The sequence below is a fragment of the Triturus cristatus genome, chromosome 8 (genome assembly GCF_964204655.1).
Source record: "Triturus cristatus chromosome 8, aTriCri1.1, whole genome shotgun sequence".
Lineage (NCBI taxonomy): Eukaryota > Metazoa > Chordata > Amphibia > Caudata > Salamandridae > Triturus > Triturus cristatus.
Window position 1 is genome coordinate 1,664,782,140 of NC_140591.1, and position 262,596 is coordinate 1,665,044,735.

General features: G+C 45.4%; 1 protein-coding gene across 1 annotated transcript; it reads right to left on the reverse strand.

Annotated features, from left to right (window-relative positions):
* Positions 1 to 338: 338 nt before the first annotated feature.
* On the reverse strand, positions 339 to 233,198 carry LOC146808521 (extracellular calcium-sensing receptor-like). The gene is made up of 5 exons (XM_085623974.1): positions 232,941 to 233,198; positions 168,084 to 168,926; positions 89,088 to 89,315; positions 54,503 to 54,626; positions 339 to 1,261 (listed from the first exon to the last, which is right to left on the reverse strand). The coding sequence occupies exons 1-5, from the start codon at positions 233,196 to 233,198 to the stop codon at positions 339 to 341; spliced, it is 2,376 nt and encodes a 791-aa protein (XP_085480100.1).
* Between the last annotated feature and the right edge of the window lie 29,398 nt (positions 233,199 to 262,596).

A 262,596-nucleotide genomic window follows, 5' to 3' on the forward strand; every position in this document is an offset into this window, starting at 1 on the left:
TATCATAGCATATTTTATCAACTGGGAAGTGACTAAATCCTTTTTGAATTACCTCAAAATTCTAATATGTTTGAAACACAACTGTTGCCCAAATTTCACTAGGAATTTTGTGTTAATATTTGAGTTAGAGCCATATTAAAACATTTGCCCTGATCAAATTCATGGCAACTGATTTATATTAAGTTTTATTATCACTCATTATTGTGGAGGTTTAACAAACAGTTATGATTTTATTTAAGGTTAGAAGGATCAAGTTACAGTGCTTTTATACAATGAATCAACAAGCCCATGGCAACCATATTGTCCAACGTGTCAAAGTTCTGATGTCTAAAGTGTCATCATTCTCCTTTATTATGGCCAAGTTTACCTTTTCCAACTAAGTGCTGCCTTGTGTTCCTGTCTGGCCTCAACAGAATGATATAACACTTAGGAAAGAATATACACCCCAGCAGTCCAGCACCAGAGCACAGGATGGCAAACACCTCCACGGCCACCATGTACTTCCCCCGTGTGCTTACGTACGCCGGGATGAAGGAGATCCACACACTGACAAACACCAGCATACTGAAGGTGATCAGCTTGGCCTCGTTGAAGCTTCCAGGCAGGTTTCTTGAGAGAAAGGCCACTATAAAGCTGACTGTGGCCAGGAGGCCCATGTATCCCAGCATGCAGTAGAAGAAGACGGTGTCTCCTTCATTGCATTCAAATACTATTTTCCTGAAATCAGACTTCATGTTGAGTTCTGGAAATGGAGGAGACTGAGTCAACCAAATGCAGCAAATGCAAACTTGGACCAGAGAGCAGAGGATGACGGTACAGCAGGGAGTTGTTGACCCAATCCATTTCCTTGCTGAGCTGTTGGGATTGGTCGCTTTGAAGGCTATGACCACAATGACAGTTTTAGCCAAAATAGACGACACACTGACAGTGAATATGATACCAAAGACCATCTGCCGCAGCATGCATGTGAGCTTCCTGGGATGGCCGATGAAGATGAAGGCGCAGAGGAAGCAGCACATGAGTGCGATGAGGAGCAGGTAACTGAGTCCACGGTTGTTTGCTTTGACAATAGGAGTGTCTCTGTACTTGATAAATACACAAAGGATAGAAGCAGTGAGGAAGGACAGCAAACCAGCTGTGATGGCCAGGGTTAGACCAAGTACCTCTTCATATGACAGGAACTCAATCACTTTTTGTATACATTTGTCATTTCTCTCATTGGACCATTCTTCATCAGGACACTTTTTGCATCGGGCAGTATCTTAAAAAAAGAAGTGAATTCATAATATTCCCTTTCTAAGGCCACCATACAATGTAAAAGTAAATACGATATACAGGAGGACCATACTATAGTTCACAATTATTATAATTATTAACATTTTGTATTCTTTATTTACAATACGTTCACAGTGATCTGCAACAGGCAAGTGGGTGGTGCAAATCCATTGCTATGTGTGAAGTAAGGGTTCACCTATGGCATGGGTGGAAGGATCTGATAGTAAACGTACTAAAAAGAACTGTTTTCGCCACAGGTATTACACTTTGGTTTCTAATCTTCTCCAAGCGGATACGAAATTGAGTTAATTTCCAGAATTTTGGGACAATTACCTTTCTTGTAGAAACTAATAGCTAACAAACTCTTGGATGTTTTTCCATAAACACCAGCTTTCCTTCAGAGTGGCTTTCTTCCGGGTAAAGCAATGCATTTCCTGTACATAAAGTAGATAAACGTCTATCGCTGTTAAAATGCATGTTACAATATATTTTGAGTAGCAGTCACATAGTCCCTTGACCCCTAAAGCCATCGTTTGTAGCTGTGAATGAGCTTGTTAACAGTTCCCTTGTTATGGCGCATTGCATGAAATACCTATGAACAGCTATTCCAGAGCACAAAAACATCTAACGTACAATGATGATCTTCAAAGCACAATCACCAACATCAATGTACTACCACCGACATTAATGCACCACCACTGACATCAATGTATCACCACTGACATCATTGCTTCACCACCAACGCACCTCCACCAACATCAATGTACTACTATAGACATCAATTTACCACCACTGACATCAATGCTTCACCTCCAACATGAATGTTCCTCCACCAACATCAATGTACTACTACTGACATCAATGCACCACCATCAACATCAATGCACCACCACCGACATCAATGTACCACCAACAATATCAATGCACCGCCATTGACATCAATGCACCACCATCGACATCAATGCACCACCATCAACATCAATGCACCACCACTGACATCAATGTACCACCACCGACATCAATGCACCACCATCAACATCAATGCACCACCACTGACATCAATGTACCACCACTGACATCAATGCACCACCACCATCAATGCACCACCATCGACATCAATGCACCACCAACGATATAGATGTACCACTACTGACATCAATGCACCACCACCAACATCAATGTGCCACCATCAATATCAATGCACCACCACTGACATCAATGTACCACCACTGACATCAATGCACCACCACCGACATCAATGTACCACCATCGACATCAATGCACCACCATCGGCATCACTGTACCACCACCAACATATTCATCAGTATTCACTCTTGGATTTGTGCAGTCATCAAGATCTGGCAAAGTGATTTTCTTTGCTGCAGCTCCCCTCACCTTGTCCGTTTCTGCGTCTGTGAGCAGCTCTACAATCCCAAGATCATGGAACAGCAAGTCTTGGGTGGCAACCTCTTATTTCTAAAAAGTGTATTTATACAGCAGATGTGAGTTCTTAGTTTGTGTTGTGATGTTGAAATCATCAATCCTGTTGTTAGCAGATCACTGTTGTTACGTACACATCACTCAATGAATGCTAAGGCTGCTAGCAGGAACATTACAACTATTTAAATTTTGAAGGATCTTTAACATCCTTTAGCCATGTGTATGGCCAGAAGTCGATAGTTTGGTCTGTTCTTTTCCCGATGTCATTTATTCTGACATGCCTGGTAGGTTACCTGCACAAGAGACTTGCTCCATTAGTCCCTTAGGGGAACTTCTAGATGTCTTGTAAGTTATTTGCTCACACGTAGAGTATTCAATTCTAAAACAGAGAGAGTTCTCTCAAAGTAGGTCCCTTCCCTCCTTATATCTAGGCCGCAGCATGACCCCAACTTTCATAAATGGAAGCCAATGAATAATCCTGGTGATTTCATCAACATGGGGCTAAAGCTGTATGAGGTTACACTGCCTGACAGCTCGCAAATTCATACATGATTAAAAAATATTCACAGCTTCTCATAGTCATAGTGTGAAGCTGGTGATTATTTTTTATATTTAAAAAAACTGAAAGAAAGATGCCCTTTTCTGCAGTTAGAACACTCATGCTGCTCCTCAGATTGTATCCCAAGGCAGAACTTCCAGGAACAAGTACGGATATGACACAGTGGAACATTGTACATTGTGGTCCAGATTTATTAAGATTTTGTATCGCCCTTGCACCGCACAAGGCAATGCAAAACCTAGGATCGGGATTTACCATGCCACACAGATACATCCTGCGTTTTCCTGAGTGACTTGGTAAATTTGCTGTTATGCCAGGCAGAACAGGCCGCTTTACAATGCAGCAGGAAGGTATTACATAGGTGGAGCATGTGTATTCCCACACATTCATCCATGTATTCTGACACTTTCCCAAATTGACCAAAAATGGAAGACCTCAGAATGTGTCAGAATTGAAAGCCTTCCTGACAGAGGTGCAATGAGGAGTAATATCTTTATTTATCATTGTTGTTTCCTCTTTGTAAGTGCGCTGCATTCTACAGCATGGTTAAAAAAATAAAAATGCCTCTAAGGATTGTTTTCATGCTAGTACGTTTCCCCGTAGTCGGGTATATAAGGCAGGAGAATATGAAACTTGAAGAAATCAACCAGGAAATCTATGGGTACCGGGACTACCTGATTAATAAAAAGATCATGAAACTTAACAAGCATTTGCAATGCAATAGGTCTCGCATTTGCGAGAGTTTAAGCTATTAGCATTTTAAATGGCAATGCCTTTTATTTATGTTTTAAAAATCAACACATAAATAAAAGGAATTGTCATTTATAATGCCAATAGCTCTAACTCTTGTAAATGCGAGACCTATTGCATTGCAAATGCTTGTTTATTACACTTACAGTGAATTACGCTACTCCAAATTACAGAATGTATGCCTATTTCCCGGCCAAAACTTAGTTCAGGCCATCATTTACTGTGTATCTCTATCAGGTTGGACACTTAAGCTGTGTATATACATATGAATTTCAATTCATTTAACAGCTATGCTGAATAAAATTATAATTCAGGCCAATCTATGACGGAATTTCTAGGCAACCCTTACTTGAAAACAGCGAGTTCACTGGTTGGATTTGTCTATATTCTATTATTCGTCTTTGAATTCGAACAAGAAGTAAAATTGTTTCTACCCGGTTTCGAACTGGGGACCTTTCGCGTGTAAGGCAAACAGGATAACCACTACACCAGTGAAACTCACATAGTAATAACTGTTTAGCCAACTCGTTATTGTCAGTCGCACACCAGTTGTACATGCATTGTAATTTGTTTCAATGTTTCACCCTGGTCTTTGAAGATTCAGTGTATTACAGAACGTTTTTGGAATTGTTTATATTACATTTGTTAAACACAGAAACTTTGGGTGAATTTTTTAAATAAGGTTTATGACCTTTTATTCAGTCAGTCTGGTTTAAAGAACATGATAGCCCTAAAGTTGTAGCAGTTAAATGTGTCTCCGGGATCAGAGAGTGGCTGACACACTCACCCCACACATGATTTGTGAGCCGTCCCCTCTGAGTCCAGCAGCTGCTGCAGCTGCTGAGTGCATACAAGCTTTGAGTCGAACCAAGACCTGCTTGACTCAATCAATATTTAAATGATGAACATGGAAGTGCATAAATTAACAGACAGCTGCACGAGCGTCTGGGGATTCCTGATCCAGACATTAAGGGGCCGATTCCGATCCGTCAAAAATTTCCCCCGTACGAATCGTATCCGTTTTTTTTACCGTACGAATCGTACGAGTCCCGTACAAACTGGCGAGTACGATTCGTATGTGAAAAAATCCATACGAATCGCATTGGGAAAATTCCCCCACACGTCCTCGGGTCAGAAATAGTGTCCGACACGTCCCCGGACAGTTTTACCTACGAATCGGGAAACTGAAGTCCGAGCGCGCAAGTACGATCCGTCCCGTCCGTCCGAATGCACAACCGTATGTAAAAAATAACGTACGGTGCGAACTCCCATAGCAACTATGGAGACGTCCAGATATGTGCCCGCATACGTGCCGAACACCCCCCCAGCACACACCCCCACGTACGTGCCGTACCCCAGCACCCCCCCATGTCGGCGCCGTACCCCCACCCCACCCCGTAGGTACGGAGCGTACCCCCACCCCCCCCAGGTACGGAGCGTACCCCCACCCCGTAGGTACGGTGCGTACCCCCACCCCGTAGGTACGGAGCGTACCCCCCCTATGTACGGTGCGGACCCACAGCGCGTACGTGGGTGGTGGTACGCTCCGTACCTATGGGGGTGGGGTTCGCTCCGTACCTACGGGGTGGGGTGGGGGTACGCTCCGTACCTACGGGGTGGGGTGGGGGTATGCACCGTCCATAGGGGGGCTGGGGGTACGGTGCGTACATGGGGGGGCGGGTGTACGGCACATACATACGGGGGCTGGGGGTACTGCGCGTACATACGGGGGCTTGGGGTATGTGCTGGGGGACGGTGCTTACATACGGGGGCTGGGGGTACGCACCGTCCATATGGAGGTGGGGGTACGCACCGTCCATACGGGGGAGGGGGCACACACCGTACCCCCAGCACCCCGTACGTACGCGCCGTACCCCCAGCCCCACCCCATGTACGCATCGTACCCTGGGTTCACATATGTACGGCATGTACACCCAGGCCCCCACACCCTGCCCATGCCTGTACGCACCCTACCCGAGGCCCCTACACCAGCACCCTCACCCAGCCGTGCGCATGTATGAGTCGTACCAAGCCATAGCAAATGTGAGCACTGTACAACAACATGGCCGATGTACGCACCGCACAGACGCGAAAAACACACGTACTGAACCAGGACACTGCAAAACACCACAAGGAGAGTCAATTTGAATCGCACAACACCACAAAACACGTCCAACAAGCCCAAAGACACCCAATACACTGACCTGCACCAGCCAAACAGGTAAACAGAGGCCCAAAACACAACCACCCCTTATAACACACCCAACCAAAGTTCAAACACAGCCACACCCACAAATGGACCAATAAAAAGGGCCCACACACACAAACCATGAGCCTTTGCAACAGACCCACTGCTGCCAGACCCCACAGACAACCCACAGCACCAGACTTGAACCTTTACTACACCTTACACTTGCACACCTTCACACAACCACCTTCACAAACACCCCCTCATCACATTCACACACCCACCTTCACAAACACACGCACACCCACAACCATCCACACCCACACCCCACACCATGCCCACAGACAGGAATCCAAAGTTCACAACAGCGGAGCTGGAGATCCTTGTCAACAAAATCATCAGAGTCGAGCCACAGCTCTTTGGAACATTGGTCAGACAGACCAGCGTATCAGAAAAATCAGCCATGTGGCAGAGGATCATCGAGAGGGTGAATGCTGTTGCACCCATCCGAAGGACCAGGCATAAATGCCAAGCCAGGTGGTACGATCTGCGGAGGACGGTCCGCCGCAAAATGACCGACGAACACAACCAGGCCAACATCACTGGAGGTGGGCCGGCCCGCGGACCGGTACACTACCATCCCTGGGAGGAGAAGGTGATGCGCACCCTGCCGCCGGTGGGAGTACACGGACTAGAAGAACTCGCCGAGCCTGGTGAGTACACAAACAAATCACCCCACATGGGGGGAACCGCATCCACAACCCAACTCCCGATAATGCACGCAACTACCCCAAAGCCATCACCGGACGCAACCACATTCCAACAACACGCACATGCCACTATCGGCTCCATGCCCCATGCACCAAGCAAGGCCATGCCAAGTCACAGGCCACACAAAACACCAACACAAGACAGGATGTCCGTTATGCCGGGAGGGGGGCCTCCAAAATCACATTGTGCAAATCAGAAGCAGACACCAATGCCCTCAGCCCATATGGCCTAGGGCAGAGCTATACAAACAGTGTGTCCCGACACTGTACTGTGTCGCCTGCAAATGGCGGCTGCGTCGCAGGATGACATGTGTATGAAGGCCCAATTTGCACATAACAGCAGCTAATGAAGAGGCAACACTGTGAAAGAGTGTCAGCACACACCGCCGCTGCAGCGCAGACTCAGAGACTGTTAGAAAGGGTAGACGGACCGGGAGGGTCGGCCGGGGTCAGGAGGAGAGGTCTCCGGGGAGAGCCGTCTCCAGCGATCGTACAGACAAGTAACTTCCCCCCCCCACAGACAGATACCACACACGGATAAGGTTCAGTGTTCTTTATAAGCACTTCTTAAGGTACGGTTGAACGGTACAAGGAGGTCTGGACTCAGGGGTCCCCTCGATTCAAGTCTCTCAAAGCAGGGTAAGGGGTAGCGGGACAGTCTGTTTACCAGTCAGGTAGTTCGGATGAGATGATGACTAGCTCACAATCCTCGAGCTTGGTGGTTTAGTTGGTACGGGCCGCGGCAGCGCCAGCAGGTCCCGGTCGAGATGGTCGGTACACGGTCCGCGGCAGCGCCAGCAGGTCCCGGAAAGATGGTCGATGTACGGTCCGCGGCAGCGCCAGCAGGTCCCGGTGAGGATGGTCGTTACAACGGGCCGCGGCAGCGCCAGCAGGTCCCGACGAGGATGGATGTTGCAGAAGGCCGCGGCAGCGCCAGCAGGCAGGACGATGGTTCACAAGAGCGGGCTACGGCAGCGCCAGTAGTCCGTCAAGGCTGAGTTCTCTCGGTGTCTCTCGACTCCAGGATACAACTGCCTTCCTGCTCCGGAGTTGCCCCAGTTATAGGGCAGGCGCCCTTTGATGTCCGGACCCTCGCACTTGGAGGTCGGAGGGCCCGGGATGAAGGTGTCCAGACACCCAGCAGGGGGTGGAGCCAGCGCCTGGGGGAGCTGGAGGCGATCGGCACCTGGCGGGGGAAGAGCTCTTGACACTTCGTTCTCCCATTGACCTGCCAAGTGGTCCGCTCAGCTCCTGGGTGGATGGTGGTGCCGGGATGTCGGGGCCGGCCAGGCCCGGGGTTAGGGTCGGGGCGAGGCCATGCGGCGTCGTGGTGCAGGCCCCAAGATGGCGGCTTGAACCGGCCGGGGGAGCCGGTGGGGCTGGGCCCCGTGATGAGTAGAGGTCCGAGGGCAGAAGATCCGTCGGGAGACGGGGTACAGGTGCTTTTCGTGGGTTATGCCTGGTGGGCCGGAGCTCGGGCCCTGTCGTGCGGGGAGGGAGCAAGCCCTTCGTGTGGCCTGTCCAACATGCGTCCCCCCCAGCTGAAGGCGGGGAGAGTCACCCATCTCCTTGGGGACTCTCTTCGTCGAGGCGGAAAAAGCGGGACAGGCCATCCGCGTTGGCGTGGTCTTGGCCTGGTCGGTGCTCCACGGTGAAGTCCATTCCCTGCAGGGAAATGGACCAGCGCAAGAGTTTTGGGTTCTCCCCCCGCATCTGCATCAACCACTGCAGGGGTCGATGGTCAGTTTGTACCCGGAGGTGGGTACCGAAGAGATAGGGCCGGAGCTTTTTGAGGGCCCACACCACTGCGAAGGCCTCCCTCTCGATGGTGCTCCAGCGCTGTTCTCGGGCCAGGAGACGTTGACTGATGAAGGCCACCGGCTGGTCATGACCTTCGGGGTTTAACTGAGAAAGGACGGCTCCGATGCCGTGGTCGGAGGCGTCGGTCTGTACCACGAATTCCCGACTGTAATCGGGGGCCTGGAGCACAGGGGCGGTGCACAGGGCGGCCTTCAGCTTCTCGAAGGCCGCTTGACAATCGGGGGTCCAGTTAATCCGCTTCGGTTGGTTCTTGGACGTGAGACCCGTGAGGGGCCCCACGATGCTGCCGTAGTCCTTCACGAACCGCCGGTAGTAGCCGGTGAGCCCCAAGAAGGCTCGGACCTCGGTCTGGGTGACGGGGGGCTGCCAGGACTGGATGGCAGCAATCTTAAGTTGTAGCGGGGCCATCAGCCCGCTTCCCACTTGGTGCCCAAGGTAGGTCACAGACCCTTGGCCAATTTGGCACTTGCCGGCCTTAATTGTGAGGCCGGCCCGCTGGAGGGCCTGTAGGACCTCTTGGAGGTGACGGAGGTGGTCGGGCCAGTGGCGGCTGTATACAGCGATATCGTCCAGGTAGGCAGCGCTGAACTCTTCGAGCCCCGCCAAGACCTGGTTCACGAGGCGTTGAAACGTGGCGGGGGCATTCTTCATGCCGAAGGGCATGACCTTGAATTGGTAGTGGCCATCAGGGGTAGAGAAGGCTGACCGTTCCTGAGCCCTGGGTGTGAGGCCGATCTGCCAGTAGCCCGCTGTTAGGTCGAAGATACTAAGGTAGCGGGCGGCCCCCAGCCGGTCGATCAGCTCGTCTGCTCGGGGGATCGGATGAGCGTCGGTCCGGGTGACAGCGTTCAAGCCCCGGTAGTCGACGCAGAATCTCAGTTCAGGTGCGGTGCCGGGGGCAGCGGCTTTGGGAACCAATACAACCGGACTGGCCCAGGGACTGTCCGAGGGCTCGATGACCCCGATTGTGAGCATCTTGGCCACTTCCTCCTGTATGCAGGCCCGTACCCGATCTGGTACGCGGTAGGCCCGGTGTCGGACAGGGGGACTGTCCCCGGTGTCCACGTCGTGCAAACACCAAGGGGTGACCCCGGGGGTGAGGGAGAACAGGGTAGCGAACTGCAGCAGGAGGTTCCGGCAGCCCTGGCGTTGCTCCGAAGTGAGGGCGTCAGAGAGCCGGACCCCGTCCACGGAGCCGTCATTCTCCTGAGTCTTCAGAAGATCCGGGAGGGGTTCGGAGTCTTCCTCTGCCCCACTGTCCGTAGCCATCAGGAGGCTGAGTTCTGAGCGCACAAAGTGTGGTTTGAGTCGGTTGGTGTGGAGGACCCGAAGGGGGTTCCGGGAGGTCCCCAGGTCGATGAGGTAAGTGACAGGGCTTTTGCGCTCGACCACTTTGAAGGGCCCCATCCACTTATCTTGCAAGGCACATGGTTCGGTGGGGGACATCACCCATACTTGTTGTCCAGGCTCGAACTCAACGGAGGAGGCATTGTGATCATACCACCTCTTCATGTCCTCCTGGCTGGCCTCGAGGTTCGCCTTGGCCATCTCTCTGAAGCGCCGGGTCTGATTGCGTAGGGCCAGGATGTATTTGAAGACGTCTGGAGGGGTCTTTAGGAGGGCCATCTCCCAACCTTCTTTTACTAGGCTGAGGGGCCCTCGCACAGGGTGCCCGTACAGGAGTTCGAAAGGGCTAAAACCGAGGGACTTCTGAGGAACTTCTCGGTAGGCGAAGAGGAGGCACGGGAGTAGTACATCCCACTGGCGACGGAGGGGCTCTTCCAATCCCCCAATCATCCCCTTGAGAGTGCGGTTAAAACGCTCCACTAGTCCGTTCCCTTGGGGGTGATAGGGGGTCGTGAATCTGTAGGTGACCCCGCATTGTTGCCAGAGGGACTTCATGTATTTGGATATAAAGTTCGTGCCTCGGTCGCTGACGACTTCTCGGGGGAAGCCTACCCGGGAGAAGATCCCCATTAGGGCCCGGCCAACCACCGGAGCTGTCACGGTCCGTAGGGGCACCGCCTCGGGGTAGCGGGTGGCATGGTCCACCAGTACTAAGATGAACCTGTGTCCTTGTGCCGTGCGGGGGTCCAGAGGCCCCACAATGTCTATCCCCACCCTCTCGAACGGGGTGGTGACCACAGGGAAGGGTTGCAGAGGGGCTTTCAGCTTCCGACCACTCTTCCCGCTGGCTTGGCATGTGGGGCAAGATCGGCAGTGGTTCAGGACGTCGTTCCTCATTTTCGGCCAGAAAAAGTGGGTCACTAGGCGGCTGTACGTTTTGTCCTGGCCCAGGTGTCCAGCCAGGGGGACATCGTGGGCCAGGTTGAGCAGAAAGTCCCTGAAGCGGAGAGGTACCACCAGTACTCGACCGGCCCCCAGCTCGGCGATTCTTTGCTCGCTGTATAGCAGGTCGTTATCCCAGTAGACCCAGTGAGTTCCGGTGGAGTCCCCTGCGTTCTGGGCGCTGGCTTGTTGGCGGAGTCCCTCGAGGGAGGGACAGGTCTTTTGTTCCTGGCGGAACTGTTCTTGGGTGGGCCCCCCTTCTTGACGCCACTGAGCCAGGTCAGGAAGGTCCTGGGGTTGCGCGTCCCCTTCGGTCGTCGGGTCTGGGAGGCTGGCCTCGTCGTTGTCTTCTACTGGGGCGACCGGGGGCGGAGGTGCTGGCCATTCCGGTTCTTCTGATCGGGGGACGGCACGGGCGGCCATGGACCGGGTGGTTATGCAGGCCCAGTCCGGGAGGCCCAGCATCCCCAGGTGCTCTCTTCTCACAACGGTGGCCCACGGGGAACTCTCAAGGTCATTCCCCAGGAGGCAGTCCACGGGGGCATCGTCCCGGACCGTCACCTTCAACAGGCCGGAGACCCCTCCCCATTCGAATGGGACGCAGGCCATTTGACACATACTCTCAGAGTTGTCTGCCGAGCGGACGGGGCAGAGAATGTTCGGCAGGATCTGCTCGGGCTTCACCAGGTGACAGCGGACGGCCGTCACACTGGCGCCTGTGTCACGCAAGGCCTCGGCTCGCTGTCCATTAATGGTCACCCACTGACCGTATTTCCTGGTGTTAGCGGGTAGGGGAGCCCGCGGGACCATGTCTCTTCCCCCTAAGCACGCCAGGACCATGGCGGCCGGTTCCCACTCTTGCTGGGCCGGCTCATACTCTTCTGGTTCCTCCGATAATCGCTCTTCCCCCAGGGCGGCGGCAGCTACCTGGCGGGGCTTGGGTGTTTGGTTCTGCGGGCAGCTCGGGTCATTGGCGTAGTGGCCGACTCGCTGGCATCGGTGGCACGTGACGTTGGCTCGGAACCCAGGACGCCACGGGGGGTTGCCCCGGCCGGCCGGAGGCGGGGTGCTGGCCACGGGTGTCGCTGACAAGGCGTCTCTCCCTCGCCCCTGGCCCCCTCCTCCTCCCCGAGGACGGTGCTGGCCTTGGTTGCTTCTGTTCTGTTCGTGTGGCCCCCTCCGGCCCACTCGGGTGCTTTCCCATCGGTCAGCTTCGGCGGCGAGCTGCCGGGGGTCAGTCAGCTTACTGTCGAGGAGGTGCTGCCTGAGCTCGACGAAACAGTTGTTCGACAGGTGCTCCCATACCATAAGGTTAAAGAGTTGTTCGTAGGTGGTGACATGGCTCCCCTTGATCCAACCCTCGAAGGCACGGCTGAAATAGTTCACGTATTCTACCCAAGTTGTACCTGGGATCCGGGTGCAATCTCTGAACCTCTGGCGGTACATCTCGGGTGTGAGGCCGTAGCGGGTGAGGAGGGCAGCCTTCATGTGGTCGTAGGACGACATTTGGTGATCTGGGAGCTGCAGTAGGGCATCGCGACCCTCGTTGATAAACCTCCCCCAAAGTCCGGCTCCCCAATCACTCCGGTCGATCCGGTGGGAGGTCATGGCGATCTCGTAGGCTTTAAACCACTGTTGTATGTCGTCTTCTCGGACATACTCGCGGACAACATCCTTGGGGATGTGGACTTTTTTCTCGATTGGCCCCGGGGTGTGTGGTCGCTCAGGCACCCCCAGCTCTTTATTCTGTTTCCGAAGTTCTATTTCCGCTAGTTGGCGCTCGTGCTCGAGCGTTATTTTTTTCTCCTCCAGCTCTCTCTGTCTCTGCTTCTCTTCTCGTTCTTCTCGGAGCCGCATATGCTCGAGGTTGAGTTTCTGTTCAGCTAACTTGAGTTCCCCATCCATCTTGAGTCGTGCCATTTCCAACTCGTGCAATCTGGTTCTTTCTCTTTCTCGGATCTCCTCCTGCGAGAGGCCCGTTCCCCGCTCCTCGGGAGCCGTGGCGTTCCCCTCTGGTGTGATGCTGCTTTGGTCGGAGGGTCCGGCGACCCCAGTTTCTGTCCACGACTCTAGGGCGTGCTTTAGATCATCCTTGGTACTCAGGCCGCTGGTAGCAATGCCAAGTTCTATGCAGAATTGTCTCAGTTCGCGGTGGTTGTATTCTTCTAACTTATCCATTTGGAATTTCTCGGTGGAGCTGCTATCTTTGGCTGACATCGTGTTTTTGTCGTGGGGTGAGCTACTCTCTGTACGATTACGCGTTGATTCGGATCGCGCCGCTGGCCACCAATGTTAGAAAGGGTAGACGGACCGGGAGGGTCGGCCGGGGTCAGGAGGAGAGGTCTCCGGGGAGAGCCGTCTCCAGCGATCGTACAGACAAGTAACTTCCCCCCCCCCCACAGACAGATACCACACACGGATAAGGTTCAGTGTTCTTTATAAGCACTTCTTAAGGTACGGTTGAACGGTACAAGGAGGTCTGGACTCAGGGGTCCCCTCGATTCAAGTCTCTCAAAGCAGGGTAAGGGGTAGCGGGACAGTCTGTTTACCAGTCAGGTAGTTCGGATGAGATGATGACTAGCTCACAATCCTCGAGCTTGGTGGTTTAGTTGGTACGGGCCGCGGCAGCGCCAGCAGGTCCCGGTCGAGATGGTCGGTACACGGTCCGCGGCAGCGCCAGCAGGTCCCGGAAAGATGGTCGATGTACGGTCCGCGGCAGCGCCAGCAGGTCCCGGTGAGGATGGTCGTTACAACGGGCCGCGGCAGCGCCAGCAGGTCCCGACGAGGATGGATGTTGCAGAAGGCCGCGGCAGCGCCAGCAGGCAGGACGATGGTTCACAAGAGCGGGCTACGGCAGCGCCAGTAGTCCGTCAAGGCTGAGTTCTCTCGGTGTCTCTCGACTCCAGGATACAACTGCCTTCCTGCTCCGGAGTTGCCCCAGTTATAGGGCAGGCGCCCTTTGATGTCCGGACCCTCGCACTTGGAGGTCGGAGGGCCCGGGATGAAGGTGTCCAGACACCCAGCAGGGGGTGGAGCCAGCGCCTGGGGGAGCTGGAGGCGATCGGCACCTGGCGGGGGAAGAGCTCTTGACACTTCGTTCTCCCATTGACCTGCCAAGTGGTCCGCTCACCTCCTGGGTGGATGGTGGTGCCGGGATGTCGGGGCCGGCCAGGCCCGGGGTTAGGGTCGGGGCGAGGCCACGCGGCGTCGTGGTGCAGGCCCCAAGATGGCGGCTTGAACCGGCCGGGGGAGCCGGTGGGGCTGGGCCCCGTGATGAGTAGAGGTCCGAGGGCAGAAGATCCGTCGGGAGACGGGGTACAGGTGCTTTTCGTGGGTTATGCCTGGTGGGCCGGAGCTCGGGCCCTGTCGTGCGGGGAGGGAGCAAGCCCTTCGTGTGGCCTGTCCAACAGAGACACTCTGCCCAATGGGGTCCGGGAGATTCTATACAAAGCCACATGAACAAGCCAATGGCCTTTGAAAGACCTGCAAAGTGTGTGTGCCCAGGAAGCTGGGCTGAGGTGACAGAGGGTGACAGACAGACAGAGGGAGAGGGAGAGGGAGGGAGACAGAGGGCGACAGAGGGAGACAGAGAGCGACAGAGGGCGACAGAGGGCGACAGAGGGCGACAGACAGAGGGAGGGAGAGGGAGAGAGAGGGTGGGCAACAGAGGGCGACAGAGGGAGACAGACAGAGGGAGGGAGAGGGAGAGAGAGGGAGGGAGACAGAGGGCGACAGAGTGCGACAGAGGGTGACAGACAGACGGAGGGAGAGGGAGAGAGAGGGAGGGAGACAGAGGGCGACAGAGGGTGACAGACAGAGGGAGGGAGGGAGAGGGAGAGAGAGGGAGGGAGACAGAGGGCGACAGAGGGCGACAGAGGGTGACAGACAGACGGAGGGAGAGGGAGAGAGAGGGAGTGAGACAGAGGGCGAGAGAGGGCGACAGAGGGTGACAGACAGACGGAGGGAGAGGGAGAGAGAGGGAGGGAGACAGAGGGCGACAGAGGGTGACAGACAGACGGAGGGAGAGGGAGAGAGAGGGAGGGAGACAGAGGGCGACAGAGGGCGACAGAGGGCGACAGAGGGAGACAGACAGATGGAGGGAGAGGAAGAGAGAGGGAGGGAGACAGAGGGCGACAGAGGGCGACAGAGGGTGACAGACAGACGGAGGGAGAGGGAGAGAGAGGGAGGGTGACAGAGGGTGACAGAGGGTGACAGAGGGAGACAGACAGAGGGAGAGAGAGGGAGAGAGAGGGAGGGTGACAGAGGGCGACAGAGGGAGACAGACAGAGGGAGGGAGAGGGAGGGAGAGGGAGAGAGAGGGAGGGAGACAGAGGGCGACAGAGGGCGACAGAGGGTGACAGACAGATGGAGGGAGAGGGAGAGAGAGGGAAGGCGACAGAGGGTGACAGAGGGAGACAGACAGAGGGAGGGAGAGGGAGAGAGAGGGAGGGAGACAGAGGGCGACAGAGGGTGACAGACAGACGGAGGGAGAGGGAGAGAGAGGGAGGGAGACAGAGGGCGACAGAGGGCGACAGAGGGTGACAGACAGACGGAGGGAGAGGGAGAGAGAGGGAGGGAGAGAGAGAGACAGAGGGAGACAAAATCACCCTTGAGTGGTGTGGGCATGTCCGCTCATCAGAAGGTGGACTGTGTGCATGTTGACAAGATCTGGCAGTGCGTGAAACACCCCTCATTTGTTTGGAAAGCACTGGCCCATGTGTCAAACTGTGCACGAGTCGATCCTCGCTGCAGGCACAAACCTAACCTCACACCCAGTATACCCACTCACTGTGTTTGTTAGAACCCAGTCACAAATGCATAAGTTTCCTACCTGCATTCTCCAATAGACATGACAAAGCAACATTTGGCCGTGTACAGTGCAACACGTAAGTCGGTTCTGCAGCGCTCGCTACGCACGGTTGCTACACTGCTCACTGCGTTCAAAACTGATGCAACAACAAAGAGTGTGTCACACAGGAAAAGTGTTGACAGCCGTGGCCATGGCACATACCCATGCACCATGCACAATGAACAGGGACTTGCCAAGTACAGACAAGGTAGATGACACTTGGCCCTGCTGTAGACAGCACAAGGCAAACCTGTGACCACTGTACACTCAAACACCAACTCCACATGCCACCTACCTACCACAGGAACTCACATTCACTGTCATGCCAGCAGGCACCATGAGGGGATAGACACATCACCTGGTAGACCCAATGACAAATCACACCACACCCAACAGCATGCCCGGTCACACCCCCCCCCTTACACAAGCACACACCCCCGGGGCAGCCAACGCAAATTGGCACTCCCACAATGGATATGTGACACAACAAGACCAATCCATAGCCAAATAAGCATCCCAACACTCATTAGACAGGCCAAATAACCAGGAGTACATATCAATCTGACCCCCGCAACAAACCCATCCACAAGTGCACTGTGAGAGGAATGCTAGACATATCCAACTACCCAGAGCAACTGTGCCAACTTGAATATGTATGACACCATTAACATTGTCTCTCTCTCACACACAGGGCAATGTCGTCGATCTCCCCCCAACACTGGGGGGGAAGACACACAGGACCAGGCTCGGCGTGGCGATGATCCCACCGGCAGCGACGACTCTCACCACACCGTGGATGACCCCAACCAACCTGGCCCCTCTGGTGCCCAAGCACCTGCAGCACCTGCGTCAGGTACAACTGTGCCAACCACCACCCCCATTCCTGCCACATCCCAGGATACACACAGGAGCCCTGCTCGCACACAATGCAGCCAGTCTGACCAGGAGGGACGAGGGACCCCGGGCACCCAGGAGGAGGCAGGCGACCCCGCAAATGCCATCCCTCAGGGGTCCCGGAGAACCGACGTGCCCACAAGGGCAGGCCAGGCTCAAGTGGGCAGGGGTGGTGGGAGTGGAGGACGGCGGAGGCGCGAGCCTGACCAGGCAGCTGAGGAACTGGTTATGTCACACGTCCGCAACATCCTGGACACATACCGTTGTGACACCAGAGGCATCGACCAGGTCGTGGCAAGACTCTCCGAGATGCAGGGGACCCTCGATGAGGTTAAGAACCTGCAGGTCGAGCATCATGCCAGTCATCAACAACACCAAGGACGGATGGAGGCAAGACTGGCTGAGCTCCTGGCGGTGCACAGGGACGTGAGCCAATCACTCCGTCAGATCGCCCAAAGCCTGGCAAACCCTCCCTGTGCCACCAGGCGTAGACCAGCACCAGACACAGGGAGGGAGGAGGAGGAGGATTCATCTGACGGAGCGTCCCCAGCTTCGTCAAGGCCTGCATCTGAGGGTCCCCGGAGGAAGTTGGGTCGTCCACGCAAAAGACCGTGAGAGTCAGCAGACCATCACCATCTCCCAGGTCACCTGGCCTGGCACCTGGTCCCCTGGCGCAACAGCAGCACCTCATCCAATGACATTCTCTGCCACATGGACTTGCTGGTCACTGTCTGACCAATGTTGACAAAGACTGTGGCATGGACTCTGATGACTTCCAATGGCAAGGATACCATCTCCCCCTGTGAACTTTGGATTCTAGACACCCGGTACAGCACCTAATTGCATCCCCCCAAACACGTACCCCACCACCAATAAAAATATTAGAAATCACAAGATGAAGCCGTCATTTAGCATTATTCCATTACATGTGTGTGTTGGCAAGTCAAACCATGCCTGAGTTTTGAAGTAACTCCAACCATGCATACCCTGGGGTCTGAGTCTGGCACAGGACACACATGGGTCACAATGTATCATCCAATACAGACATGGAGCACCATACTCACCCGTGATGGTCCCAACCAGCTGAGGGGGTGCCTGCACAACTGTGCGGACAGACCTATTTCGAAGAGCAACAGTCATGCACAGAGGTCAGGGATCATGTGGAGTGTCCTGGGGTGGGAGTCCCAGGTATGTGTAGCCAGGTGGGAGAACTGACACGCTGAGACATGATACCTGTGCCATGTGTCCCACAACGACACCATACTACATGCAGAGGCCTGGAGTACCACTCACATGGCCATGTTGGGGTACAGAGCCGGTGGGGAGTAGGAGGGATATGACCTGGTTGGTGTGACAGGGCCTGGAAGGCATGCCAGCGCTGTGTAGGCAGTTGGAGTTGCACACTCATTATGCAAAGGTGTTGTGTGGGCGATGAGTGCATGCCTGAGTGCATGCAACAGATGTATTGGATGGACATTGCTTGGTGGGTGGCCTCAACATCATGGCGTAGCGTGATATGGCACATGCAAGGACATGAGGCACGTGCAATGTGCACGTAGCATGTGCAGACGGTCCAGCCTTTGCCACCGCAACTGTGTCACACACAAGCAGATTACACCAAAATGAATGGGTGGAGGGAGGAAGGGGGGTGTGTCTTAGAGGCGTGTGTGTGAGGGCAAATCTAGAAACTCTGTGTGCCCTTGCTGCAGGGCCTGCAGCAGCAGGCGCCATGTCCTGGAAACCATGCCACAAGTTGCACACTAGCACAAGCATGTCAGAAAGGACTACTGCAAAAGGTGTATGAGAAGGGAGGAGTGTCTGGTTCAACATGGCACACACACAGACAATGGATGCACATGCAGCAAAGTGGCCGTTGTGGGGACTGAGATGGCAAAATACCTACACAGCCATGTACATCGTGCACAATACATATCATAATCCCTGACAAACAGCTTGCATCTTGCTACTCTACACATAGACTCATATGCACAATCTGTGACAACTATGCCAGACATGCCGCATGCACAATGGCAAGAGACCTGCATTGACAGAGATGAGGCACCTTGGAGGCTGAGGGACACCTTTATTAGTCATGTTTGCCGGAAGGCAAGTGCATCTATATTAACAGATGCACAGGTCATGTGGATGAACATGTGGAACCTACACTGGCACCCCCCTTTGCACCACAGATGCAGGAAACCCATAGAACTGGCACACAAGTGACAGGTTTGAGGCAAACACCCCGTGCTGCTCACGGAGAGGCTGCAATTCACCATTGAACCACTAATGGGGATGTCCCACAGAATGCCAACCCGGTGCATCCCGTATGTGTCCGAGGGCAGTGTTACACACATTGATGCCTTCATCACAATCCACAATCACATTACAGATGACTGTCACCAAGTGTGACTATCAATTCAGGTGAATTCAGCTCCATGTCATGTGACCCATGGTGATTCTACATGTATGCTAAGTAGCCAAACATGAACAGGAGCAGTGCACACACATTCCAAAAACATAGCACACCCAAAAAGCTGTGGTGCATCCCTTACCCTAAGGTGATTTTTCGACATGTCTGTGCATGTTACGCTGAATCAGCACACGTTGCTGTATTCATGAGGAATAGCAGGAGCACAACAATGCCACCAGCAGACAGCATGCGCAAATACCTGGGGATGAGAGACACACAAGAAGTGAGCCAAAAGAAGCACATCCGCATGCATGGGCATGTACTCGACATGTATAAGGTTGTCAACAAGCTAGGTGAAAATAGTGTCTCAGGTAAGACATACTGTTATTACACCATCACTTGAGTGACACATCCAAACACACCTCTGACTCACTTGCCAGACATGCAGATGGACCCACACATTGCAACACATGCCACACAAGGCTTAATGCGTGCACACTCAGACACTGCAACTCACCATTAAGCAAAGAAGTTGAGTATGAGCCGACTCCGGATGTCCTCCTCCTCCTCAACATCACTTGCCTCGTCACCAAGCCCCTCGTCCTCCACGGGTGGATGTTCCTGCTCATCCGAATCCAGGATGAGTGGCACAGCTTTCTTCACTGCCATGTTGTGCAGCATGCAGCACACGAGGAAGATTTTGCAGACCTTCACCGGTGCATATGGGAGTGCGCCGTCGGTCTTGTTGAGGCACCGGAATCGGCTCTTCAGGAGGCCAAAGGTCCTCTCTATCACTCGCCTGGTCTGCCCATGGGTGTTGTTGTACCGGTGATCGGCAGCCGTTCTGGGGTTGCGGAGAGGTGTGAACAGCCATGGCATGTTGGGATAGCCGGAGTCCCCTACATGGAAACATCATGGACAGAAGTGGGTCAGGAGAAGCAGTAAGACAGAAAGATGACGCTAAATACAGGAGTAACAGAGTATACCCACCAACAAGACATGCTCGTTCGTTGCGCAGCTGCAGCATCATTTCAGGCACCCTGCTACGCCTCATGATGTTGTCATCGTGTGCTGATCCTGGAAAACGAGCACAGACATGGGAAATCACCATGTTAGCAAGACACACCACAAGGGCATTAATGGAGTGGTAATGTTTCCTGTTCCTATAGGCTACCTCCTGTGCCTGTGGCGGTACCAAAGCCACATGTGTCTCATCAATAGACCCAATGACATGGGGCATCCCTCCCCGGGCATAGAACTCACCCGTGACACCTGTCAACTGCTCAGGAATTGGGAAATGTATAAACTCATCCAGGTGAACCAACATGGCCTCTAAAAAATCATGCAGGACACGGCTGAACATGGTCTGGGACATGCCACCAACATGAGCAATGGTATGTTGGAACGTACCCGTGGCAAAGAAATGTAGGGCTGCAATCACCTTCATCTTGGGTATCACTGCAGTAGGATACCTGTGTAGCGGTTGGAGGTGTGGTGCCAGCCTTGCTGTCAAGTTCAGAATCAACTGTTGGGTGAAGCGGTAGCGGCGTATACAGTCACGTTCCCTCAGGGCAGCCAAGTCTGGGATTGGTCGGGGGAGAGGCGGAGCCCTGCAGTAATTTGGAAGGGACAACGAAGAGTGAGTACAGTACAACAACACTGTCAATGTACTGAGCACATGTTGAACAGCCAATACACATATGCTACATGCAGAGTCAGGTCTGTGCAATATAGCCTGGACACGTATGCCAGGCAGGTGACACTCCTACCAAGAGCCATCTACAAACGTGGATTCACAAGCTCAACATGACATGGCATGAGACTAGCTGTGGGCCAGTGTAAGTGAACAGGCAGACGCATTACAGGAGTGACAGACATCCACATGTGTGCAGGAGAAGGACGTTTATCATACAGACAGGTTGCGGAACACTAGAGGCACAGGTCACATGTCCCTGAAAAAAGGACAGACCACACACCTTGCCATGAAGGGGTACATGTCAAAACTGATCACACATACATTGATACTACGCAGATATGTCCATGTCTCGCAAGTCCATGTTCGATGCATACATACACACGTTACGTCTGATTCCACATGTGTCCTGGTGTGCATAATAGTGTGCCATGCCCATCCACACACATGCACATGTTGGATGCAGCAACTGCAGATGCATTTGACGGAACAGCAACAGCAAGCTTATGGGAACACATGACACACACATGACATACTCACATCGTGCAAAGCCGGTAGTCACATGTCAGGTGTCATTATCCATGTACCTGGCATCAGGGGACAGTTGCGGGTGTTGGCGACTGTGCCATGCCAGTGACGCAGTGCTCAACAAGTCTGTACTACATGCACACATGTCAAAGGTGTGAAGGGGATGTGTGGCACATAGTGCAGCTTGACACATGACATGTGTACACAGCTCATCACACATCTACTGGGTTCAAACATGAGGAGATTTGTGCCACATCACAGCCTGACACACCTAGGCCCGAGACATGTAGGACTGCACTGAAAATGACTTGATGTCCAGCCTCGGCCAAGTATGACAGCTCAATTCCTTTCTGTGTGCCGCCTGTCACCAGTGTAAGGTGTGAAACGCACCGTACACACGCTCTGAGGGCATGTGTAGGGTCCGTACCACTATGGTAGTGTCGCCGTAGGCGTACGCCATGGTGATACGGTCTGTACACACGTGTGTAGGGTCCGTACCACTATGGTTGTGTCGCCGTAGGCGTACGCCATGGTGATACGGTCCGTACACGCGTGTGTAGGGTCCGTACCACTATGGTAGTGCAGCCGTATGCGTATGCCATAGGGATACGGTCCGTACACGTGTGTGTAGGGTCCGTACCACTATGGTAGTGTCGCCGTAGGCGTACGCCATAGGGATACGGTCCATACACGCGTGTGTAGGGTCCGTACCACTATGGTTGTGTCGCCGTAGGCGTACGCCATGGTGATACGGTCCGTACACGCGTGTGTAGGGTCCGTACTACTATGGTTGTGTCGCCGTAGGCGTACGCCATGGTGATACGGTCCGTACACGCGTGTGTAGGGTCCGTACCACTATGGTAGTGTCGCCGTAGGCGTACGCCATGGTGATACGGTCCGTACATGCATGTGTAGGGTCCGTACCACTATGGTTGTGTCGCCGTAGGCGTACGCCATGGTGATACGGTCGTACACGCGTGTGTAGGGTCCGTACCACTATGGTTGTGTCGCCGTAGGCGTACGCCATGGTGATACGGTCTGTACACGTGTGTGTAGGGTCCGTACCACTATGGTTGTGACGCCGTACGCGTATGCCATGGTGATACGGACCCTACACACGCGTGTACGGACCGTATCACCATGGCGTACGCCTACGGCGACACAACCATAGTGGTACGGACCCTACACACGCGTGTACGGACCGTATCACTGGAGTAGGGGCGTGGAACGCTCCGTACCTGTGTGTGTATAGTGAAATTACATAGGGGACACATGAGGGACAATTATAAGGGCCTAAATGCATGCTGGTTGTCATGGAGACCCAGTTTCAAGTTCAAATTTTTTCATCAGGTGGCCAGCAGAAGTCGGTTGGAGACAATATACAAAGTTGCAAAGTGGTTGTTGACTTGACATCATGCTCATTTTTTATAACATGCAAAAGCACCCACTGGGGTAGGTTTAAAGGGATTGGAGGAAACGTAGGATGCAAATGAGATTGACCAATCACTCTGTACTCCTGTAAATGAAACAGGCCAGCAAGGCAAATATAAGGCAGCCAGGCCCCATGAGAGAGCACTTGCCTGCACAACCATTCATTCCACACCACTGCTGCTGCTCGTGATTCCTCTGGCACCATGTCCAGGTCTGTGGAGAGGGCCCAGCCATTCACCCAGGAGGAGAACCAGGCCCTGCTGGACGTGATCCTCCCACAGTACCCTTGCCTGTATGGGAGACCAGGGGAGCAGGTGAGTGCAGACTCCATTAGCTCAGACTGTGCCCCTGTTTTGTGACTGTCACTTCTGGCATTGTGTCCAGGTGTGACAGACATGCAATGTTCTTCAGAGTGGGTCCCAGGGGGGGAATGCCTCATGTCTCCCATGCAGAGCATGCTGTAGTGCATGTCTGCACTCCTCACTTGCATGGTGCTTACTGTGACAATCACTGCATGGTGCATGCCACATTCGGCCTGGCTAATCCTCTTGGGAATGTTGTTTCTACAGTCCTGATGTGATTCTGTGGTCCCCCCAGTGTGACAGGTGACTGTGCCCACAGATGTGTGTGAGTTGAGTGTACCTGTGGTGAGAGTGTCCAAATGATGTGTTTGTCCCCTGGACATTGGTGTGCGTGTAAGTCCCCTGTCATGTGGGTGAGTGTCTATGTGGAGTGTTGCACCCCAGATGCATGAGGGATGTATATACCCTACCCATCTGATGTGAGCAGGGAGCAGTGCTGTGTGTCTGACGTGCTGAGCCTGCCCCACACCTGTGACACCCCCCGGTCTAGTGCCACATGTGCAGAGTGATGTTTGTACCCGCAGTTGCCAATGGCAGGTGATTGTCCTGTGCCTGTGTGTGTCTGTGTACCCTGCTGAGGTTGCACCAGTGGCCTGGGGCATGTGACTGCTTTGAGGTGCTGTACATAATCCTGGTGTAGCTTGTGATGCACAGTGTGAGCCGGGACCAGTGATTGTGTTGCACCCCTCATTCCACCTGTGTACTTTCAATGCCACGTCGTGCCTTTGGCCTTCCCCAGAGGATAATGTCCCTATGATGAAGGTGCAACGATTTTGCTGCATACTATGCCCTGTTCAAACCAGCCAAATTGTTCAAATGTGTGTCTCTGTGACATGTAGCAGGTGTATTGATGTTGTCTCACTTTGTCATCCTCACAGGTAGGCGTCCATGCCAAGGGGGAGATCTGGAGGGAAGCCGTCAGTGCCGTGAGGTCGGTGGAGGGTCGGAGGCGGCGCCTGCCCCAGGTGAGGAAACGCTGGCAGGATATCCGGTGCTGGACCAGGAGGATCGCCCGGGTCCTGCTGGGGGACTCACCTGAGAGCCACAAGAACCGTGGGCGCCGGCGCCTGACCCACCAGATGAAGCGTGTGCTGGCGGTGGTCTTCCCTGACTTGGATAGGCGCCTAGCGGAGAGGCAGCAGCAGGAAGGGGGTAGGTACATGTGTGTTTGTTGTGTGTCACCAGCTTTTGGAAGTGCGCAGTTGCATGGATACACTGCCAGGGTTCCTATGTGCAGTACATATCCTGTTCCCCAAAGTAAACCGGTGCTGTTCTTCCTCCCTTCCCCTCCTTGACACGTGTTCCCTGGTCTGTGTGTAGTCACTCTTGCACAAGGTCATCTAGGCTGCCAGTTAATCCAAGTGCCCAATGCTTGCAGCATCATGTGTGGGGGTGGTGTGTAACATGTGTTGGGACCTTGCCTGTGCCCTGGCCAGTTCAGTCAATGTGGGGTCCATGTTAGTTGGCACTGATGCTGAGTCCCGACATAGGAGTGTGTCTGAAAAGTGTACTGTTAGAAAAGGTAGACGGACCGGGAGGGTCGGCCGGGGTCAGGAGGAGAGGTCTCCGGGGAGAGCCGTCTCCAGTGATCGTACAGACAAGTAACTTCCCCCCCACAGACAGATATCACACACGGATAAGGTTCAGTGTTCTTTATAAGCACTTATTTAAGGTACGGTTGAATGGTACAAGGAGGTCTGGACTCAGGGGTCCCCTCGATTATAGTCTCGCAAGGTAGGGAAGGGGGTAGCGGGACAGTCTATTTACCAATCAGGTAGTTCGGATGAGATGATGATGAGCTCACAATCCTCGAGCTTGGTGGTACGGGCCGCGGCAGCGCCAGCAGGTCCCGGTGTGGATGGTCGATACAACGGGCCGCGGCAGCGCCAGCAGGTCCCCGGAGGATATGCGGTCCGCGGCAGCGCCAGCAGGTCCCGGTGAGGATGGTCGTTACAACGGGCCGCGGCAGCGCCAGCAGGTCCCAGGAAGATGACTGTTGCAGAAGGCCGCGGCAGCGCCAGCAGGTCCCGGTGAGGATGGTCGTTACAACGGGCCGCGGCAGCGCCAGCAGGTCCCAGGAAGATGAAGGTTGCAGAAGGCCGCGGCAGCGCCAGCAGGCAGGACGATGGTTCACAAGAGCGGGCTATGGCAGCGCCAGTAGACCGTCACGGATGAGTTCACTCGGTGTCTCTCGACTCCAGGATACAACTGCCTTCCTGCTCCGGAGCTGCCTCAGTTATAGGGCTGGTGCCCTTTGATGTCCGGGCCCTCGCACTTGGAGGTCGGAGGGTCCGGGATGAAGGTGTCCAGACACCCAGCAGGGGGTGGAGCCAGTGCCTGGGGGAGCTGGGGGCGATCGGCACCTGGCGGGGGAGAGCCCTTGACACTTCGTTCTCCCATTGACCTGCCAAGTGGTCCGCTCACCTCCTGGGTGGATGGTGGTGCCGGGATGTCGGGGCCGGCCAGGCCCGGGGTTAGGGTCGAGGGGAGGCCAGGCGGCCGCGTGGTGCAGGGCCCAAGATGGCGGCTTGACCCGGCCGGGGAAGCCGGTGGGGCTGGACCCCGTGATGAGTAAGGGTCCGAGGGCAAAGGGTCCGTCGGGAGACGGAGTACAGGTGCTTGTCGCGGGGTTATGCCAGGTGGGCCGGAGTCCGGGCCCTGTCGAGCGGGGAGGGAGCAAGCCGTCTGTGAGGCCTGTCCAACATGCGTCCCCCCCAGCTGAAGGCGGGGAGAGTCACCCATCTCCTTGGGGACTCTCTTCGTCGAGGCGGAAAAAGCGGGACAGGCCATCCGCGTTGGCGTGGTCTTGGCCTGGTCGGTGCTCCACGGTGAAGTCCATTCCCTGCAGGGAAATGGACCAGCGCAAGAGTTTTGGGTTCTCCCCCCGCATCTGCATCAGCCATTGCAGGGGTCGATGGTCGGTTTGTACCCGGAAGTGGGTACCGAAGAGATAGGGTCGGAGCTTTTTGAGGGCCCACACTACTGCAAATGCCTCCCTCTCGATGGTGCTCCAACGCTGTTCTCGGGCCAGGAGACGTCGACTGATGAAGGCCACCGGCTGGTCATGACCTTCGGGGTTCAACTGAGAGAGGACGGCTCCGATGCCGTGGGCGGAGGCGTCGGTCTGCACCACAAATTCCCGACTGTAATCGGGGGCCTGGAGCACCGGGGCGGTGCACAGGGCGGCCTTCAGCTCCTCGAAGGCCGCTTGACAATCAGGAGTCCAGTTGACCCGCTTCGGTTGATTCTTGGATGTGAGACCCGTGAGGGGCCCCACGATGCTGCCGTAGTCCTTCACGAACCGCCGGTAGTAGCCGGTGAGCCCCAAGAAGGCTCGGACCTCGGTCTGGGTGACGGGGGCTGCCAGGACTGGATGGCAGCAATCTTAAGTTGTAGTGGGGCCACCAGCCCGCTCCCCACTTGGTGCCCAAGGTAGGTCACAGACCCTTGGCCAATCTGGCACTTGCCGGCCTTAATGGTGAGGCCGGCCCGCTGGAGGGCTTGTAGGACCTCTTGGAGGTGACGGAGGTGGTCGGACCAGTGTCGGCTGTATACAGCGATATCGTCCAGGTAGGCAGCGCTGAATTCTTCAAGCCCCGCCAAGACCTGGTTCACAAGGCGTTGGAACGTGGCGGGGGCATTCTTCATGCCAAAGGGCATGACCTTAAATTGATAGTGGCCATCGGGGGTAGAGAAGGCTGACCGTTCCTGAGCCCTGGGTGTGAGGCCGATCTGCCAGTAGCCCGCCGTTAGGTCGAAGATACTAAGGTAGCGGGCGGCCCCCAGCCGGTCGATCAGCTCGTCTGCCCGGGGGATGGGATGAGCGTCGGTCCGGGTGACAGCGTTCAAGCCCCGGTAGTCGACGCAGAATCTCAGTTCAGGTGCGGTGCCGGGGGCAGCGGCTTTGGGAACCAATACAACCGGACTGGCCCAGGGACTGTCCGAGGGCTCGATGACCCCGATCGTGAGCATCTTGGCCACTTCCTCCTGTATGCAGGCCCGTACCCGATCTGGTACGCGGTAGGCCCGGTGCCGGACAGGGGGACTGTCCCCGGTGTCTACGTCGTGCAAACACCAGGGGGTGACCCCGGGGGTGAGGGAGAACAGGGCAGCGAACTGCAGCAGGAGGTCCCGGCAGTCCTGGTGTTGCTCCGAAGTGAGGGCGTCAGAGAGCCGGACCCCGTCCACGGAGCCGTCCTTCTCCTGAGTCTTCAGGAGATCCGGGAGGGGCTCGGAGTCTTCTTCTGTGCCACTGTCTGTAGCCATCAAGAGGCTCAGTTCGGAGCGCACAAAGTGTGGTTTGAGCCGGTTGGTGTGGAGGACCCGAAGGGGGTTCCGGGAGGACCCCATGTCGATGAGGTAAGTGACGGGGCTTTTGCGCTCGACCACTTTGAAGGGCCCCGTCCACTTATCTTGCAGGGCACATGGTTCGGTGGGGGACATCACCCATACTTGCTGCCCAGGCTCGAATTCAACGGAGGAGGCATTGTGATCATACCACCTCTTCATGTCCTCCTGGCTGGCCTCGAGGTTCGCCTTGGCCATCTCCCTGAAGCGCCGGGTCTGGTTTCGTAAGGCCAGGATGTATTTGAAGACGTCTGGAGGGGTCGTTAGGGGGGCCATCTCCCAACCTTCCTTGACTAGGCTGAGGGGCCCTCGCACAGGGTGCCCGTATAGGAGTTCGAAGGGGCTAAAACCGAGGGACTTCTGGGGAACTTCCCGGTAGGCGAAGAGGAGGCACGGGAGCAGTACATCCCACTGGCGACGGAGAGGCTCTTCCAATCCCCCAATCATCCCTTTGAGAGTGCGGTTAAAACGCTCCACTAGTCCGTTCCCTTGGGGGTGATAGGGGGTCGTGAATCTGTAGGTGACCCCGCATTGTTGCCAGAGGGACTTCATGTATTTGGATATGAAATTCGTACCCCGGTCGCTGACGACTTCTCGGGGGAAGCCTACCCGGGAGAAGATCCCCATCAGAGCCCGGCCAACCACCGGAGCGGTCACTGTCCGTAGGGGCACCGCCTCGGGGTAGCGGGTGGCATGGTCCACTAGTACCAAGATGAACCTGTGTCCTTGTGCTGTGCGGGGGTCCAGAGGTCCCACAATGTCTATCCCCACCCTCTCGAACGGGGTGGTGACCACCGGGAAGGGTTGTAGAGGGGCCTTCAGCTTCCGGCCACTCTTCCCGCTGGCTTGGCATGTGGGGCAAGATCGGCAGTGGTTCAGGACGTCATTCCTCATTTTCGGCCAAAAAAAGTGGGTCACCAGGCGACTGTACGTTTTGTCCTGGCCCAGGTGTCCAGCCAGGGGGACATCGTGGGCCAGGTTGAGCAGAAAGTCTCGGAAGCGGAGCGGTACCACCAGAACTCGACCGGCCCCCAGCTCGGCGATTCTTTGCTCGCTGTAGAGCAGGTCGTTATCCCAGTAGACCCAGTGGGTTCCGGTGGTGTCCCCGGCGTTTTGGGTGCTGGCTTGTTGGCGGAGTCCCTCGAGGGAGGGACAGGTCTTTTGTTCCTGGCGGAACTGTTCTTGGGTGGGCCCCCCTTCTTGCCGCCACTGAGCCAGATCCGGAAGGTCCTGGTGTGGCGCGTCTTCTTCGGTAGTCGGGTCCGGTAGGTCGGACTCGCCGTTGTCCTCTACAGGGGCAACCGGGGGCGGAGGTGCTGGCCATTCGGTTTCTTCTGATCGGGGGGCGGCACGGGCGGCCATGGATCGGGTGGTTATGCAGGCCCAGTCCGGGAGGCCCAGCATCCCCAAGTGCTCTCTTCTCTCGACGGTGGCCCACGGGGAACTCTCGAGGTCATTCCCCAGGAGGCAGTCCACGGGGGCATCGTCCCGGACCGTCACCTTCAGTAGGCCGGAGACCCCTCCCCATTCAAACGGGACGCAGGCCATCTTACACATGCTCTCAGAGTTGTCTGCCGAGCGGACGGGGCAGAGAATGTTCGGTAGGATCTGCTCGGGCTTCACCAGGTGACAGCGGACGGCCGTCACGCTGGCGCCGGTGTCACGCAAGGCCTCGGCTCTCTGTCCATTAATGGTCACCCACTGACCGTATTTTCTGGTGTTGGCGGGTAGGGGGGCCCGCGGAACCATGTCTCTTCCCCCTAAGCATGCCAGGACCATGGCGGCCGGTTCCCACCCTTGCTGGGCCGGCTCATACTCTTCGGGTCCCTCCGATGATTGCTCTTCCCCTAGGGCAGCGGCAGCTACCTGGCGGGGCTTGGGTGTTTGGTTTAGCGGGCAGTTCGGATCATTGGCGTAGTGGCCTAGTCGCTGGCACCGGTGGCACGTGACGTTGGCTCGGTACCCAGGCCGCAACGGGGGGTTGCCCCGGCCGGCCGGAGCCGGGGTGCTGGCCACGGGTGTTGCGGGCAAGGCGTCTCTCCCTCGCCCCTGGCCCCCTCCTCCTCCCCGAGGACGGTGCTGGCCTTGGTTGTTTCTGTTCTGTTCGTGTGGCCCCCTCCGGCCCACTCGGGTGCTTTCCCATCGGTCAGCTTCGGCGGCGAGCTGCCGGGGGTCAGTCAGCTTACTGTCGAGTAGGTGCTGCCTGAGCTCGACGAAACAGTTGTTTGACAGGTGCTCCCATACCATAAGGTTGAAGAGTTGTTCGTAGGTGGTGACCTGACTTCCCTTGATCCAACCCTCGAAGGCCCGGCTGAAATAGTTCACGTACTCTACCCAAGTTGTACCTGGGATCCGGGTGCAATCTCTGAACCTCTGGCGGTACATCTCGGGCGTGAGGCCGTAGCGGGTGAGGAGGGCAGCCTTCATGTGGTCGTAGGACGACATTTGGTGATCGGGGAGCTGCAGCAGGGCATCGCGACCCTCGTTGATAAATCTCCCCCAAAGTCCGGCTCCCCAATCACTCCGGTCGATTCGGTGGGAGGTCATTGCGATCTCATAGGCTTTAGACCACTGTTGTATGTCGTCTTCTCGGACATACTCGCGGACCACATCCTTGGGGATGTGAACTTTTTTCTCAATTGGCCCCGGGGTGTGTGGTCGCTCAGGCACCCCCAGTTCCTTATTCTGTTTGCGCAGTTCTATTTCCGCCAGTCGGCGCTCGTGCTCGAGCGTTATTTTTTTCTCTTCCAGCTCTCTCTGTCTCTGCTTTTCCTCTCGTTCCTCTCGAAGCCGCATATGCTCGAGGTTGAGTTTCTGTTCAGCTAACTTGAGTTCCCCATCCATCTTGAGTCGTGCCATCTCTAATTCGTGTAATCTGACTCTGTCTCTTTCTCGTATCTCCTCCTGCGAGGGGCCCGTTCCCCGCTCCTCGGGAGCCGTGGCGTTCCCCTCTGGTGTGATGCTGTTTTGGTCGGAGGGTCCTGCGACCCCAGTTTCTGTCCATGACTCAAGAGCGCGCTTTAGATCATCCTTGGTACTCAGGCCGGTGGTAGCAATGCCAAGTTCTATGCAAAATTGTCTCAGTTCGCGGTGGTTGTATTCTTCTAATTTCTCCATTTGGAACTTCTCGGTGGAGCTGCTATCTTTGATCGACATCGTGCTTTGTCGTGGGGTGAGCTACTCTCTGTACGATTACGCGTTGATTCGGATCGCGCCGCTGGCCACCAATGTTAGAAAAGGTAGACGGACCGGGAGGGTCGGCCGGGGTCAGGAGGAGAGGTCTCCGGGGAGAGCCGTCTCCAATGATCGTACAGACAAGTAACTTCCCCCCCACAGACAGATATCACACACGGATAAGGTTCAGTGTTCTTTATAAGCACTTATTTAAGGTACGGTTGAATGGTACAAGGAGGTCTGGACTCAGGGGTCCCCTCGATTATAGTCTCGCAAGGTAGGGAAGGGGGTAGCGGGACAGTCTATTTACCAATCAGGTAGTTCGGATGAGATGATGATGAGCTCACAATCCTCGAGCTTGGTGGTACGGGCCGCGGCAGCGCCAGCAGGTCCCGGTGTGGATGGTCGATACAACGGGCCGCGGCAGCGCCAGCAGGTCCCCGGAGGATATGCGGTCCGCGGCAGCGCCAGCAGGTCCCGGTGAGGATGGTCGTTACAACGGGCCGCGGCAGCGCCAGCAGGTCCCAGGAAGATGACTGTTGCAGAAGGCCGCGGCAGCGCCAGCAGGTCCCGGTGAGGATGGTCGTTACAACGGGCCGCGGCAGCGCCAGCAGGTCCCAGGAAGATGAAGGTTGCAGAAGGCCGCGGCAGCGCCAGCAGGCAGGACGATGGTTCACAAGAGCGGGCTATGGCAGCGCCAGTAGACCGTCACGGATGAGTTCACTCGGTGTCTCTCGACTCCAGGATACAACTGCCTTCCTGCTCCGGAGCTGCCTCAGTTATAGGGCTGGTGCCCTTTGATGTCCGGGCCCTCGCACTTGGAGGTCGGAGGGTCCGGGATGAAGGTGTCCAGACACCCAGCAGGGGGTGGAGCCAGTGCCTGGGGGAGCTGGGGGCGATCGGCACCTGGCGGGGAAGAGCCCTTGACACTTCGTTCTCCCATTGACCTGCCAAGTGGTCCGCTCACCTCCTGGGTGGATGGTGGTGCCGGGATGTCGGGGCCGGCCAGGCCCGGGGTTAGGGTCGAGGGGAGGCCAGGCGGCCGCGTGGTGCAGGGCCCAAGATGGCGGCTTGACCCGGCCGGGGAAGCCGGTGGGGCTGGTCCCCGTGATGAGTAAGGGTCCGAGGGCAAAGGGTCCGTCGGGAGACGGAGTACAGGTGCTTGTCGCGGGGTTATGCCAGGTGGGCCGGAGTCCGGGCCCTGTCGAGCGGGGAGGGAGCAAGCCGTCTGTGAGGCCTGTCCAACATGTACTGCCTTACAGCATGCATGACCAATGTTGTTGCCTCAGACATAATGTGCATGAGTGGGAGATATGCATAGTGCAGGGACGTTTGCTTCTGTTGCAGTCATATCCATCCCGGACCATGGAGGAGTGTGGCCACTACAGTCCCCTGGGGCACCCTTTCCTAGGTATCATGTGTGTCATCCAACAATGTGGACATTCACTGTGTCTTCAGCATAGGTTGTGCTCTGTGGCATTGTACCCTGGCCTAATGTGTATATACATAAAGTGTGCGACATGTGTCCACTGTACAGGGTGACCCAAATTTGGCTTGTGCATACTCACAGTGGCCGGTGCCAGTGTGTTTTGGTACAACTATCTGATGATGGTTGTTTGTCAATTTTATGTGTGGACAGGCGCACGAGGGTTAGTTTGTGTACATTCAGGATTTATTGAAGGGCATTTTAGTAATCCCTGAGTAAGAGGTGAAAGTACTTCCCCTGTGTCACTCACATTGTCTCAGGTAGGGGGGGTTTGTGCGGGAAAGGCCTACAAGTCCAAACCGTATGTGCCCTTGCCAGGTCTGGCCTGTGTGTGATGATTGTCTGAACATACACTCAACATGCAGTGACCCAGTCATGTTGGGCAGTGTTAAATGTATTTGCTAAGCAGCATGTGCCAAAAGTTACAAGATATGGTTCCTGCTCATCCCTTTTTTGGCTACGGTGTGTGGTCCAGATGCTGTACTCGACTGTCCCCAGAGACTAGCTCCTCAGTCTAATTTGATATCAAGTTCTTTGCTGTTGTGTCATGCTCTCCATTGTTTCTCAGTGGCATGGTGGGTCAACCAACTGTGTGGTGCAGGGCCTACATATGTGCATAGTATTGGAGATGTTACTCATGTTGCTTTTCATGCTATGCACTGTGACCTATGTAGTTTTGAATCATGTGTCATATGTATACAGGTGTCTGATTATTTCCTGTCTCTTCACCTTGCCCACAGCATCGTCGGGGGAAACCGAGGGAGACACTGGCACAGAAATTGAGGAGGGATCCAGCAGCGGTGCCACCAGTGCTGGCGTGTCTGGCTCAGCGAGTGGCACGGAGACGGAGGGGAGTGCAGCGGAGGACCTGTCCAGTCCCACCACCGACTATGACGCTGACGGGTCCGAGGCTGAGCTCCCTGAGAGGGCAGACGCTGCTCCCAGAGCTGAGAGCAGCACTACATCTGTCGCCGCCCCCTCAATTCACATCACCCGCCTCCCACCTGCTCGGGTCTCTTCCCACCGTGCTAGGCGCCAACAGGTCTCCTTCGTGCCAGGCACCGCACCCCCTGCCCCTGTCTCCCCTGCTGCCGCCAATGCCGAGTCTGTGGACATTCTGCGGCAGTTGCAGGTTGGTCAGGCATCGATGCTTACTGTCCTCCATGGCCACACCACACTGCTAACACAGATGCAGTCGTACATGGAGGCCATGTCAGCAGCGATGTCTGATCAACGGATGTTGCTGAAGTCCATAGACTCCTCACTGACTGCAGCAGTGGATTTCCAGCAGCGCTCCGTCCCCCCCCTACCCCTGCACCATCCACACTTCCTACTCCCATGCCTGTCCAACGCACACCCAGACGTCCCCATGCACGCACCCTACCAGACACAGGCAGCACACCACCAGGGAAGGCAAAGCGCACTCCTCCAGTCATGCACACACAGGGGGAAGTAGGCACACCCACTGGGTCTGGGGGCAAACGGCAGGCACGCAGCCAGAGTGGGAGTCCACATTCCTCAAGACCAACTTCCTCCAAAACCACTTCCCTTAGCTCTCCTGGCCAACTGTCACCGAATGAGTCCTTGGTGCCCAGTGTGTCCCTCAGCCCCAGTGGGGCACCACCCCGCAAGCGGTGGAGGCAGTGCCCGGCCACAAGGGTAGAGTCCCCCCCCTGTCCACACCCTCCCCCGGGAGCGCTGCAACCCATCCCTCCGCCCCCCCCGCCCCCTCCTTGGGGCCTGTGGTTCATTCGGGTGCAAGGGAGATGCTGGGCGACCTGGCAGTAGTGTGTAGCGCCGTGCTGGAATCCACCTTTGGCGCTGCCCCACCCCCTGTGGTGGAGTCGTCCGTCCCTGCACCCACAACACCTACCCTTGCCCCTCCTGTCCCTGCGGTGCCTGGTCCTTCCCCCCCACATGATGCCCCCCCTTCTGTGGATGAAATGGACATGTGAACTGTGCAGGCAAGCTAGGGGACACACGTCCCGATGTGTACCCCCCCAGGACTTTGCTGATGGCCTGGCCCATGGGCCTTCTAAATAGTGGACATTTAAAACAATTTATTTTGAATGCTGAATAAAGCATTTTGTTTTTCTTTTGCACACTAATGCTTTCCTGGACTTGCTGTTGGTGGTGCTGCTCCATGATTTGGGGTGGTGATAATGTGTTAGGTGTCTGGGAAATGTTGTAGTGTGCTGCTCATGGGGTGGACCCTGGTATCTGTGTGCCATCACAAGGGCTCTGCAAATAATCTTTGGTCATGTGTGCTCTTACTGTATGGTGATATTGTCCCAAGGTGTGTTTCTTCCTCTGTGGACCCTGACATCTTCCCTGCAGGCTGTTTCCCAATTGTTGTGCTGAGCTGTGTCTACATATCCTGGGTGTGTGACGGATCCCTTCAACTTTGGCCATGCCTGCTCAGCAATGTCTCCACCTGCATCATTTGTGGCATCCTTGGTGGTCACTGTACTAGTGTATGGAGTATATTGACATGACTTCATGTGGAGATGTTCCCTTTTACGCCCTATGCATGTGTGTACTCCCAGCCTCGCACATATGTGTTGCGTCTTCTGCAGGGTCTTTGGTCACCTGACTGACAATTGTGGGCATTGTATCTGTGGGTACTCCCCCCTTTCCTTCCATGGGAGGCACCAACTTGTTGGCTGCCCCAGCACCTGTACATTCCTATCAGTGCTGGAATGTGCGTGACAGTGTGTGTTCCCTTTGGGTCTCTTAGTTTAGTAGGGTGGCACATGAGTATACAGTCTTGTTGCATGCTCTCATTGTGTGTATTGTGCTGCAGCACCAGGGGTGGGTATGCATGTGTCATATGTCTGGGCACTGCTGGGAGTGATAGGCACCCACCCCTCCTATGTCTGGGCACTGCTGGGGGGACTCTGCACCCACCCCTCATGTGTCTGGGCCCTGCTGGGAGTGATAGGCACCTACCCCTCCTATGTCTGGGCACTGCTGGGGGGACTCTGCACCCACCCCTCATGTGTCTGGGCACTGCTGGGAGTGATAGGCACCCACCCCTCCTATGTCTGGGCACTGCTGGGAGGACTCTGCACCCACCCCTCCTATGTCTGGGAACTGCTGGGGGGACTCTGCACCCACCCCTCATGTGTCTGGGCACTGCTGGCAGTGATAGGCACCCACCCCTCCTATGTCTGGGCACTGCTGGGAGGACTCTGCACCCACCCCTCCTATGTCTGGGAACTGCTGGGGGGACTCTGCACCCACCCCACATGTGTCTGGGCACTGCTGGGAGTGATAGGCACCCACCCCTCCTATGTCTGGGCACTGCTGGGAGTGATAGGCACCCACCCCTCATATGTCTGGGCACTGCTGGGGGACTCTGCACCCACCCCTCCTATGTCTGGGCACTGCTGGGAGGACTCTGCACCCACCACTCATGTGTCTGGGCACTGCTGGGAGTGATAGGCACCAACCCCTCATATGTCTGGGCACTGCTGGGGGGACTCTGCACCCACCCCTCCTATGTCTGGGCACTGCTGGGAGGACTCTGCACCCACCCCTCCTATGTCTTGGCACTGCTGGGGGGACTCTGCACCCACCCCTCCTATGTCTGGGCACTGCTGGGGGGACTCTGCACCCACCCCTCCTATCTCTGGGCACTGCTTGGAGTGATAGGCACCCACCCCTCCTATGTCTGGGCACTGCTGGGAGGACTCTGCACCCACCCCTCCTATGTCTGGGCACTGCTAGGAGTGATAGGCACCCACCCCTCCTATGTCTGGGCACTGCTGGGAATGATTTGCACCCACCCCTCCTATGTCTGGGTACTGCTGGGAGCTCTCTGCACCCACCCCTCCAATGTCTGGGCACAGCTGGGAGTGATAGGCACCCACCCCTCCTATGTCTGGGCACTGCTGGGAGTGATAGGCACCCACCCCTCCTATGTCTGAGCACTGCTGGGAGGACACTGCACCCACCCCTCATGTGTCTGGGAACTGCTGGGGGGACTCTGCACCCACCCCTCATGTGTCTGGGCACTGCTGGGAGTGATAGGCACCCACCCCTCCTATGTCTGGGAACTGCTGGGGGGACTCTGCACCCACCCCTCATGTGTCTGGGCACTGCAGGGAGTGATAGGCACCCACCCCTCCTATGTCTGGGCACTGCTGGGAGTGATTGGCACCCACCCCTCATATGTCTGGGCACTGCTGGGGGGACTCTGCACCCACCCCTCCTATGTCTGAGCACTGCTGGGAGGACTCTGCACCCACCCCTCATGTGTCTGGGCACTGCTGGGTGTGATAGGCACCCACCCCTCATATGTCTGGGCACTGCTGGGGGGACTCTGCACCCACCCCTCCTATGTCTGGGCACTGCTGGGAGGACTCTGCACCCACCCCTCCTATGTCTGGGCACTGCTGGGGGGACTCTGCACCCATCCCTCCTATCTCTGGGCACTGCTGGGAGTGATAGGCACCCACCCCTCCTATGTCTGGGCACTGCTGGGAGGACTCTGCACCCACCCCTCCTATGTCTGGGCACTGCTGGGAGTGATAGGCACCCACCCCTCCTATGTCTGGGCACTGCTGGGAGTGATAGGCACCCACCCCTCCTATGTCTGGGTACTGCTGGGAGGACTCTGCACCCACCCCTCCTATGTCTGGGCACTGCTGGGAGTGATAGGCACCCACCCCTCCTATGTCTGGGCACTGCTGGGAGGACTCTGCACCCACCCCTCATGTTATGTTATGTTATGTTATGTTATGTTATGTTATGTTATTTATATTTTTATAGCGCACAGCTGCCCCAGCAAAGGGGCGTCCTGGCGCTATGACAGACACTACAACATAACACACAATAAAAGAAAAATAAATTAAACAGACACGGGAAACAGGAAAGTTTTGATCGCCTGCCTGAAGGCGAGTAGGTCTTCAAGAGCTCGGATGTGTACCGGGAGCGAGTTCCATAAACCTGCCGCGAGCACCCTAAAGGAGCGGCCACCCATTCTGCTCAATTTAAAGCGTGGACAGACAGCCAGGTGAAGCCCCTCCGATCTCAAGGATCTCAAAGGAGTATAGGGCGTGAGTAGGTTGGCAAGTGCCGGCGGCGAAGAAGATTTCAAAATTTTAAAGGTCAGGCACAGCGCTTTGAACTGGATTCGCTGTCTGACCGGGAGCCAATGTAAGGCTGTGATGGTACCAGACACTGAGCAATGTCTAGGGAGGCCCACAATGGCCCGTGCCGCGGCATTTTGTACCATTTGGAGCCTAGAGGCCTCTGCTTGATTCACCCCTAACAGCAGTGAACTGCCGTAGTCCAGCCGAGATAGTATAGAGGCCTGGACCACAAGCTGTCTGGTAGGGGGATCAAAATACTTTAAAACTGGCCTTATTCCCCGCAGAATGCCATAGCACGTAGCAGCCACCTTCTTAGTGTGGTCCCTGAAGGTGAGCGCAGAGTCCAACCAGATGCCTAAATTTCTCACTCCAGAAGCTGGAATGGGAGTGACACCCAACTCTGATGGCCACCACTGGTTACCCCATAGCTCAGCGTGCTTCCCTAGTACCAACACCTCTGTTTTGGTGGCATTTAACTGAAGGCAGTTGGTGCGAAGCCAGCTTGCTACTGCCATCAGACCCGCTCGGAATCTGGGGGCCTCCACCTCAGGGTCTCCACTGAGTGTCACCGCTAGCTGTGTGTCGTCCGCATATGAGGCCATCGTAAGACCCCACTGTTTGACGACACCAGCCAACGGTTTCACATAGAGGTTGAACATTGTAGGGCTCAACGAGGATCCCTGTGGTACCCCCAGCTCCAGGGGATAAGTGGCGGATTGGCCAGGTGGTATAGCCACTTTAAAGGATCGATCCGATAAAAAAGACCGAAACCACTGGAGGGCGAGATCAGTCACTCCCGCCTCCTGTAAGCGTTGGATCAGTATATGGTGGGACACAGTATCGAAGGCAGTGCTTAGATCTAATAGTAAAAGCGCTGCAGTACGGCCTGAGTCCAGTACCTGGCGAAGATGTTCCGTGATGTAGAGTAATGCCGTCTCGGTACTGTGTCCCGACCGGAAGCCGTTCTGACTGGGATCCAATATCTGGTTGCGAGCCAGATGCTCAGACAGAACAGAGTTAACGTGGGCTTCTGTTACTTTGGCAATCCAAGGCAACAGGGATATGGGTCGATAATTTTCTGGCAACCGGGGGTCAGAGTTGGCTTTTTTTAGTATAGGAGTGACCACTGCCTGTTTCCATGCCGTGGGTACCGTTCCATTGGACAATGACATATTGATAAGATTCAATAAGGGGTCACGGCACAGTGGGGAAAGTGTGTTGATAAAGGCTGGCTTTAACGGGTCCGAGGGAGAACCTGACTTGACCCTGAGGCTAAGCCTGTCAAAGGTCTCAATAGTCAGTTCAGGTAGCATAGCAAGGGTCTCATATCCCATCGTATCGGGGACAGTAACCTCTCGGTTCTGGTGGAGTGTGTCAAAACCTTGGTAGATTTTTTCCACTTTCTCCACAAAAAAGGAGGCCAGCTTATCACAGTGGGAATCTGTGCAAATCACCTCTGAGGTGGATCTGTTTTTCATAAGATCCTTCAGTACCTTGAAGATCAGTTTTGATGGGTTAGGGCTGGTAGCAAATTCTTGAGCGTAAAATGCGGCTCGTGTTCTGCAAATAGCTCTATGGTAGAACTTCAGCTCAGTAAAGTACCGAGTTTTCAGAGCAGGGTCATAGGATCTTCTCCATTCCCTCTCTGTTTTTCGGCAAGCTTTTTTCAGTTCTGCGAGTGACTCATTATACCAAGGACTAGGTGTTTTTGTCCGGCCTTTCGACCACCGTAGAGGTATAAGAGAGTCCAAGGCTTCGGTGATCCAAGCGCAGAACTGTTGGTAACCTTGTTCCACATTAATAAAAGTGCTCAGAGGTTTCTGTTCCAGTATGCTATAAAACTCTTCAAGCCTAAGCTTGTGCCAAAGCCTTTTTAGAATAGGTCTGTCCACAGCTATAAAAGGCTTATCGTGGACCGGACAAAAGGCTTCTACCAGCAGATGATCAGTCCACCCCATCAGCCTCGGATCTGACAACCTCACCCCATCACGTGTGGAAAAAAAGGGGTCCAAAATATGGCCCTCTGAGTGGGTTGGAAGGGTGACGAGCTGAGTGAGTTGAAGAGCTTCAAGGTTCGCCAGCAGAGTGCTCACAGTAGTGGATGACCTATTATCAAAATGGATGTTAAGGTCCCCCACGATGTTGAAATTGGCACAACCAAGTGCTATAGGACTGACCATATCGGCCAGTGCGGACCTGAAGACAGAATCATTGCCGGGAGGACGGTAAATGAGCATACCACTGAAAGTGAATTGATGGGAAAAAGCGACTTTGAAAATAGCACTTTCACATGCAGGTAGTCCCGACGGTTTCCATTCAGCTGGAAAACAGGATTTGACTGCCATAGCAATACCACCTCCTCTTGTGGTCCTATTGGTAGTGAAGACGGTATAGTTCTGAGGGAATGCAAGATTCAATATGGCAGAATCCGAATCCAGAAGCCAGGTTTCTGTCATTAGAAAGACATCGGGGTCCTCTTTCTCAAGCAAGTCATAAATGGACAGGTGATGTTTTACCAGCGATCTAATGTTTAGACACCAAATACGAAGATCTCGAGATGCAACACACGTTCGCGTGACAGGAATAGCATCTTCCAAGGAACGGATTTTAGTAGGGCTCTTAAGTGACCAGCCTTTGCAGGCACAGCTGTAAGGGCCAACTAAAGGGTCCACAGGCTTACAGACACATCCTCTGGACCTTTGCCCTATGTACAGCAGCTCGGACCGTGTGTAAGACAACATACCTGCCAGAAGCGGCGAGGCAACACCGCGACGAGAACCAGAGCCTGCCCCGCCTCGCGCTGCCTCGACGCGGACGAGCGCAGACGGGCAGGACTCTGGCACGACTCCGGCTAAGCGACGGCGTCCTCACCTGCGCGTCCCGCTGCGCGGGAGAGGGGAGCTTTAAGTAGGCTCACCAATCCTAGCGCGAGCGCGAGGACGCTCCAAGATGGCGCCCGAAGCTACATTTACATCCCTACCCAAAATGGCGCCCACAGTGAACCACCCCCGAGATCCAGGCCCGCCAAAACGGCAGTGAGGGAGCCAATTATATGCGGAATGAGGAAGGGGGCAAGACCCTGCTAAAAACAGGGGAGAAGTGCAGCAAAGTAAAATAAAACAAAATCACAAAATCAGGAGTTTTAAAAAGCGAAGCGCCAGCAGCAGCGCCAGCAACAGCAAGTGCGCAATAGAATAAGCGTCTGTCAAGGCCGCCTCGAAACTGAGTCCGCCTTAAGTAGGCTCACCAATCCTAGCGCGAGCGCGAGGACGCTCCAAGATGGCGCCCGAAGCTACATTTACATCCCTACCCAAAATGGCGCCCACAGTGAACCACCCCCGAGATCCAGGCCCGCCAAAACGGCAGTGAGGGAGCCAATTATATGCGGAATGAGGAAGGGGGCAAGACCCTGCTAAAAACAGGGGAGAAGTGCAGCAAAGTAAAATAAAACAAAATCACAAAATCAGGAGTTTTAAAAAGCGAAGCGCCAGCAGCAGCGCCAGCAACAGCAAGTGCGCAATAGAATAAGCGTCTGTCAAGGCCGCCTCGAAACTGAGTCCGCCTTAAGTAGGCTCACCAATCCTAGCGCGAGCGCGAGGACGCTCCAAGATGGCGCCCGAAGCTACATTTACATCCCTACCCAAAATGGCGCCCACAGTGAACCACCCCCGAGATCCAGGCCCGCCAAAACGGCAGTGAGGGAGCCAATTATATGCGGAATGAGGAAGGGGGCAAGACCCTGCTAAAAACAGGGGAGAAGTGCAGCAAAGTAAAATAAAACAAAATCACAAAATCAGGAGTTTTAAAAAGCGAAGCGCCAGCAGCAGCGCCAGCAACAGCAAGTGCGCAATAGAATAAGCGTCTGTCAAGCTGTCACAATGGCGGTATGGCCCGTACCCACGTCCCAAAGTCATGGGTACGGGCCGTACCACCATTGTTGGGGTGCCGTAGGGGTACGCACCGTACCCATGCCTTTAGGATGTGGGTATGGGTCATACCACGCCCACCCCTACGTCACCCCAAGAATGGCGGTACGGCCCGTACCCATGCCTTTAGGACGTGGGTACGGGTCGTACCACGCCCACCCCTACGTCACCCCAAGAATGGCGGTACGGCCCGTACCCATGACTTTGGGACGTGGGTACGGGCCATACCGCCATTGTTGGGGTGACGTAGGGGTGGGCGTGGTCAGACCCTTACCCACGCTCTTAAGGCGTGGGTACGGTGCGTACCACAATTGTTGTGTTGCCGGTTCGCGTCCACGTTGACTTCCGTTGTGGCGGATGCAGGCCTTGGTGGAGACGCCCCCACCCCCGAAGTGACCAGGCCCTGGGGGTCAGGTATGTACAGGGCATGTTTGATTTTGCACTTGGGTGGGGGTTATGTTTCCTGCCCCTGCCCCCTCCTTTGACCCTGGGTGTTGTTCTGACCTTCTGTGGCGTCTGCGTCGGTTCCTGTACACCAGGTGGACTGCAAAGAGGGCCGGGATAACACGTAGGTTGGGGTCCATGGCTGTCCGTCGCGTACAGGTGCTCCTTGTGCGCATCGTCCTGATTTCCCGGCAGTTTTTGGCTCCCGTAAAATATTGTCCGTGCGGAGTGACGTCGGTACGAATCGTACTTGCTGGTTCGTGAAACGCTGCCTGACTCCGTCCGGACGTCACGTCCACGGTGTCACGGATCAGAATTGTGGGTATTTTTTGTTCGGTCGGTGTTTTTTACGATTCGTACACAAATGGTGTTTGCGTATGAATCGTACTTGCATGTTTGTAAGGTATTTCTACCGGGTACGAGTCGGACGGAGAAAACGCTCCGTCCGACGGTTCGTACCCGGTTCGTACCCGGTTTATCCAGGATCGGAATCGGCCCCTAAATGTGTTACCAGCCACATCTGGAGTTTCAACTGCAGCCTTACAAACAGGGCTGGACTGGGAACGGCAAGGCAGCCCTGGCAATTACGGCGGACTGGGGAGTCGGTAGCTTGTGGGAAAAACTGCTCCGGCACTTTTGATACCGGGGCCGATATTGCAGATAAAACCAGCTCCCGGTAACATCAAGCTGTTACCCTACTCAGCGATACTTACTGTACAGAGTGCGGGGGGTCACAGGAGTCCCAGGGAGGATGAAGAGCCGCTGCTGCATGGAGAGGGGGGGTGCGGGGTGAAAGTACCGCAGCTGCTGCACGCAAGCCAGGATTTAAAGGAGCAGGCAGTTTAAAAAATGCGCGAACTGTGCGTTTGTGATGTATATGTAACTAATTATATTCAACGGCGGACGCCTACGAAAACAAATATAATTAAATGAACATAAAAATACAACAGAGTGAGTATAAAATTGCATCATGACGAGTGCAGTGCTGATTATGTATAATTAACAGCGTGGTGCTTGTGATGGGCTCCATGCTAATTATGTATGCAAGTGAGCATGCTGCGCTGCAAAAACCCTAAAAAAAAGTTCCCCTCACACACAATTAAAACAAGAAATAGGATGAAAACTGTACTTAGGCGGTGCTGCTTCCAGAAAAAACAGAAGTGACTCATTGCATCCACTGCCAACCATAAGCCTGCTAAGAACAGCAATGCCACAGTTGGCACAATGGCAAGCGACAGGAGAAATTACCCAGGAGTTTCAACCCTGATACAGATTACTTGAAGTGTCGGAGAGACAGCGCATGCGCGCTGCCTAGGCGAGACATAAAAAGGACATTAATAAATTCAGCTATGAGTTAGCTTACCCCTATCTCAATAACGATTACTACCAGGAGAGAAAAGCTCAGACCTGGGAAAGACAACCTAGAAACAAATCCCCACACTTTAGAGGCAGAAAAAACATGCAACATTCTCTGGCTCCTCTAGGTACAGAAGTGAAGAAGAAGGCCGTCTTGTGGGACATAACTCAAAAAGTGAATATAGGACTTGTTTAAAGCAGAGACAAAAGAGGGGCAAGAGAAACAACCTGAACAGAAGGAGTGGCCAGTTTATGAGGAACCAACCTCCTCAAGAGTACATAAGAACAGGGAGCCAGAAATACTGGAGACAGACAAAGCCCCCATCATTAATTTATCCAGTAGAATATTCCAGAAAACAGAGAGGGAAGTTTTGAAAAAATAATTCAGTTTTGTACCCACCACAGGCATAAACAGGTTTGAGATTGAAAGGGATCTCAAAGGCTTCTTTAGAAAGATTTGTCAGAATTCTTTTTTGCCGCAATGAGAGGCAATACACCAATTACTTGGGCCTTAGACCTGAATCTACTTTTACTCCAACAGTAGCACTGGTAGGCAAGACTATAGACACCTTTGAAAGAGTGACTGGAATGATTATACGAAAAATCACAGATGAGCCTTGGCACCAGGCTAACAATCTAGCAAAGTCTCACAGGAAGCAGTTGACTAGTTGAGGTAGGATCTTAGTATTACTTATAAACCTATAGAAAAGAGGGGAGGGGCAGTAGTTTTTGATACGATAGACTATGAAGCAAGGGCAGTTGGATTATTATCCATTAGCGAGTACTCTCAGAGTGCCCCTAATAATTGACGAGCTAGACTCAAGAGAAAGGTCTGCAATCTACTTGAGGAGGCCAGACATGAAGACTGGATCTATGAGAAAGAATATAAATTCCTTAGAAATAATGATCCTATCATTCCGGCATTCTATGGATTGCCACAATCCATAAGAGTATACAAAATCCACCCTTGAGACCCACAGTCTCTTGTTTAGTCTCGTTGCTTGAACCCCTTAGTAAATATGCAGATTGCTACTTGAAACCCCTCGTCAGTAAGCAGACATTCTACATAAAAGACTCAGTACACATGATCTCAATATTAGAAGGAGTTCAATTTAACAGCAATAGAGAATTCTTAGTTACCCTTGATACCGAGGCGTAACATACCAATATACCCCAAGATAGTTCAATGGAGGTAATTCGAAAAATCTTGGAAAATTCAGACATGAGGGGGGTGAATGTGAAGCGTCTATCTATGATTCCTAAAAACAATATCTTCAAGGGCACCAGCTGAGGAGCCACCTGTGCACCAAGATTAACCTGCTTCTATGTAGACGACTTTGACAATAAACACGTTTATAAGGAACCGGCACTCTTTTATAAAAACATTAGATGTTGCCATTATTTTATCGATGATATTTTCTTCATTTGGGAAGGCTCAAAACAAGACCTGGATGAATTTTTAATTTTGTTAATTTCTGGGGATGCAAAACTGAAATTCACAGCACATGTGAGTAATCAAAAAATGGACTTCCTTGACATTGCGATTAAAGAAATGTCAGGACATCTAGAAGTGGAGCTTTTTACAAACGCCACTGATAAAAATACATTGCTCCACTACTGGAGTTTTCATCCAAAGGCCCAAATGGACAGTATCCCATTTGGACAGTTTTTGCAACTCAGGAGAAAGTGTTCACCAATAGATGATTTCTACAAACATGCATAACATCTTAAAAAGAAATGTAAGGAAAGAGGTTATCCCCCAAAAATATTCAACCACTCCTTCAAAAGGGCTTGTTTTTACAATAGGCACAATATGTTCAACAAACTTAAGAGGTATGAAAATAGGAACAGAATTGTTTTTGTGAGTCAGTTGTCTGGGATAACCCCCTATTTGCCTTTCGGTGGAACCAAAATTAAAAACATTCCATAATGCTAACCTATAGAGAAGAAAATACCCTGCACATAGGTGACTCTAAATATTGAGAAAGACACAGGAAACTAGAGTATCTACAACAAATCAATTCTTACTAAAAGGATTGAATGCTAGGGACTAACTCCCTTAACAATTATTGCAGCAGTAATGTTGTACATCTTTTGATTTGACTATGTAGTTTAGGCCATGTGGCGGAGACGAGCAGAGAACTGAGATTGAGGGTGTGTGGACATAGGTCTGCCATCAGGAGGAGAAAAAGTAATTCTCCACTAGTAGATCAATTTATAAAGAAGGGTCACAATAACAATGATTTTCGGTGGTCTATCTTAGAAAAAACCATTGGCAAAAAAAGAGGTGGCAGCACCGAAGAGAGAATGAAATTAGGGGAAAAATTGGGGAGAGGATGTTGTCTAACAGCTACAGCAGTTGACCTCGAAGCTGGGGAACTGGGTTTGAGTCTCGGCAGGCACACTCAACATCTTGTGATTCTGGGAAAATCATGTATTCTCCCTGTGCCTAAAAAAAATGAATGTGTCCATCTGTAACACAACAGGTGCTCATGTAAAGCACTCTGATACCTTCAGGTCGAGCTCGCGCTATATGAAACTCCCAAATATAAAAAAAAAAAAATGGTTTATGTCAAAGCTTAATATAGTTAGGCGAGGATTAAATCAGATGAAGAATTGGGAACGTTTACCGCATAAATGTCGGAAACCGGCTGTGGAGGAGGATTTTAATTCCACATAGCCTGTGGGTCAATTGGTTGACCAGTTCATCACCATTGTACCACTTTAAAATTGTCTAGGGCAACTGCTCCCAGATATAGACAGGAGTGAGTGGGTTAGGTTACTGCATTCAGAAGGAAATGGGAAAAGTTAGACAAACTTAATTAAAAAGTAAATAGAAAAAAAGATCTGGCAAGGCAAAAAATTCTCACTAGAACCTATGAAATATTGCTAAACGAATAAATATAAATCATGCATGATATAATCAAGGGCAATTTAGATATATTTAAAGTTTTAATCTATTTTTTTAATGAGCTCGCTCCATGAATATGATGCCTTCACTTATGAAATTATATATTTCTTAACTGACGGAAATTGATTAATAATATATCAAGTTCGATTTTGAAATCGCCTAAGGGAGCGAATGAAACCATACATTGACGTTTAACTATACAAATTATGCAGTAACATCAAGGCAGAGTCCAATATGGCATTTGTTTTATCTAAACAAACGACATGTGGGTGTAGAGCATGACACATGGGACATCTCCTACATGACGTGCACTCACCAATCAGCGGGTATTTACAAAACCCGGTGGAACGAGGGACTGTTTGCCTCTGTAGAACATATACCGGCTCCGTTGGAGCATCAAGCATGAAAGGTATCAGATTATCGGGCAATGGTTATATGCTCAGCCATGCCAAATACCTCGCATCAGGGGTTAAACTAACACCAATTAAATCATTTTCCTCCATTCCAGCTCTTTGCGAAATTGTCATACAAAGTAAAGGGCTAATTTCCAACTCCAGCAGAATATTCAAGCTACTTAGAGTCCAAACACTGTTGCAGGCCCTTCATGGGTTAAATCTATCATGAGCTGACTCTGCTAGCACTTAGCTGCAGGTTGTGAGTTGAAAAGAGCCAATTACTATGGTTATCAATCAATCAATCACTTCTAAAGCGCTGCTTCTTACCTGAGAGGGTATCAAGGTGCTGAGGTCTCAGTAAAAAAGCCACGTTTTGAGACCCTTCCTGAAGTGGGTCAGCGAGGGTGAAGTGCGGAGTTGGAGAGGAAGGGCATTCCAGGTCTTGGCGGTGAGGTGGGAGAAGAAGTGTCCTCCTGTCCGGCAGTGTCAGATGTGTGATATATGTGTAAGGGTTAGATGAGCGGATCAGAGGTTCCTATGTGGTTGGTGGATGTTTAGGCAGTGGTTCATGTCGGCAGGTCCTTAATCATGGAGGGCTTTGTAGGCATGATTCAGGTGCTAGAATTGACATCTTTTCTGGATGGGGAGCCAGTGGAGGTTCTTCAGGTGCTGGAGTGATGTGGGTCCTCTGTGGCAGGTGGAGGAGGAGTCTGGCTGCTGAGTTCTGGTGATCTGGAGTCTCCTCATGATTTCAGTGCTGGTGCCTGCATTGAGTGCATTGCAGTAGTCCAGTCTGCTGGTGATGAGTGCCTGCGTCATGGTTTTCCTTGTGTTGATGGGGAGCCACTTGAGGACTTTGCCGAGCATGCGGAGAGTGTGGAAGCAGGCTAAGGAGACATAGTTGATCTGGCATGTCAAGGAAAGTTTGCTGTCTAAGATGATGCCGAGGTTGAGTACATGGTCTTTCGGAGTGGGTGGGGGGTCCACCAGGAGTGGTTGGGGGGTGGGTCCACCAGGAGTCATTCCAGAGGGAGTTGTGACCGGCGAAGATCTGTACTTCAGTTTTGTCCGTTTTGAGCTTCAGGCAGTTGTTCTTCATCCAAGCTGAGACATCCTTCATACAGTTGACAGGAGACTATGTTGATGTTGTGGGCTGTGAGAATGTCCGCGAGTGGTGTCGTGCAGATGTTGAAAAGGGTTGGACTGAGGGAAGAGCTTTGAGGGATGCCACAGATGGTGTGCTTGGGTTCACAGGTGAAAAGAGGGAGACATATTTTCTTGGTGCACCACATAAGAAAACAAGCCTCCATTTGAGCACGTAGCCGAGTGATGAGTGAGTACAGGGAGACGGTGTCGAAGGCTGCAGAACGGTCTGTCGAGTAGGGTGGGGATATCATATTTTGTGGTGATTAGTGCTGCCTCAGTACTATGGTTGCCTCTGATTCCTCATCGAGAAGGGTCCACCAGGTTGTCTCTCGCCAGGTGGCCAGTGAGTTGGAGGTTGGTGGCCTTCTCCAGGACTTTGGCAGGAAACGGGAGCAGAGAGATTGGACAGTAATTCTGGAGTTCGCTGGGGTCTGCCAATGATTTCTTGAGGAGGGGTCAGGCTGGTGCATGTTTACATGTATCAGGAAAGGTGGATGAGGTGATGGAGGTGTTGAGGATGGTGGTGAGCTGGTAGCTGATCTCGTCTCTTCCAAGGTTGAAAAGTCAGTGGGGGCAGGGGTTGGTGGGAGTTCCAGAGTGGATGGAGTTCATTAGCGTATTTGTGTTCTGTGTGCTGAGCTGTTCCCATGAGGAGAGTGGGTGGTCGGTGTCGGTGGCCGATGGCATGCTAAGGAGGTCATGGGTTGGGGATTGAAGTGTCTTATATGGTTGCTATCTTGTTGTGAAAGTGGGCTGTGAGGGCACCTCAGAGTTCCTGTGAGGATTGGGTCAAGTTTTTGGTGGCAGACAGAGATGTGAACTCTTTGACGATGGCAAAGTTTTCCTTGACTTGGTTGGCACTGGTTTCAATCAGGCGTGTAAAGACATCCTTTTTCGTGGCTCTGAGATGGTGGTAATAGTTGTTGAGGGCTGATTTGTAGATGGATCGGTCTGTGTTGTTTCTGCTGGTTTGCCACTTTCTTTACAGTTGATTACATCTGTGTTTAGTTGAGCTAAGTTCTAGGGTGTACCAGCTGACTCATTAGTATGATCTGTGGATTCTGGCAGGTTTGATGGGTGTGACTCGGTTGGAGGAACTGTTTATCCAGGCGTTGAAGTTCTCTACTGCCTTGTTCAGGTCTGTGGTGATGCTGGGTTGGGTGATGTTGAGGGCATTGGTCCAGCTGCAGAAGGGTGAGGTCTGAGGGTTGGGGGTTGTGCGGGGAGGTCTGGTGATGGTGAAATGCACAATGAAGTGGTCCGACCAGGTGAGTTCAGTGGTGTGGCTGTATCTGATTCTGGTACTGGCTGTGAAGATGGGGTCTAGCATGTGTCCTGCTCTGTGTGTGGGGTCTGTGGCCAGGTTCTTGAGGCTGGTGTTGTCCAATCGATTGAGGAAGTCTGATGAGTTGGTGTCTGTGGGTTCATCCAGGTGGAAGTTGTGATCTCCCAGTAAGATTTATTGCTCTGATTCGATGGCAAGTGGGGTGTGCATAGGGCCAGGGTTCCTGGCACTGGTTATGTACCAGGGACGGGGGTTGGCAAGTGGAGCAAAGAGCCAGGGCAGCTTTCAAAAGTGAAAGAAAGAGGAAAGAGGAGGAGGAGGGACTGGGCAGCGATGTCCTGCGTGGGAAAATAAGTTTGAGTGTATGTATTCTGTCCACTGCAAATGTGAGACATTATGTCAATCAGGTCCCCTCATGATCAGCAATGCCTGTGCCACTGCAAGCCTTGGACGCAACTTACCCAGCAGTCAGCAGGTGGTAAGCAGGTGTTAAGCAGAAGTGTAGATAGAGAGTAGAACTCGGGGTGCAGGGTATGGAAACTTAGAATCTTGGCAATTTCTTAACATTGTTGCGCTCCTGCAAAGTCAAACTTTGTTCAGCTTACTTGAAGGGTTTACAATAACGTTCAGCGTTTATATTAATGTGTCCTTAGAATACTTTCCCGAAGGGACAAGTGTAAACATTACCATGTGCACCACAATTTTGTAAACACTCCTGAGGCACAGCCGGGAGCAGATTCTAGATCGTGTTTGTAGCACTGTGTTTTAAAAACTGTAAATTTGGAAACTCTTTTAACTTTGCACTTACCCTTTCTCCACACGATTGCTGTGTGTAGACACCCCGCTTTTCCAGCAAAACGAGCACTGGAAAAGCTGAAACCGGCGCCCTCTCTCTAATTGCCATTTCCCACGCCCTGACTTGGCCACGCCCACTACGAGGCCACGCCCCATCCCCTTTTTACCTTCATAATCATGTGCATATACCGGAAGCGCTGCGGACGAGCGCAGCGGGCGCGACGATGGCGCGCCGAAGGCGCGCTTAAGGCAAGCTCGTCTGCGCTCGTCCGCGATCAGGACGCGACCGGGGCCGGTAGCTATCTCCGACCCCCTAGCCATGTGATCACTACCTATTCTCGAAAGGAGCTGCTGTCTCTGAAACCCCCTCAGTGCCTTATCTGCCTTTTCCCTTCCTCTGACGTTCAAGGCATTGCTCACGCTTGCTCTGTCTGCAATTTCTCTCTTCCCTCTCCTGGCTACACTATCAGAACGACTCACGTCCTGATTTCCCCTCCTTCACGCGGTCTACCATCCCCCTCGACCCTCCGAGCTGCTCTGATCAACTGCAGATCCCTGAGTAAACACGCCATTGACATCTGGCAGTCCCTTCGGGACAACGACTGGGATCTGCTTTTTTTGACCGAAACATGGCTAAATGACACCACGAATCCCGCCATTACCCTCGCTCTTCCGGAGGGCTATAACATCATCTGTGCAAACAGACCCAACGGTAAATCCGGGGGTGGTGTTGCATTAATTCATAAATCCAAATGGGCGGTCTCCCTTCCCCCATTTGACCAAATTGACAGCATTGAAGGTCTCCCCTTCAACGTCCAAATCTCCCCATCCTCTTCTTGTTCTGGAATTCTTATCTACCGCCCCCCGCATTCCAATGTCTCTCACTTACTGGCACTGGCGGACTATCTTACTCAGCTTAGCACACGATACGCCAATTTCACCGCTCTAGGAGACTTTAATCTCCACGTCGATAATGATTCCTGCCCCCACAGCAGTAATTTCATTTCGACGCTAGCCGCTTGTAAGCTTGTCCAAACAGTTACTCTACCTACCCATAAAGCCGGTCATACTTTGGATCTGATCTGTTCCAATCTACCATCTATCCGAGTCACATCTCCCATCCCGGTTATATGGTCGGATCACTTCCTCATCCCTTTCGAGATTGACATCACCCGCCACGCTAGACCTGCCATCACCCCTAAATCATCAGGTAGAAACTGGAGTTGCATCACTCCTGAATCACTCCTGGGACACCTCAAAAACTTTCCTCCTTGTCTGTCGTCCGATCCGGACATATTGATCGATATCTGGACTCATGGATTACTCAGGCCTTGGATGCCTTAGCTCCCAGCAAACCCATAAAAACCTTCAGGGCGACACCCTCCGCACCATGGTACTCTGATGAGCTGCGGCAGAAAAAGGCCTCTTGTAAATCCCTCGAACGCCTTTGGAGACTCAACTTCTCCCTTGACAGCAAAATCACCTACAAATCAGCCCTTAAAGAATATCGGAGAATGATTGAAAGACACAAACGTGATTTTCTGGCATCCCGAATCCAACTTGCCAGTAATGGCCCTAGGGAAATTTTCAACATAGTGAGATCCTTCACAAACCCCATTGCGCTGACTCGTACTCAGCCTGCCTCCCAGTCGCTTTGCGACAAACTCTCTAAATTCTTTGAGGATAAGATTGAGGACATCTACTCCTCTTTCCCCCTCCCCAAAACCGCAGGGCAAAAAAAGAAACTTTCTACCCCCTCGCCCCAGCTACCTACCCTATTCGAATTTGACACCATATCAGAAGTAGACTCTCTGGCCGAACTAACCAAATGCAAATCAGGCTCACCCAAAGACCCCTGGCCGGCCAAGCTCTATAAAAAACATGCACCCCTTCTCAACCCCTACCTCAATCTCATCTGGAATGATTCATTCAGAACGGGCTGTTTCCCTGCCAAATGGAAACATGCCTCCTTAGTTCCCATCCTAAAGAAACCTAACCTAGATCCAGACAATCCCAGTAACTACAGGCCTATTTCTCTTCTGCCTGCCCCAGCCAAGATATTGGAAAGACTGGCACATTCCCAGCTGTCGAAATACATTGAAACCCATGGTCTTCTCCACGACTCCCAGCACGGCTTTAGGTCGGGCCACAGCACCGAGTCGGCCCTTATTGAAATGGCCGACTCGGTGAGGTGGACGCTTGACCAAGGATCGAGGGCGGTGTTGGTGCTGCTGGATTTATCGGCAGCATTTGACACCGTCTCTCACAAAATCCTGCTGGGAAGACTGGAGGACCTTGGGCTGGGTGGAGCTGTCCTGAAATGGTTTTCATCCTACCTTTCGGACCGCACACAGCAGGTTTTCACACACCCTTTTTCTTCTCTGGCCAGACCACTCAAATGGGGAGTCCCACAAGGCTCTTCCCTGAGCCCGCTCCTTTTTAACGTGTATTTCACCCCTCTGGCCAAGTTGATTGCACAGACGGGGATCAAATCTACCTCCTACGCTGATGACATCCAGCTTCTTTTCACTTTCGATTCTCACTCTGCCTCTGCTTTTGATCCTTTGAAATCCTGTCTCAGGGACATCTCGAGCTGGATGGATACCAATTCCCTCCGGCTCAACGCCGGTAAAACAGAGATCCTTTTTTTCAACACATCATCCCCCTTGGATTCCAGTTTATGGTGGCCAGAAGACTTAAGCTTAGCTCCCATCCCTAAAGACTCGGTGAGAAATCTCGGAGTCCGCTGGGACACTCAACTTAGCTTCAAAAATCAGGTGCAAACAGTAGCAACCTCCTGTTTCGCCAAGATTAGAATCATAAAACGCCTCATCAATTATCTGCCGGCAGACTGCCGTAAGACTGTGATCCAGGCCCTGATCATATCCCATCTTGATTATGCTAATGCTCTCTACCTTGGTATCACAGCGGGCCTCTGCCACAAGCTCCAGACGGTCCAAAACGCCGCCGCACGGCTGGTTGAGAGAATCCCGGCCAGACACCATATTACTCCTCATCTCCGTAAGTTACATTGGCTGCCCATAGCAAAAAGATGTGTATTCAAGGCCATGACTCTGGCCTTTCGAGCTTCAAAAGGCAAGGGATCGGCACACCTCAAAAACATTCTTCGACCTTATGCCAACTCCAGGACTCTACGGTCCAATACCCTCCATTTCCTGGAAACCCCCCGATGTAAACGATCTCGGGCCGGTGGCAAAACCTTTGAGGTCTGTACCTCTCAGTGCTGGAACAAACTTCCATTAGCCTTACGCACCTGTCAGACTGAATTAGTTTTCCGTAAATCCCTGAAAACACATCTGTTCTCCTCATAAATTTGGATATCTGCCCCTACGACCTCCCTTTGTTTCTCATTGTTTCAGCGCCGGGACGCCCCGTTGGGGCCGCTGTGCGCTTTATAAATTTCCCAAATAAATAAATAAATAAATTTTGTGTTTTTTCCCCTTGTCCAGCCCTTTATTGATTGCCTTACTTTCTACCTCCAACAGTGCCCCTCATATCTCCATAGACCCTCTCTCACAAATATTTATTTTGTTTTATAGCACCTCTCATACTAGTTTGGGGTGTTAGTGTACTTTACATCACACACACATACAGAAACAATGAATCATAGTGTGTAAATCAGTGTATAGAAAATGTTACATAAGATACGTCATTCATAACAGCAGGCATTTTTTGAGAGTACTTGTTCTGGATAAGCACCAATTCAGGATTCAATATGTAAAACTGTGGTTAAGTTTGGCTTTCCTAATAAGAATGTATTTTTACCCAAACAAACCCTTTTTAGGAACATCAGGATAATGAAAGACTGGGAAAAAAATCATAACTTTCTAACCTGTACCATGCAATTTGCATACAGCTCTTTGATGTCGTTCATAGCTCACTGTGCTATATTGCGATTGTAACTTATGAACTGTGAGGATCTCCATGATAAAAGCAGTATTTCACTGAACTAGCCAAACAAAATGCAGTTCTGTGATCTGCACGGGACACGTTCTTTGCAGCAGGCACATTAAACCTCAGCGCTACTTCAGTTGAGTCAAAACTGCGCACTAGAGATATCTCCAATCTCCCTTCAGCAGGAAGATTACAAATTAAAGGTATCTTGGCACATTTATTGTTGCCGGAAAACTGCTGGACACACAAGGAACTCTGCAGCAAGTGCATTTAAACCCATAACAAATTTCAAAACACAGTGCCCCAGCCCTCCTCCCCTGGGCCCAGTTAACAGTGTGGTGGGCTGGCACCTGTCACATTGACCTCGGAGTGAATTATGCTGGCCTGATGGCTATATTACTGGGGGGGGGGGGGGCGATATTGCAGCACTGCTGCAAACCAGACCCCAGTGCAAAACAGGCCCCCACCTTACCAGCCTTGCAGGGAAAATCCTGATGCCCACTATGGCCAGTCCAGCCTTGCCTGTGTCTCTGATGCAAAAACGTACAGCAACAATGTAAAGCTTCTTGGAGCTCTGATCCACGGCCCCTGCAGGCAGTTTTCTACTTGGGACATCCTCATACTGAGAGACAGTTCCACAGCTGCCAGAATCAATTTTCAATTTTCAGGTTTTCTGAGCAGTACTAGACAAACAAGTTCCACAAATCCAGCAATAAGAGGAGAATTACAGAGTAGAGGCTGCCACTCTATATGTAGTGAGAGTCAGAGAAAATATAATAGATAATTGTGTAACAGGGATCAATATTGCCATTGAAGGGTCCTGGTGACATCATAAACCAAGAGGCTGCATATATACTTGGAATGCAAGAATATGAGCCCTGGAAGAGTCCGCATTCCACTGCAGAAAGGCACATTGTTTCTTATGTGGAGGTAAATGTTGAGAGGAAAACATGAAAAGCAAACTTACCATTGCCATTACTGATCTCTCCTTGAGAGCAGGGGACACAGTCAAAGCAGCACGTGGGCTCCCCCTCTCTGGCAGCCCTTCGGTACCCAGGGGGACAGGGGTCACTGCAGACAGACAGAGGAACCTGCAGGTGGACAATAGGAAAAAATATAAACAGCAAGGGAGAAACAGAAAGAAGAGACAAGAGCATGATTCAAAGAGAGACAGAGGGACAGTGGCAGTGAGAGAGACAGGGAGATAGAGAGAGGAGTAGAGGTAAAGTTAGTAAATGTATGTGTGTGTGCGTGTGTTTGTGATTGAGAGAGAAAAAGAGAAGAAGTGAAAGATGACAGGGAAAAAGAGTAAGAGAATGCGAAAGGGAGCAAAGAAAGGATGGTAGAGGTGAAAGAAGAAAGAGAAAGAAAGCAAGAGTGGGAGCATAGATGGTCTAAGAAAGGGTTCAAATGCGAGATAGATTGAGAGAGAGAGGAAGAAGAGAGTTGTGTGAGAATTCTAGGAGAGTGAAAGAAGGGAAAGAAGAACAGCCAGTGAGTGTGTGGTCAGACAATACATGTACAGACACACTAAAAGAGGATGGAATCCAAGAAATATAGCAAATAAAGCAAAATGAAGGAGACATATCTGAAATCACCACAGGTAAATAAATAAATTCATGATTTGTAAAGCATGGCTAATCACCCCTAAGGGACTCAAGGGGCTGAATTGTAGGCACAGGGAGATTAAGGGATCTGCCCCAATCACAGGATATTGATGCCGAGACTCAAACCTGGTTCCCACCGGCCCCAAAGTCGGCAGCTTGGGTCCCTACCCCAGATCCCCCCACTGATGACGCCTCTAAGGGGCTTGCTTTGGACTTCTACTTCTGCTAAGATGTTGGCAATACTCTGTGCTCGATTAAAGTTTTAAAAAATAATTGCTGATTTCAAATACATTAACTGTTTGTCTGGTTGTGATTTTCATGTCCACAAAATCCAAATCGGGAAAAAGACTGTCAGTATTTTCCCGGAGTATGACAAGAATAGTGCATTAATCCTTCAGCTTCATGAAATAAGTCCATGTAATAACCATTCACTGATATAGAATATGTTAGCATTAGAAGCAAGCACCGCATAATGTGAAGCACCCCCGATCCAAATTAGCTTAATCTGAAACATTGAGAAGAGTGGAATTTGATCATGTAGTCTATAATATATCTAAAGAACATAATTACTAATATTAGCTTGATAACATTTCCAAGAAATTCTATGGCGATAGTGGTGACAGGATTTATTTAGGGATTGGGGAGTGGGAAGGAACGCCTCATGCTGGTGGTCCTAATGCCCCACCAAACCGGCAGTTCCTCTTCTCTATTTAGAGCCTGGGAAATAACTACCGCGGGAAGATGCTCTTCTGGCTCCATGCACGGTAACACATGACCCAGAGGTTCATCCTCTACAGAACTGCGGGGTTACAGTGATGAACATCTGTTAGACCTGTTATCCTTAGAGTGGTCATCCCCCAAACTCTGGACCTACTTACCTCCTATTCATGCTGTATCCTTTTGTTGGACTTGGGACTACTAACCAGTGCTAAAGTGCATGTACATCTCCCCTATGCATGGTGACATTAGTGTATACACAACTGGCATATTTAGTTTACTTGTAAAGTGGCATACAAAAAATACCTAGGGCGTGTTATCTAAATGCTACTAGTGGGCTTGCAGCACTGGTTGTGCCACCCACACATGTAGACTATCAAACCTGTCTCAGGCCTGCCATTGCAGTGTGCAGTTTACTGCAACTTTGACTTGTCATTTAAAACAACTTGCCAAGCCTTAAACTCCCTTTTTCTTACACATAAGTACAGTATGAGGAAGCTCCGAGGTAGCCCTAAGGGTAGCGTGCTGTGTACGTAAAAGGTAGGACATGTACTCTTACGTTTTTCATGTCCTGGCAGTGACAAACATCCAAATTCATTTTTCACTACTGTGAGGCCTGCTCCTCTTATATGTTAACATTGGAAATTCCTTAAACACTTATCCCTGATTAGAAAGGAATAGATCCATCATATTTCATTTCTTTGGAATGGTAGTGGTAAATCCTCTTTAGTGGTAACATTACTATTTTAGAAATGCCACTTTTAGAAAGCAAGCATTTCTCTCCTCTTAACTTAACTCTGTGTGCCTGCAGCCTGTCTGCAATACACATCTGGATGGATGAAAGCTACACTTTGTGCATTCCCTCTAAATAGCCACTAACACAGGAAACGTAAATGTGTTTGAGAACTCATTTGCATCCATCTGCATTCTGATGGCTCTTCCTGGGCAAGAAGAGAAGGAGGGGCTGACATCCACATCTAAATAGATAGTGTCCTGTCCACACACAAAGGGCTGATTTACCCACCACCGGTAGACTGGAGCCAGGGCTGGGATGAAAGGAGGACCTGTGTACTTCAAGGGCCTGCTTTGAAGTCACCCCCACCTAAAAGACACATTTGGGTATAAGTACTGGGCCTCTGACCCTACCAAGACAGTACACTTCTGGACCTGTGAAGACCTCTGCTAAGAAGAATGGCTGCTGTGCGGCTACTGAAGGACTGCCACTCTGTTGGACTGCTGATCTGGAAGAACAACTTTTCTACTCTGACGAGCTGCCTGTTGCCTGCCACTTTCTTCCTTCTGCCCTGCTCAGTAAAAGGACTGGTTTCAGCTCACTGGAACTCAGAGTGACTCCAAGTGCTTGCTGGCTTGCCCCTTATTCTGAAGTCTCAGGGACATCAAAGTTGCCCTAAAACTCTGCAACAGCACCTGGACTCTGCAATCTATGAGTTGTGCCCTTCCAAGTGCTGCCAATCCAGTTCTGGGCCATTGAAAGGTAGCTTTTGCAGTGATGACTTTGAGCTGATTGGAACCAAAGCATTGCCTTCAACGCAGAGGCAGGGCTTATTTACAAGCCCATTGTGCCAACAGTGCGTCACTTTTTTAGACACACTGGCGGCGCAGTGTGTCTGCTCATATTTACAAGGCCACATAAAGTAACCCTGTGTGGCTTTTCATGGCCTTGTAAATATGGCCACCTTCCATGCATTTCTCTGGGTGAAAGGGGCATTCCATGAGTGCTGCTGTGGGTGTTCCCATGCAATATCCATGGAACATGATGCATTCCCAGATTTACAGGCATTCTGCAGCACACATAGAAGTAGGAAAACACCTCTGGTGAGTGTTTCTGTGCAGGAAAGTGTCCCTTTTTGCACAAAAACAATCACCCCTACAAAGCAGACACCCTTGCATCATGGTGGAAGGGCACCTGTTTTGGTGCACGGCAGACCATTGTGTGCCAGCACAGTGGAAAAGGACGGAAATGGGACATATCTTGTGGAATTGTTCTTTTGACACACGGCAGAGCAGCAGGAAGGCTTGCTGCACTGCTGTGCATCAAAATATGATAAAAAAAATGGGGGAATCATTCTTTCTTGAACTTGCTGGCTTACCTGCTGAAGGGTTCGTCTCCTGCCTGGGCTGCCGTACTCCCGCTGACGTCCCTGGCTTTGCTGCATCGCGTGTTTCCCCGGCCGCCGCTGTACCTCCTCGCGGCTGTGAGCAGGGGACTACACCACCCAGAATCCCCAGCGCACCATCGCGTCATCCTTGCGCCCGGAGGCGCACAAAAGGACGCGGCTCCCTCTGTGGAGCGGGGAATCATTCTTTCTTGAACTTGCTGGCTTACCTGCTGAAGGGTTCGTCTCCTGCCTGGGCTGCCGTACTCCCGCTGACATCCCTGGCTTTGCTGCATCGCGTGTTTCCCCGGTCGCCGCTGTACCTCCTCGCGGCTCTGAGCAGGGGACTACACCACCCAGAATCCCCAGCGCACCATCGCGTCATCCTTGCGCCCGGAGGCGCACAAAAGGACGCAGCTCCCTCTGTGGAGCGGGGAATCATTCTTTCTTGAACTTGCTGGCTTACTTGCTGAAGGGTTCGTCTCCTGCCTGGGCTGCCGTTCTCCCGCTGACGTCCCTGGCTTTGCTGCATCGCGTGTTTCCCCGGCCGCCGCTGTACCTCCTCGCGGCTGTGAGCAGGGGACTACACCACCCAGAATCCCCAGCGCACCATCGCATCATCCTTGCGCCCGGAGGCGCACAAAAGGACGCGTCTCTCTCCGCGTAGCGGAACGCGCGCGGGACGCGCCGGGCTAAGCCCGGGCAAAGGGCGGGCCGTCCGTGGCCGTCAGAGGCCGAAGGAGGCTGGGCTGGGCCATACCCTGTTCAGTGCATGATCACGGCCAGTGGACTGGTGAGTAGGCTACGAATCACGCAGATTTGTTAAGTTAACAGACTCATTGACGCCTAACATGCCAAAATGGAGATCTGGAGACAAGGTAGTGGGCACCCTGGACGCATTTTTGGTTCGTGCCGAATCACTGCTGGTGCACGAAATTGAGGCCACCGAGAGAAGACTATCGCTGGACCCTAGGTTGCTAGGGGGGGGGGCTTCTTTTGATACCCCCCTTTATGTCCCTAGCCCGCCAAGTAGATCAACCGAACCCCCTGAACAGCCCCAGACTCCCGATGTAAGTTCTGCCCTTAACTCACCTGTCCCACTCTCCACCACCACTACCCAGAGCAACCAGAGCAGTCCTGCTAGGGTTAAGACAAGGGGGACAAAAGCAGTGGGGAAAGCCGCCAAGGATCAATATAAAAAAGCTAAGAAGGGCTGTAATACTCCTAAAATTACAAGATCCAAAGCTAAAGCCACTGTCACCACCGTTACCAAGGTTTTGCCCAACACCCTTGTCCATGGCGACTTAAATATTCCATCGCATGGAGTGCTAGCTAGCGAACCCCTAGTGGCAAATTGTCCATTGACCAAAAGGGATCTTATCACTATACTAGAGGAAAATCTAGTTACCATTCTGGAGCCACTGTACAAACGTTTGGACATGGTAGTCCAAAGGCTAGATAAGATAGAGGAGGCTTGCGTCTGTGCAGCTGCAGTGGCCACGTCTAAGTCTACTATTCAGGCAGCTGCTGGGGCGCCCTCTTCCTTGGTATTGGTCGATGATATCTGTGACAATCGGACCAGGGCTACTTCCGGTCAAAATAGAGTGGGGGATGTGGGGGGACATGAAGGGGTAGTAAGGGCGAACGCACCACCAGCCATATCTAGTATAGTAGTACCATCGAACCACGAAATTCTGACCCATATGAAGTCTCGAGGGCAGGTTACCAACCATAAGGTAGGTGACCAACCTAAGTGCCCCTTTCTTCACCTGCCCCCACAAGCAACCCCCTACACAATTATCTTGGCAAATGTGCCCCCACTATTACAAGACACACTAGAGCACTGGTCGTCCCTTAAAAACAAAGCCCTGCACTATCTGAACAAAATGACCAGTATTGGTAATAGGCTATATAGGGACTTTAAAATGGTTAGACGGATTGATTGGGTAGGTCACTCCGAAAAAACCATTGCTGGGGATTGTGTGGTTTTAAGCTTTGGGTCACCCGAACTGGTTCGTCACATTCTTGATTTCGCTGGCCATGCCCCTAATGATTGGTCATCAATTTGTATCTTACCACTAGGGTACTTCTACAAACAGGCTTCAGTAAGACAACAAAGGGGCGATCGAATCTATAGGGGGGCCGCTCCAGGTCCCGAGCAATGTTTTGAATCCATCAATCGTTTTGAGGCATTGTCTTCCCTTGAAGATATTGATTGACAGAGAACGGGTGGCTCAGGAGATCATGTGGAAGGTGGTAACAGTATCATTGTAGAGTCTGGAATAAGTAAACAACCTTTATGTTCAGAGCCTGACGGCCAATCTAGGGCAATTCTCCTAATGCAAGCAAGCCCAGTTAGACATCCTGTCGAGCATTCAAACGCTGTTGGAAATCCGATCATTATAGTCCCAAGGGTATCCATGGCTATTGCCTCCTGGAATATAGCTGGTCTGGAAACCAAGGTTGGCATAGCTGATTGGGTATCCTTAGTTAATGAAGTGGACATATGGGCTTTTCAAGAAACATGGGCTGTGGAGAATATATTCAATGTTGGATATCTGAACTTCTCAAAACCTGCGATAAGGGGGCACAGGGGTAGACCGGTTGGGGGCTTGACGTTCTGGGTCAGGCAAACCAAAGGGGTCTCCATTGAAGTAATTCCTATTGACAATCTGGATATTTTGGCAATTAAAGTCAAATTCCAGAATGGTCCAATTCTAACTCTAGTTAATGTATATGCTAGGGGACAAGCGGGTGGTAAGAGTTCCCAGGCCATTACAGCATTAGAATCCCTGTTGGCGGAAGGTTCTATTAAAAACAATTTGATTATTCTGGGGGATTTCAATACAAGTTTTGAACCCCTGGATGGTAATGATGGTAGGCTGAGTGAGGAGGAGGACGCCCTCTGGGGCGTGCCCCAGTTAAAACTACAACCCATAAAAAAATGGACAAAGGTTGCGCTACAGGTTAAAGGTATGTGTCTAGAACGGGGACTCAGGGCAGTGAATGGCAGGACGAAATCTGATGCCCAAGGAGCTCCGACCTTTAACAATGGTCGAACCAAGAGCAGAATTGACCACATCTTAGTTAATTTGGAAATTTGGCATATTGTGACCGATATGGTCGTACAAACTCGGCCTGAAAGTGATCATAACCCTTTGATCCTGACCATGGATATTCAGGGTTATGACCATCCGACTAGAGAGATCATAACAAAATGTGGTGTCCCATTAATGATAGGCAGTGATTTCAGGCGGGTAAAATGGGATAAGGTGGTATTGGATGAGTCCAAGGTGTTAGGAATTAGGGCCCTGATAACTAGCGCGCTGGGAGAAATAAATAACTGTAGTTCACAAGAGACCCTTAACGATAAACTGCCACTGATTCACTTGGACCTTATGATTAGGCTAAAGACCTATTTTATTTATTCAAAGCCCATGGGGAGTAACAGGAAACACGAGCCCATTTCCTGGTACAATGACCGCTGTAGGTCCACCCACAAAGCCCTTTTGTCTGCAATTAAATCCAGGTCCTATGCATCGATCAAACAGGCACGGATGCAGTACAAATCCACTCTAAAACAGGCTAAAAAAGAGTGGGATGAGGGGCGTTGGAAGGACCTGCTGGAAGCCTGCAAAGGCAGGAATATGTCCCACTTTTGGGACTTAATTAGGCGGGGGGACGGACATAGGCCCCTAGTCCCAAACAATAACGTGGAACCAGACTGCTGGGTTGCTCACTTTGAGGCACAATATCAGCAGGGCCCAGTACGGACTCTCGGTCCTGTTGCCCCACATATAAGCATAAAGGTCCCTTTAAGATTCAGTACCAAGGAGATCGAGGTGGTACTGAAAAACATACCGAGTGGCAAAGCTCCCGGTCCCGACTGCATTCCAGCAGATCTGTTTAGACAGGATAACGATCTTTGGGTCCCTTATATTACTAACTTAATGAATTCATTGGCAGGGGGGACGCCTTTCCCCGACTCCTGGTCCGGCGCTGAAATAATTCCAGTTTTCAAAAAAGGAGATCGCGCTGCACCAGGCAACTATAGGCCAATTAGCCTTATCGACGCACTGCAAAAAATCATCGCACGTGTCATCCTTGGTAGAATCCATAGTTGGATGGATGACAATAAGATTCTATCAATTCTCCAAGTTGGGTTCCGGGCACACATGGGGACATTGGACCAGGTTTTTAAATTTGTTTTAATTTACTGGAAGGAGGTCCTGTTGGGCAAGGGGCTCATTTTTGCAGCTTTTGTGGACCTAAAATCCGCTTTTGATCTTGTCCCCAGATCAAAATTATGGGAAGTTTTATTAAGGTTAGGGATGCCCAAGGAACTAGTTGATTTTGTGGTTAAGCTCCACAGTTCTAACTATGCCCAGGTCCGGTGGGGGAAACCAGGTGAAGTTACTAAAAGATTTAAGGTTGAGAAAGGAGTCCGCCAGGGGTGTGTCCTGGCCCCTACACTGTTTTCGTTGTTCATTAATGGGGTAGTACAATACTTTGAGGACCACCCCACTGATGCACCAAAGTTGGTTGGACAAAGGGTACCTCTACTCATGTTCGCTGATGATACCTTGATATTATCTAAAACCCGCCAGGGTCTCCAACGGGCTTTATCTCGTTTTGAGGCCTTTTGCAGCGAACATGAGTTAGAGATTAATGTAGACAAAACAAAATTTATGGTCCTCCATGGGGCAGGTGATGTATCGGCAAAAGTTTCTATGGGGGGGAAGCCATTAGAGCAGGCCAAGGTTTTTACCTATTTAGGCATCACCATTGGCGAAAAAATGAGTTGGTCCCCACAGATGAAGCTTTTGGCCTTGAAACACTCACAGTTGGTGGGAGCCCTATTAAGAGAACATAGGTTATCCCTTAGCAAACCACTGGCCCCAATAATTAAGCTGTACTCAATGAAAATAGTTCCTGTCGTCCTTTATGGTGCAGAAATCTGGGGCAATTGCAATTTGTCCGACCTAATATTGGCCCAAAACAAATTTTTAAGATCAATAGTTGGTCTTCCACAATCGACTCCACGAATTCCCCTACTGTTTGACCTTGGTTGTAATCCCATAGAGGATGTTGTTAAGCTAAAAATGCTGTATTTTTGGAGAAGGCTGTGGTCTACCCAGGAATTAGTCCACTTTTCCAAGGCTCTTCTTGAAGTAAGGGGGCTGGATTATCACAACAAGATCTCATGGCTAAAAACCATTAAAAGCCTCCTTATCAACATGGGTATGAGGGATCGCTGGTTCTCTCCGGAATCTACTGTTATCCCAACAAAAACAGCTCTAAGAGTAGCATTCTGGAGCTTGGTTAAATCTAGAAGGTCCACTACATTGGCAGACTCCCCATTGACTAGAGCCTTTTTGGACTTTAAAGATGAACCTTCTCTTGAAATTTACTGGGATCTGATTACCAAACCTAGAGATCGTAGGCTGTTTCACCAGTTCAGGGTGGAAACGCTCCCTTTAAGGGATTTTACCAGCAAATGGAAAACAGGATTGGGAGATAGGTGTCCGTTCTGCCCTGATCACATAGAGAATATAAGCCACCTCCTCTATGTTTGCCCAGCTTATCAACTACCCAGGAGCACTTGGCTTAAACCATTGTGCAGATCACTATGCACATCCTCCGCCCTGATTGCTAAAAGGCTACTAAAAATTGGTGATAAAGATCTAATCATCGTTGGGGTAGCCAAATTCCTTAGTTGGTCTTGGGCTATCAGGGAAAGGAGTGGAGGACCGTAGTTCATTGTAGCTCCCTACCATTTTTACTTATAGCTGATTTTATGACTATTTTATTTTTTTAATGAATTGTTGTCTATTATGTTGCAAATATCATCATGCTTTACTAATTCATGATTGTTGTATTTTAAATTGTATTTGTATAGTATGTCTTTTAAGATGAATAATCATAAATAAAGACTTTCTGAATGAATGAATGATAAAAAAAATTCTAAAAGCAACCTACCCTACTGAGGATGAGACTACTGCCACTAATTTTCCCTGCCTATGGTAGGAAAATGTTAAATGGGCTTCACACATAGGAAAACAGCTTTTGTGCATGAGCAGTTTACTTTTTGTTAAGTAAAGAAACTACTCCTTCAGAAATGTGTTTTCTCTGAACATCAAAGTTTGGCAAGAGGATGCTTTAGACATGATGCAAAAAAACTTTACTGCTGTGGAAAGATATGCTATGGCAGTAGCTCCCTTAACAGCAGAAGGATCCCCACCAGGAAGGAGGGGATCTCTAAGTACTGTGAATGGTCCTCCTCTTGAGTAGAGGCACTTACGACTGCCACCATTCCATTGGGTCGTTGTAAACGCCTAAAGCATCAAAGGTATTGCCGTAAAGAGATTTGTACTTTAACCTCAAATGTTTATGTAGTATGTGGAGCCATCTGTAAGACAAGTCTATGGGCCTTATTATGACTTTAGAAGTGTAGTAGTGGGCCGCCCTGCCAACACCCCGCTGACACACCACCAAAGCTATATTGAGACCGCCCGCCGAAATACAAGTGGAATCCAGGTTGTGCGGTCCTGCGGTGGCTGGCCAGCAGTAGTGCAGTGTCAAAGGCTCATGCGTGAGCCTTAGCAAGGCACTGCAAATGGAACGCCATTGCACGTTTCTGCAGGGCATAGACTGTCAAGTCCATGTCCTGCAGGAACTGGGGGTGCATGCATACAGGTGCACACCTGTATGCATCCCCTGGCACAGAGGCACCAGGTGGCCCAGTAGGACCCCCTTTGTTTCCTTACCACCACACCTTTCATGGCTGCCTCCCTGCCCTGAAAACCGTGGCAGTGAGGAAACTCCTAATGTGCATGGCGGTGCCACAGCAGCACAGGCAGCATATTAGAAGCCTCAGACTGCTACAAGACTGCCAGGGATGGCAGAATCCTGGAAGCAGCAGCGGTCCCATGGTGGTCCAATCACCCTACTTGCAATAGTTACATGTAAATGTAATTTTGCGGTCCATCAGACTGCTAAACCCGTAATAATGCCCTAAGTTATAAACCAACTGGATCCAATGGTATGAGATAAACAGCCAAAGGGTCCTGAAGTGGGTCAGTTTGGAGCTGTGCTCCTCTGCTGCCTGAAAGGGTGTGGAAGTTCCAATCTCTCATTGAGCGTGCTGAAAAAATCTATTATATACTGTAAAAGCCATGTGTTTCCTGATAAATACACTTTGAGATCATTATGTAAGAGGAGAGAAATAATTGACCAATTTCTTTGCACACTCTTGTTAAAGCCAAAAGATACCATGATTCCTCCTTAGCACCATCTATTCAAGTGAATATGGATATATGATCTACAAGCATGCTAGCAAAACATATGTTAAATATTATGCACATTGTTGAAATATATAAATATGTTATTGCAAAAGAATAATCTATCTGGCCTAGCAAACCAGCAAATGCAAGACATGGGGGACCCTAAAACACTTATCAGGCAACATCTATGACAGAGCAATGTGGTAATTTGAAATGAATGTTACTGTCTGTGTGGATAAGGAAGAGTGGACAGTCTGGATAGAACGAGTGTCGTGAAACTCTCTCAGAGGTAGGCATGTTTTACAAATTCTGAAATATGGAATGATATAACTGTGTGTGTTTTACGGGGGGACACATGCTACTGTGTGGATGGAATGAACAAGAGGAAGAGAATGTCTTAAAAAAAATTTCATGTAAAAGACAGAAAATGATGATGGCAATGATTTATAAACTGGATAATTTGCAACTGTTTGAATAATGCAGAGAATAATTGACAGCTGCACTGGAGTTGGAGATTTGAGGAACTGCTTGTTTTGAAGTTCTCTGAGTATCTTAATTTGAGCCGGTGGTTTCAGGTGCTCAGGAACGGTACTTAAATATCTACACTGGCACTAATGAAAGACTGCCACATGGTGCCGTTGTTTGTATAATTTAGAGATAAGCACATTAACATTTGTTTATTAATTCAACATACATTAAAAATGACAAATTCCTGCCATCCAAGCCATTCTTATAGCTTTAGGGGCCTTGAGTAGTCTTAACTGTCACACTTGTAGGAGTGTGATGGTTAGTAGCTGAGTTGGGACTGTAATTGGCAGCGCTTGTAGGTGCAATGGGTGGTGCAAGCTGCAGTGGCCTCCTGACATAGGCCCTGCTACTTATTCACAAATGAAGCACTGCTTCATGGGATACATATTAGCATGCAACTATTATATCTTAATAAAAGCCACAGGAAGACACATCAAGAAAGCAATTTGGTACACTCCTGCACTCCAAGAATCCAAACGCTCCTGTCGGCAACTCAAAAAGACAAGGAGTAACAACAAAACCCCAGAAACGCGTGCCGCCTACAAAGTAGCTACCCCCGCACATCACCATGTCATCAAACCCACAAGGAAAAAATCCATCCATGGTAGAATCCTCGCCAATGCTCACAACACCAAAGAACTCTTCTCCATAAGCAAGGAATTCACCAAACCCTGCAGTGAAACAACAGATGTCCCACCCTCCCAAGACCTCTGCAACAGACTTAGCACCTTCTTCCACCTTAAAATCAAGATGATCTACCACACCTTTAAAAACCGTGACCTCCAAATGGATCATGCTCCCCCTCCAAGCGAAGTTGTATGACGAACCCTGCTCAAGTGGACCCCGCTCACAGATCATGACAAGCATCCACTCCCGGGCATCCTCAGACCCCTGCCCACCTCACATCTTCCACAGAGCAGCCTCCGCCATCGCAGCTGAACTAAGGTGGATAATGAACCGCTCCCTCGAGAGCGCCACCTTCCCCGACGACTGGAAACAGGCCATGGCCAACCCCCTCCTGAAGAAACCCTCTGCCAACCCGATGGACCTCAAAATCTTAAGGCCGTCTCCCTGCTTCCATTCACAGCCAAAGTCAAGACAAGTCAAAAATATTTTATTCGGCTAACAAAAGCCATAAAAGCACATCGTTCAAACATTAAAAAACTTTGAAAGGAAAATCAATTCGTTAAAAAAAGAGGGTAGTATACATATCCGTTAGAAGGGTCCCCATCAATTACATATTACACACACAGTAAATAATCACCTAAGACCAATTGAAAAACACATTGTAAAATATCATCCAGATATCAATACATTTAAGAGCTTCAACAAGTAAAATGCCATAGCAATAGGTACTTGACAAATGTGCCCATGATTAAGTAAAACGAGTGCTAAAAAGAGTATTTAATATTACGACGAGTTTAAGAAATGTTGTTTTGCAGCTGCTGCAAGGGCATCTTCTTCCTGGATCTCATTGCCCCCAGCAGAAAGCTTGGAACCCCAAAGCACACCACAAGGGAGGGTAGCATTTGTAAAAATAACAGAGCAGGCCTTACTTGGACACAGCTGTAAGGTGCCTGGCCGTGTGAACCCCTGTGGAAAGGCTAAACACCAGGACACCTGGTTCAGCCAGAATATAGTTATAACAAAACATTGTTGTATGTTTGTAACTAGTGACAGATAGGGCTGTAACTGTGGGGTAGAGATAAGGGTGACATACCTTCTCACCATGGGCTTGACTTGTTCAAGACCGTCCCTAGTCACCTGCTGTCTGCCCAATAACTTTTTTCAAGTATCCTTGACAGCTGCAGGTCCTAAAGATCTTGGCTTACTATACATGTCCGGACAACCAAGCAGCGTCAAGTGCTCCCTGATGTATTTATGCCACGGAATTTGGAAGGCCCCGTCAAGGGCAACACAATCCATGATGACCATCTGATTCAGGGTGGGAGCGATACTTGACCAAATCCTCATCCGACACATCAGTGGTGCAACGGCAATATGGTCCGCGATGTACCCCAAGCCAAGTTCCTCATGTAAAATAAAGGCAGGGGTACTGGAGGGAAGAGACAGGATGCCCCGCATGAAATCGTTCTCAACCCCGTGGATATCCCTCACATCCGTGTAGCCCCATACATTACACCCATATGTTGCCATGGGGATACATTTCCCTTTATAGACCTTAAGTATGGCAGGTATTGGTTTCAACCCCAATCTTTTAGCAAAATCCCATAGAGCCCGACTGCTCTGGCCAAAGTATTCTTTTTTAGTGGCCTTTATGCAACTCAGGAATCAATATCATCAAATAACACCCCCAAATATAGAAAAGTGGACACTTTTGACAATTCGACCCCCCTGCAGAAAAACTTTGTCTTAGCGGCCTTCTTGCTGCCCATTGTCATTGTGTGTGACTTGGTAAAATTGGTCTCTAAATCTAGTGACTCAATAAAATAAATAAAAGCATTTAAAAGATTCCGAAGGCCTATGGCGGTCCTAGTGATCAACACAGCATCATCTGCATATAGTAATGCTGGGACCAATTTTGGCACGGTGTCGTACTTTAGAATTTGGGACCGCGTAGGAGGCGGGGCCCTACCCCTGTCTATCCCGGTATTAGCGAACCGCGAATGGTTAATGCGGTATGTACAAGTGCTTTGTGTAACGTTTTAGCTATGAATGCACTGTGTATACGCTATTATACATCACTACGTGGGTTCCATTTTAGAGCGGTGGCCATCTTTTGGTTGCCCTCACATAGGCTACATAGCATGAAGCAAATACGGGCCTTTTAGAGCACATGTGCCTTCCTTTGACTTTTCTGTGACCTGGGCAGCTTGGCTCCGCTGCCCCAGGTCAGTCCGGTCTCACGAGTTCCCCGTCCTCTGGCCACCTGTGATTAGCATCAGGGCTTGACACACCATAAAGCCTTTTCATCCTACACAAGCCTTCGCACCTGACTGTTCCTGCTTTATGGCTTGTTTTCCAAACAGGAGATGCTCATGTTTATTGGGGCCTATCGATATCTGATGTGGGATCTGAGCCTTGCTGGGTAAATAATTGTGGGCTGGTTTGACTGGAATGTGGGATGGTCATCATGACTCTGCCTTTTCTTTTGAAATGTATACATCCAAATGACCATGCCATAAAACTAGGAATGTATGCCTGAAGCAGGATATTTTGTATTTAAGGAGAAGCCCGTTTCTGTGATTTTTAGCAGTCTCCTGAGAACATACACGCTGTTGTACTTCTAGGATACCTGTAATTGGTCTGCAGCCAATAAACTGATCTTTGACTTCACCCAGAAGACTCTGTGTTTCTGTAGGTCTGAAACAGGAAGAACCCGAAGTCATAGGGTGTGTGCCCCTGCACCGCTGGGCTTAAAATTCCAAGTACTTCAACGGCTCTTGGGATGTCTTGAGTACTGCTTATGAGATGATCTCCTAGTTTATTTATATCGAGTGTAAACAGTATAGGTGCCATAATGCATCTTGTTGTACCCCTCACCTCACCTCCAAGGAAACCGTTAAGCTACCGTCATCGTTAAATCTTACTGCTGCCATTGTGTTGTGGTGGGCATAGTGTAAAAAAGATACCAGACTTGGTTCCATGCCCACTTCACCCAGGATATGCCACAATTTAGATCAATTTACTGGATCAAAGGTTGACGTTAGGTCCATGAATCCCATGTGCAGTGTGCCCCTCTTTGCTATGGTATACTTCCCAATCACCAGGCTCAAATGCATGCATTGATCCAGTGTGCCTCTCCCTTGCCTGAACCCATACTGCAGGTCGCTAATGACTTTAAAATTTTCTAGCAGTGATGATAGCCGCTTCAGGATTACCTTTCCCATGATTTTGGCAGCGGAGTCCAAAAGTGAGATAGGTCTATAACAGGGCACCCTTTTTGGAAATAGGAATAATAATGGCCTTTGCCCATGATGGGGGAAAGCCACAGGTACTAGCAGCAAAAACAACAGAGCCAGTATTACAGCCCATACTAAAGGGTCTGCCTTGTACAGGTCAGCTGAAACCCCATCCGGGCCTGGGGCCTTTCCCCCCACTGTGGCAAGAATGACTGCGTTACCAATACTCTCTACCTTGCAAAAGGCAGATGAGTATAAAAAGTCAAGTGTGAGGGGAATGTGATCACTGAAAGTGCTCCGAGAAACACTCAGACTACCGACCGCAGGAGCTAAGGATGCAGAGATCATTATAAAGTCAATGATACTGAGGCATCCCCTTCCGGTAAAGGTGGGGATGGGAGTATTCACCCCCATTTGCTCTAGGCAACACAGATTATTTGCAGCAAGAAACCCCTCTAAAAGTGAATCTGTGACAGCCAACGTCATCAAAAAGGCCGAATTACCAAATTCCATCGATGATAACAACATCCTGGACATCTCCCAATCCATATTCTGCAGCAACCACAGCACCAAGACTGCCCTACTTGCCGCCACCGACGACATCCCCCCCCTCAAAGACCGGGGTGAAATGGCATCCCTCATCCTCCTAAACCTCTTGACTGCTTTTGACATCTTCTCACACTGCACCCTAGCCACAAGACTCCACAATGCCGGCATCCGCGACAAGGCCCTCAACTGGATATGCTCAGTCCTTTCCCGCAGAACCCAGCGAGACAGCCTCCCGCCCTACCTCTCCGAACCAACAGAGACCAACTGTGAAGTGCCCTAGGACTCCTCCCTAAGCCCTATCTTTGTTAACATCTACAAGGCCCCCCTTGCAATCATTGTCAGGAACCACGGACTCAACATCGCCACATACCCCGATGAAGCAAACCTTATCCTCTCCCTCAGTAATGAACCCAACATCACCAAACACAACTTCCAAGAAGGGATGAAAGCTGTCACCACCTGGATGAATAACAGCAGCCTGAAACTGAACTCAGAGAAAACAGAAGTCCTCATCCTGGGCTCCACCCCCTCTGCATGGGTTGACTCCTGGTGACCAGCCGCCCTAGGAAATCCCCCCACCCCGACAGACCACGTGCAAAACCTAGCCATCATAGTGGACTCATTGCTCAATGTGAGCCGCCTGATCAATGCCGGATACTCGACCTGCTACAACACCATCCACATGCATCGAAGGGCGTTCAGATGGATCCCATCTGAATCCAGAAAAACCGTCACGCACACCTTCATCGGTAGCAAACTAGTCTACGGCAATGCGCTCTACACCGGTATCAACAAGAAACTCCTTTGCAAACTCCAGACAGTACAGAACGCTGCAGCCAGATTGATACTTAACATCCCCCATCGCAGCCACATTACCCAACACCTCAGTGACCTCCACTGGCTCCCACTCGAAAGAAGGATTATCTTCAAGCTCGTCACCCACGCACACAAGGCCCTGCACAGCACCGGACCAATATACCTGAACACCCACCACTCCTTTCATGCACCTAAAAGACACCTCTGATCAGCCAACCTCTCTCTCGCCACCGTCCCACCGATCTACAGGACCAGCATGGGAGGAACGTCCTTCTCCTACCTCGCAGCCAAGGCCTGGAACGACCTCCCCCTCCACCTCCGGCAAGCCCCCACACTATCCCAGTTCAGGGAGGACCTCAGACCTGGCTCTTCGGATGACCCAGCACTCAAAGGAGAAGCCCCCACACTATCCCAGTTCAGGAAGGACCTCAGACCTGGCTCTTCGGATGACCCAGCACTCAAAGGAGAAGCCCCCACACAATCCCAGTTCAGGGAGGCCCTCAGACCTGGCTCTTCAGATGACCCAGCACTCAAAGGAGAAGCCCCCACACTATCCCAGTTCAGGAAGGACCTCAGACCTGGCTCTTCGGATGACCCAGCACTCAAAGGAGAAGCCCCCACACAATCCCAGTTCAGGGAGGCCCTCAGACATGGCTCTTCGGATGACCCAGCACTCAAAGGAGAAGCCCCCACACTATCCCAGTTCAGGAAAGCCCTCAGACCTGGCTCTTCGGATGACCCAGCACTCAAAGGAGAAGCCCCCACACTATCCCAGTTCAGGAAGGCCCTCAAGACCTGGCTCTTCGGATGACCCAGCACTCAAAGGAGAAGCCCCCACACTATCCCAGTTCAGGGAGGCCCTCAAGACCTGGCTCTTCGGATGACCCAGCACTCAAAGGAGAAGCCCCCACACTATCCCAGTTCAGGAAGGACCCCTCCACCTCCGGCAAGCCCCCACACTATCCCAGTTCAGGAAGGACCCCTCTACCTCCGGCAAGCCCCCAGACTATCCCAGTTCAGGAAGGACCTCAGACCTGGCTCTTCGGATGACCCCAGCACTCAAAGGAGAAGCCCCCAGCGCCTTGAGACCCTCACGGGTGAGAAGTTGTGCTTAACCAACCCTTATTGAACTAAAATATATTTTAGACCTATTGGTTCCCAGTCCTCAGGCATTTACTGAAATTAAGAAATTATGATAAACGCTGAAAATGTAAAAACAAAACGTCATCTACTCATGGTCATGTCCAATTGAAGCGGAGCTGTGGTGCAAAATATTACTAACAATGCAGGTGATGGCTAGTCATTAATCGATCGGGAATGTACTAGCGATAATATTCAAGTGTATTTTTGATACAGAAAATATATTTAGGGATATGTGAAGTTTAAATATAGAAGACCCTGTCAAGAGGGAAAAGTTAGCATTAGGACATAGGAAACTATGGGTCAAAGTTATAAATCTCAGCAGAAAGACACGTTCTTGTCATATGAAACTAGCTGAATACTTCACTGCACAATACTTGTTATAAAACATTTAGTACTTTTTAATAAGATTATACAATGAAAATAGAAACTTCACTTAATTTGTTATTATACTTGTTTCAGTCTGTGCTGCCTTTCCATGACTTTAATTCATGCCTGATTGAGAGTAAGGCTGTAAATATACATTCTTTAATATTCTGGCAGAGTGACACCCTTCCTTTTGCTCCTAGCACAGTCTGCTGGGGCACCCTCTCTCTAAGCCCAGGGGACTGTGGGAGATGGAGTCACAACGGATTTTGGGGTGCGTGAAGCAGTACTCCAGTAGCTCTCTTTTAATTGCCCCCAAAATATTTCAGATAGGAATGAAAAGGGAGTGTTCAGGGAATTGGATGCTGGTGAATGATTCACCAAGGCATGTGAAACAGTGCTCCTGTAATACTGTGCTCATAAATGCCTGTGTGATTTAGCTGCACTGTATTTAATCCCACAGTACCTCTGCATTTTACATGGCTATTGATGGGCAGGTGTGGCCAGGAGCTGATCAATTTCAGGGTGTGAAGAGTACAGAACTCTTCAGACAAATTAACATGAGTTGTACAAATAAATCTGCAATCGATGTGTGAGCATCCAGGCAATGACCTGCAGACAAAGGCACCAAACGACCAATCAAAGATGTACATTGATCTGCCTCAAGGTCAACAACAATGCCATTGATTGCCTCTGATCTCTCTCACTGATCCAACAACGAGAGAGTCAGGGCTGCCATGTTACACCCATACCCCGGCTGGATACACATTAAAAATCACCAGTTTCCCCTTCCCTTTAGAATGTCCCATGACAGGGGAGACATTCTGCTCTCAAATGTCTATGCAGAGACGTACATTTTGCTTCAAACTTCACATATCAGTTTATGAAGCCACAAACTGCTTGCCAATATTAATAGTATATATTGTTCATGTGTGCAGCGGTTGTTTGACAACTAAAAGTCTCTTACAGCTGCTAGTGACCTGACTGACTAGGTTGGTGTGCTCGCCTGTCTAATATTCCATGACTTACCAGGAGGGTCCCTTCCAGCGAACTGAACAAGCAAATGTGAGGTTGGGTCATTTTTCCGAACAGTATTCACACTCTAACACAATAACCTTAACAATTCGACCCTCACTGCACTCCATGAACATATGTGACAACCGTGGGGTACCAGGGTGTTAGTCCGGGAAACATCCTTTACCACGCATGCATTACTCAGCATTTTTTACACCGCAAAAACTTTTACAACGCAGGGTTTTACACCGCAAAATGTTACAACGCATTTCCCAAAGTATCGCCCCCCGGAGTTAGAATAGTATTTGCATTGGAATGGGGAATGCGTTGTAACAGATTGCGTTGTAAAGCCCTGCGGTGTAAAAGGTTAAGCGGTGTAAAAATGTGGGGTAATGGCATGCGGAGTAAAAGCATGCGGAGTAAAGTGTCCAATTCCCCAGTGCACATCTACCTGCTGATGGGTCCCCGCCCCACAAGTCAAATACACTAATCCAATGAGGCGCCAAGCCCCTTCATCCGTGATGCTTCCGCGTCACTCTTTGTCTTTCACTCTTATTATCTCATCGGCCTGTCTATCACGCTTCAGTCGCCATTCCCTGCCCCAGTGTCTACGAGTCTCTGCCCCATCAGAGGACTGGGAGAAGCAAGACTCAAGCCAGCTCTGGGAATTCTGAGCTTAACCTTCCATGCGCCTGCTATGGTTAACTACAGACATGGGTTTCTATTCCATCAAAGCCAGGGGACCAGCTCAGATTATCTTCAAACATCTACTCAATCAATAGATCAATTAATCAATCAGGGTTTTGTAAAGTGCACTACTCACCCGTGAGGGCCTCAAGGCGCTGGGGGGGGGGGGGGGGCATCAACAACTAGAACAAGTCAAACACTGCACGCGGCAAAGCAGCGCAAACAATGAGGACAAAGAGTAACCAGCACTAGGGAGGATGCTGCTGAGAAACCTTACACTCAGATCAATAAATCCAGCTCATGCCTGTGTGAGCTTCACCTGAGAGGTCAATGAAGATAACTCCTCATAGTCACACAGGAGACCTCCAAGGCCCCACAGACCCACAGACCACCCTTTGGAAGAAACTAACAAAGTGAAATGAGAATTCTCCACAATCTCTGCGCTGGCATCCAAGATTCGCGCGGCCTCAGTATCTCTGCAGAGCCATCACTGTTTTTTATTTCTCTCATACATATTATGAGAGATATCTGTTAGAAAATAATCTTGATTGTCCCTAGCTCAGTGTACAACTGCAGCCTTCTGTGTGCCCTATGGGTTTACTGCTAGCCAGCTTGTGGCTTGCGTCATGTTTCAAGTGTTATTCAATATTTAAATTCCTTTTAATGTCATTCAGGTAGGCAGTAGAGCAATAGCACGTACCTCAGCCCACACGTCACTACATGATAGCCAGAGCAAAAGCTCACTTACTCCGACTTCCTTCTCCTTGTGTTTGCGTCGCCGCAGCCCTTCATCTCTGGGCACCTACACTTCACTAGGAGACTGTGGTAGACCTTCTCCCAATGCGAGGGGAGGAGTCCCGACACTTCCACCCACACAACAGACCAGGTAAGAAGGTGTGACACCCGGCTGGAGATACTCTAAAAATCCAACATCTTAGATGTGGTGTTTGAGTTTCAGTTTTGATGCTTCGCAAATTTCAATAAAAGTTCGTCAAAAAGGATTTTAACTCCGGACTTAGCTGTTTCAGTAAGTGTCTGGTGAATATAAATGAATCGGGTTTCCTTGGCTATCATTTTCTTAAAATAAGTGTGTGAAATGTCCTTAAATTGCTCCAATTACATTTGGATTTCCTTTTCACACTGATTTATTTTTTCTGAATTCTGAAACTGAGGCAGAGATACTTTAGTGGATTTAACTTGTTAGTGCAGCGGTCTGTGACTGTGAAAATGATGCCTTAGTTCTAGGTTAATTCCCATCAATGCTGTTTAGATTAGGAATTTAATATTCATAATGTTATATTAAATATTTACAAATAAGTGATGGATGGAATGCTTGAATTAATCTCAGCCACATTCCAGTCCATCATTTTGTTGACGTGCCATCGCAGTTTGGACCGAGGTAAGTCAATCACGGTGGCCCTGCTCCAATAGGTCTCTCAGTATAGCAGAGCCACCCTTCCAAGCCAAGAGGACAAGATACGTAAACGAAGGAACAAACAGGTCCCCTTCCATGCCATGCTTGAAACCCATGCAACCTCTGGGGATCAACCAGCAGGCCAATAGGACAGTTGCATGTGAGAAGATTCGTTGATTTATTAAGTAATGCATGCGCTGCTCCTTAAACGCCGTTTGCTGCTCCGAGGACAGCAGGTAGCATTTAAAATGAAAAAGGAAGCACTGAAGTGTGTAATTCCAAGAGGCAGACACTGAAAGGAGGGACAGGTGGTTCTGGAGCAGCCTGCAGTGAATAGAGCATCTGTGGCTTGCTGCCCCCCCCCCCCCACCACCACACCTACCTTCACAAGCACAGTGAATACTGTGGTCATCAGAGTGAAGAGAAGCAGAACCTTCTGAGAAATCTTCCTGACCAAAGCTTTTGTCCACACCAGGAGACCAAGAGCGAGACACATATTAGACATATTAGAGGCAGCAGCTTCTAGCCCAGCTTTGCTACTGATAATATTGGCAAACGTGCGCAGGCAGGCTGAATATTGTGTTTGACTCTTTTTAAAAGACATGTTGAACGCAGCGCCCTACATTCAGAGACAATGGGAATATGGAAGGAGAACCCGAGAGCGAAGAGGTCCTAATCTCTAAGGGGATCATCTAGAGCCATTTAGGAGAAGTAAAAGTAAGTTTATTCAGTGAGGAAGATGGCCGAGGTGGCTCTCTGGACAGTTCTCCTATCATTGCTCTTGGTGTGGGGCTGGAACAGTGCAGGCCATTTGAATATAGAACTGCATTGATGTTGGATAGAGTGGGCAAACATTGATTCATAGAATTAAAAATAAGTTCAACGTATGTGCCAGGTACACAATGGTAGAGGAGAGGGCTTTGTCAGCGGCAGACCTCTGAGCATATGAAGACAGATCTGAGTTCATACATGGGAACATTGGAAAACTCCAACATTGAGTTGTGAGTCAAGAGGTTTATGTTGGGATATTCGGTGACAGGAATCTGAGGCTGAATGTTTTGAGTGCAGGAAGTAAGGGACCAGGAGATGTTTGAGTGAATCGTGCTGGAGCTGGTGAGAGGTGCGTCACACAAATTGTGGCAGAACGCGCCACCTTCCTGCAAGGATTCAGGGGTAATGATATTACCTGGACCTGATTCAGGAGACTCATCTGGGGAGATCCAAAACAGATTTTGAAAAGATGGAAAGTATGGGGAATTTGGAAAAGAAAATGCAGTTGGAAAGATGATGCAGGAAGGAGTGGATTGGAATGTGGAATAACTATTGGAATCAATGACACCCGCAGGAGAGAGTGGTTGGAGTGATGAAGTCATTACAAATATGATGGAGACTTTGAAAATGAGGTGAGAGATTACATTCTACAATGTACAAACTGAGCACTTGTCTGAGAACATGATGTGAAACACAGGGGAGAGTTAGAGGAAGGAAGGATAGTACAAGTGAGTTTCATGTCAGGGAGGAAAGCAAAGAGAAGACAGATCAGGGTTGATCACAACAAGAAATTAAAAGAATAATGCACAGCCAGCACAAACAGTGGGAGCGCGTCATTTAAAATATCTCACTCACAGTGTTAATATGTCACCCCTCTTTGGAATGAAATACGGCAGCGAACATATCTGCTGTGTTCAGATGTGTGAGGTAGAGTTAGTGAGTTGAAATAGAGAAAGTAAAGGGCATGAGTGTAGTGAAGCCTTATGGAAGATGGAGGTGCTTCCAGCAGGTGCTGGAGAGAGGTGTGTTACATGAGTGATTGGGGTATTTCAAAAACAGAAGCACAAGGGATTATGATTTCCCCAAAGAGGTGAGCAAGGCACTGTGGGCAGCAGGGTCCAAGGCCAGGAGAAACACTAGAAAAAGTACATCTGTCTCATTGAAAGATTGGTTTGCTTCATTGTCTGCAGCTCATTATGTCATCAACTAGGGCAGGGCAGAGGGTTTGAAACTCATCAACCTGTCTCCCAGAGCCCATACAGTGACTGGCACCTACACCTTTCTGTGTCCACGCCTAGCTTCCCTGTAACCAAAGGCTGAGTATACCTGCCACGCCTTGAAATGAGGACACCCTTCGATATGTGTTGATGCTCTGGATTTGCTCTATTGACCTGGCTCTGATCTCAATGATAAGGAGACATCTAATATGTGCATGGGCGTGAGATGGCGACAAACTGAACTGGGATGATACGCGCTCAATAAGGGGTTGCTTTATTGGTCCACATTCTATAGATTTCCCTCGTGCCAATTAATTTGTGAACTGAAATTGTACCACACGGAATCAATATTGAAAGAAACTGGCTGGGCAAAGGAAATTCTTAGGTGTGAACCAGCCTACTCTTCGATTTATAACCCATGGTCCATAAATTATTCATACATTTGTGAGGTGGATCTATATTGTCCATTATTGACTGATTAATAGCACGTTTTTAGGTCGAGCATTCGAGACCTCTTGTATACTTTAGTATACTTCTTTAGTGGCTTATAGATATCCCCTGCTTTTCATTTGTTTGCTTCGGTGTCCTTTAAAAATCCTTGCTTGCCAGTGGTCAGTCCTGCCTCTATGTCCCTCCTTTTTGGCTTAGGGAGCAGGAGCTGAGTACTGTATCATTACGCTTTGTGTGATTACCTGGTGTTTTGTGGGACTATTTTCTTGTTTGCTGACTGTTGGGGTTACTGTTGGCAGCCCACTTCACTTAATCTACCAGTGCGGTCTACAGAATGAGGAATGAGGCATCTGGATCACTGCCCCAGGCTTCCCCATAAACAGGCTTGTCAAGATTACAATCTCCTCACATTTGCCTGAGGGTGCCTGGCGTGTGCTATCAACCCAGTCTTGTTCCAGGCAAGGCTCTTTATTTACTTTCCACATGCTTCCCTGTTTCCCTGTAACCTCACCATGCAGCAGGAGAGGGTGGAGGGAGAACGGGTGTGCTGCGAGAGACAGAGAGCTTAACATTGTGCCTGCTTTAACACTTTCTGGTTTGTGGGCAGGAGCATCCGGACAGAGTTGTGCAGTTTTTGGAAATTACCTTGTGTATTTGTGATCCCAAATTGAATTTGGGAACTGCCACCCGTAGCTGCTTGTTTGTAAGTTGACATTAATACAATTCACTATGCAATGAAAAGTTCCAGAAAGAAAACACACTAAATAATGGTGCCATCTGAAGAACATATTTCAGTTTCGTAGCAGCACGCAGTCCGTTAGTTTGCGGCTTCTTTTGGGATTTGGTTCATTTGTAGATACAGCTGGCGCCTACTCTTGCCACTACAGAGCGGCACGGCTACCGAGTGTCTGTGTGCCCCTTGGGCCCAGCTTCACATCTAGGGACTGTACATACATTAATGCAATACCAGCCAAGGGGCAGTCAGTGTGAGCCAGTTGGGGGAGGTGTGCTCTCTCCTGGCACCTCCCGTATCCCTGAACGAGAGAAAATCGGAAGCCAGTGGCACAAAGAGAAGCAAAAAAACATCTCACGGAATTTCGAGAGCAGGTCTACAGAGCTCTGCCGCAGCATTGATGGAGCAAGGTTTCAAAATAGAAGAGACTTGCTCAGACGCCATGCTCTCAAATAACGTGTAACACTATCATCAACCTGTTTTGTGAATAATAATATTACATTAAACACGACATATAGTATCCAGGGGAAGCTTTTCTTTGTGTATTACTAACAATTATCCCGAGTGTCTTAATATGGCCGCCAAAAAACGCGGGAACCTCATTGCGCATGCGTCTACTGCATCTACGTAGTATGACGTATTCTGACGCTTGGTGGGAAAACGTCGCAGCTGCGCAATAGCTTTTAAAATGGCCGCTTGAAACTCACACATTAACGCACATGCTACTGCTAAATTAAACCTCGTAAGTTCTACTAAACACTAATGCAAAAGATTAATATAAGTAAATGGGGATAGAGTAGAGAGAAGTGGTATACAGTGAAATCATTTGTTCGTGTTCTAACATATCTGTTTCTGATTTTATTATAAGTTCTTAAATTGGACCTCGGAGGGTGACTGAAATCCTAATCCCATCTGACCAGTGCGCACGCGCATAAAGACTGGCCGGAAACCCACAAACGAACTTGAAACCCAAGACCACCTCAAGCTGAAGTCAGCTGGGAAACTGAACTTCTGGACCTAAAGCTTGAAACAAAATAATTGTTGCAAAATTCTTATTGAGCATGATGTGAAATGAGGGTGGGAATAAAGCTATGGAAAAGTAAATTAAGGGGCGGAAACATAGAAGAATAGTCTACAGTAAAATTATTACTTTTAATATGGTGTGATGAACTCACCTCTCGCCCTGACCAATTAGAATAAGGGAAAACACAAACTTGGATATATTGGGGGTGGTACATGAATAAAGAATGATACAAAAAAGGTAAGTTAGTTAGATAGTTTTTAAGACTTGTCAGATTCATCATTCCGACTCGTCACCGACCCAACGCGTATGCTGCTACAGACTCTGTCCGAGACGCTGACTCAGACCCTGCTGCTGCCAGAAACTCTGCTTGAGAAATTGAGATACTGATCGCTAATCTAATCATCTAGAAGGGGATTTCGGAAGAGGGACACCCGAGGAGGGTAGTATCAGAGACGGGTGCGACGCTGGCGTTACACTTAGAAGAGGTCACCTTCGCAGATCCGAATCTGTCCAAATCATCTGTCTGCATCCTGTCCTGGCAGATTCTATCTGGCTTATCTTCAAAGAGTTGCGTTCATCTATCACCTTAGGTAAATATAAATCTGAGAAGACTGTCATTGTACCTGCTCTCTCTCTTTTTTTCCTTTTTCAGGTACCGTCTTCATTGATCATTATTTCGACTATGTTTTGTTTGACTTCATTTTTCCTCTTGAAATAATGTGTTTGAGCTGTGATTGCTTTTGACTCACAAAACTATTCATTTAGATAAAGGTTTTCCAAACTTTCTGAGGTTGTGGTTATTTCAAGTATAAGATAAATGTCATTTTCTACCTTAAACTATCTCAGAAACCTGATTCATCAAGAAAGAAATCATTAAGGAGATAAAATTGGTAAGACTTGGTAAAGGTGAAATTAAATTGCAGGTAAAAATTCAATATTGATATCAGCGGGGTTTACTAGCTCATTTGTGTGCATGGTTTGGGCCCAGGTGAGTATTTAGGTATGTGTGTGTTTAACCCGAGCTGGTGACTCGCACTTTATCACCATTTGTGCATTTCTGTTTATTATGATGTCTCAGTGTACATTGAGGCTGTCGTCAATGAGCATGCTACTTAAACACGTTTAAATCAGTGATTCGGAGTAAAAGCTATATTGATAATTGTTTCTTTTTACCGTCCCATTCCTTGTCGTTGTTCTGCACCTTCTGCCCAGTGAGTGGCTTGTTTTGCCTGTGCCGTGTCTTCTGCTGCCCAATGAATGCAATTAATCCTTTTCAGTCTGTGAGGATGACTTCCTCCCAATTACAGAGCAGCACGGGCCCTTGTTCCCATGTGGTGGGGAGGGATGGGCCATTTGTTTCACCCTGTTTATAGCCAGTGGGTATCTTATTCTCTCCCTTACTGCCCAACCTTTAACTAGGCAGCTGGGGGCATTTCCTATTCAGAAATAGTGTTAATTGAATGGTTTCTGTAACTCGGCCTCCTTTGGGGCTGCCAGCAGCACATCTCACCACAAAGGAGGAAGACATTTATTTACAGAAGAACCAAATATTTCCAAGGGGGTTTTCAAGTATGTTTGTGCTTACATATCAAAGGCAGTTCCACAGAAGCCAGGCTGTTGTGCTTAAGCTTTACCTTTGTTTCAGCAGCACAACTGATATGGCAGATAAAGGGCCCACACACTGTAGACTCAGTATGTTGCATTTAAATGCAGATTTATTCTGAGATCATTGCTTCCATTTTATGTAGTATTTTTTTGGTTCAAAATAACCTCCCCTATCGTGGATTGCGTGTGCTGCTGTACAAATAGAATCATTATGTGCTACAGGATTTTGCCAGTCACAATAAATGGTTGCTTTATCGTAAAACTGTCTTCCAGTGGGACATTTTAATATTCAACTAGTTTTTTGGTTTTTTTCACCACCCTCCCTATTTCTTCTCTTTAAGTCTCAGCAGGACATGCTGTGAACACTCAGAATTTAGGTGGTCAGAGACTGTCAGTTGTGAGTGTGATCTGTCAATTCATTGGAGCAAGTACTTCAATTCTGCTGGTGGTTGCTGGTGCCAGTACATCATTTGTTCTGGTGGTTGCCGGTGCCAGTACATAATTTGTTCTGGTGTTTGCCGGTGCCAGTACATCATTTGTTCTGGTCGTTGCCGGTACCAGTACTGCATTTGTGCTGGTGGTTGCCATTACCAGTACTGCATTTGTGCTGGTGGTTGCCAGTGCCATTACTTAATTTCTGCTGGTGGTTGCCAGTGGGCATCAACACCCCTTACTTTGGTGGACCAGAGCTCTTTTCACTTCTTACCACACTGTTGCCCCTGCACAGACCCTAGCCAAAGGGCCTTGAGTTCCTTTGCATCCAAACTCAAACATTTCCGATCAGCTCAGCTGGACTCATACTGTACACCGCTAGCTTTGCACTTCAAAAAAAGTGTGGTCTTGCCTACTTTGTTGTGCTGTCAGCAAATGACCACGGCCTGCCCGCAGTCAGGCTACCTGCCTCAGTCTACAGCCTGAATGTGAGTCCAGATCCAAGCTCCCATGACCTTCTAGCAGGTGATCTTCTGGGCAACGAAGCCCCACACCTGCAACCAGACAAACTCACCAGTAGCGATTAAGCAATGTTGTGACATTGACCAAAGTACCTATTTTTAAAAAAAATAAAATAAGCACTGACTAGAGCATCTAGCCATCTACCTGCACTCACTCTACCATCTATTCATCCATGCATCAATTTTCCATATGCACATCTATCCATCCATATAACGGTTTCCATCATCCTGGGCCTTCGTCTGGTCATGCATGCATCCATTCATCCTTCTAGACAGACTCTGCCATTCAGTCATCTGCCCACCCATGTACACATGCACACAAACACCTCTCATTTATTCACATGCAATTTTCATCCTTCGTTCTATCTATCTACCCAGCCACTTATCCATCCATCCATCTGTCCATCATGAAGAGCATCCACTCCACTTTCCTGGGCACTGTTCCAACGCAGCACCAGTACAGCATCACCTCAGCACCACCTGAGCACCACCAAAACATTACTCACCATCATCTCAGCATCACCTCTGTATCACTCAGCACCACCTGAGGACCACCAAAGCATCACTCACCATCATCTCAGGATCATCTCAGCATCACCTCAGTATTACTCAGCACCATCTGAGTGACACCTCTGAACAAACACACCACCACCTCAGCACTACCTACATATCACTCTGCACCAGTGCAGCACCACCTCAGCACCAGCACATCAGTGCAGCACCACCTCAGAATCAGCACAGCACCACCTCAGCACCACCACAGCACCACCTCCGTATCAGCACAGCACCATCTCAGCATACGCACATCACCACCTCCGCATGAGTGCACCAACACCACCATTGCAGCACCAACTGAGCATCAGCCCAGCACCACCTGAGCACCAGTGCAGCACCACCTCTTCAGCACAGCACCACTTCTGCAACAGTGCACCCCCTCCACCACAGCCCCACCTCAACCCCACCTGTGCTCCAGCACAACCCAACCTCAGCAGCAATTCAACAGTGACACAGAACCACTTAAGCATCAGCACAGCACCACCTCAGCACAGCACCAACTCAGAATCACACAGCACCACCTCAGCACAGCACCAACTCAGCATCACTCAGCATCACCTGAGCACCAGTGCAGCATCACCACCTCAGTATCACTCAGCACCACCTGAGTACCACCACAGCATCAGCACAGCGCCATCTCAGCATCAGCATCAACACAGCACCACCTCCTCATAAGTGCACCACCACTAGTGCAGCACCATCACAGCACCAGTGCAGCACCAGCACAGCAACACCTCAGCACCAGTGCAGTGCCACCTCAACATCAGCACAGCACCATGTAAGCATCAGCACAACACCACCTCTGCATCAGTGCACCACCCCAGCACAGCCGCACCTCAGCAGCAATATAGCACCAATGCAGCACCACATACGCATCTGCGAAGCACCACCTAAGCATCAGCGCTGCATCACCTCAGCACAGTACCAGCTCAGCATCACTCAGCACCATTTGAGCGCAAACTCAGCACCGCCTGAGCATCATTGCAGTACTACCACCTCAGCATGAGACAACACCACAGCATCACTCACTACCACCCAAGTATCATTCAGCATCACCTGAGCATCACCTCTGCAGCAGCACACCACCACCTTAAAATCCCTCAGCACCACTTGAATATCATACAGCATCACCTGAGCATCACTTCCGCACCAGCACACCACCACCTTAATATCCCTCAGCACCACTTGAGTATCATACAGCATCACCTGAGACTCACCTCCACACCAGTACATCACCACCTCAGCTGTACTCAGCACCACCTGAGTATCATACAGCATCACCTGAGCATCAAGTCTGCACCAGCACCCCACCACCTCAGCACCTCTTCAGTCTTCCCTCGGAATCTGGCATCTGTTGATTCTCCCCCAGTGTGCATCCACTGCTCGTGTTGTAATTCAGGCACTATTTCTCAACCTCCACCCTCCCATTGTTTATGCCCTTAGAACATGCAGGACGTAATTGCCAGCATTGCAAGGACAAAAAAACGAGAAGACATTTTTTATGTTCATTCTTTTTTTAATAGGGCCGTTCAGTTGTACATATCGGGCCCGATTCACAGAACAAACTTAAGACTAAATCCTAAACTTAGTACCATTCTGGTATTCACAGAATGCACCTAGTACTTCTGGTATTCACAGAATGAACTTACTACTTTTGCTATTCACAGAATGAACTTAGTACTTTTGCAATTCACAGAATGGATTTACGACTACTAAACTTACGTCCGCACTCGGGCCGGAAATTCCGGCCCGGAGGCGGAGCTTCCGACCCGGAGGCGGGGCTTCCGGGCCCGAGGCGGAGCTTCTGGGCCGGAGGCGGAGCTTCCGGCCCGGAGGTGGGGATTCCGGCCAATTTAGCTATGGCCGAAATCTCCACCTCCGGGCCGGAAGCTCCACCTCCGGGCCGGAAGCTCCGCCTCCGGGCCGGGAGCTCCGCCTCCGGGCCGGAATTTCCAGCCCGAGTGCGGACGTAAGTTTAGTAGTCGTAAATCCATTCTGTGAATAGCAAAAGTACTAAGTTCATTCTGTGAATAGCAAAAGTAGTAAGTTCATTCTGTGAATACCAGAAGTACTAGGTGCATTCTGTGAATACCAGAATGGTAGTAAGTTTAGGATTTAGTCTTAAGTTTGTTCTGTGAATCGGGCCCAATGTCTTCCTGGTTATATATACGATAACAAAAATGCTTATAACTCTTTTTTATTATAACTTTTCAACATTCTACACAGCAGCGACACTGCTCCACAACATAGATTAAAGACATTGGCAAAGCCAATAGCTCTGGCTTAACACTTATAACGTCCCAAATGTGAGACCTATTGGCTGTGCCAATGCTTGTTCTTATTTCCATTGACAAGTTTAGATATGTTACTTTTGTACCTTCTTTTGTTCAGGACATTGAAGATGCTTTAAATAAGGTGAATGTTTTCCCCATGGAGAGCAGGCTATGAAATTATAGTTCATAAGATTTAGGACGCACTTTATGGTACAAAACAGCCATTCTAAAGCCTTTCGGTTGACCAGGTGAGCCCACCTGGGCAGCCACACTGCCATGCGTGGAAGTCTACCACCGCGACTCTACATAAAAGGCCTCCAGCACCTCCACCCCAAGGAGGTCTCCTGGCATTAACAGGTACACGATGCTCAATGGTACCCACATCGAAGGCTGCGGCAAATAGGTGCTTCTCCCTGGGACTCCGAAGCTAGGCCTTGTAAAGATCTAAGGCTCGGTAAGATTCTGTGAATGTACCAAGCGTAAGAGACCCACCGTGCTCAGGGAAATGCCCACTTAAAAAAGAAAGTCTCTTTTAATTTCTCAAAAAATGTCAAACTGTCGAAATATGTGCAAGGCGGAAAGCCAGAGTAGACCAGACCAGACCATACTCAAGATATGAAACGCATAGAAGTTGGCCTATGGGAGAAACCCAGAGATTAGGAGATGCAACTACAGTAAGGTATCCCAGCTCCAAGACCTTGTAGCCCTATACCGATTCTTAATGTTAGGGGAATTTTGACCAGGGGTTCTTGCTCTGGCCCAATCAGCATCTAAACACCTTTGGGTCTCATGTTTTCAGCACCGTCTGTTGCCAGGCTTCCCCAGCTTTGGGCCAAGGGACTCACTGGCCACAGACCTTGCACAAGAGAGGCTGTGACCAGAGGCCTCTGACCTCCTGGCCCAGGTAGCTCTGGAAAAGAGGGTGGAGAGCAGTAAGTCTACACTCTAGAGAGCGCTTTCCCTGGAGCCTGCGAAGATCACCGCTCGCAGGAATGGCAGCCAGTATGGAATGAGTAGCCCATCACTAGGTGTCCCAAATTGCCCAAGTGCATCTCTGCAAAAGAGATAAAACACCTTTATTGTAGATGAATTCAGCAGAGAAAAATACAGAGAAAAGGTATTTTGGAATCAGTCAACCTGTGTCCTTGGTCATATGCACCATGTCTCACTTTTGAAAGGAAGCCTCACTCATTTTCAATGGAGCTGCAAGAATTGGAACCTCTAGAACGAGACACTTGCTTAGGGAGATAAGAACACTGTGACAGTAAGACGCAGACCCTGAGATAGAGACATAAACACTGTGACTGGGAAAGAGTCACGTATACACAGATAAGAAGACACAGTGGGGCACTGAGACACTTACCTGGACGGCAGAATGGGAGGGAGAACTTGTATAGTATGAGATCCCAACACAAACATTATCACAGGGAGACACAGCCCCAGGAAATACAAACAGAAAGACAAAGGCCGTACTTCTGACTTTGTCAGAATCCAGGTGCTTTTAACCACCTCAGATGAATGATGATACATTGGGGCAGGTTATTTATTGGGCGCAAGACATAGCACCTTTTACAAGTTCCTGGGGGATAACATGGATTTGGGTGTTTCTCCACTAAAATCCACACTATATGGTAACTACCATACAATTTTACTCTTTTAAGTTCAGGCAAGTTTGACTTGCTAAATGTTAATAGAGTGAGATATTTAACACACCTGGTAATTACTGGATGCAGTAAATACCCCAATCTCGTATGTTCGACCCGTGAGCACACATCAGTTTATTTAGGGGTCAGAAAACACTAACCCAGTTGTAATCAGGCCAAAAGACTATTCATGTGAGAGGTACACTCAGACACAGGAATGTGGAAATGAACAAAAGCACAGGGAGACTTAAAAACACAATCAATCAATCAGGATTTATAAAGCACAGCAACACTCCCAAGAGGCTCTCAAGGTGCTAGAGTTGCTAGCTGCTTCACGGAGAAAGCAGTGAAAATGAGGCAGAAGCAGGAGGAAGCACTCAGAAGAACGAGGGGGGAGGAGAAAGCAGTAAAAGAAAAGGCAAAAGCTGGAGAAAGCACTCAGAAAAAAGGGGGAAGGAAGAAGAAAGCAGTAAAAAATTTAGCAAAAGCAGGAGAAAACACTCAGAAAAACAAGGGCAAAGGAAGGAGAAAGCTGTAAAAAAACACTCCCAAAGCAAGAGAAGGCACTTAGAAAACCAGGGAGGAAGCACAGCGGTGCAGCCACACAGGAGAGTTGGGCCTGGGACTTTCTCAATGGGGTCACACGGCAGCCTCGATTAAGTTCGTCCTGAGGGGAGGGAGGGACGCTGGGAGGTGGTAGGCAGGTGGGAAAATGGGTGGGAGCAGAAAATGAGCAAAAAAACAAAGAGAAGCTGGGAAAAACATGGGAAAAACAGGAGAAAGCACCCAGGAAAATGGGGGAGAAGAAGGACAAAGCAGGAAAAATGAGGCAAAAGCCTGAGAAAGCACTCGGAAAAACAGGCAAATGAGGAAAAAACAAGGAGAAGCAGTGAAAAACAAGGGAAAAGCGAGAAAAAGCACTCAGGAAAACGGGGAGGAAGGGGAGCGGTGCAGGGGAGCTGGACCTGGGATAGATAGGCAGGAAAAGACGCTGGGACAAGAAACACGGACAACAACCAATAATACACAAACTGGCGGTGAGGGTGGCAAACAAAGATTTGCACAGGTGTCTGTTCTGGGATACTTATTCTCAAAGTTCTGATCACGCTGTACTTTTATGTGGTACCACCGCCACTGGGCCGCCAACAATAACTACAATCTATACAAAAGGAGCTTGTGATTCATCCAAATAATGACAGCGTTGCAAGCAGTGTGCTCATATATCGTCCATTCTCAGTTTATCCAATCAAGAAATTCCCTAGGGAGTCTTATTTAATTGGAAAGCCAATTTGAAATGTATTATTCAATCCAATTTTTAAACACAAAGGTACATTATCCAATTTATCCAGCCAACGCATTTCATCCTATGCGGACATCATCAGGGCTTCTAATATCATGATAATCATATGTCTTTAAATTTCATGTCGTGCGCCCATCCTTCTTCTGGTATCAATCTTTGTTTATTGCAAACGTCTTCTAATATCATGATAATCATATGTCTTTAAATTTCATGTCGTGCGCCCATCCTTCTTCTAGTGTCAATCTTTGTTTATTGCAAATGTCAATTAGGTCCCATGCTTCCTACTAGCGTGTCTCCAACACTGTCCTTCTTACGTACACCGTCCATGAAGTCAATTGACGTTTACAACAAACAAAGATGTATATTTTATAGCTGCTTTTGCAGCATGGGGTTAGGATATTGAATAAGTGAGGAAGCGATCATTGGATTGGGTGATTTGATATTATCCTTAACTTTTAACTTAGCGCGGGCAGTGGCCAGTGGCTGGTGCTTTGTGGTTTTTGGCTCTAAAACTTGAAACAAACTTAAATAATCCATATCTCTGGTTCCCGGGTTTATGGCCTCATTTTGTTCATTAAAATATTCTCTATTTTTATGAATTGGAGAGAGAATTTTATTGGTTGTATATTTGACATTTAAACTGTTTTGGTACTTTTAAATGTATAACACAATTTCTTAAGTTCAGCCTGTGTGCTGTGTGCCTTAGCAACCTTATGTTTGATTTACTGAAACCTTCACTGGACCTATCAAAAATAGTGCCAATATTACCTGTGGTGGACTACCATCCACCTCAACTATTAATCCACTTTCCAACATACATTTATTGATTAAGGATCAAATATCACATCCAATAAGACTTCCACTGCTCTGGTTTAAGATATTGATGGCATCACATATTGATGTTCCACTTTTGTACTTTACTCTCACCTTTGACGATCCATCATTCCAGCGGATGGTGTCCATGCTGACATGGACATTGTTGCCTTCTGATGCTTTGGGGTCCAGCTTACCCACCTTAATGAGCTGGAATTCATCATCTGGGGATATCTGAACATTTAGAATTAGATAGGTAGCAGGAGCATCTCCGTTGGCATCAAAGAACAATTTCTCCCCACTAGCTGTTTCAAAAGGTTGATTTTTCATATAGTGAAGAATCTGTAGAAGTTAAAATAATTCCATCTGCATCATTACACATGCACACCCAGAATATCATATTTCCATATCCACAAATATTATCTTAACTTTTATCTCATGATCAATGAACAGATAGAACACACTAGATAAATATATATATATATATATATATTACCTACTGGCGATCGCCAGTAGGTAGTTATAGTTAGGACCTATTTTCCATAGGAAATTCGCAACATTCTATTCCCAATAACTTTGGCGCCAGTTGACGAATCTTCGCAAAATTTTAAAAACTCGTGGGGCGTTCCGGTCCGCTCTTATCTTGAAAGCTTTGGGGTGATTCGTCAAGCGGGGACCGAGAAAAAAGGGGGTCCCAAAACGTGTTTTCCCAATGCAATTTCCCATAGGAAACTTTAGACACGGCTACAGCCCGAACTGCTGAACAGAATTACACCAAATTTGGCAAAAAGGTAGCACTTGGTTCAGAAAGATCCCTTATTGTTAAATTGTGTAAATCCGTTCAGTAGTTGCTGAGAAAATCAAAATTAAAAACGTTTCGATATCTATGGCCGCGGAGGATCCGTGCACCCTTCCGATCACGAGCTGAATGCTAATTGGCTGTCAACACTCCAAACCAGGAAGTGTTGGCAGCCATCTTGTGCCTCGGTAGAACCGAGGCACAAGAAATCAGTGAAACAAACGCGAAAAAAGAGAAAATCATAAAAATCCGAGGAGGAGCCGCGGATCCGTCCGGAAAAAAAAAATGAAGCCCGGGCTCCGTTACTATTTAGCCCCCAGGTGGGCCAAGTCCCGCGGGCAATATTTTTATTGTGATGGGCCCCCCAGCCCCGGGGACCGCCACCCCCCCGGGGCTTTAAAGAAATATGTGCAGGGGGGGCTCACAGCCCCCTCAGCCCCGGGGACCGCCACCCCCTTGGCTTCTAAAACACATGGATGGGGAGCTCAAAGGCCCCCCCTAGCCCCAGGGACCAACACCCCCTGGCTTTAAGAAAATATTTGCGGGGCGGCTTATGGCCCCCCCGCAGCCCCAGGGACCGCCACCTCCCGGGGCTTGTGTTTTGTTAAAAAAAAAAAAATAATAACCTGTGTGGGGGGCTCGAGCCCCCCACATACCCCGGGGACCGCCACCTCCCCGGGGCTCTAAATATTAAAATTGGGGGGTCGGTTACGGACCCCACCAGCCCCCAGGGGACCACCACCTCCCCGGGGTTTGGTAAAGTTGGGAGGGGGGCTGCGTTGCCCCCTTCCCAGAGCCCTGTCATGGCCCTGGGGACCACCACCCCAGGGCCGGCTCCTGCAGTCTCCTGGGGTGCCCATCCCTGGGACACTGCAGTTTGCTATGGCAGGGCGGGAGCCTCGCGGCTCCCGCCCTGCTATAGAAAACTCTTCTATGGTATTTGGAAGAGAGAGCAGGAAAACTGCTCTCTCTTCCAGATGCCAAAGCAAATAGCTTTTCCACACGGGGAGCTGCATCTTAGCAGCGGGAGGCGGGGAGCCGGCGGGACTATGGGGGGGTCCCCAATCCCCAACAGAGAGGGCCAGCCCCAGGGATGTAGTCCCAGGGGCTATTAGTGGCCCAGGAGGAGGGCCATGCGGCCCCCCTCCCCAATTATAAATTATTGTACAGAAAAGGCCATCCCCTGGGAATGGGGTCCCTGGGTCCAAAAACGGCCTGAGGAGGGGGACCACGCAGCCACCCTCCAATAATTTATTAAAAATTTAAAAAATGGCCATGCCCCGGGGGATGTGGTCCGCGGGGCCAATTCTGGCCGTGGGAGGGGAGCCACGTGGCCCCCTTCCAAATTAGAATACAAATAAAAATAGGGGTCAGGCCCTGGGGGATGGGGTCCCCAGGGCCAAAAAATTAGGAAAAGAAGAGGGGCCACACAGCCCCCCTTCTTAAAAAAAAAGGAAAAAAAGACCGGCATCATGCCGGAGGCCCCGCCCCCTCCCTGCAGCACTCTGCAAACGCGCCCCCTGGCACGTTTGGAGATGGGGAACTAATTCCCCTTGAATACTGGGGTGCCTGAGGGCCAACTTGCCCAACAGGAACCTCCAGTTGCGCCAGGGAGTTGCATGCAGAGAGGTGTTCTGAGGCCACATCCCTTTTTACACCTCTCTGCAACGCAGCTCTGTGGCGCTTAATACAGGTACCTGGTGGGCTAGTTGCACCCCAGGGACCCTCAGAATTCAAGGGGAGTTAATCCCCCAACTTAAAACGCACCACGGGGCGTGTTTGCAGAGTTGTGAAGGGAGGGGGTGGGGCTTGAGGTGACATGTGTGCAAACATGCCCTGTGGCATGTTTTAAGTTGGGGAATTAATTTCTCTTCAATCCTGAGGGTCCCTGGGGGCCAACTAGTCCACCAGGTACCTCCAGTAAGCGCCACGGAGCTGCGTTGCAGAGTGTTGTAAAAAGGGGCATGGTCTCTGAACACCTCTTTGCCCTGTGGAGTGTTTTAAGTTGGGGAAATAATTCGCCTTCAATCCTGATGGCCCCTAGGGGCCAACTAGCCCGCCAGGTGCTTCCAGTAAGCACCACTGTGCTGCTTTGCAGAGAGGTGGTCCAGGCCGTGCCACTTTTTACACCTCTCTGCAACGGTGCTTACTGAAGGTACCTAGTGGGCTAGTTTGACCCTAGGGACTCTCAGGATTCAAGGGGACTTAATCTTCCAACTTAAAATGGCCACAGGGTGTCTTTACACAGTGGGGAAGGGAGGGGACGGTGCCTGAGGTGACGTGTGCAAACACGCCCTGTGGCGCATTTTAAGTTGGGGAAATAATTCCCCTTCAATCCTGAGGGCCCCTGGGGGCCAAGTAGCCCACCAGGTGCTTCCAGTAAGCGCCACTGCACTGCGTTGCAGAGAGGTGGTCCAGGCCGTGCCACTTTCTACACCTCTCTGCAACGGTGCTTACTGGAGGTACCTAGTGGGCTAGTTTGACCCTAGGGACTCTCAGGATTCAAGGGGACTTAATCTCACAACTTAAAACGGCCACAGGGCGTGTTTACACAGTGGGGAAGGGAGGGGACGGGGCCTGAGGTGACGTGTGCAAACACACCCTGTGGCGCATTTTAAGTTGGGGAAATAATTCCCCTTCAATCCTGAGGGCCCCTGGGGGCCAACTAGCCCACCAGGTGCTTCCAGTACGCGCCATTGCGCTGCGTTGCAGAGAGGTGGTCCAGGCCGTGCCCATTTTTATACCTCTTTGCAACGGCGCTTACTGGAGATACCTTGTGGGCTAGTTTGACCCTAGAGACTCTCAGGATTCAAGGGGACTTTATCCCCCAAATTAAAACGGCCACAGGGCCTGTTTACACACATGTCACCTCAGGCACCCTCCACCCTTCACCAATGTGCAAACATGCCCTGTGGTGCGTTCTGAGAGGTAGTTTTAATCCCCCTGTCCTATTATGTACTAGGGTCTTACAGAGGAGGCCATGGTAATCACAGGGGTACCACAACGCATAGTGTTCCCGAGTGTATGTAGGTGTTTTCACTGTATTCTAAGTGTCTTTTAACATAGCACTGGCTCTAGGACTGGTTAGTCAGACTCAGTTACCACCAGTACCCGTCTGAAAAAGTTAAGGGTACAGGATGATTTTGCAACAAGGCTTCTTTCTGCTCCTCTGTTTGTTCTTTCTGCACGTGTTCCTTCTTTCTGCACTTTTCTTCATCTTTGAGGACTTCTGTTGCTTCTTTCTGCATTTCTTTTTTTTCTTTCGGTGCGTTTTTCTTCTTTCTTCACATGTCCTATCTCTGTAGGCATAGTTAGAAACTAGCATTTAAAAACCTTAGAACTTCAATTACAAAACCATAGGTTTCAGTCACGTTAAAGTTAGAAATGAGCATATAAAAAAACCTTTGTAATTCACCGAAAAACCATAGGTTTCAGGCACGTTATAGTTTGAAATTAGCATTTAAAAAACCTTTGAAATTCACTGAAAAAACCATAGGTTTCAGGCAAGTTAGAGTTAGGAATTAGCATTTAAAAAACCTTAGAAATTCACTGAAAAAACCCTAGGTTTCAGGGGCGTTATAGTGAGCTGGACATTTCACTCGTACAAAACCCTAGAAATTCCCCCGTTATAGTTAGTTCAGCTAACTATAACTCACGCGCCCGCAATGCACTGCTGATGACGTCACATATTACATCATTCATGACATAGTCAGTGACATCACTCATGACATCACTGATGACATCTCAAATGACATCACTGAGGACATCACTGATGACATCATCCTCCTCTCACCCTAATATAACATTTGATACACACATTCAAAAATAGAAACTAACATTTTAAAAACAATGGACATACCAATACCATTTACAACAACATATTCAGTAATTCCAAGATCTACATACACTTATTCACCAAAAGTCCTATATAGTCATTCATACATGTACTCACTCATTATATATATTCATACACCTATACATCCTGTTATACACTGCCACTCATCCATAGAGTTACTCACACACATAGTCACTCATGCTAGCAAAGAATCAAACATCCATTTACTTGCATATACAGTTATACACACAGCAGCACACTTATTTCTACAGAAACTTACACATAATTACTATTTTAAACAATCACTTATAGAAACACATACTTATTCGTACAGGAAGTCTTCCAATCTCTCACTCTCACATATACTCACTTATATAAAGCAATACTCACATATACTAGTTTAAAATATATGTAGTTACTTATAAAGACACTATTGAGACAGTCATTCACTCACTAACACACCCATACACACACTCATCCACCGATACAGTCCTGCACACATACTGTCTTCAACACATACAAACAGTGACTCACTCATCCATGCATCTATGCACTAAGTAATACCCCCCACTGAACCATACAGACACTCAGACACTCATACTGATACTCGAAAAACCAAGTAATAACCCATATAGACACTCATGTAGCTACTCACCAACCCATGCAGTCACTTATACACAAAGTGAGAGACTGATACAGATATTTACATATTTAGACATTACTCACTAACCCATGTATTCACTAAGATACACTTAATCAGTCCGTTATACAATCAATTTTACAAAAAAAAAATTCATCCATTTCGACACTTATATACCCGTTTATTCTTCCATCGACCTTGAGATAAACATACATAAAACATATTTAATTTTCAGAAAAAACACATATTCACTGGATGATGTCATCAGTGATGTCCTTTGAGATGTCATCAGTGATGTCATGAGTGATGTCACTGACCACGTCATGAGTGATGTAATATGAGTTATAGTTACATGAACTAACTATAAAGGGGGAATTTCTAGGGTTTTGTACGAGTGAAATGTCCAGCTAACTATAACGCCCCTGAAACCTATGGTTTTTTCATTGAATTTCTAAGGTTTTTTAAATGCTAGTTCCTAACCATAACGTGCCTGAAACCTATGTTTTTTCCAGTGAATATATATATGTATATATATATATATATACATATATATATTCACTGAAAAAACCATAGGTTTCACAAACGTTATAGTTAGGAATTAGCATTTAAAAAACCTTGCAAATTCACTGAAAAAAACATAGGTTTCACACATGTTATAGTTAGCTGGACATATCTCTCGTAAAAAACCATTGAAATTTCCCCGTTATAGTTAGTTCAGCTAACTATAACTCACGCGCCCGCAATCCACTGCTGATGACGTCACATATTACATCACTCATGACATGGTCAGTGACATCACGCATGACATCACTGATGACATCTCAAATGACATCACTGATGACGTCATCTATGTGATAAATTACCGCATCTTCTTACACCCTAATATAACCTTTGATACACCGACTCAAAATTTCAGAGTTCCATTATCAAAACCATTCCATTCTCCACTTATTAACTCTTAGGTCTACATACACCTCCACTCATTCACCTGTACAGTCACTCATACTTACAGTCACTCTTTAGAATTTGCTGCATTCTTAAATGCACAAAGGCAAGCATTAAGTTTGATACCATGCTTACCTCATCAATAATGAGAACTTGCATCTTCTTCAACACTCTTGACACTTCGAAGCATGCTTCTCCTGTTAGTTTATGATATTCTATTTTGTTCTCATGCTCCACTGGTAACATTAGCAAGCGATGTAAGGTAACTCCTTTTATGTTATACGCTGCTAACCCAGTTGGAGCAGTAACAACACAAGACAAAGTTGAATCTGTTTTTTGCTGTAGGTAGCTTCTGATGACTTTAATTAAGAAACTTTTTCCAGTTCCAGCTTGTCCACTCACATACATCCTGATTGGTTCAAATGATGTGCATGAGCACTCTTTATTTTCATGTAGTAATCCATGATCAATTTTTTTTCTGACTTCTTCATAAATTTGGTGTTGTTCTTCATTCAGTTGTTGTTCCAAATTTGGTAAGTCTATTAAATCTTCCTGAGCTTAATTCATAGCCGTTTCCGCTTCAGTCATGGCTATTGCAGCTTCATTTTCCACGATTGGTTGTCCTAGGGGATCTTGACTGAACGTTCCAGAACTTTGGCTGTCTTGAGAACTGTCTCTAGCTACTTCAGCTGCAATTGTAGCTTCCTGTTCAATTTCTTCATTTAACATTTGTACATAATTTGTGAAAGTACTGCATTCAATAATATCTTTACATGCATTAAAGGAATTTTCATAGCTTTGAAATTCTCCAAGTAGTTCGTCCTCTGAACGCCATGGTTTAAACAGCTGTAAAAGTGCCAAGTAGTAAAATTCCTTTTTGTCACTAGTGTCGCAACTCAGCTTCCTGTGATTAATCAAACTTCCTTTTGTTTGCTTCACCAAACATCCTTCCTCACCAATGACTTTATATTTTCCATTGTTGATGTGTTCTGTGGCTTTCCGTGAAAAAATGTAATTCTGCAGCACTTCATAGAGACACATGTTCTCAAGATGACGACTTATTTTTGGGTAGTACGTGTCCAACATGTTTGATTTCAAAATATCTGTACTTTCCGGGTCGTTCTCTGCCAAATATTCAATTTCTCCAACAGATTTCAGTACCCGATTTCGCATTGCTGCAAGGCCTAAACTTACCCAAATTATTCTTCTTGATTTCGAATACAGACTTGCAGATGATAACCTATCTGAGCATTCGTAGGATCCAATTTCTCGATGCGATAACATCTTTAAACTGAAACTGTATAGCTTCTTACTGACAGTATTCTCGTGAGAAATCTCTTCCCACATTTCCTTCAATTCCGTTTTCTCAGATTTAGTGATGTACGATGTGACATACCGAGCAACAGCAATAGAATTGTCAGCCACATACTGAATATCCATGTTAGCATTCCACATGGATAAAATGACTGGGTTGCAGTCATTTATATATTTTGACTCTTCTTTTCTTCTTAGGTTGTACGTATTTTTGGGAGATTTCCTTGTAATAGTATGTCGCACAGCTGACATAAAACTGTTTACTCTTCCTTTTGAAAGAACAGGTCTGGGAAATCCAAATCGACATTTTGTGTAGAATTTATCTTTGCTCTTGTACTTTCGCCGACAGTACTTTCCACACCGATGAGTTTGGAAACGTAAAACTTGCTCTTTTAACTTTTTCTCTTCTGTGCTTTTAGGTATAGCACATGTTGCATATTCTTCAATGAAAGATAAAACTGCCTCATCAGAATCTGTTCCAAATTTTGGGGCATCCTTGATCCACAACAGCATATGAATATGAGAAGCACCTCTTGCTTGGTACTCTTTTCTCCAAAAGAAATCCACAACTTCTCCAAGAGGTGTTTTTTTTTATTGCAGATGAAGGACATCATAGCCTCAAATCTATGATTGAAATATCTGCAAACATTAACCGGATCCAAAGAGCACAATTCTCCCGCTGTCTTGTATTGGATGTTTTCAATATTTGAATTTGCCTCTCGCAGAAAATCCAGTAAATCATCCCAATCGTACTCAGCACAGCTTAGGGTAAGGAACCATGTAGGAGTTCCTAAATTCCGTAACATACATTTCAATTCTCCATGGCGTCGGTACCAATATTCATTTGTCCCACGCTGACAAGCCATCAGATTGATCAATTGTGATTCCAAATGATCATCTCACTGCTGCACTTTGTTCATAAAATCCTTAGCAGACACATTATGTAGATGTACTCAACTTTTTAAAATGTGATTTACTGCATAAGATAGTGCAGACAAGTCACTTTCAAATAACAGATGGAACAAATAAGGAATACTTTGACGAAATCTTGGATCTTCTGCATATAATCTTGTAGTCCGATACTCAGAAGCAGGAATCTGTACTGGGCGTTCATCGAATCGTCCACCTTCTCCTGTAGGAAACAGCTGGGGAAAACAACGAGCTTCCAAGCTCTCCTCCCATACACTCACGGGAGTTCCTTTGGCTTTTTTCATCTGAAACAGATCAATAGTGTTTGCTATAACTTCTTTTGAATGAAGAGGATGTATGCTGAAATGTTCATAAATTTCTTTTTCTTTTGACTTGTCCACTTTTTCAATTTGCCCAGTTGGTGTTTTTGTGCTCCTAGTAAATCTTCTTCATCTTCATCTATATAAATTGATTCATACCATTTATTATTCCTTTTCCAATATAAATTTGCTCTTTGTACTTTCCGTACATCTACCAGCTCCTGCCAAATTTTCTTATTCTTTGTAGGTACACCATTAACCAGAATAACTAATGGTTCAGTTTCCAAAGTATCTGCATCAATAGTTTCCATATTTTTTTCAAATCCAATGGCAAATACACAACTCTTCCTTCTAAACCTCTCTATAAATCTGAAGGAGGTAATTTACCGGTTTTGGGCTCCATACGTACTATAGTCTGGAATGGATGAACACGTTGAATGAGTATAGACTCATACGTATTTAAATCAGAAAGTTCAGCAGAAATATCAACCAATTCTATATTATTATGTACAGCTCTAGCTGGCATTTTATTTTCTTCTAACTTGTTATAACAGTATTTACAAATACGCTGATCTTCACTCAAATCAAAACAATTTTCAAGAAATATATATTTTGCAAAATCCTTCCACTTATAATTATCTTCTTCTTCACTTTTTTTATAGAGATCAACATTCCTTGTTTGAATTTTATAATGGCTTCTCCGGCAACAAATACAAGTAATATTTGGTCTTTCATTAGAGATGATAGCAAATTTTGTCATTTGATCTTCAAATTTCTTACTTATGGAGGGTTCTACATTCTCTTCCACAATTTCCTCAATAACTGTGTCATTACCTGCACTTTCTTGTTCCGGACCAAAGTAACTAAACTGAATTTCATCAGTAACCTTCTCTACATCTGATACAGATCCACGGAACAGAGCCCTATTCAACTCATTTAATTTTAGTGCTGGACTTTTAGCAGAATACAATCTTCTCACAAATTTTCTTATTTCAGTATGATGTACTGCCAGCATCCTAAAATGGTGAAAAACACTTTGACAAACTTTCCTAGATAGACAAGCCAGAGAGTGTCCTTGCAAACCAGTATTCTCTCTCACTCTGCATGGATCTAGTCTTTGAAGCACCTTAATCTTCTGTTGAACACTTTTTTTACTATATTCTCTTAGAAACTCACGTAATTTATCAATAGATTCCTGTCGCACAGTACAAGTACTACTACAATTCCAAGTATACACTGGGGCTTTAGGACGTCTCCCCATAACCTCAGCCGCCATCACTTCTTCCTCATTTCTTGGAACCATTTTCTCATTTTCCATTACACAACCATTTTTCACTTCATAAGCACGACCTCTGGTGTCAACTGCATGCAGCAAACTATTACTTTGAAGATAACTCTCTTCATTAAAAAATGGTTCAGAACTTGAACTATGCATCCATTCTCCTAAAAACACTTTGCAAAAGTTATTTCTTTTCACTACTCTTTTCGTTTTGCTTTGTGACTTCATTACATTGACCATTTTATCTAATGTACGCATCCTGTTCAAAATTAAAATAAATAGTTTTCTTTTTAATTCTAAAGCCTTAGCTACAATGGCTTCAATGTCTTTTTTTCTCTTATAACATTTCGCTTTTTTCTTATATTTTTTCACATCCTTTAGCAAATTGGACATCACTCTTCTCTGAAACATTTTTCTACGGATCTCTTTAAATGCTGTTTTTCTTTTCAAATCTATCTTTATTGCTTCTGATTGTACATTAGCATTTAGTAATTTCTCACTTTTGTCCTGTTGTTTTCTACTTGAAACACTACTTCCAATGGGAACATTTTTTAAATTTTTCCTTTTTTTGAAGATATTTTTAAAGAAATCCTTTGTCTGCTTACCAGAAGACTTTTTCTTTTTTCCAACATGAGCATCTTCAACTAATTTGGGTCCTCCAGTTGTCTTCAAATATACATGTTTTTTCTGTTCTTTTCTCTTTCTTGATTTTATAGGCATCTTAAATTTGCTTCACTGCTCTGCAGCAATACCTGAAAGAAACTAAAAAAAAATACCTTTATGTAATTTAAATATATTACTATATTTTTTATGAGCTTTTCAAATCTTATAATACTATCTACCCCTTTCCTATGAGTGAAAAACACAATAAAGCCAACACAAATTAAATCTCTAAGAACAATTCCTGTGTGCACACAGACTCTTGGTGTGATTCTAGGCAGAAAACGAAATTTGATTTGCAATTCAAAAGCACACTTACTACTGTTTTTTTGCAAGTGATAATTACTGTAACAGTCTGATAAATTTTCCTTATAGTTTTCAGAAGCAGAAAAAAGAACATGTCCTAACAGCTACTTGAGACTATGACCAGGTGTAACCTGGGTAAGTGACTACACTCCAGCAAAGGAAATGAACCTTGGTGATGTTGAATGTATTAGCGTCACTCACTCCAAACTGAAACACCACACAGTGCTGGTTAGTAAGCATAACTGTGCAGGAGAAGCTGCTGGCTATGTGCTAAGAGTGTACTTCTGGAGACTGTTTATTGTGAGGTGCAAGAGACATCTGCATTGACGCTTGCACAACTGCCTGATCACTAGATAGATATATGTAAGAGTACATGTGTGATAAGGGTTAATTTGAGTTTTGAACATGTGGGAACTACATGACCCATTGCACGAGTGGAAGGAAAATCTACCATGTTGATTTTAAATGTGTTACCATTGCCCTCTCATTTGTAACATATTAATTTGGGCTCAATGCTATCCTCCAAAGTTCATAAAAACAAACATCCCCTTTCCCACAAATGCAATTCTAAAAGAACCAGAGTGACACGAATTAAATCTCTGACAACAATTCCTGTGTGCACACAGACTCATGGTGTGATTCTAGGCAGAAAACGAAATTTGATTGGCGAATAGAAAGCACACTTACTACTGTGGTAGTGCAAGTGATAATTACTCTAACAGTCTGACACATTTTCATTATAGTTTACAGAAACAGAAAAGAGCACATGTCCAAACAGCTTTTTGAGACCATGAACATGTGTAACCTGGGTGACTGACTACACTCTAGCAAAGGTAATGAGCCTTGGTGATGTTGAATGTATTAGCGTTACTCACTCCTATCTGAAACAACACACAGTGCTGATTAGTAAGCATGACTGTGCAGGAGAAGCTGCTGGCTGTGTGCTAAGAGTGTACTTCTGGAGACTGTTTATTTGTCAGGTGCAAGAGACATCTGCATTCATGCTTGCACAACTGCCTGATCACTGCATAGATGTATGTAAGAGTACATGTGTGGTAAGGGTTATTTGGAGTTTTGAACATGTAGGAACTACCTCACCCATTGCAGGAGTGGAAGGAAAATCTACCATGTTGATTTCAAATATGTTAGCATTGACCTCTCATTTGTGAGATATTGATTTGGGCTGAACGCCAACCAACACAGTTTATGAAAACAAGCTTCCCCTTTCCTACGAATGCAATTCTAAAAGAACCAGAGTAACACAAATTAAATCTCTTACAACAATTCCTGTGTGCACACAGACTCATGGTGTGATTCTAGGCAGAAAACGAAATTTGATTGGCAATTTGAAAGCACACTTACTACTGTGGTAGAGCAAGTGATAATTACTCTAAGAGTTTGACACATTTTCATTATAGTTTACAGAAACAGAAAAGAGCACATGTCCAAACAGCTTTTTGAGACCATGAACATGTGTAACCTGGGTGACTGACTACACTCCAGCAAAGGTAATGAGCCTTGGTGATGTTGAATGTATTAGCGTTACTCACTCCTATCTGAAACACCACACAGTGCTGATTAGTAAGCATGACTGTGCAGGAGAAGCTGCTGGCTGTGTGCTAAGAGTGTACTTCTGGAGACTGTTTATTTGTCAGGTGCAAGAGACATCTGCATTCACGCTTGCACAACTGCCTGATCACTGCATAGATGTATGTAAGAGTACATGTGTGGTAAGGGTTAATTGGAGTTTTGAACATGTAGGAACTACCTCACCCATTGCAGGAGTGGAAGGAAAATCTACCATGTTGATTTCAAATATATTAGCATTGGCCTCTCATTTGTGAGATATTGATTTGGGCTGAACGCCAACCAACACAGTTTATGAAAACAAGATTCCCCTTTTCTACGAATGCAATTCTAAAAGAACCAGATTAACACGAAATACATCTCTGACAATTCCTGTGTGCACACAGACTCATGGTGTGATTCTAGGCAGAAAACGAAATTTGATTGCCAATTTGAAAGCACACTTACTACTGTTTTTTTTGCAAGTGATAAGTACTCTAACAGTCTGACACATTTTCATTTCAGTTTTCAGAAACAGAAAAGAGCACATGTCCAAACAGCTTTTTGAGACCATGAACATGTGTAACCTGGGTGACTGACTACACTCCAGCAACGGAAATCAGCCTTAGTGATGTTAAATGTATTAGCAGAGTCTGCTTCTGCAGACTGTGTATTTTCAGTTACAAGAGACATATGCATGGATGCATCCATAACAGCATACACATTGTAGTAATGTATGTAAAAGTACATGTGTGGCAAGGGTTAATTGGAGTTTTGTATATGTAGGACCAAGCTCACCCATTGCATGATTAGAAGCAAAATCTACTATATCAATTTCAAATGTGTTAGCATTTGCCTCCCATTTGTGTGATACTGATTTATGCTGAATGGAAACCATCAGAGTTCCAAAAAAAAAGCTGACCCTTTCCTACAAATGCCATTCTTACAGAACCAGACCAACACAAATAAAATCTCTGACAACAATTAAAACATCCCCTTTCCTACCAATGCAATTCTATAAGAACCAGAGTAACACAAAATAAATCCCTGACAACAATTCCTGTGTGCACACAGACTCATGGTGTGATTCTAGGCAGAAAACGAAATTTGATTGCCAATTTGAAAGCACACTTACTACTGTTTTTTTGCAAGTGATAAGTACTCTAACAGTCTGACACATTTTCATTACAGTTTTCAGAAACAGAAAAGAGCACATGTCCAAACAGCTTTTTGAGACCATGAACATGTGTAACCTGGGTGACTGACTACACTCCAACAAAGGAAATCAGCCTTAGTGATGTTGAATGTATTAGTGTTACTCACTGCTACCTGAAACACCACTCAGTTGTGAATACTAAGCATGATTCTACAGAATAAACAGCTGGGTGTGTGCTAAGAGTCTGCTTCTGCAGACTGTGTATTTTCAGTTACAAGAGACATATGCATGGATGCATCCTTAACAGCATAAACATTGTAGTAATGTATGTAAAAGTACATGTGTGGCAAGGGTTAATTGGCCATTTGTATATGTAGGACCAAGCTCACCCATTGCATGATTAGAAGCAAAATCTACTATATCAATTTCAATTGTGTTAGCATTTGCCTCCCATTTGTGTGATACTGATTTATGCTGAATGGAAACCATGACAGTTCCCAAAAAAAAGTTGACCCTTTCCTACAAATGCCATTCTTACAGAACCAGACCAACACAAATAAAATCTCTGACAACAATTAAAACATCCCCTTTCCTACCAATGGAATTCTATAAGAACCAGAGTAACACAAAATAAATCTCTGACAACAATTCCTGTGTGCACACAGACTCATGGTGTGATTCTAGGCAGAAAACGAAATTTGATTACCAATTTGAAAGCACACTTACTACTGTTTTTTTGCAAGTGATAAGTACTCAACAGTCTGACACATTTTCATTACAGTTTTCAGAAACAGAAAAGAGCACATGTCCAAACAGCTTTTTGAGACCATGAACATGTGTAACCTGGGTGACTGACTACACTCCAGCAAAGGAAATGAGCCTTGGTGATGTTGAATGTATTAGCGTTATTCACTGCTACCTGAAACACCACTCAGTTGTGAATACTAAGCATGATTCTACAGGATAAACAGCTGAGTGTGTGCTAAGAGTCTGCTTCTGCAGACTATGTATTTTCAGTTACAAGAGACATATGCATGGATGCATCCATAACAGCATAAACATTGTAGTAATTTATGTAAAAGTACATGTGTGGCAAGGGTTAATTGGAGTTTTGTATATGTAGGACCAAGCTCACCTATTGCATGATTAGAAGCAAAATCTACTATATCAATTTCAAATTTGTTAGCATTTGCCTCCCATTTGTGTGATACTGATTTATGCTGAATGGAAGCCATCACAGTTCCAAAAAAAAAGCTGACCCTTTCCTACAAATGCCATTCTTACAGAACCAGACCAACACAAATAAAATCTCTGACAACAATTAAAACATCCCCTTTCCTACCAATGCAATTCTAAAAGAACCACAGTAACACAAAATAAATCTCTGACAACAATTCCTGTGTGCACACAGACTCATGGTGTGATTCTAGGCAGAAAACGAAATTTGATTGCCAATTTGAAAGCACACTTACTACTGTTTTTTTTGCAAGTGATAAGTACTCTAACAGTCTGACACATTTTCATTTCAGTTTTCAGAAACAGAAAAGAGCACATGTCCAAACAGCTTTTTGAGACCATGAACATGTGTAACCTGGGTGACTGACTACACTCCAGCAAAGGAAATCAGCCTTAGTGATGTTAAATGTATTAGCAGAGTCTGCTTCTGCAGACTGTGTATTTTCAGTTACAAGAGACATATGCATGGATGCATCCATAACAGCATACACATTGTAGTAATGTATGTAAAAGTACATGTGTGGCAAGGGTTAATTGGAGTTTTGTATATGTAGGACCAAGCTCACCCATTGCATGATTAGAAGCAAAATCTACTATATCAATTTCAAATGTGTTAGCATTTGCCTCCCATTTGTGTGATACTGATTTATGCTGAATGGAAACCATCAGAGTTCCAAAAAAAAAGCTGACCCTTTCCTACAAATGCCATTCTTACAGAACCAGACCAACACAAATAAAATCTCTGACAACAATTAAAACATCCCCTTTCCTACCAATGCAATTCTATAAGAACCAGAGTAACACAAAATACATCCCTGACAACAATTCCTGTGTGCACACAGACTCATGGTGTGATTCTAGGCAGAAAACGAAATTTGATTGCCAATTTGAAAGCACACTTACTACTGTTTTTTTGCAAGTGATAAGTACTCTAACAGTCTGACACATTTTCATTACAGTTTTCAGAAACAGAAAAGAGCACATGTCCAAACAGCTTTTTGAGACCATGAACATGTGTAACCTGGGTGACTGACTACACTCCAACAAAGGAAATCAGCCTTAGTGATGTTGAATGTATTAGTGTTACTCACTGCTACCTGAAACACCACTCAGTTGTGAATACTAAGCATGATTCTACAGAATAAACAGCTGGGTGTGTGCTAAGAGTCTGCTTCTGCAAACTGTGTATTTTCAGTTACAAGAGACATATGCATGGATGCATCCTTAACAGCATAAACATTGTAGTAATGTATGTAAAAGTACATGTGTGGCAAGGGTTAATTGGCCATTTGTATATGTAGGACCAAGCTCACCCATTGCATGATTAGAAGCAAAATCTACTATATCAATTTCAAATGTGTTAGCATTTGCCTCCCATTTGTGTGATACTGATTTATGCTGAATGGAAACCATCACAGTTCCCAAAAAAAAGTTGACCCTTTCCTACAAATGCCATTCTTACAGAACCAGACCAACACAAATAAAATCTCTGACAACAATTAAAACATCCCCTTTCCTACCAATGGAATTCTATAAGAACCAGAGTAACACAAAATAAATCTCTGACAACAATTCCTGTGTGCACACAGACTCATGGTGTGATTCTAGGCAGAAAACGAAATTTGATTACCAATTTGAAAGCACACTTACTACTGTTTTTTTGCAAGTGATAAGTACTCTAACAGTCTGACACATTTTCATTACAGTTTTCAGAAGCAGAAAAGAGCACATGTCCAAACAGCTTTTTGAGACCATGAACATGTGTAACCTGGGTGACTGACTACACTCCAGCAAAGGAAATGAGCCTTGGTGATGTTGAATGTATTAGCGTTACTCACTGCTACCTGAAACACCACTCAGTTGTGAATACTAAGCATGATTCTACAGGATAAACAGCTGAGTGTGTGCTAAGAGTCTGCTTCTGCAGACTATGTATTTTCAGTTACAAGAGACATATGCATGGATGCATCCATAACAGCATAAACATTGTAGTAATTTATGTAAAAGTACATGTGTGGCAAGGGTTAATTGGAGTTTTGTATATGTAGGACCAAGCTCACCTATTGCATGATTAGAAGCAAAATCTACTATATCAATTTCAAATTTGTTAGCATTTGCCTCCCATTTGTGTGATACTGATTTATGCTGAATGGAAGCCATCACAGTTCCAAAAAAAAAGCTGACCCTTTCCTACAAATGCCATTCTTACAGAACCAGACCAACACAAATAAAATCTCTGACAACAATTAAAACATCCCCTTTCCTACCAATGCAATTCTAAAAGAACCACAGTAACACGAAATAAATCTCTGACAACAATTCCTGTGTGCACACAGACTCATGGTGTGATTCTAGGCAGAAAACGAAATTTGATTGCCAATTTGAAAGCACACTTACTACTGTTTTTTTGCAAGTGATAAGTACTCTAACAGTCTGACACATTTTCATTACAGTTTTCAGAAACAGAAAAGAGCACATGTCCAAACAGCTTTTTGAGACCATGAACATGTTTAACCTGGGTGACTGACTACACTCCAACAAAGGAAATCAGCCTTAGTGATGTTGAATGTATTAGCGTTACTCACTGCTACCTGAAACACCACTCAGTTGTGAATACTAAGCATTATTCTACAGAATAAACAGCTGGGTGTGTGGTAAGAGTCTGCTTCTGCAGACTGTGTATTTTCAGTTACAAGAGACATATGTATGGATGCATCCATAACAGCATAAACATTGTAGTAATGTATGTAAAAGTACATGTGTGGCAAGGGTTAATTGGACTTTTGTATATGTAGGACCAAGCTCACCCATTGCATGATTAGAAGCAAAATCTACTATATCAATTTCAAATGTGTTAGCATTTGCCTCCCATTTGTGTGATACTGATTTATGCTGAATGGAAACCATCACAGTTCCAAAAAAAAAGTTGACCCTTTCCTACAAATGCCATTCTTACAGAACCAGACCAACACAAATAAAATCTCTGACAACAATTAAAACATCCCCTTTCCTACCAATGCAATTCTATAAGAACCAGAGTAACACAAAATAAATCTCTTACAACAATTCCTGTGTGCACACAAACTCATGGTGTGATTCTAGGCAGAAAACGAAATTTGATTGCCAATTTGAAAGCACACTTACTACTGTTTTTTTGCAAGTGATAAGTACTCTAACAGTCTGACACATTTTCATCACAGTTTTCCCAAACAGAAAAGAGCACATGTCCAAACAGCTTTTTGAGACCATGAACATGTGTAACCTGGGTGACTGACTACACTCCAGCAGAGGAAATGAGCCTTGGTGATGTTGAATATATTAGCGTTACTCACTGCTACCTGAAACACCACTCAGTTGTGAATACTAAGCATGATTCTACAGGATAAACAGCTGGGTGTGTGCTAAGAGTCTGCTTCTGCAGACTATGTATTTTCAGTTACAAGAGACATATGCATGGATGCATCCATAACAGCATAAACATTGTAGTAATGTATGTAAAAGTACATGTGTGGCAAGGGTTAATTGGACTTTTGTATATGTAGGACCAAGCTCACCCATTGCATGATTGGAAGCAAAATCTACTATATCAATTTCAAATGTGTTAGCATTTGCCTCCCGTTTGTGTGATACTGATTTATGCTGAATGGAAACCACCATCACAGTTCCAAAAAAAAAGCTGACCCTTTCCTACAAATGCCATTCTTACAGAACCAGACCAACACAAATAAAATCTCTGACAACAATTAAAACATCCCCTTTCCTACCAATGCAATTCTAAAAGAACCAGAGTAACACGAAATAAATCTCTGACAACAATTCCTGTGTGCACGCAGACTCATGGTGTGATTCTAGGCAGAAAACGAAATTTGATTGCCAATTTGAAAGCACACTTATTACTGTTTTTTTGCAAGTGATAAGTACTCTAACAGTCTCACACATTTTCATTACAGTTTTCAGAAACAGAAAAGAGCACATGTCCAAACAGCTTTTTGAGACCATGAACATGTGTAACCTGGGTGACTGACTACACTCCAGCAAAGGAAATGAGCCTTGGTGATGTTGAATGTATTAGCGTTACTCACTGCTACCTGTAACACCACTCAGTTGTGAATACTAAGCATGATTCTACAGGATAAACAGCTGGGTGTGTGCTAAGAGTCTGCTTCTGCAGACTATGTATTTTCAGTTACAAGAGACATATGCATGGATGCATCCATAACAGCATAAACATTGTAGTAATGTATGTAAAAGTACATGTGTGGCAAGGGTTAATTGGACTTTTGTATATGTAGGACCAAGCTCACCCATTGCATGATTGGAAGCAAAATCTACTATATCAATTTCAAATGTGTTAGCATTTGCCTCCCGTTTGTGTGATACTGATTTATGCTGAATGGAAACCACCATCACAGTTCCAAAAAAAAAGCTGACCCTTTCCTACAAATGCCATTCTTACAGAACCAGACCAACACAAATAAAATCTCTGACAACAATTAAAACATCCCCTTTCCTACCAATGCAATTCTAAAAGAACCAGAGTAACACGAAATAAATCTCTGACAACAATTCCTGTGTGCACGCAGACTCATGGTGTGATTCTAGGCAGAAAACGAAATTTGATTGCCAATTTGAAAGCACACTTATTACTGTTTTTTTGCAAGTGATAAGTACTCTAACAGTCTCACACATTTTCATTACAGTTTTCAGAAACAGAAAAGAGCACATGTCCAAACAGCTTTTTGAGACCATGAACATGTGTAACCTGGGTGACTGACTACACTCCAGCAAAGGAAATGAGCCTTGGTGATGTTGAATGTATTAGCGTTACTCACTGCTACCTGTAACACCACTCAGTTGTGAATACTAAGCATGATTCTACAGGATAAACAGCTGGGTGTGTGCTAAGAGTCTGCTTCTGCAGACTATGTATTTTCAGTTACAAGAGACATATGCATGGATGCATCCATAACAGCATAAACATTGTAGTAATGTATGTAAAAGTACATGTGCGGCAAGGGTTAATTGGATTTTGTATATGTAGGACCAAGCTCACCCATTGCTTGATTAGAAACAAACTCTACTATATCAATTTCAAATGTGTTAGCATTTGCCTCCCTTTTGTGTGATACTGATTTATGCTGAATGGAAACCATCACAGTTCCCAAAAAAAAGCTGACCCTTTCCTACAAATGCCATTCTTACAGAACCAGACCAACACAAATAAAATCTCTGACAACAATTCCTTTGTGCACACAGACTCATGGTTTGATTCAAGGCACAAAACAGTATTCCTCAGTGATACCAGTACACCTTAACTTATGGTGAAGACATACTCCATAATATTGTACAAGTTCAAGACAGTTAAATATCTCCCAAAACACAAAATGTAAAACACAACTTTAAAAGAAGAATCACAATTCTATTATTTATATGAAAATTCACCACATACATCCCCTCTCAAACTCATAACTCACATTTAAAATTAGTTAGTTGAGAAAGAAATGTGGCACTCAAACAGAAGATTATCAGAGTCAGAATCTCAGAGCTGTACACCTCTCTCCTCTCACCAGAACCAGTAAATGGCAATGTTTCCTCTCTTTTTTCACACATATACATGTTAACTTCAAATCACAGTGCTTCCCACATTTTTTCAAATGAAATCACACATTTCTATTGGTTGCAAATTTCAACCCTTTTCCAAATGATCCCTTCCCCCAACATGACTTCTACCTGCTAGCATAGCAACAGGTCATGGAACACTGGTGTGAGCAGAGAGGTCAGAAGTTCAGCACACAATGTTTCTAATCCAAAGATCAAGAGTGCTTGACCTGTCAAACCTAACAGCAAATCCAAGTTAATCTTCTGTTGGATCACAATTTTCTGAACCAATACAAAACATGCTTCTAAAAATGTAAACATACAGCCTAGTTTTAACTGTAAAATGGTTTGAATCAGCCAATGAGTTCTTTTTATGAAAAAAAGTATGTATGCCTCCATTTTACAACTGTCTTTCATTTCATATTGCCATTCTACTGAAAGACACCTCCTGAGTGCATCCAGATCTCCTTGGAAAATGTTCACAGTGTGGATTGTAGGTCACAGCTATGTCTTCTGGAGTGAAAAGTATGCAGAAAAAAGAGGTATGGTGAGAGACCTTGCTTTGCCAAATGTAGACATTAAATGGATTGGTCAGAGAGGGTTAAAGTGGCACCAATTAATGCCTTTGGTGAAATCCTTTCTACATCTCCAACAGCCTAACCTTATTATTGTGCACTGTGGTGGAAATGACCTAGGCACTTTAACTGGGGTAGGTCTGGAAATGCTTGTTAAGGACACCTTTGTGCAATTGATGTTGCTTTTTCCACAAACTGCCTTTGTATATTCTAATATATGCCAAAGGCAAAAGTGGAACTGGTCCAACCAATTTTGTCCACAGATTGACAAAGCAAGAAAGCACGTCAACAAATCTGTTTCTGCTTTCCTCAGAGTCTATGGTATGGGTTCTATATACCACAACAACTTGCGTTACAACATGCAAGGCATTTATAGAGGAGACGGTATACATTTCACAGATGAAGGCAACAGAGTCTTCCTCTTGAACTTTAGACTCTGCATCGGTACTTACTTGTAGGTACCACAAAAAAACCACTTCATAAACACAACGGCTCTTTTTAGAGCCCCGTAATATCTAAACACTTAAATGTGATATTTAATTCTATTTTTTTAGTTATTTTTTTCTGCCGTGGGTGTACGGTAAGCTTACCGTACGCGCACCCCGCGATTTAAAAAAAAAAAAAATTTAAATGTATTTTTCACACTTTTGGGTCCTTCTTGGACCCCCTGACAAATGCTAGGGGGTATGCAACTCTCTTCGTTGCCCCCTTTTCACGTTCTCCACCTTTGTTTATCAGTGTGAGACACACAAAATGGCGGCCGACACTTCCTGATTTCGACCGATTCGAATGTTTACAGTCATGTAACCACCAATCAGAATTAAGCTCGCTCACGGCCGTGCGCGTACGGTATGTTTTACCGTACGCGCACGGAGCACGCCTATAGATATATATATGCATTTAACTGTAATTTGCTCAGGAACTACTGAACAGATTAACTCCAGACCTGCAAAAGGCACATCCCTGACCTGAGGACTACTTCTCTGCCAAATATCAAAAAATTCGGTTCAGCCGTTCGGGCTGTAGCTTGGACTAAAGGTCCTATGGAAAAATGCATGGGGAAAACGCGTTTAGGGACCCCCCTTTTTCTCAGCCCCCGCTTGACGAATCCCCCCGAGACTTTCAGGGTAGGAGCGGAGCGGAGCGGAGCGGAGCGGAGCGGAGCGTCCCACCTATTTTGAAAATTTTGCGAGGATTCGTCAATCGGCGCCAAAGTTATTCCAAATAGAATGTTGCGGATTTCCTATGGAAACACGGTCCTAACTATAACTATCTACTGGCGACCGCCAGTAGATAATATATATATATATATATATAGATAGATAGATAGATAGATAGATAGATAGATAGATAGATAGATAGATAGATAGATAGATAGATAGATAGATAGATAGATAGATAGATCGATCGATAGATAGATCGATCGATAGATAGATAGATAGATAGATAGATAGATAGATAGATAGATAGATAGATAGATAGATAGATAGATAGATAGATAGATAGATAGATAGATAGATAGATAGATAGATAGATAGATAGATAGATAGATAGATAGATAGACACATTAGCAGCTATATGTACACTGACAGACTGACCAATAGGCAGCCCTGCCAAGGAGTAATTACCTGGGCATCATTATAAAGGGTGATTTTGACTAAGAGCATCATGCCTGGAGGACTGTAGTAGGGTGTTTAGCCAGTTCCCATGCATCCCATTGTTTCATATGGCACTCATTGTGACGTTAGGCCTGATAGATTTTCTTTGGGACTGCTAACCTGTCGCAACTGGTCTGACAGATTTAAAGATTCCTTTTATGGGAGTTTTCTCTAATGATAATCCAATCAATTAGTCAGGTGCACTTTTGATAATAACATAATGCCTGCTGGGCCATACTGCCATGGAGGTCCATGCCTGCCATACCATGAATTTTTGTTTTATTTTTTTTAGAAATAAATTAGGTGGAATCTCTCTTTCTAAAAGAGAGAAATGTTCCTGATCCACAGGGAGTTTTCTAATAGGCCTTATAAGTATAGCACACTCAGATAAAAACAGCATTGCCCTTATACGTTACCGCAAAAAGTGCACATTCGATTCCAGGGTTCTTGTTGAATTGCAGGCTGGGTGCTTCTTGCTAAATTACATTTCTGACACATAGGGATTGACACCTTGCTCAATATCTTTCTTCTGTAATTGCACCTAAATGTCTATTACTAGCAAGCTTACACCTATTTCTGTACTTCTTAATGCGTATTGAGACACACATTTACACCAGTCTATATAGCTGAATAACTAGCTGCAGCCAGATTTGGGGGTTGATTCTGTAAATCCACAGTTGCACCTTGTTACCTCTGGCTTGAAGGATCGCTGTTGCGGACCTTAGTGATCAACAGAAAAAGAGATTTCATAAGTACTCCTGAAAGTGGGGGGCTACGGCTGCTCCCTCATGTTGCTTCCCTTGAATACAACATTTGATTGGGTAGACGTGTGCTTCCGCTGAACAAGAATGCTTGCATTGCACTTTTCAACTTGTGGAAAATCTTATGCCCATTAGAGGCAGAGACCGAATTTGTTATGGTGACAAGATATTGATCAAAGCTATGGGCCGGATCAGTTTAATGAGCAAAGTTATCACAAAGGCAGTAGATCTGACATATTTATTGTGTAAAGCATTTGTTGAATCCAAAAGGCATTTAGGAGTGGGCTGTTATCACACTGTGTTGCAGCCTGGAAAGAGGTATTTTGTTAAAATAAAATCTCACATATTATCTTATGAGACAAGGATTTTGATTTAGGTTACCCCTTTGGACAAACCCTAGAAGTGGAAAATTTGCACTGAGAGAATCCTTGTTAGGCCCTCTTCCAAGTCTATTAGCAAACTAATAACAAAAACTGACTTGAGTAAGTGACTTACAAAGTCTACATTATAGTTGGTTACAGGAGGAGATTGAAAATAAACATTCACTTGTACCTATCAAAGCAATGAAGCAAATGTATGTTGTGACTAAACTCCCTACCCAGACTGCATTATAATGGCATTGTGGCAAATTCACTCAACAAGACAGCCTTCATGATATTAAACAGAAAGAAAGTCAAAAGGTGCATATCCATGTATTCTTCTAATTTTTTATGATGATAGAAAGACCCTTTGGTGTATGTTCCTTTAATATAGATTTATAAAAAAGACATAACACAAAAGAAAAATTGTTTATTACCTAAAGCAATCTATTTATGTAACTAGCTTACTGGGGTGAAAAACGGATGTAGAAATCTATTTGAAATGTTCAAGAAGTAATGCTCTGATGTAGCTAAACATGGGGACGTTTCACTTACAGGGTCATTTTGTCCCTGCTGACGGACCCACAGCCCGATACGGTGTGAAACCCCGGCTTCAGCCATCTGAGCAGATCGAGCGATCCTTGACTGCCCTATGGGGATCTCTCTGCTGTCAAGGGAGGCCCTGTGGTATCTGGCTTACTGCTTGCCATGCAAGTAACTGGGTTCTGGAATGTTGGGGGGAGTTGAAACAGGGAATTACAGCCAGGAGATGTTGAGGAGTTGAATGTACATGCTGTGTTTTTTCTTAAACTAGTCCAGTGTACGTTCTTACAATTTGGCAAAGATGGAGCAGGGTTTTTGCGAAATAAAACCTGCTCAAATTGAACCTTCAGTAACATTTATTACCAGTTTGCGGTCAAAACTAATGCAGAAAAGAACCTAACACGAGGAAAAATTATACTGAGCGAGCACGTACTAAAAGCACGGAAGTAGACCGCAAATACTTCTTGATAAATAAAAATAAAAGACTAATGATGCTTTTGTGCACTTTATTAACGTTTGCTAGGGGAATAAAATTAACTCGGGTTCCACATTGAAAAATGCAACACTGGGAGGGTGCGTAATGGAAAGCATTATAAGTGATGAATAACGCCTGTGATTGTTTTTCGTAGAAGCATGGTTTCCTTTCTGCAGGGAACCTTTGGGGTTAATGAAATGAAAAATATAATTCAGAAAATAATATTTAACGAAAAAGGGGGAAAGTTGAAGACGAGTGTCCTTCATGGGTCCTGTGAGCCTGCCAAGAGTCAGCTGGAAGAAACTGTTTCTTCATCGAGTAAAAGAACATTTCCTCTGAATGCGGCATGAATGGACAAATGAGACACAGCATGTGCTACATGACCGGGAATGAAGAAAATTAATACTATAATAGTAGCTTTAAATTTGTATTTCTTGGGATGAAGTAGATAAATTGAATAAATAAACAATAAGACATTGAGTGAGATGGACATGACGAGTGTGATGTGACAGTACAACCCCTTCCTTAACCAATCATATGTAGAGAAATCTTCTGTTCTGACACGCATGTGGGTTGGACATCTGGGTTTTATGGTATAATTGAGGTGCCTGGTGGGAGGGGTTGGGTTAGATGGTGGCTTGCTTTCCTACCTGCGCGAGGAGAGGCCTTGTTTGCTGTCTCCCTTTCTTGGGCTGGCTGTTCCTGTCTGCTGTTTCCTGACTTAGTCTTTGCCTCTTTAACTCTTTCTGAGGGACCTTACTGCCCTCACAGCCAGGGAGTAGTTTTCCTATTTCAACTGGGTTAGTATAGACAGAAAACTGAATTTGCATAATCATTTGAAAATGTATTTGTCTTTGAACCTTTTGTCTCTTCGCCTTTCCACTCCTTTATACACCGTCTGATGAGATGTTTTTCTTATCATTATTTCTTTGATATTGTTATTCTGTGATGATCTATGATTTGTACTGTATGTTGAGTATTGATGAACGTTTATTTCACATTATTTAGATAAACATTATAAATATGCAAATGAGTCTGCCTTTATGAGGGGTGTTTTACTAGTTTACGAGTATTTTAGAATCAAGTATTAGTTGGCCAAACCCTGTCAACTAGATAAAGATCGCATCGCCATATTAGAAATTAAGATACAAATTGGATTTTGGTAAGTTTGGTATTCGTTTAGTAATTCACTAACCTAGCGTGAAGGGACTTGTTGGGTAATGAAATTGGGCCTGGTCTGTGGATAATTATTAGTCCCAGATTGCTAGATCAGCAACAAAGGTGATTGCTTCCACCTCTATCAGCTGGCTGGAACCGGTGAGACTCAAGTGAAGGACTGCAGGATCTCCGTTCCACTAAGAGGTTGATGCAGTGAGGGTGAGAACAAGCAGTGCAGGCAGCATAGATTGGGTGTGATGAATGGAGACAATTCCGCCTGGCAGCACTGACTGGGTGTGAAGGGAGTTTTTTCCTATGTTGGAGTGTTTTGGAGGTGTGAACTACAAGGTGTGGAGTTGGATCAGTACAAGCTGTGTGTGCGAGTCCCATGGAGAAGGGGAATGTGCAGGGATACCTGTGAACTGTGATGCACTACGACACCCTCTGACATTTTAATTTGGGAAGGAAATCACTTTAACAATATTACATCTCAGCCATTTTGAATTGGCTGTGATGCCTCAATTTAGAATGCGTAAGCAGTACTGTGTGTCTACAGTGAAGTGCACATCTTATTAGACACGTGGTGCTTGCTGCTATTATTATTATTTGTTATACATACCGAAATAAGCAAGAGTTGATCATTCTTGTGCCTTGATCTCTACAGTCTACGGTGATGTGTACACCTTAAACATGCCGAGGTTAGTATTGTTACGCATTTAGTAAGCGCACCTATTGAGCAAGGCTGAAGGCCATTTTAAGATTTTGAATACTAATAAAGAAAAAAATTGGACTCATTTGGAAGTCTGGGACTTTTTCTCTTGTACACCTTACTTTTTTGCAAAAAAACTATTGAGCAAGTGCTGGGCACTTTTGCCCTCATGGTGTCGTAATTTCTGTGTGTCGGCAGTGATGCGCACTACAGATTGGATGTGATTGACGTTATTCTTATTCTTTGTGTCCACAGGAATGAGTACACCTGATTAAGCATGCCTTGAGTTTTTCTTACTTTCTGGTGCTGTGGTGTCCCAAGTTAGTGTGCAAAGAGTAGACTCTAATTTGACTTCCTGAATTTTACTCACTCAAAATCGTTCTTTCTGTGGGTGTCAGTGAATTACACATTTCTTTTATGTGTGCCCAAATGTTTTCTCCTGCTACTCTACTACTTTGTCTTCCTTCTCTTGGTGAACCGGAAATGAAGGAGTATATACATTTCAGCTTTAGAAGAGGAAGGGTTTGACGACTTTTCACCAACAAGGAAAAAGAAAATTATACTGCACAGTTTAGGTCCCAAGGGTTTATAGATGTATGAGCAAATAGAAAAGAAACCAGGATCAAAGGAAGATGTTGATGTGTTTCAACATGCCTTGGAAGATTTAAATTGTTATTACCAATCAGTTGTTTGTGCTGCTATTGACAGATGCAATCTGTTCCTAAAGAAAGAGGGCAATTTGGAAACAGTGGAGGATTATGAGTCTGTCCTTATGAAGTTTTCTGTTTTTTGTAACTGTGGGTCCTTACAGGAATAACTTATCCAGGATCAGATTATTATGCACACAAATATCTCTAGCATACAAAAAAAGTTATGAGTGTGTGGTGATGCATCATTGAAGGAAATAATTGTGATTGTCAAAAAACCTGAAATGTCTAGAAGGTGTGCTCAAACTTCTATAAAAGTTCTGAGTCTGCTGTACTGGTTTCTGTATGCAAAGTTGCTGGGTCCTCTTCCAAAAAGAAAGGAGAATAGGAGCTGGAAGCAACTTGGGAAAGATTAGAGAGTTAAGGCTTAGAGTAACGAAGTGACAATTCAGGTTTGGACAAGCAGCCAAGCTGATTTAGATTCTAATTTAGATGTGGAAACAAGGGTCATTTAGCTAGAGAAAAATATCCGGTGAGTAAGTCAAAATGTTCTTATTGTGGAATTTTAGGTAATTTTGTAAGGGTGTGCAGGAAAAAGAGTTGGAATGTGAAAGGAAAATGTGTAATGGATGGTTCAGATGTTGGACAAGTGGATGAAGAAGAACCAACAAGCACTGAAAGTATTTTAAGCATTGATGGTCCCAAACTCTCAATGTTGACACATGGTTAAGAATTTATCCGACTTGTATGATGTACATCAGGGGAGTGGACATAAATATTGTGGCCGACTTAGGCTCACTGTACACCAATGTGTAAAGCTCAGTGTGGGAGGACAAATTTGTAAGAGCCTTGTCGGGATAAGTTAGATCCCACTGCCATTCACCTTGTTACTTTCACATGTGGACAAATTGTGATGGTAAGGTTTAGGACTCTTACTTTTGAATTTAAGGGTTGGAAGACAGAAGGAAAATTGTATGTGGTGGCAAAACGTCCTGCTGTTTTGGGCTGGATTGATCAAGAAGCTTTGAGAATCAAACTTAATCCCAGTAGTAAAGATCATGTTTTGTTACTGTAGCTCCCAGTGGGGCAGATAGAAGAGAAATTACTTAAATTCCCAAAGTGTTTTTCAGAAACTGTGAGGAAATTGTGTGGATTTTTCACACAGAATTGTGTTGACGGAAGATGCATAATGAGTGTGTCATAAAGTAAGAAGCATACCTTTATTCATGAGGGAGGATGTGGCAAAGGAGCTAGAAAGATTAGAAAAAGAAGGCATTATTTTGGCTGTTAAGTGAGCAGAATGGTTGGCACCCGTGGTCGTTGCTGAGAAGTCTAATGACAAGATAAAATTGTGAATTGATCTTAAAGACAAACAAAAATATAACTGTTAGAAAGAAAGAAGTTAGAAAGAATTATGATAATCCATGTCGGAGAGATGGGTGGAAACAGAAGCAAGGAGTCTGTACAGGGAGAATATTTAAGATTTTATTGTAGTAGTGGTTTAGACTAGGTGGCACCAACAGATAGTCACAGGTTCTTGCCAGAACTGTTGTAGCTGGTTTCTGTTTCCTTCGGATCGTAGGAGAATTTTAGAGAAGTTTCTTCACTTCTTCTTTAGTACTATGGTCCTCTGGAGTTGGAGTTCTGGTGGAAGCCCCAAGGGTTGCCTCACCAACAGGGGAAGAGAAGGAGAACAAAAGGGAGCGGTAAACATATACTCTCAGCCTAACACCACTACTTTCACCAAACCACCTTGAAGGATTGTTAAATGGATCGTGAAGGGAGGAGTAAAATCGGCTACCCATTATGGTTTACGCAGATGACGGCGTCCTACTGGCCAGAACTCCAGTGGCCTTACAGCTCTTGATAGAGACATACTCTACCTATATTGGAGAGCTAGGCCTACATGTCAATAAAACAAAATCCTATGTGATGGCCATGGGCAGGGACAAGAAGAAGAAACTAATGAGTTTCCATATTAAAGGCAGAAGACTGGATAGAGTGGACAACTTTATGAACCTGGGAATTTTCTATGACGAAAGACTAAAATGGTCCACTATGGTGAGGCATAGGGTGCTCTTGATGACCAGAAGTATAGCTGGTATCTGGAAGTTTGCAGCAAAAAAGGGAGAAAAAAAACAGCAAAGGAAATGCTAGAAATGTATCACGCACAAACGAGATCCATTGCGTCATACGGTGCAGCCGATTGGGGAACAGCAAATATTGACTCTCTTCAAGCAATAGAAGATACATTTTTGACGAGACTATTAGCCATCCCAACCTCCTGCCCAATCAGTTAAACCCATAAGGATTTAGCTTTTCCGTTCATATCTGACACCCTGAAAATTGCCCCGTTTCTAGCATGGCTCTCAATCTGGAAAAGGTAATCGGTCTCCCTGAACCACTTAGTACTAAAGGATATCCTACCCTTGGATCGTACTTCTTTGAATAGCTGGCTAGTTTATGTGATACAGTCCCTCAGAGAAGTAGACCGGGAGTTCCTGTTTAATTCACCGCCTGAGTGTATATCCTTTTCTAAACCGCCTGAGTGTATATCCTTTTCTAAATCGCGTCTAAAAGAACTTTTTGATGCTAAATGCAACTTAGACAGGTGGCAAAAAAATAAAAATAAAATCACAGTAACCCCATATCTAGCATCACCAACTGTGAGCACTGCTCATTTATCCTACATTTCATTTGTCCTGAACATCAGACACCAATTCGTACTTACCAGATTTAGATTGAGTTATATACCACTAATGGCTGCTTATCCGGCACAAGTATACTAGGCAAACCAGCTATCTCTGTGCCCCTGTGATGGCCTCTCCCACCAATCTATCTCCCACCTTTTATTTTTTTGCTCATTTAATAAGGTAGAGAGGAACAAACTCATCATTCCACTGCTTAAAAAACGTATCCGCATGCATAAACAATCCCTCGAAACCTTTCGATCATTGGAAACCCCGTACATATGTTTTATGCTTGCAAATTTTTTACTTGCTGTCCTTAAAATTAGAAAGATGCATTTTAATCCACATGGGGCACATTTTTGAATTTGTACAATTACCTATTAGTGGGTGCAATCTGTGTTCATTCAAATGGTTTTATTGATTTCCTAAACCTATTTTTACAGCTGTTCTATGAACTTGACATTGTCTTTTTTAATAGTTGCTACAGCTGAATTGCTTTTTTACCGGATTTATATTACATTTTTTACAATTCTGTGTACTTTATATGCATTTATCTAAATGCGAAATAAAGATGAATGTTGATGATGACAATGCCAACACAACCGTGATATCTAAATATGCTTGGCACACTGCCACTACCCTGATGGTGCCAAAGTAAGGTTATCCAACAGAGGAGTCTGCCACGTCAGCACCGGTGAGCTGCGTACGCAACGGGGAACACTCTGTAGACACAGACAGAGATTTAGCCGCCTCAAACCTAAAGAAGGTGGTGGGATTCTGTCAGCTTTACAGTGTACTTGGAAACTACGCCACAGAGAGACAACGGTAGTCCCGCCAATATCTAAATCAAGCCCCTAATCTAAAGTCTTGTGTTCTACATAGATCGCCAGGCGTGACGCAGTAAAAATTGATCTTGGATGTTCATCACTGTGAGGACAGGTTACCATTACATTTCTACATGCCCTGCTTTGATAAATCATACACCCTGCCTTTTGGACCACAAGACCTACACAGGGGTGATTTAATAATATTTGAAGGGGAGATTTCGAACTGTCAAATGGGTGTATTTTGACAGGTTGACGTGTAGTGTTTAAACTGCCACAGTCAGGCTACAATGGTAGACCCAAACCCATGTTTTACACTATCACTGTAGTGGACGGCACAATAGGTGCTGCACCCACTAATGACATTCAATTTACAGGCTCTGGATTCATTTTGTACCACATACTAGAGACTTATAGGTAAGTTAAATATACCAATTAGGAACATTCTAATTCAACCATGTTTAAAGGAGTCACACAGACACTTTACCACTGGTTAGCAGGGTTAAAGTGCCCAAAGTTTTAAAGCCAGCAAAAATATAGAGTCCAGCCAGAGGCAAGGTTAGAAACATGACCAATGAGGTCGGTAGGAGGCAGATTCTAGAATTCAGTGATTTGTTAAGAGCAATTCATGTTTGGGTTAATGGTAACATCCAAACATTTTGTGTATTGCACTAGTGATGGTGAGAAGACACTAGAGGAGAGGATCTTGAGCAATTTCTTTTACTGGAGCGTAAAAATGCATTCAGCCTTAATTAGGTTCAGTTTATATGAAATACATTCATTTGTTTAAAAGGTTCTCTAAGTTGTTTGAGGTTGACATGATGGAGGAAGTGCAGAATTTGTGGTATAGCCGAGAATTATCAGCATAATGGTGTATGGACAGTCTTCTTCTCTGGGCTTGACCATCAAGATTAGAGGTTGCATAAAGGTGTGAAAAGACTATGGAGCCTTGTGACTCTCAACTGTTCAAGGGGATTGAGTAGGATTTCAAGGAGTCCCATTACCCAAATAGTGAGAAATGGCTATAATGACTTTGCCACCTCTTACCTGTTCTTGATCATAGATGCTCAGTAGGGGAGTGAATGCAGGCACAGGAGTGTGCATGCAGTTTGTAGTGTTTGCACAAACCAGATACCAAGACCATGAACTTGAACTTGAAGAAGAGAAGCAATAGCAGTATATAGAGGAAAGTGCACTCTTCCAGAGATAGTGCTACACAAATTGATCTTGATTTATACTGAAAGTCAACAAAAGAGTGAGGTGGTTAACCAAGTATATGGAAATGGAAAGTGTCAATGCAGCCACTGAAACAGACTTGCATGAGACTTCATCGAGGCTGATGTTTCCACCAAAATGAATGTGAAGGTGGAAGGTTGTTATAGTCAATTGTTCTATATGCTGATGTAGCCTTAAATATAGGAAGTGTCTGCGTTACAATGCTGTTTATTAACTTTCCAATTTTTGATATTCAAATTCTTGTACGTGAATGCTTTACATTATTTTAATATACAGACACACCCAGGTGCATTCTTCATTAGTTGTTCAAGCTCTTGTAGCTGCTCCAAAATGCAATTGCTAGGAATGGACCAGTGCACGGGGAGTATCTGCCTTAGCTGTAAATTCTCTATAGGTTTGGAAAGCTTTTGAGCTAAAACAATGTTGAAAAAGACAAGGCTGTCACATGTTCATAAACCTTAAGCTCCAGATCCTTTCAGTCCTACCTGCCAGAGTTGTTTAAAGGCACGGGCAAAGTGTGGCCCTAGCCCAGGGCCCAAGCCTTTCCGGGGGGCCCTGATAGAACCAGCTCTGTTCTCCAGAGAGTGTTGCCCTGAGGACCTTCAATAATTCTTCAATTCCATTAAATGTTTTTAATACTGTTTTCCATTTATTTATTTTCAATATTGGTGATGTGTGGGGGCTGCTACAGACATTTTGCAGAGAAATGTTGTGCTAATGCCTCATACAACATCAGTAGAAAGTTTTTTTTTAGAGTAACACTTGACCTCAATTAGGAGAACTGGGAGGTGTCACCGTGATTATTTGCAGTAATATTAGTGAACTGCTGCTGTTTCACAATACTTAAAGCACACTTCACTGTCCCTGAATAGATGTAAACACATTTAGAATTTGAACAATTGTGTCTGTGCACTGTGAGTGACCCGGTCAAAGAGGGCATGAAAGAGCTGGGACTGGATCATACATTCAAAGCTTTTCCAAACAGAGGCCCCCAAAATATATTTGGTCCATGGCCCCCAAAATCCTTAAGATGTCCCTGCTCCCTGCTGTGCCGCTGTTCTTTATACATTCCATGATTAAAGCCACTCAAAGTGGGACCCTGGTCGTTTACCAATAATCCCATTTATTACTGCGTGCTCCTCTCACCTCGAAAGTGCCAGATTGTTTTAAGGTTTGGTTCCAATGAATTCGGGTCAAAGTTCAGAGGCTTAGGTCTCTTCTCTTAAACTAATAAGATGATGGACAATAGTTCATGTTCCTAATGCAAACCTTTATCCCGGGAAAATCTCTAAGAAAACTCCATAAGGATCTGGTTCCAGTTCCCTTCAGTGTTAAGCTCCGGTCCATAACATTCCACTGACTGACCAATCAGCACGCAGCTTTTATGCAGTCCCGCCTCAACAGCCCAGGATTCCATTCTCTTCTATGAGTTTTATATAGCGCCTAGCTACCCGAAGGCCTCCCACAGCTGAAGCAATGACTGGCGCCTGCCGCGTCTGAATGAGTCTGGAAAGTGCCTGTGAGTGTCAGACGCAACATTCAGTCCCTTTCCAAACAGGTACACCCACAACATGCAAGTCAATGACGTAAAACTGAGCTTTAAGAGTCAGGATGCACAGATCAGCTGTAGTCCAATTCCACTCCTCCACAGCAACTCGATATCACAGATTACCAAAGGGTGTGCATTCTAGGTGCTACATGAATTAGGCAGCGTTTACATATGAGGTCCGTATTGCCACATGATGTCCAACCACTCTTGTCCAGTAATGGAGGGCCTCTCGCCACTCAGTCTGACAATGAAGGAACTCACTGTACACTTGACTGCCTTGTGCCCACTGAGGTGTGTCTGGGAACAGCATCAAGCCGGAAATGCTTTAGTGCCAGGCTGTCTCATTTCCTGGAGTGGACAGGGGATTCCTGTCTGGCTTCCTTTCATTGCTTTGCATTCTGGTACTTGTAGTTTAAGCGACAACTGTGGGGTGTGAGAAGAGCCTGCAGGTGCCATTGCACCAAGCCCGTCACCACGCCCTGGAAATAGAGCACCATCTGACACAACAAAGACACGTGTCGAGTTTATTAAAGTCAAAAGAATCCGAGAATACAAACTATACGAAACAAAACAATCATTATACGAAAATGCTGTGTAGGAAAATATAGAGACAAAACTATTGGACAATAATTTCCTTGACCTGTTAAAATTGCGAACCGTGAAATTAATGAAAATAATTTATAAAATACATTTAAATCGAGAATTATATCAACCTATTACTAGAAGCACACATCTCAGTTATTTTAATGCAATCAATACTACCTTTGAATAACCCTGGGCGTAGTTCGCGAAGTAGCGCTACGCGTAGCTACGCAAAGTGCACTTCGCGAGCTACGCGTAGCACTACGCAAACTGCGTAGTACCCTGTTCGCCCTGTGCAAGATGCCGTTTTCAATGATTGCACAGTGCGTACAAGCATCCAGCACTGTGCAATCATTGAAAACGACATCTTGCACAGTGCGAGCTGTAGTTTTCTGCCGCTCGAGTAGATTTTTACTCGAGCGGCAGCTTTCTCAACGCGGACTGGTAGTTTCTCATCGCGAGCGGTCGCGAGCATATGCGACTGCTCCAGCGTGGACTTTCCTATCCTCCCTTCGTCACAGACCAGATATCATACTAACACTTTCACTCAATACATTCATTAGTGGGGCCCATAACACCAACACACACACACACTCATTTGGTCTGCTCTTACTGGAGAGATAGATGTTCCAAACGCTGGCGTGAAAAGAATATCTTATAATCTAAAGAAATTCTATTTACATAAACAAACACTAAGGTGCCGATTACGATCCTGGAAAAACCGGGTACGAACCGTCGGTCGGAGCGTTTTCTCCGTCCGACTCGTACCCAGTTGTAAAACTTTACAACCATGGAAGTACGATTCGCACGGAAACACCATTTCCGTACGAATCGTAAAAAACAGCGTCCGACGAAAATATACATACGAATGTGATCCGGGAATGCCCCGACGTCACGTCGGGACGCTGTCAGGCAGCGTTTCACGACCCAGGAAGTACGATTCGAACCGACAGCAGTCAGGACGGCAATATTTTTACGGCACCCAAAAAGTGCCGGAAAAGCGAAGTACGCCGCAAAATGACCAGAATAGGGGACCCGGTACACGCTGTACCCCCCCCAGCCCCCGTGAATACGCGCCGTACCCCCCCCAGCCCCCGTGAGTACACGCCGAACCCCCATGTATGTACACCCCTGTACGTGTCGAACCCCCGTGTATGTACACCCCTGTACGTGTCGAACCCCCGTGTATGTACACCCCTGTACGTGTCGAACGGTACATACACGGGTGGGGGTACGACTCGAACGTACAGGGGTGTACATACACGGGGGTTCGACACGTACAGGGGTGTACATACACGGGGGGTTCGACACGTACAGGGGTGTACATACACGGGGGTTCGACACGTACAGGGGTGTACATACACGGGGGTTCGACACATACAGGGGTGTACATACACGGGGGTTCGACACGTACAGGGGTGTACATACACGGGGGTTCGACACGTACAGGGGTGTACATACACGGGGTTCGACACGTACAGGGGTGTACATACATGGGGGTTCGGCGCGTACTCACGGGGGCTGGGGGGTACGGCGTGTACTCACGGGGGCTGGGGGGGTATGGCGCGTACTCACGGGGGGTTGGGGGGGGTACGGCGCATATGTGGGCACATGTCTTCATGGTTGCAATGGGAGTTCGGTGCGGACGGTGTTTTTTCCATACGGTTGTGACATCGGACGCACGGGATGGATCGTACTTGCACGGTCGGGGGAGGTGTCGGACACATTTTCCGACCCGAGGACGTGTGGGGAATTATTCCCAATGCGACTCGTATGGAGTTTTTCCCATGCGAATCGTACTTGGCAGTTTGTACGGCACTTGTACGATTCGTACGGTAAAAAGACCGGATACGAGTCGTACGGGGAATTTTTTTACAGGATCGTAATCGGCACCTAAATATCCTTAATCCAGCTCATCTTGATCCTGAATCTCAAGATATTCCTTTCACTTAGTCGATGGATCAATTTAGTTGAATTTGGAAAAGTGATTCTAATCCTTTCATTTTTATTCAGATGATAATAAATAACCCAACACATTTGCTTGTTAATCAATAATATTTTTATCTAATTAATGCAAAATTTTAGTAAGCATTTTAATCAATCCACAGAACATCATAGTTACCTAATCTGGCTATTATTCAACCTCTTAAGTCAATCAATTTGTCATGCAGCACGCTACAGTCCCAAAGATTGGTCTGGACCATAAACGTGTCCGCATTGATCAATGCCCATCAGTCTAAGAGTCCTCAGTTCATCAGGAAAATGGGCAGCAATTTAGTCTGTCAAAGATTCAGTGTCACCGTCCTCTCTGTCAGCATAACGTCAGGAAAAAGGAAAAAGGGTTTTCTAACTCACTAGTCTACCTTCTTTTATAATGAAATTAATGACAAAATGTAGCAAAAATTAGTTTTGGGAACTTCTGATTGGATGGTTAAGATCGTCCGTTTCGGTTTCCCAAAGTCTATGATGTCACACTGTCAGACATGATCCATCCAGTTTATGAAAATTGACCATTGTTAAAGCTCTTGGCAGTAGTCCAGTCACGACCTTGTTCTGGTACAGGCTGTGTGGGTCATCTTGAGGCCACTTGTTCAGGAGCCTGGAGCATGCGCACTCAGTCGGAAACCTCGTCGAATGGAAGCTGTTTCGCCGCGTCCATGAGTCGGCCATTTTATCATAGGCCAAATTGGTCAACTTAAGCAAAACAAACACAAAAAGTAATTAAAACATGGAAATAACGAATAAAATGTTTAACCCTCACTCATTCCCTTATGTGTGTGTCATTATTTAGCATATTGGCGACATTTAAAGCGTTTATATTCACCCAATGATGTCATCTGGTTCAACTTACAATTACATCACAAAAGCAACGTACACCATGTAATATTCTATTTTTCTAATGTTAGCATGCATACGTTTATTAGTTTACAGATTATTTTAGCCATGCAAATGCAAATCCCACGTGTAATTCATACATTAGTAGGGTTGATTAGATAGCAAACAAACACATTAATACTTTTTATAATTAATAGATTATTCTAATTAGTATGAACATGCAGAATGGGGGGGAATACAATATTTTGTTTTACCCGCTCCATCAATCACCCCTTTGGTGATTTTATCACCACACCATTAAGATTTTGTATCCCCTTTTTCAAGGAGTAAAAGCGAATTCTCGCTTTTATTGTTACATCTCAGTCTCCCCAATTTCTTCAATTTTTACTGTCTTATACATATTTTCTTTTATCTCCTCCAATTCTATTTCTTCAAATTCCCTCTCTGTCTCCTTAAATTTTCTCTTTTTAACTTTTTCTGAACTTTCTTCCTTTTATAACAAAGACATCCTAATCTTAATATTAATACTAAGAAAATCACACATGTTAATGGAAATAACATTTTACCTAAATTTACTAAGAAGTGTTTAATAGAAGATATTTTCTTAACAATCTTTTCCCAAACACCTTCAACCTCCAGTGGTGTAATTTCGTCATGCAAATCAGTTATATTTTTAATATACATTTTCAAATCTTTACTTTTTCTGGTATGTAAGTACAACAATGTTGGACTTTCAACATTCCACAAACTCCATCCTCTTTTGCCAATAAAATGTCAAGGGCAAGTCGATTTTGCATTACCATGGCACGCATTGCAACCATTTCAGTATTTATCAATAAAAATCCTCCAGCGGTGCTTGTTGACAAGCGATCCACTACTGTTGACAGTTTTCTAATTTTATTTGCATTCAGAGATATTCCCACTGCTGGTATCAATGCTCCAAAGATATCACCTACAATTTCTGACCAAGATTCTCTCTTTCTACGTGCTAAATAACTACCTAAAGTATGTACACCATCTTCTCCTCTTTCCATGTGAAAGATCTTTGGGAAAACCAGGCCTACATAACATGTGCCATACCAATGGTCTGGCAAACAATGATACGCCCTGTTCCCACAGATAAAATATAATCCTGGAAAAACTGGATCATTTCCTCCTTTAAATCCCCATCCACCCATGATTCGGTATGTATCATGGCACTCACTGTTACCAACAAAGTAATTGTCATATGCAGTCTTATTCCTCCTATTACACAAATTTCCTTTCTGAGGCCAATCTAAAGCCATAGTTGGACTAGCTACTCCCTTCAAGTGTTTTTCCATATCTACATCTCAAACTGTCTTTTCTACCTTCCCTTCAGAGACCTTCCTTTTCATTTTCAGTCTTCTTTCTTCAACCATATCTAAAAAAGTCCTTTCTTCTTTCGTCAGACTGCAAGTTAAATTATTTCTATATATACATTCTAATGTTAATTCTTTAGTTTCTAAGAAAAATTCACCTAATACCTTTGCAGGTTTTACCCTATTTAGTTTGTTAATTGACGGTACTCGTGAAATATGTTATCCACATCTGAAAAATAATATTCTAAATTCCCTGTTCGATAAAATCAACTAGCTATTACACTACATGTTATTCCATAAGTTACAGGAAGGTGGTGATAAGTCACTCCCTCAGAAACAGATGCAGGTAACTGCATACAAACGTAGCAGTCCCTCACGTCCATTGTCTTTACATATTCATACAGTGATTTCGAAAATGCATTGTTAGAGAAATCAGTTATTGACCTGTCTTTATGCATATACATTTTATCTATTTTAGTGTGATCTATCTTTTGAATCTGCTCTATATTAGTCTTGTTTTCACTATGTTCTCCTATTGTATCAAAGCTAACCTTAAATGTAATCATCAATGCTAATATACTCCATAGAAGCATTAGTAATCCTGTACAACAGCAACACATTTTACACCATCGTTTCAAAAATGTACATCTACTTTTTCTACCATCTGTGTCAGCCATTTTCGTGAAATGAACAGTGACTTGACTTAGCCTCTTCTACTTCACAACTAGTTTATCTAACCCAAGGCTCTAAGCACCTACTTGGTTCAACCAGTTTTTATCTTTTTCCTTATTTATTGTCTTTCCATTAGCAGCATTCTTGTCTTATTCAGTTTGGCATCTCATCATTCTTCACCTTTCCTTCTTTGTCTAAATATAGGATTTCCTGAACATCGTCTCTTCTCCGATATCGGATAAAATAACTCTCAGGATTTTCCATTCTTCGTCTTCCTCAACCACTTCTGGTATAGTCACCTCTGGATTTTCTTGGCTATCTGCCTCTTCTTTAATTTCAGGCAGGGCTACATATGTCCATTCTGGCGACTTATACTTCTGGTTAGGCTTCCTCGTTCTTTTGCTTTCCTCAATTACAACTGTTTCTTCGTCTTTTGATTTTTCTTGACTCGTTATTTCATTCACCTGTTCAGCTCTTGGTGATTTTACTTTTGTCAGTCGGTATCTCAACTTCTTTATCTTATTCAGCCAAACGTAATCTTTTGCTGATCTTTTCAGTTTATTTCCATTATCATTCCTTTCAGTCTTCCAAGCTCTCTTTCTTAAGACTCTACCTTCTGGTATTTCGTCTTTACTTTCTTCCGACTATTTCAACTTGCTTTTTCCTTCCAACCTCTATTCTTTCTTTTGCTTCTTTCCTTTTCCCTACTTCTGTCCCTCCTCGAGTTTCTTCCGCACAATCTTCCTGCTGGCTACTTGTCCATTCCTCTAACTGGATGTTGGAATTCCCTACACCTCCTCGGGGGTCTTCCGCAAGAATCTTTCCCTCTCTCTCTGTATCTAGTACCTGTCCATCTAATTTTGTTACTTCAGGTGGGATTTCTCTCAATTTTTCATCTGGAATTTCTCTATCAACAGTTTCTTTAATTGTCTTTTCGCTGTCTTTTTCTTTTCTCAAATGTAAAGTTGCGTGTTCAGTCTCTGAATCTGAGCTAGTATCAGAAATTTGCAATCTTCTTTTCAAGGAAACACTTCTCGGGACAACTGTTTGATCTATCTACAATTCCCCCCTATCAGGGTTTTCTTTTGCTCTTGTCTCTTCCTCGTCTGATTCAGTACTTGATTCTTTCTCATCAAAATATAACTTTTCTGTGCTATCCACTGGATTTGGGATTCTCAATGTGTGACTTGCATGAATCCAGTTCTTTATTCCAGCACACTTTACATCTGTTGTTGTAGTCAAAATCACTTGTGGTTTTCCCCACCTTGGAACCAAACAGTTTCTACTTCTGTGTACTTTGATTCTTACCCAGTCCCCTGGCCTCAGGTCATTAGCTTGCTTCTTTTCAAGGGTGGTGGCATCCGCTCCAACCTGATGAAACACAGAATGAACTGCGTCAGCCAGGCTTTTACAGTAATCCAACACCATGTCATCAGTTATAGGCAAAAGCTTGTTGACTGGTATGAACACATGGCGCATTGCCCTTCCCATGATTATTTCCTGGGGGCTCAGCCCTGTGGTTCTGTCTGGAATTGATCTAATTGTCATGAGTACTAGAGGCAAGACATCAGGCCATTTCATATCCGTGGCTAAACACATTTTCCCCATCCTGTTTTTGATAGTACCATTCATTTGTTCCACCACACCAGAAGCTTCTGGGCGATAGGCACAATGTAGTTTTTGCTGTACACTTAATGCATCACAAATCAGTTTTATGATCTCATTCTGGAAATGTCATCCTAGATCTGATTTAATTGTTACTGGGAACCCGAATCTGGGAATAAATTCCCTCAAAAGCAATTTTGCCACTGTGATTCCATCATTTCTTCTCGTTGGGTAAGCTTCTACCCATCTCGAAAACAAACAGACCATAACTAGAACATACCTCAACCTGTTACAAGGAGGTATTTCAATTAAGTCTACTTGCATTCTGGTAAAAGGTCCTCCTTCTCGACCTATTGTTCCTAGACTCACCACTGTCTTTCTTCCTGGGTTATATTGCTGACATATGAGACATCTCTGACATAGACTTTCTGCTACAAGTCTAAATTTTGCATTGTACCAGGTCTGTTTAAACGACCTTATCATGCCATCTCTCCCTATGTGTCCCTGTCCATGATACATCCGTGCCATGGCAGACATCATGCTATCAGGCATTACTGGTCTTCCATCCCGATAGACCCATACATGATCCTTCTCTCTTGGTGCACATCCTACTTTTACCCACTGCTTCTTTTCCTCATCTCCTGCTTCCTCCTGTAATTGTCTCACTTCCTCCCAGGTACCCACAATGTTAGTAAACAGTAAGGAGCAAGAAGTCACTTCTTTTTCCTTTCCCCTATTGATGGAATTCTGATTTTGTGCACAGTATTGAGCCATATCGTTGGCGTATTTATTGCCCACAGCGATGTAATCGCCAGACTGATTATGTGCAGCACACTTCACAACAACCAATTGCTTAGGCAGCTGTATCGCCTCGAGCAATTTTCCAACCACTTCAACATTCTTAATGGGCATTCCAATTGATGTCAGAAATCCTCTCTGTAGCCATATTTGGCCAAAGTCGTGCACAACACCAAAACCATACTGGCTCTCAGTGATCACAGTCACTCTCACACCTTTCCCAATCTAACATGCTCTAGTCAAAGCAACAAGTTCATCTACTTGGGCTGATTTCACTCCTTTCAGATAGGATGCTTCTATTACTGCTGCAACCATGCATACTGCATATGCTGCACTCAACATTCCATCATCTGTTCTCAAGCAAGAACCATCTACAAACATTACAAAATCACTTTCTGACAATGGTACATCTTTTATATCTGGACGTTGCTTGGTACATAAATCTAGTACATCCAGACAATCATGATCTGCTTCATCTCTGACTTCCACTTTCTCAGCATCAGGCAATAATGTTGAAGGATTCACATTCAAACACCTCTCAAGGCTCACATTCGTTGCACCTAATATGACTTTCTCATATTTAGTCAGCCGACTATGTGTCATGTATGGAGTGCGACTCCGTGTTAAAAGTATTGCCACATCATGAGGTACAAACACTTTCACAGGATACCCCATCACGATCCCTTCACTTTGTTCCAGGCTTCGACAGGTAGCAGCTACTGCTTTCAAGCACCCAGGTAAAGCTACAGCTACTGGGTCTAGCATTGATGAAAAGTATGCAATTGGCCTTCTTAGTTTCCAATGTTTCTGAATTAATGCAGAAAGTGCACATCCATTCCTCTCACTGCAATACAACTCAAACTCCTTTTCATAGTCCGGCATTCCCAATGCTGGCGCTTCACACAGACTATCTCTCAATTGTTTAAAAGCTGCCAATTCTTCTTTGCTCAAATCAATGGGATCTCTCACATCACTTTTTGTCAAGCGTACCAATTGCTTTGCAATTAGGGAAAAATTACTTATCCATTGACAACAATATCCAACCATTCCAAGAAACATCCTTAACTCTCTTTGTGCCATAGGGGCTCTCATTCCTTTTATGATCCTGATTCTGTCTATTGGTATTTTCCTCAGACCCTTTTCGAGATTATGGCCTAAGTAATGTACTTCTTTCTTACAAAATTGCAATTTTGATGGTGACACCTTAAGTCCTTCATCAGCCAGATGATTCAACAATGTTATAGTGTCCGTTACACAGGCCTACCAATGCAATTCTAAAAGAACCAGAGTAACACGAAATAAATCTCTGACAACAATTCCTGTGTGCACGCAGACTCATGGTGTGATTCTAGGCAGAAAACGAAATTTGATTGCCAATTTGAAAGCATACTTATTACTGTTTTTTTGCAAGTGATAAGTACTCTAACAGTCTCACACATTTTCATTACAGTTTTCAGAAACAGAAAAGAGCACATGTCCAAACAGCGTTTTGAGACCATGAACATGTGTAACCTGGGTGACTGACTACACTCCAGCAAAGGAAATGAGCCTTGGTGATGTTGAATGTATTAGCGTTACTCACTGCTACCTGTAACACCACTCAGTTGTGAATACTAAGCATGATTCTACAGGATAAACAGCTGGGTGTGTGCTAAGAGTCTGCTTCTGCAGACTATGTATTTTCAGTTACAAGAGACATATGCATGGATGCATCCATAACAGCATAAACATTGTAGTAATGTATGTAAAAGTACATGTGCGGCAAGCTCACCCATTGCTTGATTAGAAACAAACTCTACTATATCAATTTCAAATGTGTTAGCATTTGCCTCCCTTTTGTGTGATACTGATTTATGCTGAATGGAAACCATCACAGTTCCCAAAAAAAAGCTGACCCTTTCCTACAAATGCCATTCTTACAGAACCAGACCAACACAAATAAAATCTCTGACAACAATTCCTTTGTGCACACAGACTCATGGTTTGATTCAAGGCACAAAACAGTATTCCTCAGTGATACCAGTACACCTTAACTTATGGTGAAGACATACTCCATAATATTGTACAAGTTCAAGACAGTTAAATATCTCCCAAAACACAAAATGTAAAACACAACTTTAAAAGAAGAATCACAATTCTATTATTTATATGAAAATTCACCACATACATCCCCTCTCAAACTCATAACTCACATTTAAAATTAGTTAGTTGAGAAAGAAATGTGGCACTCAAACAGAAGATTATCAGAGTCAGAATCTCAGAGCTGTACACCTCTCTCCTCTCACCAGAACCAGTAAATGGCAATGTTTCCTCTCTTTTTTCACACATATACATGTTAACTTCAAATCACAGTGCTTCCCACATTTTTTCAAATGAAATCACACATTTCTATTGGTTGCAAATTTCAACCCTTTTCCAAATGATCCCTTCCCCCAACATGACTTCTACCTGCTAGCATAGCAACAGGTCATGGAACACTGGTGTGAGCAGAGAGGTCAGAAGTTCAGCACACAATGTTTCTAATCCAAAGATCAAGAGTGCTTGACCTGTCAAACCTAACAGCAAATCCAAGTTAATCTTCTGTTGGATCACAATTTTCTGAACCAATACAAAACATGCTTCTAAAAATGTAAACATACAGCCTAGTTTTAACTGTAAAATGGTTTGAATCAGCCAATGAGTTCTTTTTATGAAAAAAAGTATGTATGCCTCCATTTTACAACTGTCTTTCATTTCATATTGCCATTCTACTGAAAGACACCTCCTGAGTGCATCCAGATCTCCTTGGAAAATGTTCACAGTGTGGATTGTAGGTCACAGCTATGTCTTCTGGAGTGAAAAGTATGCAGAAAAAAGAGGTATGGTGAGAGACCTTGCTTTGCCAAATGTAGACATTAAATGGATTGGTCAGAGAGGGTTAAAGTGGCACCAATTAATGCCTTTGGTGAAATCCTTTCTACATCTCCAACAGCCTAACCTTATTATTGTGCACTGTGGTGGAAATGACCTAGGCACTTTAACTGGGGTAGGTCTGGAAATGCTTGTTAAGGACACCTTTGTGCAATTGATGTTGCTTTTTCCACAAACTGCCTTTGTATATTCTAATATATGCCAAAGGCAAAAGTGGAACTGGTCCAACCAATTTTGTCCACAGATTGACAAAGCAAGAAAGCACGTCAACAAATCTGTTTCTGCTTTCCTCAGAGTCTATGGTATGGGTTCTATATACCACAACAACTTGCGTTACAACATGCAAGGCATTTATAGAGGAGACGGTGTACATTTCACAGATGAAGGCAACAGAGTCTTCCTCTTGAACTTTAGACTCTGCATCGGTACTTACTTGTAGGTACCACAAAAAAACCACTTCATAAACACAACGGCTCTTTTTAGAGCCCCGTAATATCTAAACACTTAAATGTGATATTTAATTCTATTTTTTTAGTTATTTTTTTCTGCCGTGGGTGTACGGTAAGCTTACCGTACGCGCACCCCGCGATTTAAAAAAAAAAAAAATTTAAATGTATTTTTCACACTTTTGGGTCCTTCTTGGACCCCCTGACAAATGCTAGGGGGTATGCAACTCTCTTCGTTGCCCCCTTTTCACGTTCTCCACCTTTGTTTATCAGTGTGAGACACACAAAATGGCGGCCGACACTTCCTGATTTCGACCGATTCGAATGTTTACAGTCATGTAACCACCAATCAGAATTAAGCTCGCTCACGGCCGTGCGCGTACGGTATGTTTTACCGTACGCGCACGGAGCACGCCTATAGATATATATATGCATTTAACTGTAATTTGCTCAGGAACTACTGAACAGATTAACTCCAGACCTGCAAAAGGCACATCCCTGACCTGAGGACTACTTCTCTGCCAAATATCAAAAAATTCGGTTCAGCCGTTCGGGCTGTAGCTTGGACTAAAGGTCCTATGGAAAAATGCATGGGGAAAACGCGTTTAGGGACCCCCCTTTTTCTCAGCCCCCGCTTGACGAATCCCCCCGAGACTTTCAGGGTAGGAGCGGAGCGGAGCGGAGCGTCCCACCTATTTTGAAAATTTTGCGAGGATTCGTCAATCGGCGCCAAAGTTATTCCAAATAGAATGTTGCGGATTTCCTATGGAAACACGGTCCTAACTATAACTATCTACTGGCGACCGCCAGTAGATAATATATATATATATATAGATAGATAGATAGATAGATAGATAGATAGATAGATAGATAGATAGATAGATAGATAGATAGATAGATAGATAGATAGATAGATAGATAGATAGATAGATAGATAGATAGATAGATAGATAGACACATTAGCAGCTATATGTACACTGACAGACTGACCAATAGGCAGCCCTGCCAAGGAGTAATTACCTGGGCATCATTATAAAGGGTGATTTTGACTAAGAGCATCATGCCTGGAGGACTGTAGTAGGGTGTTTAGCCAGTTCCCATGCATCCCATTGTTTCATATGGCACTCATTGTGACGTTAGGCCTGATAGATTTTCTTTGGGACTGCTAACCTGTCGCAACTGGTCTGACAGATTTAAAGATTCCTTTTATGGGAGTTTTCTCTAATGATAATCCAATCAATTAGTCAGGTGCACTTTTGATAATAACATAATGCCTGCTGGGCCATACTGCCATGGAGGTCCATGCCTGCCATACCATGAATTTTTGTTTTATTTTTTTTAGAAATAAATTAGGTGGAATCTCTCTTTCTAAAAGAGAGAAATGTTCCTGATCCACAGGGAGTTTTCTAATAGGCCTTATAAGTATAGCACACTCAGATAAAAACAGCATTGCCCTTATACGTTACCGCAAAAAGTGCACATTCGATTCCAGGGTTCTTGTTGAATTGCAGGCTGGGTGCTTCTTGCTAAATTACATTTCTGACACATAGGGATTGACACCTTGCTCAATATCTTTCTTCTGTAATTGCACCTAAATGTCTATTACTAGCAAGCTTACACCTATTTCTGTACTTCTTAATGCGTATTGAGACACACATTTACACCAGTCTATATAGCTGAATAACTAGCTGCAGCCAGATTTGGGGGTTGATTCTGTAAATCCACAGTTGCACCTTGTTACCTCTGGCTTGAAGGATCGCTGTTGCGGACCTTAGTGATCAACAGAAAAAGAGATTTCATAAGTACTCCTGAAAGTGGGGGGCTACGGCTGCTCCCTCATGTTGCTTCCCTTGAATACAACATTTGATTGGGTAGACGTGTGCTTCCGCTGAACAAGAATGCTTGCATTGCACTTTTCAACTTGTGGAAAATCTTATGCCCATTAGAGGCAGAGACCGAATTTGTTATGGTGACAAGATATTGATCAAAGCTATGGGCCGGATCAGTTTAATGAGCAAAGTTATCACAAAGGCAGTAGATCTGACATATTTATTGTGTAAAGCATTTGTTGAATCCAAAAGGCATTTAGGAGTGGGCTGTTATCACACTGTGTTGCAGCCTGGAAAGAGGTATTTTGTTAAAATAAAATCTCACATATTATCTTATGAGACAAGGATTTTGATTTAGGTTACCCCTTTGGACAAACCCTAGAAGTGGAAAATTTGCACTGAGAGAATCCTTGTTAGGCCCTCTTCCAAGTCTATTAGCAAACTAATAACAAAAACTGACTTGAGTAAGTGACTTACAAAGTCTACATTATAGTTGGTTACAGGAGGAGATTGAAAATAAACATTCACTTGTACCTATCAAAGCAATGAAGCAAATGTATGTTGTGACTAAACTCCCTACCCAGACTGCATTATAATGGCATTGTGGCAAATTCACTCAACAAGACAGCCTTCATGATATTAAACAGAAAGAAAGTCAAAAGGTGCATATCCATGTATTCTTCTAATTTTTTATGATGATAGAAAGACCCTTTGGTGTATGTTCCTTTAATATAGATTTATAAAAAAGACATAACACAAAAGAAAAATTGTTTATTACCTAAAGCAATCTATTTATGTAACTAGCTTACTGGGGTGAAAAACGGATGTAGAAATCTATTTGAAACGTTCAAGAGGTAATGCTCTGATGTAGCTAAACATGGGGACGTTTCACTTACAGGGTCATTTTGTCCCTGCTGACGGACCCACAGCCCGATACGGTGTGAAACCCCGGCTTCAGCCATCTGAGCAGATCGAGCGATCCTTGACTGCCCTATGGGGATCTCTCTGCTGTCAAGGGAGGCCCTGTGGTATCTGGGTTACTGGGTGCCATGCAAGTAACTGGGTTCTGGAATGTTGGGGGGAGTTGAAACAGGGAATTACAGCCAGGAGATGTTGAGGAGTTGAATGTACATGCTGTGTTTTTTCTTAAACTAGTCCAGTGTACGTTCTTACAATTTGGCAAAGATGGAGCAGGGTTTTTGCGAAATAAAACCTGCTCAAATTGAACCTTCAGTAACATTTATTACCAGTTTGCGGTCAAAACTAATGCAGAAAAGAACCTAACACGAGGAAAAATTATACTGAGCGAGCACGTACTAAAAGCACGGAAGTAGACCGCAAATACTTCTTGATAAATAAAAATAAAAGACTAATGATGCTTTTGTGCACTTTATTAACGTTTGCTAGGGGAATAAAATTAACTCGGGTTCCACATTGAAAAATGCAACACTGGGAGGGTGCGTAATGGAAAGCATTATAAGTGATGAATAACGCCTGTGATTGTTTTTCGTAGAAGCATGGTTTCCTTTCTGCAGGGAACCTTTGGGGTTAATGAAATGAAAAATATAATTCAGAAAATAATATTTAACGAAAAAGGGGGAAAGTTGAAGACGAGTGTCCTTCATGGGTCCTGTGAGCCTGCCAAGAGTCAGCTGGAAGAAACTGTTTCTTCATCGAGTAAAAGAACATTTCCTCTGAATGCGGCATGAATGGACAAATGAGACACAGCATGTGCTACATGACCGGGAATGAAGAAAATTAATACTATAATAGTAGCTTTAAATTTGTATTTCTTGGGATGAAGTAGATAAATTGAATAAATAAACAATAAGACATTGAGTGAGATGGACATGACGAGTGTGATGTGACAGTACAACCCCTTCCTTAACCAATCATATGTAGAGAAATCTTCTGTTCTGACACGCATGTGGGTTGGACATCTGGGTTTTATGGTATAATTGAGGTGCCTGGTGGGAGGGGTTGGGTTAGATGGTGGCTTGCTTTCCTACCTGCGCGAGGAGAGGCCTTGTTTGCTGTCTCCCTTTCTTGGGCTGGCTGTTCCTGTCTGCTGTTTCCTGACTTAGTCTTTGCCTCTTTAACTCTTTCTGAGGGACCTTACTGCCCTCACAGCCAGGGAGTAGTTTTCCTATTTCAACTGGGTTAGTATAGACAGAAAACTGAATTTGCATAATCATTTGAAAATGTATTTGTCTTTGAACCTTTTGTCTCTTCGCCTTTCCACTCCTTTATACACCGTCTGATGAGATGTTTTTCTTATCATTATTTCTTTGATATTGTTATTCTGTGATGATCTATGATTTGTACTGTATGTTGAGTATTGATGAACGTTTATTTCACATTATTTAGATAAACATTATAAATATGCAAATGAGTCTGCCTTTATGAGGGGTGTTTTACTAGTTTACGAGTATTTTAGAATCAAGTATTAGTTGGCCAAACCCTGTCAACTAGATAAAGATCGCATCGCCATATTAGAAATTAAGATACAAATTGGATTTTGGTAAGTTTGGTATTCGTTTAGTAATTCACTAACCTAGCGTGAAGGGACTTGTTGGGTAATGAAATTGGGCCTGGTCTGTGGATAATTATTAGTCCCAGATTGCTAGATCAGCAACAAAGGTGATTGCTTCCACCTCTATCAGCTGGCTGGAACCGGTGAGACTCAAGTGAAGGACTGCAGGATCTCCGTTCCACTAAGAGGTTGATGCAGTGAGGGTGAGAACAAGCAGTGCAGGCAGTATAGATTGGGTGTGATGAATGGAGACAATTCCGCCTGGCAGCACTGACTGGGTGTGAAGGGAGTTTTTTCCTATGTTGGAGTGTTTTGGAGGTGTGAACTACAAGGTGTGGAGTTGGATCAGTACAAGCTGTGTGTGCGAGTCCCATGGAGAAGGGGAATGTGCAGGGATACCTGTGAACTGTGATGCACTACGACACCCTCTGACATTTTAATTTGGGAAGGAAATCACTTTAACAATATTACATCTCAGCCATTTTGAATTGGCTGTGATGCCTCAATTTAGAATGCGTAAGCAGTACTGTGTGTCTACAGTGAAGTGCACATCTTATTAGACACGTGGTGCTTGCTGCTATTATTATTATTTGTTATACATACCGAAATAAGCAAGAGTTGATCATTCTTGTGCCTTGATCTCTACAGTCTACGGTGATGTGTACACCTTAAACATGCCGAGGTTAGTATTGTTACGCATTTAGTAAGCGCACCTATTGAGCAAGGCTGAAGGCCATTTTAAGATTTTGAATACTAATAAAGAAAAAAATTGGACTCATTTGGAAGTCTGGGACTTTTTCTCTTGTACACCTTACTTTTTTGCAAAAAAACTATTGAGCAAGTGCTGGGCACTTTTGCCCTCATGGTGTCGTAATTTCTGTGTGTCGGCAGTGATGCGCACTACAGATTGGATGTGATTGACGTTATTCTTATTCTTTGTGTCCACAGGAATGAGTACACCTGATTAAGCATGCCTTGAGTTTTTCTTACTTTCTGGTGCTGTGGTGTCCCAAGTTAGTGTGCAAAGAGTAGACTCTAATTTGACTTCCTGAATTTTACTCACTCAAAATCGTTCTTTCTGTGGGTGTCAGTGAATTACACATTTCTTTTATGTGTGCCTAAATGTTTTCTCCTGCTACTCTACTACTTTGTCTTCCTTCTCTTGGTGAACCGGAAATGAAGGAGTATATACATTTCAGCTTTAGAAGAGGAAGGGTTTGACGACTTTTCACCAACAAGGAAAAAGAAAATTATACTGCACAGTTTAGGTCCCAAGGGTTTATAGATGTATGAGCAAATAGAAAAGAAACCAGGATCAAAGGAAGATGTTGATGTGTTTCAACATGCCTTGGAAGATTTAAATTGTTATTACCAATCAGTTGTTTGTGCTGCTATTGACAGATGCAATCTGTTCCTAAAGAAAGAGGGCAATTTGGAAACAGTGGAGGATTATGAGTCTGTCCTTATGAAGTTTTCTGTTTTTTGTAACTGTGGGTCCTTACAGGAATAACTTATCCAGGATCAGATTATTATGCACACAAATATCTCTAGCATACAAAAAAAGTTATGAGTGTGTGGTGATGCATCATTGAAGGAAATAATTGTGATTGTCAAAAAACCTGAAATGTCTAGAAGGTGTGCTCAAACTTCTATAAAAGTTCTGAGTCTGCTGTACTGGTTTCTGTATGCAAAGTTGCTGGGTCCTCTTCCAAAAAGAAAGGAGAATAGGAGCTGGAAGCAACTTGGGAAAGATTAGAGAGTTAAGGCTTAGAGTAACGAAGTGACAATTCAGGTTTGGACAAGCAGCCAAGCTGATTTAGATTCTAATTTAGATGTGGAAACAAGGGTCATTTAGCTAGAGAAAAATATCCGGTGAGTAAGTCAAAATGTTCTTATTGTGGAATTTTAGGTAATTTTGTAAGGGTGTGCAGGAAAAAGAGTTGGAATGTGAAAGGAAAATGTGTAATGGATGGTTCAGATGTTGGACAAGTGGATGAAGAAGAACCAACAAGCACTGAAAGTATTTTAAGCATTGATGGTCCCAAACTCTCAATGTTGACACATGGTTAAGAATTTATCCGACTTGTATGATGTACATCAGGGGAGTGGACATAAATATTGTGGCCGACTCAGGCTCACTGTACACCAATGTGTAAAGCTCAGTGTGGGAGGACAAATTTGTAAGAGCCTTGTCGGGATAAGTTAGATCCCACTGCCATTCACCTTGTTACTTTCACATGTGGACAAATTGTGATGGTAAGGTTTAGGACTCTTACTTTTGAATTTAAGGGTTGGAAGACAGAAGGAAAATTGTATGTGGTGGCAAAACGTCCTGCTGTTTTGGGCTGGATTGATCAAGAAGCTTTGAGAATCAAACTTAATCCCAGTAGTAAAGATCATGTTTTGTTACTGTAGCTCCCAGTGGGGCAGATAGAAGAGAAATTACTTAAATTCCCAAAGTGTTTTTCAGAAACTGTGAGGAAATTGTGTGGATTTTTCACACAGAATTGTGTTGACGGAAGATGCATAATGAGTGTGTCATAAAGTAAGAAGCATACCTTTATGCATGAGGGAGGATGTGGCAAAGGAGCTAGAAAGATTAGAAAAAGAAGGCATTATTTTGGCTGTTAAGTGAGCAGAATGGTTGGCACCCGTGGTCGTTGCTGAGAAGTCTAATGACAAGATAAAATTGTGAATTGATCTTAAAGACAAACAAAAATATAACTGTTAGAAAGAAAGAAGTTAGAAAGAATTATGATAATCCATGTCGGAGAGATGGGTGGAAACAGAAGCAAGGAGTCTGTACAGGGAGAATATTTAAGATTTTATTGTAGTAGTGGTTTAGACTAGGTGGCACCAACAGATAGTCACAGGTTCTTGCCAGAACTGTTGTAGCTGGTTTCTGTTTCCTTCGGATCGTAGGAGAATTTTAGAGAAGTTTCTTCACTTCTTCTTTAGTACTATGGTCCTCTGGAGTTGGAGTTCTGGTGGAAGCCCCAAGGGTTGCCTCACCAACAGGGGAAGAGAAGGAGAACAAAAGGGAGCGGTAAACATATACTCTCAGCCTAACACCACTACTTTCACCAAACCACCTTGAAGGATTGTTAAATGGATCGTGAAGGGAGGAGTAAAATCGGCTACCCATTATGGTTTACGCAGATGACGGCGTCCTACTGGCCAGAACTCCAGTGGCCTTACAGCTCTTGATAGAGACATACTCTACCTATATTGGAGAGCTAGGCCTACATGTCAATAAAACAAAATCCTATGTGATGGCCATGGGCAGGGACAAGAAGAAGAAACTAATGAGTTTCCATATTAAAGGCAGAAGACTGGATAGAGTGGACAACTTTATGAACCTGGGAATTTTCTATGACGAAAGACTAAAATGGTCCACTATGGTGAGGCATAGGGTGCTCTTGATGACCAGAAGTATAGCTGGTATCTGGAAGTTTGCAGCAAAAAAGGGAGAAAAAAAACAGCAAAGGAAATGCTAGAAATGTATCACGCACAAACGAGATCCATTGCGTCATACGGTGCAGCCGATTGGGGAACAGCAAATATTGACTCTCTTCAAGCAATAGAAGATACATTTTTGAAGAGACTATTAGCCATCCCAACCTCGTGCCCAATCAGTTAAACCCATAAGGATTTAGCTTTTCCGTTCATATCTGACACCCTGAAAATTGCCCCGTTTCTAGCATGGCTCTCAATCTGGAAAAGGTAATCGGTCTCCCTGAACCACTTAGTACTAAAGGATATCCTACCCTTGGATCGTACTTCTTTGAATAGCTGGCTAGTTTATGTGATACAGTCCCTCAGAGAAGTAGACCTGGAGTTCCTGTTTAATTCACCGCCTGAGTGTATATCCTTTTCTAAACCGCCTGAGTGTATATCCTTTTCTAAATCGCGTCTAAAAGAACTTTTTGATGCTAAATGCAACTTAGACAGGTGGCAAAAAAATAAAAATAAAATCACAGTAACCCCATATCTAGCATCACCAACTGTGAGCACTGCTCATTTATCCTACATTTCATTTGTCCTGAACATCAGACACCAATTCGTACTTACCAGATTTAGATTGAGTTATATACCACTAATGGCTGCTTATCCGGCACAAGTATACTAGGCAAACCAGCTATCTCTGTGCCCCTGTGATGGCCTCTCCCACCAATCTATCTCCCACCTTTTATTTTTTTGCTCATTTAATAAGGTAGAGAGGAACAAACTCATCATTCCACTGCTTAAAAAACGTATCCGCATGCATAAACAATCCCTCGAAACCTTTCGATCATTGGAAACCCCGTACATATGTTTTATGCTTGCAAATTTTTTACTTGCTGTCCTTAAAATTAGAAAGATGCATTTTAATCCACATGGGGCACATTTTTGAATTTGTACAATTACCTATTAGTGGGTGCAATCTGTGTTCATTCAAATGGTTTTATTGATTTCCTAAACCTATTTTTACAGCTGTTCTATGAACTTGACATTGTCTTTTTTAATAGTTGCTACAGCTGAATTGCTTTTTTACCGGATTTATATTACATTTTTTACAATTCTGTGTACTTTATATGCATTTATCTAAATGCGAAATAAAGATGAATGTTGATGATGACAATGCCAACACAACCGTGATATCTAAATATGCTTGGCACACTGCCACTACCCTGATGGTGCCAAAGTAAGGTTATCCAACAGAGGAGTCTGCCACGTCAGCACCGGTGAGCTGCGTACGCAACGGGGAACACTCTGTAGACACAGACAGAGATTTAGCCGCCTCAAACCTAAAGAAGGTGGTGGGATTCTGTCAGCTTTACAGTGTACTTGGAAACTACGCCACAGAAAGACAACGGTAGTCCCGCCAATATCTAAATCAAGCCCTTAATCTAAAGTCTTGTGTTCTACATAGATCGCCAGGCGTGACGCAGTAAAAATTGATCTTGGATGTTCATCACTGTGAGGACAGGTTACCATTACATTTCTACATGCCCTGCTTTGATAAATCATACACCCTGCCTTTTGGACCACAAGACCTACACAGGGGTGATTTAATAATATTTGAAGGGGAGATTTCGAACTGTCAAATGGGTGTATTTTGACAGGTTGACGTGTAGTGTTTAAACTGCCACAGTCAGGCTACAATGGTAGACCCAAACCCATGTTTTACACTATCACTGTAGTGGACGGCACAATAGGTGCTGCACCCACTAATGACATTCAATTTACAGGCTCTGGATTCATTTTGTACCACATACTAGAGACTTATAGGTAAGTTAAATATACCAATTAGGAACATTCTAATTCAACCATGTTTAAAGGAGTCACACAGACACTTTACCACTGGTTAGCAGGGTTAAAGTGCCCAAAGTTTTAAAGCCAGCAAAAATATAGAGTCCAGCCAGAGGCAAGGTTAGAAACATGACCAATGAGGTCGGTAGGAGGCAGATTCTAGAATTCAGTGATTTGTTAAGAGCAATTCATGTTTGGGTTAATGGTAACATCCAAACATTTTGTGTATTGCACTAGTGATGGTGAGAAGACACTAGAGGAGAGGATCTTGAGCAATTTCTTTTACTGGAGCGTAAAAATGCATTCAGCCTTAATTAGGTTCAGTTTATATGAAATACATTCATTTGTTTAAAAGGTTCTCTAAGTTGTTTGAGGTTGACATGATGGAGGAAGTGCAGAATTTGTGGTATAGCCGAGAATTATCAGCATAATGGTGTATGGACAGTCTTCTTCTCTGGGCTTGACCATCAAGATTAGAGGTTGCATAAAGGTGTGAAAAGACTATGGAGCCTTGTGACTCTCAACTGTTCAAGGGGATTGAGTAGGATTTCAAGGAGTCCCATTACCCAAATAGTGAGAAATGGCTATAATGACTTTGCCACCTCTTACCTGTTCTTGATCATAGATGCTCAGTAGGGGAGTGAATGCAGGCACAGGAGTGTGCATGCAGTTTGTAGTGTTTGCACAAACCAGATACCAAGACCATGAACTTGAACTTGAAGAAGAGAAGCAATAGCAGTATATAGAGGAAAGTGCACTCTTCCAGAGATAGTGCTACACAAATTGATCTTGATTTATACTGAAAGTCAACAAAAGAGTGAGGTGGTTAACCAAGTATATGGAAATGGAAAGTGTCAATGCAGCCACTGAAACAGACTTGCATGAGACTTCATCGAGGCTGATGTTTCCACCAAAATGAATGTGAAGGTGGAAGGTTGTTATAGTCAATTGTTCTATATGCTGATGTAGCCTTAAATATAGGAAGTGTCTGCGTTACAATGCTGTTTATTAACTTTCCAATTTTTGATATTCAAATTCTTGTACGTGAATGCTTTACATTATTTTAATATACAGACACACCCAGGTGCATTCTTCATTAGTTGTTCAAGCTCTTGTAGCTGCTCCAAAATGCAATTGCTAGGAATGGACCAGTGCACGGGGAGTATCTGCCTTAGCTGTAAATTCTCTATAGGTTTGGAAAGCTTTTGAGCTAAAACAATGTTGAAAAAGACAAGGCTGTCACATGTTCATAAACCTTAAGCTCCAGATCCTTTCAGTCCTACCTGCCAGAGTTGTTTAAAGGCACGGGCAAAGTGTGGCCCTAGCCCAGGGCCCAAGCCTTTCCGGGGGGCCCTGATAGAACCAGCTCTGTTCTCCAGAGAGTGTTGCCCTGAGGACCTTCAATAATTCTTCAATTCCATTAAATGTTTTTAATACTGTTTTCCATTTATTTATTTTCAATATTGGTGATGTGTGGGGGCTGCTACAGACATTTTGCAGAGAAATGTTGTGCTAATGCCTCATACAACATCAGTAGAAAGTTTTTTTTTAGAGTAACACTTGACCTCAATTAGGAGAACTGGGAGGTGTCACCGTGATTATTTGCAGTAATATTAGTGAACTGCTGCTGTTTCACAATACTTAAAGCACACTTCACTGTCCCTGAATAGATGTAAACACATTTAGAATTTGAACAATTGTGTCTGTGCACTGTGAGTGACCCGGTCAAAGAGGGCATGAAAGAGCTGGGACTGGATCATACATTCAAAGCTTTTCCAAACAGAGGCCCCCAAAATATATTTGGTCCATGGCCCCCAAAATCCTTAAGATGTCCCTGCTCCCTGCTGTGCCGCTGTTCTTTATACATTCCATGATTAAAGCCACTCAAAGTGGGACCCTGGTCGTTTACCAATAATCCCATTTATTACTGCGTGCTCCTCTCACCTCGAAAGTGCCAGATTGTTTTAAGGTTTGGTTCCAATGAATTCGGGTCAAAGTTCAGAGGCTTAGGTCTCTTCTCTTAAACTAATAAGATGATGGACAATAGTTCATGTTCCTAATGCAAACCTTTATCCCGGGAAAATCTCTAAGAAAACTCCATAAGGATCTGGTTCCAGTTCCCTTCAGTGTTAAGCTCCGGTCCATAACATTCCACTGACTGACCAATCAGCACGCAGCTTTTATGCAGTCCCGCCTCAACAGCCCAGGATTCCATTCTCTTCTATGAGTTTTATATAGCACCTAGCTACCCGAAGGCCTCCCACAGCTGAAGCAATGACTGGCGCCTGCCGCGTCTGAATGAGTCTGGAAAGTGCCTGTGAGTGTCAGACGCAACATTCAGTCCCTTTCCAAACAGGTACACCCACAACATGCAAGTCAATGACGTAAAACTGAGCTTTAAGAGTCAGGATGCACAGATCAGCTGTAGTCCAATTCCACTCCTCCACAGCAACTCGATATCACAGATTACCAAAGGGTGTGCATTCTAGGTGCTACATGAATTAGGCAGCGTTTACATATGAGGTCCGTATTGCCACATGATGTCCAACCACTCTTGTCCAGTAATGGAGGGCCTCTCGCCACTCAGTCTGACAATGAAGGAACTCACTGTACACTTGACTGCCTTGTGCCCACTGAGGTGTGTCTGGGAACAGCATCAAGCCGGAAATGCTTTAGTGCCAGGCTGTCTCATTTCCTGGAGTGGACAGGGGATTCCTGTCTGGCTTCCTTTCATTGCTTTGCATTCTGGTACTTGTAGTTTAAGCGACAACTGTGGGGTGTGAGAAGAGCCTGCAGGTGCCATTGCACCAAGCCCGTCACCACGCCCTGGAAATAGAGCACCATCTGACACAACAAAGACACGTGTCGAGTTTATTAAAGTCAAAAGAATCCGAGAATACAAACTATACGAAACAAAACAATCATTATACGAAAATGCTGTGTAGGAAAATATAGAGACAAAACTATTGGACAATAATTTCCTTGACCTGTTAAAATTGCGAACCGTGAAATTAATGAAAATAATTTATAAAATACATTTAAATCGAGAATTATATCAACCTATTACTAGAAGCACACATCTCAGTTATTTTAATGCAATCAATACTACCTTTGAATAACCCTGGGCGTAGTTCGCGAAGTAGCGCTACGCGTAGCTACGCAAAGTGCACTTCGCGAGCTACGCGTAGCACTACGCAAACTGCGTAGTACCCTGTTCGCCCTGTGCAAGATGCCGTTTTCAATGATTGCACAGTGCGTACAAGCATCCAGCACTGTGCAATCATTGAAAACGACATCTTGCACAGTGCGAGCTGTAGTTTACTGCCGCTCGAGTAGATTTTTACTCGAGCGGCAGCTTTCTCAACGCGGACTGGTAGTTTCTCATCGCGAGCGGTCGCGAGCATATGCGACTGCTCCAGCGTGGACTTTCCTATCCTCCCTTCGTCACAGACCAGATATCATACTAACACTTTCACTCAATACATTCATTAGTGGGGCCCATAACACCAACACACACACACACTCATTTGGTCTGCTCTTACTGGAGAGATAGATGTTCCAAACGCTGGCGTGAAAAGAATATCTTATAATCTAAAGAAATTCTATTTACATAAACAAACACTAAGGTGCCGATTACGATCCTGGAAAAACCGGGTACGAACCGTCGGTCGGAGCGTTTTCTCCGTCCGACTCGTACCCAGTTGTAAAACTTTACAACCATGGAAGTACGATTCGCACGGAAACACCATTTCCGTACGAATCGTAAAAAACAGCGTCCGACGAAAATATACATACGAATGTGATCCGGGAATGCCCCGACGTCACGTCGGGACGCTGTCAGGCAGCGTTTCACGACCCAGGAAGTACGATTCGAACCGACAGCAGTCAGGACGGCAATATTTTTACGGCACCCAAAAAGTGCCGGAAAAGCGAAGTACGCCGCAAAATGACCAGAATAGGGGACCCGGTACACGCCGTACCCCCCCCAGCCCCCGTGAATACGCGCCGTACCCCCCCCAGCCCCCGTGAGTACACGCCGAACCCCCATGTATGTACACCCCTGTACGTGTCGAACCCCCGTGTATGTACACCCCTGTACGTGTCGAACCCCCCGTGTATGTACATCCCTGTATGTGTCGAACGGTACATACACGGGTGGGGGTACGACTCGAACGTACAGGGGTGTACATACACGGGGGTTCGACACGTACAGGGGTGTACATACACGGGGGGTTCGACACGTACAGGGGTGTACATACACGGGGGTTCGACACGTACAGGGGTGTACATACACGGGGGTTCGACACATACAGGGGTGTACATACACGGGGGTTCGACACGTACAGGGGTGTACATACACGGGGGTTCGACACGTACAGGGGTGTACATACACGGGGTTCGACACGTACAGGGGTGTACATACATGGGGGTTCGGCGCGTACTCACGGGGGCTGGGGGGTACGGCGTGTACTCACGGGGGCTGGGGGGGTATGGCGCGTACTCACGGGGGGTTGGGGGGGTACGGCGCATATGTGGGCACATGTCTTCATGGTTGCAATGGGAGTTCGGTGCGGACGGTGTTTTTTCCATACGGTTGTGACATCGGACGCACGGGATGGATCGTACTTGCACGGTCGGGGGAGGTGTCGGACACATTTTCCGACCCGAGGACGTGTGGGGAATTATTCCCAATGCGACTCGTATGGAGTTTTTCCCATGCGAATCGTACTTGGCAGTTTGTACGGCACTTGTACGATTCGTACGGTAAAAAGACCGGATACGAGTCGTACGGGGAATTTTTTTACAGGATCGTAATCGGCACCTAAATATCCTTAATCCAGCTCATCTTGATCCTGAATCTCAAGATATTCCTTTCACTTAGTCGATGGATCAATTTAGTTGAATTTGGAAAAGTGATTCTAATCCTTTCATTTTTATTCAGATGATAATAAATAACCCAACACATTTGCTTGTTAATCAATAATATTTTTATCTAATTAATGCAAAATTTTAGTAAGCATTTTAATCAATCCACAGAACATCATAGTTACCTAATCTGGCTATTATTCAACCTCTTAAGTCAATCAATTTGTCATGCAGCACGCTACAGTCCCAAAGATTGGTCTGGACCATAAACGTGTCCGCATTGATCAATGCCCATCAGTCTAAGAGTCCTCAGTTCATCAGGAAAATGGGCAGCAATTTAGTCTGTCAAAGATTCAGTGTCACCGTCCTCTCTGTCAGCATAACGTCAGGAAAAAGGAAAAAGGGTTTTCTAACTCACTAGTCTACCTTCTTTTATAATGAAATTAATGACAAAATGTAGCAAAAATTAGTTTTGGGAACTTCTGATTGGATGGTTAAGATCGTCCGTTTCGGTTTCCCAAAGTCTATGATGTCACACTGTCAGACATGATCCATCCAGTTTATGAAAATTGACCATTGTTAAAGCTCTTGGCAGTAGTCCAGTCACGACCTTGTTCTGGTACAGGCTGTGTGGGTCATCTTGAGGCCACTTGTTCAGGAGCCTGGAGCATGCGCACTCAGTCGGAAACCTCGTCGAATGGAAGCTGTTTCGCCGCGTCCATGAGTCGGCCATTTTATCATAGGCCAAATTGGTCAACTTAAGCAAAACAAACACAAAAAGTAATTAAAACATGGAAATAACGAATAAAATGTTTAACCCTCACTCATTCCCTTATGTGTGTGTCATTATTTAGCATATTGGCGACATTTAAAGCGTTTATATTCACCCAATGATGTCATCTGGTTCAACTTACAATTACATCACAAAAGCAACGTACACCATGTAATATTCTATTTTTCTAATGTTAGCATGCATACGTTTATTAGTTTACAGATTATTTTAGCCATGCAAATGCAAATCCCACGTGTAATTCATACATTAGTAGGGTTGATTAGATAGCAAACAAACACATTAATACTTTTTATAATTAATAGATTATTCTAATTAGTATGAACATGCAGAATGGGGGGGAATACAATATTTTGTTTTACCCGCTCCATCAATCACCCCTTTGGTGATTTTATCACCACACCATTAAGATTTTGTATCCCCTTTTTCAAGGAGTAAAAGCGAATTCTCGCTTTTATTGTTACATCTCAGTCTCCCCAATTTCTTCAATTTTTACTGTCTTATACATATTTTCTTTTATCTCCTCCAATTCTATTTCTTCAAATTCCCTCTCTGTCTCCTTAAATTTTCTCTTTTTAACTTTTTCTGAACTTTCTTCCTTTTATAACAAAGACATCCTAATCTTAATATTAATACTAAGAAAATCACACATGTTAATGGAAATAACATTTTACCTAAATTTACTAAGAAGTGTTTAATAGAAGATATTTTCTTAACAATCTTTTCCCAAACACCTTCAACCTCCAGTGGTGTAATTTCGTCATGCAAATCAGTTATATTTTTAATATAAATTTTCAAATCTTTACTTTTTCTGGTATGTAAGTACAACAATGTTGGACTTTCAACATTCCACAAACTCCATCCTCTTTTGCCAATAAAATGTCAAGGGCAAGTCGATTTTGCATTACCATGGCACGCATTGCAACCATTTCAGTATTTATCAATAAAAATCCTCCAGCGGTGCTTGTTGACAAGCGATCCACTACTGTTGACAGTTTTCTAATTTTATTTGCATTCAGAGATATTCCCACTGCTGGTATCAATGCTCCAAAGATATCACCTACAATTTCTGACCAAGATTCTCTCTTTCTACGTGCTAAATAACTACCTAAAGTATGTACACCATCTTCTCCTCTTTCCATGTGAAAGATCTTTGGGAAAACCAGGCCTACATAACATGTGCCATACCAATGGTCTGGCAAACAATGATACGCCCTGTTCCCACAGATAAAATATAATCCTGGAAAAACTGGATCATTTCCTCCTTTAAATCCCCATCCACCCATGATTCGGTATGTATCATGGCACTCACTGTTACCAACAAAGTAATTGTCATATGCAGTCTTATTCCTCCTATTACACAAATTTCCTTTCTGAGGCCAATTTAAAGCCATAGTTGGACTAGCTACTCCCTTCAAGTGTTTTTCCATATCTACATCTCAAACTGTCTTTTCTACCTTCCCTTCAGAGACCTTCCTTTTCATTTTCAGTCTTCTTTCTTCAACCATATCTAAAAAAGTCCTTTCTTCTTTCGTCAGACTGCAAGTTAAATTATTTCTATATATACATTCTAATGTTAATTCTTTAGTTTCTAAGAAAAATTCACCTAATACCTTTGCAGGTTTTACCCTATTTAGTTTGTTAATTGACGGTACTCGTGAAATATGTTATCCACATCTGAAAAATAATATTCTAAATTCCCTGTTCGATAAAATCAACTAGCTATTACACTACATGTTATTCCATAAGTTACAGGAAGGTGGTGATAAGTCACTCCCTCAGAAACAGATGCAGGTAACTGCATACAAACGTAGCAGTCCCTCACGTCCATTGTCTTTACATATTCATACAGTGATTTCGAAAATGCATTGTTAGAGAAATCAGTTATTGACCTGTCTTTATGCATATACATTTTATCTATTTTAGTGTGATCTATCTTTTGAATCTGCTCTATATTAGTCTTGTTTTCACTATGTTCTCCTATTGTATCAAAGCTAACCTTAAATGTAATCATCAATGCTAATATACTCCATAGAAGCATTAGTAATCCTGTACAACAGCAACACATTTTACACCATCGTTTCAAAAATGTACATCTACTTTTTCTACCATCTGTGTCAGCCATTTTCGTGAAATGAACAGTGACTTGACTTAGCCTCTTCTACTTCACAACTAGTTTATCTAACCCAAGGCTCTAAGCACCTACTTGGTTCAACCAGTTTTTATCTTTTTCCTTATTTATTGTCTTTCCATTAGCAGCATTCTTGTCTTATTCAGTTTGGCATCTCATCATTCTTCACCTTTCCTTCTTTGTCTAAATATAGGATTTCCTGAACATCGTCTCTTCTCCGATATCGGATAAAATAACTCTCAGGATTTTCCATTCTTCGTCTTCCTCAACCACTTCTGGTATAGTCACCTCTGGATTTTCTTGGCTATCTGCCTCTTCTTTAATTTCAGGCAGGGCTACATATGTCCATTCTGGCGACTTATACTTCTGGTTAGGCTTCCTCGTTCTTTTGCTTTCCTCAATTACAACTGTTTCTTCGTCTTTTGATTTTTCTTGACTCGTTATTTCATTCACCTGTTCAGCTCTTGGTGATTTTACTTTTGTCAGTCGGTATCTCAACTTCTTTATCTTATTCAGCCAAACGTAATCTTTTGCTGATCTTTTCAGTTTATTTCCATTATCATTCCTTTCAGTCTTCCAAGCTCTCTTTCTTAAGACTCTACCTTCTGGTATTTCGTCTTTACTTTCTTCCGACTATTTCAACTTGCTTTTTCCTTCCAACCTCTATTCTTTCTTTTGCTTCTTTCCTTTTCCCTACTTCTGTCCCTCCTCGAGTTTCTTCCGCACAATCTTCCTGCTGGCTACTTGTCCATTCCTCTAACTGGATGTTGGAATTCCCTACACCTCCTCGGGGGTCTTCCGCAAGAATCTTTCCCTCTCTCTCTGTATCTAGTACCTGTCCATCTAATTTTGTTACTTCAGGTGGGATTTCTCTCAATTTTTCATCTGGAATTTCTCTATCAACAGTTTCTTTAATTGTCTTTTCGCTGTCTTTTTCTTTTCTCAAATGTAAAGTTGCTTGTTCAGTCTCTGAATCTGAGCTAGTATCAGAAATTTGCAATCTTCTTTTCAAGGAAACACTTCTCGGGACAACTGTTTGATCTATCTACAATTCCCCCCTATCAGGGTTTTCTTTTGCTCTTGTCTCTTCCTCGTCTGATTCAGTACTTGATTCTTTCTCATCAAAATATAACTTTTCTGTGCTATCCACTGGATTTGGGATTCTCAATGTGTGACTTGCATGAATCCAGTTCTTTATTCCAGCACACTTTACATCTGTTGTTGTAGTCAAAATCACTTGTGGTTTTCCCCACCTTGGAACCAAACAGTTTCTACTTCTGTGTACTTTGATTCTTACCCAGTCCCCTGGCCTCAGGTCATTAGCTTGCTTCTTTTCAAGGGTGGTGGCATCCGCTCCAACCTGATGAAACACAGAATGAACTGCGTCAGCCAGGCTTTTACAGTAATCCAACACCATGTCATCAGTTATAGGCAAAAGCTTGTTGACTGGTATGAACACATGGCGCATTGCCCTTCCCATGATTATTTCCTGGGGGCTCAGCCCTGTGGTTCTGTCTGGAATTGATCTAATTGTCATGAGTACTAGAGGCAAGACATCAGGCCATTTCATATCCGTGGCTAAACACATTTTCCCCATCCTGTTTTTGATAGTACCATTCATTTGTTCCACCACACCAGAAGCTTCTGGGCGATAGGCACAATGTAGTTTTTGCTGTACACTTAATGCATCACAAATCAGTTTTATGATCTCATTCTGGAAATGTCATCCTAGATCTGATTTAATTGTTACTGGGAACCCGAATCTGGGAATAAATTCCCTCAAAAGCAATTTTGCCACTGTGATTCCATCATTTCTTCTCGTTGGGTAAGCTTCTACCCATCTCGAAAACAAACAGACCATAACTAGAACATACCTCAACCTGTTACAAGGAGGTATTTCAATTAAGTCTACTTGCATTCTGGTAAAAGGTCCTCCTTCTCGACCTATTGTTCCTAGACTCACCACTGTCTTTCTTCCGGGGTTATATTGCTGACATATGAGACATCTCTGACATAGACTTTCTGCTACAAGTCTAAATTTTGCATTGTACCAGGTCTGTTTAAACGACCTTATCATGCCATCTCTCCCTATGTGTCCCTGTCCATGATACATCCGTGCCATGGCAGACATCATGCTATCAGGCATTACTGGTCTTCCATCCCGATAGACCCATACATGATCCTTCTCTCTTGGTGCACATCCTACTTTTACCCACTGCTAGTAAACAGTAAGGAGCAAGAAGTCACTTCTTTTTCCTTTCCCCTATTGATGGAATTCTGATTTTGTGCACAGTATTGAGCCATATCGTTGGCGTATTTATTGCCCACAGCGATGTAATCGCCAGACTGATTATGTGCAGCACACTTCACAACAACCAATTGCTTAGGCAGCTGTATCGCCTCGAGCAATTTTCCAACCACTTCAACATTCTTAATGGGCATTCCAATTGATGTCAGAAATCCTCTCTGTAGCCATATTTGGCCAAAGTCGTGCACAACACCAAAACCATACTGGCTCTCAGTGATCACAGTCACTCTCACACCTTTCCCAATCTAACATGCTCTAGTCAAAGCAACAAGTTCATCTACTTGGGCTGATTTCACTCCTTTCAGATAGGATGCTTCTATTACTGCTGCAACCATGCATACTGCATATGCTGCACTCAACATTCCATCATCTGTTCTCAAGCAAGAACCATCTACAAACATTACAAAATCACTTTCTGACAATGGTACATCTTTTATATCTGGACGTTGCTTGGTACATAAATCTAGTACATCCAGACAATCATGATCTGCTTCATCTCTGACTTCCACTTTCTCAGCATCAGGCAATAATGTTGAAGGATTCACATTCAAACACCTCTCAAGGCTCACATTCGTTGCACCTAATATGACTTTCTCATATTTAGTCAGCCGACTATGTGTCATGTATGGAGTGCGACTCCGTGTTAAAAGTATTGCCACATCATGAGGTACAAACACTTTCACAGGATACCCCATCACGATCCCTTCACTTTGTTCCAGGCTTCGACAGGTAGCAGCTACTGCTTTCAAGCACCCAGGTAAAGCTACAGCTACTGGGTCTAGCATTGATGAAAAGTATGCAATTGGCCTTCTTAGTTTCCAATGTTTCTGAATTAATGCAGAAAGTGCACATCCATTCCTCTCACTGCAATACAACTCAAACTCCTTTTCATAGTCCGGCATTCCCAATGCTGGCGCTTCACACAGACTATCTCTCAATTGTTTAAAAGCTGCCAATTCTTCTTTGCTCAAATCAATGGGATCTCTCACATCACTTTTTGTCAAGCGTACCAATTGCTTTGCAATTAGGGAAAAATTACTTATCCATTGACAACAATATCCAACCATTCCAAGAAACATCCTTAACTCTCTTTGTGCCATAGGGGCTCTCATTCCTTTTATGATCCTGATTCTGTCTATTGGTATTTTCCTCAGACCCTTTTCGAGATTATGGCCTAAGTAATGTACTTCTTTCTTACAAAATTGCAATTTTGATGGTGACACCTTAAGTCCTTCATCAGCCAGATGATTCAACAATGTTATAGTGTCCGTTACACAGGCCTCGCGAGTTTTCGACGCCACAACTAGGTCATCGATATATTGTACTAACACTGAATTCTTGGGCATCTCTAGGCTTTCTTGAGATTTCTTCAGTATCTGATTAAAGATTGAGGGGCTTTCTGTATACCCCTGTGGAATTCGGCACCATGCCAAAATACGCTCGCCAAAACGAAACGCAAAAATCTGCTGGCTGTCATGGTGCAATGGAATGGAAAAAAAGCATGGCATAAATCAATTACTGTATACCATTCTGCTTCATGGGGAATCTGATACAGTATCACAGATGGATTCGGTACAATGGGACAACATGGCACAACGATTTTGTTTATTTTTCTCGAAAACTGTAGTATCCTGAACTTTCCATATGTTTTTTTCAGTCCCATAATTGGGGAATTACATGGACTACTCATTATTTCCCATAACAATACCTTGGTTTATCATTTTCTCAATTATAGGGGTAACTCCTTCAATTATCTCAGGTGTCAATTTATATTGTGGAATATTCGGATAATTTATTCCCTCTTTTACTGTTATTTTTACTGGGTCTACATTTCTCATTAGTCCCACATCTTATCCCGTGAAGTCCCAGACTTCTGCCTTTACAGTTTGTTTCAATTCTTTGGGTAGGTCATCGGGGGTTAAATACATCATAGGCTTCAGTAACCTCAATTTCTCTGTTTGCCATGGTCATCTTATACAACACATCTTCATCACGGGTCTCAAATGCTATACCATCAGGAGTACAGAATATAGTGCAATTCATTTTGCACAATAAATCCCTTCCTATCAAATTCACAGGACTGGTATCGCACACAACAAAGCGGTGCATTTCAGAAAATTTCCCTATGCTAACCTTTACAGGTTCTGTCAGATAAGTTTTGATCTGTCTGTTGGATACACCAACTACTTGGATCGTTTCATCCGAGAGAGGAAGATTTTTAACATCAGCTGACCTAACAGTTGATCTCGTAGCACCAGTATCTACCAGGAAAGTAACATTTTCATTATTTATCTTTCCATCCACAAATGGGCCTGTCTGGTCTACTTCTAGAGTTGCGCAAAGTACGCACTCTTCTCCCTCCTTTCGGCACCGTCAATAACCTTCTTCCGAATCGCTTGCATCGCGTTGTAGCCAATACTGCGAAACAACGTTAGCGCGCGGCAGCTTAGTTACCTGTTCTTCGTTGTAGAATCCTGTTTCATTACTATATTTCTGGGAGTTTTTGCTCTGTGGAAAAGGCGGTTTTTGCACCTGATTCTGTTGGGTTACAACCTGCTGCTGTTGCTGCGTTTGACCACTCACCCCATTCTGCACCTGTGGATTCAATGATGCATTTTCATTATTAATACTTGGGGGAAATGTACACTCGGATTTCCAATGCCCTATCCTACCGCAATTATGACATGGGAATTTCTTTTTAGCTTCTTCTATGTTAAAATTTACTTTACCTTTCCCAGGAATTAACCTTTTGGGGCCTATATTATTCGCTTGTTCCACTAACTGGGCTTCCTGTCTCTCTGCTACCTTTACTTGTGCCCACATTGCTTATTCTTTTAACTTTCGTTGTTTGGCCTCAATCTCATCACTGTAATATTTTGCATGTCTCAATACTTCATCTGTTTTCTTGTTCTGCCAATCTACGGTATGTTGTTTGATCATCTCACTAATTTCTGGACGTAGACCATGTACAAATCTATATACAAAATGACTCAAGTCCTTTTTGCTCAAATTTTTATCACCACTAAATTGTTTAAAAGCCAAAATCAACCTCTCATAGTAGGCATGAACCGACTCCTTACTTTCCTGATGAGTTCTGTCAATCTTTACCCAATCTGTTTCTTTAGGAGGTACATTGTTTATCAAAAAGACAATGACCTGCTCGTATTTCTTCATTACCTCAGGGTCTGGGGCTCCTGTCTTTGCATCCCTAGGGTATTCTTGTGTGGGCCAATTTATCATAAGTTTGCATTCCGTCCATAAATCTGCTGGTACTATTATGTCAAATAGACTATTCAGATCAATCCATAATACTTTGGATAATTTTACAAATCTGTCTACCTGCCTATACCACTCGACGGGTTTTTCACGTAGTCGAGGGAAATCATTTGCAAATGACAAAATATCTTGTCTAGTCCATGTGACATGTACATATCCTTCTCCTGGAACTTCTCTCATAGGGCATTCTATTACTACCTTCTCCTTTTCTCTAACAGGGAAAGCTGCAAAAGTTTTGTCTAAGGCATCATCTCGTTTTCGATACCATCTGCTTGTCCATTTGTCCACATCTCCCCATTTCCTCAACAGGATAATTATTTCCTTAATCTGACTCATTCGTCCTGTGGTATTCAAATTTTCAATGTCCTTTTCAGTGAAATCTATTTGATATGGTTTCTGTAGGGCCTTTACCTTTTCATGTCTATACCCATTTCATTTGCTACTTCTTCTAATCTTTCATGGATACTTTTTGCTCTCCAAGTTATGTTTTTACACAGAAACAGCAACTCATCCTGGTAAGTTTTTAACTTCTCTGTGGGAATAGTTCCTACTATTAACTCTTCCAATACCATTCGTAGTTTGGCTACATCTATTGATTGGGATTCTTTGTCTTTTCTCTGCAAACTTCTCAACCATTCGCTCAGTTCTTCTGAAGATGGGCTCTACATTAGTTTGTTCTAAGTCCCTTTGGGTTTCAAATACTGATTCTATCTTCACATTAGGTTTTTCAGCTATGTTTGGGCCAAGAAAAGGGTTATTCGAGGCATTTGGCTCGATCGTACCCATTGTCTGTCTCCATTGATTCTCATTTAAGCTCTGCTTTGGCTTTTTAATTTGTTTATCATTGTTATAAGGAACCATTAAACAATGTTCACTATCCTTCTGTTTGTCAAAAATAGGCACCGGAACAGTTACAGCTTCAAAATTTTTGGTCAATTCTCTTATCTTTTCAGTTAATTCTAAGGTTGTTTTTGCTAACTCTTCTGAATTTTCACTATTCGTTTTCTCATCTGATTTTTTCTCTATTTCTCCCTTCGTTTTACTTTTCCCTAATTCTTGAGGTATTTGTTCTGTCTTAATGACTCGCAAAGTTTCTCTCATTGGGGCACTTGGTGTCAACATTTCAGATTCTGGTTGATACGGAGGTGGATTTTTATAAAACATATCATCCAGAACATCATCCTCTAGTTCATTCTCTCCATACCCCTTTGGTTCTAAATTAAGTCTTTTTTCTGTACATTTTTTCCCTCCAACTCCTTCAACCATCCTTACAGGAAACAAACCACCGGTCATACTCGCATTCCGCCACCTTCTCATTTTCTCATCATGAGTATCATGCCCGTATCTGCCAAACATGTATTTATACCTTCCGCCACTCCTCTGTCTTTCTCTGTCATGCATCTCATCTTCCCATTCTGTCAGTGCTTCAAACTGTGTTGGTCTAGGTCTCGGTTCTAGATTCATCATTCTTTCTCTTAAATTTCTCAAAACCGCTAAATTAAATGAACCATGCTCTGGAAATACTAAAACTCCGTCATTCTTGGTATATTTTACCCAATTGTCTAACCAAATACAAGTGTGATATCCATATTTCGCAACCATAAAGGATGCGGGGGATTTCGGTGGGGTAAGCAACTGTCCTTCCCTTGTCAGAATCGGTTTGTCTTTTTTAAACCACTTCTTGATCTTTCCAAAGCAGGACTTTTTCTCTTTTTCAGGTGGATCGTAATACATCATTTTGTCTTTTCGTGTAGCGGTAGTCTCTCCTTTACGACTATTCTGTTATTTTAGCCAATCGTAGAGCGACTCACACTAACGCACCAATCAGGAGCGTCTACGTCACCCTGTAATTCTCCACTCCTAGCGCGACTCACACTAACGCATCAATCAGGAGCGCCTACGTCTCTAGCTGACTGGCCAATCCCAGCATGGTCTTTCTGACATCAGCAGCCGCTGCTCTTACTCTGGCTTCTACTGACCCCTCCTTTACAAAATTTTCTCGGTAAGTTCTTTTCGCTTTTTCTAACTTACAAATCTGTTAGTAACGACATAAAAACGCCACCATTGTCCGCTTCGCTAACCAAGGATAGTTAATGACCTTTTTCACAAGAATTCCGTCTCTCCCGAGAGCAGCGCTTACCTCTGCCCTACTATGGAATTGTTACTTCGTTGATAAAGTAGCACATCCCTCTACCTTACCCTTCTAACAAGCATTAGCTAACTGTTTCTCCAGAATTAAGACACCTAGTTGGAGACCCAATGCTCCTGAGAAATAAAACCAGAGTTTCACGATTAACCCGAATGCTATTTCATTCACGCACTTTCATACAGAAAATGTAGTTCATTCACACAGAATTCTGTCTTTCCCGAGAACAGCGAAAGTCTGTCCTACTACAGAATTATGACACTTGTTAAAAAAGTAGCACTTCTCTCTACTTTATCCTTCTATCAAGCTCAGGGAGCACCTATTACCTTTCCAGTGATAAGCGTTGTCGGAGTGCCATCTGGACTCCTGGTACCTAAGACCAAAATTTCACAGGTGACCTTCGCTATCATACACTTCTTTCATACAGGAGATATCTCTAATGGCAACACACAACGATGTTACCGAATGGAACCCAGACAATGCATCGTGCAACTTCAATCGTCACACGTTTTCCCCGTGTACGTACAGGGCAACAACAATTCCGTCTTTCCTGAGAGCAGCGCTTACCTATGCTATACTATGGAACCGTTTCAAACTTCCGACTTCCTACATCCCACAAGCCGTCAAACAACATAGAACTCGACGCAACTCAACATAGAGTGTTAATACATAAACTAATACCTATCCACAATCAATAATCAATAAGCTATTTACAAGCAATAATCACCAAACCAAAACAATAAACACCATCATCCTGCTACCAAGAAAAACTACTCCAGCGTGGAGTTTCCTATCCTCCCTTCGTCACAGACCAGATATCATACTAACGCTTTCACTCAATACATTCATTGGTGGGGCCCATAACACCAACACACACACACTCATTTGGTCTGCTCTTACTGGAGAAATAGATGTTCCAAACGCTGGCGTGAAAAGAATATCTTATAATCTAAAGAAATTCTATTTACATAAACATACACTAAATATCCTTAATCTAGCACATATCTCAAGATATTCCTTCCACTTAGTCGATGGATCAATTTAGTTGAATTTGGAAAAGTGACTCTAATCCTTTCATTTATATTCAGATGATAATAAATAACCCAACACAATTGCTTATTAATCAATAATATTTTTATCTAATTAATGCAAAATTTTAGTTAGCATTTTAATCAATCCACAGAACATCATAGTTACCTAATCTGGCTATTAGTCATCCTCTTAAGTCAATCAATTTGTCATGCAGCACGCTACAGTCCCAAAGATTGGTCTGGACCATAAACGTGTCTGCATCGATCAATGCCCATCAGTCTAAGAGTCCTCAGTTCATCAGGAAAATGGGAAACAGCTGTCCTGCAGTGTCACCGTCCTCTCCGTCAGCATAATGTCAGGAAAAAGGAAAAAGGGTTTTCCAACTCACTAGTCTACCTTCTTTTATAAAGAAATTAATGACAAAATGTAGCAAAAGTTAGTTTTGGGCACTTCTGATTGGATGGTTAAGATCGTCCGTTTCGGTTTCCCAAAGTCTATGATGTCACACTGTCAGACATGATCCATCCGGTTTATGAAAATTGACCATTGTTAAAGCTTTTGGCAGTAGTCCAGTCACGACCTTGTTCTGGTACAGGCTGTGTGGGTCATCTTGAGACCACTTGTTCAGGAGCCTGGAGCATGCGCACTCAGTCGGAAACCTCGTGGAATGGTAGCTGTTTCGTCGCGTCCATGAGTCGGCCATTTTATCATAGGCCAAATTGGTCAACTTAAGCAAAACAAACACAAAAATTAATTAAAACATGGAAAAAATGAATAAAATGTTTAACCCTCACTAATTCCCTTATGTGTGTGTCATTATCTAGCATATTGGCGACATTTAAACCGTTTATACTCACCCTATGATGTCATCTGGTGCAACTTACAATTACATCATGAAAGCAACATACACCATGTAATATTCTATTTTTCTAATGTTAGCATGCATATGTATATTAGTTTATAGATTATTTTAGCCAAGCAAATGCAAATCCCACGTGTAATTCATGCATTAGTAGGGTTGATTTGATAGCAAACAAACACATTAATACTTTTTATAATTAATAGATTATTCTAATTAGTATGAACATGCAGAATGGGGGGGTATACAAAATTTTGTTTTACCCGCTCCATCACGACCACTCGCAATGAGAAACCTAACCTCCCCTCGTTGAGAATCTCTCCGGGAGGATTATTTTCCACGCTTGCGATCGGCAACTTGATGTTGCTGATCGCGAACAAGGAAAAAGTCTCGCCGGGATATCATTTTGCTTGCTCGCGGTCGCCAACTTGAAGTTGAGGACCGCGAGCAAGCAAAAAATGACCGCTACGCTACCCGTGTTTGCACTGTGCTACGTGCAATTTGCGTAGTGCAAAGTAGCTCAAACTTCGCAAACTACGCAAGCGTAGCGTAGTGCTTTGCCCAGGGTTACCTTTGATATGTCTTGTCTCTTCTTCCAGAACATTGTGTTTGCCTCTTAAGCAACCACGCTAATATTTTTACTTACAAGACATTCAGGTAAAGCTTTAGTAGAAAGTATTTAGCTAACTATCCCTCCTAAGAGGCGGAGCATGGGAGCCTCTACTAGCCCGCCTCCTCGAGGCTATCTGATGTCATCTAGGAGCATGTGTAGTAGTGTCGAAGCGGCAGTCCGTGAGTGGACAGGCCCTCATAGCTTCTTTCACAGCGTCTACTGTTGTGTCCATCTGCCAGCACTGCCCTAAGAGGTGATCAGATGACATTAGCACGGTTTAACTTCATTCTTTCCTCTTAACCCCTTCCAGGCGGCGAGTACTCCCTTCCCGCTCCCCCCCTGTTTGTTACCACCAACTGCGTGCTTTCCCTCGAATCACCACCTGACAACTTCTTTGGTGCCTGATAAGGTCGCAGTTTATTTTTAAAACAATCATTTTTAATTTTTACATGAAATCTTCGCATTTCAAAATTCCACATTCAAAATTCAACGTTCATGGTCATAGTATAGTCCTTCAATGTTCATGTTTGTTTTTCTCTATTACTCATTGCAATTTCTCTATTTGTATACTGGGCCTAGCCTCCGCAATTTCTTGGGAGAGGATGGAGGGGCTGCTTTCTCTGGGTTTCGATTCACGGGTCTAGGCTTCAACTTGCTATCACGGCTCAAGGCTTCAACTTGCTACCGATTTGGAGGGTGTCCATTTGGACCTGCCCAGGCTGCAAGTGCCGTCCCACTTGCCCCGTACCGTACCGTGGGCCCTCCATTTTCCCAGGGGTCCCTGCCGTTTGGCATCCCAAGTACCTTACATTAGCATCTACTCTATTTCTCTGAGGCTGGGACCTTGCCATCTTCTCCCTCTGCACCCCTGCCCTAAGGTGTCCCAAGGGTCCTGTGGGAGTGTTACCTCTATTCTTTCTCTGGCAGCACGCCGCCCCATGGCTCCCTTAGTGCCCCTGCCGTGAGGCATCCCAAGGACACTGTGAGAGCCTTCCGTGTAACTTCTAGTAATTTCGTTTCCTACTAGCTTCCTCGTGTTAGATCCGCTACCCTTTCCCCCCTACGGCTGCGACGCCCGTATTCTTAGGTGTGGGTGGGCTTCTCTTTTTCTTCCTCTCAAGGACGGAGGGTGAATTGTGCCTTTTTGGCCCTTGGCCCCTCTTTTAACCCCGTCCTTGCCTTACCGGTTAGCCCCATGATTGGGGGGGAGCCTTCTTTTGTTTCTGGGCCAATCCTGGTCCCCCCAGCCTAGCCGGGATTTTTGATTAGGGGTGGGGTGGGCTCCCGCCACCAGCCGGTGTTCAACCTGGGCCTCCATTGGGTCCGGCTCTGCCTTCCCCCGGCCTGGGTCCATTCCATGTCTGTGTTTTTAATTTGTAGCTTTGTACCACGATTGGTTTTGTTTCCAGGGTGTTCTTCCTTGGTGCACTGTTATTGTTATTAAACTTGTTTCCTGTTTCGTTTGTTTTCTTCTTATTTGAGTTCGTCGAATTTTTCTGATTGCTTTGCTGCTGGTATAAGTTATAGGTTTGTCTATGTTTGTTGTGCTTTAGGTACCACATCTTACAACATTTTCGTCCTCCCTTTGCTTTTCTTAAAACAATTCCTGCCTTCCCATCTCTACGATTATTCATATTTCTTAGAAACTAAACCTGTTGTGACCATCACTGTTACATATTCCTAAGCCATGGAACTCAATAAGTATTATTTTTCTGTCTCTAAGATGAATCACTGACACACCTCTGGTGTTGAGTATTACTGAAGCGGCCGCACAAGTGTCTGCCGACCCGTCTGTAATAGCAAAGTTGGGTTGTTGGTTGAGGGGGTGAAACCCTACTCAAGCAAGAGCCACAATCCTGGTCGGGGCGAACCACAATTAGTCACTAAATTAACCTGCGCTGAACATTCTGGTACTTTAGCATAAAAGCAGTGAGGCTTAACTTACAGGCAACGTGTGAAATATATGCATCACTTAAACAGTAATAAATGAAGCTACAACACAAGAAAAGTCCCACACAAACCTGGAAAAATAGACTATACGTTAACAAATAAATGACACTAAAACAACAAAAATCCCATCATTAGATTCAGAGTTATGCAGTTTTAAAGATTTTCGGATAACTAGAGCTGAGAAGCAAATAGCGCCAACTATGGTTATCTGGATGTGCGGAACTGGGAAAATGTGACAATTTCAGACAGCTCGCAATGAAGTGGAAGCTGTGCACAGAATCAAGTTGAGTCAGCAAAGTTTGTACCTTGTGTCCTTGAACTCAAGATGCAAAGTCCACGTTGACCTATGTTGCACGGCACCGAGAAGTCGTCCAGATGCATTGCTCTGGGTCGGTGCTATCAATCTCGGCATTCAGGAGCAGCGATGCTGGAGTCTAGATGTTTCAACGTGTGCCGGGAAATGAAACTGCCGGTTTGGTTTTCGTAGCAGAGGCGTGAACCAACATGGGTCGCATGTTATTTGTGAAGCCGGCGATCAGGAGCTGCAATGCAAAGTCCAGTGTGGAGGTGGAGCCACACTGCATCAGTTACGTGTAAGCCACCTCTCTGGAGCTGGTGATGCAAAGATGTGCATCAAGAGGGCTGGACTGTTCCCATAGGAGCAGGGTCAAGACTGATTTGCATATGGCTGTGTCCAAACTGGGGTGGCATGGTGAGCAAAAGAACGATGGATTTATCTCAGATCTCTTGACTTGGGTGACTGTTTGCTTTGTTCAGCATTCTGTCCATCATTTGTTGGTGCAGCAACCTTCTAAAAGAGGCATTTTCAAATTTGTGACTTAAAATTTGTATATTTACTATTGAAGAGAATTTTAAATTACAATTATGTAGAAACCAAACATGACATTTCTACCTGTTCCCAAAAAATGTTATCACTTATTAAATGTAATAAAGTAATCTATTATTATCCTATGGGAGAGGTAGGCCTTTTAGTAGTGAAAAACAAATGTAGGAGTTTCTCACTACCAGGACATATAAACTTAAAAGTACATGTCCAACTTTTTAAATACAAAGCACCCTGCCCTATGGGTACTTTAGGGCCTACCCTAAGGGTGACTAATGTGATTTAAAAAGGAAAGTTTAGGCCTCGCAAAAGGTTTATTTTGCCAGGTCAAAATGGCAGTTTACAACAGTACAAATTGTACAATGGTAGGCCTGAGACATGTTTTAAAATGCTACTTAAGTGGGTGGCATTATGTGTGCTGAAGGCGCACTAGAAGCATTTCATTTACAGTCCCTGGGTACATGTGATGCCACTTCACTAGGGACCTATCAGTAAACTAAATGTGCCAATTGAATGTAAGCCAATTTTACCATATTTAGAAGAGCGAGCACAAGCACTTTAGCACCAGCAGGAGGGGTGAAATGCAGAGAGTCCTGAAGCGAACAAGAAAGGGTTTAAAAACAGTAAGAGTGAAGACAAAATGTTTGGGGTGGCCTTGTGGAGAGGGCCAAGTCCAACACCCTACATCTACATTCAACCCGTCTTTGCCACACTTCTTGTCAAAATTAATTCTGTACCCTTTCCAGGTCTCCTTCTCCAGGCTGCTTCACATTTTTAATGCCAAAACGTCTTCTCATTGCTCACCCACAACTAAAGCCTAAAACGTGGCAGAGTACCCTGACTGCAAGAATCATGGTCTACCCACTCTAAACCAAGCCAAAATAAACTTTATTCACATTTTAGCAAGTAATCCATAAATCATTATGGCCTACCAACTCAATTTAGAGTTCGGTGGACCATCAGGTTTTCACATTTCCTCCACTGATTCTAGCAACAGAATGAAATGGCCCAATGATTTCTGCTCCTCTGAGATGTCTGACCTATTTTGGACGGCCTTCTGTTGTATTTTAGTTTCTGTTCAAGACTACCAGGATAAGCCTGGCGCTCTCAAATAAAAAAAGAAAAACGATCTCCACACTCTGGGAGAAAACTCCACGGATATCAGGGATATTAGAATTTTGTTTATCCCACCTTGGAAATTTGTTTTGAAAAACAAAAAATGTTTGCTGACTGGCTGCATGATCCATGCAGCTGCTCATCAAACCTTCAGAGGAGCTGCAGTTCTAACTTTTGTAACTTGCATAACAAATAATACATTCCTTGACAAATAGTTCTACTTCTCTGTCCAGACAGCCCAGGCAGTGCCATCAAAACAACTGTCTTAACCCTTGCTTGGTCATGCTGCACTCCAAAGAGTTTTACTGGGTCAAAAGCAACTAACTCCCCTAATTCCCTCCCTTAGATCATGCTTCACAACAGCATACCTTGTGCTGCAGGTAGGCTTTGGCCATTTTAGGGCAAATGCCGCCTCCAAAAGAGAAGAGTGGGGTTTGAAAAATATATTCCAGAGTCCCTATGTTCCTTTTTTAAACATTTTTCACTGGGCTGAGTCCACAACTCTAACTGTAAGTATTGAGTAGCATCTTCAATTAACTGACTAGATAGTAATGGAAGTGGTGACTGCAGTACGGGGAATAAGGTCAAACTGCAGTCTGCTGGGCAACTCTCCACATTGTTTTAATTATCTAGCCATTTACTTGAGGACGCTCCTCCACATACGGGATGAAACCTATGCTGGCTACTCATGTCTCCACATGGAAAAAGAGCCAAAAGCCAGTTAAGGAAAATAAGTGGTTTGAAAATGTGCACAGAAGATTCTATTTTATGTTCTAGATTGTAATACCTTACTTAACTTGCTAAAAAAGATACTAGTTGATGTACCTATGTCATGCATTTGGGTTCTTCCACAGTTTTTTACAATCTTTGCATTTGACTAAATGAGCAATGGGCGAATCCTGTTTCTTAAATGTGATCCAACACAAACTGACCAATCAATCAATATGACTTTCCAAATAATTTGTGGGTGTTAGTGACTTGGGCCATCTTTCCCCCTCTCACATTCCAAAGGTTGGCCAAGTATGGTTGTTTCTTGGTAATCTATTTTAGCTCCCCCAGTGTATGTCAGTGTTATTGTGTTCCACACAAATTTGTGTGCCTGCTGTACCTCTGTGGGTTTGGTGCATGGACGTTTCAAGCAATCGTTGCCGGCTTTGCCTGAGGTGCTGCTTTTACCTATGTGTGCTCTTCCCACACATTCTCTGTTTGTGTAGGAGTAGTTGATTCTGCATTGCTCCATGTCAGAAAAGATCAGGCAGTGCGGCCCCGCTCTCATGCATCTTGATGCAGCGTAGCCTTCTTCTTTATATCTTACTCAGGCCAAAAGCTCAAGCCACCACCCAAACTAGTTAAAAAAATACCCCCCGCCTCAACAACATTGTTGAGGTTAAACTTCTGAATGCAATTGCAATTCTTCTTAGTTGCAAGTTGTCAGAGACGCCTCTTCATCTTGAGAAAAAACTGCCAAACATGGGAATAAGTTTCCTGGACACCAATCCATCAACAGCGCTTCTCTAAATCTGTCTTCTGTAGTTATCAGCAGTCACTGTGCTCATTCCCTAACGGTGGTTGAAGGAGGATTCAGAACTTGCAGATTTCTACTACTATCCCTGGCAAAGGGAGGGGGCACTCAGCGACCGCAAAGCTGGAGCTCAGAAGTCTTTCCAGATCCTTTACTGATGCACCACCCCTTGCACTGGTCAACTGAGAATCTTGGTACTTTTAATGGGGGCTTCAGTTCCACTTTATACTCAGCACACGGGCGGAGTTTGCGGATTCAACAGGCACATCTCTGGGACTGGGGTCAGGGTGTTCCTCATATTTTGGGTATAAAGTGAGCATCACACGTCACACACCGCAATGGCTTCAGGAATGCTTAGGCACTCTTCACCATCTATTGTGTACTCTACTCCACACAGGAGATCACAAATGGATTACAGTCACTCGAAGCACAATCTGCACACTTATCCACCTACAGTCAGTGTAAACATTCAAGTGGCATCTACGTTCAAATGATTGGAGCAAGGGAACGTGCAGATCATGCTAGAAAAGAGAGGTCATTAGGGAGCTCTTGCTCGGCAGGCAGAGGTAACAATAACTCTCTTACTACTATGCTCTGTTGCTGCTGCCACTGTCAGCCACCTACAACCTCGAGAGCTTGTGATAGTCAACCTCATTAGAGGAGGGGTGGACATGGTATGCTCCTCCAGACTACAGAGCCCAGCTCTGGATCACAATCATTGTCATGGCTGAGTGTCACGTGGTCTGAGGCCAAAACTCAAAATAACCAGAGACTCACGGTATAGCAAACTCAAGGGAAGGCTGCATGCTCTCCTGAGCCATGCTGAAGGACATTTTTGTCTGATCAGTGTGCTTTTTTTGTACTGCAGATTTTAGTCTGGTCTCTTATGACAATATTCATATTAAAGTAAACATGTCTTGTCTGATTACCTGCATCATACTCCTTCAGTAAATATATATTTTTCTTTTTATTACTTTCAGTTCAAGGTAAGACATCAATCATAAAACAGCTCCCACTGATGTACTTGACCCTTTCCTAATAAGTAAATAACATCTTGCTTCCTGTTACCTGCCATGATCGGAAGTCATTGATGTTGGCACACGTTCTGTTCACAAATGGTCCTCGCCCAGGTGTGCAGGATATCAGTGTATGCAAAGAATGAGCAAGGGCATACACCGCTGCATAAGCATGGTAGGTATAGCTAAGATCATCAAGTTCAAATAGAGACATGGCCTGCTTGTCCAACCTTTGATCCCTGGAGCAGAACACAATATTTTCTCCCTGCGCTTTCTTGGAGAAACTTTGAGTGTCATTTGTCTGTGGCCATCTGCAGTCGAATGCCTGCTCCCAGAAGTGTTCCATGAAGATATCATCTGGAGTTGTGGATGGGTGGAGATAGTGCAGAAACTCTTCAAATCCTGGCATGTTGCCAGTGTAAGGTGCAAGCCCTAGAGATCCATTCAGTATTCTCCAGACCTGCTTTCCGAAGAGTCCAGAAGCCATAATAAAATTTGCAGAGTAAACCCAGGTTTTATTTGTAATATTCAACTGGTGAAGGGTTTCTAGAAAGAGCTTGATGTGCACCTCTTCACTATGGACAATGATCACCGACGCTGAATGATTCTTTATCATCTGAACCAGTCTCAAGACTTTCACTTGGGAATGAAGGAGGTGAATCTTCTCCATAAAAGCCACACATCCACCGTTCTCTTCAATCTGCCTTTTCATGTCATGTCCTCCTTTCAAACCTGATTCGGTGTCAGAGATGATCATGCCCAGCCACGTCCAGCTAAAATATCCCATCAGCCGTGCCAAGGCTACGTTCTGGAAGGTGTTTCCAGGCACAGTGCGGAAGAAAGATGGAAACAGGCGTTTGTCGCTCAGGGTGGAGAGCACTGATGAATGGCTGATCTGGCATAAATTGAAATTGTTTTAATCTTTGACTTATGAAAAACACATGTGCTCACACTTCAGTTTATAATCTATATGAGTTAAGCAGTCACCATCTCAAACCTGAACATTTTCTTTTTTTTCTTGTCACTAGAATCCTAAAGACTATAATATAATTGATGATTTGAGGCAAAGTTCATGGTAAATTGCGATTCTCCTATTACCATGACTAGAGAATCTGGATTTCATTAAAGACACGGAGGCTAACATTATGCATATGACTTTTAATGCAGTCTCCAAGCAGCCGCATACATCGCAAAGCAAAAGTTCCATAAAAGAACATTAAGAATAAGTAAAAGGCATGAGACCATAACATTCTGCCTCTTTTAAATGAGGTGTAAAACAGGATAAAGTTCCTCCAAAACTTGAAACGTCTTATGTATAGAAACGATATAAAGTTCCTTAAAGAACTGCAAACATCTTCGATAAACCATCAGGCAACGCAGGAAACCAAGGATGATGAAGAATAGAAAGTCAGAATCCTGAAGTTATGAGAGATTATCTGAAACAGATAGAAACAAATACAAGTAATTCTGGTTTAAGAAAAGGATAAATTAGGTGAGCAAGCAATGTGATTAAATAAAGCATACAAAGGTAAGATAAGAGAAAAACATTAATAAAATGCATCTAAAATTAAATGTATAGATCATCATGAATAACAGTCAAGTATGATTTCTTATACTGTAGAGATAAGATTTCATGGGAAAAGAGGAGGGAGGGATAATGTTAGCCTCTGTGTCTTTAATGAAATCCAGATTCTCTAGTCCTGGCAATGGGAGAATCGCAATTTCATTACAAGACCGGAGGCTACCATTATGCATGTTGGTAGCTTTGTAAGACTACATCGGACATATGAGTAATTGGTTTGCAATAATGTTGAGCAAACGTTCTATCATTAGACCAATCAGCAGCCTTAAGGATATCATCCAACTTACCTCCGGACCAGAATGACTTACTGGCCATTGCACCTCTGATAGAGTGAGTTTTAAACATATTTAGATCAATTCCTGCTAAATTCATAACAATTTTAACCCACCTAGAAATCGAAGTAGAGGAGATAGCTCTGTGAGGTTTGACAAAGGAAATAAGTAACTGATTCACACCTAAAGGGTGAAGAGAATTCATTCTACAGTCATATTCTTTCATACAATCAACGACACAAAGTTTTGGGCAAGAATCAAAATGAGGGTATAAGATAGAATCGGACATAGTCTTTGCTCTTCTAAACAGATCAAAATTGACTCCAAACATGTTGTAGGATCTATTAGAGATTTCAAGAGCTTTAACATCAGAAACTCTACGACAGGATATTAGGCAAAGTAAAGTAGCAAGTTTGATAGATAGGTTTTTCCTATTTAGATGGGTATTATTAGGCCAGTTTGAGAAAAGATCACAAATCAAATTGACATCCCAGAGAGATTGGTATCTAGGTCTAGGAGGTCTCCTGAGTCTGATGCTTTTGAGAACTCTGTAAATAATGGCGTTTTTACCAATTGTCTTGGGAATGACCCGTGGAAATAGCAGATCTATAACAATTTATAGATCTATAACTAAGGCCCCGTTCGAATTGTTCTACAAGGAAATTGACTATGTCAACGGTAGGTGCTTCCACGGAATCCCGATTCCTTTCCAAGCACCAACGAACCCATGATTTCCATATGTTGTTATACCGGTAGTGTGTGCCAGGGGCCCATGACTCTTCGACGAAAGTCTTGCTAGATCGTTGGATCTCCTGACACTCTACAGGCAAGAAGGTTGAGCTTCCCTGTTTGAACCATGGGGTGATGACGTCCGTCTATGTGTGTAAAAAGATCCACTAGGGAAGGAATTAGGAAGGGGAGGTCGTGATCAGGACAATCGAGCAGCGTTGTTGTCTGACTTTCTGAAGGACTCTCTGGATCATTGAAAAGGGAGGGAAAGCATAACCGTTGGTCTCTTCCCAAGATTGGAGAAAGGCATTCACTGCTAGAGCACCCGGGTCTGGCATCCAACTGTAGTAACTTTGGAGATGGAATGTCAACCTGTTGGCAAAGAGATCTATTCCCAGAGGGCCCCATGAGTTGTTGAGAGAGTTGAATACAGAGACGTTGAGTTTCTAGTCGCTATGGTCTAAGAGGAATCTTGAGTTCCAATCTGCTGATACGTTTGTTTTTCCTGGGAGAGATTTTGTGTTCCAGACAGAACATCCAAAGTTTCTTGGCTAGATTCGAGAGATCTACAGATTTTGTTCCACCTATGCGATTTATATAAACAACTACGGACATGTTGTCCATCTTTAGAATGACAGATCTGCCCTGAAGGGATTATTTGAAACTCATCAAGGCATAGAGGCCAGCTGTCAATTCCAAGAAGTTTATGTGGTGTGAAGATTCTTCTAGAGACCAAACTCCGCCAGTGTTCTGGTCTTGGAAGCAAGCTCCACAGCCATGAAGGCTCGCATCGAATTCTAATACAAACTGTGGTGCTGAACCAAAAATTGCTTTTCCGTTCCAGGCATCTAGGTTCTCTAACCACCAGTTCAGTTCTATTTTTGCTTCTTGGTCTAGTGAGATGACATCCTCGTACCATAGCCCGGATTGAAGTGCCCTGGCTTTTAATCTCTGACGGGCAGGATAATTTAAGGGACCTGGAAAAATAGCTTGGATGGAAGATGAAAGGAGGCCTAGTAACCTGGCTAATTCCCTTAATTAAAATTTCTCTAGTTTTAGAATGTGTCTTATTTCTTTCTTGATTTTTGATATTTTCTTTGGAGGGAGTAGAAGAAAGCATTTCATGGTATCTACGATAAATCCCAAGAATTCTACATTTCTGGAAGGAGAGAGAATTGACTTTTCTCTCTTTATGATGAACCCCAGGTTTTCTAATAGGTCCATAACAGTCTTCAGGTCCTGAAAGATTTGAGAGTGGTCTTGAGATTGAATGAGGATATCATCCAGGTATAACATCATACGGATATCTTTTTCTCCTAAGAAGGAGGCGATTGATCTCATGACTTTGGTGAAACACCATGGAGCCGAGGAGAGACCGAAAGGGAGGGCTTGGAATTGAAAGAGATGGTTTTTCCACAAGAATTGAAGAAAGAGTTGATGATCTTTGGCCATAGGGATGGTAAAGTAAGCATCCTTCAGATCTAATTTGACAAGCCAATCTCCCTCTAGGTGTAAGTTCCTGAGGAGGTGAATGCCCTCCATCTTGAAGTGTCTGTAAACAAGATATTTATTGAGATCCCTTAAATTTATGACGGGTCTCCAACCTTTGTCTTTTTTCTTGATGAGGAAGAGAGTGCTTATAAATCTCAACATCTCTAGGGGAACTTTTACAATTGCGCCCTTCTGAAGCATAGAGGAGATCTCCTCCGCTATTATTTTTTCCTGATCTAAAGTAAGAGGAATGTCTCTGGGGAAAGAAGACTGGTAAGGAGTTTCCATAAAATCTATCATAAACCCTCTCCCCGTATTCAGAACCCATGGGTCTTGCATTATTAATTTCCAATTGTGAAAGAAAAACTTGAGTCTGCCTCCCACTTTTGGGGAAAAAGGAGGGGAAGGAGGAGGGAATGTAGGAGTTGTACTCACTTTGGGTGTTGTTGTCGTTGGATGCTCCACGATAACTGAAGTGTCTGTAGCAAAATCCTCTTCCTCCTTGTGGAAAGAATTGAGGGGTATTCTAGGGTTGGAATCCCCTTCCGCCATATCCTCTTCCTCTAGGGTAGGGCCTGCGGTTGAAGCGGCCAGAAGACAGGCCCCGTCTACTGGCCCTCCCGAAAAGGTTATTGGTATTAAAAACTCTTTTCATATTTTGATGGGCTTTTTCCAAAGCCGTAAAAGTAGATACGTATTTGCCTAGGGTTTTAATCAGGTCTTCACCAAAGAGCAAACCCTTTGGGTTGATGGAGGGTTCCTTGTTGGCTAGATCGCTTAATTTGGGGCTCATTTTGGTGAGGACTACCCTTCTCCTCTCAGAGTTGAGGCTGGCGTTAGTATTACCCAGTAGCACAAGAGCTCTCTGGCTAAGACCTCTAATTTCTTCGTTGTTTAGGGGGGTGCCATTGATGTGGCTATCTTCAGTTATATCAATAATTCAGGCTAGAGGGCCTAGGATACCCAGGACTCGATCTTGACAACCTTTAAGGGATCCCTCCATTCCCTTCCTCGGGTCTCTCCCAAGCTTAACAAGGTATTTGATGAGTTCGGGGTCAAGATTTGGAGTCTGGCAAGCTTTATCTCCAATGGAGGGTCTAGAGCATTCAGCGGGTTCCTTAACCATTTATTAATACATTTGCTCATGTGATCCTGAGGAACCCATTCTGAACTCCTGGGGTGTTTTATATTAAGAGGAGAGAACATTTCTTGACCTAAGGGGTTAGAATCGTATCTTTTGAGGAGGAAGGGAGATCTTCCTCAAGGATTTGTGAGTTAAACTCTTGGTTGTCTTCATCCAGATCTAAAATATATTCATCAGGAGAATCAGAGGCATCATCATCTTGAAAATCATCATCACTCTCATCGAGGTCATCATTTTGAGCACTTCGATATTTTGTGCCGCAGGGAACACCCAGATATTTTGTGCCGCTGAGGACACCTTTATGCGTTGTGCGTAGCCGAAGTTCCCTCCTTTCGTCGCAGGTTATACCCTTCTTTGGACGGTACAGTGGGATCGGGATATTTCATTAATTCAAGTGTCTTTGTGTCCGGGTAGCAGCTCAGGGATGGTCGGCCTTCGTCCAGGAGTTCTTCTTGGCCGGCGATGTTGTCGGTTGTCGTCAGGGTCGGTGATACCTTTTTGCAATGATGTGCGTGCAGCCAATTGCGCTTCCCCTCCACTCGAAGAGCTGTTCGGGTGGTGATCAGGACTTGCAGGGGGCCCGTCCACCGGGGCTCCAGACTCCTTGCACGCTGGAAGTTACGCACTAGGACGAAATCTCCGGTTTGGATATCGTGCCAGGGGCCCCTGGAAGCATCGGGAATGTCTTGCAGCACCTGCTGATGGATAACAGACAACGTTTTAGTTAGGTTGTACAAATAGTCAGACATGAGGACGTCCGGGACGTCGTGAATAGATGTTGGTTTTGGTGCGGTCCAAAGGTTCATGGGCCGCCCGAAGACGACCTCGTAGGGGGTTAAGTGGTGTTTGGTGGGAGTGGAACGCATTGATAGTAACGCTAGCGGGAGAGCGTCTGGCCATTTCAGTCCTGTGGTGGCAACTATTTTGGCTATTTTGAGCTTCAGTGTGGCATTATGTCGCTCAACCAAGCCTGCAGATTGGGGATGGAAGACCGCATGGAACTTCTGTTTCACACCCAACCCTTTTAAGATTAGTTGGATAACTTCGGCTACAAAGTGTGGGCCGTTGTCGCTCCACAAAATTCGACAAAGGCCGTAACGGGGGAAGAATTCTTTCAGCAATACCTTGGCGGTAGTCATAGCAGTGTTGTCGCGGGTCGGGTAAGCTTCTACCCACTTGCTGAAAGCACACACAACGACAAGTACGTACTTCAAGCTTTGGCACCTTTCTAACTGGATGTAGTCCATCTGTAGGACCTCAAAGGGATGATTAGGAACCCCAAACCCTCCCCGGGGTACAGCAGTTCCTTTACCAGGGTTGTGTTGGAGGCATACCAGGCACTGTTGGACCAGACGTTTGGCTGAGTCTGGGATCTTGTCGTTGTGCCAAACCTTGGAGATGAGTTTGATCATGGGGGCAGACCCTATGTGCGCGGGGGAGTGTGTCATGGTTAGCATGGGAATCAGGAATGAGTCAGGTAGCAACCATTTGTTCGTGTCTTTAGTTCGCCAGCAACCGTCATCGTCCTTCAATCCCACCCGTGCCCATTCAGTCAATTCGTGTGGTGAGCTGGCTAATTGGATGTCCCTAATCGTTTTCCTAGCATCCTTCCATTTCTCAGTTTGTGACCTGGTCACGTACATGCGTGTTGTTGACCTATTCTCGGCTGTGGTTCGGGCAGTGATGTCAGCCAGCGCATTTCCCTGTCCCATAATGTCCGTCCCCTTTTTGTGTGCCTGGCATTTGATCACAGCTAGCCGTGTGGGGAGGAGGACTGCTTCGGTCAGAGCGGAGACTAGATCTCCATGTAGGATGGGTGTGCCATGGGAAGTCAGGAATCCCCTCTCCTTCCATAGGAGCCCAAAGTGGTGAACTTCCCCAAAGGCGTACTGACTGTCTGTGTAAATGTTTGCGGTAGTCCCTGCTGCTAGGATGCATGCTCGTGTGAGAGCGATCAGTTCAGCCGCCTGCGCGGATCGCTGTGTGATGCGGGCTGTCTCTACAACTGTTCGGGCTGTGGTGACTGCATAGGCGGCTGAGGTGGTGCCATCGGGGAGCTTGATGCATGAGCCATCTACCCACAGTTCTCCGTCAGGGTCCGGGAAGGCAGTATCTCGGAGGTCAACCCTACTCTTGGTCTGTTCCTCAGTGAGGGTCACGCAGTCATGTATAGGGGACGCATTGGGGTCAGTGTCAGGGAGAGGTAGTAGAGTAGCTGGATTCAGAGTGGTGCATCGTTTCAATGTGATGTGGGGTGCAAGCAGAGTCAGTTCATAACCAGTCAGTCGTGCGCTAGTCAGGTGCTGAGTTTTGGTCTGGTTCAGGAGGGTGTCAACCGCATGGGGTACTAATACAGTGAGGGGGTTCGAGAGCACGATCCCCTCACTTTGTCGGATAGAGAAAGCAGCGGCGGCTACTGCTCGAAGGCAGGCGGGCAAAGCTCTGGCTACAGGGTCAAGAGTGGCAGAGAAGTAGGCACAAGGGCGTTGTTTAGGACCTATGGACTGGGTTAGAAGAGACAACGCGCATCCCTCCCTTTCGTGGGTGAAGAGGGAGAAAGGTTTAGTGTAGTCTGGGGTTCCTAGGACTGGTGCTGAACAAAGGGCATCTCGCAATTCTTTGAAGGAGGACTGGCATTCGGGTGTCCAAGGGAGGGGGAAGGGTACGTCTTTAGCCAGCAGGGAAAGCAGAGGTTTTACAATGAGGCTGAAGTTTGGCAACCACTGTCGACAGAAGGAGGTGAGACCAACCAGGGACCGCACTTGCTTCTGCGTTTTGGGGACAGGGGTTTCTAGGATGGTCTGAATTCGGTCAGGTGTAAGTTTCCTCCCGTCTTTGGATAGTAGGTGGCCTAGATATGTCACTTGGGGTTGGCAGAATTGCAACTTCTTCCTGGAGACCTTGTGACCGTTTTCCGCGAGGAAGTGGAGGAGGTGAATGGTGGCTGTGACGGCAAGTGGAGTGGTGTCGGCCGCCAAAAGAATGTCATCGACGTACTGTATTAACACCACTCCATCGGGTAGTTGGACTGCATCTAGTTGTCTCTTGAGAGCTTGGCTTTAAATGCTGAGACTCTCAGTGTAGCCTTGGGGTGCCCTACAGAATCTGTACGAACGGGCTTTTAAAGTGAAGCCGAACAGGTAGCGGCTGTCTGGGTGGATGGGGATGGAAAAGAATGCGTTCTTGAGATCAATAACGGTAAAGGTGGTGGCAGTGGACGGAATCAGGGTGAGGATGGTGGTGATGTCTGAGACCACGGGGTACTGAGGTATGACTACTTTGTTAACTTCTCGTAAGTCAACAATGAAGCGGTATGCTTTCTCATCTCCCTCGCCTTGCTTTTTTACAATGGGTAGGATAGGGCTGTTGCAAACATTACTGACTACTTCTTCTACCACTCCTGCATCGACTAGGGACTGGATGATTTCCACCAATGCCTTCTCGCCTTCGGGCGATATCCGATACTGTGGAAGCTTTGGGAGCACTGCGTCCGGTCGGACGGTTATGTGTACAGGGTCGATCACCATGCGCCCTACATCTGAGTCGGTTTTAGCCCATAGATGTGAGGGTAACGTGTCGAGTAGGGACAGGTCAGCATCGGTTATGGAGAACATACGTTGTGTGAGACAAGACCTGAACAGGTCCGGGTTATCGTGCAGGATGACTCGCACTCCGTCTGGGGAACATCTGATGGTAGCTCGGAAATGTTTTAGCAAATCAAGTCCCATAATAGCATCGGGGGTGTTGGAGGAGAGCAGGAATGTCGTGTCAGTGGTGTTATCTTCTAAGTCAAAGGAGATTGGTGCTGACAAAGGATTAGTGGAGGGCGTTCCATCGAAGCCTATTGAGGTTACGTGTGAGCCAGACAAGGGTGCCCTAGGAATCAGTCGTTTAGATAACGCCCTACGTGTCGCTCCAGTATCTACCAGAAATGGAGACTTTGTGCCCAAGACCTTAGCAGTGACGTAAGGGCCTTGCTGGTCAACACGGAGTTCGACTGTATCCCTCCCTTGCCCCTGGCGGTCCTATGCAAAGTCATGGGTGTTTTCGTAGTCGGACTGCTGGCACTGGTTCTGTCGGGGGCGATCAAAGGTGTTTGGTCTGCCTGGCCTATCGTTGGCGGTGTCGTTCGTGTACCCTCGTCCCTGTCCTCTACTTCTGGGGTCATATACTATGTCTCTGGTGTCTCTATTTTTGTTCATTTCCAGAAGGACCGGGCACTGGGATTTCCAGTGTCCGAACCCTCTACAGAACGCACATTGGTTCCCGTCTAAGTCTCTTCGTCCAGTGTAGGGTGCAGGTGTATGGTCTCTAGGGGGTAGCTTTCTAGGGGCGGTTGGTTGGTAATTTCCTTCAGGGGGCTCCCTTCCTATGGTCACCCCTTGCAACTGTGCTATCATTACCCTCTCCGTCAGTTCCTTTTTCTTTTTCTCGGACGCCCTATCGTTCTCATTCTTTTGATGTTCGTAGTATTGGGCCATCTGGAGGATAGCAGCGGGTTTGGAGGCTGCCCAACTACTCTCGCTGGTCTGTAGCTTCTGGGAGACTTCTTGTGACAGACCCTTCACATAATTCTGGACAAAGAGGTGATGTCCGGTTGCAGTGGTCATGTCCTGGCCACTATAATCGGAAAACACTGTCTCGAATCGAGAGAAGTATTCAGACACATCCTCCTGGGGTTTCTGGCGACAAGCCGCCACTATTGACCAGTCTACCTTTCTTTCTGGGATTAGAGTCTTCAATTTCTGTACGATCTTGTCCGGGAGTTCCAATATGGCTTTTAGGGGTTTTTGTCCAGGTTCCTGCTGCTTATCTATGGTATCGAGTTGTACCCAGGTATATCCGAACGGCTCAGCGTGGTCGACTTTCCGGATTTGCTTCCACACATCAGCCGGCAGACATAACCCGAAGAACAAATCGATACCTGCTAAGGTCATTATGGTTGAACCTAAGGCCGTACCTAGTTTGGTGTAGAAGGCCGTCGGGTTCTTTCTTAAGTCGGGTAGGGTTTTTCTAAAGGTCAAGATGTCTTGTCGGTCCCATGGCTGGTAAACCCAGTTATATACAAACAACCCTTCCCTTCGCATCTTGGTGGTTGATGTCGTCGTGTGTTCCCTGACCTCGTGGGGGGACCCAGTAGGGGGCGGCTTCTTTGATGGGCATCATGGTATCAGCCTTCCCTGCCTGGGGTTCAGTCGCTATGGGGGTCTCTGCTTTGGTTGTCTGTCTGTGTTCTTTAAGATGCCGGAAGACTTCGAGTGTACGAGTGAAGAGGTTTGTCACATCGCCCTCTCCTTCCTCCCAATGTCTACCTCTATCTTGGTACCTATCCTCATAGGCATTCAGGGTGTGATAACAAAGTCGTACGACAAAGTGTCGTCGGCGGTTGTCGGCATACGAGTTATACATGTCTGTTACATACTCCTCACTTTCCTTTCGTTCTACTAGTGTCCTTACTACCTTATCGATTCCGGCTTGTTCATCCTTTGTTAGTCGATTTATTCTGGCGGAATCTTTCTTTCTCATCTCAGGGTCATCTAACGTTATTGCTAACGTTGTGTTCAGTACGAGAGGCTCGGCCGGCGCGGAGGCCGTGAGGACCGAGGCCCTGGTGCTGCTTTCACTTGCGTTTGGGGGTTGCGGGTGCTGTACTACAGGTTGGGAGGGGGCGTATGGAGGGGGCATGTAGATGATCGGGCGACCTAATAGCAATTCGTCATTCGCTCGTTGCTTGGAAGGTAACTCAGGGTAGAGCGTAGAGGAGGTCCTAACAGGGCACTGGCCTGATGTTTCAGACTCTTGTTTTAGTTTAGCTTCCTTTCTCTCCTTTATCTCTTCCTCTAACTTTCTAGCAGCAAGGTGAGCTGCCTTTCGTAATTCCCTTTCTGCTTTTACTTCTTCCCTCTTTTTCCGTTGCATTGCTTCTTTGCGCCACATGCCGATACTGTCAAGCATAGTAGGCGTCGTTTTATTACTACGTAGAGCTATTTCTAATGCTTCTATTTTATGATCATCGAAGGATCCCATCAGTGGCCACTGACTCTCGGGGTCGTTCTTTGTATATTTATGCCATAGCTTGCTATAAGCTACGGCGACTAGTCCGTATTTAGTGAACATGTCCTTATTAGGGGTGCCTTCCAGTGGAGCCGGATGGTTCACCTCTAATAAGCGGTCTGGGCAGAACCAACTACCAATCAGTGGGGAGAAGACAGGCATGACGGGTTACAACGGGGACAAAAGTCTGCACTACCTATCTTTTCACTGCTTGCAAAGACTAGACAGAATATCTCTGTTCCACGTTATTTGTAAGCAGAGAATACCTCCAAAGAACCAATATCGAACAACCAGTTTTCGGACAATCAATCAGTGGGGAGATGAAAATAGGCACGACGGGTTACAATGGGGACAAAAGTCTGCGTTACCTACCCTTCACTATTTGCAAAGACTAGACAGAATATTTCTATTCTACGTTATTTGCAAACAGAGAATATCTCAAAGAGCACTATTCTTCAAAACAATCAATGTTCGGACAATCAATCAGTGGGGAGATGAAAATAGGCACGACGGGTTACAATGGGGACAAAAGTCTGCGTTACCTACCCTTCACTATCTGCAAAGGAAGAGAGAGTATTTCTACTCCTCCCCGTTTGTAGACAGCGAATATCTCAAAGAGAACAATCAATAAGCAATACTAGTATTTTCAATCAATCAATCAATCGTTTCGCAATTTGTCGTGTTTCACGACCTTACCCGGACCGCATGGACAGTTTCTCGTCTTCCGCCTCCAGTGCCCGATCGTCCTCTACTCTCCGTATTTGCCGCGGCACTCCTGATGGTTCCCAGTCAGGACCGTAGATCACTCGAGAGAGGTCTGCTCGGAACCAGTGAAGTTCGGATGATCGGCTGTCAGACGAGGGTCTATCGGGCAGGAGCTCTCCCGATCGTTGCAGTCGTTCACTCTGTCGTCGGGACCTCTCCCACTGGATCCACGTGTCGCTGATGGGCCCCACGTTTGGGACGCCAATTGTTAAATGGTAGCGGCAGTTGCAGTCGATAACCTTTCAAGGATTGCCCGGCGGTAATCGCCTCTTATACCATTCGATGATTTAAGCAACAAAAGAGGCAGGCGCCGGAGACTGGAAGGCAGGAAACAAAGTTTTTATTCCGTCGGAGTAGCACACATCAGATCAGACAGCAAGGTATCGTCACGAGGTGCTCTCTCTGCATCTCTGAGGCCTGGCCTCTTATACACAGGTTTATGACTTTATTGCAGGTTTATCATACATGGCACATTCTTGAGATCGCTTTGATACATGAAAGAACATCCTCAGAATCCCCAATTCAAGCTCGTTCCCACACATATCTACAGTGCAAGTCCCCACCCCATCCACAGTAGGAGATGGCTATCACACAGCTGGACATTCCGCCAATTCCCGGGGGTGTGTGCGACCGGTCGGATCTCAGGGGGTGGGGGGCCTTGATCTACTGTAATCCCTTTGATGTGGGGTGTTTCCCTTACAGTAGGGGCAATAAACTGCATCCGCAGGGCTAGGTGATGGCCTGGGATCGGTTCGGACAATTGGGCGCAGAGGAAGGGGGTTATCAAAGAGTTGCATGACCATGTATGGGATGTCAGTCAGGCGTGGGATGTGGTTCCATGGCAGGGTCGCGCAGAAGGAGAGGGTTTATGGCCCGTGTATGAGAGAGCGGGGGTGGCCGGCGCGCGGGGGAATGCTCGCAGTGCCAGGGGGACGCGCTGGCGATCGGCAATGAGCAGGGAGAGAGACCAGGGTGCCTAAAATGGGTGCCGTGCGTTTTCTGTGCGTGGCGCTGGGGAGAGGCAAGATGGCGCAGATAATGTTCAGTTCGCAAGCTAAATTTCCACACTAGGGCCTCCAGTGCTCTTAGGGATATAATCTAAATTCTTCATTTTTTTAAAGTCTTTTTCCCCTTATATGGATGACATCATCATTAGGAAGGGTATGTTGTTCTTGAATATTATCATCCTCTTCACATTGGAAGGATCTTTTGGATGTCATTACCTTAGAAAGAGTTTCCAACATACAAGATCTAATTTCCTCGTGGATGATGTTTTTAAAAGCCTCATTATTTAGGTTAGGGGTGGGTACGCTAGCCTCTGCCTCATCTGAGTCTAGGTCAGACATAATATAGAAGTTTAGGATTAAATAGTAAGTATAATAAATAAATTTCCCTTCTTTTTTAAAAAAAAATATTAATAGGTGATTGAATCTTATATTAATTGGTGAATAGATTTCCCCCTTTTTTTTAATATTGATTTTTGCGCTAGGAAAAGGACTCCGATAAACTGCCAGCTGATCGTTAGGTTGAAGGACGGTAAATGCGCTCGAGCGCGATTATGGGAAGTTGTTGTGAGGCTGGTTGCCATGATACCGGCATTGCGTGCTTGAGAAGGGGTTGATAGGCCTTTCTAACGCGTAATGCGTCATCAATCCAATGAGGAATATTCCTTGGTAACGCAGCGACGTTAGAGGTGCGTTGCCAAGGGCCGTTCCGCAAACATTTACCGAATCAGCGTGGAAGCCTGTTTTAAGTATTTTAATCGTAATTGCAGTCCGGGGAGGAGAGCGCGCTATCGGAGGAGTCCGGGTGAGATTAAGATAAGGAAATGAACTATTATATTAAATATCGCTTAGCGCTGGTGTAAATACTGAGAAAAAGCGGATACAAATAAGGATTGTTGACAAGGAAAGATAAATAAGGGATAAGGTCAGAGGTCAATCTCTGTAAATTGGAGATCGCAACGACCGGGGAAGAGAAGAGGGAAAAAGGGGGGGGGAGGGGGGATAAGAGCCAACAGAAAAGAGAAAAGGTGTAGAAGTTAAGGTGGCAATATAAACTCTAATAACGTCAGTAAGGTAAATGGGTAAAGCAAGCAAATAACATCATTAGGAAATAAATAAACATTGGTATTTCATTTCAAAGATAGAGAAGTAATGAAAATGAACTTATCTGCTTGGAGCCGCATTTAAAAGAGGCAGAATGTTATGGTCTCCTGCCTTTTACTTATTCTTAACGTTCTTTTATGGAACTTTTGCTTTGCGATGTATGCGGCTGCTTGGGGACTGCATTAAAAGTCATATGCATAATGGTAGCCTCCGGTCTTGTAATGAAATCAACCAACATATTTTCTGAAAATAATTTTCACCTGCCATGATCCAAGAATCACCCCAATAAAAGTTCAACCCACTTGAGGTATCCCGCTCATTTAAAATGATCATGTAAGCATGCTGAGCATCCCAAACCTTTTCAACTCCAAAGTGATGTAAGTCCTGCCTCTGAGCCCAACCCTGCCCTATCAACATCTGACTCCAACCATGCCTCTTGTGACTACGCTCTGCTCAATAACCACTTCTGCTCAGCCATATCCCTCGGCCATGACCGCACCTTACAATCCTATTTCTCATAACGGCATGACAAAGAATAGGTCAGAAAAACTTCATTGCTGTAAATATATATCGAGATTCATTGTCTTTCTCAATTTACTGTAACAACGGTACTTTGTGTTGTTCATATTCAAATTCTTCAAACATGATACGCATTCGCACTTGACTGTAGCTTAATAACTATTTCCATTTACACTATCCAGACTAATAGCTCTCTGTTGGTCCTTCCAGATGACTGCTACAGTTGATCCTATGATTTCATTTGTTTATTTCAAATGTTTAAAAAGCCATAAAAGATATTCCCAATACAATTTGAATATAGATATACAAAATACCAGGTTGAACACCAACTTACTTCTTGCTACTCAAGCAGGAACACATATACACCTATCACCAGGTTCATCTATAGTTGAAGAAATCACAGTTTTAGGAGCAGTAACCAACAAATACTCATTTACATAATTAATAGGCATAAAGGTTCAATTACACTGAGCTAGTCACAATGAATGGAGGTGCACTGAACATAGAAAAGAAGTCCAAAATTGTTTCTTTTTTTCTTTGTTTATTATTTATTTTAGATAGATACACAACCGCAGCCAACGCGTTTCGTTCCTTAAAGATAAAAAATTTTTTACGGAACTTCTTCAGCGCTCAAAGTGACATCAAGTTAAATACAAGCTTAATATTCCAAAAATTAAGAATAACGAATGAGCAGGGTATCCCACTTGGTAATGGAACTATCCAGAGATCAGAAGATATTCCAAATTGGTCGCAGAGGGTCTAGATAAATCTAAAAAACCAGTTGTTGAAAGTTAAGATGTAAGGATCCATTGGGATGGTGACTAACAAAGATTCTTATTGAGAATCTGTACTGTTCCTTCAATTCAAATTGTGAGGAAGATTGTCAAAAGACATCATGAGTAGATGCTCAGTCTATGGTCAACGAAATATTGATCAAACACCTTGATAAGCGTTTTCTGCTCCCATCCCGATTCACCGACCGGGTGAATTGAAGGAACAGTACAGATTCTCAATAAGAATCTTTGTTAGTCACCATCCCAATGGATCCTTACATCTTAACTTTCAACAACTGTTTTTTTAGATTTATCTAGACCCTCTGCGACCAATTTGGAATATCTTCTGATCTCTGGATAGTTCCATTACCAAGTGGGATACCCTGCTCATTCGTTATTCTTCATTTTTGGAATATTAAGCTTGTATTTAACTTGCTGTCACTTTGAGCCCTGAAGAAGTTCCGTACAAATTTTTTTATCTTTAAGGAACGAAACGCGTTGGCTGCGGTTGTGTATCTATCTAAAATAAATAATAAACAAAGAAAAAAAGAAACAATTTTGGACTTCTTTTCTATTTTCAGTGCACCTCCATTCATTGTGAATTGTTTGTCAGAATTTCTCCTCTTCTGAGGCACCACTAGGTGAATGGTGCTGGAGTCTCTGTGCACTAACAGCCGGATAAGGCAGCAGCATTACTAGAAGTGAAGTGCTACCATTTAAGTCCGTCACCTTTGTTAGTTTTGATATTACACTGAGCTAGTGTTCAGTGTGCTCACCATGACCTGTGCTGATGATTTTTAATCGTAAGTGCTTAGCATTGATCAAGTATTTGAGAATAGCATAGCCTAGGGGCCCTGATGTCTCCACTCTGCATACCTTATAGCCTCATCATCATGTCTTATGCCTGTGTTCCATGCCACTATTGCTTTCTGTGGTTTTGTGAACTGTGGGGAGAAAAACATAAAATATACCTGTGTTCCCATATTATCTTGCCAAAAATGGCAATATCCTAAGGGGTTGTTTTTTTGCGTTTAAGACATATGTAAGTCCTACAGCAGCAAAGTCCTTGTGCAGAATTTCGTGACCCTTCTCCAGGCACCTTTTGGCTTCTCATAATCTACATATTTCTTGAACCAGCCGAGAAAATAAACATGAGACACTGATCTTTTAATGTATCCGAGCTAGTATGCCACAAGGATTCTTGCTAATTCTACAGCTTAGAAGCTGTTTATGATCTGCAGGGACCCTTGTTAATTGCAACAGGAATTTACCAAATATTGACTAGACTAGTCAGCTTCAGCTGCACCTGATTGGGGTTTAGATCACCCTTTCCCAATGTAGGATGCCTCTGAAGAGTCTGAATCATTCATTTCTAAGTTCACCTGATACAGTAGTGTTTAAAGTGGACCACTGACTCACTGGTTCATTGCCCAACTCAAAATACAGGGGGTGGTTAGATGTGTTTCATAGAAGATTCATGAGGTTTTTTAAAAACCTATTGTTAGTTATGTTTAGCATACAAGTATTAAGATGGCCCCAAATTTGGGCCTGAGCCTTATACACTTTCTGGGCTGGTGATATATTGTCCAACCTCCCAACCTCTTCGCAAAGCTGGAACAGTCCCTGCCCTCTGAGATTGAATGATACTAACTCTGCTGGACTTGATTTATCAATTTCCATCATGACTAAGTATAACACCCCAAGAAAGCAATATTCTTGACAGTTCTAAGCATTTTTCATTTAATTTCAAGTTGATGCAGAGAGTGTTATGGGTGTCAAATGCAGTGAAATTGATCTGCGAATGGTTGATGGTCAACGCATTGCAAATTACAGTAATCAGCTGTATTTACTTTGTGTGGACCTTCATGTTTCCAACAGAAGTGCTCTCCGTATCTCCACAGGTGGAAACCCTATACCAATAGAGTTGGGGCTGGCACTGTAGGTGAATCAGACCATCAGCCATACTTAGAATCCCTGGCAGTCTCAAACAGGAAAACATTAAATATCACTCTCATGAATCTCACAGGGACTCTTGAGATCTCTAAATATCGTAGGCTGTAGTCAGGACAGGGTGGCAGAGGGTATTACCTCTGCCATCCTGACCTGACTACATCTCCACAGAGGGTAGACCACCCACCAAACTAGAAATGAGGCGCTTAGTTAATTCATCGTTTAGCCTCTTGACTCTTTTGTAATTATACTCATTGATATAACCTGATTCAGTAGCTTTGCTGATGAAACCAGACATTTCACAAAAAACACCACACCTACCACATTGAATGAATCTTTAAAAATTTCACATACTTCTTTACCAGTAGATGGCATCTGAAAAAATTATCTATGATATTAATGGTATTAATTGAAGTCTAATGCCTGCTTGGTAGGGGTTGAGTACTGTTGCAGGGATTCTGCTTATGCACAGAACTATGCGCAGGAACCCAGGCCCTCAGTGAATTGTGGTGTACCAAAAACTCACCTCAGAACCCAGAACCCCTTATCCGACCAGCATCAGTGTCCCATTCGTTATCCGAGGTTTAGGTCGGCGGTCCCAATGTATAGACATCCTAGAACAAGCGACTTAGTGTATATCTCAGGAATGGTGGGAATCAGAAATACCTGTTCTTAATTATTCTCATATCAGCCCACAACAGAATAAACAGAGACATGGTAAAAGTTTAAAGAGTTTATTTTATAAACCTCGTGTCCTAAGATGCAGCAGTTTGGCTAACATAAGCAGACAAACGATTAAAATCAAAACCATCAGCATAGTTACAATATCATAGAAAATGAAAGGAGTAATCATACTAAAATGACAGTGGCCCTAGGCCACCTTCCTTTCTCTAGCAAACTAATAGTATTGTTATTAGACTAGTAAAAGGTCTCTAGGCTTGAATGGGGAACCCCATACCGTAAAGATCAGCTTAGTGAGATCACATCACAGGATCAGCTATGCTCTTCTCCTGGGAAAGCTCTTCTTCCGAATGTAATGAAAACATGTAACACTGCAATATTAAAAGCACCCGACTTTCAGGCATTTGCAGCTGCGTGCGTGTTATGGCTAAAATAGTGGGCCGATCAACCTGAACCCAACAACATGCACCGTCTAGCGACCCAGACTGTTTCTTTACACTGTGTACAGACCAAGGTCGCAGCTCAATGTTTTGGATGTGAACAACAGACAGTTCTCATGTGAAGCAAAGTCGAGTAAGCATTTCTCAATTTAATAACATGTGACTACAGTGTCGTGTGCAAAAGCAGCAAAAGCAGCAAGATGGCTTTCCTAACATCTAACGCGGTCGTGCTAACTTAGCATTGTACATATATAGATAACGATCTTCACCCCCCCCCCACTCCCTTGATCGGACCACTAACCAGTAGGGGCGCACTTGCAAGAACGCAGAGTTCAAGTTTGATAGAACGGAACCAAGGGCATGAACTGTAAGTCCATATAAGGTAAGTGAAAAAGTTCGAAGAAAAAATAAAGGAAAAATATAAAAGGAGTGAAAAAGACCATATTAAGGATAAAAAAAACAGCACTGAAGGACCTAGGACGAACTGAAAGTACAAAAGTCAATCCATCAATGTATAAGCACAATAAGTTGCAACAGCTTCCAAGAGGAAATCATTGGAACGTTCCGCAAAATTATCTGCCATCCAGTTCAGGACGGGGAAGGAACATACATGCTCCTCAACCACCGGAGCCTCCAGCACCAGACGAGGACAACTGGCGTGTTCTTCAAGATAACTTCTTGCTAAGAAGTCAATCGCAGCCGTTCCGATGTCCCAATTCCCAAGGACTCCATGTGCTGCTCCACAGGCCATAATCCCGACGCCAGAACAGTCCAACTCATGAGCAACTAAGGGGCTCATCAGCCGATCATAATCCGGGGCAGGAGACACCGAGTTCGACAGACACAAATCCAGAGCCCATTGGAACGGACAATCTAGGCAATGAAAGACGGGCTGCACACTAGTAAAGTAGGGAAACCGGAAGGACAATCCATAGGCTATGCTTAGAGTTGCCAGTGGTAAAGTGCCATAGTATTCAAGCATCCGGTTATGAAGATGGAGCAGCCGGGACATGTTGTCGTGTGACGCAAGTTGTGCATCCATAGCGCAGTGCGCAGATCAACAAAAGTATTCCAGCTATGAGGGCGAGAAGTAAAGGGAGACCTCCAACGACGCTGGAAAAAATAGAATGAAAAAATGCCGGGATCACACCAAAAATAGTTTGAAAGGCGGTCACGAGGCCGGAGCCCACAATTTAAAAAAAATTAGCCAGGCCACTTGTTGACGAGGCATTAAAGATAGTCTGAATAAGGGTCCCAAAATGAAGTGGGAGATCAGTATTCAAAAGCGCTTTCACCTCAGTGCGGGTGTTTGCTACGTGAAGGACAAATGTTTCCCGGGATGAAGTCAACGCGACTTATTCTGCTCATCTTGTTGAACTCTGCTTTCAAGGTTGGAATGGAAGGCCAGATGGATACATCGAGCCGTCCATGCGGGGGTGGGAAAAGGACGTTATTACAGCAAACCACCCTCTGTGATACAGTCACTATATAGGGAATTCCCACTAACATCCCACAGCAAGCTTCATTATTCAAAAGCAAATAACTACCGTTAGCAAGCAGCGTAAAAGACGGTGTTATAACTGGCACAGGGATCCCTTTCAGGACACAAGCTAAATTAGGGGCATGCACATTACATGCACCATGCAATTGAATGTGCCTACACACAACAGGGTGATCTGGAGTGGAAGTGCACTCTTCACCTTTCAAGGAAACTTCCTTGCCATCTCTCACACATCTATACGTGAATGGGAGTGACCAAACTTCATGCAGGAAGGCAGTACCAAGTTGTTCATATCTGCCTAGAGCATAATGTTTCATGCACGAACTGAACTTAAACAGGGGAAACGGTAACATGATTAACCCATTTATAAGCCACACAGCAGAATTCAATTCAGCAACAGAGAAAGGCAAAGGTTCTAATTTCTCAATGTGTAGTAATGAATATGTAGCATCTTTCATGGACATGAACTGTTGTTTCGCAGTTAAATTAAAAGGAAGGAACAAAGATGAAGTGTTCATGTAATCCTAAGGGACTTTCCCTGCCTTTAACGTTTGCAAGGTCCATGCAAACAGCATAATAGAACGCAATTGATTTTGACCATGATACAATACAGACAAATCATCCTGCACAATGTCTACCACAGATGAAACAATATTGTCTAAGGTATAAATTCTGGAAGACAGGGTGTTAATACTATTATCTATAACAGCCAATACCTTTTCCATATTGGCTTGATCAATAGCACGTAATCTGGATGCTGCCTCAATTTGTGATAACTTCCAAACTTCGTTGTAAATAGCATACACCCATCTTTTGGACCTGCCTACCGCAGGAACCTTAACAAAATCATTCAAATCTATTTTGTCATTTAATCGTGCTAAATGAAGTTTAACAGACGCTAAAGTGGAGTGTTGCAGCCAAGATTGGCATAACTTCCCTACTGAGTAGGTAGTTACAGTGTGAGAAGATTCAAAACGGGGGTCTACACGAACCTGTGTATACCCCTGCGCTAAATCTAGAAACCGATATTGACAGGAATCCGAACTCGTCTGCCACACCAACCACCCTTCCGGATCCAATTCAGAAATATTGAAGGATGTGTTGGAAACATATGTCTGCAACATAGCAAGGGACAGGTCCGTATGATTACCCCAATTAGGATAAGCACCCAGACCCGGAATGGAGGAAAAATGTAATCCTTTAGAAGTAGCCAATCCAAAACATGTGGTTTAAAAAATGGACGAATTTAAAAATAACATGTGATTCTGGATAAGACAGGCACGATGCAAAGCTTCTGTTCCCTGTACTTGCCACGGTTTGGAGCCCCAAACCGATTTAAGATCGATAGTAGCTTTCCATAGAACATACCCTCCAATTGCCAACTCGTCCATAAAAGACTTGGAATACAACAATTTGGTGTGTGTCAGTCGAACTTTAGAAGCAGACTCAGGCGCAAGCTTAAAATAAAAGGAGGCCGGATTTGACACACTGAAATCAGAAAAATAAGTGAATTTGTCCACTAACGTGGCAGAGCTGCCCATCCTAGGGGCGGGACAGTGTTCCCATTGAGTATAATTCACAAAATTTCTAAACGTATTTGCTTTGTGTAGGAAATGCGTGCCATAATGCTGATAGCAGAATTGCTCATCATAATTAGCAGTATCTAAATACAAATCCTCAGCATCAAATGCAGCATAATATTTCAAATCAGAAAACAGTGCTTCTATGGCTTGAACATTCCAGTCATCTGAGCGGATGTTCTGCTTAACCACATCACCCATAGAAACACAAAATACATTCGGCACATTAATTACTTCAGTGGGGCCATGAATTTGAAATTTTACAGCATCCCAAGCGATCCCATCACGTACAGGCCAGGCAGTAATGTTCACAAAAGTCTGGTCCCTTTTCATAATATGTGATGAGGAGTGGGGGGCCAAAGTTCCATCAATTAGTCGAATTGTAGATCTTTCTTTCAGTTAGTGTCCACTGATAAGTCTAAAAAACACTACCACAAAGCCAATGGACATAAACAAAAAAATACATATGAGCACCAGCCAAATGTAAGTCCAAGGGGGAATTAAAAAATGTCTTTTGAACCAGGCCACAAAAATCGAAACTTTAGACGGGGCAATGGAAGTCATTGAATTAGAGTCAAAAGAGTCTTGTGAGTGGGCAACTGTAGTGGATTGTAAAACAGGTAATGTAACATCCGCAGGATAAGCATACTCAACATCTTCAGGCAGACCACCAGGTGTCGGTGGCAATAATGGACCAGTAACTGTATGCATCTCGACGGCAACATCAGGGACTGTGTTAGAAGCTCGGGCCACAACAGAATTTCTCAGCATCGAAGGGCAAAAACCGCCGGAGTCATACTAAGAAGAATCGGCCACTCGCTGACTGGTCCACAATTTGTGGTGTCATGCCGGGAACCCTTTATTGACAAGCAGTAAGGGGTACCATCCCCATATTGGAGGCTGTGATATAGTAGGTCTACCAAGATTTTATATAGACAAGGTGCTTACCCAGCGTTTTGAATCTGGATATCCCAGAAAGCCTCCTCCAGCATGAATGGTGCACGCCGTGCTCAAATTGGTCCTGATATATGAGTGACGGGCTGGAATTCCTCTGTAGCAGTAGTTTTTCAGTATTACAAATGCATAGAGACAAACAGTATGCCTTACCATGGGAGGTATTCAGACAAAATATCGAGTCACACAATTATCGACTTTTTAATATCATGATACACAAATATCGTGATGCAGGAATATCGTTTACATACATAATTGTAAAAAAATCATTGAAAAATTATTTTTATGTATTTTAGAATATGTGTTAATTTTAGATGTTATAAACTGTTTGTATAATTTGTGGTAGTGTTTTAAAAATATTTGTACATTTTCAGTTGTTTTTAAATGTAATGTAATTGTTAAATGTAATTTTTAATGCCGTAGTGGAATATGGGGATTGTAGTGGTACAGGGTGGTAAGTAAATTAATTCTAATTAATAAATATTGAATTGATAATTAATTGTGCAAATTGTTCAATTAAATACTTTTTTTAAGTTGGGCTTTCTGTACGGGTTATAGGGATTGTACGGGTACAGGTTGGGAAGTAAATTTATTATATAAATTGTGTAATTAGTTCATTTTTCAACTTACATTTCAAGTGTGGGTTGTTGGGTTTATAGGGGAAAGGGATGGTAAGTTAATGACTTATAATTAATTAATGATTAGTTATTTATGATTAATTATTTAATTGCTAATTGTGCAAATTGTGTAGTTATTATGATTTTTAAAATATATTTTAGGTGCAGGTAGTTGGGTTTTTAGGGTACAGGGTGGGAAGTTAATTAATAAATAATGTATTAATAAGTAATTAATCATTTAATTATTTAATTGATAATTTTGTAAATTGTGAAATTATCATATCTGTTAAATTAAATATTTTAGGTGTGGGTTGCTTATTTTATAGAGGAATAGTGTGGGAAGTTATTTAAGTAATAATACATTTAAAAATAAGTATTCCTTCATTAAAAAATATTTTTTCTTACTTAATATGTTAATTGTGTTACAATATTTTTATTTCCCGGTACATTTTAACTGTTGGCTATTATGTTTGTGGGAATATAGTGTGTTATTTTTATTATATTAATAATAATATTTTAACTGATACTATTTATTACAAATTGTAGTAGTTATGTAATTTGTTGAATCTTTTTATTACATTTAGATATATCATTATTTTTATATTTTGGGGTATTTAATAGAGTTGTTAAAATATGTTATTTGTTTGAAGTGAACTACTCTGTCTCTACTGTTGAACAGATTGGTGTGAGAATATTGACATTTACCCCACCGGAGTCCAACACTTTTCCAACTGTTGCATATACTTGAGTGGGAATAGTCAATTTACCCCTCCTGTGTCAAACGCTTTCCCTACTGTTTTATAGATTGGAGTGGAAATAGCATATTTATTATTCCTAGACTCAAATCATTTTGTTAATATTGTTTAAATATATATTACTATGATGTGTTTGTGCATATTTAGTTTGATAAATATATATATATATTACCTACTGGCAGTCGCCAGTAGGTAGTTATAGTTAGGACGTATTTTCCATAGGAAATCCGCAACATTCTATTTGGAATAACGTTGGCACCGATTGACGAATCTTCGTGTAATTTTCAAAAAATTTGGACAACTCCGGCCCGCTCCTATACCGAAAATTTCACAGTGATTCGTCAAGCGGGGGCCGAGAAAAAAGGGGGGTCCCAAAACATGTTTTCCCCATGCATTTTCCCAAAGGACCTCTTGACGCAGCTACAGCCCGAACTGCTGAACGGAATTACACCAAATTTGGCAAAAAGGTAGTCGTCAGTTCGGACTCATGCCTTTTGCTTAAATGGTGTAAATCCGTTCATTAGTTCCTAAGAAAATTAGAGTTAAAAAGATAGATATATCTGGGCGGAGCCTAACCACACATCTCATCGTGAGATCTGATTGGCTGTCAGTACTTCATCCAAGAAGTGTTGGCAGCCATCTTGGGACCAATATACATGATAGCACCTCATTAAAAAGCATTGCAGTTAATAGAAGGTTTTAAGACTTTAGTTACATTATAAATCATTTGTTGATGGTACCATACTCATTTTAGGAATTGTGGTGTGTTCTAAGGTGATTTTACCATGTGAAAAAGCCTTCTGCTGTGATATCATGAATCATGTTTGAGAGAAAACTATTTTCTCATGCTTTTCCCACAGAGGTTTGAAAGGTGATCTATAAGCTAAACTGAGAGCATATTTTCTGTAAATTTACATTATCTTTCTCAGTCATGTGAGAATGAAGTCAGACCTTCTCAGTAAAACATGTACATCCAACAAGGGCAGAGACTGTCAGTTGATTCCTTTGTGTTCTACTGCAGCTTCCCAGAGTGTTCTAAAGAACAGCTAGAGCGCTAACAGTCCTACTTGTGACAAACGTATTGCACACCTGAAGCCATCTTGATTGTAATAAAGCGGTAACTCTTAAAACATTTAATTTAAAAAGAAACTAAATGAGGGGGTTTATTTTGCCATAGAGAGTATGATTAGTGCTGCAGAAAGGAAAATTAGGGCACATTTTGAGTGACTTCTCAAATTCTCTTCTATTTCATTAAAAACGTCTGACATGCAGACTGAAATATGCACTTTCAATACCAGCAGCAGACTTCCCTGGTGAGCAGTAGCTTTACTACAGTGATCTAATAAGCATCTAGAGTGCTAACATTCTGAATTCATGGCAAATGTGTGACACATCTGAATGCCTTCTTGATGGAATCAAAGTAAAAAACTGATAATTTTGATGCAAATAAGACCCTCTTATATATGTAATTTCTAAAGGAAATGCTCTAGGTATTACAGTTTTGATTACATCAAGATGACGTCAGGCGTTCCACACTTTTGTAATAAATATAGAATGTTAGCAATCTAGTTGTTCATTGGGATACTGTTGAGAGGCAGAGGCCAGGGGCACGGACTCTGAAAATTGAAGGTAGGTAGGAGGTAGGTAGGAGAGTGCAGAGGCAACAATTTGACCACACTGGGCAGGCAGGAAGGGCAGTGGCAGCACAACAGACTATGGAGGGCAGTGAAAAGGGGGGCAGGGGCAACAAACCCACAATACAGGACTGGCAAGAGAGGCTGTGGCAATATAATAGACCATTGTGGGCAGAAGGCAGAAGGAAGAGGCAGTGGTAGTACAACCATACATGCCAACAGACCCGTTTCAGCCAGGAAACGTCCAATGTTTTTAAGCTCAAATGGGCTTTATTTGATATGTCTACTGTCTACAATCTCCTCTTTTTCAATGTAACTCAAAGGGGAAAATCAATACCCCAGTTTTTTTTCAAAATCTCCCTCTTACCAAGTTCAAAATGTTCGCAAGTATGGTACATTGGATCATGGTAGGCAGGAGGAATTGGGGTAGGGACATGGACTCGGATAACAGAGGACAGGAGGGACATGGAGAGGTGCACCACACTGACCCTACAGGGCAGGCATCAGGGTTTGCAGCAGCACAATACACCACACAGGGCATGCGGGACGGGAGTGCAGCACAACAATCCATAGAAAGTAATAGGGAGGGGACAGGACCATGCACATGGACAACAGAGAACAGAGGGGAAAGAGGCAATGGTAGCTAGCTGACCATAATGGACAGACAGGAGAGAAAGCTGCAGCATAACAGACCATAAAGGGCAGGAGGTACGGATCAGGGGCATTACAATGGAACAGACAAGCCAGGAGGGAGGGAATAGGGGTCTGCACATGGAAACAGAGGGCCGGGGGCAAGGGGGCAGGGCAGGAGCAGCAAGATGACCATGGAGGTTAGGCAGGAAGGGCACTAGAAAGAAGACGCACCATGGAGAGCAACAGTGAGACTATGATGGCATACATACAGACCATGGAGGGAAGGTGGGAGGGGGTCAGGGGCAGCTAGCTGACCACACGGAAGGTGGGAGGTGCCATGGCAGCACAGAAGACCATGCATGGTAAGCTGGAGGGTTAGTGGCAGCACAATGCCTATGATGGGCAAGGTGGAGGGTGCAGGGGCATGCACAAAGGACCATGTAGGATAGAAGGGAGGGTCAGGAACTGGGCACAGACAAGAGAGTTCAGGGGAGGGGGCCTCACAACAGACCGAGCGGGGCAGGCAGGAGGAGCAGTTGCAGCACAACAGACTAGGGAGGGCAGAAGGGTGTGGCAGTAAAATGGACCATGGAGGACAGGAGGAAGGGGATAGGGGCATGGCATGTGGACAGACAGGGTGGAGGTGGCAGGGACAGGTTATAGTAATCTGACAATGCTAGGCAGGTGGGATGGGAGTGGCAGCTCAACAGAACACTCAGAGTAGGTAGGAGTGGCAGGTCCATGGAACATGGTGGGCAAAAAGGATGGAGCAGGGGCATGCACAAAGACATCGGAAAGCAGGGGGAAGGAGAATAGGGGCAGCAAGCTAAGCGCAGATGCTAAGCAGGAAGTCAATGATGGGCCATAGAATTGGGCAATGGAGGACAGGAGGAGTGGACTGGTACATCATGCTAAATGGAGGGCAGTGGCAGCACATCAGACCATGCATGACAGGACGGAGGAGGCTAGTCCATGGATTCAGACAACAGAGGATAGGGAGGAGGTGGATGGGGCAGCAAGCTAACTGTTCAGAGAAGGTGGGTATTAGGAACTTTATTGTAATATGTATGGCATAGTGCTCTGCGTTATAACATAGGCATCGAGGAAGGCACGTTAGGTGGGTCAATATAACCCGTGCGAAGGCAAGTGTGGCATGACATATTCACGGGGTGGTGTTACAGTGCACATGGGCTAGAGAGTGTCATAGCATACGCACTAGCTGGTGAAATACAACACAGAGGTATGTGGCACTCGGCGGGCACTAGTGGGTGTAACACAGCATTGGGCTCAGCCAGGAGCACGCTGTGACTCTCAAGTGAGGTTCGTCTCCTTTCCAGAAAGTAAAATAAAAAGTGTTACACATCCGGTGGTGGATGAGTGTTTTATTAACCGTGAGGGGGGTTTCTTGCATAGTTTGGTCAAATTTTTATCGAATCCCCTTTGAATGGCTTGGTGTGCGTGTGTATTAAATTTGCCCGTCAATAGCTACCCATCTTTATATGAATAAACGACAAGGGTTTCATCAGCAGTGCATTGCGGGAGGCGAGTTATAGTTAGCTGAACTAACTATAACGGGGGAATTTCAATGGTTTTGTACGAGTGAAAAGTCCAGCTAACTATAACGCCCCTGAAACCTATGTTTTTTTCAGTGAATTTTTAAGGTTTTTTAAATGCTAATTCCTAACTATAACGTGCCTGAAACCCAGGGCTTTTTCAGTGAATTTCAAAGGTTTTTTAAATGCTAATTTCTAACTATGCCTACAGAGATAGGACATGTGAAGAAAGAAGAAAAAACGCACAGAAAGAAAAAAAAGAAATGCAGAAAGAAGCAACATACGTCCTCAAAGATGAAGTAAAGTGCAGGAAGAAGTATAACATGCAGAAAGAACAAACAGAAGAGCAGAAAATCTGCACTGGAAAGCAATCTAGCGGGCAAGATGGCTGCTGAGTGAGAGGTCTCTGAACTCACCTCCACCTCTCTCCATCGCTTCGCCCAGTTCGCCCGGCTCACGGATGGCTGTAATGACGGGCGTTGCTCAAGATGCGTCCCGGTTATGCTGATTCCCTGTGTGGATCGAGAAGTCTGCGGGGGCCGAGGGTGAAACGAGAGACTGGTTCATGGCTGAGTCGAACCTGCCATTCGCATTGGGAGGAACTCGCACGGCTGCTACTGTCAGCGCTATCCGGTTGGAGCTCCGTAGGACGCCAGCTAGGTTTGCCTAGTAACGTAGCAGCTACGGTTGTGCCCCGAAGGGAGAACGAAGGAATGGCGACGGCGCGAGGAGCTCGCAGCAAGACGCGCACCTCGATTCCTGCAAGCGCTCTCGGGGGGCACCCGGCTATGGAAACGAAATCGGACATTGGAGTCAAGAAACTTGGCACGGGTAAGAGCCTCCAAAAGAATAGGACTAAGAATGGGAAAAGCTATAATATCCACACAGAAAACAGCATATCAGCCGTCGGACCAGCGAGAAAGCAACCGGTAATCAGTAGCATGTTTACAAAAAAAGACATTAAAAAAGAGGGTGAGCAAAGGTGCGAGATACCCAAGGACGATACTAATTTAACTAATATCGCAGCTAGTGCTGAGAGGGTAGAGGGAGCCCTGCTAGATGAAGATTCACTGGGAGACAAGCGAGCCTCCTGGGGGGATAATAACGAGAATACGTTGCTGGCCATGGCTATGGCTAATTCCCCTGCAGCTATCCAGCAAGAGAATGTGGACTGTGTGGACTGTGTGGGAACATCTACCCTTCTTGTTAGTACTAAAGCTAAAGCTAAAGCTAATGGTATTAAAGAAATCGATGCACAGGCCCTTTCTGAGACAGTTGTGGGGGGTGGTCGTCTTGCAGAAAACACAGACTTGGGCTATCTATCCCCCGACCCCACGGAGAACTTTTTCTCTCTGAATGAGGAATCTGTCGATTCAGATTCCATCGAGACATACAGTGGCTCGGAGATGATGGTTGTGCGGACACCTCTACGAGCAACTGTAGCCAACAGGAGAGCCGAAGAACCTACAGGAAATCTAAGAGACTTTCTGAAGGCAAGAAAACTACTCATATTCAAGATGGAATAGAGGATGCGAAAGAACTTAAATGGGATTATTCAGATGCACATGTACATTCCCTTGCGCTATTACATAGGGTAATTCCCGGGGGTCTGGAGGCTTCTAGAAACCCTGAGCCTTCCGCAGAGCCTACACTAACAACGATTCTACAAAAACTAAATACATTTCAAAATGAGGTCAAAACTGAAAACCGCCTTGCTCGAGTGTCTGGGAAAAGTTGCAGGGGTCGGTACGTAAAATTGGGAAAACCTGCACTGAAATAGCAGAAAGAATGTCTATGGTGGAAAATCAGACAGAGGTCCTGGAATCTACTGTCGATATGTTAAAGACTCAGGTAACATCTCAAGAAGATGTGATAAAAGATATCATGTGGAAACTCGAGGAGGCAGAGAATCGCCAATGACGAAACAACCTTAGGATCTTAGGGATTCCAGAGAACAGCGAGGGAAGCGATATTCGCGCATTTATTATCAATCTGTTTAAAAATGCGTTTCTGGAACTAGCGCACTGGGTCTGGGAAAAGGAGATCCAGAGGGTGCATAGATTCCCAATGTCTGAACCTAAACGCCCACAGAATAACCAGTCTTATCCCAGAGTCATTCTGATCTATTTTGGGAATTTTTTGCTCCGTCAAGCAATATATGATCTGGCCAGACCCAATAAAAAACGGACTTGGGATAATTTTTCGTTCTTTACCAAGCCAGACTTTGCGCACGCAACAGTAGAAAGGCGTTGGCGACTCCGGCAGCTGATCACACCATTTCAAAAAGCTGGTGCTGCCGTTTTCCTTCAAAATCCTGCCAAATTGAAGGTTATTTCGCAAGGCCGGACCTGGTTTTTCACCTCAGAAATCCAAGTTGAACAACTACTTAAGGAGATAACAACTGGCAAAGCAGGGCCCACTTAGTTGTATGAATACTAATTTTCATTGAACATATCTTTTCCCCTTTTTTTTTTTTTGGGGTATCCAAATCGGTCTATAGTTGGGTTCTCCTACTAGATTTATCAATGCTCAATCTCTCTATATTTGCTCATCCCCTACTATTCTTCTCCTCTTTCATCATGGGATGATGAGGAGCGGGGAGAGGGAAAGAGGGGAAGTGGAGTAGTGAAGAGATAAGAGATAGCTGTTGGTATCGACGGCTTGGTGATGGGGAGTGTGGAGGGTGGGTGAGGTCTGTTCAGACGCTATCACACAGGCTCAGGATTGAGCCTGGTTGCCTAAATTTTGGTGGGAGGGTGGGGGAGGGGGTTCGGGTGGGGGTAGGGGTACGGGGGGGAGGCGGAGAGGGGGAGCTTCAGACACAACGATTGTGTGACAAGTGGAGGGTGGAGGAGTCAATATAAACAGACTAAGAAATTCTATGTTAGTTTTTGTTAAACTTGGTATGCAACAGGGGAGATTATCGTTCTTTGGCACAGATCACTTGATTAAATAGTAATATGGCTAAATTGAAAATTGCCACTATAAATATTTGTGGCCTTAATGACATCAAGAAAAGGCAGAGAGTAATGGTAGGGCTACAGGGGATTGGCGCTAGTATCCTATGTCTACAAGAGACACATGTGGAGGGGTCACAACATTATTTGCTCAAAACACTAGGGTACCAACTGATTACAGCCTCAACACAAGGGGCACGAGTAAGGGGGGTGGCAATTTTGGCTAAAGGGGGAGATCTTCAGTTCACAAGTACACTAGCAGATACATTTGGTCGTTGGGCTATCGCAGAGTGTCATTACGACTCCGGAAGAAGTAAAATGACTCTGTGTACTATCTATGGCAGTGTTAGTGACGACCCTGATGTGCTGGCCCTGATGGCCAATGAACTATCTCAGTGGCCTCTTCCCCTAATCGTCTGTGGTGACCTTAATATACATTTACCAGGGGAGTGGCTGTCAGATCCAGATTTCAGATATTCAGGGCGGAAACCGAAAGTTTTCCAGGCTCTAAAAAATGTGTGTGCTTTACATGGCTTAGTCGATTGCTGGCCGAAGGGGCATCCCGGGGACCCGGGATTTACATACTATTCATACCCACACTCTCGGCTTGTCCGGCTAGATTATATACTTATGTCTAGTACTTTGTGGTCTGGCAGTATAATTGTAAAAACACCCAGAATCTTATCGGACCATAATCCTCTTGTACTAAGCTTTGATAAGGGGCTAAACAAGCCAAAGACATGGACTTTCGAGAGAGCATTCTTGGGGAATGAGAAATTCTACCAACATATGACAGAATGGATAACAGGTTTTCTAGAGGTCAACGTTGGTAGCACTACAATTGATGTGGTCTGGAATGCCTTAAAAGCTGGTATTAGAGGGGAGAAAATGCAGTTTTCATTCCGTTCTAATAAGGAGGCTAAAACAAAAATGGCAACACTCCAGGGTAACTTGGGCAGGGCAGAAGAGGAGCTGACCAAGGTTATCCAGGAGGGAGGTACACCTGAGAACGAATTAAACCAGGTTGCGGCTGCCAAAAACCAGATTACCGATGTCTTAACAGAAAAGGTAGTTGCCAAAGCCACAGCCCATAAGGAGAAAATTTATGAGTGGAGCGAACAGGTTGGCCACCAGCTGGCGATACGTACCAGAGAAGAATATTCAGCTAAACTTGTTAAAGAGATTTTAGACCCAGAAACTGGCCTTAAAACTGAATCTTCCGAGATTAGAATGGTATTCCAAAAATGTTATCAGTATCTCTACGAAACTATAGAGAATCAAACGAGTAGCTCAGAGACGTATTTAAATTTAAATGCACCAACAGGTTTGGGAAAAGATGACCAGAAAAGCTTGGATGGTACCCCATTTTGGGAGGAAATTCTTTCATCTATGACCAGCCTCACCACAGGGAAAGCCACTGGCATGGACGGTATCCCAACAGAATTTTATGTTAAATTTTCAATACAATTAAAAGATAATATGCAGGAACTGTTCATCCATATTTTCAAGGGTGGAAGACCACCAGCTTCATGGTCATCTGCTAAAATCGTAGTTTTCCTAAAAAAAAAAAAAAATCCTTTAGAACCTGGGTCCTATCGCCCCATTACATTGATCAACAGTGATTCTAAAATATTTTCTAAACTTTTAGCAAACCGACTAGCACCCATTATACACAAGATTGTATCAGAACGACAACACGGGTTCATCCCCGGGAGATCCACAATTGACCACGTCCAAAGGGTAATATCTCTTTTTGACTTTACCCAGGCGACAGGAGACCCTACGGCGCTCATTTTACTCGACGCCGAAAAAGCCTTTGATAGGGTCTCTTGGGAATACCTCTGGATCACAATGTTACACTATGGGATTAGTCAGCGATTCATCAAGGCAACACAAATGCTCTATGTCGAACCAATCGCTAGGGTAGTAATAAATGGGATGTTGTCAGATAAAATAACCATCACACGGGGGACAAGGCAGGGGTGTCCGTGTTCTCCCCTTCTTTTTGCGATATATATTGACCCGTTCATTCGCAGGCTAGAGCAAAATATACTAATCCCCCCAATATGGGTACAAGAATTCGAGACTAAAACTCTAGCCTTCGCAGACGACATCGCCATAGTTACTAGCAACCCAAGCAAAGCAATTGCTGCAATAGAAAAAGAGGCTCTACTTTTTGGAGCTGTCTCTGGCTATAAATTAAATCAGACCAAAACGCAGATTATTCTCAATGACAAGATCAAGATGAATGATGTCAGAGTTACCAACAAAGCTACGTATCTCGGAGTTAGCATATCGGCAGATGTGGACAACATAGTTAAGGACAATGTAGAGCCTCTGATCCAACGTACAAAAAAAGAACTGATACGTCTTAACAACCTACATCTAACGATAGGAGGAAGATCTAATGTGATTAAAATGCTGTATCTTCCCAGATTTTTATATTTTTTTAGGGCCATTTGTTTAGAATTTCCACCTCAACTATTCAGGTCTATCGATTCTATGTTTTCCAAATTCCTATGGGGCTATATAAATCCATGCCGGGCTCTAAAATACATCACTCTCCCAAAGGATAGAGGGGGTATGGCAATGCCTAATTTTAAATTCTATTATTGGGCCACGGTTTTGAGATACTGCTCAGCACTTATTTCTTTAGAGCCCATTGGTAATAGCTTACCTACGCCACAGACACTCATACTAGGAAGGGGCTCTGAAGGATGCTTTTGGCAACATATGAATGATAATTACTTCAAGAAAATAAAATTTAAGAGCATCCATGGGATTTATAAGGTATGGAGCTGTTCTCGTAAATTGCTGGGCTTCGGACGATACTCATACTATACCCCTATATCCAAAAATAATGATCTCCCCGAGATATACGATGATAGGTGTATGAATCGGTGGATACAAATTGGGATATTACAGCTTGGCTGTTTCTTTAATAGATTAGGTCTGAAAACCTTCGAAGAACTACGCAGAGACTATGACCTCTGTCATAGAGATTTTTTCAAATACCTACAGGTTAGGAACTTTTTGTTAACAAAGGGGGGGGCTAGGGAAAAATTCCACCCTACGCAAATCATGGACCAGATTTGTAAAAAATCCTCTCTAACTATTGGTGAGATATACGAATTTTTGAATTCATTGGGCTCTGACGATATGGAGAAACAGATCGAGACATGGCAGACAAAACTAGCTGTATTATCTCAAACCCCTTCTCGATCCTTCGAAATGTCACATTCTTGTTTCATGTCAGCTAAACTGCAAGCTCAGTATTATAAAAAAAAATTTTCATTGTATTATACTCCGAAGAAAATTGCAAAGTGGGGGACCGGGAAAGGTACTACATGCCCACGCTGCTCATTATTTGAGGCTGATAGTGTTCATATGTTTGCCTCCTGTAATGCTCTGACAAATATAATAAGGGAGATTTCCGATTTTTTATCAGAAATTTCTGGAATAGCTATATATACATCCACAGAGGAAATATTGTTGGGTACGACAGATTGTGTTCGTCCAAAACGTATGCATGGTCTGATCTTTGTAGCTATGGCCATCCTAAGGCTATGCATAGCCTCAGTTTGGCTGGATCCAAACCCTCCGACGTTCCAACAATGGAGGGCCCGCCTATTAGCAACATGCAGTCTGGAGGTAGCCATATATAGAAGAAAAGGACGCAATAAGTACAAAAGAGGCATGCTGATATGGGATCCACTGATACAATGGATGTCCAACTTTATCTAGATCTATAAAAAAAAAATTCAAAAGGGAAATATTTAACAAACCAGAGATACTGTTTTTCTTTCTTCATTCTACTAAATGTGTGCATAACACTCCTCACAGGTTTATATTCTTCGTGTGTCTTGGGAAACTCCGAATATTGTAACTTTGTTTGAATTGGAGGGGAGAGGGGGGGAGGAGGGGTGGGGGCAATGTTATTGTAGAATGAAAATCAATAAAGATACTTAAAAAAAAAAGAAGAGCAGAAAATCATCCTGTACCTTCAACTTTTTCAGACGGATACTGGTGGTAACTGAGTCTGACTAACCAGTCCTAGAGCCAGTGCTATGTTAAAAGACACTCAGAATACAGTGAAAACACCTACATACACTAGGGAACACTATGCGTTGGGGTCCCCCTGTGATTAGCATGACCTCCTCTGTAAGCCCCTAGTATATAATAGGGCAGGGGATTAAAACTACCTCTTAAAACGCGCCACAGGGCGTGCTTGCACACGTCACCTCAGGCCCCGTCCCCTCCCTTCCCCACTGTGTAAACACACCCTGTGGCTGTTTTAAGTTGGGAGATTAAGTCCACTTGAATCCTGAGGGTCCCTAGGGTCCAACTAGACCACTAGGTACCTCCAGTAAGTGCCACAGAGCTGCGTTGCAGAGAGATGTAAAAAGGGGCACGGCCTAGACCACCTCTCTGCAACGCAGCTCAGTGGTGCTTACTGGAAGCGCCTGGTGGGCTAGTTAGCCCCCAGGGTCCCTCAGGATTGAAGGGGAATTATTACCCCAACTTAAAACGCGCCACAGGGCGTGTTTGCACACGTTAACCCAGGCCCGTCCCCTCCCTTCACCTCTGTGTAAACGCGCCCTGTGGCCGTTCTAAGTTGAGAGATTAAGTCCCCTTGAATCCTGAGGGTCCCTAGGGGCAAAATAGCCCACTAGGTACGTCCAGTAAGCGCCATTGCAGAGAGGTGTAAAAAGGGTCACGGCCTGCACCACCTCTCTGCAACGCAGAGCAATGGCGCTTACTGGAAACACCTGGTGGGCTAGTTGGCCCCCAGGGTCCCTCAGGATTGAAAGGGATTTATTTCCCCAACTTAAAACGCGCCACAGGGTGTGTTTGCACACATCACCTCAGGCCCCGTCCCCTCCCTTCACCTCTGTGTAAATGCGCCCTGTGGCCGTTCTAAGTTGAGAGATTAAGTCCCCTTGAATCCTAAGGGTCTCTAGGGTCAAACTAGCCCACTAGGTACCTCCAGTAAGCGCCACAGAGCTGCGTTGCATAGAGGTGTAAAAAGGGGCGTGGCCTCAGAACACCTGTCTGCAACGCAGCTAGCTGGCGCATACTGGAGATACCTGTTGGGCTAGTGGGCCCTCAGGGACCCTCAGAATTTAAGGGGAATTAATTCCCCAACTTACAAATGGCCAGGGGGCGCATTTGCAGAGTGCTGCAAGGAGGGGGCGTGGCCTCCGGCGCGATGCCGGTCTTTTATTTATTTTATTTTTTTAAGAAGGAAGGCTGTGTGCCCCCCTCCTTTTTCTAATTTATTGGCCCTGGGGACCCATCCCCCAGGGCCTGCACCCTAATTTTTTGGGTTGGAAAAAACTTAATTTGGAAGGGTGTGGCATGGCCCCCCTTCCAAGGCCTTAATAGGCCCTGGGGACCCCAACCCCCGGGTCATGGCCTTTTTTTTTTTTATTCTTTAGGAGGGGGGCTGCGTTGCCCCCCTCCTCAGGCCACTTATGGCCCCAGGGACCAAATCCCCCGGGGCCAGCCTTTGTTTTTTATTATTGTTTTTAAATATATATTTATAGAAACACCTAGGACATGCTGGACAAACCGTATGTACCTATTATCATGACGATTTGCGGGATTTTCATTAAAAGGTGACTATGCATACAATGAATCCATGTGGAATGTATTTACACCGCTAGTGAAGCTCTGACGTGTCTGACGCCCTACCGTGCCTAATCCCGTCGCCCCCACCGGTGGGTACTCTCCAAGTAGACACCCTTGTTGTTTATTTATACAAACATGGGTAGCTATTGACGGGCACATTTAATACACACGCACACCAAGCCATTCAAAGGGGATTCGACAAAAATTCGACCAAACTATGCAAGAAACCCCCCTCACAGTTAATAAAACACACATCCACCGCCGGATGTGTAATACTTGTTATTTTACTCTCTGGAAAGGAGACGAACCTCACTTGAGTGTCACAGCATGCTCCTGGCTGAGCCCAATGCTGTGTTACACCTACCAGTGCCCGCCGAGTGCAACATACCTCTGTGTTGTATTCCACCAGCTATTGCGTATGCTATGACACTCTCTAGCCCATGTGCACTGTAACACCACCCAGTGAATATGTCATGCCACACTTGCCTTCGCACGGGTTATATTGACCCATCTAACATGCCTTCCTCGATGCCTATGTTATAACGCACAGCACTATGCCATACATATTACAATAAAGTTCCTAATACCCACCTTCTCTGAACAGTTAGCTTGCTGCCCCATCCACCTCCTCCCTATCCTCTGTTGTCTGAATCCATGGACTAGCCTCCTCCCTCCTGCCATGCATGGTCTGATGTGCTGCCACTGCTCTCCATTTAGCATGATGTACCAGTCCACTCCTCCTGCCCTCCATTGCCCAATTCTATGGCCCATCATTGACCTCCTGCTTAGCCTCTGTGCTTAGCTTGCTGCCCCTATTCTCCTTCCCCCTGCTCTCCGATGTCTTTGTGCATGCCCCTGCTCCATCCTTTTTGCCCACCATGTTCCATGAACCTGCCACTCCTATCTACTCTGAGTGTTCTGTTGAGCTGCCACTCCCCTCCCACCTGACTAGTATTGTCAGATGACTGTAACCTGTCCCTGCCACCTCCACCCTGCCTGTCCAGATGCCATGCCACTATCCCCTTCCTCCTGTCCTCCATGGTCCATTTTACTGCCACACCCTTCTGCCCTCCATGGTCTGTTGTGCTGCATCTGTTCCTCCTGCCTGCCCCGCGCGGTCTGTTGTGAGGTCCCTTCCCCTCAACTCTCTTGTCTGTGCCCAGGTCCTGCCCTCCCTTCTATCCTCCATGGTCCTTTGTGCATGCCCCTGCACCCTCCACCTTGCCCATCATAGACTTTGTGCGCCACTAACCCTCCTGCTTGCCATGCATGATCTTCTGTGCTGCCATGGCCCCTCCCACCTTCCCTGTGGGGTCAGCTAGCTGCCCCTGACCCCCTCCCACCTTCCCTCCATGGTCTGTGGTTATGCCATCATAGTCTCACTGTTGCTCTCCATGGTGTGTCTTGTTTCTAGTGCCCATCCTGCCTGACCTCCATGGTCATCTTGCTGCTCCTGCCCTGCCCCCTTGCCCCCAACCCTCTGTTTCCATGTGCAGACCCCTATTCCCTCTCTCTTGGCTTGTCTGTTCCATTGTAATGCCCCTGATCCGTCCCTCCTGCCCTTTATGGTCTGTTATGCTGCAACTTTCTCTCCTGTCTGTCCATTATGGTCAGCTAGCTACCATTGCCTCTTTCCCCTCTGTTCTCTGTTGTCCATGTGCATGGTCCTGTCCCCTCCCTATTGCTTTCTATGGATTGTTGTGCTGCACTCCCGTCCCACATGCCCTGTGTGGTGTATTGTGCTGCTGCAAACCCTGATGCCTGCCCTTAAGGGTCAGTTTGGTGCACCTCTCCATGTCCCTCCTGTCCTCTGTTATCCGAGTCCATGTCCCTACCCCAATTCCTCCTGCCTTCCAAATTCCAATGTACAATACTTGCGAACATTTTGAACTTGGTAAGAGGGAGATTTTGAAAAAGAACTGTGGTATTGATTTTCCCCTTTGAGTTTCATTGAAAAAGAGGAGATTGTAGAAAGGAGACAGATCAAATAAAGCCCATTTGAGCTTAAAAACATTGGACGTTTCCTGCCTGAAACGGGTCTGTTGGCATGTATAATTGTACTACCACTGCCTCTTCCTTCTGCCCACAATGGTCTATTATATTGCCACAGCCTCTCTTGCCAGTCCTGTATTGTTGGTTGTTTGTTGCCCCTGCCCCCCTTTCCACTGCCCTCCATAGTCTGTTGTGCTGCCATTGCCCTTCCTGCCTGCCCAGTGTGGTCAAATTGTTGCCTCTGCACTCTCCTACCTGCCTTCAATGTTCAGAGACCGTGCCCCTGGCCTCTGCCTCTCAACAGTATCCCAATGAACAACTAGATTGCTAACATTCTATATTTATTACAAAAGTGTGGAACGCCTGACGTCATCTTAATGTAATCAAAACTGTAATACCTAGAGCATTTCCTTTAGAAATTACATATATGAGAGGGTCTTATTTGCATCAAAATTATGGTTAGTGCTCTAAAAAACTAAAATGAGGACATATTTTCTAAGTTTTCAAATAGCGACAGAGAACTTTTAAATTATCTGTAATCTTTATGTTTTTTTATCCAGTTGACCACTTGATTAAATGTTGCACTAAGGGGAGAGGATGTGGTGTTATTTCCAGAGCTGCCGACTTTGCAACTGGGGAACCAGGTTGGAGTTTCTGCTTCAGCTCAACATTCTGTGATTCTGGTCAAATCACTTAATATCCCCTTGTCTACAACCAACATGAATTTGATTTTGTGTGATGTAACCAATGCTCATGTAAAGCACTCCAATACCTGACAAGTCTGCACTAAATAAAACTGCAAATACACAAAAAACAAGTGTTTTGAACACTTCTGTCATTGGGCTACATGTGGGCTACATCTGGGTGATATGTGTGCTGCATTTGGGCTCTTTTGTCTCTGTCAGTAGGAAATACTTTCAGTTTTTCACTTTGGTTCCATCAAGAAGACATTCAGATGTGTCACACATTTGCCATAAATTCTGAATGTTAGCACTCTAGTTGCTCATTAGATCACTGTAGTAAAGCTACTGCTCACCAGGGAAGTCTAGTAAAAACCAAGTAAAAAACTGAAAGTATTTCCTACTGAGGAGACTGCAGTAAATGAGGAAATTAGTAAACTTCATAACAAATAAATCTCCCAAGATGCCCACCAGAGACAAAAGAGCCCAAATGTAGCCCAAATATCACCCAGATGTAGCCCAAGTATAGCCCGATGACAGAATGTCCCAGAGTGTTCTAACGAACAACTAGAGCGCTAACAGTCTTACTTATGACAAAAGTATGGCACACCTGAAGACTTCCCTGGTGAGCAGTAGTTTTACTACAGTGATCTAATGAGCAACTAGAGTGCTAACATTCAGAATTTATGGCAAATGTGTGATACATCTGAATGCCTTCTTGATGGAACAAAGTAAACAAGTATTGAAAATGCAATAGGTCTCGCCCTCGTTTAAGTTAAAGCAATTCTGTTTGTAATTAGGTGGCTTTTTAGCTTTGCTTGTATTAGTGTTTTTCAAACTTTCATGTACATAACATGCATATGTATACATATATGTATATGTATGCATGCATTTATATTTGTATTTATATCCAATCCACCTTCCGTAGTATCGGCCGGTACCACCAAAGACACGGACACGTTTTCGCTGGTGCAAAATAGTGCTCAGTTTATTTTCAAACAAACATTGTTCGGTTCAGTCCAGACGCGTTTCGACAGTCACAGCGGTCTTGATCACATGACTACACTTCACTGAACGTGACAATTTAAAGGTGCAGAGTACCCAGTTACGTAATTTCCTATGGACATTGAAGACACACTCGTTCCAGCTGTTGCTTCAAAACCTGCAAAGCTTTACACAGCCAAATCCAATATGAATGATTGCAGGGCATATCCAGAAAAATAATACAAATAATACAGATTCGTTTAAGGCATTCAGGTCATAATCATAAATTCGATAAACATTGACTTAAAGCATAATGCTGCTTAAATATCGCTAGACCATTGATATAGCTCAAGTTGATATATTATGCCTGCACTGTACCGCTTTACATATTGCATTAGGTCACTATTAGTCCCATAAATGGGAACATTCCCCTCTGGGTATGTGCAAATAACGCATATTATGTGCAAGTAAAGCAAATTGTTAGTATATTGTATTTATATAGATATGCAGATTATATATATGTTTATATATGTATGTATATATATCTATATTCACAGAAAAAAACATAGGTTTCAGGCACGTTATAGTTAGGAATTAGCATTTAAAAAACCTCAGAAATTCACTGAAAAAACCATAGGTTTCAGGGGTGTTATAGTTAGCTGGACTTTTCACTCGTACAAAACCATTGAAATTCCCCCGTTATAGTTAGTTCAGCTAACTATAACTCGCGCACCCGCAAATCACTGCTGATGACGTCACATATTACATCACTCATGGCATGATCAGTGACATCACTCATGACATCACTGATGAAATCTCAAATGACATCACTGATGACATCACTGATGACATCATCGAGTGAATGTGTGTTTTTCTGAAAATTAAATATGTTTTATATATGTATATCTCAAGGTCGATGGAAGAATAAATGGGTATATAAGTGTCTAAATGGATGATTTGTTTTTGAAAAATTGATTGTGTAACTGACTGATTAAGTGTATCATAGTGAATACATGGCTTAGTGAGTAATGTTTAAATATGTAAATATCTGTATCAGTCTCTCACTTTGTGTATAAGCGGCTGCATGGGTTGGTGAGTAGCTACATGGGTGTCTATATAGGTTATTAGTTGGTTTTTTGAGTATCAGTCTGAGTGTCTGCATGGTTCGGTGGGGGGTATTACGTAGTGCATAGGTGCATGAATGAGTGACTCACTGTTTATATGTTTTGAACACAACATGTGTGCAGGACTGTATGGGTGGATGAGTGTGTGTATGGGTGTGTTAGTGAGTGAATGACTGTCTCAATAGTGTCTTTATGAGTAACTACATATGTTTTAAACTAGTATATGTGACTATTGGTGTATATAAGTGAGTATATGTGAGAGTGAGAGATTGAAAGAGTTCCTGTATGAAAAAGTATGTGTTTTTATAAGTGATTGTTTAAAAGACTAAGTATGTGTAAGTTTCCGTAGAAGTAAGTGTGGTGGTGTGTGTATAACTGTATATGCAAGAAAATGTATGTTTGATTCTTTATTAGCATGAGTGACTATGTGTGTGATTAACTCTATGGATGAGTGGCATTGTGTAACAGGATGTATAGGTGTATGAGTACATATGATGAGTGAGTACATGTATGAGTGACTGTATAGGACTGTTGGTGAATGAGTGGATGTGTATGTGGATCTTAGAATTACTGAAGAGGTTGTTGTAACTGGTATTGGTATGTCCATTGTTTTGAAAATTTTAGTCTCTATTTTTGAATGTGTGTATCAAAGGTTATATTAGGGTGAGAGGAGGTCTGCCACTCTATCACAAGGATGATGTCATCAGTGATGTCATTTGAGATGTCATCAGTGATGTCATGAGTGATGTCACTGACCATGTCATGAGTGATGTAATATGTGACGTCATCAGCAGGGCATTGCGGGCGCGCGAGTTATAGTTAGCTGAACTAACTATAACGGGGGAATTTCAATGGTTTTGTACGAGTGAAAAGTCCAGCTAACTATAACACCCCTGAAACCTATGGTTTTTTCAGTGAATTTCTGAGGTTTTTAAATGCTAATTCCTAACTATAACGTGCCTGAAACCTATGGTTTTTTCTGTGAATTTCAAAGGTTTTTTAAATGCTAATTTCTAACTATGCCTACAGAGATAGGACATGTGAAGAAAGAAGAAAAAATGCACAGAAAGAAAAAAAAGAAGTGCAGAAAGAAGCAACAGAAGTACTCAAAGACGAAGAAAAGTGCAGGAAGAAGGATAACGTGCAGAAAGAACAAAAAGAAGTGCAGAAAGAAGCCTTGTTGCAAAATCATCCTACACCCTCAAATTTTTCAGACGGATACTGGTGGTAACTGAGTCTGACTAACCAGTCGTAGAGCCAGTGCTATGTTAAAAGACACTTAGAATACAGTGAAAACACCTACATACACTAGGGAAAATTATGCGTTGGGGTCCCTCTGTGATTAGCATGACCTCCTTTGTAAGCCCCTAGTATATAATAGGGCAGGGGAATTAAAACTACCTCCTAAAACAGGCCACAGGGCGTTTTTGCACTCGTTAACTCAGGCCCCGTCCCCTCCCTTCAACACTGTGTAGATTAAGTTCATTTGAATCCTGAGGGTCCCTAGGGTCCAACTAGCCCACTAGGTACCTCCAGTAAGTGCCACAGAGCTGCGTTGCAGAGAGGTGTAAAAAGTGGCACGGCCTGGACCGCCTCTCTGCAATGCAGCTCAGTGGCGCTTACTGGAAGCACTTGCTGGGCTAGTTAGCCCCCAGGGGCCCTCAGTATTCAAGGGAAATTATATCCCCAATTTAAAACGTGCCATAGTGCGTATTTGCACGCGTCACCTCAGGCCCCGTCCCCTCCCTTCACCACTGTGTAAACGCGCCCTGTGGCTGTTCTAAGTTGAGAGATTAAGTCCCCTTGAATCCTAAGGGTCCTTAGGGTCAAACTAGACCACTAGGTACCTCCAGTAAGCGCCACAGAGCTGCGTTGCAGAGAGGTGAAAAAAGGGGCTTGGCCTCAGAACACCTGTCTGCAGCGCAGCTCCCTGGCGCATACTGGAGATGCCTGTTGGGCTAGTGGGCCCTCAGGGACCCTCAGTATTGAAGAGGAATTAATTCCCCAACTTACAACTGGCCAGGGGGCGCGTTTGCAGAGTGCTGCAAGGAGGGGGCGTGGCCTCCGGCACGATGCCAGTCTTTTATTTATTTTAATTTTTTAAGAAGGGGGGCTGTGTGGTTCCCCTTCTTATTCTAATTTATTGGCCCTGATGACCCCATCCCCCAGGGCCTGTCTCCTAATTATATTTTTTTGACCCCAATCCCCAGGGCCGGCCACTATTTTTTATTATTTTTAAAAAATATATATTTATAGACACACCTAGGACATGCTGGACAAACCGTACGTACCTATCACCATGACGATTTGCGTGATATTCATTAAAAGGCGACTATGCATACAATGAATCCACGTGGAATGTATTTACACCACTAGTGAAGCTCTGACATGTCTGATGCCCTACCGTGCCTAATCCCGGTAGACACCCTTGTCGTTTATTTATGCAAACATGGGTAGCTATTGACAGGCACATTTAATACACATGCACACCAAGCCATTCAAAGGGGATTCGACAAAAATTTGACCAAAACTTTGCAAGAAACCCCCCTCACGGTTACTAAAACACACATCCACTGCTGGATGTGTAATACTTTTTATTTTACTCTCTGGAAAGGGGACGAACATCACTTGAGAGTCACAGCGCGCTCCTGGCAGAGCCCAATGCTGTGTTACACCCACCATTGCCTGCCGAGTGCCACACACCTCTGTGTTGTATTCCACTAGCTAGTGCATATGCTATGACACTCTCTAGCCCATGTGCACTGTAACACCACCCCGTGAATATGTCATGCCACACTTGTCTTCGCACGGGTTATATTGCCTCATCTAACGTGCCTTCCTGGATGCCTATGTTATAACGCACAGTGCTATGCCATACATATTACAATCTGGGATCCATATCTTTGTCAGAGTGCATATGGCACGTTACACTCCCCAGCACATATTTTATATTACAACTTTAGAGACTAGTTAGGTTACACAACACTGCCCTGTGCATATTACACTCCAAGGCGAATATCGCATAGCACGCGCTAGTGCCTGTGCTTTCTCGCGCTCTCCAATGAATCTGTCATTGCGCACAATGTATTGCATATTATATTTCACGCCCGGTTCATCTTATATCACACTTTTTGGTGCATAGTTTATACCATACACTATATCTAGTTTTCATTTTCAATCGTGCTCTCAGGACTATGTTCTATATAACACTGTGTTCACCTACCCTTTTCACGGGCATTACATTTTGCGATAGGGGGTGGAGGATCAGGGGGTGTTTCTGCCAAGTGAGCCCAGAGTCACAGTCACAAACGTCCTCTTCTTCCTGAATAAAAGTGAGATTATGCTGCATACTTGTTCATATTTTAAGTAGTTCGCACAGACACACGTTTTAAAAACAATAAAGTTCCTAATACCCGCCTTCTCTGAACAGTTAGCTTGCTGCCCCATCCCCCTCCTCCCTATCCTCTGTTGTGTGAATCCATGGACTAGCCTCCTCCCTCCTGCCATGCATGGTCTGATGTGCTGCCACTGCCCTCAATTTAGTATGATGTACCAGTCCACTCCTCCTGCCCTCCATTGCCCAATTCTATGCCCCATCATTGACCTCCTGCTTAAACTCTGTGCTTAGCTTGCTGCCCCTATTCTCCTTCCCCCTGCCCTCCGATGTCTTTGTGTATGCCCCTGCTCCATCCTTTTTGCCCACCATGTTCCATGGACCTGCCACTCCTATCTACTCTGAGTGTTCTGTTGAGCTGCCCCTCATCTCCCACCTGCTTAGCATTGTCAGATGACTGTAACCTGTCCCTGCCACCTCCACCCTGCCTGTCCACATGCCATGCCCCTATCCTCTTCCTCCTGTCCTACATGGTCCATTGTACTGCCACACCCTTCTGCCCGCCCTGGTCTGTTGTGCTGCAACTGCTCCTCCTGCCTGTCCCGTGCGGTCTGTTGTGAGGCCCCTTCCCCTGAACTTTCCTGTCTGTGCACAGGTCCTGACCCTCCCTTCTATCCTCCATCGTCCTTTGTGCATGCCCTTGCACCCTCCTTCTTGCCCATCATAGCCATTGTGCTGCCACTAACCCTCCCACTTGCCATGCATGGTCTTCTGTGCTGCCATGGCCCCTCCCACCTTCCCTGTGTGGTCAGTTAGCTGCCCCTGACCCCCTCCCACCTTCTCTCCATGGTCTGTGTGTATGCCATCACAGTCTCACTGTTGCTCTTCATGGTGTGTCTTGCTTCTAGTGCCCATCCTGCCTGACCTCCATGGCTATATTGCTGCTCCTGCCCTGCCCCCTTGCCCCCAGCCCTCTGTTTACATGTGCAGACCCCAACTCCCTCCCTCCTGGCTTGTCTGTTCCATTGTAATGCCCCTGATCCTCCCCTCCTGCCCTTTATGGTCTGTTATGCTGCAGCTTTCTCTCCTGTCTGTCCATTATGGTCAGCTAGCTACCATTGCCTCTTGCCCCTCAGTTCTCTGTTGTCCATGTGCATGGTCCTGTCCCCTCCCTCTTGCTTTCTATGGATTGTTGTGCTGCACTCCCGTCCCGCATGCCCTGTGTGGTGTATTGTGCTGCTGCAAACCCTGATGCCTGCCCTGCAGGGTCAGTTTGGTGCACCTCTCCATGTCCCTCCTGTCCTCTGTTATCCAAGTCCATGTCCCTACCCCATTTCCTTCCATGATCCAATGTACCATACTTGCGAACATTTTGAACTTGGTAAGAGGGAGATTTTGAAAAAAAACTGGGGTATTGATTTTCCCCTTTGAGTTACATTGAAAAAGAGGAGATTGTAGACAGGAGACAGATAAAATAAAGCCCATTTGAGCTTAAAAACATTGGACGTTTCCTGGCTGAATCGGGTCTGTTGGCATGTATGGTTGTACTACCATTGCCTCTTCCTTCTGCCCACAATGGTCTATTACATTGCCACAGCCTCTCTTGCAAGTCCTGTATTGTTTTATTTGTTGCCCCTGCCCCCCCTTTCCACTGCCCTCCATAGTCTGTTGTGCTTCCACCGCCCTTCCTGCCTGCTCAGTGTGGTTAAATTGTTGCCTTTGCACCCTCCTCCCTGCCTTCAATTTTCAGAGTCCGTGCCCCTGGCCTTTGCCTCTCAACAGTATCCTAATGAACAACTAGATTGCTAACATTCTATATTTATTACAAAAGTGTGGAACGCCTGACGTCATCTTGATGTAATCAAAACTGTAATACCTAGAGCATTTCCTTTAGAAATTACATATATGAGAGGGTCTTAGTGGCATCAAAATTATGGTTAGTGCTTTAAAAGACTAAAATAAGGACATATTTTCTGAGTTTTCAAATAGCGACAAAGCACTTTTAAATTATTTGTTATCTTTATGTTTTTTTATCCAGTTGACCACTTGATTAAATGTTGCACTTAGGGGAGAGGATGTGGTGAACTGCAGACTTTGCAACTGGGGAACCAGGTTGGAGTTTCTGCTTCAGCTCGACATTCTGTGATTCTGGTCAAATCACTTAGTCTCCCCATGTCTACAACCAAAATGAATTTGGTCATGTGTGATATAACCAATGCTCATGTAAAGCACTCCAATACCTGACAAGTCTGCACTATATAACAAAATAATAAGTGTTTTGCACACTTCTGTCATTGGGCTATATTTGGGCTACATCTGGGTGATTTTGGGCTACATTTGGGCTCTTTTGTCTCCGGTGGCCATCTTGGGAGATTTATTTGTTATGAAGTTTCCTTATTTCCTCATGTTCTGCAGTCTCCTCAGTAGGAAATGCTTTCAGTTTTTTACTTTGATTCCATCATGAAGGTATTCAGATATGTCACACATTTGCCATAAATTCTGAATGTTAGCACTCTAGTTGCTCTTTAGATCACTGTAGTAAAACTACTGTTCACCATGGAAGTCTGCTCCTGGTATTAAAAGTGCATGTTTCAGTCTGCATGTCAGAATTTTTTTATGAAATAGAAGAGGATTTGAGAAGTCACTCAAAATGTGCCCTCATTTTCTTTCTTCAGCATTCATCATAATTTCTATGGCAAAATGAACCCCCTCATTGTGTTCCTTTTTAAATTAAATGTTTTAAGTGTTACCAGTTTATTCCAATCAAGATGGCTTCAGGTGTGCCATACTTTTGTCATAATGAAAACAGTAAGCGCTCTAGTTGTTTTTAAGAACACTCTGGGACATTCTGTCATTGGGCTATACTTGGGCTACATCTGGGTGATATTTGGGCTACATTTGGGCTCTTTTGTCTCTGGTGGCCATCTTGGGAGACTTATTTGTTATGAAGTTTCCTAATTTCCTCATTTACTGCAGTCTCCTCAGTAGGAAATACTTTCAGTTTTTTACTTTGATTCCATCAAGAAGGCATTCAGATGTGTCCCACATTTGCCATAAATTCAGAATGTTAGCACTCTTTTTGCTCATTAGATCACTGTAGTAAAGCTACTGCTCACCAGGGAAAACTGCTGCTGGTATTGAAAGTGCATGTTTCAGACTGCATGTCAGAATTTTTTAATGAAATAGAAGATGATTTGAGAAGTCACTCAAAATGTGCCCTAATTTTTCTTTCTGCAGCACCAATCGTACTTTTTATGGAAAAATGAACCCCCTAATTTTGTTCCTTTTTAAATTAAATGTTTTAAGAGTTACCACTTTAATCCAAGCAAGATGGCTTCAGGTGTGCCATACGTTTATCATAAGTAGGACTGTTAGCGCTCTAGTAGTTCTTTGGAACACTCTGGGAAGCTGCAGTAGAACACAAAGGAATCAACTGACAGTCTCTGCCCTTGTTGGATGTACATGTTTTACTGAGAATGTCAGAATTCATTCTCACATGACTGAGAAAGATAATGTGAATTTACAGAAAATAAGCTCTCAGTTTAGCTTATAGATCACCTTCCAAACCTCTGTGGGAAAAGCATGAGAAAATATTTTTCTCTCAATCATGATATCCCAGCAGAAGGCTTTTCCCCATGGTGAAATCACCTTAGAAAATACCACAATTCCTAAAATGAGTATGGTACCATCAACAAATGATTTATAATGTAACTAAAGTCTTAAAACCTTCTATTAACTGCAATGCTTTTTAATGAGGTGCTATCATGTATATTGGTTTCAAGATGGCTGCCAACACTTCTTGAATGAAGTGCTGACAGCCAATCAGATCTCAGGATGAGATGTGTGGTTAGGCTCCGCCCACATATATATATGATTTTACTTTTGATTTTCTCAGGAACTACTGAACAGATTGACACCAGACCTGCAAAAGGCACTTCCCTGACCTGAGGACTACCTCTTTGCCTAATTTAAAGTAATTCTGTTCAGCCGTTCGGGCTGTACCTTGGACTAAAGGTCCCTATGGAAAATTGCATGGGGAAAACATGTTTTGGGACCCCCCTTTTTTCTCAGCCCCCGCTTGACGAATCCCCCCGAGACTTTCAGGGTAGGAGCGGAGCGGAGCGCCCCACCTATTTTGAAAATTTCGCGAGGATTCGTCAACCGGCGCCAAAGGTATTCCAAATAGAATGTTGCGGATTTCCTATGGAAACACGGTCCTAACTATAACTATCTACTGGCGACCGCCAGTAGATAATATACATACATATATATAAATGTAAATGCATATATATGCATATATATGGGCATATGTGTGCGTTGAGAGAGAGGTAGACAGAGTTAGAGAGGTAGAGGTGTAGAGGTAAAGGTGTAGAAGTAGAGAGGTAGAGAGGTAGAGGTAGAGAGGAAGAGGTAGAGAGGTAGACAGTAGTAGAGAGAGAGGTAGAGTGAGGTAGAGAGGTAGAGAGTGAGTGATAGAGAATAGAGAGGGAGTAGTAGAGAGTAGTAGAGGCAGTAGCAGAGAGTGAGTAGTAGAGAGTAGCAGAGAGTGAGTAGTAGAGAGTGAGTAGTATAGAGTAGTAGAGAGTGAGTAGTAGAGTGAGTAGTAGAGAGAAGTAGAGAGTAGTAGAGAGTGAGTAGTAGAGACTAGTAGTAGAGTGATAGAGAATAGAGAGGGAGTAGTAGAGAGTAGTAGAGGCAGTAGCAGAGAGTGAGTAGTACAGAGTAGCAGAGAGTGAGTAGCAGAGAGAGAGTAGTAGAGAGTAGTAGAGAGTGAGTAGTAGAGTGAGTAGTAGAGTGAGTAGTAGAGAGTAGTAGAGAGTGAGTAGTAGAGTGAGTAGTAGAGTGAGTAGTAGAGAGGGAGTAGTAGAGAGTAGTAGTAGAGAGAGTAGTAGAGAGTGAGTAGTAGAGAGTGAGTAGTAGAGAGTAGTAAAAAGTGAGTAGTAGAGAGTAATAGAGAGTGAGTAGTAGAGAGAGGGTAGTAGAGCGTAGTAGAGTAGTAGAGAGTAGTGGAGTAGTAGAGAGTGAGTAGTAGAGTGAGTATTAGAGAGTAGTAGAGTGAGTAGTAGAGAGTAGTAGAGAGCGAGTAGCAGAGAGCAAGTAGTAGAGAGTGTGTAGTAGATAATGAGTAGGAGAGGGTAGTTGAGAGTGAGTAGGAGAGAGAGTAGTAAAGAGTGAGAAGTAGAGAGAGTAGTCAAGAGTAGTAGAGTAGTAGAGAGGGAGTAATAGAGTGAGTAGTAGAGAGTAGTTGAGAGCGAGTAGTAGAGAGTGAGTAGTGGAGAGTGAGAAGTAGAGAGTAGTAGAGAGAGAGTAGTAGAGAGTGAGTAGTAGAGAGTGAGTAGTAGAGAGTAGTAGAGAGTGATTAGTAGAGAGAGAGTAGTAGAGAGTGAGTAGTAGATAGTAGTAGAGTGAGTAGTAGAGAGTGAGTAGTAGAGAGTGAGTAGTAGAGAGTAGTAGAGAGTGAGTAGTAGAGAGAGAGTAGTAGAGAGTGAGTAGTAGATAGTAGTAGAGTGAGTAGTAGAGAGTGAATAGTAGAGAGAGAGTAGTAGAGAGTAGGCCTGGGCTAAATTTCCGTTCCACTCGCAGAAATTGTGATAATTTGACATTTTCGTGTTCCGCAGAGAGCGCGAAAATGTGCAAAATTTCCGCGTTCTCCACGAGATGTTGGATTGTTGGTAGCCATTTGCGCTGTCTCGCGACATTTCGCGCCCGCAGTAATGTCATGCGTCGCGCAATCACGTCTTTCTTCTCGCGATCATAAACCGCGAGAAGAGTGAAAACAAGATGGCCGCGCCCGCGAGCAACCGCATGGGTAAGTTGGCGAGCCGCGATTACGCAGAAAATACCGCGAACGGGTGGAAAAAAACTTCCGCATCTTCACGATATTTCCGCGTTTGCAGAGATTTGTAACATTTTCGCGATAATTTGCAAAAGTCGCTTTCGTAAATTCCGCCCACCCCTAGTAGAGAGTGAGTAGTAGAGTAGTAGAGAGTGAGTGGTAAAGAGTAATAGAGAGTAGTAGAGTGAGTAGTAGAGTGAGTAATAGAGAGAGTAGTAGAGAGTAGTAGAGTAGAAGAGAGTGAGTAGTAGAGAGTGAGTAGTAGAGAGTAGTAGAGAGCGAGTAGTAGAGAGTGAGTAGGAGAGAGTAGTAGAGAGCGAGTAGTAGAAAGTGAGTAGTAGAGAGTGAATAGTAGAGAGTGTAGTAGAGAGTGAGTAGTAGAGAGTAGTAGAGTGAGCAGTAGAGAGTGAGTAGTAGAGAAAGAGTAGTAGAGAGTAGTAGAGAGTGAGTAGTAGAGAGTGAGTAGTAGAGAGTGAGTAGTAGAGAGTAGTAGAGTGAGTAGTAGAAAGTGAGTAGTAGAGAGAGAGTAGTAGAGAGTAGAAGAGAGTGAGTAGTAGAGTAGGAGAGAATGAGTGGTAGAGAGTAGTAGAGTGAGTAGTAGGGAGTATTAGAGAGTGAGTAGTAGAGAGTGAGTAGAAGAGAGTAATAGAAGAGAGTAGTAGTGAGTAGTAGAGAGTAGTAAAGAGTGAGTAGTCGAGAGTAGTCGCGAGTGAGTAGTAGAGAGTGAATAGTAGAGAGAGAGAAGTAGAGAGTGAGTAGTAGAGAGTAGTAGAGAGTGAGTAGTAGAGAGTAGTAGAGAGTGAGTAGTAGAGTAATACAGTAGTAGAGAGTGAGTAGCAGAGAGTAGTAGAGACTGAGTAGTAGAGAGTGAGTAGTAGAGAGAGAGTAGTAGAGAGTGAGTAATAGAGTAGTAGAGAGTAGTCAGTCAGTGTCAGTCAGTCAGTGTCAGTCAGTCAGTCAGTGTCAGTCAATCAGTGTCAGTGTCAGTCAGTGTCAGTCAGTCAGTGTCAGTCAATCAGTGTCGGTCAGTGTCAGTCAGTCAGTCAGTCAGTGTCAGTTAGTCAGTGTCAGTCAATCAGTGTCAGTCATTGTCAGTCAGTCAGTGTCAGTCAATCAGTGTCAGTCAGTGTCAGTGTCAGTCAGTGTCAGTGTTAGTCAATCAGTGTCAGTCAGTGTCAGTCAGTGTCAATCTGTCAGTGTCAGTCAGTCAGTGTCAGTCTGTCAGTGTCAGTCAGTCAGTGTCAGCTAGAGCAGCTCTGCTGACCTGGATCTCTGGCTCTAAAGCAGTTCTGCTGACCTTGTTCTCTCTCTCTAAAGCAGCTCTGCTGACCTGGTTTCTCTGGCTCTACAGCAGGTCTGCTGACCTGGTTCTCTGGCTCTAGAGCAGCTCTGCTGACCTAGTTCTTAGGCTACAGAGCAGCTCTGCTGATCTGGTTCTCTGGCTCTACAAGAGCTCTGCTGACCTGGTTCTCTGGCTCTAAAGCAGCTCTGCTGACCCGGTTCTATGGCTCTAAAGCAGTTCTGCTGACATGGTTCTCTGGCTCTAGAGCAGCTCTGCTGACCTGGTTCTCTCCCTCTAAAGCAGCTCTACTGACCTGGTTTCTCTGGCTCTACAGTGGCTCTACTGACCTGGTTCTCTGGCTCTAAAGCAGCTCTGCTGACCTGGTTCTTAGGCTCTAGATCAGCTCTGCTGACCTGGTTCTCTGGCTCTAAAGCAGCTCTGCTGACCTGGTTCTCTGGCTCTAAAGCAGCTCTGCTGGCCTAGTTCTCTGGCTCTAAAGCGGCTCTGCTGACCTGGTTCTCTTCCTCTAAAGCAGCTCTGCTGACCTGGTTCTCTGGCTCTAAAGCAGTTTTGCTGACCTGGTTCTCTGCCTCTAGAGCAGCTCTGCTGACCTGGTTCTTTGACTCTAAAGCAGCTCTGCTGACCTGATTCTCGGCCTCTAGAGCAGTTCTGCTGACCTGGGTCTCTGGCTCTAGAGCAGCTTTGCTGACCTGGGTCTCTGGTTCTAGAGCAGCTCTGCTGACCTGCTTCTTAGGCTCTAGAGCAGATCTGCTGACCTGGTTCTCTGGCTCTACAACGGCTCTGCTGACCTGGTTTCTCTGGCTCTACAGCACCTCTGCTGACCTTGTTCTCTGCACTCACGATGCACGCACCCGACTTTGCGAAAATATATTTAAAAATAATATAAGTTTATTATAAGTACAAATATGTTATTTTTATGACTATCTTAGATAATCTCTTGCCCTAATATGTATATTAAAGACAAATACATATCATTTTGGAACATAATTTTTTTTTGAGGGAGTTGCGCACCCAGCGCGCCCCAGCACGTATATGACATCACACGGGACCCGCCACCGCGCAAGCATCTCGTACCGTAATGCGCATGTGTCGCGAATGCGCGGGAGCAGGAGTCGCGGACTGGTCGGATACCAATCGCGCACATCACGTAATATTAAATGTATATGATGTAACTGAAAAACACGCAGCCATATGCGGGTCCTTCACGACTTTTCTAAAATAGCGGCTAGAATCCGCGCACCCACCGTGATGTGTACGCTTTGAGTGCGCGACTCAGGGAAAAAACATTTTTTTAAAGAAAATAATATAAATATATTAAAATTAAAAATTAAAACAAAAAAATGATTCAATATTTCAGGTTGAATTTTTTTTTAATGTTTTTTTGCAATTTTCAGAAAAATATATAATGTTATTTAATTAATAAAATATTTATAAATGAACAGTTAAAAAACTGTAGAAAATCGGTACAAAAAAAAGGTATAACTACTATCACACTTAAAAATTAGCATTTAAAAAACCTTTGAAATTCACTGAAAAAAACATAGGTTTCAGAGACGTTATAGATAGAAATTAGCATTTAAAAAAGCTTTGAAATTCACTGAAAAAACCATAGGTTTCAGAGACGTTATAGTTAGAAATTAGCATTTAAAAAACCTTAGAAATTCACAGAAAAAAACATAGGTTTCAGGGGTGTTATACTTAGCTGGCCATTTCACTCGTACAAAACCATAGAAGTTCCTCCGTTATAGTTAGTTCTGCTAACTATAACTTGCGCGCCCGCAATGCACTGCTGATGATGTCACATATTGCATCATTCATGACATGGTCAGTGACATCACTGATGACATCTCAAATGACATCACTGATAACATCATCCACGTGACAATCTGATACACCTCATCATACATTAGTATAACCTTTCATCACTCACTGTAAAATACAGAGTATCATATTTGAAACCATTGACACACCAATACCAGTTACTACATACCCACTCACTGATTCCTAAGTCTACACACACAACTACCCATTCAACAACAGAAACATTTATACATGCAGTCACTGATTAATAGAACACTATCAAATGCACTTATACACATATATAGACATTGCCACATCAGCAGTCATCTTAGTCAGTTATGCAATCATCCTACTCACTCATGAAAATAATTAATCACACTTACATTTACTCACTTACACAATTATCCAACAACACCTCATTTATTCAAACACATAGTAACTCATAGTTAATATGTTAAAAAAACACCATTACAATTATACACTCATTCATATAATTACTCTCACAATCACTGACTCTAAAACATACTTATTTATATACACCAACTCTCACATACAATGCCTTTTATTTTTTTACTTTGTTGAAGATGTACAACTAAAACATATTTCACTCACCAACACACAACAAAATACACTCAGTCACCCAAACAACTGTTTCCACATGCACTATTAAACCTATACACCTAGTCAATCAACCATTCACACATCTATGCATAGAGTTACACACACCCCATCCAACCACACCCAAACTCAGTGTCCCATACAAATACTCACCCAACTAATTAATAACTCATATACACACTCATGTAGTTAGTGACCAACTGATGCAGCATGTTATACAACAACAGAGACAGTGATGCACACATTCACATAGTTTAGTTACTAATCCATGTATTAAGTGACACACTTTTAATTACTCACTTAAACGGACAGTCAGACAGCTACTAAATCCTCCTTCCAGACAGTTATATATCCACTCAATCTTCAATACAGATAGGTATATATATATAATACATATTTAAATTTCAAACTAAACCACATTCACTGGATGATGTCATCAGTGATGTCATCAGTGATGTCATTTGAGATGTCATCAGTGATGTTATCAGTGATGTCACTGACCATGTCATGAATGATGCAATATGTGACATCATCAGCAGTGCATTGCGGGCGCGCGAGTTATAGTTAGCAGAACTAACTATAACGGAGGAATTTCTATGGTTTTGTACGAGTGAAATGGCCAGCTAACTATGACACCCCTGAAACCTATGTTTTTTTCTGTGTGTATATATATATATATATATATATATATATATATATCAACGCTACAAGGTGCCCCACTGGTGAGGAGCACTCTGCATCAGCACAATTCAATTCCAGGTACGAACACCGTCTGGCTTGCCGATAGTTTGAACAGCTGTCCCGTTGTTAACGCTGACGCGTTTCGAAGTATGACTTCTTCTTCAAAGGCTTCAACGGTAAAGGTGCGCATTTCCAGCCACTAATACGCCCTCATTTATACTTGATTGCACGCCCACAAATGGGCCGTCCATGATGAATTCTGTGCAGTGTATCCTGGGGTGGTAGTGCCGGAAAGACTCTTCCCACAAATGGTGCACTAATATACTGTTAGTATTAAAAGTTCTCAGATGAACCTCAGCAGGCCGTGGATGTTCTTATCCTGTGCCGGTGCCCCATTGCGTGGCTCTTTGTATAATGAACCACGCGGCCCCCGTGTTAAGCGGGGTGGTGCTCCTCGGCGGCTGGGACCGCCGCTTAACATCAACGCTACAAGGTGCCCCACTGGTGAGGAGCACTCTGCATCAGCACAATTCAATTCCAGGTACGAACACCGTCTGGCTTGCCGATAGATTGAACAGCTGTCCCGTTGTTAACGCCGACGCGTTTCGAAGTATGACTTCTTCTTCAAAGGCTTCAACAGTAAAGGTGCGCATTTCCAGCCACTAATACGCCCTCATTTATACTTGATTGCACGCCCACAAATGGGCCGTCCATGATGAATTCTGTGCAGTGTATCCTGGGGGTGGTAGTGCCGGAAAGACTCTTCCCACAAATGGTGCACTAATATACTGTTAGTATTAAAAGTTCTCAGATGAACCTCAGCAGGCCGTGGATGTTCTTATCCTGTGCCGGTGCCCCATTGCGTGGCTCTTTGTATAATGAACCACGTGGCCCCCGTGTTAAGCGGGGTGGTGCTCCTCGGCGGCTGGGACCGCCGCCTAACATCAACGCTACAAGGTGCCCCACTGGTGAGGAGCACTCTGCATCAGCACAATTCAATTCCAGGTACGAACACCGTCTGGCTTGCCGATAGATTGAACAGCTGTCCCGTTGTTAACGCCGACGCGTTTCGAAGTATGACTTCTTCTTCAAAGGCTTCAACGGTAAAGGTGCGCATTTCCAGCCACTAATACGCCCTCATTTATACTTGATTGCACGCCCACAAATGGGCCGTCCATGATGAATTCTGTGCAGTGTATCCTGGGGGTGGTAGTGCCGGAAAGACTCTTCCCACAAATGGTGCACTAATATACTGTTAGTATTAAAAGTTCTCAGATGAACCTCAGCAGGCCGTGGATGTTCTTATCCTGTGCCGGTGCCCCTTTGCGTGGCTCTTTGTATAATGAACCACGTGGCCCCCGTGTTAAGCGGGGTGGTGCTCCTCGGCGGCTGGGACCGCCGCCTAACATCAACGCTACAAGGTGCCCCACTGGTGAGGAGCACTCTGCATCAGCACAATTCAATTCCAGGTACGAACACCGTCTGGCTTGCCGATAGATTGAACAGCTGTCCCGTTGTTAACGCCGACGCGTTTCGAAGTATGACTTCTTCTTCAAAGGCTTCAACGGTAAAGGTGCGCATTTCCAGCCACTCATACGCCCTCATTTATACTTGATTGCACGCCCACAAATGGGCCGTCCATGATGAATTCTGTGCAGTGTATCCTGGGGGTGGTAGTGCCGGAAAGACTCTTCCCACAAATGGTGCAGTAATATACTGTTAGTATTAAAAGTTCTCAGATGAACCTCAGCAGGCAGTGGATGTTCTTATCCTGTGCCGGTGCCCCATTGCGTGGCTCTTTGTATAATGAACCACATGGCCCCCGTGTTAAGCGGGGTGGTGCTCCTCGGCGGCTGGGACCGCCGCCTAACATCAACGCTACAAGGTGCCCCACTGGTGAGGAGCACTCTGCATCAGCACAATTCAATTCCAGGTACGAACACCGTCTGGCTTGCCGATAGATTGAACAGCTGTCCCGTTGTTAACACCGACGCGTTTCGAAGTATGACTTCTTCTTCAAAGGCTTCAACGGTAAAGGTGCGCATTTCCAGCCACTAATACGCCCTCATTTATACTTGATTGCACGCCCACAAATGGGCCGTCCATGATGAATTCTGTGCAGTGTATCCTGGGGGTGGTAGTGCCGGAAAGACTCTTCCCACAAATGGTGCACTAATATACTGTTAGTATTAAACTGTTATACCTCACAAACATCTTCAAAGATGGATAAGTTGCTCCAAACAAAGGGGGTTACTTCATCATAGTAATTTATTTAACCATCATAGTAAAAACAGACAAGTGTCCGCCCTGGACGCATTTCGATCACATGAGCGATCTTGATCACCTGACACGCCTGTGACGGGTTGCCATTTTTAATAGAATACAACCAATAAAAACCTTCCAGTGATTGAAACATCGTGTGAATTTAAAGCTATACAAGCACCATAAAGTGCCACAGAAAATCAGCGAACCTCTTTGAATTAATTTAATAGTTTTACTTCATTTAGCCAATGCTTATAAAAACAGACTGTTAAGAGTAAATCACATAGTATTGACATCTACCAATCATAGAGAATGGAAATCATACAAGGACTAGTGCCTTTTATGAGTGCACATTATCACTGCCCTCCTGTTTGTGTTGTAGCTAAAATGAAACATGTGAACATATTCATGCATACAACGCTGATAAATTGGCAACCGGGGAAATAAGTAACACGTAACAAGGCTAATGCCTATTAATACATTACACAAAAACAGTGTGTTCAAGTTTGAATACCTAAAATACAAGGCAAGTGCCTATTTCTTCAAATGGTTATAGTCTATATTTACCTAATATGTCCTATTAATAATTAATGTGACCTTCTTTCTCCTGTGAGACCTGTGACAAACCAAAGCACCGGCTGTTATTCAAGTGAAAATATGGATAACCATTACATTCACATATCGTATATATTTGAGAGGATCCTGTGCACTGACAATAAAAAAGTACTAATGGTGCAAGATATTGTGTTCTACCAAAAAAAAGGGAATTAAAAATAAAGTTTTGTTGTTAAAAAAATGTTGTTTTTAGGTGGTGCAGCCAAGGATAGTAATTGTGAATATTATTCAGTTGCTGTGCAGACTCTTCAAATGGCACGGCTATCAAGTATTTCAACCTATTCTGTGTACTGTTGACATATGAATCAAGCATATTACAGCCATATTATCAACAACTGTACACAATCCCAATTGCAAACAGGTTAAGAGTGGAATAGAATCAATCTCAAAGATTAACATTGTGTTGGTAACAAGTTCATTTCCATGAGCAATTAGCACTTTAAAGAAAGTTCTAATGATATAGATATGTTATCCAATATCCCACTTTATATACTAAACATTAGACAGAAACTCCTATATTATTTATAAGAAGTGATGTAAGTCCTCACTGGTGTTTAAACGATGCGGTATGCGTGTATCTAGCATGAGAATGAACGAAGACTCCATCTGTCTTAATCTTTTCTCCCTATTGCCTCCCTGAAAATTAGGGGGAACAACCCAATTACAGAATATGTCAGGTCCTGCAATCTGTTATTATGAACTGCTTTGAAATGGCACGCTACAGGATAATTGTCATCCGAGTTCACAATAGCGCGCAAATGTTGAAGAATCCGGTTAAATACCGGAAGCTTCGTGCTGCCAATATATTTCAATTGGCATGTACATTGCAATTGATATACAGCAAAGTCAGTTCTGCATGTATAGTGTTCTTTTATACAGATTGGAGATTCACTGAAAGCTGTATAGTATTCAGACAGATTCAAACCAAACTTACATGCTCTGCATGACGAGCATTTGAAAAAGCCTGGTTTGAACAGCCAATTGGTTTTAGTTACAACCTCAGGACATGTTTTAACAAGCGCATCCCTTATAGAGGGTGCCCGCCTGAAAGTTATAGCAGGAAGTTTAGGCAATACGAATCTAAGCGTTAGGTCTGTCAAAACAATAGGCCAATGTTTGTATATAATATGTCTAATGTTCTTCTCCTGTTTGCTAAAAGTCGTAATGAGGCGGATAGCTTGTGTTGGTTCAGATGTGGGCTCAATGTGGATTGGAGTCTCGAGGCTTTTTTTGGTTACTAGACATAGGTCCCGTGGTCGCAAGTTAGCTTTATCCAAAGCCTTGGATAAATCAGAATGCGCATAACCCCGCGTCAAAAATCGTGAAAAAGCCTCTTTCTGACATTTGTCTAAATCCAATTTCACAGCTCACAGCCCCCGCCAGCCCCGGGGACCGCCATCTCCCAGGGCTACAAAATACATGGCTGGGGGGCTGAAAGTACCCCCCAGCCCTGGGGACCGGCATCCCCCGGGGCTTTACAAATAAATGGGCGGGGGGGCTCAAAGGCACCCCAAGCCATGGGGACTATCACCCCCCGGGGCTTTGTACATTGTGGGAGGGGGGCCGCGCAGATCCCCTCCTAGAGCCCTCGAGGGCCCGGGGGACGGCCACCCACCATGGCCGGCTCCTGCAGTGTCTCGAGGTGCCCACCCCCAGGACACTGCTGTTTGCTATGGTAGGGTGGGAGCCTCGCGGCTCCCGCCCTGCCATAGCAAATTAGGTTTGAATTTTGAAAGAGAGAGCAGGGAAACCTGCTTTCTATTTCAAAATGCGAACCAGATTGCTTTTCCACATGGGGAGCTGCATGTTAGCAGCTCCCCATGTGGAAAAGCAATGCAGGCTCCCGAAGGACGCGGGGAGCCGGCGGGACCGTGGGGGCATTGGGGCTCCCCCCACTGTCCCCAATGTTGTATATAGGCCCTGGGGATGGGGTCCCCGGGGAGAATAAAAATTAGGGGTAGGTGCTAAAAAATGTTTTACGGTAAAATTAGAGGTCGTGCACCCAGCGCGGTGCTCAGTGCGGCCCCGTAGTGTGAACTTGTCGGGTGTGCGACTCCCAGCGCGGTCCTCTGGTGTGAACGCGTTGGGTGCGCGACTCCCCTAAAAAAATTAGGAAAAAAAAGAATAAAGAAAATATTACAAATATGTTAAAATATAAATAAATAAAAAAACAATATTTGAGTTTCAATATTTTTTAATTTTTCCCATTTATATAAAAAATATATAATGTAATTTGAAAAATAAAATATGTAAAAATAAATAGTTTAAAAAATGTACAAAATCATTATTAAAAAAATAAATATAACTATTATTACATTTTAAAATTGTCAGTTAAAAAACCTTTGAAATTCACTGACAAAACCATAGGTTTCAGGCTTGATATAGTTAGGAATTAGCATTTAAAAAACCTTAGAAATTCACTGAAAAAAAACATAGGTTTCAGGGCTGTCATTTGAGATGTCATCAGTGATGTCATCAGTGATCTCACTGACCATGTCATGAATGATGTAATATGTGACATCATCAGCAGTGGATTGCAGGCGCGCGAGTTATAGTTATTAGAACTAACAATATAACAATGGTTTTGTACGAGTGAAATGTCCAGCTAACTATAACAGCCCTGAAACTTATGTTTTTTTCAGTGAATATATATATATTCGAAGCAAAAATGTCCTTATGGGGGGAACAACTTGTTGCTGGTGCCGGCGGCGAGGAAAGGACTTGTCCCCACAAAGTATTTCAGAGCAATTTGGAAGAAAACGCTGCACTCGCTCTGGAATAGTCAATTAGATTTTATTGACTACATTTCTCTCCACCTACGCGTTTCAAGCTGAACACAGCTCTTGATCACGGTAGTTTTACATGTCCGTTTTTGTTTTCATCATTTTATACCAAGTAGCCACATGAGCCGGTAATGAGGCATTGTGGACTGTGTAATTTCTAAGAAATTGGATGACAAATTGTGTATCTGTTAAACCAGTTCGCTCCTGTAGGTAATCATAATTCTACGTCACTGAAATGAATTACGTGGCCTGAGTGGCCAGATCAGGTGAGCATGAATGAAAGTTCATTAAATTACGGCGAGCAGCTTTAATGCTAGCATTGGTGTTAAGTAATACATAAGTTGGTTTAGCGGCTAAGTGCCTGATTATTTTACCATCTGGGAGTTGAACTTGTTGACAGAGATTGTTTTACAGATAACTTTGTATATACATCCACTCATTCAAAGAAGAAAAAGAAGAAAAAGTAGGAAAAAAGTAAAAAGAGGAGAAAGAGAAAAATAATTAAGAAAAAGAGAGGTAACAAGGAAACGAGAGATGAGAAGGGAGATGAGGAAGAGAGAAGATTAGATTATAACATTACAATAGTCCTGAAGTTACAGTCCATAATTAAACTTGCATGTAAAAATTATAGATGTACATGCACCTCCTCATCTCCATTAAGCCCAAGCGGATTTTTGGATTTAAAACGAATTATGAGTTTGGATTCCAGTCGTCACAATTATTGAGTTCTGTTGCCTCCTCTCTCATGGTCGGGTATCATGGCTAGACCTGAGTATTTGATATCTAACCAAGTCTTTCCAACATGATTCTGGATGTGCTTGGCTATAGCATAAGTATTGTCTTTGTTCTGAATTGCTCAAATGTGTTCTTGTATACGTTTTTTCAACTGACATTTTAGTTGATCCGATGTAACGTTGACCACAGCAACATTCGATTAAATAAACAACAAACTGGGATTCACAAGTAATTGTTCCCTTGATTTCAAATGTTTGACCTTTGGGATCTTTGATTGTTTTCAGATTTCTTCCCACTTTGCAGGCCTTGCATGTCAAGCATTTAGTGAATCCTTTCTGTCTTTTTTGGAGCCAAGTGTCTGTTTTTTTGATTTCAAAATGACTACGAACCAATGTATCACAGATTGAAGGTGCTTTCCTGTAGAAAATCAATGGTCGGTTTCCTATCTTAGTACCAATGTCTGGATCCTTTTTAATTATATTCCAGTACTTCATAAGAATTTTATGAATTTTTAAGCTTTCTTTGGAATATGTTAAGATAAGTCGCGTTGAGTCATCTTTCAATACTGTCGATTTGTTTTTATCAATCAATGTTTGGGCTCTTGTTTTTTGTCTAGCTTTAGTCTCTCCACTTATGACAGCCTTATATTTGTATCCCCGTTGGAGGAATCGCTTTCTGGTCTCATCAAACTTGGCCTCCATTTCTTTAGGTTCAGAGCAGTTCCTTTTCATCCGTAGAAACTCACCATATGGGATGCTTTTTTTTTAGATTTTGTGGGTGGAAGCTAGTTCAATGGAGAAGACTATTAGTTGCTGTTTATTTGCAATAGGATAGTATGCACTTTTGTACCACCAAGAAGGAGCTTTCCAATCCCCCAGCAACTGAAAAAGACATTACACCCTCCCAGAAACTGTGCGACAACCTTGCTGTCTTCTTCCACAACAAGACCTTGGCCATTTATGAAAACTTCTAACAACAACCCTTTGCTGCCGAGAGTATCAACCAGCTCACTCCTACAAACACCTTCTCACCCACTAGGACCTCCTCACCACGCAAAACACTATCTCTATCGTGAACTTAGTGCATTCTGGAGCACCCACGGACCCTTGCCCCACTATGTCTTCAACCATCGAAAGCAAGACAATCGACGACGAGCTCAGGAAAGTCCTGACTACCCCTTTCACCTCAGCCTCCTTGCCTGAGGACTGGAAACACGCTGAAGTTAAACCCCGTCTGAAAAAACCATCCGCCGAACCAGCCAAACCAAAGAACTGTTGGCCCATCTCTCTGCTCCCCTATCCTTCAAGGGGCATCAAGAAAGTGATCAACCAGCTACAAACCCATCAACTAGAACACCACAACCTCATGGATCTCTCCCAATCTGGATTTGGAGCTAACCCCAGCACCAAGATAACTCTGATTGCAGCCACCAATGACATCAGATCCATCCTGGGATACAGAGAAATGGCAGCCCTAATCCTCCTGGACCTGCATTCGATAAACTCAACCACATTTGGATCCAGCAAGATGCCTTAAAATGGATCACCTCATACCTTACTGGTAGAAAACAGACGCTCCATCTTCAACATTCACCTCGGAGCCCAAGTAGAATATCTGCAGAATCCCCCAAGGATCGTCCCTCCACTCCACCATCTTCAACACCTATGTGTCGCCCCTGGCTGACAACATCAGATCGCATGGACTCAAAATTGTCTTCTACGCCAACAACACCCAGCTCATCCTCTCACTGTCCGAAGACCCTCCACCACCAAATACAACTTCCACAGATCTATGATGAACGGCATAGACTGGATGAAGGACAACTATCTCAGACTCAACATGGAAAAGATGGAAATCCTCATCTTTGGGAACAGTACCTTGCCATGAAACGACGCATGATGGCTCACGGAACTCTACCCACACCCTACCCCAACAGACCACGCCAGCAACCTCGGCATCATCCTGGATAGCAAACTATCTATGAAGAAACAAGCCAACACAATCTCGTCCGCCTGCTTCCACATCCTTTGCATGCTCCACAAGATTTTCAGATAGCTCTCAGTCAACACTAAAAGGACCATCATGCAGGCCCTCATCACCAGCAGACTGGACAACAGTAACACACTCTATGTAGGAATCACGGCTCGCCTCCAGAAGAGACTACAGACAATGCAAAACTTAACAGGAAGAATGATCCTCGCTCCCCAGAAGAACCCACCTCAAGAAACTACACTGGCCCCCAATCCAGATGAGATGCAAGTTGAAGATGCTGACCCATGCTTACAAGGCTGTACACAACTGGCGGCCCAGGCATGTAACAACCTCCCCTTGCCTAGGACAACACCGTCACTCCAGCAATTCAAAAAAGAACTCAAGACCTGGATATTCGAATGAACAAACCACCATGCAGCAGCCTACATCTCCAGTACCTCGAGACCCTCACAGGTGATTTGCCGTACTTTATAAATGTCTGATTTATTGATTGATTGACTTTTAATAAGGTGGACGGTATATCCATCACATTAGTGGTGGAGTAACCCATCTGACAAACTCTAAATCAAGCCTAAGTTGGCTAAGTTTAACTCCCCCCCCCCCTGTGCCCCTGTGACCTTTAGCAGTCCCATGAAGTTGCACACAGTACCAAATATGCAGACTCGGACTGGGAAGCTGAAATCAACCCTGAATTTTTTTCTCACCAGTCCTTTTGTCTCCTCGTGCAATCTCTCTCATTCCAACCCTGCAGTCTCTCTCCTCACCTTTATCTTCTCCCTCTCTGATTGCCTTTTCGCTATCTCCCCCCTCAATCTCTCCCTCCTTATTTCAGTCTGTTGAAATCTCCCAGTGCCTGCTTCAATCAACCGCGAGGAGCAGGGGAAAGTTACAGAGGAACCAGGAGCGACCTTGGAATTTCAAATCAGTTTTCAAGGGCTCCAGACCACCAGGGAAATGCCCGGTGGAATAAAAGGCCTGTCCAGCCCTGTAAATACCTCATCTTGGATGAACTGCCATGCACACTAAAGAAGAGGAGAGGGAGAACCTTGACCCTCGTGTACCAAGAAGCTTGGGTATACTTCAGCTGTTCGCCAAGATCCAAAAGCCATTTTATAGTGGGGTTCTCCTTGCTCCTTAGCTGTAGAAACTACAGCAGACACTTCAGTCAAATTAATTTGGTAGTAGCCTTATTCCAACTTTCAAACTGGTTGGCATTGTTACCCATTTCAGTAAGAGTAGACCTTTCTCAAATGGCACCCTGGAGCCCATGCTGCACAGTTTCAACACCAGTGCAAACCTCAAATCATAACAGCAGTCATCCTAAAAACAGAATACTTGGGCTATATACCAGAAAAGCGGAAAGTAGTACCCAGCAAACCAGGCCCTCCAGATACCTGTGCAGTGGAACCAATAATACTCTCTTGGGTCTGATTTAACCATAGCAACACACCCTGCCTCAACCAGGACCATCTGACTCTTGTGTGAGATGGTGGTCCTAGTAAATCTCAAGGGAATAGATGAGGCAACATGAAATAAAGCCCACAGGGCACCTCTCTCCTAAGATGTACCTACCTCAAGGAGAAGAGGATGATGAGCTGATCAAAAAGTGATAAAGACATTTGAAGTAAAAAGGTCAGACTTTTTCGAATGGCAAAAATGCTGGAAATGTAACCTCATTCTTGAAAATTGGAAAGGTTAGATTTTATTTTATAACAAATAGATGAGACTAAAAAGTGTTTGGTATAAGGGAAGTCCTTCTGCCTTGCCTGTGGGTAGTGAAGGACTCCCAACATCCGGGCCATCGCGACTTATAAGTGCTTGGCATAAGAGAGGTCTTTCTGCCTTACCTGTGGGTAGTGAAGGACTCCCAATATCCGGGCCATCGGAACACTCAAGGTTGAGAATGTTTCTCCAACGATGCCGGCGAGTGGAGGGTGGGGTGGGCACCGGTATCCAGGTACAGGCCCACTCTTCCCTGAGAGCAGCTCTAGTGTCCTTTTGACAGCTCTGTTCTCAGAAATGCAAGAATCAGAAATATGGAAACCCAGAGTGATATTTGGTAATAAGCTTGGACTTTGGTTGATTTCTTCAATCGCAAACACCATAGCAAGCACATCCCGGTAATAACGAATATAGAATCTATGGTAAAAAGAGGCATAAATATATTTATATCAGCCAAGATGGTGACCAGTATGAAATTATTTTTCATTGTACAACTGAGTAGAATGAGTGACAGCATTAACATCAGCCAATGGTTGTTATGTAGAGGATCCAAATGAATCAATGGCACAAGGACATTGAGTACACATGGATCTTCCCTCCTTTCCTTCATTTAAAGCTGTGACGTATACAGAAGCCATCTGTAGCCCTTCAACAAACGCGACACCTGCCTTACGGGGCTCCTATTTCTAGGAGTCTTTCCTATTAGGGTCAACCTCTTTCCTGGATCAAGCAGCCAGACGTTACTGTGTAGAATCAATCATGCCAGCTGTCTCTGGATCTCCACTACAGGTACATGTCCACTAAACTGGGCAGGTGCTCCTTCAAGACTATGACTCACCAAGGATAGGAGCTGGATGTACAACCAGACCGGTCGCAAAATGCAGCTGAAAATGTGGACTTGCTTTTTTAAAAACAGTTGACATTTTGTGGTGTGACCCACAACATTTACATTTGCAGGGACCGACAAAATAACCTGTCCAATAAATATGAATTAGGCAGGCGTACTGTCCGAGGCCTCCTTTGTTTGGCTACAAACACTGTAATGGTGGCTTGCAAGGAACAGCAGACCCCAATCCCTGTTTTTCTGTTCTCAAATAGGAAACTTTCTTAAATCAGCACATGCTCCTATAAGGATCCGGTGCTGCTTTAAAAAAAACTCCCACTTAAGGAGATCTTTGAACCACTGCCTACTCACCCTGAAAGTCCCTTGACACAATTCCCAAACTGGCAGCTGTTCAAAGGGGACAGCTTCCCATGTGCCACTGAATGATTGTATTACAGAATATTGAAGGACAGAATAACATGACAAGACTATTGAGGGACGAAGTATTGAAGAGGTACGTGCACAGAGGGAGAAAAGGGTTTACTATTTTTATCTCCACATCTGTGTTCCTTGAAGATATGTGGATCACTGATGTACATATGTGTGTATCTGAACATGCACCTTTCGATATATTGTGTCTTGATTTTCAAGCCACCATATTCTGTTCTGTCGATAGTCTGTGTTCTATATATAACATGTACACCCAAATAGAGTCAATAAGTTTGCAATTATTTGTGACCACAATTGTAATCACAAGCCATTAATACATCTTGTAGTTTAGAATTAGGGGGACATGAGCCTTTTATGCCCTTTCTAAATTTTGAATCAAAATAAGAAAGTAAAGCCATTTTCTGATTCATAAAGACTACTGAATCACAGAATATGTTGAGTACATTACAAAACACCTTTCTGTTGTCAGAAACCCTGTGATTTTGCAAATCCTAAGGTTTGTAACAGGGGAATGTTGTTGTGCAACAGCCTTTCATCTTAAGAAAATAGAGGTGAAAAAGATTGAGCAGGTGAAATGAGATGCAGAACAGTAAACCCCTTTGGGCTGAGGTACAACCCTCAGCTTTCCGATGGTGCTCTCACAGTTGCAAAGAGGGCCCTTTCCCCTTTGTGAGTCTGGTACCACCCCAGCGTCTCAATTTGTAATGGTTTGCAATTGGAATTACATTCACAACCCATTGATACATCAGGGTCCAAATTGTTATTGGATCCCCAAGGCACGTCCCTTTCAAATAGCAATTTGGAAACCATTTCTAAACCCATTTAGCAATTTGGGTAAAACTCTTCCAAGTTAGTTCTATACATTAGAAAAGGTCTTTTACCATTTGCAAACCTTCTGATTTAGCGATTCGGAGGCCTTGAGACTTGTAAAAAAATGTGCTCTCAAACACTTTGTTCTGAACATAGTGTGTTTAAGGGGAGGAGCCTATTGCTATGGGGTGTGGAGTTGAGGAGGGATATGTAAAGTCAGAGACTGGCATCGTAGGTAAGTGCACCAAGGTTGACACTATGGGGCTTATTTATGAGAGCCTTGCATCACTTTTGCACCACGTAAAGTGGTATTTGCGACTCGCAGGGCTCCCATAAAGATTCATTACGTCATGCAAAGCCAACTTGTGTGCTTTGAGTGGCCTTATAAATCATGAGTAGGGTGACACAGTGCAAATCGCTGCGTCGCCTTAAACAGCGCCCATGAGGCATTCTATGGGCACCCATGGAATCTGGCACTGCCCCAGATTTACAAAGTGATGTAAACCGGGGTAAATCGCCAAATCCTTACACCTCCAGAGAGCAGGCGTAATGAGGATACATTTCTTAATTTCTCCTTGTTTTTCCCTTTATCTGTGTGTAATGCATTCTGCTGCACACATAGAAAGAGGAAAACGGCTGGTAGAATTGTTTTTGTGCAGAAAAGTGCCCCTTCCTGCACAAAAACAGTCCTGCATGCAATGGCGGCACCCTCGCACCATGGTGCTAGGGTGCCTACCTTGGCGCTAGGAAGCAAAACGGTGCCAGCGGTGAGCAGTCTAAATATCGAGTTTTAAATTTCGACCTACAAGTATATCGAGTTGTAAATATCGTAGGTAAAGAATATTGAAGTCAAGAATATCGATGGACAGAATATCGACCCCAAGGTAAGTATTATCGAAGTGAATAATATCGAAGTCATTATTATAGATGTGAGTAATATCGTAATCAAAAATTTCGATGTCAAGAATATCGATATTTTATTAGTGTAATGTATTTTAATATGTATTTTATTTGTATGTTAAAGATTATTGTAATGTATTTTAATACATTTAAAAATAAATGTTTAGAGATTAATAATTATTTAAAATATAATTTAGCGTTTTAGTATCAGAGCGGGTTGTGGGTTTATAGGGGAATAGGGTGGGAAGTAATTTAATTATAATTAATTAATTAATATGTATTGTTTAATTGGTATTTATTATTAATTAATTGTTAATTAATTACTAATTGTTAATTAAATATATTAATCGATTAATTAATTGTTAATTAATTTTATTAATTGGTTAATTATATAAGTTATAATTAGGTTAATATTAATATTTATTTATTGGTATTGTTAATTAATTAATTGTTAATTACTAATTAATTGGTGATTTAATTTTATTAAGTGATTAATTGATGATTAAATTAATTATGTGAATTTTTATGTGTAGTGGGTTGTGGGTTTATAGGGGAATAGGGTGGGATGTAATTAAATTCAAATAATTACTGATAATTTTTATTTATTTGTAATTAATAATAATTAATTGTTAATTAATTATTAATTGGTAATTAATTGTTATTAGTACGTTAAATATAGTAAATATAAATAATTTATTATTTCATGTTATTTGTTGTTATTGCTAATTAATGTATTGTTAATTAATAATTAATTTGTGAATAATTGTAATTTGGTAGTTAATATGTATAAATTTGTAAATAATAAGTATATTAATTATAAAGAATGTATTATTAATTGTAAATAATAGATAAACTGATATGTAAAAGTATTGTGTATTTTGTATGTGTAGTGTGTTGTGTGTTAAAGGGGGAATAGTGTGGGATGTAATTTAAAGTTATTTATATAAATATTTATTTTAAATAATTGGTATTTAATAATACATATTTTGTAAATTAATTATTAATATGCTATTTTTTTATAACTAATTATTTAATTGGTTATTATGTTTATAGAATCCCTATGCTATCCAGTGCTTTCCCAAATGTTATACTATCTGGAGTTGGAATAGTAATTTTTAACCCTACGCTATCCAGCGCTTTCCCTACTGTTTCACTTACTGGAGTGGGAATAGTAATTTGTACCCCTACGCTATCCAGCGTTTTCACTACTGTTGCACTCTCTGGAGTGGGAATAGTAATTTTTACTCCTACGCTATCCAACGCTTTCCCTTCTGTTGGACTCACTGGAGTGGGAATAGTAATTTTTACCCTTACGCTATCCAGCGCTTTCCCTACTATTGCACTCTCTGGAGTTGGAATAGTAATTTTTACCCCTACGCTATCCAACGCTTTCCCTACTGTTGCACTCTTTGGAGTTGGAATAGTAATTTTTACCCCTACGCTATCCAGCGCTTTCCCTACTGTTTCACTTACTGGAGTGGGAATAGTAATTTGTACCCCTACGCTATCCAACGCTTTGCCTACTGTTGCACTCTCTGGAGTTGGAATAGTAATTTTTACCCCTACGCTATCCAGCGCTTTTCCTACTGTTGCACTCTCTGGAGTTGGAATAGTAATTTTTACCCCTACGCTATCCAGCGCTTTCCCTACTGTTTCACTTACTGGAGTGGGAATAGTAATTTTTACCCCTACGCTATCCAGCGCTTTTCCTACTGTTTCACTTACTGGAGTGGGAATAGTAATTTGTACCCCTACGCTATCCAGCGTTTTCACTACTGTTGCACTCTCTGGAGTGGGAATAGTAATTTTTACCCCTACGCTATCCAACGCTTTCCCTACTGTTGGACTCACTGGAGTGGGAATAGTAATTTTTACTCCTACGCTAACCAACGTTTTCCCTACTATTGCACTCTCTGGAGTTGGAATAGTAATTCTTTTCCCTACGCTATCCAACACTTTCCCTACTGTTGCACTCTCTGGAGTGGGAATAGTAATTTTTACCCTTACGCTATCCAACGCTTTCCCTACTATTGCACTCTCTGGAGTCGGAATAGTAATTTTTACCCCTACGCTATCCAACGCTTTCCCTACTGTTGCACTCTTTGGAGTTGGAATAGTAATTTTTACCCCTACGCTATCCAGCGCTTTCCCTACTGTTTCACTTACTGGAGTGGGAATAGTAATTTGTACCCCTACGCTATCCAACGCTTTCCCTACTGTTGCACTTTCTGGAGTTGGAATAGTAATTTTTACCCCTACGCTATCCAAAGCTTTCCCTACTGTTGCACTCTTTGGAATTGGAATAGTAATTTTTACCCCTACGCTATCCAACGCTTTCCCTACTGTTGCACTCTTTGGAGTTGGAATAGTAATTTTTACCCCTACGCTATCCAGCGCTTTACCTACTGTTTCACTTACTGGAGTGGGAATAGTAATTTGTACCCCTACGCTATCCAACGCTTTCCCTACTGTTGCACTCTTTGGAGTTGGACTAGTAATTTTTACCCCTACGCTATCCAGCGCTTTTCCTACTGTTGCACTCTCTGGAGTTGGAATAGTAATTTTTACCTTTACGCTATCCAACGCTCTCACTACTATTGCACTCTCTGGAGTTGGAATAGTAATTTTAACCCTATGCTATCCAACGCTTTCCCTACTGTTGCACTCTTTGGAGTTGGAATAGTAATTTTTACCCCTACGGTATCCAACATTTTCCTTACTGTTCTTTTTGTTGGAGTTGGACTAGTAGTTTTATTGTGTGTGATATTTCATATGTTTTGTATTATTTTTGCTATTGTAATATATCATTAATAATAAAAATTATTCACATTAAAAATATTTATTAATATTTGCTATATGTAATTATTAAATATTTATTAATGTTATTATTTTATGTGTATAGATGTATTGGTAATTTTTAAAAACATTTAATAATTTATACATTACAGAAATTATTAGTAAAATTAATTATTAGGTAAGTATATATATTGTATATTATATGTATATGTTTAATTAAAGTTTCAATAAATTATATATATTAATTATACGTTTTAAATATTATACAATATTTTTAATTATGTTTATTTAATTTCTAAGTATAATTTGGTTTATTTTACATATATTTTTAAAGTAAAAGAAAAACGATATTTTTAATAACGATATTTTTGACATCGATATTTAATTTTCGATATTTTTGTACTTACCATGTTGTAGATAGGATGTCGATATTCTTGACATCGATATTTTTGTTGCGATATATTTGTAGGTCGATTTTCTGTCTGTTGAAATTATGTCATACAACCGGTGCCAGCACAGGCAAAATCGACAGGAATGCGCTGTATTGCTTTCATAGGGTGCATTCCTGCCCTTTCACTCTGCTGCCATTTTTTTCCACTGGCCTGCCCCACGCCTAAAAGCCCTAAATGAGGCGCTACATCACCGGGAGACAATGAGGCGCAGTCAAGTCACAGAAAAGTATCCTGAAAAGAGCCATTGAAAATACATGAAGTCCTAATATGATGCGGTCAGATTTGGCCCCTGGACTTTAATCATAACTGACACTGACCTTAAAAAATACACACTTGAAAATGCTTTGATATTGTTAGGAAAGCTACCCTACAAAGGAACATGTGACTAGATTTCTGTTTCATTTGAGGATAAGGTGAACAAGATTGAACTCCTTCATAGACATCCACCAATGGTCCATGAGCACTTGACACCTTGAAGAAATATAATGTCATCTGGAGAGTCGTCTGGCAATTTCACCTTCCTGGAATTGTAGAACACCTTTGCCTAGAGTAGGACATCCCGGCGTCTTCTAAAAATCGAATACTCCTCCCTTCTCAAGGGGATTACCCACACTGTTATACTGTAGGAGAGAAACCTGACCAGCACCTCCTTGACACAAGGTTCGATCCCAGATGTTCACCCTGTCCAGTGCGGCCAGCTGCCTCCCCTGCTCTCCATATCAGTGAGATATAGGTTCAGAGCCCCTCCTGCTTCAATGACAAGTTCCTCTGTAGTGAAATGTGCCCCCTGATGTAAATTCACAAACAGGCGAACAGGTGTCTCCACCGAGTAGCTCATGAGCTACCAGTAGCTCTCCAGCTACCTGTAAGTAGGTCTCCTGTGATCAGCCCAGCCTACTAATACAGGCGCATTTGCTAACTTAAATTAATATTTGTTTATTAAATTTAAAAAGTGCATATTTGTGACGAAAATGTCTGTATTTTCAGAACTCATAAGCTGATGTTTGGAGAAAATTGGTTTAATATTCATAATGCATTTAAAGCTATCATTTGACTAATAAATCATGTGTTTTGGGAGAGACACACTACTCACATTATTACTTTGTGGAACTACTCTAGGGCTGTTATCTGTTACCCTTGGAGAGGCATTCCAAAATGATAATTCTCTTTTTATTCTACTGCTCACAACCCTGCCGGAAGCACTGATGGGATCACTGCTGACAATCCTGGGCAGGGTGGTCAGTATTACATCACGAATATTAGTTGCTCGGGGTGATTTTCATGGAACATAAGTAGCTCTTGTAACAGAAAATGTTGGAGACTCCTGCTCCCCTTTTCAGGGGCCAGAGCTGGCAGCTCGCCCTCTGGTTGGGGGTCAGTTTGACACAGCTGGGAGCCTGCTCCCCTTTTCAGGGGCCAGAGCTGGCAGCTCGCCCTCTGGTTGGGGGTCAGTTTGACACAGCTGGGAGCCTGCTCCCCTTTTCAGGGGCCTGGAGCTAGCAGCTGGCTCTCTGGTTGGGGGTCAGTTTGACACAGCTGGGAGCCTGCTCCCCTTTTCAGGGGCCTGGAGCTAGCAGCTCGCTCTCTGGTTGGGGGTCAGTTTGACACAGCTGGGAGCCTGCTCCCCTTTTCAGGGGCCAGGAGCTAGCAGCTCGCTCTCTGGTTGGGGGTCAGTTTGACACAGCTGGGAGCCTGCTCCCCTTTTCAGGGGCCAGAGCTGGCAGCTCGCCCTCTGGTTGGGGGTCAGTTTGACACAGCTGGGAGCCTGCTCCCCTTTTCAGGGGCCAGAGCTGGCAGCTCGCCCTCTGGTTGGGGGTCAGTTTGACACAGCTGGGAGCCTGCTCCCCTTTTCAGGGGCCTGGAGCTAGCAGCTGGCTCTCTGGTTGGGGGTCAGTTTGACACAGCTGGGAGCCTGCTCCCCTTTTCAGGGGCCAGAGCTAGCAGCTCGCTCTCTGGTTGGGGGTCAGTTTGACACAGCTGGGAGCCTGCTCCCCTTTTCAGGCCCCTGGAGCTGTACGCTCACTTTCTGTTTGGGGGGCAGTTTGCACACAGCTGATAGCCTGCTCCCCTATTCATGGGCCAGAGCTGGGAGCTCACTCTCTGGTTGGGGGTCAGTTCACTCACAGCTGTGATTCACGCTCCCCTTTTCAGGGGCCAGAGCTGGCAGTTCGCTCTGGTTGGTGTTCAGTTTGAACCCAGCCTCAAACTCTCTGCTACACACAATGGAAGTAATATGGTATCTCATCACAGTTTGCTCTCATTCCTTCTAGTCAATGCCCCAATGTCATATATTCTAATTGCACCTTATTCCGTTTCCCCCAAATCAGGAACAAAAGCTTCTTAACGGCACTGGGTCCACCCAAGCGTCACGTAGTTTCGTTTCAGGCGTCTTGTCGACAGAACCACGACAGTGGCTGCAACCAGAATCAACAACTGAACCCTCCCAGCCCTGACCACTCGGTCACAGCCCTTACAGCCCTCGCAGCCCTCACCGCCCCCTCACAGCCCTCACCGCCCCCTCACAGCCTTCACAGCCCTCATTGTTCACTCACAGACCTCACCACTCCCTTACAGCTCTCGCAGCCCTCATAGCTCCCTCCCTCACAGCCCTCACCACTCCTTCACAGCCTTCGCAGTCCTCATTGTTCACTCACAAACCTCACTACTCCCTCACAGCTCTCACAGCCCTCATGGCTCTCTCACAGACCTCAATGCTCCATTACAGCCTTTGCAGCTCTCATCGCTCCCTCACAGCCCTCACTGCTCTCTCACAGTCCTTGCAGCTCTCATAGCTCCCTCACAGCCCTCACGCTCCCTGGCAGCCCTTACGGCCATCACTGCTTCCTCACGGATCTCACTGCTCCCTCACAGTCCTGGCAGCTCTCATAGCTTCCTCAGCAGCCCTCACTGCTCCTTCGCAGCCTTCACTGTTCCCTAGCAGCCCTCCCTGCTCTCTCACAGCCCTTCATCGCTCCCTCACAGCCCTCACCACTCCCTCACAGCCCTCACTGCTCCCTCGCAGCCCTCACCTCTCCATCACAGCCCTCACTGCTTCCTCAAAGCACAGCTCTTGCAGCCCTCATCGCTCCCTTGCATCCTGCAGAGCCCTCACTGTTCCCTCACAGCCCTCACCACTCCCTCACAGCCCTCACTGCTCTTACAGCCCTCACCGCTCCCTAGCAGCCCGTACCGCTCCCTCACAGCCCTCACCTCTCTGTCACAGCCCTCACTGCTCCCTCACAGCCCTCACAGCTCTCTCACAGCCCTAGCAGCTCTTAAACCTCCCTCACAGCCCTCACTGCTCCCTCACAGACCTCACAGCTCCCTAGCAGCCCTAAAAGTCCTCACTGCTCCCTCACAGACCTCACTGCTCCCTCACAGCCCTTACAGCTCTCATAGCTCCCTCACAGCCCTCACCGTTCCTTAGCAGCCATCACTGCTCCCTCGCAGCCCTCACCATTTCCTCACAGCTATCACTGCTCTAACAGCCCTCACCACTCCCTAGCAGCCCTCACCGCTCTCTCACAGCCCTTGCAGCTCTCATAGCACCCTCACAGCCCTCACCACTCCCTAGCATCCCTCACAGCCCTCACCGCTCCCTCACAACCCTCGCAGCCCTCACCGCTCCCTCACAACCCTCGCAGCCCTCACCGCTCCCTCACAGCCCTCACCTCTCCTTCACAGCCCTCACTGCTCCCTCACATCACAGCTCTTGCAGCCCTTATTGCTCCCTCGCAGCCCTCCCCACTCCCTAGCATCCCTCACAGCCCTCACTGCTCCCTCGCAGCCCTCACTGCTCTAACAGCCCTCACCGCTCCCTAGCAGCCCTTACTGCTCCCTCACAGCCCTCATCTCTCTGTCACAGCCCTCACTGCTTCCTCACATCTCTCAGCACTCTCTCACAGCCCTTGCAGCTCGCATAGCTCCCTCACAGCCCTCACTGCTCCCTCACAGACCTCACTGCTACCACACAGCCCATGCAGATCTCATAGCTCCCAACAGCCCTCACTGCTCCCTAGCAGCCCTAACAGCCCTCACTGCTTCCTCACAGACATCACTGCTCCCTCACAGCCCTCACAGCTCTCATACCTCCTTCACAGCCCTCACTGCTCCCTAGCAGCCCTCACAGCCCTCACTGCTCCCTCGCAGCCCTCACCACTCTTACAGCCCTCACCACTCCCTAGCAACCCTCACCACTCTCTTACAGCCCTTGCAGCTCTCATAGTTCCCTCACAGTGCTCACCGCTCCCTAGCATCCCTCACAGCCCTCACTGCCCCACCACAGCCCTCACCGCTCCCTCACAGCCCTCACCTCTCCTCCATCACAGCCCTCACTGCTCCCTCATAGCACAGCTCTTGCAGTCCTCATCGCTCCCTCACAGCCCTCACCACTCCCTAGCATCCCTTGCAGCCCTCACTGCTCCCTTGCAGCCCTCACTGCTCCCTCACAGCCGTCACCACTCCCTAGCAGCCCTTACCACTCCCTCACAGCCCTCACCTCTCTGTCACATCCCTCACCGCTCCCTCACAACCGTCACCACTCTCTCACACCCCTTGTAGCTCTCATAGCTCCCTCACAGCCCTCACCACTCCCTCGCAGCCCTCACAGCTCTCTCACAGTCCTTGCCCCTGTCTGGGCGGAGACCCTAGCACAGACCAAAGAGAGGTGAGGCCTCAGTGACCCGCCTCATGATTCAAGAGACATGCACTGACTGGACATATGTACCCACGCCCCACACATCAATGTGCTTCACATTGTGGCTTGCATATGAGAACAACCCACAGAAGATTTACTTCATTGTCCTCCTTTCCATGCCTCTGTAACTGACCTACACTGAGTCTTCCATACTTCTTCAATGGCCTCAGAATATGCTGGAAGGCTACGGACTAGTGGCGTAACAACACCCTCCGCTGAGCGGGGGGGGGGGAGGGGGCGAGCTCCATGGGCCCCCCTTCCGCACTGTACACAGGCGGCAGGCCCCCGGCCTGGGAGCTGATGACTGGCTTTGGTGCATGGGGGATCCCTCAAACTTTGCAGGGAGGGTCCCCAAGTTTCTTCACGTCACTGCTTGGGGCTCAGAAACATTAGAGAACAGAGTCCAAAGGCCTTACCCACCGAAGAAGGGTGAGAGAAACATCGAAAGACTCCACAGCCAGGAGGTTCCTCTCATGCCCTCTGCACACACTTGTCATACTCATAAACTCCCGGACAATATTTAATTTGTGGTGGTGGCTTCCTCCGGGCCGGGTCTATTGACATACCTGTCAAGTGCCAACTCACACGGTGGCAATGTGTGTCACATGTGAAATTGGCTCACTTCACACGGTCTCCAGACAGACTCCGGGTGCAGAGCCGGTACCACACACAATCCACTCATGCCCTTTTCAGTGTTGCCAGATTGCGCGATTTCCCGCTCAAATGGGAGATATTTTTCTCATATTTGCAAAAAAAACCACCACTGAGTCACTGATTGGGCAGGGTTTGGCGATGTGCAGCAAACAGGGCATAAACCTTTTTAAATTAATGGCCGCAGCCGCTCGCCTTACCATGACGAGGCACAGACCCTCAGAAACAGCCTATGGGGGTCCCTGCCTCAGCGATGGTCACAGGCCCGTCCATCATCAGTCACAGCAGCGCTAGCGCGTTTCTAATGACCGCCAGCAAATCATTATTCAATATCACTCTTCACATTTTTCACGTTTAGAGGTCCTGATGAAAGCCAGATTAATATGTGGCCTGGCTGAAACATGTTGACCCCAGTGGATGAGGGAGACCATAACACTCTCCAAGCACATCTGCCGCTTTGATTTTAAACACTGCCAAAGGCCCCCCAATAAAATAACCCTCCTGGGTAGTGGGACCCAAGGACAATTTTTAAACCTACACGCACACGCCATCACTGTACACTCACTCATCAATACCCGCTCCACTGTAAACAAGCTTTGTAGCACACCCGGGGCACATTCGGTGCCACCAGGTGGGGCCCGATGATGGAGCATGCCACCAACTAGGTTGCTGGGTGAGGGCTTTCATAAGAAGCAGACGTTTCCTCTACCTAAGAAAACACACAAACTGCTTTCATCCTTAAGCTAGTTCTTGTTGATTACTTATAGCTATCACTGCCACATGCAACTCGCAGCCTGCCTCAGAGTGCGAGAATCTAAAAAAGACAACTATAGACTTATACCATCAGGTACCAAAACACAAATAACACTGAACGGAACTATTTGACCATGTTAGTATATGTATTTTCCAAAATGTAAAGTTGTATCTAACTACCCCTAGTGTGTCACAGGGTTTGAACATGTACAGAGGGGCTGAGCCACTAGATTGTAAGGGGTTAGTTACCCCATTCCAGTGGTGGCTGGGAGGCTGCTTTCTGCAAGAGTCTGCCTTTGCAGCCCTGAAAGTGACTCACTCAGCCCTCCCTCCCTCACAGCACACTGTGCCGCAGTCAAAGCAGGAGCCCATCTATCCCCCTTTCCTTGAGGGTGCCTATCACAGCCACTTAAGAGGAACCCTATTATTAAAGCAGTGGATGTGAGAGCTGTGAGAGCTGTGGAGCAAACCTCGCCTCTTCCTTAGGCTGCACAAGGTGTCTTTTCAACGATATCGCTAAAATATCACCGCCTACAGATGTCAGCATGCCCACCACTTCTGTGTAAACATTTAACCACTCATGAATGCCATGAGAATGACCATATCTAAAATCATAATAACCAGTAAACCCTTAATGCACGCATTAGTTCACATAAGTTAAATTACACTTAAATTAAATTAATTCTTCCGAGAGGTGGTCTCCACAAAGGGTATGAGACTCTCCATGTGTACTCCTACCTTTATGTCACTCTTGTAAAATGTGTATCCGCTTAAAGGCCATCACAGGAGACATCTCTAACACCCCATGCTACTTGGTGCAATGTGCGTTCTTAATGCGACCGTCTTAATCACAATCTGTGCCACATGTTGGCCTTGCACTGGGCTATCCAAAGAATGGCATCTCTGTAGCATCTGCCCCTGGCACAGCTCCCCTGCCAGTTACTTGACATCAATACTCACTTGTACATCTCAGAGGGGTAGACTGGCCCCAGTGACACCTACTAGTCACCACCTTCTGTCTATCAGGAATCCTGGCTCCAGGTCAGTTGTGGCTCTGTTTCCAAGGCTGCAAATGTGTGGAAAGTGGGACATGACTGAAGTCTGCAGAGATGCAAACCTCCTTCTTCCTCCATCTATTTCTGGTACAATCCCCCCTTCTCTTCACAGTGCCACACGCTACCCTGATCATCAACAGAGCATGGACAGTCACACACCAGGATGAGCTGTTCCATTCACACAGCTGTGACACTTCTGTATGTTCAAAGACATCAATAGCAGTAACTTCAGGGTCTACACCAGGCAAGATATGAGAGATGACACATGTACCACCTTACTTCCAAGCAGTTAACTCACCCCTTGCATTCTGCCGGCGATGGCTCCTGGGTAAAGGGGGCTCCAGGCGTGGTGAACTCCGAGTGAACGGCCAACTGCCCCCCGATGAGGATGTCCCCATCTCGAGAATAGGATTCCTGACTCCATTTAGAAATGTTACACAGCTTCTGAATGGTCCCTTCAACAAAATGGCAGAGCACGAGAAGTATTACCAAGCCCCACTGGCCCATTGATCCTGGACTGGGTCCAGACACTGTCGCTCTGGTGAGAATCTTACTCCAGGGAGACAAGAGACATGTTGCTTAACCCACATCTGAACCAAATTATTTATAAAGAGAGGATTGTTTAATGTGAAAACTCAAACACCAGAGAACTCCAGGGCAGTATGTGGCATTCAGATGAATCCAGATTGAATGAGGCTGCAATGCAGCAATACTCTTAGCTCTGTCCTTTATCCGACCAGCCTAAGCAGGTCTCTGCAGGCTCCGCAAGCCTCAGGGTTTTATAGAGTCGTGTAGAGTGTGTATCCATGACTTACAGTGCATCCTGAGAGCAGCTGGTGTTAATTGGTTGTATAATTACAGTTATTTGGAAGATAACATTCTTTACAATAGTAGGTGTAAGATCTTGGTTTGTAATTGTATGCTTATCTTGAATGCTCATATGGTTATTATTGTTTCATGGCATTTTCTAAGGAGCTGGAGAATCAAATGTGATGGGATTATTTGGTGCAGTGCTGACTTCTAGAAGGCACTGAACATGGAATCGACACAGTTCAGCCATCGCTTCACATCGATAGTATTTAGAACACTTGGGAAAAACACAATTTGAGAATCTATGTTACAGGAGATAGGGAGCGGGCATGGATTGAGCTGCAGGTACTGGAGATGGGTGCAGAGAGAGGACAACTAGGTCAGGCTTTGGCTGCCCACCTTTTGGCTTTGTCAGTGCTTGCTTACTTTTGCAATGATTTTTGTAAAACGTAATTTTTTGGGGACGTAACGGGCCCTTCCCAATATATAAAAAAATCATTGGCTGAAAGCGTAAATATTTTTGTATCAAAATGCACACACTATGATACGAGTCACTGGCACTGAGGGGAACTCATTTTATGTGTAGATCAGAATTGTATTGCACTGTTTCTAATATCTGTTTGCAACAATAATCTAACAGGTTTTTGATGTATTTAATTTTGCACGAGAGATTTTATTTGCATTCTTCATGTTTGGAAACATGCTACACACCAAGGTTTTAAGTGGTTGGTGGGAAAGGTGATGCTGTGGCCATGTACTATATGGGATAAAGTATCCCCTGGCATAAATGATAATTATATTGCAAGTCACTTCAGAGTTCCATAACTTTATAAAGGAACTCAACCTTCTGCCTTGTTTGTCTATATGGTTATCGAACTCCTCTATGACTTGCAATTTCCTTAAAATGTACGCAGGGGGTGCATTATCCCTTGTACAAACGTATCAAACTCAAAGAGTCTTGGTAACGCCAGACATAAAATGGGCAGAAAGAGAGAAGCAACAAACATGAGGGATCACATGGGTTTCTATAGTCCATGTGGCCTGGGCGGAGAAATGTATAGACAGAGCAAAGGGTCTGCCCTGGGAGCTGCAAAGAGTCCTTTTCAGATCTCACAATCTGATTACTTTATGGCTGAGCAGAATTTCAGGGACTCCAGAGTAATAAGAGTAATTTTGGTAATTCCACATTACTCTTTGATGCAGACTGCTCACATAATTAAGAATGGTATAGGGTGAAAATCATACCGATAGTGGAAGTTTAGTTTGTCTTCCCTATTCATGTTCTGTGGCATTGAGCGCTGTTTCATAGCACAAACTGCATCCTCACATTTAGTTTGGATGTGAAGATGCCTTTTGCGATAAGAAGTCAGTGCTAAATGCTGGTATTAAGTTGATTAAGTTGAAGTTGAAATTTCCACCCCAAGAGCACATTTAGCGAGCTTGAGCTGCTCCTTGTGTTCTGTTGTATTTAGCGCTATTTCTTAGGGCAAAATGGATCCTCGTGTCCATTTTGGATTCAAGTGGGAATTTTTGCAATAACAAGTAGCACTAAATGCAGAATTACTCTTCTCGTGTAATTCTGCGGCATTCTTAGGAAATTCCACGTGATTCACCTATATGAAATTACGCAACTTTAACCTACGCCTAGATTACATTGGCCACAGTATCAATTACCTACAAGATGAAAACATATTTGTAACATTAACTTAACTGCAATATAAGTGACATGATTTTTCATTTAGAAACATGAACCAGAAGTCAGATAAGGATTTTATTCATAGATCTGCCCAGGCCATGACCTCCTTGGCATGGCCCCACTAACTGACGCCCATGGAAACCCTGAATGGAAAAAATGAAGACACCACACAAATATGTGCACACAGAGAACACAGAAAACACTGTTATGCAACAGATGCAACAAAAAGTAGGCCCAGGTCCCCGCAGTGAATGAATTTTCTGTCAGAGCCTCAGGCACGGCTCTTCTAAAGAGCATGCAAGAAAAGCCCTATTAACCTGTCCAGGGTCCCCACAGGCTCTTCTCCATGGTTTGTTGAGTATCTGCATCACTAGGGTATGGTACTTGAACCCCAGTCATTAGTGTACACCTGGCCTGTTTAATGTATTGCCCTTTTGCCTGGGTCTTCCAAGAACACCAACTAGCTCCCTCTGTTATGTTCGGTGTCTTTTGCAGTCCTAGGACACCCTATGTGCATCTTATCACAGAAGGAATTATTGCCTGAAATACTCCATCTTTCCTTCCTGGGATGTTCCGGGGAGCATCTCTTTGAAATTTGGAGGCCTTGTGAAATTTCTATGTGACCATCAGGCACATTTTAGTTAGATTGTTGGTGGCTGTGTCTACCCTTTTTGTGGCAATGCCATTGTGCCTAATGGTTCCAAGGCAAGGACCACCTAACCAGAGCGGTCCTCTGTGGTCGGTGCAGAGGGTGAACACCATGTGCTGGTTTACTGAAAACGGATACTGAGGCCCAGATTTACTATGATTTTTCATCAGGTTTGCATCATCTTTGTGGCGGAGTCCCGACGCAAAACCATTTTTGGCATTTACTAAGGAAAGCCATGCCACTTAGCGTTACTTTGCATCAGGTAGGCATTACATGGGTGGATCATGGATGTTCTCATGCATCCACTCATGTCTTTTGACACAAACCCATACTTTTAAACCTGGGTTTGGGCCAAAAAGGTGCGCCCGACGGAGGCGTACTAGTTAAAATATCTTTATTTCTCCTTGTTACTTCCACTTTGGATTGTTTTTGTGCAGGAAGATGTTCCTTCCTGTACAAACACTATCCTGCCAGTAATGCAGGCACCCTTGCAGCATTGTGCACAAGTGCTTGCGTTGTATACATGCCAACCCTCCCGATTCAAGGAGGAGACTACTGATTTTAAGGCTAATATTTTGCCTACGGATTTCTGTATGCAAAAACCCAATTCCTCAGCAGGCTTCATATGGCAGGGGCTGGTCTTGTCTGACTCAGAGTATGCACTGACAGTAAGCTGCTCCTACAAGCAAGTGCACAACATTTTAGTCACACTTCCTCTGCATGCCATAGCATCTCTGAGCTCCTGACGGGTATTTGAAAAACGTATATTTGAATTTCTGATTTCCGATCCTGCAGCAGCACACTTGTAAGTCCCATACATGCCAATAGACCCGATTCACACCTCAATAGAAGTCAATGATAGAAATATATTCCCCTGTGTTTTTTTTCAATTAAAACTTCCACATTCCTCTTCAAAAATGTTGGCGTGTACGGCGTTGGGGCTAGGCACCACCCAGTGCACCAGCCCCAGGAGAGAGCAGAAGTATGAAACTTTTCTGCTCACTCCCTTTTCACGCAACTTTCCGTGAAATAATCGTAAATGTGACCCTCAACATGTACTTTGTTGAAACCAGATTAGGAAAACTTTCATATGTCTCAGCATTATTCTTTTTTTATTCGTCCATGCAGCCGTTTGAACGCTTTGTCGAATCTGCTGCCGTGACATATGTCATTGTTTTGCACGGTCAGTGAGTTTCCTACGGTACCGCGGGTTACAAACGTCACTTCTTGGAAGGTTGTTGTGTCCTGCGAGACACTTTCTAGTGTCTCGACAGACACTGAGTTAGTAGCCACTCCCCTATGGGAGTGGGCACACTTGCACCCCTACACGAAACACTCTCAGGCGTCACCAGTGACGTGAGCCTGTTAATAAAAGGGCCCGAGTGCACGGGCTCGTGGCCAGTTGAATAACGATAGCCACGATAATGGTGTCATTCATTCATCATCATGTGGGCCTAGACACCGCAACACAACATTGTCGACGAGTGGGTTGTACCTCACGTTAACCATCACCGGGGTGGATGCTACACTAAAGAAAAGGGGGGGGGGCGTAACCTAAACCCCAGGCATCCCCACACCGATTGCCGGCGAGAAGGCTATGCCACGAGGAGAGTCGATGACGACTGGTTTCCAGGCCAAGTCGCCTGCCTGCCGTGACGCCCCATAAGGCAGCAAAGACCCGCAGGCAGCAATGCTCAACCAGGAGTGGTGGAGAAGACCCTACTGATGAAGGAAGGGGCTCGCAGCCACAGGACAACCCCGCAGGTGAGGACTCGGCGGCTCAGCACACGGCAGCATCCAGTGGCATAATCACCCTAGCCGGTAAGGAAGCAACTGTCCTCAATGCCAGGAAAGCTGCTGTGGCCACCCCTGTTTGAGAACGCAGCGCTCCCTTACCTGAACAAGTCGAGCGTGTTGACTGGGGAGGCCGCTTCAGGAGGGGCTGCACCAGCGTGGCACGCACCCCAGGCCAGCATCTCCTGCGACGGCTCACGCCGGCATCAAAAGACAGTCTGATATGGCCGGGGGTGTGAATATGCCGACAGTGACTCCTGGTGGCAGTCCAGGGAACCGCCACAACGCAGCATAGGGACCCGAGATTGCTCCCGCAGCACAAGTAAGCACCAGGATTGGTTTCCAAAGCCTATTGTGCCCCCATCATCACCTGGTTCGGAGGAAAGGGCACATGGTGCACACACAGCGACTCATTGTCCAGTTGTCCAGCGGTTTGACTTGCTGCCAGCAAGTGAGCGCCATATTCCCGCAAGCAAGGTGCACACCGCTATGAACCTCAGGACACACCTAATGTGAATGTGCCCGCACCGGCAGCGCCCATGTAGGGGGGAAGACTGTGCCTGCCCCCAAGCAGCCCCTGTCAGAGCCGCGGCCCAGCAACTCCAGCTGACCCGGCAGCAAGGCAGACAGAAAGGCCCGCAGGGAGAGCAAAGCTGCTGGAACCCCCGGAATATACCCACAGTGCCACCTGGTGGTTTCAGTGCCACACCACATTGCTAAACAACAAACAGGGGCAGAAAGAGACTGCGAGACAGGCAGCCAGGGCTGGTGCTGAGTGAACCACATGCCCCAAGCAACAGGAGGCCAACGTGGTAGATCAGAAGAAGGCTAGCAGGAGCACCACAGGCCTTTCATGGGCCATCCTTCAGTGGCTGAAAGGAAATGGGGAGAGACTGCTGGAGGGGTGCCAAGAAGCCCATTGAGGCACTAGCGCAGAGAAGCCCAAAGCAGCATGGCTAACAGTACGCACCCATGCGCAAGGCGCCTGCAAGAGGGTAGACCACAACAGACATCCCTGGGCGGGCTGCGCAGTGCTGTCAAGACTGACAGTAAACCCCAGCAGAGAGAGTAAACCCCAAAACAGATGCCAACAGTGCAAGCCAACAAGAGTCTAACCACCCTCAAGGTAGTGTAACCACAAGCAAACAAATCCAGCCAGCCAGCGTCCCCACAAAAGGCATAAAAGCATCACAGGCCGCACAGGCTGCACAGCCCCCAGCGGCCATCTGCTGCCACCGCAATGAAGAAGACACAGCTGCATGCCCGCAGGGACGAGTACCCATTACTGCAAGTGAAATGGGCACAGGCATGCAAGGTGTCAGTGAGAGGCACCAGTTTACCAAGGCTTGCCCTTACACAGACAATGTGCAGAGACACTGCAAGAGTCCCAGGAGAACGTGCGCACATCAAGCAAGGACTCTGCGACACAAGCTCACACCTGCAAGAGTGGACGACCAGCCAGAACAGAGAGTCTCGGGGGAGTTGTCCACACCAACAACACAAGAACAACACAAGAGGGACTGGTGGAAAGCACGTGCCACCAGCGGCTGCCCAATGCCACCGCAAGTGAGGAGAGTGCGCCACACGCCCTTGGAGGTGAACGACTTCCACCGCAAGGGTGAAGAACAGGCACACCAGGTGCCAGAAGAGAGCTCCAAATGAAGACGAAGCGTGCGCAGTCTGAGGTGCGTGACACATGCACCCAGAAGCGTGTCAGCAAGGGTAAATGCCCCGGAGGGAAGGAAACCTCTCCAAAGGAAAGAAGCACTGCTGTAACCAGCAGGGAGATCCCATACATCTCCACAGCAGCAACGGAGCCTGGAAGGGACCAAACGCAGCACAGTGTCCTCCCTCACACTGCCTCAAGCAGGAGTCGTCAGTGACCCAAGGCTGACGAGAGGAGAGTCGCAACACCACAAGTGGCCTGCCGCCATCACAGCTCTCTACTGTCCGTGGAAGCCATTCACTGGAGAGGGAACGCCCAGAGTAGGAGCGTCAAGAAGCTGCAGCTCACCACTGCCCGTGGAAGCCATTCCCTGGAGAGGGAACGCCCGGAGTAGGAGCCTCAAGAAGCTGCCTGAAGAAGGAGCACCCAAGATGAGTGGCTGCTCGCCATGCAGCCGAGAAGAGTGACTGAAGGTTTGCCTGAGTGGACTGGAGACCATTGAAGTTCAACGGACCCGTTGGCCGTGTTAGAACATGGTGCAGGTCATTGCACCCGGAGAAGAAGCAGAAGAAGAGTGGAAATCGTGTCACCCAGAAGAGCTGGACAAACGCAGGGGTGTCAAAGACAACGAGAGGAGAAGCAAGAGGACTCGTAGCACCACAAGCCAAGAACACCTCCAAAGTCACCAGACAGCCACCTAGGCGGACCGACGGCCCTGGCGACAGCACCAAGGAAGAACCACACGTAAGCGGCAGCAAGCGCAAACCGCGTTGCTCCCATCGCTTCACAGTGAGACCATCCAGCCCCGAGTGCATCTGCACCGTTACGGCCTTTTGATCCTCGGGACGCTTGTAGCCGATCGACTAGCATTCTCCACCCTCAGAATCTATGCAGCTGGGCTGACCGACCATGGCGGCCCTCTTGTGATTACTTCCTTCGCAGTTACGGTTGATTCACTCCATCACCAGGAATCCATTTGCCGCATCCGTGCTCTCTAATGTGGAGCCGGCACGGCCACTTGACCATGAGCAACTCACTGTGATAACCCCTCCACGGTACCCGCCCCCCCTCATCTCCCTTGTCCTGAGGAAGACCCCCATTAAGGTTTTCACTGATACCTAGAGCGCTTTGGGGTCGAAACGTCGACAACCTTGTAAATCTGCCAGCTCACGCCTCAGTCAGAATACGTTTACGAAGGCTCTTGAAGCATGGTGATGTAAAAATTGTTGACATTTGTTGTTTTGATTGTGGCTCTATGTGGAAGCCAGCTATTTGTACCTTTTTTTGATAAGGATCACTTGACCTGCACTGTACTCCCTTCCCAAATACCCGTAAATCCTTGCACGTTAATTCACCAATCCTCTCCCCCATCCCTTCCCCCTCACTTGTTGGGGCACTTATGTCTTCTCGAATAAATGATGTAATGTTTATGCAAGATACAATTTACAGGTTCATTGTGATTAAATAACAGGGTACCCAATTGATTGTTTGACTTTGTTTATGCTTTCTCAATTTTCTTACCTATTGTTTTCTTGCTTTTAATGAACGTGTACTGGGACCCCTTTCTCAATGTACAGCCCTGAGTGTCGGCAGTTGGAGTTGAACGGCATCCCTGCCCCTGACCGCAGATGCCAGGTGCAAGAGAAGATTCGGAAGAGGCGGTCACGTGGCTACAACGTCCATTCCGAAACTTCCTCTCCTAGTTAATCATCGCCACCTGTCATCCAGGCCCCATGGCAGCTACGTCATCAGTGCCATGTGCATGACACCGCACTCAGCAAGAAACGTGGAAGTGTGACCGGAGGGTCTACACCAAGAATCGGACAACCAGCTGAGGTCAGAAGAAGAAGTTGTGAGTGGCAGGGACGGACGAGGAAGAAAACCCAAGCTACAACAGGAGTGAGTCCTGATACAGCGACAGCAAGGAAAGAGGGGGATAACCCGAGAAGGAACTGGCAACCGCACAGCGGGAGTCCGAGAGTAAGCAGCACAGCCTGCGCGAACTGAGTCTCAAGCCCTAAGTTTCTCAGTGTGTTCATCACTCCTCCGTCATCAAAGTCTCAACAGCCCAAGAAGTACAAGTACATGAATGCAAGTGCCTCCCCAGAGAACATGGAGGTACCTGGCCACACCCTGCCTCAGGTGATTGACTCCAGACTAAACGCCTGCAATCATCAAGGCAAGTCACCACCCGCCATCGTCCAGATTCATCACATGGCTGGCAACGCAACCATGCCAGTCCTCAACAAGTGCGTCTACTGCCACCATCTCGGACACACATGGATTGGAGTCCAACACTATTGCCAAACTAGCCAACAAGAAGACTCAGAGGCTACCTGCTAACCTGGTCTACACCTGAACTGTGGCAGCGAGAGCATGTCCTGACCAAGACCCACACACCCTTGAGGTTTGTGCGAGAGACTGGCTACTGGCTCCTCGGCAGTTTGCAGCTGCCCCCAGCCGGCACATACGCATCCCCATTGCAGCCTGCCAGCAGTCCCGTGGCAAGCCCAACGAAGGGCCTCCCCAGGCGGGAGAGCTGGAAGAGACATTGCCCCAACGACAGGTCACCGGACAGAGCAAGACAGTCTAATAGAGACTTCTGGCAATTCAGAAGTAATCCAGTGAACTTTCACCATGGACTCCCACCGTGATCTTGACACACCCAGTCAATAAACTGTTGTTACCATCCTCCATGTCAGCAAAAGGAAGCTACCTGGGACTAAAGGACGCTTACACCGGCACGTTCCCACTGCGCAGCTGACATCTCCAAGCAAGCGTTCGTGTCCTGAACCGGTCAGGTTAAATGATGAATGCCTGCTGAGATTGTCCTGCTACAATCAGAATCACTAGCCCTTGTCTGCTGTCTCCTGGATGCCTGACCCAAGAAGCTGATGGACACTGTGGTATCTATTTCGTTGTTGTTTTATCCCTACAGGTTGAACTAATGAGCTTTTGTTTTTCATTAAAATTTTGGAGGAATGTTGTGTCCTACGAGACAGGTTTTAGTGTCTCGACAGACACTGAGATAGTAGCCACTCCCCTATGGGAGTGGGCACACTTGCATCTCCACACACATACCTCACTGGCGTCATGAGTGACGTGAGCCTGTTAATAAAAGGGCCTGAGTGCACGGGCTCGTGGCCAGTTGAATAACGATAGCCAAGGTATTGGTGTCATTCATTCATCATCATGTGGGCCTAGAGCCCGCAACACAACAGAAGGTAAGTCTACCTGGAAGGCAAGGGTGTCTGCATCTTTATCCTTCAGGTGTCAGGAATACCTCAGAGTTGTGGTAAGTAGCGCCACATGATCAAAGGCTCTCTTAGGAAGAGCAGTTGGTTCTCATAGCGCCAGCCTAGCCCGAAAGCATTAGAAATCTTTACAACATGTTAATACCTTTTTCCATGTTTAGGCACAGGGAGATTAAGTGATTTGGCAACAACCACAAAATGTTGAGCCTGGCCCCCCCAATCGAAAAACAGCAGCTGTAATTACTAGAAGTACAGCTGGGTGGAAGGTATACATGTCTCTGTCATTGGATGTGGAAGTACCGCTGGGTGGTAATCTCACTGTCATTGGATGTGAGAGTAGCAGTGAGTCGATACTAGTCAGAACTCTGCATGTCGCTGGATATGGAAGTGTCGCCGTGTGGTTAGTTGGAAATCTGCCTGTCACTGCATGTGGGGGGCTTGATTACCTGAATGAATGCACTGTAGATTGCTCTCTCCTCACCAGCTACCAGAACGACTAAAAAGAGTCCCAAAAGGATGACCACAGCAGCCAGCGTTGGTAAGAAGTTGTCAACTAAATATGGCTACTGGAATGGCACTGATAATGAGAAGCCTGCTCTGTAAACCCTCAATGTGGGACATTCCAAGGTTATTCAAGGTCACCTTATCTGAGCATGGTGTGGTGTTGCCTCAGTGAACCTCTCCATGAGCAATGGGCGGCAGCTTAGGCGCGCACTGGGAAGGCGGGGCCTCTGAGGGTGCCCAGCCTGACCACAGGGTGGATCAGACTTGGCATGGAAGTTGCAGTGATTCTGAGAAAGCTTTTAATCATTTTCCGAACTGATTTTGACATTTGCTTCACTGCCTTTTCAATGGGCAGGACAGGGGTAAAGGTCTCCCGCTCTCCCTGGTCTGGCACCCTTATTGATGATTTTAGAATTTGTTATCGTGCAATGCTTATTTAGGACTTTGCCACTTGTGTGATTGATCGACAGGAGACCTTTGACCTTGAGCAGAGCTCTTTGGATCAATTCCCAGAAGGATCCGTCAATGATGTCAAGCTTTTCGCCAATGACAAATCAGTTCTATTTTCTACCAGCCAATCCCTACTCCTTCCACTGTAATTGGTTGAGGTCAGGTAAACCCCCGCCAGGGCTTTCAGGGGATGTTGAAAGCGGGGGGTCTCTAAAAGGGGCGTGGCCTATGTCACTAAAGTTGTGGATCAAACACGTATTCTAAATTGTTGTGGTTCCCACAGTGTGCCACCCAACCTGTAGTTTGTTTCCCCTTCGAGGTTTCTGTTATTGCATCTCAGTATATATCACAATGACCGACACAGCCTTAAAATCAGCATGGACTCTTCGATTTGGCAATGATTGGTAGCTGATTAAGATAAATGAGTAACAACAGTGATTTTCTTGTAAATAAATAATATTGAAAATGCGTCGATTGTGGAATTGTCCGACTGTGGATTACACCTGACTGAGACCAGTGGAAGGGATAGGGGTCTTCAGAGTGTCTCAATCCCTTCCCTTATGCTCAATCCATGTTAAAAATGTGCGATTGATGTATTAAAATCTCCCACATCAGCACATTTTACAGCTCATCTTTCCTCTTCGGGACCCTCTTTTCACTCTCTCCTGGTTGCACTTCCTCGCTTCTCCTTTTCTTCACCACCCCTCAAACACACAACACACCCACTCCCCTGTAAGCACTGCCTTCTCTTTTACGCCTTGCCGAGATATTTACAGCTGTGTAACTTCTTAACACACCGAATCCCGCACTGAATGACACTTGCAACTGGAATACAAGACCATTCCTCTGTGCTCCCTGCAGAGAGGCCAAGAAGTGGATGAGCCTGTATCCTCACAACCTTTGTGACCCCTGACAGGCACTGTGAGAATCTCGCACTACCTTCAGCCTTAGCTCCACAGCTCTCAATCATGGCCCCAGACACACCTGGAGGCGAGTCCGTTGAAAGTATGCACTACACAAGCGCAATATACTACACGAAAATAAAATACAGACACACAACATCCTGGAAACGGCTAACACTCTAAGGGAGAGCAAGATGAGGTAAAACAAGCACAGCAGCCTCGGACATGAATGTATGGCACAATAGGGCTCAATTTCAATATCTGCTTTTAATTACTCCGGAGCCTGAGACCCGGCCCACGTAAAGCCCCGCCGTATGTGTACTTGTATGTTTGCACTTGTCTAAAAGGATTGCAAGCATTTGGTAACTTAGAGCTGTAAATTGCCTTGTTTGTTCAGCTGGCTGACCATCACTAAGAGAGTATCGATGTGGTTGAATCAAACACAGAACGGCCTTAATTAGGAGTTTTTTTATTACATTTCGACACTCGTTTAGTCTACAAAGGTGTCAAATAATGAGTTTGTCTGATTTTTCTGACTGTTCCATTTTACACCCGATACATTTTGGCAAGTCAAGCCCAGTCACTAACGACCTGGGAAGCTGGGACATACAAAGCCTTTTAAAAACCGTGTTGCTGCAGGTTTAACACTCACTTTAAGAAACACAGTCGACAAGAAACCATGCACAATTGCCATCTCAGTCACTTTATATGAAGTGCTGCTTCTAACCCAAGCATCTGCAGTAAGGATGGAAGCCACTGACACCCTGCGGATCTGTGTCATATAAGGCATTTTATCTGAAGTGGTGTTACCAGATAAACCCCCTTAGAAGGATGAAAGCCATCCACACCCTGCGGATCTGTGTCATATAAGGCATTTTATCTGAAGTGGTGTTACCAGATAAACCCCCTTAGAAGGATGAAAGCCATCCACACCCTGCGGATCTGTGTCATATAAGGCATTTTATCTGAAGTGGTGTTACCAGATAAACCCCCTTAGAAGGATGAAAGCCATCCACACCCTGCGGATCTGTGTCATATAAGGCATTTTATCTGAAGTGGTGTTACCAGATAAACCCCCTTAGAAGGATGAAAGCCATCCACACCCTGCGGATCTGTGTCATATAAGGCATTTTATCTGAAGTGGTGTTACCAGATAAACCCCCTTAGAAGGCTGAAAGCCATGAAGAAACTGCGGATCTGTGTTGTCCCAGACATTTAATCTGAAGTGTTGTTGCCAGATAAACCCAATTAGAAGGATGAAAGCTACCGACACCCTGCGGATCTGTGTCATAAAAGACATTTGATCTGAAGTGGTGTAACCAGATAAACCCTCTTAGACAGATGAAAGCCATCGACACCCTGCGGATCTATATCGTCCAAGACGTTGGCCTAACGGCTAGGGCGCTCGACCTCAGACCTGGGGGACTGGGTTTGAGTCTCGGTAATGATGCTGAACTTCCTGTGATTCAGGGCTAATCACGTAATCTCCCCGTGCCTAACAAAAAATGAATGTGTGTCCTCATGTAACGTAACTGGTGCTATGTAAAGCGCTCTGATACCCGATTGGATTCGGTCAAATCCGCGCTATATAAACTCTGCAAACAATAAAAAAATAGACATTTTATCTAACGTAGTGTTACCAGATAAAGCCCCTTAGAAGGATGAAAGCCATGGACACCCTGCAAATCTGTGCCATCCAAGACATTTTACCTGAAGTAGTGTTACCAGATAAACCCCCTTAGAAGGATGAAAGCCATCAACACCCTGCAGATCTGTGTTGTCCAAGACATTTAATCTGAAGTGTTGTTGCCAGATAAACCCCCTTAGAAGTAGGCAAGCCATCGACACCCTGCGGATCTGTCATCCAAGACATTTTATCTGAAGTGGTGTCACCAGATGAACCCCCTTTTAAGGATGAAAGCCAGCGAGACATTTGCGGATCTGTGTTGTCCAAGACATTTTATCTGAAGTGGTGTCACCAGATAAATCCCCTTAGAAGGAGGCAAGCCATCGACACCCTGCGGATCTGTCATCCAAGAAATGTTATCTGAAGTGGTGTTACCAGATAAACCCCCTTAGAAGGATGAAAGCCATTGACACCCTTTGGATCTGTGTCGTCCAAGACATTTTATCTGAAGTGGTGTCACCAGATAAACACCCTTAGAAGGATAAAAGCCATAGAAACCCTGCAGTTCTGTGTCGTCCAAGACATTTTATCTGAAGTGGTGTTACCAGATAAACCCCCTTAGAAGGATGAAAGCCATAGAAACCCTGTGGATCTGTGTCGTCCAAGACATTTTATCTGAAGTGGTGTTACCAGATAAACCCTCTTAGAAGGATGAAAGCCATCGAGACCCTGCGGATCTGTGTTGTCCAAGACATTTTATCTGAAGTGTTGTTACCAGATAAACCCCCTTAGAAGGATGAAAGCCATCAACACCCTGCGGATCTGTCATCCAAGGCATTTTATTTGAAGTGGTGTTACCAGATAAACCCCCTTAGAAGGATGAAAGCCATCAAGTCCCTGCGGATCTGTGTTGTCCAAGAAATTTTATCTGAGGTGTTGTTACCAGATAAACCACTTTAAAGGAATGAAAGTCATCGAAACCCAGCGGATCTGTCATCTAAGACATTTTATCTGAATTGGTGTCACCAGATAAACCCCCTTAGAAGGATGAAAGCCATCAAGACCCTGCGGATCTGTGTCATCCAAGACATTTTATCTGAAGTGGTGTTACCAGATAAACCGCCTTAGAAGGATGAAAGCCATCAACACCCTGCGGATCTGTGTCATCCAAGACATTTTATCTGAAGTGTTGTTACCAGACAAACCCCCTTAGAAGGATGAAAGCCATCGACACCCTGCGGATCTGTGTCGTCCAGACATTTTATCTGAAGTGGTGTTACCAGATAAACGCCCTTAGAAGGGTGAAAGCCATTGACACCCTCCAGATGTGTGTCATCCAAGACGTTTCATCTGAAATGGTGTTAATAGATAAACCCGCTTAGAAGGATGAAAGCCATCAACACCCTGCATATCTGTGCCATCCAAGACATTTTATCTTAAGTGTTGTCACCAGGTAAACACACTTAGAAGGAAGGAAGGTATTGACATCCCTTGGAGCTGTGTCATCCAAGAAACGCTATATGAAGTGCTGTTACCAGATACAGCCTCACCATGAGGAAGGAAGTGCCCAGCAGCTTTTGCAACACTTTATATGAAGTAGTTTTGCACGGTAGAACTAGAAAAGCGCGGAAAGTCTGCGGAGGAGGAAGCCCAGTTAAATTACATGAAGCTCTGTTACCAGGAAAACATCCGTCATGAAGGAGAAAGTCGGCCACAACTTGTGAGCTTGCCACCCTAGACAAGTTTCCGTTTTCCTGAACATTACCCCCTCTACTTTCTCTCCTTCAATGTGTACTTGTGCCTTGGTGGATAAGAACCTACCACACCCCATAATCTAGCCTCATTGTGAAAGATCATAATTTGGGGCTCCCACACAGGTGCAGCCCGTGCAGGTAAGAGCGGTGGGGCCAGGTTGGGGGGTATTCGACAGACGACCACGAGGGAAAATGAAATAAATAATACATTTCCCTCATCGTTGTCTGGCAAAATCTCTCCAACCGGCCCTACCGCCCCCACCGCTCTTACCTGCATGGGCCGCTGCTGCTCCTACACACTGTTCATTCGATAGTGTGAGAGAGAAGGGTCGTATTCGCACCACGCAAATGTGGCGAAAACTTGAAACTTCGAGATGTCCACTTGGATGAATATTTATTGCAATCTGAGCCTTCAAATCATTAATTCAGCAACATATCAAGGACAGTAAAGCAGATTTGCCACATACTAAAGACAGAGAAAACTTAGTTTTGCAAACCGTAAAAGTTTATTCACAAATTAGTAAAGATACAATCTCAACTCGAACCAGTTAATCATAAATCGATAATCACTTGAAAACAGCATATGTGAATATAATCAATGCAGGTCAAATAGCAAATGGTCTGAGTCACACAATTAAAACATGAAATCACATCTAAAGATAGATTGCACAAGCCTTACAGAGTAAAAACCACTCAAATCTGGCCTTAGACAAATCAGACAAAGTGAGGACTACTTCTCACCTGACTCCTCTCCTTCCCAGGGGCAAAGAGCTAATATGGTACAAAAAAATACATCTTCGCATAAAGCTTAAACTACAATATTTCAAATGAATAACTTTGGAGTAGCGCACAGTGCCTGGAGGTTGAGAAAGATTATGCACAGCAAACAAGAATGCAACATTTCATAAATGGAGGCCGTCATTTTGAGATCTATGATAACTCATGCTTAATAAATATGACTATACTCTATTGTTAATCAAATATATAGAATCACTCAATATAATCAATATATCAAGTGCAGCTACGTATGCTATGAATATATGTGTTATATTTTAGCATCTTATTATATACAATCAAACAAGTAGTGACCCTGCATCACCACAGTGCTAAGTTTCTCTCCTGCAAGTTCCTTCTACTCAAATACTATAGCATTGCCTAAGCAAATAACTTTCTCAATACTGGTTGGGATCACTGGGATGTGTGGGCCAGGAAAACGCATTGTGAGCAACACTGATGCACTTGTCAGTAAGATTACCTTAAGGTGGACATGAGCATTTGTTTTTGTAAGA

Bases quoted from the DNA above. Each gene is read 5' to 3' on its own strand.
- LOC146808521 (XM_085623974.1), bottom strand. From the start codon at position 233,198: ATGGTGTTTGCGATTGAAGAAATCAACCAAAGTCCAAGCTTATTACCA. The intron at 54,627-89,087 runs GTGAGAGTAAAG...GTCCACCTGCAG, and splicing joins GGAATGATGGATCGTCAAAG to GTTCCTCTGTCTGTCTGCAG. The intron at 1,262-54,502 runs GTAAGTTTGCTT...TCTTTTTTTAAG, and splicing joins AGAGATCAGTAATGGCAATG to ATACTGCCCGATGCAAAAAG.